At 39.2% G+C, this 288,358-nt stretch overlaps 9 protein-coding genes, 3 long non-coding RNA genes and 2 other non-coding genes across 29 annotated transcripts; 11 read left to right on the top strand and 3 right to left on the bottom strand.

The window, feature by feature from the left end:
- Positions 1-1,945: 1,945 nt before the first annotated feature.
- LOC121356909 (brefeldin A-inhibited guanine nucleotide-exchange protein 1-like) lies at positions 1,946-19,971 on the top strand (the record flags this gene model as incomplete). The annotated part of the gene is made up of 17 exons (XM_041473819.1): positions 1,946-2,036; positions 3,090-3,130; positions 3,219-3,388; positions 4,006-4,157; positions 4,318-4,490; positions 5,455-5,615; positions 6,254-6,384; positions 7,236-7,365; positions 8,446-8,581; positions 8,670-8,808; positions 12,884-12,953; positions 14,560-14,689; positions 15,471-15,610; positions 15,986-16,154; positions 16,637-16,775; positions 17,672-17,789; positions 18,527-19,971. Coding segments are annotated over 17 exons (2,255 nt in total), but the record flags the coding sequence as incomplete, so codon positions are not given.
- A 2,236-nt stretch (positions 19,972-22,207) lies between these two features.
- CSPP1 (centrosome and spindle pole associated protein 1) lies at positions 22,208-82,401 on the bottom strand. 8 transcript variants are annotated; one of them, XM_041473780.1, is made up of 32 exons: positions 82,324-82,401; positions 78,089-78,192; positions 77,425-77,521; positions 73,219-73,319; positions 72,505-72,528; positions 70,167-70,247; positions 67,615-67,716; positions 64,041-64,210; positions 63,768-63,917; positions 59,987-60,088; positions 59,266-59,348; positions 57,879-57,972; positions 56,855-56,912; positions 53,018-53,208; positions 52,033-52,151; positions 50,945-51,023; positions 50,482-50,602; positions 48,305-48,440; positions 46,148-46,294; positions 43,906-44,018; positions 42,583-42,732; positions 41,218-41,364; positions 40,378-40,482; positions 39,157-39,223; positions 37,628-37,748; positions 36,778-36,923; positions 36,086-36,226; positions 32,199-32,254; positions 30,840-30,903; positions 27,252-27,367; positions 26,949-27,099; positions 22,208-22,968 (listed from the first exon to the last, which is right to left on the bottom strand). In XM_041473780.1, exons 2-32 carry the CDS (start codon positions 78,188-78,190, stop codon positions 22,754-22,756), a joined length of 3,549 nt encoding a protein of 1,182 aa, XP_041329714.1. In that variant the 5' UTR covers positions 78,191-78,192; positions 82,324-82,401; the 3' UTR covers positions 22,208-22,753. The 8 variants fall into 8 exon arrangements, with proteins under 8 accessions (XP_041329714.1, XP_041329713.1, XP_041329716.1 ...); XM_041473779.1 differs by having other exon boundaries at positions 64,032-64,210; XM_041473782.1 differs by lacking the exon at positions 59,987-60,088 and having other exon boundaries at positions 64,032-64,210.
- Positions 82,402-83,143: 742 nt separating this feature from the next.
- On the top strand, positions 83,144-93,423 carry COPS5 (COP9 signalosome subunit 5). Its single transcript, XM_041473727.1, has 8 exons — positions 83,144-83,422; positions 83,527-83,761; positions 86,284-86,412; positions 86,902-86,967; positions 88,376-88,461; positions 89,337-89,448; positions 90,165-90,313; positions 93,032-93,423. Exons 1-8 carry the CDS (start codon positions 83,265-83,267, stop codon positions 93,114-93,116), a joined length of 1,020 nt encoding a protein of 339 aa, XP_041329661.1. The 5' UTR covers positions 83,144-83,264; the 3' UTR covers positions 93,117-93,423.
- Positions 93,424-108,704: 15,281 nt separating this feature from the next.
- On the top strand, positions 108,705-134,050 carry PPP1R42 (protein phosphatase 1 regulatory subunit 42). The gene is given in 9 exon segments (XM_041473640.1): positions 108,705-108,833; positions 110,068-110,234; positions 110,678-110,816; positions 113,430-113,546; positions 118,586-118,703; positions 120,105-120,233; positions 121,421-121,608; positions 133,122-133,368; positions 133,638-134,050. Coding segments are annotated over 9 exon segments (1,647 nt in total).
- A 2,280-nt stretch (positions 134,051-136,330) lies between these two features.
- TCF24 (transcription factor 24) lies at positions 136,331-140,610 on the top strand. Its single transcript, XM_041473789.1, has 3 exons — positions 136,331-136,412; positions 137,324-137,719; positions 140,474-140,610. The coding sequence occupies exons 2-3, from the start codon at positions 137,336-137,338 to the stop codon at positions 140,585-140,587; spliced, it is 498 nt and encodes a 165-aa protein (XP_041329723.1). The 5' UTR covers positions 136,331-136,412; positions 137,324-137,335; the 3' UTR covers positions 140,588-140,610.
- Positions 140,611-143,557: 2,947 nt separating this feature from the next.
- On the top strand, positions 143,558-146,965 carry LOC121356888. The gene is made up of 4 exons (XR_005955649.1): positions 143,558-143,678; positions 145,197-145,307; positions 146,119-146,223; positions 146,640-146,965. It is a non-coding gene; the product is annotated as an uncharacterized LOC121356888 (long non-coding RNA).
- On the top strand, positions 146,489-146,569 carry LOC121356910. Its single transcript, XR_005955654.1, has one exon. It is a non-coding gene; the product is annotated as a small nucleolar RNA SNORD87 (small nucleolar RNA).
- Positions 146,966-148,052: 1,087 nt separating the features above from the next.
- On the bottom strand, positions 148,053-157,540 carry MCMDC2 (minichromosome maintenance domain containing 2). 2 transcript variants are annotated; one of them, XM_041473764.1, is made up of 14 exons: positions 157,378-157,540; positions 157,161-157,291; positions 157,010-157,069; positions 156,504-156,699; positions 155,414-155,536; positions 155,139-155,246; positions 153,722-153,850; positions 152,970-153,201; positions 151,110-151,315; positions 150,655-150,821; positions 150,140-150,316; positions 149,333-149,475; positions 148,731-148,840; positions 148,053-148,247 (listed from the first exon to the last, which is right to left on the bottom strand). In XM_041473764.1, exons 1-14 carry the CDS (start codon positions 157,475-157,477, stop codon positions 148,081-148,083), a joined length of 2,049 nt encoding a protein of 682 aa, XP_041329698.1. In that variant the 5' UTR covers positions 157,478-157,540; the 3' UTR covers positions 148,053-148,080. The 2 variants fall into 2 exon arrangements, 1 of the variants encoding a protein (XP_041329698.1); XR_005955648.1 differs by lacking the exons at positions 148,053-148,247; positions 149,333-149,475; positions 150,655-150,821; ... (7 more) ...; positions 157,161-157,291; positions 157,378-157,540 and having other exon boundaries at positions 148,442-148,840; positions 150,140-150,540.
- LOC121356889 lies at positions 151,172-157,581 on the top strand. Of its 3 annotated transcripts, none has more exons than XR_005955652.1 (4): positions 151,172-151,265; positions 153,050-155,842; positions 155,940-156,134; positions 157,471-157,581. It is a non-coding gene; the product is annotated as an uncharacterized LOC121356889 (long non-coding RNA). The 3 variants fall into 3 exon arrangements; XR_005955651.1 differs by lacking the exon at positions 157,471-157,581 and having other exon boundaries at positions 153,050-153,252; positions 155,669-155,842; positions 155,940-156,527; XR_005955650.1 differs by lacking the exon at positions 157,471-157,581 and having other exon boundaries at positions 155,940-156,527.
- Positions 157,582-160,914: 3,333 nt separating this feature from the next.
- On the bottom strand, positions 160,915-187,331 carry LOC121356839 (serine/threonine-protein kinase Sgk3). 4 transcript variants are annotated; one of them, XM_041473663.1, is made up of 16 exons: positions 187,195-187,331; positions 182,345-182,428; positions 180,373-180,445; positions 177,472-177,547; positions 171,710-171,797; positions 169,751-169,800; positions 168,646-168,703; positions 167,832-167,915; positions 167,604-167,735; positions 166,206-166,318; positions 165,959-165,995; positions 165,760-165,846; positions 164,911-165,006; positions 163,905-164,060; positions 162,774-162,863; positions 160,915-162,317 (listed from the first exon to the last, which is right to left on the bottom strand). In XM_041473663.1, the coding sequence occupies exons 1-16, from the start codon at positions 187,270-187,272 to the stop codon at positions 162,147-162,149; spliced, it is 1,473 nt and encodes a 490-aa protein (XP_041329597.1). In that variant the 5' UTR covers positions 187,273-187,331; the 3' UTR covers positions 160,915-162,146. The 4 variants fall into 4 exon arrangements, with proteins under 4 accessions (XP_041329597.1, XP_041329598.1, XP_041329599.1 ...); XM_041473664.1 differs by lacking the exons at positions 169,751-169,800; positions 171,710-171,797; XM_041473665.1 differs by lacking the exons at positions 177,472-177,547; positions 187,195-187,331 and having other exon boundaries at positions 182,345-182,410.
- A 38,578-nt stretch (positions 187,332-225,909) lies between these two features.
- On the top strand, positions 225,910-229,969 carry LOC121356840. Its single transcript, XR_005955641.1, has 3 exons — positions 225,910-226,386; positions 228,718-228,797; positions 229,407-229,969. It is a non-coding gene; the product is annotated as an uncharacterized LOC121356840 (long non-coding RNA).
- A 2,696-nt stretch (positions 229,970-232,665) lies between these two features.
- Positions 232,666-248,759, top strand: VCPIP1 (valosin containing protein interacting protein 1). The gene is made up of 3 exons (XM_041473661.1): positions 232,666-235,570; positions 240,584-240,670; positions 243,597-248,759. Exons 1-3 carry the CDS (start codon positions 232,882-232,884, stop codon positions 244,466-244,468), a joined length of 3,648 nt encoding a protein of 1,215 aa, XP_041329595.1. The 5' UTR covers positions 232,666-232,881; the 3' UTR covers positions 244,469-248,759.
- A 10,159-nt stretch (positions 248,760-258,918) lies between these two features.
- Positions 258,919-259,008, top strand: TRNAY-GUA. The gene is given in 2 exon segments: positions 258,919-258,955; positions 258,973-259,008. It is a non-coding gene; the product is annotated as a tRNA-Tyr (tRNA).
- Positions 259,009-259,489: 481 nt separating this feature from the next.
- MYBL1 (MYB proto-oncogene like 1) lies at positions 259,490-283,401 on the top strand. Of its 3 annotated transcripts, none has more exons than XM_041473803.1 (16): positions 259,490-259,816; positions 263,505-263,607; positions 263,734-263,805; positions 266,561-266,653; positions 267,763-267,983; positions 269,712-269,895; positions 270,118-270,192; positions 271,658-271,762; positions 273,057-273,290; positions 273,593-273,958; positions 274,426-274,568; positions 274,793-274,907; positions 276,494-276,610; positions 276,697-276,801; positions 278,749-278,928; positions 280,775-283,401. In XM_041473803.1, exons 1-16 carry the CDS (start codon positions 259,797-259,799, stop codon positions 280,901-280,903), a joined length of 2,262 nt encoding a protein of 753 aa, XP_041329737.1. In that variant the 5' UTR covers positions 259,490-259,796; the 3' UTR covers positions 280,904-283,401. The 3 variants fall into 3 exon arrangements, with proteins under 3 accessions (XP_041329737.1, XP_041329739.1, XP_041329736.1); XM_041473805.1 differs by having other exon boundaries at positions 271,661-271,762; XM_041473802.1 differs by lacking the exon at positions 278,749-278,928 and having other exon boundaries at positions 259,659-259,816.
- Positions 283,402-288,358: the final 4,957 nt, after the last annotated feature.

A 288,358-nucleotide genomic window follows, 5' to 3' on the forward strand; every position in this document is an offset into this window, starting at 1 on the left:
CAATACTCTCTACACTTCTCTCTACATCCATATACACAGACACATATTTTATAGGAAAATAGTTGTTTAGAGTGAGTCAAGTTGCAGTCTGGTGACACAGAAGCTCCATCTTTCAGACCTACTTGCAAAATCAGCTGTGGATAAGCAGCAGCACTCACTCTTCTTGATGAAGTTAATGTGTTTTTTTGGAAAAAAAAAAAAGAAAAGCAAAAAAAAAACCCAAAGATCAACAAAACCAGACCCAAAAGCTCCTTTGCTCATTTACTGCCTCAGCAATGATTCAGTTGTGGCTGTTCAGGCATCTGCAACCAAATGTCTTTATCTCTTGTATTACCTTCCTGTTGTGACCCTTTTTTTTGTTGTACTTGGAAATTCAAAACGTCACAAGCATGGGGGTTGTAAAAATGAATGAATAAGCATCTAATCTGTTGCTCCTTTGGTAGGAATGTTGCCTTACTTGGAGTTGTAATTGTGAAATTCACATTTCTTTTATGTCAGTTTCTGTTCACAAAGTTGGAAGACAAAACCTGCTGCTGTGAGTAGGTCATAGCCAAAGTGTACCTCCTGGGCACCCAGAAATCCAATTTTGGAGAGGGGAAATCTGAGAAATCTCTTTTTTGTAAAGTAGAGTTACCTAGCTGACTCCTATGTTTGATTGTAAAAGATTTCACAACTGTTAGAGTGTAAGTCTGCTGTCTGTTCAGGTTTTCAAGCATTCAGTTACAAATCCTGTGATAACAAGGAATTCTCATGTAAGGTGGTAAAGCTGGTTGAGGCTCTGACTCCTTGGAAATAGCCCTTCAAATTCTCTTCACACTCTGCTGCTCATTTCTTGTTTCTTAGCTGGCTCATTACCAAGATTCGAGCTAATTGACACTGGCAGCTTGTGTGCTTACAGGAGAAGTCTTGATCAAACCCAGTGGTATTATACATTGCTGAGATACTAGCATGAGGTTGCATCTGTATGTACAGGAAAGTTGTTCCATAAATGCCCTAGAAAAGTACTTCATGTAGGTCAGGTTATGTGGATTTGACAGACAGTCATCTCCAGCCACCTCCAAGTGGGGATGGAACACATCAAGACTCTGAGGCAGGCTGAAACAAGAGAAGTTTTTCTCTCAGCAAACCTCTGAGATGAGAACTACTTGCCTTCTTTCAGTCTTTTGTTCTTTTCTATATTGCTTAAAAAAACCCCAAACCTGTAAACAGGGTATGTGGAATTACCCAAAGTGATTGCAAGATTCCTGCTCTTTTTTTGATGGTGGTTCAAGAGGAGTTTGGAGATTGCTAACTTTGCAGTGAGAAAAAAATCTGAATTTTTAGCGGTTTCTTCATATGAGCTTTCCCAGATGTGAGTTGCAGTTTCAAGCCTCCAAAATAAATAATTGCTGGTTTTATTTATAGATATTTCTCACTATTTTTGGGTGATAATTTTGCTGTAATTGAGATGTAGCTTAAAGATGGAATTTTGGTGGAAGCTCTTCTTTCTGAATGATAAGAAATAAAATCTTTTGGGCTGGATTTACTCACTTGATGCTAATTAAGTGTGGAAGAATTCTAAGCTGTATTATGTCATATGTTATGTGTTCTAAGTGGCAAGATTACTAAAGTTTCAGTGAAAAATTGAGGGAAAAAAAGATGATTCTTGTGGGTTTTATTTTTTCACTTCTATCTGCTGCTCCAAATGTGGACCATTTTGGGGGACTGATATAATTTATACATGGATAGAGATATAATAATTAGGTAATTAGGATAATTAGGACTTACACCAACATGCAACTGTTCACTGAGATGGCCAGCTCATGCAAGGTAAATTCATAATGTGCTTCTCTTTTTTGTGAATTAAAAAGACATTTAATTATAGTGGTAGTGGCACAACTTTTATTCCTCTTTCTTCCCAACCCATTCTGTATTCTTTCTTACCCATTTTTCAATTTTTTTGTAGTTGGTGGAAACGTGGATTGGAAGCAGATAGCAAGTATTCAGGAGTCCATTGGTGAAACTAGCTCCCAAAGTGTTGTTGTTGCTGTAGACAGGTACTGTATTAAATTTCTTGTTGCCACCTGAAGTTTTTCAGGCAGTATTTGAATACCCTCTGTTAAGAAAAAGACCTTACTAATTTATAAATTTATTTGGAAAAAGCCTACATAAAAACTACCATAGAAAAGCGCTTTTCAGTTGTGGAGGGATGGATTTTTTTTGCATCATGGGTGTTTGTGCAAGAAGGAGTAGGGCAAAGATTAGACAAGAAGCTTTTTTACTGATAAAAAAAAATTACTGCAGAAGACTTACAGGATGGAGTCTGCTGTAGTATCTGCTGAATCTTGATTTGCTGTATATAGTAACAGATTACAAATCTCATTTTGCCTTAGTACTGAGGGCATTATTGTCTGACTCTTTTTCTCCTAAATGTAATTACTGACTCCCTGCTTTCCTCTAGGTTATGTAGATATTGTCTGAAATGACCAAAATTATTATTCCAGTCTTCCGTTCTATGAATCACATTTATTTTAACTGGATTTGGCTAGGCAGAATACATATTATGAACATTCTCTGTTTATATCATACAGAAGTGATCAGACTGGTGTTCATGGATCTTGCTTGTTCAGCATCTAAGAAATCAGAACATAGAATTTTCTTAATGGTTGTCAAAATTGGTGAAGAGGTATCATTTTGAAGGCTTCAAAATATTTCTGTGATTGAAGTACAGGCAGCAAGATTGATGAAAAGTCTTGCAGTAATATTACATCAAGTGCACTGGAAGCTTGATGTAAAACATGCCATAGCTGTTTAGGTTTGCAGTGTCCCTCCCTGCTTCATAATGGGAAGTGTTTCAAATATCTACTTTTCATGGCAGATGCATATTATGCACTCTGGACGCATTTGAGTTTGTATTTCAATCAGGGATGATAAAAGCTGACCGTATTCACACTGTGTCTTTACAATTGTGAAAAACTAATTGTTGTTTAATAAATAAAAGTAATCAGAGACTGTCTATATATTAAGAATAATAAGACAAGGAAGCTTGAATACATTTAACAGATGCTTTTCTTACGAAATTTTAACATGTCTTTAATTGCACTTTACAGAATATTTACGGGATCTACAAGGTTGGATGGAAATGCTATTGGTAGGTTTCATCTCTTCCCTACCCCTCCCCACCCCTGTAAACTAAACCTTGGAAAAATATTGCATTAAAATCTGTGGTCATTTAACAGTGGATTTCGTTCGCTGGCTTTGTGCTGTGTCTATGGATGAGCTGCTGTCTGCTACCCACCCTCGAATGTTTAGTCTGCAGAAGATAGTAGAGATTTCTTATTACAACATGGGCCGGATACGGTTACAGTGGTCTAGGATCTGGGAAGTTATTGGTGATCATTTTAATAAGGTATCCCTGTTAATGCTTATAGTGCATACTCCTTCAGTTATTGATACAGATTATTTTGAGATTTATTGGAAAATCATGCTTATATGAATCGTAGTGGTTTTTCTGTCCTTCTCTGTAAGCTTAAACTAACAAAAATTGTCAAGCTGGAAAGACCTGTGAGAAGGCAGAGGTACACAGTATAATAAACATAAAAACAAAAATATACATTAAGTTATTCACCATGACCTGAGTCATGGTAAACTGGCTGCTGTTAGTTTTTTGCTGTAATTTTTGGGGGTGTTTCATGATGCTTGGTTTAAGAGAATGTCTTCAAGTCTAAATTGACTCTATCAAATGAATGTTTGACATGTGTTTTTAATATAGCTATTGAAGTCTTTTTTAGATGATTGTTTATTTTTAGGAGGTTTTAAATGCCAGATTATTTAACATAGAAAATAGCTGGAATTAGGGATTATTGAATTGCATAAACAGTGTGGTTTCTGGAATTGACTTCTGTTTAATTTCATTAATTTTTCAGTACTGCTTAGTTCTCTGTTATCAACTGTAAAGGCAGCTTGTGCTGAATCCATATGAATTCTGATGCAAGCTTACTCTGCATTTCTATTCTGCGTTCTCAGGTTGGCTGCAATCCCAATGAAGATGTAGCTATTTTTGCAGTAGACTCATTAAGGCAATTGTCAATGAAGTTCTTGGAAAAAGGAGAACTTGCTAATTTCCGATTCCAGAAGGACTTCCTAAGACCATTTGAACATATCATGAAGAGAAACAGGTAATAACATACAGTTAACCGAATTGCCTGGGATCACAAGCATCAACTTCTGCAATCAATGTTTCAGATTGCTTTTGTAAAATCGGTCATTAGAGAATTATACTATTCTAATTGATTATGTAGTTTAGTTTTTAAAAAATTGTTTATTATCCTAATTTAGGTCTCCTACTATTCGAGACATGGTTGTACGGTGTATTGCACAGATGGTGAATTCCCAGGCTGCTAACATTCGTTCTGGCTGGAAAAACATTTTTTCAGTGTTTCATCTGGCAGCCTCAGATCAGGATGAAAGTATAGTGGAACTGGCATTCCAGACTACAGGACACATTGTCAGTGAGTATGAACAACATTCAGACATCATGGAAGCCAGTGTCACTCCAGAGTCCAAGAAGCTTTGTCTGTGGACTCGCAGCCTGCATAGTAGAACCTGTTTCATGTCTTGGAACCAATGATTTACACTTTCCAGTCAGTTCTCTGGGAAAATGCTTACCAAAGTCATTCAATAAGATTAGAGTTCACTGGTTTTCTTTTTGCCTTTTTAAAAAAACTTGTCTGTTTGTTGCATTCTGTCGTAAAATAAATTAGGCCTTAGAAAATTCTATTTGATGTGTACATTTTTATTTAAGTGAAGTATTCTGGGGTTTCACCTAGGAAAAAAGAAAAATATGTACATATTTTACTAATATGTTGTTTGCTTATCTTTCTCTGTTATTCTGAATTGTGCTTGTGTACAGCCTGTTTAGGAGAAAGTGCTGATCTAGGGGGCCACTATGATAACTTCTTTTTTCTCTCTCTGTTCTAATCTAGATCCCAGGCTTTAAGGGATCTCGTTATTCTGTCTGAACGTCTGCAAGTTAATAAAACTGTTTCATCTTCGATGAAGCACTTTTTTTTTCTTCAAAGGCAGCTATTTAAAAACAAGGCAACATGTTGCTGGGGAGGAGGTCCATTAGTAGATGGAGCTCCAAACTTCATGTGTCCCTCTTAAGCTGTGGTGACACAGACTAGTGTTAAACACTAAGCCTATTGCTCTAGCCTTGCTTAACTGCTACATTTCCCTGCTTTAGTCCAGGTGCTACCTTCATTTATTTTAAATACTCACTGTCAAAATTAAATGCCCTCTGGGAATTTTTTTTTATTACTTCTTTTTCTTTAGTTTTTCTTTCATCTCAGGCATTTGACAGTACCAATCAATGAACCAGTCTCTCATGACTTCTGTTACAGACAGTTCATATTAGAATTAATAGATTTTAAAGCATGACACTTTTTTTTTCTCCTGTTCACACTTTTCTCTCAGCAATTGTGTTTGAAAAACACTTCCCAGCAACCATAGATTCTTTCCAGGATGCAGTGAAGTGCTTGTCTGAATTTGCCTGCAATGCAGCATTTCCAGATACCAGTATGGAAGCGATCCGCCTCATTCGCCACTGTGCAAAATATGTGTCCGACAGGCCTCAGGTATAGTCTGTGTTAAGTAAATTACAAGTGCTTTTATAAAGAAAAATAGTTATGCTAAACTTACTGGCTTCCCTCCAAGTTTCATGGATTAATGAGAAATGTATTTTATTCAGAAACAATTGAGTTTAACATGCCACAGGCTTTGAAACTATCAGTGGTTTTTCTATTCTTCTTTCATTCTCCTTTGCCCATCCCTACCACCCAGTTGTTCAGCTGGTGACTCGCATTTCTGAGAGCTGTTGGAAATCAGCATATCTCAGGATCTGCTCTCTGCAGGGAAATGTGAAGAAATGGATAACCAAAAATACTTGATATCCTCAAAATGTTATGGTTAGGTCCTCACTTTCAGAGCTGTCTCTATAAAAAAATGAGAACAAGAGACTCACACTGAACTGCAAGCAAAAACTGGTGCACTTGAATGTGTAATCTTGTTTATTTTTTTAACTTTATTCATCATAATAAACTAAGCATTAGTTGGAAAAACACTTCACTTTCCCAGTGTTACTGTTTTGATTGCCAACTCATGAGGTATCAGGGTGTAATACTCTTGCAGGAGAGATTGTTGCTTACAGTCCAAATTGTTTTTTATTTTGAAGACTCTAACTTCTGTGACTGTGTAACTCTGTTTCCTTCTGAAGGCATTCAAGGAATACACAAGTGATGATATGAATGTAGCTCCTGAAGACAGAGTGTGGGTGCGAGGATGGTTCCCAATTCTCTTTGAGTTGTCCTGTATCATCAATAGATGCAAATTAGATGTAAGAACCAGGTAACAATCAGTATTTGTAATTCAAATTTTAAAAGGCTTACTTTATATTTTGAAACAAAACCAACTCTTGGTAAATGTAATCACTGTAAAATGACTTATGTATTTAATTTGGGTGATACCACCGTGGAAACAACAAACACCTTTTTAAATAGTCACTGGAATATGGAAATTAAGTCTGTGTTCTGTACAACTGAAATTTTGATTTTCTGTTATAATAAACAACAAAGTTATGTAGTTGTGATTGCATTCTGTCTTATCCCACTTACCTTGGGGATTTTAAAACTCGTTTTATACCATGATTCATTAAGTGGTTGAGGATAGCAGAAATGGTTAAAAAAAGCAAAGCTGCACTCTGATTTCATTTAAAACTTGCTTGTTTTCTTGGAATATGATTTTCCCTTGTAAAGTTTATTCAGTTACAGTTCTGATGTGAAATATGAGGGGTTGCACACAAATAACTTTAAATTTACACGTTGGCATGGGTGCTGTGCATCTGGACTCCCTTTATAGCTGGTGAAGGTTAATAATGATTTCTAGACTTTTGTACTTTTTAAACTGGAAATTAATAAACAAAATATTTGTTTGTTAAATTTTGTGGCCCTTGGTAAAAGAGTTGATTTACTATTTTAATTTTAATTTACCACAGCTCTCAAAACTATTTTTGGCTATTGCCTGCAACTATAAAGTGCTTTTTTACAAGCTGATTTTCTACCTATATTTTGTGTACTCATGTGTATGTATAATGTTCTCAACAGTATTTGAGTTTGTTATTGCTGCTCTAGTTGTACTTACTTGGTCTTGTTCATGTCTTTCTGTAACTCTTGGTATAAGTTGTTCTTTTTTCATTTCAGGGGCTTAACAGTAATGTTTGAAATAATGAAGACATATGGCCATACTTATGAAAAACACTGGTGGCAAGATTTGTTTCGGATTGTCTTCAGGATATTTGACAACATGAAACTGCCAGAACAGCAGACTGAGGTGATAAAAGTGGAGGAAGATAATTTACATGAGAACTACATTTACAGTAGAAAACCTGTAATATAACTTCGTCAAGTAATGTAGGGTAAACCTCAAAACTTGGATGGTGACCTGTGGTTCTAGTAGCCTTGTTTTGTTTGTTTTAATGGCATTCTGTTGGCAGGTGTTGTCACTTTTTTCATTTTTTAAAGGCATATGTGTAAAATACCTAGTAGTTTACACTAGGAACAGCAGAAGAATAGCATAAAATGCAATGTATCTAGGGTTTGTGAGAAGAACTGTAGCTTTTATGTGTGATGTTTGGAATCTGAGACACGCAACATGCTCACTTGAGTGAGCATTGTAGTCAGCAGTAAAGTCACAATTAGGAGAAGTAAGTTCTGTTACTTCAAAATTTTTGATGACAAGGCAAAAAAAACTCCTCAGGCAAACTGAAACTAAAAACCCCGTAAACAGCCCACAAGCAAACATAAGCCATCCAAAACAGCACTGTGCTGTCATTGCACGCTTTTGACCAGCCATTCGGGTTTTGATCTGCCAAACCAGAACCAGGTACTGCTCTGAAAAACTGAAATGGGCTTTAAAATGTAACTAATGTGTAAATTATTGGTATTAGAAGTTAGATCAAAATTGTCAATTGTTTGGGAGGCTTTGTCTGGCTATTTGTAGTAGGACATGTCTCACTTCATTAATTTTTTTTCTCCTTGGAAAATGCTTAAACACAGCTTTAGCTTGGTTTTAAATCATTAAGCTAGAATTGGACACTAAGGCAGTTGTTTGTTCTTGTAGTTCTTTTTAAACCTGCGAGTTAGCAAAGCATTCCCCTGGAAAATGCTTAAACACAGCTTTAGCTTGGTTTTAAATCATTGAGCTAGGATTGGATATTAAGACAGTTGTTTGTCTGTTCTGTAGTTCTTTTTAAACCTGCTAGTTAGCAAAGCTGGAATTAAGGCTCCAAATTTTAATGTTTTGAGATACAGAAATGAATTTCATGTCACTATAAAGCAAATGGAGTAAATACAAATGTTTGTCCAGAAGTTTCACCTTCAGGTTGTAACTCTTCTTTTTTTTGACTCCTAGAAAGCTGAATGGATGACAACTACTTGTAACCATGCACTTTATGCAATCTGTGATGTATTTACACAGTATTTAGAAGTACTTAGTGATGTTCTTTTGGATGATATATTTGCACAGCTGTACTGGTGTGTGCAGCAAGGTAGGAACTGTACAAATTATATTAAAACAATGTTAACATTTTACTCTCTTGAATCTGAATTAACAAATACCCTGTTTGTCTCTTACAGACAATGAACAACTGGCACGATCTGGTACAAACTGTTTGGAGAATGTTGTCATCCTTAATGGTGAAAAGTTTACCCTAGAAATCTGGGATAAAACTTGCACTTGCATGCTGGATATTTTCAAAACTACAATCCCTCATGCGTAAGACAACTTATTATTTATACTTTGTAAAATAGTTTAACTAGATTATTTACTCATTTCAAACTCTTAGATATAGGTGGGGTGAACAAAAAACTGTTAAGTGTGGACTAAAGAGAAACAGACTTACTTGCAACATGATGATAAATTAGGTGTAGGTATTCTTCTGTATTGTTAATGATGAAGTGTTAAAAACTAAAATACTGTATAGGACATAAGAAAAAACTCTCCAACAACCCCCAGAATGTAACATGAATCAGTTTTAAGGTCTTGGATTTTTGGAGAAGTCCTATCTGGTTTTTTTGTTATTTTCTTTTTTGTAATAGAAGATGCAGGCTTTGCTGTTTGTAATTACATGCAGAGCATTTGCCATAAAATACTAAAATACTGCAACAGTCTTACAGATTTAAGTCTCTGTGGTTGATGGTTAATTTCCATCATATGTTCCTATGAATCTTAATATTTTTGTGAAAATTATCTTGGATATTTGGTAATTCTTTCCATTCATATAATGACTCTGTGTGAGGTTTCTTGGAGTAAGGCTGCAGCAATCTGAGTGCTGTGCTTCATCCAGTTCATACTCTTTGCTTCTGGGACCTACTTCAGGCCTGAAGAAAACTGAAGCAAAAGGAACGTTCTGCATGTCAGTCTTTCCTTATTTTTAGAGTTGTAAATCAGATAGCACTGTAAGAGAGCTTCATTCATACATTAAAAGATAAAATCTGTCACTACCTCACCTTTTTCTTTTTAAAGTAAGTAGGTATAAATTAATTCCATCAAAAAATAAGTGTAAAATGAAGCTGAAATATTTGAGATCTATCAAGATACTACTGCATTTTGATAACTGCCAAAAATAAAATTGTAAGCCACATCTCTGGATGTGGAAGTCCAGCTGGATTAACCCTAACTTCTTATGGCCTGTACTTGGAAAGATTTTGAAGTTAATGTTCACTAGCAGAACATTTGCTTTGGTTTCAGCTTATGATCAAAACTTAAATTTCTGTGTATTCTTATAATTGAATATTAGAAACCTTTCTAGAGCAGCAGTTTGGATAGCTTAATATTTAGACATTCAGAATATTCCTGTTGCCTTTAGTTATATCTAATTTGAAATATGTGCATTATTTGCTTTGATGTTGAGGCCCTTCTGCTTCTCAAATGGGTTCTTTTCCTTGGGAGAGTATCCAACTCCTTCCTTTTACTTTCTCTTTATTTCTCTTTTAATTTTTCTGTACCATCTTTTGAGAACTTCATTATATTATTCCTTCTTAAAATCTGGGAGGTTCTCAACCTTTGTAGTCTTATTTTGATTTTATGTGAGGGTACTCATCTTTTTTTCCTTCTGTTTCTGAGTCCTAGGAGGCAAATGATCTCTTTACCTTTGTTTTTCTATGCCTAGAAGTAACACAGTAGTTAATGTTGAAATGAAGACAGACAAATCACACGGTGGTATATATGAAAACTTCATGGGCAAGTGCTTTATTGCCAGTTGTCTTCAAATAGTCAGAGGCTGCAAGTCTCTGGAGTGTAAAGTATCTTCTGGCAGAAGTTCTTATTAGTCTGATCAGATGGAGTTACATTTGTTCTTTTTTAGCATTCATGTGAAATATCTTCCAGGTGTTGTGGAGCTTCTCTAATTTAAGAGCTGCAACATTGGCTGCAGAGTTCTTAGTTGCAGTATCAGCCTCTGCTGCTTCTTGGCAAGCTACTTTTTTGCAAAGAGAGTGGATCATATTTCCTTGTTTGGAAAATGTACTATAGTATTTACTCAGCTACCAATTTCTGCAAGGATCAGTTACTAGAAAACCACAAACCATGCTGATGCCAAGGTTCTGCAGATCACTGAGGTGTTGATAGCTGAAGATACAACACAGAAGGACACAGAATGGCTGAAGTTGGAAAGGGCTCTGGAGGTTTGGTGACCCAACTCCTGTGCTTAGGCATGGCCACCCCAGAGCACTTTTCCCAGGACCATGTCCTGACTTTCAAATATCTCCAAGGAGGGAAGCTCCACAGCCTTTCTGGGCAGCCTCTGCCTTGTGTTTGATCACCCTCACAGTGAAAAAGTGTTTCCTTATGCTCCTAGGGAACTTCCTGTGTTTTTGCCATTGCCTCTGGTCCTGGCTTTGTGAATCACTGGAAAAAGCCTGGCTCTGCTTTGCCCCCACATTTCAGATATTTATAGTATGTTGATGAGATGTCCTGAGCCTTTTCTACTCCAGGCTGGACAGTCCCTGTTGTCTCAGACTCTCCTCATGGGAGAGATGTTCTGGTTCCTTCTTCACCTTTGTGGCTTTTTGCAGAGTTTTCTCCGGTAGGTCCATGTCTCTGAAACGGGGGAGCCGAGGACTGGCCATGGTGCTGAGCAGGGTCCCCTTCCCACCTGCTGGCAGCTCTCCTCACACAGCCCAGGACAGACATTGCTTTCTCTGCAGCAAGAGCACCCTGCTCACTCATCCTGGTGTCCAGCAGGATCCCCAGGGCCTTCTCTGAGGGCCAAGCTGCTTCCCAGCTGGGCAGCCCCCAGCACGTCCTGGGGCGTGGCCTCGTTCCTCTCCAGGTGGAGAACTTTGTTCTTCCCTCACTGAACTGGACAAGGTTCCCATCAGCCCATTTCTCCAGCCTGTGGAGGTCCCTCTGGATAGCAGCATGACGCTCTGGTGTATCAGCCACTCCTCCTACTTTCGTGTCATCCAGCTTCCTGAGGGTCCTCTCTGCCCCATCACCCAGGTCATTAGGATGGACAGATTGGGCCCAGTATTGATCCCTGGGAAGTACCACTGGCCTCCAGCTAGATTCTGTGCACCTAATCACCGTCCTCTTGGCTTAGATATTCAGTCAATTTTCAATCCACCTCACTGTTTGCTCATCCAGCCTATTGATTTTTGCTTATTTTAATAGTTTCTTTAATTTTTCTTTTAGTTTAATTTCTCTTCTTTATATTTTTTTGTTAATTTAAATTTTCTGAAGCTTCATGAGGGCAAGTCTTGGCTTTCTGTTGCTGAGAAATCCAGTGTGAGTGTCCTCTTGTCTTCAAAAAATTCGAGAGTTAGAATTGGTTCCTTGTGTAAATTATGATGGGCTGGCCTCTACCGGCTCACAATGGCTCATTATCCCAATGCCTCAGTTTATGTTCTTGCAGCTTTCAAGAATCAATTCAGTTCTCTGTTCTACTTTATTTGTTGCCTTATGACCTGCCTCAAGATTTTATCTTTTCTTATCTCCAATTTTTCTTTTTTGTTATCCAGTATTCAGTTTTCTGGAGATCAGTGGTATATTCACTTAAGATGCTTAACTTGTTGTAAAAGCTCTCCCTTAGGAAATGCAGATACAAATGTCCAGTATGTGTTACCTCATGCAGATTGAGACTAGAGTTTGAGATCATGGCAATGACAAGTAACCCAAATCTTACTTTGCAGCAGTAAATTGGATAGAACAAGAAATGATGGGACAACTTAGGTTATTTAATCCAATTTCCCTCAATTCTTGGCAGGCACAGTCAGGCTCAGTAAGTTACAATTAGTGTAGAAATTTTTTAATGCTAAGGTTAAGATCCTCAAGACAGCAGTGTCTTGTAGGAAATCAGTGGGGAAGAGATCAGAAATACTGTCAGTGATTTGATACCTCTAACAGCAATGAATCCTGAGTGGAAGAGGTGAATTTTTAAGTGGAATTAGAAACATAATCCTGGAATATACCCCAGACAGAGAATGCAAATGTTTGTGTGATTTCTTCTGGAGTAGATTCATTCCTTATTCTAGGTCAGGCTTAAGGCAGTGTGGGAGAAGAGGGCCACTAATGGCACTAAAACACTGCCTTAAGACAAATCCAGTATTTCTGAGAAAAGCTAATCCACCTCAATACAGTCCACTTGTCCATATCCAAGGTAGTTGGCAGAAATGTTGAAGTTCAACAAACACAGTACTTAGACTATTAAACATAGATGAAAAAATAAAGTGCACTTAGAATTAAAATTAATGCAAAAAACCCACACCATCTTGCAGGGAACTTTTTAGAGTGTTGGTTCTGATTTATATTTGAAACATAGTAAATTTGGGACTGGTGTTATGTTTTCAAGGCTGCTGACTTGGCGACCAGTCGCTGGGGAGTTCTGCTCTGGCTCTCCCTCTGATGGAAAAGAAAAACTGGTAAGCTGCTGAAATAAATAAAACAATAATTTAAGATTGCAAGAGCTCAGTACAAATGTGTTGTGATGTAGAATAGGCGAAAAATATGCTTGGTTTAAATACATTTTTCAGTTTTGATTTATGTATTATTTTTCCCGCTCAAGTACTATTTAATGTTTAAATATGGCAAGGAATTAATTGATAAAAAAGTATGTGTTTGTTTGCAGCAAAGATGACTTCCATAAATTGGCTGTAGGTAGTGTTTGTTTTAGGTAATGTCCTGTGTCTGGCAGGTTTCTCTAATACTGTATTTGAGCTTCGGATTTTTTGTGGTTTGGGTCATGGTTTTCTTTCATTTTGATATACTGGAAAAAAGAGAAACTGCTGAAGAGGGATAGATTGACAGATTGACTTTTTTTGCCTCCAAATTTTCTCTTGTAATAAGACCTTAAATATCTATTTAAAATAGAAAATTTGTATAACCATCAGATTTCTTAGTGTTGATTGAACAAACTGATGTGAAGTCTGGATTTGCCTGCAAGTGACAGCTCCTGTAGCTGCTTTGCTACTGATGAGAATTAGTTTAGCTTTTGGACATTCTCACAAGATTGCTCCATAAAGTTTTTTATAGATTAATGAAGCACTTGATACAAGTTGCTCAAGGATAATGGTCCCAAATGAGCTTTACTGAGAGAGCCTGACTCCCTCCATTTATCTTTATGAAGTGTTACCATAATTCAGCTTAAACAGAACAAATGTTTGTGAAGGCCAGTTTTCATTACATGGGTATTGTACCTTTGTGCTGTACCGTGACTCATTTATATGGTTTGATCTAAACATATTGGCTATGCTTTTGATCCATTTATCAAATATAATAGCATGTGTAAATGGCAAATAAATATCTTAGTCCTGAGTAAATGGAAAGATCTATTCCCTTTGAAATAGTTTAACATTAATGTTTTTAAAAATTATTTTTGTCTTCAGTGTAGAAAGATATTTTGCAACTTCAGAATTAACAGAACTTAATAAATTTATAAATAATGAAATAAATGAGTGGTGAAATAAATTATACTAAAGGAAAAATATTTTTGGCTGTCTCATTTAGTAGGATGGAATCTTTGCAGGCTTTGGATAATTTCATCTCATTTTTCTTTAGGTTGCTCAAATATGATGGAGTGTTTTGCTATCAGTAGACATGATACCTAGTAAAATATATATTTTTACTTAGTAGAGATGAAAACTTTGGTTATCTACTGATATAAGAAGCTGAGGTGTTCTTTACAGGAACCTGCCAGTAAACCTCCTACTCTTGATCTTGTAAAAGCTGTAGTAGCTCTTGGGTGATAGGAGAAAAGCTTGGAGGGAGTACAAAAACCTATCTGAAAAATGCTGCTCATTGCCTTTTCTGTGCACTTAAGTATTTGTTACTTGTTAAATTTTCAGTTGTTTTTTAGTTGCTCATCTTTCTGGTACATCTTTCATGAATGCTCATAGCAAATATGACTGAAGAGAATGAAAGTGCAGTGTTGAAACAGCAAATGTCTTCAGCTCTGAAGAGCACAGCACTATTACCAATAACCGGAAGTTTTCTCTAAGTTAGTTACTTAATTTTTTTCTTTCTTTTCAGGATACAATCTCCCAGAAGTCAGTGGATATCCATGACTCCATCCAGCCTCGATCTTCAGATGGACGCCCATATCAGCCCAGCACAGGGGCCACGGTAGCGGAAGAAGCGAGTAAAGCCAGGCCAGCAGCAAGTACGTGTTCCGCAGGGCTGTGGCATCTGGTGTCTGTGTAGAGTAGTGTGTACTAGATGTTTGATATATTAGTTGCAGTCCCAGCTGTGACTTCAGAAATATGATGTGAAGAAATCACATTTTTGTCTTCATGTAGTATGACAGAATTCTCTTGGACTCCTGTGGGTCCGCATTTTTTGCCTGTGTTTTAAAAATCTGAGTTCAACTGCAAGCTTCTAGGCTTTTTAACCAAAGCAAAATATTTAAATAGTCTTCTTACAGTGCTCTGTGAGATTTCTTTTCTTAGGAGCAGAGATTTTTCAGTGCAAAATGCAACAGAAGCAGTAGCTGAAAAAGAATTCTGTATATGATTAGAAGAGAGTGTATCAAACCCTTATTTAAGATCCTTCTGCAGCTTTGTTTCATTGCTTAAAATGGTCATGTGGTACATTAGTACTTGCCACAGCTGCAAACAAGCGTGATGCCAAAGCTGTGCTAAGCCTCCTGCCTGGGAACAACCTCTGGCTCTTGCTATAGCACTGAAGGTCCACGTCACTCATTTTGGTGATTTTTAGGTAACACTGAACCAGGTTGATCCAATGTATCACAGACAACTTCAGGAAACAGTTTTTTAAGAAGTTCAAACTGGTAACATGATGATCTGTCCTGGTGTTAGTAATTCCAACAGGTGGATTCCAGGTTTGGGTTACACATGTGCTTGAAGTTAAACTGTTCTTCAACATGCCCTCAAAACAGCTCAGAAAAGTTCTTTTGTTAACAAGTAATTTTCTTTCCTTTACAGAATTTCCAGAACAGAAGTTATTTGCTGCTCTTTTGATCAAATGTGTTGTACAGCTGGAACTCATTCAGACGATCGACAACATTGTGTTCTTCCCAGCAACTAGCAAAAAAGAGGATGCAGAGAATCTAGCAGCAGCACAAGTAAGTGGAACTGATAGGTACCTCTATTTCTAACACCTTTTCCTTCAAAGACTTTAAGGTAAAGTTTCTTGAACTCCTGTAGCATCTGCTAATTTACAATTTTTACATGCGTTTGGGAATTTCCATTGGACTGTTGACATCTTTTACAACTTCCGTTAAATTGCATTTGCTGTGCCAAGGCAGCACTGTGGAGAATAAAACATGTATTGCTCAAAGGGATTTATGTAACTGGGATGTGGATACAGCCTTTAATACAGCGTTAAGTTTAAGTGCAAATACAGATGTAAACAGGGTAGGATTGAGTTATCACAGGAGCTTGCTGAAAACAGTTGTGAATTTTTACGTCAAATATTTTTCTTCCTTTTTTTCCAATAGAGAGATGCAGTAGACTTTGATGTCCATGTGGATACACAGGATCAAGGGATGTATCGTTTCCTAACATCGCAGCAGCTTTTCAAACTTCTCGATTGTCTGCTAGAATCTCACAGATTTGCTAAAGCATTTAATTCAAACAATGAACAAAGAACTGCTCTCTGGAAAGCAGGTGAGTCAGTCCCCTTGAAGAAATACTTTGTGACAGTGTGAATTGACCCAAAAATAGGTCAGAAGTACTTCCATACCAAATGTAAAAGTTGAAGCTTTAGCTCTACAAGCGTAGGATTCATAAACTATGGAGGTGCAAATACCTCTGGTATTGCTAAAATTTAAGGTTTCACTGAGGTACAGCTGCCACGCTGATTCTTGGCTGTAGGTGTGAGTCCCATGCTTGGAAACTGCAGGCACAAACACAGGTTTCACAGCCACTTGTAAGCTGATGCTAAAAATGGATGCCAAACACAATTATGGCACATATAAATAGGTTAATTTTTATCACTGCTCTATTGTAATAAATATTATGAGAAATTAATTACGTGAGGTGATTCTTTTGTCTGTGTGCAGAAGATGCTTAGAAAGAGAAGTGGGGGACTGGTAAGAAAGAAGGTCAGCTGAACCAAAAATCTAAATGGATGCTTGGAATTCCTGTAGGTTTCAAAGGCAAATCCAAGCCCAACCTGCTGAAGCAGGAGACGAGCAGCCTGGCCTGTGGGCTGCGCATCCTGTTCCGCATGTACATGGACGAGAGCCGCACCAGCGCCTGGGAGGAAGTCCAGCAAAGACTGCTGAAGTAAGGCCCATGGAGCTGAGCCTGTTTGTGTCATTTCTGATGCTAAAGAAAGGGGGTGGGTTATTTAAAAGGATAGACCATCTCTGTTTGCAGTAAACTTCTAGATCCAACACAGGTGTGTAGTGGTCACAGCTAATATTAAGAGTTTTATGTTGTCTGGGGAGTGCTGTGCCTCCAGCTACTGATGCTGTCTCTCCTTCTTGTTCTCATTACATGTTTTGCAGAGAGAACAAAGATTTTTTCACCTTTTTTTTTTTTTGTCATGTGGGTAGGTGGGGGCTCTTCTTTAAAAAGGAAAGCAGCTATCACTTAAACCCTGTTTTTTACTAACCTCAGGTGTTTTAGGGAACTGTCACTGTTTATTCTCATTTTCAGAAATGGATACTGGGCTTAAGCAGCCTTATGAGCATACAGAGACCTTTGGCTCTTTGGTTATTGATCTGAATGTTTTTTGTTGATAAAGTTTTCAAGCAACTGTTGGACTAAGGGAGAGCTTTAAACCTCAACAGAAACACTTGAGGCTAAGTCTTCAAGGCTGACAGCCTAGGAAGCAGAGCTGAAAACTGCCTGGTTACGTCAACATGAGATATTCTTAAAGCCCACGTAGCGTTTTGTCACATACCTCTCAAAGAGCACTTGATACTTTTCAAATAGATTCACAGACAGTATAATCACGTTTGGTCAGCTTATTTATTACTGAAGTCCTAGGACTTTGGGTTTGAATTGAACAAGGTCACTGCTTTCTGTCATTAACCAGGCTTAGAGCAGCTTTCATAAAGCAATGCTTTTCTACACCAGGGCATTACACTGCCAGAATTTGCAAAGCCAAAGCTCTCTTTCTGCAGTAGACCTCGGAAGGAAAAGTCTGTTGTTATTTTGGTGTCTTTTGTCTCCAGTGTCTGCAGCGAGGCTCTGAGCTATTTCCTTACTCTTACATCAGAAAGTCATCGGGAAGCCTGGACTAACCTTTTACTCTTATTTTTGACTAAAGTCCTGAAGATAAGTGATGAAAGGGTAAGTAACTGTTTGGAATGATGTTTGAGATGCCACATACAGGTAAGAAGTAGTTCCAGACTGGTTCATCACACACAGTTACAGACTTGACTTTAAAAGCTCCTGCTGCTCTGTAGACACTCTTGTGTTGAGGGAATATACATTCAAACTGCGCTTGACAGATACTGACACTAATAATTCACTGTGAAGGTGCAGTGAGTGATAAAATAAAATGTGTCAGAGAAGTTTAAAGATGCTGGAATCCTTTAGAAGTGTGTGTTAAATTGTTTTTACCCTCTCCTGCTGAGGAAGACAATTAGTGATGGTATTTTATTCAAAGAATTAACTTGTTTCTGCTGCCAGTGCTGCAGGTATATGTATACCTTGACCTTCTCCAAAGAAATTCTGCAGAAAATAAATCCTTGTTTAATCCCCCTCTAAGAACACTTGGCTGAAATAATTAAGTGATGAAAAAGGCCAACTGCGAGAAAAAAGCTCATAAAAGAAAAATATTTCCTGTTGGAGAATAAGCATTAGTAAGGAGCTTTGTATAGCTGGTGAGCATCTGTCAGAGTATATCAGAGCTGTCTTAGCCTTATTCTGGCACTGCTGATTTCTGTTGTAAAGGTGTTTCTGCTTGTCACTTTGTGGGTTTCTCACCCTCATTTGGGAGGGTATTTAAAATTCTGGTTTTGCAGTGTGCTGTCTGAGGTGTACCGATGTATAACAGAGTTCTTTCTTGTTTGTTTTCTCCTCAGTTCAAGGCCCATGCCTCATTCTACTATCCTTTGTTGTGTGAAATCATGCAGTTTGACCTTATTCCTGAGCTTCGGGCTGTTTTGCGAAGGTTTTTCCTGCGGATCGGTGTGGTTTTCCAAATATCCCAACCACCAGAACAAGAGCCTGGAATAAGCAAGCATTAGCAGATAGTGACGCTCTCTTTCCAAGTTTATATTCCTCAGCTAAATAAAAGGACCAGGTAGCTGGGCCATTCTGTCTGGATCTCCATATAAATGGTTTCTTTCTCTGGCAACGTGTATCCAAGGGTTAACGGTACAGACGCTTCCAACTGTAATTACGGCTTGCAAAACTCCAGTCCCTCTCTTTCCTGGCGGATTCTCTCTCATCAGTTTCTCTTGCCTGGCTCCTGCTCAGCACAGAGCCAGTTTATAGCACAGTCCCCTTTGTCAGCACGGGCTGCAGTGTCCTTTACTGTCCTAGACAGCAGCATAGCAACAGATGTTTATGGCGGGTGTGAAAGTGAAATGTACCCAAAGAAACATATATATGTAAAGGTTTGAGCTTCTGCGAGAAGTACAACTCAGGAGAGCTGTATTTTGAAGGATAAAATGTTTATAGTGAAAAGAAAATGGAGATTATTGTTCATGGAAAAAAATATTTAGCAACTATGTCTGATATTCTAAGATTTTTGCACACTCAGGCTGTCTGAGACATTGGTAATCATCCTTCTGTGAAAATGTACAGAGATGCAGATCTGTAATATAAACTCTTTAACACTATACAGTTCTTCCCAAATTATTTTATTTCTTTAATACTGATTTGTTGAAAGCCCATAACTCTTCCTTGTTTACCAAATGCACTAGAAGTTTGGGTTTCTTTTTTGGGTTGTGATTTTTTTTTCTTCCTTTTTTTGTTATTTTTGTTTTGTTTTGTTTTGTTTCATTGTAGCCCAGAAGTTATTGTTGCTGACTTTTGTCAAGAACAGCGGTAGAAATATCACGACTGACATAACTACCTGTAATATACTTGTTTTAGGGCTTTTAAATATAACGAGCCATTGAAATTATGATCCTTCAAGGACTGGAACTTGAATCACTGCAAACAAGTCTAGGTTGTGTCTGCTGTCAGATGTTTTTTGTTTGATGTAGATTTCACTCTTATGTACAGAATTTAATGTTGGATATATTCAAGTAACAAATCTGGCATGGTTTGGGGATGGTTAAATTTATTGGAAATGTATTCATACTGTGAATTGTGCTCTGATGGTTAACAGACGAGATTGTCAAGCATTCTGTATTACAATGGATGTAGAAATTTTTTTCAGATGGACAAAATGTATATGGTACAGATATGTAAAGTTTTCTATGTAAAAAAAAAATTCTGTACAACTTTCTGTACAATATTTGGTTCTCATCTGGCATATTCTAATCAGGTTATAGGTCAATAAAGTTTTTGAACTCTTTCATCAGTGCAATGAAAACCAGTCTAATCCACAGCTACTTGTTTTACAGTTTGCTTTGCCTCTCATGCTTTTGTTTCAAAGGAGCAATCCCCAGGCCCTGGGAGCAGAAAGCTGGGTGCCCTCTGGTCAACTGGGATGCCTCTTCTCACTGTTAGAGACAAATACAGGGGGAAAAGGAGTGGTACATTAAAAAACAAAAAAAGGTGGGCAGGGCTGGAGGAGAATAAAAGAGCTACATGAACTGGTCAGATGGACCCTGCAGTGCTGCACAGATAGAAGCTCAAAGCTGCACTTTGCTCTCTGGGGATTAAAACACAAACAGCAAACAGCTGCTGGATAAAGGGGGAAGGGAAGGGCTGGGATTGCAGTTCTGCTGCCTTGGAACACATCAGCCAGTTCAGCCTTGTCAGCGTCTTCAATTTTGTTAGTAAGAGTGGAATTGGATTGTTCTCCAGTGTGTTCCCACAAAACTGACTGGCACAGCAGAGCAGTGTGAAGAGCAAGGTGTGTGAGGGAGTCTCCTCTCTTTCAGGCCAATGTATCTGCCACAGACATTCACAGCAGGCTCCAGAAATAAGTGTAAGCAGTTCAGTGAAATAGCTATGGGAAAAGCCAGAAAATGGAACTAAAATGCTTAAAAAAGGGAATTTTAAAAAACCACATGCTATGACCTGTGGTTCAGAGTTTGCTCACAAAGTTAATTAGGGTGGAGCACAACCAAATAGCAATTACAAGAGTCAGAAGGGGTAGAACTGAGGGTATTTGAATTAATTGTAGCCTTTCCCCTCGGGCAGTATTTTACTTGTTCAGTTTGTTGTGCTGTGTTTTAATCTTAAACTGCTGTGTTAGGCCAGACCTAAGGTCTTTGTCTGACAGTGACCAGTAATAATTTTTACAGTGAGTGTAATGTGTCCCATCCTATTCATTGTCATACTCTTCCCCCATGGCTTTAGCAAACTGTTCTGACCATTACCAGGTGTCCCTGACACTGCTGCCCTGAGCACTATTGAAACAGCCACTGTTCCTTGTGTGTCCGCCCAATTGCTTTCTAATCATCTGGGTTCAAGATAGAGCAGTGAGTACAATGAATTATCTAAAAACTTGGGCAGTTGGTGTTTTGGGGCTCTTTCTGGTTTTAAACCTCACTACTTTATTGTTTTGTTGTGTACTCCTCTTTAGTAAGGACATTATTCTTGTATAGCCTGCCTTCTCATGCCTTATGTATTGCTCATGTGAGCAAGGCCCAGTAGTTGTTTAATTTTGGTTCACTGGGAGCTGAGCCTTGGTGTCATTGTAACTCTTCTGTGCCCCCTTAGTTCTTGCAGTGCCAGAGCAGCACCAGGGCTACTCTGGGCATCAAGTTCAACTTGCAGCTCTCTGAATGCTCACATACGTGGTAACTGTCAGAAACCTGGGGCAGGGGCAGAGAATAAGTTCTTTTAGTGATCAAAATATCCATCAGGTCTGGGACTGCAGGTACATTTATTTTGCGGCAGGCTGTCATGATAAAAGCTTAGGGAGGCAGAAGGGCCCTGCCAAAAAGCTGAACTTTGGAGCCATGCAGCCTGAGGTACTGGCCCGGGTCAGGGATTGCACCAATGCCCCTGCTTGAGTGTCCACTGCTGTCAGACCCACACTGTTGAACCAGAAATTCAGGGTAAGAATTTTCCTGATTTGGCAAATCCTCTCTGGAAAGGAATGTGTAAGTCATGAAGAAGCTCAACACCACAAAGGTTTGAAAGTACATCTGTTAGCAAACATTGCCTGCCGTCATCATGGAGCTGCTGTAGCCTGACAGGTTTACAAAAGCTTGAAGATGGCAATGTAGTAAAAATAAAAGACCTTGTAAAAAGTTCTTGTTTCCATTAGTGGTTTATTAGGGTCATTTTTTCCTCCTGTTGATCAGGTTTAGGCCTCTGGGAAAAGGAAAGGAAAGTTGCACCATTACCTCTGCTTCACCTCTTTTTCCTCCTGTTGATCAGGTTTAGGCCTCTGGGAAAAGGAAAGTTGCAGCATTACCTCTGCTTCACCTTAGTTGTGTAGTTCACTGAACTAAAATCCTGCTCCATGTCCTTCCTGAAGCTCTGTGCTCACAATGAACAGATTTTCCATATGTTTTTATTTCTTTGGGGACAGCCTTAACACTCCAGTTTGAGTGATGAGTAGATGAAAGCTGAAGCAAATCATAAATTAAGAAAATTGAAGTTGGCTTTCATAGTTTTTATAACAAAAATAATTTTAGTAACAAAATACTTTATTAACTCTTTAATCAGAAACATAAATATATTCGACAATATCTGTATTTTCAGCACACGACAAGTTAGGGAATGTAAGACACATTGTTAATAGTAATTTTTTTCCCATGAAAGCGTTAGCTGTGCTTTCATGCAGGACAGCATTTATCCTGTATGAAAACCAAGTGTCCTTGTTCAAGTTACTCTTTGGGTAAAAACCTAATGCCCTTCTGCTCTTGGGCTGCTCTAATACCAGAAAGTTTTGGAGTTTTACTATAAACCTAAAAAACATCTTTGATTTAATATCAAATTCACACACACACCACACTCTGTTTCTGAGGCTGAAACTTAAGTCGTATAAAAAGTGCAAAAGCTGCCAAGCCATTCCTCCGTGTCCCACGTCACGGAATAGAAAACATCCCCGTGCTCCAGCTCCGTTCCACCGCAGCGTCTGATCCTTTATTATTGCTATTTGCAGTTACACAGAGCTCCACGCTGTTCAGGGGAGAGAGCTCTCCCTGCCCACTCCCCGGAGGCGCCGGGCGGGCTCAGCCGTGCGCGGTGGAGAGGCCCTGCCAGCCCAGCGGCAGCGCGGGCTCCGGGGACAGCTTGGCCGAGCCGGGCTGCTCCGCCAGCAGCCTGCGGAGCGTGGCCGACGTTCCCGGTCGCAGCCAGGGCTCCGTGGCCACGGTGTCGGTGGAGCTGGCCTGGGACTGGGCGCGCTTCAGAAGGTCGTCCACGTCCCCTAAGGAAATGTCATCACCTGAAGAGGAGAGCAACACGTGTGTTAGACGGGACAGAAGCTCTTCTCATCACGACACGGGACAGGCTTGGCTGCAATCAGTGCAGCAATAATGCTTTTAAATTTTATATATACATATATATATATATAATGCTTTGAAATGATATCTATTATAATGTTTTTAAATGACATTTCTACTTGGCACACGTTTGCTAATGTTCTGGGGAACAGCTCCCCCCAGCAGATCAGCAAGGGGATACAGATACAGGCAGAGGTGGGTGGGCTCGGCAGAGGGTTCTTGCTTTCCAAAAATCTTCTATTTAGGGAGAATCAAATCTGTCAGTGCCTGTATGCATAAAAATGCATGTGAAAATAAGGCCATTCAATTCCAGCGGCCTGACTGAACCGTGTATAAACAGTCTCCTACCGAGGAAGAATTGTTTTAACTTGGTTTAACAGTGCAAATGCAAGTCAGCCTGTGCATCACAGCCCGAAACCTCAGTGAATGTCATGCTGAAACTGGCTAAGTTGGGATCTTCCAGCTACAAAACAAGCCCCGCCTAACAAAAACCAGAACTGCCTTGCCTATGAACCTGGGGTCGTTATCACTCTGAACTCTACTGTTACTTCTTTCAATTCTGTCAGCAATTATACATACATCTAATACCTTAAACAAATAGTTCTTAGTGTGCATTATCAAGCAACATACATTTTTACTATATATGAAGGGGTATAAAGATATAAGTTCCTCTGTGCTGTTCATTTTTTGGCTTCACAGCATCTGATTTTTTACTTAAACAAAAAAAATTATGCAAACCTTCTCTATCTATAACAACTGAAAAATGCAACGTTTTCCTCTTAAAACTGAACCACGTCAATGAAGAGGTTCTGGTTTCTTGGTGATAAAGGTGGGCAGAAACATGTTTAAAGACTCTTGATTAGGGAAAAAAAAATTTTTGCAGAAACATCCTAATTCAAGCAAAACAGAAATGTATACTCTTTAGTGATTAAATAATTCACCTAAGCAATTAATAATGTAATTTAAATATTTGGATGACTTTACAAATTTCAAGGTTTTGTTCTGCGAAAATGATGACTTTTAAAAATGAGATTTTAAACCAAAGCTTCTGTGAAGATTCTCATTAAAAAAGTTGATGAAAGTTGATGGTCTAAGCATGGGTGTGAGAGTCCAAGGCCTGGAGAAGCAGCAGGCAGGCAGGTGTGCAGGGGTGAGGGGAAGGACAGAACTGCACAACCCCACATATACTGGGAGCAAGGGCTCAGTTTCCCTCTTTGTCTGTTAGGTGGGATTGCAGGTTCTAAAACAAAATGCCAAATACTTTTTGTTCCAAAGGAACTTGGCAGGAATCATTAGTTCTGTCACATCATACAGACAGTGATCTGATCATCCTCCAAGCCTTCCCAGTCTGGGTAAAACTTGTCTGCAACACTAGAAGTGAGAGCAGACCTCCCTCTCTCTAGGGCCTGGCATCTCCTGTGCTTGAAGCTGGCAGAGTGAACCTCTTTGTCTCCCAAATCTTGGGTCAGATCAACTCTCCCATGGGCTGGAACCCACAGTTTTCTGCATATGTAGGTTTAGAGGGGTTAACAGCACACAGCAGGGAAAATGATACCTAAAGAGAATTCATTTTCTGTTTGCTGCTTTAAGAGATGATATCTAGCAACAATAAAAATAAGGTTGTTTAGAGACAAACAAACTGTGACTGTCCAGGCCAGAGGGCTGCATTTCCCCACGCTTAACTACTCCTGCCTTTAAAGCAAAGCCTTTAGATCTTGCAGATGCCAGAGGCAAGAACAGCTGTTCTGCCAGAGCTAAGATCACAGTGCACATCACTGGATCGGACTCACTTGGTGCTGCTTTGAGAAAGCACAGCAGATCAGCTGCACTGCAGAACTTCTTCATCATGAATTTCAACACTTCGCACACTCCCTAAGAAACTGTCCTTAATTGGGACACACATCAAGACTCTTGATAATTCAGTTTGCATGTGGAGGCTGAGGCTAAGGAAAGCTTTTCCTTAGCATGAAATCCTGCTTTAGAAATGGAATGGTATCTGGATTCCTGCAGAACACCAACAGCAGCATATCTTGTGTGCCCAAATCTGTGAGAATTCCCTCTTCTGTATCTGAGCCTGCTCTTGCTTGTGCCCTTAGGAACACACATACCTTGCTTGACAGAGACTCCATCACCCAAATATTCACCAAGTCTAACTGATGGAAATTTTTTTGGATGTGTAAAAATGGAGGAGAAGGCCTGACTCCTTTTGTCTTATTTTCCAATTAAGAAAACAATATTTTGATGCCTTTAGGATTCCCACATCAGTGCCATAGGAGAAAGTGAACTACTGGGAACAAAGCCTCCTTATTGAACCAGATCAGCTCTTAGAACTTATCAAAGCCTGTGAATTGCCATCTCTGGTCATTTCAAGGGAAGATAACCAGGTTCCTTAGTTATATATTTGAGAGATTTGATTTCTCTCAGCAGTCTCTGAGGGCAGAGGAGAAATGACAGTCCTGGCTGCTCAGAAAGCAAGAGATGCCACAAGGGTCCTTTCAGACTGTTAGGGACAAGGACTAAAAAAGCTTGACTTCACTCATTTTTTCTGTAACATCCCTGAGCACAAGGAGGGAACAGGAGGGCAAGCAGCAGTGCAGCCTGAACAACCACAGCTGAGCAAGAGGATCTACTGCTGCCTTTCCAAGAGGCACAAATGCCAAGGATGAGTGATGGGTCCCCATGTGCTCCAGAGCTACATACAGACATATAAATATATATCTATATATATACACACACACATATCAAAATTATATTTATCTAAAGGCTGAAGCTCTGGAGGCTGTGACAAACAGAAGGCAAGCAAAATAAAAAGTGTAGTGCATATGATATGAGGTGAAATTATAAAAGAGGTGAAATACAACAAAGATACTGAAGTAGTAGTAGTAGTTCACATAGCAAATATATCTGGGTGGAATAAAATTAGCAAAGAGTTTATTTATATTATAGAAGAAAATTAGTATGGATAGAGTTTATTTTTTTAGTGACTTAAAACCACAGTGAGGTGGTTAAAACAAACAAAAAAAAAGGATGAAGTGCTTGTAAGAGTACCCATAGCAACAGAATCAAAAATACTGCCAGCATCTGTACTCTCTTTAAGTTTATAAAAAGGATACTGATACTGTAATTGCCTAAACAGCATAGCAACTACCTCCAAAAAAAGGGAAATTTCAGACTTGTATGAAAGAATCATTAGCACAAAGTGTATGAACTGGGTCTCAATCCATGTGAGAAATTAAAGGCCATTAATGGTTGCCATGATTGGTACTTCATACACAAAAGGGATCCAGATCAGTCAGCCAGCATTTGGAGATGTTCCAAGACAGCTCCCAGCACCTCATGTAAGAAACTTGGAATGAATTCAAGTGTGTGTGTGCAGTGAAAGAGGTATCAGTATCAAATACTCACATACTCAAATACTGAACGCTCATTAATATTAACAAACCACTAGAAAATCGAATTAACTAGAAACTGAAGTACTTCATCATACACAATTCTCTGGCGTATCTTCATGCTGGTTGGACCACAGACATCTGACTCCCAGGAATGCCAATGAACTCACACAGGCACCTCATCATCATTCACCACCCAGGTGCTTTATTTCTTCCCACTGCCCTTTCAGCTGTGCAGCTGGATATCCCCGTCCTGCTGCCCACACTGCAGTGCTGCTCACAGGACAAGTAGAAGTGGCTGGTCAGACAGGAATATGAGAATCTTTTCCTACTCTCCTCCTCTAAACTTAGTCTAAACAAGTTGTGGTGAGGCGTGCTGGGGAAGCCCTTGTAGCAGCTACAGAGCTGTAAATAACTCCTGTGTTTGATTTGACTGCTCACTGTTCTGCTACATGAAGCCTATTATTATTTGTTCCTTTAATGATTGTAATTACTTAGTGTTCACTACATCATCTCTGCTACAGGGAGCATACCCAAGGAAGGAGATTTCTGCTGGAGCTCGGTCAGTCTGTGCAGTCGTTCCTCGTTCTTGCCTTTCACCTGATCCACGTCGAGGCTGAAGTTTGAGTGCAAGGAGAGGCTGTCGGGCTGCAGCAAGGGCGTCTGCCCTGGTGGGACTTCCTCCTGCAGAGAATGCAAAAATGTACACATCCTCCAGTTAAAGAGCATCCTTTTTAAAAGGACAAATAACTACACGTGTACTCCCTCAGGAGCCATAACATGGAGTCACTGTGGGAGCACAGAAACCGTCTGACATTACATCTGTGAGTTCTTACACGTACAGCACTCTCCAAAGCTCTCTGCTTCAGTCGTCTCCTCTCCCTTGCAGAAAGTGGATGCTGTGGTAATAAATTCACTTCTTCTAAGGCAGAAAACATTTCCCCATTAGCACCTGGAAAAACAGGTGAAATAATTTGCAAAGAAATCTAAATACCAGAGAGTGCTCCAACCTGTTTATGTTTTGAAACAAGCCAATATGTTGTACATGACTCTATCACAGGAATGTATTCATTACAAATGTTGTTTATACCCAGACCTTTAAAGCAAATGAGTACTCAAATGAGCACAGCACCTCTGCTTGAAAGGGAGAACACTTGGAAAATCAGAGTCATAAATAAATATGTTACATGAAATATATAATAGCATTACATGGACTGAGTGTTACATGGAATATGATAACACAAAATCTATGCTTTTATCACACATCCTTGGTCATATCTCTGCCTTTTCATGTAATAAAATGTTAGCATCTGTTCATACAAGAAAAATAACTACACTTTTTGATCATACTTGTATCACATTACAGTGGGAGGAGTTTAATCTCTTTTTATAATACACATGAACGCTAAGGTCATGTCTCTGCTTCACACTTGTCTATTTCCCCCAAACTTGCTGACTCTGGAAACTCAAACACAAACTGTTTCAAACAAGTATTCTGTTTTTTCCTCCAGGAGCAGTAACCCCAGCCTGGGGCTGGCTGATGGCTTTGCTGCTGCTTGGTGCAGACAGTGCGCTCTGTTTCCTGCTGCAGCCCCTCTGGCATCTTCAGGAACAGAGGCTCCCAGGAAAAGGAAGGGCTCTGCTCAACAAAACCTCTACAGAATCCACTACCACCAACTACACTTTGTGACAACAAAGTCATAGTTTGGAAAAGGACTTAGTCCAGTGTTTCACATATAGTAAAAAAAAAAAAAAAATTAAAGGATAAATGTGTATAAATTCTAAACATAAGAATTAAACAATTATTTTGGTTGACATTATTAGGTTTGAAAAATAAATTTGATTGATATCAAACAAGTTCAGAATAACAAAAAGAGGTATTTTTAAAATTATTTTATATTGTCAGTTGGTTTTTTCCCTAAAAATACATTTTTTATTCTCCTCTCATCTTTTCTCTTCCCCAGTTTCCATAACAGTACTCATGCTCTTATCAAAAATGCTTCAAAAAAAAAAAAAAACCAAAGCAAAATTTTGAAATGGTGTAAGGCTAACAAATCATGTATCAGAATTCCAGCTACAAGACCAGCTGAACTTCACTATATTCAAAACAGTGCTATTACATGGAATATAAAAAATGGTTTAACAATATGAATTTGTCACAACAAAGGACAAGCTTAAGAATTTATTTGTACCATTATTGTATCATCAGGATCAGATGCTACCTGTTCGTGTAAGCATCTATCATTCAGATGCTGCTGCACAGAGATGCTTTTAAATCACTGCATTAACACTAATGGATTCTAGGGTTTTCAATGAGGCAAAAAAAGGAAAAAAAGAAACTAATTTATTTCTAACTGCCTCAAACACTTTATTTCTAACTGCTTCAAATTTCTGAGCCCTAGGAGATAAACTCATATGTAATGCTGACATAACAGATGTCAAAATTGAGTTGGATTTTAAACCCAACCAAAAAAAACCTGAAGCAAAACAGAGGGTGGTGTTGCACTTCTCTGAGGAAATGGCAAACACTGTTAAAATACACCCCCTGTATTTCACCAAAGACCCTCAGACAATGTGAGCAGCACAGCTCACAGAGAAGGCAGCCCACAGAGAGAATGATAGTTTTTATTTCTCATTTCAGAGATGGAAGTCACCAGATTCACATTCAGAATGTTAGTAGCTATTTATAAAGCCCAAACAATGCAAAGGATAACACATTTGTAGTTAATGCATACAGCTCACTATTGAAGAACATAAGTTTTCATCAGCCATAAATGATCTGGGGGGAAAATGAAAAAAGGGGGTGGGGGGATTAATTATTAGGTTAATTCAAACACCTCAGTAAACTCCAAGTACCAGGTGGATGGGAAGAAGAAGAAGGGAAAGGGTGAGAGGACTATAAATATCATGAACCTTAGGAAATACCCAAGAAACCCCCATTACAGAACTGGCAGCCTCACAGCAGATGAAAGGACATAGTGCACAGAAGGCACAGGTTGGATATTTATGCACACAATACTGCTGATGGTGAATGGGGATTCAAAAATTCCAACTGGTGAAAGACAACCTGTGAAAGGCCAGCTTAGCAAGGCTTATGAAATGCAATCAGCTACAGGTCACTGGAAGCTGGAAGAGCCCTGCACGTCTGCCCTGCATCGTGTGTTCCTCTCCGTGAGCCTGTCCTGGCTGAGATGGGATATTTGGCTCCAGCCTAGACTGATGGGCTCTCCTGAGGCATCCTTTCACCACTGGGCTGGACTAATACACAGTAATCCTTAACCTGAAAAGGAAGGTATTGCAGACTACAGAGAGAACCAAATGCACTGAACAAGGCTGAAAGAGCCTGCGCTCTTCCCAGTGCCAGGTTCTACCCTGTACTCCAGGGCTGCATGTTAACAGAATGGGCTTGAATACACTTCAAATGAAAAATTCTGCTTTTAACCAAAGCCAGAGATAATAATCATCAGTTTATAGAAACACTGTTTCATTAAAAAGTACCTGCAGAATTCTACTGCATCTCCCCTATAGCAAAGAATAAAAACCTTGCAAGATGATTTCCCATAGATGACTGAAAGAAATTTCAAGATACTGAAATGCCTGCTAATGGAAAATAACATCTAAAGGCCTAAGCTGGTTGGGTTTTTCTAGTAACTGGAAATAAACAAGCACTTTTACATCCACACATGTAAAGGTTGAATAGAGAGACATTACATGAGGCAGACTATACAAAAATCTTTAGAAAACTAAGAATCTTCTGCTTCAGATGATGAATAAGTGACAATATCTATAAGTATAATGTTGGAAGTGAAATGAAATAAAATGTGAACAGCAGAAAAGTGACTAATTTAGAATGAATTGCTATTTTATACCCATATAATCATACTTAAAATCAAGCATGCTTGTAAATCAAAAGAATAACCATGAAAAGAATTGCTGACTATCTAAGCCCTTTGGATTTCACTGTGGGCAGATTGCAACTGTAAGCTGTGATTGTCAATAAATTATTTGCAGCAGAACAATAGAAAAGCATTGCCAATGCTACCATTGTAACACATTTCCTGAATAAATATTAGCTTTTCCGTATCCAAAGCTGGGAAGATGTCAAAAAAAGCCCCTTGACAAGACTAACCTCCCAGATGAAGCACGAAGAGCAGAGAAAGATGCTTTCTTATGAAAAGATGTAAGGTGGCAAAGGGCAACTGATCATTAAATTTAGGTGTCATCTACACAAATTTGCTGCTGTAAAATTTCGTAAATCACTGCATTTTAATTTGGAGACATAACTTCCTAATCCTTCAAACCAATCACCATAGCTACAACCACTGCAACTTCTAAAACAGTAATAATCACTTTAGAGACACAGCTTTAGACTAAACCATGTGTCTGTACATCCACAACATGGTTAAGGGGAGGTAGAAACTCACCAATAAAAGCACTATCCGATTCCAACAGTGAATTTTTCTGGAATTCATTAGATTTGTTCCTGAACTACAAAAGTGAAACAGAAAAAAATGGAAATTCAGAGGCTGTAGTACATTTCTGAGGCCAAAGGATAATTAAAGTAAATTAATTGCCAAACTTCTGCAAAGCAAAGAGCAGCTCTACTGTGTTAATATTCTACTAACCCTGACTTTGTGGTTCTAAAAATCCAATACATTTTTAAAGAATTCATATTCTTTTTAAGCATTAGGGTTTGATTTTTTTTTTTTTTACTTTTTGGTATAAATCCCATTTGCTGAAATTGCCTACACATGACAACTGTTGTGGTAATTTGTGTAACACAGACATTTCCATCAAGAAATTGATCTGTGTCACTCTGCATAAGGCTCAGAACAGACAGTGCTCAAACTGAGCTTTGCACTTAAGGTTTGTATGAAGTATTGATCAAATGAAGAATGATTTCTTATGTTTAACTTATCCCACCACATACAATCTTTGACATTAAAGCATTAAAATAACAAATTTCTACATCATAATATCAAGCACTAAGACCAATACTCATAGCTCACGTCATAGTTGCAACCATTTATTACAGAAATCCTACTGAGGAATAATTTATGTTGAAAACCACTCTAAAGTCAAAGCAGTAGAAACTATCAGAGGAAACAGAATAAGAGAAAACAAATCTTTTACTGCAAAGCATTGCTCTGAATGATAATTTCAGGCATTAAATTACAACTATAAAGTGCATTAATGTGATTATTTTTCAAATAAAAACCGTTTCATTTCTGCATTTAGTTACAGTGTTATCCTCAAGGTTAATGTCTTTGCTGTTGCACAGTCTCCTGTTTTTCATTGTTGCACATTCCCATGAAATACAATTGAACTCTGTTATTCAGTATTTGGTGTTAGTGCAGGATTCTCATTTGACAGCACTTTATTTTGCTCTTTTCACCAAGTCAGAAAATAAAAGTTTGATCTAAGAACATATCCAATTCTTGACTGGCCAAGTGCATCACTTAAACCACCTGAATTAGAGCAACTGCTTCTGCTTGGCTTTTTCCACTAATTCTCACCCCCCAGCAGCAATCTAACATCATATGAATATAAAATAAGTACCAATGAATATAAAAGGAAGAGAGTTAAAGAATCAGGCCATCTCTATATACAAAGATAAGCAACTTGTATGTCAAGTTTAAAGAAGCTGTCATTGGTGTGGACCAGAAAAAGAAGTAAATGAGTTTGCTGTCTTGTTAACTGTCATTCCTTTCTCCATATCAGTGAAAGACACAATATTTCTCACACTTGAAAAAGTAATATAATAAAAAACCTTTTATTCTTACCAGGCCCATGGTTTGTGGGTAGCTGTCCAAAGCAGAATCTTCTTGATCATCAAAAGCTACATAGACAAGAGACAAAATGACAGGATTGACATAAAAATAGTTAATAACAAATCATATTTATTTTATCAGTTTATTATTGCAAAAATGAAGATCAGTATGCATCACGTCTTTAAATATACATAAATTGTGCTGAAGGAATGGGTTTTTAAAATATTTGAATGCAACAATTATTCCAGTTTCCTTACGTAAATTAAAGTAGAATCAGAGAAATCAAACAGAAGTCTGCAGTCTACTACTTCTAATCTGGTTTTTGGTTCCTGGCAGGGAATAACAACCACAGCAGGGACTGCAGAAAGGCCCAAGAGTAAATGTACATTCAACATGCTAAGCACACCACACTTCCAGCCTTCAAAGAGAAGTTGAACCAAACAGAGATCATTTCAAAGAGGAAAGTGATAAGCATATATATGCTTTTATCTCAGCATAAAAAACTCAGTTCTGGAGAGCACAGGGAACCACCCTGAAAGTTAAGCTAACAATGACCCAATGCATGCTGGAAATGCAAAGAAGCAGAACTGAAGCTACTTTTCTTAAGTTTAAGTTTTCAAATAAATTATTTTATTAGATTGGTTTTGAGGCAGAGATTCAAGAAACAGCACCTTACTGAGTGTGTAGCTGACCTTCTGTCCAGCATCAGAGCACAAGGGCTGTCAGTCCTCCTGGCCTGACTCCCAGCCCATCCCTGTCACACTGCTCCAGCCAAGCAGCACCCAGCACTGCAGCACAGCAACATCAAACCTGCTCTTGGAGCTTTCTCTCACATCCTCCAGAATAATAATGGTCCAGAAGTCTGCAAAAACTGCCTCCTTTACAGGGACACAGCTAGCATTTAAAAACTTGGCGTATTTAAAACACTGACTTCTCAGTTTATAGTTTCATTAACAGTCAACATATTCCTCTTTCACATAAAGAGAAAAACAAACATATCAGAGGGAAAACTCTACAAAACGCATGTAAGGCAAAGAACACTGCTTACACATAGTGGGTAAAAAGGTATGTCTTTGCCACAACAGCCCATAACACATTATTTCACTCACAGTATAAAAGTACATACTGCTTTAATTCATCTTTCTTGCTGCCTTAAATCAGACAATAAAACCACTCATCTATTTTCAGCAAGAGGAAGGTGATGAATTTGTCTCTGAGGAAAATAAACTGGAAACAGAGAGATGGAACTAATTCTCTTGCTAAGTACTCAGTGACAGACTATAAAGTTAAATGATGTTGTAAAGCAGTAGGAGAGAGAAAGAGAAAAAGCTGTTTAGGGAACCTTTAGAAGCATCAGTAGAAAATTATAAAAATCAGCTGCCTATCTGTCAACTAATCTAAGCTAACCTGAAGAGGCCTTTCCTTGAATGTCATAATGGAAGCCTACATTATCCATTAGTAGAAGTCTCAATGACTCCATGTGCTTGAAATTAATGGAAAATTAAAATTTAAATATTAAATTAAAACTTTTCAGACTGGTCTACTGAAAAATATTCTAATAGCAGAAAACCAGAACCAAGCCCCAGAGAGATCTCAGCTGAAGCCAGTGAATTATTTTTCAGCATTTCAGTCAATCTCATAAAGAGGAAGACTGAAGTCAAGCCTATACATTCCACTTAGGCATTAAAAGATACTCACAACCATATAATTAACACAGAATGTGATACAGATGTGCTTATTTGCAGCTGTGATGTTCTATTATCCATAAGCAGAATGGCCCACATTGCCTGAACACCAGCTCATCTGTCCAGGATAGAACAGGAATCATCTTTAACACTCAGCAGGATACTGAACAAAACACAGCTGTCACCCTTCACATCTTGCTGTCAATTCTGTTAATCTTACAGGTCTGGCAGCAGCTAACAGGTGCAAGCCTCAAAGCACCAGTGACCAGAAAAGGCATTCAGTTTTTCCAAAGCAGCATGCAAAAATGTAAATATTTTCCTTCCTTGTGTGCTTGGCTTTATTTAATGCCAAACTTTCACCTAAGGCTAATAAAATCTAAGGGGCAATTCCATGGGTGACTGTGGCAAGGTGGGGGGCTGTGGGAAGATGCCAGGGGATACCCTGTGCTGGGCACAGCTGTTGCCACAATCGGGGCAATTCCATGGGTGACTGTGGCAAGGTGGGGGGCTGTGGGAAGATGCACAGCTGTTGCCACAATGGAGCTGCTGCAGGACACAGCAGGGCCTATCAGTCATGTTTGTGATGCCTCTGCAAACAAATTTGAGAAAGAGCAAATCAAAGCAAGGCAGTAGGACTGAGGACAAATCTGTGAGAAGCAGCCCTGGAGGCACCAAGGCCAGAGGAGAAGGAGGAGGAAGTGCTCAAGTGCCAGAGCAGAGATTCCCCTGCAGCCCCTGAAGGACACTATCTGCTCTATCTGTAGGGCAGATTGAAAGGTGCAAGAAGACAGAAGCACCTTTTACACAGCAGAGAGAAACTGCTGTGCAATGACCAAAGTGCCTCCTTCCCAAGCCTGACATCACTCACTGCATCGCAGAAGTAACTTGGTACCTGGGGTGGTAGCAAGGAAGGGGAGCAGGGACACTGAGAATGAAGGAGTGAAACTGGGCACAGGAAAGGGGCAGAAAAGGTGCAGGCTTCATGCTTTTTATTTTCTGCTACTCAAAGTCAGAAATCAAATATTAGGGCTTATAGTAATTAAAAATTTCCCCAAGTCAGATCTGTTTTGCCCACAACAGCAGCTGCTAACCAATCTCCCCATCTGCACCTTGGTCAGCAAGCTTTATTCTTCCTGTTTCCCCAAAGGGCAGGAGTGAGGAGACATAAGCAAGAGAGCAGCCATGTTAGAGTCTGGCTGCTAGCAAAGGCTAAGCCACCACAGAAATAAAGTTACTTTCTCTTCAAAAATTAGTTAGGCCAGTCTGAATTACAAAGGCAAACACTTTTCCAAGAAATCTGAATCTTGCACTCAAAACTGAGGTCATTTGTATAGGTTTAAGCAACTCTTATTATAATTTTAAATATCCTCTAAAACAACTGGAAACAGTGCTCTTTCATGACTGTTTGTAAAAGATACCTGAATGAACCTTCCATTTGGAATTAATTGTAGCATGCAAAAAAAGGGATAATACAACTACTTTTCACTGCTTCTGCAATATGCAGCCAAAATATTTTCCATGTTAGGCTGCTAATGTTTACTATCTGTGTTAGGTGTTTAGGATCTCCTCTATTTAGTGATACAAGCAACATTTTCCTTCCAGAACCTCCAAGTAGTTACAGTATCTCACATGTGGTTTCTAAAGCAAAGGCTTTTTATGGATACAGGTTTCTGAAACTTTAAAATCAACTCAAGATAATGGAAATTAAAAAAAAAATCATCCCTTAAAAGGTGAAGATACACTGGCTGTATTTTAATCCATTCACAGTTCAAAGCCATCCTACTTCCTCCATGAGAACTCAAGAATTGCTCCATGGAACTTAGCTGCTAACATTTTTTTCACAGCTCAGCAAAAGAGTTTCATTGTTCTGTGGTTTTCTCCAAGAAACAGTAACAAAACTACTTTTCCTTTAGAATTTTTGAAGTATGAAGAACTAGTTAAATTACTTCCAGGGAACCAAAGAGAAACAGTCACAAGTCATTAAAAAACCCCAAAACTAAGTATAAAAGCACAAAAGCTCCCCCAAACACTCTATCATTTTTATGTTTACATTATGATAGACTTTCAGAGTTCTGCTGTTTTAGTGTTTTGTACTGCAGTGCTGACAGTGCACTTGAAAGAAGTAAAACTAGTGCTAGTGGGTTTTAATTTTTATCAAATACACACTACATAATTTCAAAGGTTTTTGTTTATCTCAGAACATTCATTCCTTGCCTTCTGTTTCTCTCCTCATTCTCATTTTATCAAGTTTCCTCTGCTGCTCCCTCAACAGTGCCTGCTGTTGAATCTCTAGAGTCTGGTCATCTTTTGGAGGATCAGGATACATGTGCCTCAAGACCATACGTGTTTCAGGATCTACAGCAAAGAGATGAAATTTACATTTATTCCCTAAATTAACATTTCTGAAAAGCATTTCTAAAGAAATATCTAAGTCATAAAAAAAACATTTTAAATAATAGTGTTAATGGCCAAGAGGATGAGCAACTTAGCAATGATTTTACAATCTTACTATATTAAAAATACATGCTTTCTGGTAAAGAATAAACAGAAAGTTACACAGGAACATTATTTGTTGGTTGGTAAAAAGTCAAACTCAGTCTACTTTCAATAACACCATGATATCAAATGCACAAGAAGTTTAAGCAGCAGGAACTACGAGACAGGTCAATGCTATGAGTGATCCCACAGCATTGTGAGGCCAAGAATTCCATGGAATTGCAGGAACAGCCCCACAGAGAGATACACACACACAAACAAAATACTGCCCAAAGTGCATTGCATGGGCAGTAGCTCATGAAGAGCCTGATTTTTATTTTTGTCTTTAAATCCTGCATGGAATGGAAGATAGATGAGAAGGACAGATGTTTCTCTACCCTTCTTCATCAGTAACAAGAAGATCTACCTGCCTTTGTATTTAAGTTCATTAAATTCCCAGATATTCTGTATATTGACAGGATCTGGTGCCTCCTTTAAGGAAGGTCGCCGAACTGGAGCCTGCAGACGAAGCCTGGCCATCTCAAATATGTCCCTTGGATTCTTCTCTCTCCTCCTGCTTGACAGGTTTGTAAAACAAGCAGAAAGCAATTTAACACCATACTATTAATGAGCTGGATGGAAACATAATACTGAAAATGTTCAGATCTTTTATCTTTAAATAAAGCTATCAGAACAGGAAAATAAATTTGGAAGTAATGACACTACACTGCATACTGTGTTATAAAAAAGAGATAACCCACTTAAAATAAAAAAATCCCTCATACTTTACAGAGTAGAACTAAGGCTGGTAATTAGATGTGTCTTTTCCAGCTAATTCATATGATTAGCTAATACATTTTGGAAGCAAACCAAATTTATTAAATAAAGAGAATATGATTTTTCAGTATGAAAGAAAGTACTTCCTCAACAGTACAGTATTCATAAGCATATTCAGCAGTAGTACTGCAGTTCACAGGCACAAATTATGCCCTAGAAAAAAAAGGTAATGAGAGATAATTCTGCCTTAGACATCTGTTTTAGACCACTCTTCAAGATAGAGCATTGCAACTTCCTATCTCACCAATACAGCCATTCATAAATTTTAGGAAGAATCTTGGAAAAATCCCAAACACATTAGAAAAAGAAGTGAAAAATATTTATATATAAGTTCTACCTTGATATTTTCATTCTACTCATGTACCTTGGTCAACTAATACTAGCTAGTGATACACAGTAAGTTCCTGTGAAAAGTCTAGCTTTTGAAACAGATTAAATTCTTACCGTGTAATTGGTACATTATCATGACTGGCCACATTTAACAACTGTTCCTGCAGTCGCCTCTCTTCACTACGAAGCTGTTTCCTCATCTCTGATAATTCATTGATCACATTCTTCCTTTCCTCTGGAATTTAGCACAAATAATTTAAAAATAAGCCATGTCAGAGCAACTTTGCTGTCTACTTTAAACATAAGCAAAAAATAAAGGGAAAAAACAGATATGAGGAAATGTTAATTAAAACAAGGATTGTACAAACACAAGAATCACAACATTTCATACACCAGAAGTAAGATCAGAGTTTATATTTTGAGACAGCACAAGGACCAGAACCCCTGAACAGCAGAAAACATACAAATGTCACTGGAAATGTTTCGCTGTATTATAAAAAGGAAAAGCTTGGCATACAAGTAGTTGTTGCCAGCAAATAGCCTTAATCTGAAATATGCAAACCTACACAGTCCCCAGATAACAAGAACTGAAGTGGTATCTGCAAGCACTCAACATCTTTTTTTTCCCTGACTCAGTGTTGGATATCTGTCTGCCTAGTGCAGATTCTCTTAAGTGGGCGAGAATTCTAACTTCAATTTTTATTACATGCTTATGTTGACTTTTCAGACCTGCTTTGGGTCTATGCTGTTTTTTGTGGTCAGGACAGCATTCCTCCACAAGTTAAAGCAGTTTCCAAATTAAATAGTTGGATATTTGACTTTTAGACTTTAGTGTCCATAACTTAGCAGGCAAGTCTTACTAGTTTAAATCCTCAGACACAAGACTCAGCTAATATGTCTTTATTTCTCTTGTGACAGAAGGTCTGAGCCAATCAATTTCCAAAGGCTGCATTTAGAACCACTCTGCCTTCCATTTAGTGGAAAATCCACAAATCCCTGGAATGGCCTCAGGTACTTTCTGCTGCAGGGTAGCAGCATTTGTAGAACATCACTTACTGCAAGATTTCATGTGTTGTTTCTTATATGCTTGTAAAAAAAAGTATCAGCAGAAAGATTACTGATTTCCACCCACATATTGCCAGGATAACTAATATTAAAAGAAACAAAGGAGATCCTTCCAGCACATTTGAATTTTGGAACAACCAGTGAGAGCTAAGAGGAATGAGGAGAGGATTAGGCAGACTAACAAAGGTAGGTAGAATTTAAGAGTTAGAGCTGCAATGCTCTACACTCTGTCGGTCTAATCCCTTACTAGCAAATCCAAAACTTTCCCATTTTGCCATATTCTGGTCACAGTGGTACCCTGTTCCAAGAGATCCAGCACTTCCCATGCAGACTATTCCATTATCAGAGTTTTTACAAAAACATGTTTCCCTATGATGACACACAATGAATGCATTTTTATTTTGTCTTAAAAATTCAGACATATCATAGCAATACATTAATAGTACTAAGAGAGAGAAGACACCTAGACAGAAATGAAAATTTTAAAGGACTCTTCTTTTGCAGGCAAGAAAAGGAACTGTAACAGAGAAGGGTTTGTTGTATTAGAAAGTGAATTTGCAATGAAGACAAATACCCACCTAATGAACGCAGCTGATTTCTTCTAGCAGGGACAGGTGGAGAAGGAGGTCTGGGCTGTGGAGGATCCTAATGATCATCATCAATATGAAATGTCATTTGTAAAAGGAAGAAATTTTACATTTTATTTCTTTATTTTACAGCTAATTTACATTAACAGTTGAAAGTCAGAACAGTAACCTTACAAATTGTGAATGCCTAAGGTTTTTTTAAATCTGATCTTTCAATGTATAATCCAAATTACTATGACAATACCTATAATGCACTACTCAGAGATCTAAACAAATCTATTCCAAGTACTGCTAAAGAAATAAACTGACCTACCTCCAGAGCATTCTTCACATTTAGGAAATTTAGGGATAGCAATGGTTTCAAGTGTGACACAAAATATTCTCTGAAACTGCACTACAAAGTATTTAGCTCAGTTCAGACAAAGAGTTGGTAAAAAACAAACAAACACTTTCTCAATAGAAAGACAGAAGTATGGCCTGAGATTCAAATATCATAAACAATTATTTAATCTACTCTCTTCTAGGAGAAGTTTATTTTAAAAGCCAAAAAAGCCCCAGAGAAGACTATAAAATAAAAGAAATGAGAGGTCTCAGAACCACTACTGTAACTCATTTGTGATGCAGAGAATAGAGCAAAGCATATTAGGAGTAATCTTCTTGTACTTTGAAAAACATAAAGATTACACAAGAATGTCAGTAGCTACAAATCAACATTAAACTTCATGCCTGAGCGAAGTTCTTCTGTGAGTGAAAATTATGAGCTGCTAGATTATATGTAAACTTTCTTGTCCTAAATCTTGAGATCATCACACCCCTGGTAAGGGTCTGGACAGTGTATGTCCTCTCCAAAATGAGGTACTCATTCCTACAGAAAATGCACATGCAGAAAAAAACCTAAAATAACACACCACCAAAAAAAAAAAGAAAATCTTCAATACTTGAAGTAAAATTGAACTTTAAACCTAAAATAACACCCCACCAAAAAAAAAAAAAATCTTCAATACTTGAAATAAAATTGAACTTTAATTTTCAGAGCTCCAAGACTGATTAATGTAAAGGCTGTCTCCATGCCTTATTTTACTGCAATGCCACGTTATCCATGGCACTGCAGTAAAAAGTGGCAAACTTTAAAAACCTGGCATGATTTAATACACAGTACTTTCTTAAATAAACCAGTAAAGTTTGCTCTAACAATCTTGTGCTATAACATACTTGTGCACAGTAAGACAGACGGCTCTCAGCAGAGGGAATCCTTTCTTCTTTTCTTACTGATTTGTTCTGCAGAGCGGGAACGACGGGTGAAGACTGTCGTGACAACTGCAGGGAGGAAACCAAGATTGAAACTACATCCCTGCAGCTCCTGAATAAAGTGTTATTTTGGACAGGCAGAGTTTTGTTAGTGTTTTCCCTCTGATACAAAGAAATTTTCCTAAGTGCATAAAATGACTGCAAAAATTATTTCATGTGATTTTTGTTTTCTACCTATAGAAATTTTAATACTTTTTTTCTATGCTGCAGGGTGTTTTCTTAATTTATATTTCAGTTATATATCTTTTTTCCTCTAGACATTTTCTTTATATCTGTCTATTTTAGAGAAATTACATAAATTTAGTACAAATTTACTTAGATTTTGTCCATCAGAATTCTCTGTGATGGATTTCTTACATCATCCAGGTCAAAGGAAAAATAATTAAATTACCAAAAACATTATTTTTTTTTAAGATGAACAGTCCTACCAGTCCTCCAATAAACAATTTTATTTATATTTACACCTCAGCAAATGCAGGTCACAGTATTTCACAGCAGATATAAAAATTGAGTACAGATTATTCATCTTGCTTTTCCTGTTTTTTAATGCAAATTTCATCAACAAGGTAAGTTTCTACTGCAGTATGACTGATTTTTCCATCAGTTGTTCTCTGTGCATTAAGTATACTGCAGTTTGTTAAACAGAGGGGAACAACACTGAAGGCAGAGGTCTAAGAAATCATGTGATTTTCTTAAAATCCAGTTATTTTTTAAAGTTTTCTAGGAAAAGTCACTTAAACATACCATCTTCTTTTCCTCTTCCATCTCTTTTTTCTCAAAATATTGTCTAAGCTGTTCCTCTCGCTTTTCTTCTTTTTCTTTTCCTTGTTTTTCTGCCTCTTTTCTCCTTTCTTCACCTAATTGAATTACTTCTTTATTTTTCAATCTTCGCTGTAACATAATTAATACATTAAAAAAAGCTCAATTAATAATCTGTTTTCTTTCTTTTTGAGAAGTTAAAATTACACATCCAAGTGATTAGTATGAAATAAAAAAGCATATTTCATTAGCCTGACTTCAAATATCTAAATTAAAGTCTATCTCATGTAAATATCAAACAGCAGCAGCCCTGGCTTTGCTAACATCATGAAACAGAATTCCTAATAACTTCTATAAACACCAGTTTGTGACCCCAGATCTGCCATCAGCTAAGGCTAAACTGTAGTAGTCATTTCCAAAAATCAGGATTCAATTAAAACATACTGCAGACATGCACCACAATATCACAAGACCACAGAGAAATGATCATCTGCTCTCAGTTTTAGTCGTGTGACTGTGAATAGCAGTGACACCAGGTAGCTCCCTGCTCTCTGCTACAGCAGCTCTGGTATCCAGAAGACAAGGCTCATCCAACTAATCTGCTCATACTAGGGAAGGAGAATTTAGAATATAAGATAAATGTTCCATCTTAGAAATTTTCAAGTCCTACATCCTAATCTTATCTTCCATAATCCCATAGGGCACTAAAAGGCTCTTCCTTCTCTGATGGCCTTGTGTGCTCTTCCTACAATTATTTATTATATTCTAAATAATGTAAATCTATTTAAAAATGCAAACCCAAGAAATAAAAATTTGGGGTATGAATTACCCGTGAATTAAATCCAGGGGTATAATATATAGGTTTGAATTTACCTCCGTGAAAAGTATGCACTAGATGTGCTTGGCATTCGTCCATAACAAATTCTCCTTGCCAATTCAAAAAAAGTCTTTACAAAATATTCCTGCACGGGTACATTTTTCCAAAAAATCTATGAGAACTAGATTTAAGACAAAAACTGGGGTGATATTTTTTTAATTCATCAATTTGATAAAGCTTTTTATTGGCCTTACCACCAATTTCTTTTAGAAAGGAGGGCACCACTGTCATTTATAAAACTACAGTTTTTTTCCTGAAAGAATTAACAATACTTCAAGTTTGCAGCACAGCATGAAGAGTGAGAAGAATGAGCTAGTTAATGCTGACAATCTTCCACCTCTCCTCTGACTAATGCAGACCATTTAAAATCAAAGACCAATTCATAGGACACTTCTTGGCTTACCTTCTACACAACAAATATTACAAAGGGTTAGTTTAGGATGGAAAGAAGTCAAAGTATCAAAATACTACACCTCCTCCTCTTTCCTCCTTTTCTCTTCTAGCTCCTCTTCATATGCTTTTTGAATTCTCATCCTCTGCTCTGCAAGTCGTTTTTCCTCTTTTTCTTCTTCCATTCTAAGTTTTTCTCGCTCTGCTTCTTCCCTACGTCTCTTTTCTTCAATCTTAAAAAACAAAAGAAGTATTCAACTGTCAATAGCCAGTAACAATCTGATTAACAACATTTACCACCATGATTTTTGCAGCACCTACTTGCAAAATCAAAAGCTATATGATGCAACCAAAGGAATCCTAGAGCCTGTCCTATATTTCAGCTTCAGAATTCCCTTAAACTGAGATTCTATTTTACAAAGAATCCTAGAGCCTGTCCTATATTTCAGCTTCAGAATTCCCTTAAAATAAGATATTTCTTTTTGGCCATCAGAGCCACCCCTCTACAGGAAAACTACTTATAAACAATACTAGTAAAACCAGAGTATTTCCTAACACTTGCTCTATTCAAGATGTGGTGGAGTAACACTTCTATTCATTGATTAAATAATAGAAGATGGGAAACCAAAAAGATATGGTAATTATCTTTTTCCATTCCACAACTGCAGTATTATTAGACAAAGTGCTGACTTACTGAAGCAAAAGATCTGCCCATTCTTTACTCTATTTGGCAGCCCTGTGCATGGAAAAAAACTCTTGATCTTTTCTTTTCAAGAGATCCACATCAAACACTGTGTGACTTTAGTAGTCTCTTAAATTATCTATTATTTCCTCGATAATGGTATTTAATTTCACTGATATTTAATTAATGCAGCATAAGATTAAATGTGAAATATTATGGACAGAAGACATAAGCTGGTTAAGGAACAACCAGGTTTTATATACCATCAATAAATAACTACACTGTGACTGATCACCATTTCATTTTGATGAATGTGCATTTTTGTCATGTAGACCTGCAAGGGCAAACACCTTGGTTTCTGTAGTCATTTATGTATGCAAACCTTTACTCTATGCACAGTTTCAGAACTCAATATTATATTTAGAGAGCTGTACTTAAAAAAAAAAAAAAAAAAAAAAAAAAAAAAAAAAAAAAAAAAAAAAAAAAAAAAAAAAAGCCTAGATTAAAGAAGCCAACTATTAAGAAATGCTTGTCTAAGTGATGGTACTATGTAAGCCAAAATCCAAGAAACTCTATAGTATGTAGCTTATAGTACACCTCTTGTGTGCAGAATTGGCTGTGATAGCACAGGTAAGGTCTTTGGTGGGCAGTGATGATTTACTCTGCATGTAAACCCTCTCTTTACAATTCATTTCACGGAATGGTATCTGGCACATGCATTCACCTGTAGACGCAGGAAGTTCTTGTAGGATTCCTGTCGCTTAAGCTGCTCTGGAGATGGAGGTTCACCAAACACATTACCTCGAGCAAAAGGAGAGGCCTGTGCAAATGTAATACCTAAGGGAGGGGAAAGGTTACAGATAACAAACAAACTTAAGACAGGAAGCCAGAATGAGGAAGGGGGAATCTGAGACACTTGGTTCAAAAGGAAGCTTATGGCAGTCGTAACTCAAGGCTATAACAGGGCTTGAGAGTTCTTACATTTTCTGCCTGCAATAATTGCCAGGTTTTAACTGTTTAACACCATCCGAGTGAGCTGCATTTCTACAAAATAACACCTACTAAAGTCACCTATTCTACCGTTCAATCTGCAGCTTAGTATCTAAGAACATCACCTGAAAATTAATTAGAATAGCAAATACTTTACAACTTGTAGCTTTACTGCATGCAATTCCTTTTACTCAGAACATACAGTTCTGTTCCTCAGGTTTATTCACTCTTTAAAAACAGAGCATCCTAACATAACAAATATTTACACAAAATAGCAAAGGATGCTACAAAAAGCAAAGCCCCAGACTGGCAAATAAAATTCTAAGCAGTCAGAAATCTGAATTCTATCACTATAAAATGTTTTCTGTACTATAAAGTTTGAAGTGTCAGGTTTCCTTTAGCCCTGAGTTACGACCACGACATAACCATACCATCCCCAAAGCTCTAGATAGGAGGATTAATTCAGATACCACACAGAGCAGGTTTTGCAGAACAGAATCCCTACAAGAAGCAGAGGAGAAAGAAAGGAAGTAAAGGAAAAGCAGAGTGGGTTGTGTTAACTTTGCAGCTCATGCAGCATGTTCTTCACTCATATCATGTCTGTTCTGAAGGATAGTGCCTCAAAGATGTGCAAGAGCAATAGCTCTACTGAGCTGAGATGAACATTACATTTCCCTACATGGTAACACCCAAGTCAGATGAAAGCATAAATAACACATTAAAGTATTCCCATAGGAATGCACATGTTTACTGCTACAGCCTAGCCTTAGGAGCATGTGTTTGCATACCAAGGAGTACACTTTGAGATTATTTTTCCTTACATGGAAGCAATGCTTGAATCCTTCCAAAATAGAACTAAATTTACATGTGGCTCTTTCATGATGGAGATACTTCCATATCAAAAAGCAGAATAAATTTTGTACATCATTTAGAAGGCATGGGTGCAAGACAGACAAGTTACTGTGAAAGTATCAAGGAAAATGCCTGCTGTGTACCAGCTACTATCCTGCAGGTTCCTCTTTTAACAGAGCAGTGTACCAAAAAAAATCCCACAAAACCAAGTAACCAAACCCACCAAAACATACACAAAGCCACTCTACTACATGGCTGATTAAATTCAAGGTGCAAGACTATAAAGATCCCATCACTGATGTGCTCCACCTTCTGATCCCAAAATAAGTGATCTAAACAGGGGCTTCTTGGCTGTTTAACATTATTACTTTAACAGCCTTCCTGTTTCACTTCTTACTAAATGGTAAAATATACAACCTGTATATTGTAATACTATGAAATTCTTTATTAAGAAGTGCAACAATTCAAACAAGATAAGGAAAAGTAGCATCTAAGCTGAGTTGAGAAGACCATCACCAATCCTGGCCTTTGCCCATGCTAAACTAGGGACAGGTCTGGAGCACCACAGTGCTCTCATTTAGATGTCTCAAAAAATGTAAGAAGATAAAAATGCATTAGTTTTAAAATATGAAAATAAATCAAAATCCTTAGAACTTGGAGGCAGTGCACAGGACTCCATATGTACCCAATCTACCTGCAACTTTTTAGAATTTGTTAAGCTAGTTACTGTACCAATCTCACCTTAACTTCTAACATCATACCTGAAGAACTCCTTTTATTCCACAGTCTCACCTAGTACACAGCTGTATTTTACTGTGTCATTTAAAAAGAAGACAAACACGTACAAAGATTTAACTAAAAAACACCAAATCTGGAAAACTAATATACTGATCCTGACTCTTCAGGGCTAAAACAGCTTTAGTTATCATTACTGACAAGACAGATAAGATTTTAAGAGTACAGTGACAGCAATGAAGAAATTTGGAAAAGAAGCATGGTACTGACTTCACAGGTAGACAGCACTAACACTATCAAAGGACTACCAGAAAGAGGAAAAGAACTATGGAATTTTGATCACTAAGACTTATGGATAGTTAGAGGAGTAATACAGTATTCTTAGAAACCTGCTATTTTATTTGTAGATGCTTCTGAGTTCTCAGGTCTTGAGGAGGCCAAATTTAGGTCAACAATAGCCCTTTTATCTTCATATAGTCTTGCCTCTGGATTATGATATGCCTCTCCATTCCGCTTGTGCATGACATTCAAGTCCGCTAAAGGAAAGGGGAAATAACTGTTTATGGTGTTTTAATCTCATAAAGACATATTCACTGTAGATTCTCCAAAATACAGGGGGTTTTGACCAGATTCCACTTCTCCTGAGCATATCAGCTATGGGAACAAAAAATTCAGGCAAAGACAAGAATACAGAGGCTAAGGATGAGATTCTAATAATAAGGTACTATTAACTAAAAGATTAAAAGAGTCATTTTGTCACTTTTCTTTTGTCAGGAATGATTCTTCACAACAAACCTCCCTTCTCCCCTGCCTTAAAATGCTATTAATCGGAAAGATAAAGAACTCAAAGACAAAATTGACTGTCAAGTTTGTGTTGACAAGCAGATATTTAGAAACCTTTCTTCTATCTCCTTAAAGCTGTAAGATATTTTTGAGTTTAGTATTGATATTTTAAGTGCTGAATCTCTCTAATTACTGTTGAGGGAAATAAGTGCAATTGAAGCACTGAAGCATATTTTGGTCTTCATGTCTTCAGTAATAATCCAGGTGCATATTTCAATATGTAAGCAAATCAACATTATGCAACATTTTCATCAAAATTTACATGGTGCCTGATTAAAGATGTTAATTTCAGCTGATTTTGAAATGTTTCCATACTACACTTAGAAGGCTCATTTCAAAACAAAAAAGCACTGCAAAATTTTCAGATTACCTTTTGAAACAGTGTTTTTGATAATTATGAATTACTGTAGTCACTTAAGCACACAGATTCCGAGAACTTTAAATTTCATGCCTCCCTGTAAAGCAACCTTTGCATATATCAGTCTCAAAAGCTATTTACAGGCATTCTTGAGAGGATAAAATGACAAGTCACACCACATAAAAAAAGACACGCCAGAAAGCATCTCCTCTCATGACACTTGACTCATAGCTTATCCATCATGCTGCCAAGCTATGGTGGGAAAAGTATTTTACATATTTAATTCAGAAAAACAGGGTAAGAAGCTTCTCTGTCTTGGTTTCTCATTTACAGAGATAAACTTCTCAGCAGTTATGTGCAGAGCTCAGGCCAGTATGAGACCTTTACACTTCCAGTCACACCACTGTTGAAGCCTAGAGGAAGAAGCCAAACACATAAATGCAGCGCCTGAGTTCAGGCAGTATGAAAGCCTCTATCTGCCCTAAGGATAAACACAAGCTTGGATCCTTAATACAAGCTTCTAAACTTTTAATTTGGCCACAAAATCTTTAAAAAGCATTTCAACTTTGCTCACTACTCTCAAAATATATTATTAATTTTGACATATGTTGATCAGGTGTCATACTAAAACTAAACTAAACTATAACTAAAATTAATCACTTTTGTATATAAACTGTTACCCAGTAAATATTTAACAATTTACTGCAAGGGTAGATGAACAACCTGGATCATAGCTACTTTCCAGCTCACTACTCCCATCTTGTATAAAACACCACTTGGTAAAAAGTAAGCTTTAAAAAACATTACTGCTCAGTGCACTTGATATAACCATTTACCAGCAGTGTTACTTTGGGAAGTATAAATATTCCACTCAGCTTTGTATATTTATATAAACCCATTTCCATTTTTCATACCACAAATAGAGATTTCTAAGCCTAGAAATAATTAAAAAAAAAAAAAAAAAAAAAAAAAACCCAAAAAACTAAAAACCTGTTCCTAGGACATGCTTAAATAAAAATCTTCACAACAGACTTTAGCATATTTGTATTGCAAATGATTCTGACAGCTTGTTTTCCTCCTTCTCCCTTTACAACTGCATTGTGTCTTCACTTATAGTTGACATATCCTGTGTTTCCCATTTTGTTTGGATTGTACTCTTTGAATGATTCTACAGAAATCAAAATAATAACTTAATTATTCCTGGAGTGCATCTCCTTGAAACAAGTCTTATTTGTCACGGGCTACCAGTGTTACCAAACAAGGAATAATATGGCTGAATAAAGCCCTTACGAGAGCAAGAAAACATCAGTCTTGAAAAGACAACCCATAATTTTCACAAACATACTTATCAGATTTCCTTCTGCATCTTTGAGAGGAGCACCACCACCACCTCTTCCCCAGGGATTGTAATTCTTCATTTCTGCTTCTAACTTCTCCTTCTCTTCTCGCTCTTGTCTGCGTCGCTCTTCTCTCTCTCTTATCTAAAAACAAACCAGCCAAAATTAGTTCCACAATAATATCACATTAAGTAGAAGTTTAATAAAAAGTTAACAGAGAATACTGAATGCTGTTATTATCTATTTCCCTCATCTACAGCAAGCAAAGCCAAAGTTCACCATCTATACTGCAGACAGTGCATTGCATTCTGTTGTCAAAACACCCTCGTCCAGTTGTGCATAATCAGAGAAACATCCTACACATCATAAAACTGCCAAGTTCCAGCAATGTCCACATGTGACATTTGCACTAGATCAAAAGTTCCATATCTTTGGATCTTTAATACAGATGTTTATACTGGCTGAAAATTAAAAAGGCAAAATTCTACAATATTACTGCACTTACTTCTCTCAATCTGCTATGTTTTGTTTAACCAAAACGTAGACTGGAGATGACTCCAAATAGTAAATGCCTTAAAAGAATGCTACACAATTCTATAATCATTCATAAAATAGTTTTCAGTGGTTATTCACTATGATCTATGTATGTAACATAGGGATGTTCACATGCTTCATTCTTGTTTTTCTTCAAAATCATTCATGGAATTAAGTCTCCTAACTTATAAAATTTATAAAGTGAACAGCTGTTAAAAAGTCCATCTTTTACTCAAAACTTTTAAAATATTAACTATTTATGTATTTGAAATATATTAATGTATTTTTCTTAAGTTTATTTCTCATGTGCATTAGGAAAACATTTCATTAGATAAATATAATTAGATAAAACACAACGAGGGTGGTGAGGCATTGGAACAAGTTGCCCATAGAAGTTGTGGATGCCCCATCCCCTGAGGTGTTCAAGGTCATATTGGATGGGGAGGTCACACAGCATGGTCTAGTGGAAGGTGTCCATGGCAGTGGGGTTGGAACTAGATGATTTTTAAGCTCGCTTTCAACCTAAGCCACTCTATGATTTTTTAATATCCCTTCATCAAGTAATCACAACTCCATAAGAGATATAATGAGTAAACAAAGATCCATCTAGCCCCTTCAACTGTTTACAAAATTCATCAGTCAGGCTTATCTATAGCAAAAAGAAGAATATCCTAACTGCTTTCAACCATAACAACTATGAAAGACTGTATCATGCCATATTTATTAGATTTTTACGTTAAATTGTGCAGTCTCTCATATAGGAAGGTAATACTTAGGACTATAGTGAGAAAAGAGAACTTCTCTGAATGCCTTCAGACAACCACATGTACAGTATCTGACACTCTTCCTAAATGGTTATTCTATTCTTTATTTTCCCTTGGTTGACAGCCTTTCCTTTCTCCCTTATACACAAACATAATTAGAACTACAGTATTTTTACAGGTATTATTTACCTCTACCAAGGAAATACATTAAAAAATAAGATAAGAAAATGTTCACTGCCCCTGAACTGGGTTCTAGGAAAATTTCTGCAAAAGTAACATGTTTCATCATGGTGAAATACATTTTATAACTATAAACTCCCACGAGGTGCAGCAGCAAAAGGCCACTGAAGTGAGTATAGGACTCAGATGTCTACTGGAACAGAAGACCCAAAAAATTTGCCTAGTCTATCAAAAGAGAAGCTAAAAAGAAGTAAGACACCACCTACAAACACACCTGAAACAAAAATGAGGCAAACATTTGAATAACTGTCCAAATGATCATGAAGAACTTACAGAAATTAGACTGTTCCTAATAATTATAGACATAATAGAATATCAGAGCAATACAAGCCATTCCTTTTAAGATGCAGGTTCTTATGTTCATAAAAATGATTATATAAAGCTACATGCCTGGAACTGATCTGTTTGCTGTAAGATTCTTAACATTCTCTCTGCCTTTGACAAAGATTTTGGAGAGCTTACTGTCCACCTGAAGAGCTGAAATGAGCTAAAGTAGGGTCAGAGGAAGGAAGTGATGAAAGGAAGGAGAGTCAAAAAGCCCTTCATTAGTAAACTACATGGAAGTCTCTGAAAGAGTACTATAGTTACAACCATTATATGTCAAAAAAATAAAAGAATGAAGAGTGAGAAGCTTTATCACTCAGTACCTGCTGCTGTAATTCTTGCTGATAAGATAATGTTGCCTCTTTGGAAGGCTTTGTTTTTTCTTCAGAATACACTCCTATGCTTCTTTGTCTGTCTCCTGTGTTCCTCTGCCCAATGTTACTCCTAAATTGAAAAATCACACATATAAAAGAAAAACACCACAGGGTCCAGAGTAGGGTAAAAAATGTTTGTAAATCCCTTCCTGAAGTATTTAAAAGCTGTTGTTTCCCATAGCCTGGCAGTTTATAATCCCAAACATTTTCTTAAATCCATATGAAAATAGTAGTTCACTGAATTATTCTTTTATTATCTGGATAGGAATCCTCAATTAGAAGTTTGAAAAGTTGTCTTTAACACATTTTATTTCAATGGCATATCTGTTCTCAGCAAAATATTACCAACACAAAAAAAAAGTATCAATACAGATAAATATACACAAAGAATATGAAATTAGATAATACTTACATGGGCTGCTCTACTGGAACTTGGCCTAAAGGAGGATCCAGACTAGGCGTGGGTTGCATTCCCATCATACCTGTACCATCTGCACAGTAAAAATCCAAAACAAACCATTTTTTAAATTTTGAATGCTCAAATATAAATATTTGTCATTATCTAAAAGAAGAGAGTTCACCACTCAAACTCTGTGAGTATAGAACATACAGAACTCTCAGCTTCTATAACAAACTTAGCTAACTCTTAATACCCTCTAAAGCAAGAAATACAATGCCAAGGTACAAATCTATTTCTTAAATTCAACTAAATCCCTTTACATTTTACAAATTACTTCATTAACATATTCTACATCAAATAACAAATTTAAATTACTCGCTTAATGGTGACACATCCTCATTCTTTCCAAATGTCATTCAAATCAACTAGTAAAACAGTTATTTTTCTAATTTTTTTTCTCCTTTACCTTTTTTATGAAAATAGCACAAAAAATTTTAAAGTATTTCTGGTTTTTTCTCCAAAAAAGTAAAAAAAAAAAAAAAGAAAAAAAGAAAAAAGAGAAAAACAACCACATAATCCAGTCCCTCCCTACACAAATCACAATAGTTTCAATCATGAAATCATAATGAAGCAAAGGACAGAAAAAGGAGTTCTTAAAATATAAAAGTAGACCACTACATACATTATTTTAATACATTTAATGTATTAATAAATATCTTTAAAGTATTGATAATTATATCTGAAATTGTAACATCACCTAAACATGTAATTAATTATTATTTAAGTGATTTTAGGAAATAATGTTTTAATTATCAATATTATAAAGAAAATTATCTGAGAGGAGTAACAGCAAAAAATCTGAGACTAGAGCTTGTTCAAGTGATGAACAAGATTTCAGGAAGTCACAGCCCTTTTTATTGCTGGAGAAAATTACTTCATTCAAAAACAGTATTGAAAAAAAAACCCTTTTCATTCAATACACATCTTAAAAATGGGTTTAGTTTGCTGTTACAAGTTCTACATTGTTCCTCATTTAACTAGATCACAAGCAGTCATATGATTCACACTTAGAACCAAGCCACCTAAAATCATCAACTTACAGTATGCCAGAGCAGGATCCAAAGGATTCCTAGCCCCATAAAAGTAATAAGCGTCATCATAAGGTGTTTTATAGTTGTCTGTCAAAACTGGTGCTGGAGGCGGTGGCAATGGTGCAAGCCTTAAAGAAAAAAGGGACACAACTCCTTGGTTTGTTGTACAACTGAAAAGATATCATCAGAAGTGGGGGGAGGAGAAAAGGAGAGGGAGGGAAAGAGAATGGAGCAGGGACAGGGATAGAAAGAGAATTCATTACAGAAAAACCCTAGATTTAGTTCAGCTGAAGACCTCTCATTAGTGGCATGCAGAAACAAGATGCAATGAGTCTCAGCAGGGAGTTAACCTTCCCTGAGGGAGTAGTAGGTGAACCCAGACTATTTCAGAGATCTAAAGAACATAAAACAAGCACGCCTTCTTTAAGTGGCTCATTAATGGTACTTCCTGGCTACATCAGTAAAGAAAACAAGGCAAGATCTGGTCAAAGGGTGAATAGCACAGTACAGCTTCAGCCACGTGCCTGAAGCTCCTTCTCTCCCTGAACAGTTTAGCCACAATCACAGCACCTAGTGGAAGCTTGTCCTCAGCCCTGGAAAACTGCTTAATTAATAGGAGCCAAACTGGTGCCATACCAACCTTCTGAAAACATGGACTCTGCAGGGCATGGGCATTCTCACAACATGATTCAATATTACAGACATGGACATAATTTCTACAGCTCAACCCTTATCCTACAGAAACTTATCCACTTATGAGAGAGCTGCTTTCAGAGATAATGCAGCCTCCATGGATGCTTTCAAATAAACTATGAGGAAACTGACATTAAAAGTTTATTCCAGTTAGTTTTCTGTTAATTATCAAAATATTATTTCTACCTTCATCAGTTCCTTGGAGAAGGATCAACACTACTACTGAGCTCTACCTCAACAGTAATAACATGCTAAACAACAATCTTACTTAACATGTAAAATTAAAATGATGGTGAAGCACCTGGGAGCTACCATTTCCCCAAGACTGCTGACTACACCCCTCTGAAATTCTTTATCACTCTGAGAGTCTTCATTCACTGGAGAGGCTGAACGGGCTGGCATTGGAGTTTGGAAAGCCACCCTGGGCCTTTCAGGAGGTACCTTCTCTTCAAAAGCTCTTGCTGTGAAGCCAAACTGCTTCAATCTATTTGGCTGACGGGAAAAAAAAAAAAAAAAAAAAAAAAAAGAAGTAAGAAAAAGAGAGAAGAAAAAAACCAAAACAGTTACCTTATTACTGGGAAATATTCTGAACCTCCACTTACGATGGGTCAAACACTTCAATGGATCCCAACTTTCAAATTTCAAATGTTCAGATTTCTAGTAACTACATTTCTTGCTCCCAGTGATCTACTGAGAACCCAGTACTACAAGGAAATCCAGGAATTTTTATCAGAGGTTTACAAAAAGCAACCTTATCATTGGTTTCAGGAAGTATATAAACCTAGTTAATGTCCAGAAAAACGAACATTTCCAGAGGTGTCTGTAGAACAGATTATCTACAGCTGCCAATTTTCCACAGTGACAGTATTCTCATATTATGCATAGAAAAGTTTCTGAGATCCTTCCCCTCCACCTCAAGATTGAAATAGTAATCAGTAAAAACTAAAATCAAATACACACTGAGACTTTTTCCAATAAACATTTCCTTGCAATACCATTATTTTATTTTTTAAATTCCTTTGATCTTATTAATTTTTTCAACCACAAAAATTACAAGTTTTTGGGGGGAGTTCTTTTTAAACCCGAAGTAGCAAATGTTTATTGGTAACTGTCAGCCTCAGAAGAAAGTCAAAAGCAACATGCAAATAATGTGAAGGCATGCAAGTCAGCTTCAGAACTATCCTACTACACCCAGAAAGCCCTTACAGCAACTGCTCTGCATAACTATTCTAATGTTTGTTTAAATAAGGCAATATAATAGAAGAATGGAAAAAAATCATACACTATATAAATAAAAGAGATTTTGTTCTGAATTCACTGGTCCTAATATTGAAGTCCTTCAACTAACATGCATTTGGAGAAAGTAATACCCGAAACCAGCTACATATTAAATATCTACCAGAAAACCATATACCCTACAATATGGAAATATTTCAACAAAATATTAAATCTTTACCTCCTCGTCATTTAGCTGCAAGACAGTGTATACAAGGCAGTTAGTACTCACCAATCAAGGACTACAGTTTAGATAAAAATTCTCAAAATTTACTAGACATGAATATTTGCTTATAGCATTTAACTACAAATTTCTAGATGTGAACACAGATTTAGATAACAGATAGTAGCTAAAGCATTTGAATTTTATAAAGCAGTCTACAGACTTTTTGTCTTTTCAAATCCAATGTCTTGGATTTGAATGTCTTGAGCTGCAGAACATTTAAAACAGCCTTTCTCACTAACAACTTTAATATGAAAGCATTCCCAAAGTGTCCCAGATTTCAGCTCTACTGCTGATTTCAGATGTGACTTCAGTACTCAGTTCATCCTGGGGATTGTTTCACTTTAAACAAGGAGCACATACAACAGTCTACATTTATAGATTCTTAATCAGGCAGTGCTATTTAACCAACCTGTAATTAATCAAGAAATGCACCTAATTAGAATCTCTCCCTGAGAGGCAATTTAAAGCTAACAGTGACTGATGCTTAATGAATGTAGCAATTCAACTTAATTGAAGGCTTTCAGCTAAATTAGTGCTTTTAAAACACTATTCATGCCGTGTACTTGCTCTAGATAGAATTTTGTTCCTACAACAGGCACTTTGCAGACTCTGACTGAGATGTGTATGGTATATTGAGTGCTGCAGCACAGCATGCTTCTGCATAGTCAGCTTTGATTACACAGAACTGTTTACACTGCCCTTGCAGCCTGCTGAGCCACAAGAGCCAGCATCCTCTGCTCAGTTCTGCCTCCTCCCCTGCCTGCCTCCCAGCTGTATCCTCTATTCCTCTCCCTTTCTTCATGTGAATCCCTGATCAGTCAGCTGACCCCTCTATACCAACTAAAGCAGCAAAAAAAGTTCCCATTTTTGCCAGATAACCGAGCTGAATGAGTTTGAAACAGGGACCAAACAAGCATGACAGACACTTTTGGCAGTGAAGGCAGGAACATGCAACCAGATAGGTGGTTTTCCTTCCCTTTTAGGAGTAAGAATTTTGATCCAGCTTCATTGCTTGTCTGTGTGCATTCTCAGTCTCCTGTCTACCAAGTTTCATGGAAAGAAAGAAGTGGTTTCACAGAACATTCAGAGCTGGAAGGGACCCACAAGGATCTGACTAATAGCATCTTACAGCTAGCTATTCATCCACCTTCCTTTTCTAGCAAAGAGGACCTTCTTTCCCCTCTATTGAACACTCCAAAAATGGCACAAGTTTCAATCTGCATCAAAGCATTCCCCAAAAAGAGACTGGTGATAATTTAAACCAGTAACCAGGTAACTTAATAACCAATCTATTCTTGCTTGAAAGTTACCACCCTACATCCTAAACAGCACGTCTCCACCATACCCAACCTGCAATGGTTTGGGCACATAGCAAGCACATGCAAATCACACAAGTTCTGTCAGTCTCTGCAAGACTATCAGTCTCCTAATAATGTAACTAGTGCTGACAACCTACTCCTAGATGCATGCTAATCAAAATTCTTAATGTAATCATCACCTTACGAAGGAAGTGGAGGCAGTAGTAACTGCATTGTCTTACAAACAACACAATACCAAACAACTTGCTTTTTACAAAATCCTATAAAAATGCTTGTAATCCTAAACACTATATTGGATCACTTTAAAAAAATTACAAATTTTAAATTAAAAACTGTTATAATGAGAGCAATTCATCTACAAAACAACTTTTTTTTTAATGAAGAGAAAGCTTTCTGCAGCGTACTTTGCATTCCCAAAGAAAGGTTACTACTGTGTGCATTTAAGAGGCTACTACTGGACACTAAGTAATTCTTTCCATGATACCTGCTGTTGGTACAAATTTGGACACAGCAAAAGAAAATGCTCAATAATTTCCATGAAAATATTTTCCTCTGATGCTGAAAGTATGTTTAATGACTTACAGCCTGTGCTGTATTTGGCTGGGGAAGAGTTAATTTTCTCCACAGTGTCTGGCGTGGAGGTGTGTTTTGTATTTGTGCTGAACACAGGGTTGATAATATAGAGATGTTGTTATTGCTGAGCAGGGCTTACACAGAGCCAAGACCTTTCTGCTTTTTCTGCTGCCACACTGGTGAGGAGCCTGGGTGTGGCTGGGGGGCTGCGAGGAGACACAGCTGGGACAGGCAACCCCAACTGAGCAAAGGGATATTCCAGACCACAGGACATCATACTCAGTACAAAAAGTGGGGGGAAGAAGGAGGAAGGGGAGGATGTTTGGAGGGATGGTTTGTCTTCCCAAGATGTGTGCTGAACACCTGCCTGTCTATGTGTGGTTCTGAATTAATTCCTTGTTTTGTTTTGCTGGTGTGTGCAGCTTTTGCTTTCCCTGTTAAACTGTATTCATCTCAGTCTTTGAGTTTCCCACCTTTTACCCTTCCTATTCTTTCTTGCCCCAATCCCACTCATGGGGAAGTGAGCAAGCAGCCACTCATGAGGCTTGGCTGCTGGCTGGGTTAAACCATGACACAGCCTCATCATCCTGGGCTTCAATTTTGTTGTACACTGATGCCCTGTTAAATAGCCCAATATTTATCATTTTATAGAAACTCCACAGAGTTTTGTGACTAAGCAACCGCAGTGTGCATGTGAGAAAAAAAGAATAGGCTATATAGATGAAGGAAAATCCAAATTTCTTACCTTCTTTTCTGGGTCTTGAGCTCCAGAGGCAGCAACTGAGAGTTCAAGTTCCTTCTCACTGTTTTGTTTTTGTAAAAAAAATAATCAAATCAGAAAGCAACTAACAACTATATTAATTCTTTCAAAGCACAAATTCACAACTCTGTAGTTAAAAGAACTCTGAAAATACAGGATAACAGAAGACAATGATTCCACTTGAATTCTTCTGGAATCAGGGAAGGAAATTATATAATATTTGTAAATACAGAGAACTCTCAAGAAGTATCTGGCAATCACCCATTTCACCTAGTAAAAATCCAACTACCATAAAAGGAGAAACCACCACAATTCTTTTTTACTACAACTTTTCAGGACATTCCTAAAAAATTTGTCTTTATTCACATTCAAGAAGTTAATATTAAACACACTGAAATTAATTATTTAAAAGTGCAGCAATAAAGCCTGTTTTGAAATTTCTGGGCTCAGGCTTGTTCTGCATGTACAATTTTTGTCACAATGAGACTGTCAATAGTAACCAATTTTTAAGTCCTTATCCCTTTTCTAATATTGCTGTGTGTTTTTATGTATACAGATTATAATTCAGTAGATAGTGACTAATAGGTAAAGAAGAATTAATATTTTATTATTCTGCATAAGCCAGATGATCAAATGCTTTAAAAATGAAAGGTTACTTTCCAAAATTGGAGGGCAAAAACAAAATAATTTTCAACTTTGCCAACTACTTAGGAAATCCTGTACCAGCAAAAAAAGATAACTTTAGTTAAAGCTTCTTTACTCTTAAGAAACTAAAAAATCATTTGTAAAAATGAAAACGTATCTGGGTTTTCTTTGTTTCACTGAAAGCTTGTGAATACGTTCATTAAAAACTAAAGTTCTCATGACAACAAGTTTAATTAAACGCAATATTACTCAGCTGCCTGGAATCCCATAGTTATGAAATTGCTTCTTACCACACTGAATTAATGGAATGCCTTTAAATTTCAGCCATTATCTTTTAAAAAGATAGACAGTAACTTTCCATTACCGTCTCTTATTCCGCTGTTGCTCAGCCATCTGTTCCATAAGCTCTTGTCTGTACTTCTCCTTTCTCCTTTGAAGAAGTTCTCGGTCCTGACCACCTAATGGGAATGACCACACATTTGTGTAAATGTTCCACAAAGTACACAAAAGGTACTGGACAAAAACATTGCCTTTCAGTCAATTTAGAAACCGAAACACAGCAGACTATACATTGTATCTCTACTGACTAAAACAAAAAAGATATCTAGTTTTAATAGACCAATTTTTTTTAATATGATGATCAAAACTACTAACACTTTTATTATTATTTTCATTATTATTTTCCTGGTTTTGGTAGGAAAATATAAATTTTCCTAATTTATAGGAAAAGGAAGCTATAAATAAATAAATAAATTTCAAAGCTATTTGGTACAACAGCAACTACAAAAAGTAACTTAATTTTTTTTTTTTTTTTAATCTAATGTTCACCTAAGGAAGATACACTACAGCACTCCAAAATTATGAGGCACTGCTCTGCATAAAACTGAACATTAAAACTGAAGAGAGTCAAACCCCTGGGGCGGAAAGTAAATTGCTCCACTTCTTTTAGGATGGTTCCCATGACTACTAAGAATTAGCAAAGTATCAACAGATGTGTGTATGTAAAAGGAAATGGTGATAACAGCTCACATAGATTTTAAGGAACACAAAAACTTTTCATTTGTGGTGGTTCCCCCACAATAAGTGCAAAAGTTTTCCATTATTTTAAAAACAAACCCAAAAAAACATCAGCAGCACCTTCTGTATTGTATGCCTATCAGACACAAAGACTCTTAACATACTCTGTACACAAACTGCCTGGACTTCTGGTGAAATAGACCTGAATAATAAAGAGAAAGAAGCTGGAAAGAAACTAAAACAAAAGCCAAATAAGCAACAGCAACAAAACTTGATGCATGACTGACTGATTTCTTTTTATTTAACTGTTGTGCTGGGACTACAAAGTGACAAGAATGTGCAAGATAACCTCATGGCTTGTGAGTTTGGGGGAGTCTGAAATCACTTCCTATCTTCAAAAAATTCCAGTTTTAATTTACTTAATCTTCACACACATAGCTTACAATACTCTTCTAACCAGGACTGCTAGGAGTACAAATTCACACCTCTGTGTCCTCAGGTTACTTCAAATGAGATGACTGAGCAGACCAGAGAGTGACCCTTATGACAACACTGGTTTAATGCTGCCTTTAAACAGTTTCAAAAAACTGACCTGCTACATATAGCTTTGAAGATCACATTTTCCATTTTAGGGGAGGCTCCTGCCTTCCTTAGCAGACACCTGTATTTTCAAACCAAGACACATATGCAAAGAAAGTCTAACTCAGTGGTATTAGTGAGGTTTTTATACATACCAAGAACAAGGCCTGTTGCATACCGCCTTTCACCTGCAGACTTGGCCTGTTCACTAGCTGAAGAACTAATCTGTATCTGATTTCTGGCAAAGACAAAAAAGAAAATGGAGTGATCAAACTCACGAATTTCCTACACAGTCTGTGAGAATCATGACAGACTCACTTGCATCACTATGTGACACATTTGTACAAACAGTTTTCCTACAATCCAAAGAAATATCCCAAGCAAAAGAAGAAACTGCCTGGCAAAAAAACATTTCTCACAATTCCCATTTGCCTGTGGTTTCTGAAGCCATCAGAAAAACTGACTCAGTTGAGCACTTCACCCATGCTGACAGACTGAACGGTACCAGTCAAGGGTTTATGTAAGGACTTTACAAGTGTTCTGCTTCTGCCTCACCCACTTAGATCATTTCAGGATGTGCAAAACCAAGACAAGAGGAAGAAAAGGAATTTTAAAACTACTATGAAAACAGGATTCCACAGTATGACTCAATAAAAGTCATCAGTTGGAGAATGGGTGCTCTATTAATTCAAAATGAAAACTTGCTTGCAAGCTTCAATGGCCATTTTCAGAGGAAACATGTCTTGTTATACTATATTCTAGCTGCAGGAAAAACTATCAGGGATTTCAGATAATGTTTTGGGATTTGAAGTCAATATTTTTGTCTCACCATGATTTTGCAGTGCAATTATCAGAAAAGTACATGATATACCACACCTAGAATCTCCAGTTCTTGAGAACGGCCGCACACGTGCTCTCTCCTTTAATTCATCTTCATAATCTGCAGGTACATCTCTTACCATTCCATTCAGATAGGGCCTTAAAGAAATAAAAAATACTCAGCTATGCTTGCCTAGAAACAGCCAATCTGAAATGGAAGGTTCAACAGTTTTGTGCAAATGCATTTGCTGCCTGAATGCACACTGGACAGCAGAACCAGTCCTGAAAATAGCACAAAATATTCTAGAAATAATTCACTTTGCTAGCACTGTCAGGGCAACCCTCTGTCTGGAATGTGAATTCCCAAGCCTGCTTTTCTGCAGCCCTTATCTAATGAGCCTGGTTAAGAGTTTTGAGAGCTAAAGGGCTTTTGACACTCACACTCCATTAATTGAAACAGATCTTGCTGCTCTTAATCCCCAGGAGCCAGCAAAGTCTTCAACAGGTTTTGGCACACAGCTCTTGGGTAAGTCTGGTGAAACAGCCAATTCAGATACTCAGATATGAAAAGCTTCTTCAATGACAGTCTACACTTCCCTACACACCCGATAGACTTTAAAAGGACGAGGTGACTTTTGTTCAAGGCAAAAGACTGGCAACACCGTAAATACAAAAATTCAGAAGCTAAAATTTGAGTCATCTACATAAGTGAAATCATATAATTGAAACTTCAAGTAACTTCAGAAATGCCAAATATTGTATAGACACAAGAGAGCTGTTCCTGAAAAGATCTGGGGTAGTAGAATTTATAAACTTTTCTTGACTTGCAAAATAACGGCTCTATAATGAGGACTTCAAGTCATCATGACAAAATAGGACAAAAATAGTTATTCAATGAAAAACAAAGTATTCAACAAATGCTATCAAAGTTATACTTTTTCCAGAGCTGGACAGAGCCATGGACTTCTCAGTATGCAAACAAAACAAAACAAACAAAAAAAATCCACCCAAAACTAGGCAAACATGGGGAAAAACCTCATTCTTTTACATAAAAAGAATCACAGCTCTGTCAATCTCTAATTTAAATAGAAGCCAATAATTAAAGGCAAAAGGATGCAAGCAGATTATTAAACATTGATCTGGCATCTTAACAACCCACCAGAACAACATGAAAGGACATTTACCCTCTTGGCGTAAAATGATCTTTCACAATCAAGTTCATCTTTATGACAACAATCAATCTGCTCTTTACAAGGCTGGTCACATAAGACTGAAACACAGCCAGGAAACAGAAAGCCGAGTCTCCAGTGTAATGGAAGGACATAGGAAGGAAGCAAAAAAAAAAAAAGCTTGGGATTTAAGAGGCAACCTTTTTTGTAAAAAGTAGCCAGCTTAGCACAGCAGGCCCAGACACGTTGGCCCAATTCAATCAAGAAGCTGCGGTCCCCTGTTTACCGGACAGAACTGACAGCTGGGGATGGACTAAAGCTGCGGTCCCCTGTTTACAGGACAGAACTGACAGCTGGGGATGGACTAAAGCATTCCACTCCTAAGAACTAAAACATTTTGCAATTCTCTCACTTCCCGGTCACCATTTCGGTTTGTTGAAAAATGCCACAGACCTTGTGCCTCCATCAAAACAGAAACCCTTCTGAAAAGTCCTGTTATGAACACCTGCCTCTCCAAACTAATAAACCCCATATAAAAACCTGGGAGCTTCAGTAGAGCAAATAAAAATATGCATCCTTTTGAATTCAGTATCCACCATGAATCAAGTGTGTTAGGGAAAAGTTGACTTTGCCTGAAATGTAGAAACACCATACTTGCTGATGTTTTATTTATATAGTTCTGTATAAATTCTTTCTGAAACAAAGTAAACCCTCAAACATTATCAAATGGTTACTTTTATTTAAATAATACACTCTGTGTCCAGCTGCATTAGACAGTGGCAAACAGTTACCCAACAAAAAGAGGACACATCCTTCTGAGTATTAACTAAACAGAGAATTAATTACTGCTGTTAGTTTCAAAAATATTTTGATTGTTTTTGTTAGACATTGAGTTAAGCTTCTAATTATTTTTCTTACTGAAAACAAGTCCACTCTATCCTAAAACCTCATTTGCTCATTTCTACCAGTAATACACTACAGAATGGAACAAATTTTGAATTTTGCAATCTTTTCTCTGAATCTCAGCAGAAAACAGGCAATCTTGTTCCTCTCATATATTTAACCACTGTTTCCATTTGCTACTCTTTTTCAGAAACTGTATGAATAAATACACTTTTTTTAGAAGCACACCAGAACACACAGTCTGAACCTTAGCAATAACACTTTTATTAGAGTCTGCCTCTCCCAAATACTTCCAGACATTTCATTTTTTCCACAGACATACTTCCTTTACGATTACTTTTTTTAAAGGCTGAGAAAGAATATCAAGAGCTATTTTTGGAGAAAAATTATTCTAACTCTCTTGGCATTTAAAACTGGAAAAGAAATGTAAGTTAATTGAATTCAGAAAATGCTTTTCTAGTAGAGGAGCATTTCCCCTCCCCCCAGTTATTAATTTGCATACTATCCAGAAAATTATCCCTGTAAACAATGACTCAAAAGATCATTTAACCCATCCACCAGCCACTCACAACAAAACATAATAGTAATATTCAACACTGTTCAAAGTGGTACAATTTGCCTTTGTTTTCCTAGAAGTGTTAATTCTAGCAAAAAGAAAAAGTGTTCTTTTGCCTTGCAAAGGAAGGACACTGGTGGTTTCTACACTGAAGCAATAGCAGGAAAATAATTCTGGCAACAGGCTTAACACAAATAAAAATAACTACAACACTCATGTTCCCAAGACCTGGAAAGGGAACAAATTAACACTTTTAAAATATCATTTGAAAATTTATTTACAAAAAAATATGCTTTGTTTAGCTGTATAAACAAATTTTCAATTTGGTGCTGTTTCAGACCACAAGCCATCTGGTTTTGAAAGCAACCAGTTCTTACAATGGAATATCTAAAGGTGGCCAGAATGCCAAACCCTGAATGACTAGGAAGGTTATACTTTTTTTCTTTTAAATGAGTAAGCTAGAAGAGAAAGATTAACAATTTATGTCAAAGTAACCCAACTGATGTATCAGTTAACACAGTAAAGACTATTTAATACTGAACAGTACATAATATCAGTTTTCCCCCTGAATGATTTATATAAGACACTCTCTTTTGTTTGGTTTGGGCTTTCGCAGATGTTTACTCCAACTGTGCAGTTATTACAGAGATTAGCACCTATTAAAACCATCAGGATTTGGTTCAACTACACAGATGTTTAAAGCCTGTCATTTAGCAAGACATGGAGTAAAAAAAAGGATTTTTAAAAAATAGACTTTTACGTTTTTTATGCATAGTCACATATACCAAAAATTGAAGCTCAAACCAATTTTGGAATCTGAACTGAAAACTGATTTGCTGTAACTATTACAGACTAAGGAAACAGAGGTAACATCAGGTTCTCAGTGCAGGGGTTTGCTTTCAAATATGTTTTCTGGCAAACCACTCTTCATAAAAATGAATTGTGGACCGCTGCTTCTGGGGTCATTTCTCTAGTATCCTTGGTTTGCTATGATACATAAAATGCCTCTTAATACATTGTATAGTCTTAGGGACTGATCCAATTCTTCAACACTTTTTCTATAGGTTATTGCAAAGGTCCTTTTCGTAAGTACAAAAGTAGGTACAGCAATCCTGCTGTCACATGGGAATTTCCCCAGTATTTAAAGACAGTAAACCATGGCCATCAACAAGCACTACAGAAATAAATGAGAAAATGGAATTAAGCATACCTTTCAGCATAAAAACCCCGGGGAGTTTTTCTGTCATAGGTGCTTTCGGATCTAAATCTAGGGTCCATTTCTGCGTTTGTCTCAGGATCATAGTCCACTCTGTAGTATCTTCTACCAAAATCACCATCTTCATCAATTCTGTGATGCTTCCTAGTAGGAATTACAGACTGGCTAGAAAATCCATGTATTTGATTGGGAACATCCAAATGCTCATCAAATCTTTTATTTAATAATCGACTTCTCAATTCAACCTCATCATCTAACCTGTGGTACCTGTCTTCCTCCAGCCATCTCTTATTTAGCAGCTCTTCACAACCTTCTGTGGAAGTAAAAGCATCCTTCTTGGGAGGTTTTGGACCTGTATTACAGGGCTGGACTTCTGTATGTAATTCTGGCTGGAGCCTGGTAACAGCAATAGGTGTTTTATTCCTGTGCATCTCATTCTGTTTAATGGAAACAATATTGAGAGTTGAATATAAACAAATCACATTGAGTAAAACCTTAGTTTTGTATTTCTTCAAATAAACCCAAAACAAGAAGAAAGACAAGAGGTGAGCAAGGAAAGTACTTCAAGAAGTGCTTAAAATCTAAGGTCGTATTCATTTTTCTTGGCGGAAAAAAATATAGTCTTCCTTTTATCTAATGTCTTTCAGGAGAATGGCTATCAATACTGGACAGATCTTTTATGAACTCCAATCTGACCTTCAGTTTCTGAGGTGCAAGGAATCAAAAAAACACTTCAAACTTTACTTCATCAAGTAGTAGAGACTTGATATCTTCATTCTATCCAGATTCAGGCAAGTCTGTAATACTTCTTACCTATGAGCACAACCTTTTAGCCTGAGCATTTCTTAATCTATTTCTCTACTCCTCAGGAAATGTCATTATGAGAAAGGACAGTTAAGCAGATAAAAAACAATGACACTCTGGACTAGTGTTCAATACACAGTCCTTACAAAAACAATGGTTTTACATAAACCCTGTAGTATTTCTGTGTACTAATCTTTGATCTAACCTTTCTGGTATGGAATAAAGACAACAGTAACTCATACTTTACAATAGTTAATGAAAAATAAATTAAGGATGTAAATGACACCAAACTGGGAAGAAGGATCAATATACTAGACGGTATGGCTGCCACACAGAAGGGTCTTGACAAACTGGAGAAACATGCTGACAAAAAGCTCATAAAAATCAACAAATGCCAAGGAAAATCTCTGCATCTGGGACAGAACAGTGCCATGCACCAGGACAGGCTGGGCACTGAGCACCTAGAGAGCAGCTCTGCAGAAAAAGGCCTGGGTTAGTCGTGGGCAAAGAGCTGAACACGAGGCAGCTGAGCATGCCCGAAGTGATGGCTGCTATCCACACCCTGGGCAGCAGTATCTGTGCAGGTCGAGGCAAGTGATCCTTCTCTGCTCATATTTATCTACTATTTAGGTTCTGGTGTAGTGTGCCAAGTCTCTGCCTCCCCTCCCCACAGATACTGATGACCTGGAGAAAGTGCAGAGGGTGCCTACTGAGATAGTTGAGTATTTGAGCTATTAAAGGAGAAGCTGACAGAGTTGGGTTTATTCAGCCTGGGAAAAGACTAAGGAGGTTGTGGACAAACTAGTAATTGCAGTCCCTGTGTAACAAGGTAGTTACAGAAATACCAGTAGCCATGGTTTTCAAAGAAAAAACAGCCACAGTTGCAGCAAAGGAAAATTCCAATGGGATATAGAGGGACAGAAGTTCAGATCAAGCAGTTAAAGCAGTGGAATGGGTTGCCCAGAGGACTGTGGATTCTCCATCCTTTCAAAACTCCACCAAATAAAGTCTGACCAACCTAATCTAAACTGTGAAGGTAACACTACTCAGACCAGGGGTTATCCTATGACTATCTAAACTGTTGGATCAAATTTTGAACATCACATATATAATTTGACTCTCACTCCAAATTAAATACCCTTCAGAGGTGGCATAACCCAAACAAATCCTGACCTTTTTTTTTTCTGTTTGTTCTTTTCTGATAGTAAAATCGTTTCTACACCAGAATAATAAAAATGCATCTTAAAGGTCCAAGTTGATAACAAATAAAGCAAAAGAAAAAAACCCTTGAGTCGCTAAATAGATTTCATAAGGTAAGTCAGCTTAGGAAATGTAAGTGCCCAAACATGTAGAAAAATTTTAGAGATTTTTAGACTCAGTTGCACAAAAATAATCTACATTTTTGCCAGTGTTTCCTAGGGATCACTGCTGTGTAGTACTTCAAGCCTTGAAGAAGGAATTAAGAATGACATATTGAATTCCAACATCTGAAGGAAGCCCGAATGCTGCCTTATAGATGCATTCACAAATTGAAACAGTTTTCAACTATATGAAACTGAAGTGCACTTGAAGGAAAAGATGCTTTGCCTGAGAAAACAATCTTTCTAGAGATAGACAAGAAACATTCTTCTAGACAGAAATTACAAATACAGGGGGATTTGCACTTGCCAACTGCTGTAAGGAAGACAATAAACTTCCAGATTTTTGGGTACAAATACAAGGTATTTTATAGAATGACCTAGCTTTCACACTACTGTACACTTTAGAATTTTCATATTAAAAAGAAGTGGAAGGACTTCTTAAACTTTTCTTCTAAATCTTCTAAAAACTTTCACTAGATTAGAGTCCCAAATTAATACAGTCCATCGCTAAACTGAGACAAAAATATTTTTAAAAGAAAATTGACCTATTCTAGAGAAAATTTTAAAGTTAAGAAGATTTTACAGATCAATACATTGCTTCCAGATTACTAAAACAAAGAGTCTCACAACAATGCTAATCAGATCTAAAAATTCCACTTGCTGTTGCACTAGTTTTGGCTGGGACAAATTTCTTCATAGTACCCTGTATGAGGCTAAGTTTTAGATTTGTGCTGAAAACAGTGTTGATAAGACAGGGATAATTTAATTCCTACTGAATAGCACTAACAGAGTGTCAAGGGCTTTTCTGCTTCTTACACTGCCCCACCTGCAAGGAGGCTGCAGGTACATGGGACATTGGGAAGGGACACAACCAGGACAGATGATCCCAATTGACCAAAGGGATATCCCACTCTACAGGGGGTCATGCTCAACATAAAGGAAGGGGGACATTCTAAGTAAGGCATTTGTCTTGCCAAGTCACAGTTACATGTGAGAGAGCCCATCTCTCCTGAGGATAGCTGAACACCTGCCTACCCAGGGGAAGTGAATTCATTCCTTGGTTTGCTGCGCTTTGTGTGAGCAGCTTTTAATTTACCTATTAAACTGTCTTTAACTCAACCCGCACTATTTCTCACTTTCACTCTTCTGATTTTCTCCCCCTTCCAACACAGGGGTGTGTGTGTTTGTGTGTTCCTAGCTGCTTACTGCCATACAAATCAAAGGCCTCAGGTCAGAATTGGACTAGACTATGTCTAGCTCACTTTCAGCAGTAAAGGCTTCTTGATTTTTATTCACAAATGTACAGCTCCATATTCTGTATGGCTGCTACACTTGCCTGGCCTTCTACATGACAGAGGAAAAAAGCATCTACAAGCAAAAGCTAAGGAACACTATGTGGAGTTCAATATTTAGTTCAAATAGATAGCTTTTTTTGGATATCACTTTTATCATCAAGAACAACTCAGGGATTTGTTTCAGACACACAGAACAATGAAAGCATCCTTCTACCAGACAGACATGATGGAAGGAGGAATCAGGAACTGCACCATGTGAGTTGTAACCAGAACTTGCTTAGATGCATTAATAAAAATGCAGCCTAATTGAACAACATTATTTGTGTATTTTGTCTTACTTTGTACGTCTGAGTCAATAATAAGACTATAAGATTGTATTACCTCTCTGTTTTTCTTCCCTAATTTCCTTAGCCTTTCATTCCATTCTTCTTTATCCCTGAGATATTGATTGTATTCCTTGTTTCTTTCAAGCCGTAATCTCTCCTAAAATAGGCATTGAAAAGGGCATCATAATTTTGCATTTTTAGTAGCTTTTAACTTCATAGAACTGCAGTACTAAATGAATATGCAAACTGTGTGTTTGCCCCCCCCACCCCTTCACATATTTTGTGATGTACAAGAAAGGCTTGAATTACTTTGAGGTTTTAGTTTATTTTCTCCTAGCATAGCACTTTCTCTTAATCTGAAATCTGTAAGTGGAAGTCAGCTTCTTGGGCACAAAGTCTAATCCTCAGAGAAGCTACTGTGTATCAAGATCCATCTTTAAAACCAGGTAGGTTTCCTTCTGCTAAGCCTATTCCAAAATTTACCAAAGCCTCACTCTGACAATTAGGAATTTCCAATCTGAATGTATTTACAGCTGATTTTCAAACATACAATTTCATTCGTTGTGTTAAGGTTAGTTGTGACTTGGCCCCCTCATAATTAAAACAGGATAACAAATAAATTAAAACAGGATAACAAATACAAGTGTACACAAGATGTATCAATTACAATTTGAACTGTCGAATTCAAGCAAGCAGTTAAACGGACTGCAAAAAGTCAAAAGTGTGAAGAATGCAAGAAAAATCAAGAAAAAAAGGATATATGCTTGTTGTCCCAGCTACTTCTGCAACATGATAACATTTATAATTAGCTTTCTCAGGTCTAAAAATATACATGAATTGCACATCAACAGCCTAATAATATAATATGAAATACAAAAGTGTCCAGATAAAGAAAACTCTAATTTGTATTATTTCTTGAAATTAGTCCCCATTTAGAGCATGGAGTATTTCTTACACTACCTCATTCCAACAATCACATAAAGGAAAAAAGAGAATTATACTACAGTATTATGAATGAGGCTCTTTTCCACTGCAGCATTTACCAATAAAAAAGCAAAAGTATTTACAAAATCTGACCATCACACATAAATTTACTTTCTCATGAACAAATTTCCAACAAAAATAATTTATATCTCAATCACCACATAAATACCAGATAACTAAAAGTTTTGCAGATTAGACTAATCCTCTCCAAAACTGTTTCATTTTTTGGGGTTTTTTTTCAAGAAAAAAAAAAGTTGTCTATAGGTTTTCTAACAGTGACAATATAAAGCATGCAGACAGCCATGAAAGCTGCACTGTCTTTAACAGATAGCAAAACACTCAGCAGAAAATTCAATATGCTGTATGACTGCACATTTGACCTAATAAAGCAAACCAAAATACAAATGGTAACCTCTCAATACTCTGCCCAGAAGCCAAATGATTAACAGGGCACAGTGTGACATCTCCTGGCAGCTTTTAGGTTCTGCAAGAGCAACAAATAGATGGCTAAAAAGGATACAACACACCTGCACAGAGCTGATATGATATAAACCCATCAATGATAGGACGTTTCCAGTACTAATACTTATTTAATTTCCACAGAATTAATTAAATATACTTTATTTTTCACTGTTTCAGCACACATACTTGCAAGGGTTAATAAAAAGGTCATGAGAACCTGAAGCTAACATAAACGCAGTACACGTGCACGCTGCCCTCAGGAGTCCTTTCCCCCTTCCTGGGTGTTTCATTCTTGCTGCCTCCTTTTTACACTTGTATAACTTGCAGTTTAGGGCTTTTTCATAAAAGCAATTTTCACTTTGAGGTCTCACCTGGCTCCTCCTACAGCCAAACCAAGAGCACAAGAGGGGCAGAAAGTTTAAGTACAAGGGCAAGGCCAACCCATGCCATAGGAGAAGTCTTGCACCAGATTGCAGTGACAGCATAGCCCCAAACACAGATCAACAGAGCAACTTGAAGACAACAAAGGTTAAAAAATAAACCAAAACCCAATAAAACCTCATAGTGTGCAAATGCCTAGTCCTTCTCTAGCAACACAAATTATCTTATTGCCTTGAATCTCTGCTGTGCTATGAGCAATCTTAACAACCAAACAGTAGTATTTGTCAGAAAAAAATATTGATAAATTACAATGTTTCTGCTGATTCAATTTCATGGATCAAATTACGAGCAAATATAAGAAACTGGGACTATAAAGCCAACAGCATGAGGGCAGGAGATCAGATCAATAGTGATTGCTTAACAAAATCCAAGCACAACCACTAGAGGTTTTCAACAGATCAAGTGCTCTAGAAGTGTGCATCAGAGGTAGCAAACCTCAAACTAGTATACAATTATATCTAGGTAATAAAAACCAAATATCTAAAACTTATGAATACAGGTAACCTAGGATTCAATTTTTTTTTTTAAATTGAAGGAACAGACTTTTCTGAGAATTTACTAATTACCACCTCTAAAAACATTCATTTGTGTAAGAAAAAAAAAGAAAAAACCCAACCAAACAAAAAACTTAAATGGAAATATTTTTTTCTGTAATAGCTTCAACACCCAGGTACATTTTCAAGTTATACTCCATTTAATTAATTTCCTTCATATATTTACCTTGGCAGATCTTCGCTCATCAATAGGAAGAGATAATCCCTGAGTATATGGATCTACTTCATCAGTAGTCAGATAATTTTTCTACATTAAAAAAAAAATTAAAACCATTCAATAAACTTTAAAATACCAAATCTTACTCATTAAAGAGCTGTTAGGTAGTATATTTTCTGAAGTAATTTGAGCAATTTGATGAAATAAAGACTGAAGACAACCTTCACATTCTGAAAATGTAGGATGTTCTTGGAACACATAAATGAAGTTAAGGAATGCAGGAAGTAAATGAAATAAAAGGAATCTTCCAAGACACTTCCTTACTCGAGATGAAAAACTGTTTTTTTTTAACAGCAGAAAATATATGTCTGCCTCTTATTTTGACAGATGGAATTCATGCTAATAGTAGTACACCTCTATCTCAACAGTGTTTTCCACACCAGCTGTGCCCAAATTTTCCAGGATAATGACCCACCACCAAATCTTGTAATTCTTTATGGACCATCAGCCACTATCAGAGAACTTCCCATCAAAACCAGTTTGTTGCTCCACACAGATCCCTGGGCCACAGCTTGGGACCTGGGCTGTGCAGCAAGTCAAAGTACCAGCTCTTCAAACCAAATACCACTGCTGATGCAGGTCTTTAGATTCCAGGTATGGAGGATTTGTCATACATCCCTCCTTTATTAAAAGCATACACAGGCCATTTCCAGTCAATCATATGTTTTATAAATCTGATTAATAAAAAGATCATCTATTTGTGTGACAGGAGCTGAACATGGGAATGGTGAGATACAGTATTTCACTAGCATTGTTTCCTTTCCTTATCTATGTTGCAATGTGGCCTGAATGCTTAGAGGAATGTCAAGAAGTAAGAGCTCTACCTGCTCCAGTACTAAACCACATCATTATAAATGATATTTCAAACTAGACATTAAAATATTTAAGGAATTTAATAATCATGCAATGATATTCAAGCACCAAGACAACTAGATGTATATGGAAAACCAAGTTATTTCTATTAGATAAAATAGAAAATAAATTGTAATCCTCATTATTATGTAATTCTTTGCATGCATTTTGAAGACATCTCTAGAGGTTACCTCTCATCTTACAAACATCCTTTCCAAAATCAGAACCTGATGTGGAAGCTGCATTTTTCTACATAAGCAAGACTAAGCAAGCTATTAACAAAAAAATTATCACTCTGACAATTGCTAAAAGTTTCACCACTTTTAGGTGGGAAAAGAAATTAGAGATTGCTATGTTAGTTCTTCCTCAGTCCTTACCAGCTTAATATAGCTAACAGGTACTAGACCAAACACACAAACAAAAAGGCCTTGTAAACCCTGAAGTCCAGTTGAGCATAAGACACTAAATGTCAATGTAAAAATTATACTGTTTGGGTGCTTTGGTGATAATTACGAAACATTAAGTTTTTAACACGATAGTCTAATTTTGAAAATAATCTGGAGTTTTAAATTAAAAAAGAAAGAAAAATTATATAAGGATGATTTTGGTTAGAGATTAAGAAGACAGTTGCTATTGCTATTTAAGAATGCTAGTGCATGCTAATATAGAAAATTTATATCATATGCATGTTACTCAAAACCTCAGAAAAAACCAGCAGACTGTGTTTCTACCACATTATCTCTGGGTCCTTTACTGATGTTGTTCAATCTGAACAATTTGGATGGACATCATAAAATTCCAAAATTATTCATACACAAAAGCATAAAAATATTTTAAAAATTAAAATTAATTAAACAAAGCTTGTAAAAATAACACCAGAGGTGTTACTTTTTCCTGATAATGCTTGTTTGCATTCTTGCATTCTGGCCAGTAGGTGCTAAAAAACTGGCTCTACTGCTTCCCTAAGCACCACTGGTGAGTGGAGACAGGGAAGAAAAAAACCTGACTCTGGTTGCGATGATATATTTAATATTTATAGAAGTTACGATTTTATTCTAACTTTATAAAATATGTATACCAAGAAAAAAAGCCCAAACTCTTACTATCTACAGAACTGATAATCCTTGAAGCAAATGTCTACTAAAACAAAAACCATTGTAGAGCCAGCATTAGACAGCAACAATGGCAACTGCATAGGGAAAAGGAAATCAACAAGTGTTTTAAAAACTTATGAATGGAAAATAATATATGTAAGTGATCATTTTGCACAAAGCAAGCAATGATGTTAGTCACAGCTAATCACCACAGCATGCATAAATGCACAAAGCACAAATAAAAGTAATGATTTTTTTTAAATTCCAAGAGCATAAAGTTTCAAACAAAGCAAAAAGCAACTAATTTTAAAGAAAATAAAATAATATTAAAGGCACCCTACCTTTCTTTTTGCCTGTGAAATTCCCTAAAAATCAGGGAAAAGATACTATTCAAAAGGAGTCTTTGAGTCAAAAATATTTGACTTAATATAAGATACTTCCTTTCTTAAAGCAAATCCATTCATTCATTTTAAGAACTAAAGACACTGGTAAATAGTATTTTTATAAAACAGAAATTATTTGGTTCCGTATTTTTTCTGATTCATGCAGAGCAGCTACAGAATATTCCCAAGATGATGACATTTTATACATATCATTTCAATTTTAAATTTACTGTAACATTTAGTAAATCATGTTAAGCAGAACATCAAAGGTTTTTCTTTTTAAAATTGAAAAGAAGCTGCCAAATGCAGTCACACTAAGTACAGGGATATTCTTACCCCAGTTAGAGACTACAGAATACATATGTACTTCAGCAAGTATCAGCTTTTAAATTCTTTAGGAAAAAAAAAAAACAAGGGAGAAGCAAAAACAAATAAATAAAATAGAAAGAAGTGTACTAAATAATATGTAGTCACATGGCAACGAGATCTGTAGAAGCCTAAAATACATAAACATTTTGAAATTACTTTCACTCAAGTCTTCAAAATCAGCCATTACTCATAATGAATGCCTCCTCAAAAATTTTTTCTACATGTATTAATTTTCATTAAATTAAATGAGAGAATAATTTTAAGAGACTCACTAAAGTCAAGCAACCAGACAGGACACTTTACCTGAGAAAGATATCGCCTATAATCTTGTCGAAGTTCCTCTTTGAGTTTATGTTTTTTTCGTTCATATTCTTCTCCAAGAGGCAAACTCAAGCCATAGTCACCTGAACGTTTAACACCATTAAATATCATTATTTACTGTTCTGTATCAATACAAAGCAAAAGCTATGTCTGAATTTTTATTAGACACAAGCAATAAAAAAAGAATTAACCATACAACCAGCAATTAAATGACAGCTGAAAAAAACCACCTTCTCTGTATGAGTAGTTGAGTGAAAAGCATAGAAAAATAGACTGGTATTTGGATAGTTTTCTTCTCATCCTTTACTTTTTCTTCCCATTACAAAAAACAACATAAGCTGAATTTATTTGAATATTGTACATATTTCTTTTGTCAATGTATGTTTCCAAAGAAATCTCCTTTGACATGTGAGCTTCTAAATTATTCTGATATTTTAAGCTGTGTTTACCACACAATAGAAAAAAATCTTTCCCAAATGAAAGCAACAAGCTGTTTGTTTAGCACGTGAAAAATTTGTTTGCTCCTACACAACTAGAGGGAATTTGACCATATGATAGAAAGTAATAATCATTTTTCTTTCCACCTCAGTGCTTTTAATCGTAGTACACCCAAAACACATTAGTACTTTTCTGAGATTACTCACAACAGCTCAGGTCTCATAACAGCTGCACTCTTAAAATATAATAAAATATAATGCTATGCAAGCTGTTTGCTGTTCCCAAAATACATTTAAAAATATTTATATTAAACATCCTCTACACCAGCAGGCCATCTCTGCAGTCACTTTCACCACTCTCCACAGAGTAGTGAATTCCACAAAATCACACAACAAATGACAAAGATTACAACTGGGAGTGAGTGTGTGTACTATTATTATTTCATATTGTTTCTCTAAAAGCATTTCTACATCTCATGATCTATTCACAATTAGTAGCAATGAGTAAAAGGGAAGAGAAGAAATTCAAGACTTATTCTTAGATCAGTCCTAACTTATTGTAGGGTAGTTTGTTTGGCCTGGCTCAAGATACATTCTGATTTGTTCTATCCTCATGAGCCAGCAAAACAGTGTGACAGGGAAGAAGTGGCAAACAGGAGTCAGCCTGATATTCAGAACCAAAGGACCCAATACCTGATTAAATATCTCCTATGCTAATCTAAAACAGCCTGCAGAGTCCAACCATCAACCCAAATCAGCATGAGAACTTCTGCAAGTTCCTTTTCTCCTAGTTTTGCACATAAGGTGAGTTCCATTTAAAAAAACAATGTACCATTTCAAACTTCAGAAAAGGTGTTATAAAGCAGAATAGAGTACAGAAGAAATAGTTTGCTTCAGCTTTGCTCTTGTCTTTTATTTTATGCCTAATTACCATTGAATTAATTCTAGAAGACCAAGAATAAGATAAAAAGCAACTAACAAGTTGGAGGAAAGATTAATTCAGTAATTTCACAGATGCCACTGAAATTCAGTACCAAAAAAAAACAAGAAAAGGAGTGAGAATCCAGTGCTTTGATTCAAATATGTGAAGTGTTCAAACAAAAGGTTTAAAAATAATTTTGTTAGAAATAACTTTTTTTGGCCACCATAAAAGCACTGAGATAAAAATTATCGGTAATGATCTGGGGGATATTAACAACCCACTTCAAAAACTTACTCTGAGAGAGTCTTGCAGAGGAAAATCACTTCAGTTAACATTCATTCAACCAAATTTCATGCAAACTTTTTCCGAATTCTTCTGACAGAATAAGAGATATACCTTCTTTTTAACTGTTTTTTTACTTTTCTTTATTCTGTATTTGTTGTATCTATTTCCCATTTCATTTTCTATTAACCACAAATAATCACACTGACAATGATTGTTTTTAAATGTTACAATTTTAAATGCGTTTTTACAGAAACATGTAATGTTGAGAAATAACTGCAACTTTATTCAGTCTGAATCTCAACATTACTGCTAGAACTATAAAATATACTTTGTAGCTACCAAGGAACAAGTCCTATCTGATTTAATCCACAGGAAATTACAGTGCTTTAAAGCAGAGCAAGCCAGTAATATCAGCAACCATCCATTTCAGCACCCAAATGATTATTAAAAAAAAGTGCTGGGTTTGGGATAGGTAATTTTCTTCATAGATCTGATATGAGGCTGGTATGGGGCTGTGTTTTGGAATTGCTTGTGATTTATGGAAAAAGCAGTGTTGATAACACAGGGATATTTCAGTTACTGCTCACTCACACTTCCTGCTTCTCATCTACCAAAAAGGGGACTGGGGATGCACAAGGAGTTGGGAGGGGACATGGCTGGGACAGCTGACCCCAGAGCATAGGGATATTCCATTCCATATGGCATCATGCTCAGCAGCAAGACTAGGAGGGAGGTTGGTGGGATCTGCTGCTCAATGACCTGGGCATCAGTTGGTGGTGAGCAATTGTTTCACGTTTGCATTACTTGTCATTCTTGAGTTCTACTTCTTTCTCTTTGTTATTTTCCTTTTCATTATTTTCTTTTTTCAATTATTAAACTATTTTTATTTCAGCCCATGAGTTTTTTCACTTTCACTCTTCCAGTTCTCTGCCCCCACCCTGCTGGTGCAGAGTGAGTGGCTGTGCTCAGTTGCCAGTTGGAGTTAAACCACAACATGGCAACCCCTACTTTTTCTTTTCATTTAAGATCACCTGTGAATGCCCCTCATCTATAATACTTCATTGTGTTAGTATATTCAGGTGTCAACAGTTAGGTCAAATTTACAGTAACAAACACAACATGACATGCAATTATAGCTCTCCAACAAGAAATAAAACTATTTTAATATTAATAAAGCTTAACTGTCTGCCACAGCCAGTGGGATACTACCTTTTGTGTTCTGTTTTCTGTATCATATGTTTCCTCAGTAAAGAAAAGAATTATCAACACTAGGAATAACCTGCTGAACCAAACAAAACGGCCAAAAATATGTGATAGATACTTATTCAAATGCTGCCCTCTAGCCAAGTTTATCCATTATCACTTCTGGAAGCAAGGAATATTCAATTATCATTTCAAGTACTTTTAAGTGAAGTTTTCCTCTAAAGGTCTTTGAGGAGTTTGCCTTGCTGATGGCTGGAAGTTCTATTTATACAGCATCTCTATAAAAACCATGTTTTTACTTAAGAAGCTAAGACCAGTTCAGACCCACAAATTCACAAGCTCAAGCTCCATCCCACTGGAAGCTGCAGAATTACACCAGAATTACAGTAGGCACAGTATGAAAATTAATGAGGTTAATTAATTAATAACTAACCCAAAGTGTCTCCATGTGAAAGAAAAGAGTTAATTATCAACAAGAAATAGGACACAGAAAAGTTGTGAAGCTCTCAAAACCAACCTGAGCTACACAAGTGTAGCTAAGAAAAAACAGTAGTGCCTACTGAAGGGAGATGGTAGGACAAGTAAGGAAAATGAAGAAAAGAACACTATCACACATTTTCAATTAAATGTCACAAAGAACACAGAGAAAAGAAGAAAAATTACAATATATAAAGTAAACAGATATTAAGCTGGTAGCCACATCAAAATAAATCCAACCATTTCACCTGGTTAAGGCTTCAATCAAAATTAAGTCCTCATTCTTTCCTTGCACAATGAGTAACTATATTGTAACAAAATTACAAAAGCAATAGAAACAGTTTAAACTGCCTGAAAGACACTGTTTAAAAGAAAAATTAGTTAAACTGTGTGCATCTTAGCCAAGTTGGACTAGAACTCTTAAGAGGCTGAAAGAAAGAGGCCCTGCTTCCCTGGAATGTACTCTTTTGCATTAAAGTCCAGATGAAAAACAGAATTTCAAAGATTTTGCTCCACCCAAATACAACTGGAAAGGACACATCACCTATCAAGGACTGTCAAGCAAGTTTTTTGGTTTATTTGGAGTATTTTTAATGGCACTTCCTTGCAAGAAGAAAGAGACGGCTTTTGGCATATTTTCCTGCCAGACAAAAAAAAAAAAAAAGAAAAAAAGAAAGCCTAACCACAAAAAAAAAATTGCATACAATGCCAAGACTTTTGGAAGACTGAAGAATTATTATGCACTTGAATTACAATGATCATCCTAATCACAATGATACAAAGCAGTAACACCCTCCCAAAAATTGTCAAAGGTAATTAAATGCTACTGAAATCTAGAAGACATAATTAAAGAATATACTGTACCTAAAGGGTAGTTCTGTTGATTGTTTGGAGGTATATTTTCTTTAGCCATGGAGATTAACATCTTGCTAGTTTCAGAAAGCTTCTCTGATTCCTTATTCTGAAAACAAAACAAAATGCCTTATTGCATCACAAAGCAGAGGAAATATCACATAAAAGAACATTAGTAATGTAATTATTAGCACTGGAGAACAGAGAGATTGAAAGTAATGCTGGATTAATACATTAAAATTACTAATAGGAAAGCTGTGATAAGAACAGATTTTTTTGTTATTTGCCTTTTATATTTCATAGACTTTGGAACAGAAATTTTGAGGATATTTATACCTTCCATTCCCACTCCAACATCCAAGCTCTGGAGTGGGCAGAGGACAGATCCCTGCTAATCAGCTTCCCTAGGGAGCGTGAAGGAGTAATAAAAGCCATGTACAAAACTTTTCTCACTTGCAAAACACAAATCTTACTGTGTACGCTTGGTGGCAAACTTGTTTTTAAAAATCCACGTAAAGATATGAAGTACTCAAGTTGGAAATTACTTTGAATAGATAAATATTTAATATATTCTTTACCAACAAATACAGTTTTAAGAGCACAGTAAGAACAAGCTTCATTCAAGACTTTGGCAACAGAAGTATTTAAATTCAGGAAAACTTTTTAATACTCTTACCCTCATTTCCATGTAAGGTGGATCATTTTCAAGTTCTGCCTTATCTTGTGCCAACTTGGCCTTCTGGTCTTCAATAAATTTTTCTAAATCATCCGCCATCATTTCTAGGTTACAGAAGAGATGTAGAACATGGCATTTACATGTGAACTCCAAAAATGTAAAGCTCAATTACTGTTGCTTAAGACAGCAGCTAAAAATAATCCAATTTCTCCCTCAGAACTACAAACCTTAAGATATTTGCTGGGTCAACAAAACAACTGACTTGGGAAACCCATCCATGGAGGAGACTACTTGATGTCTCACCAGAGACAAAATTCAAAAATTCCAGATTACAAGACTGACGAAACTTCTCCAATCTTTTTTTCCTGACATGGTTGAAGTATTTGGGGGTTGTTTGTTTTAACTGCAAGTCTACCAATGACCCCTCACTACACACCAGCACAAGCTTACTTCTAGCGAGCTATAAAAATCAAAATTAGAAAACACAGAAAAGCAAACATGGGATGAAGGATGAAGGAATCATTAGAAAAATGTACAAAAAGTGCAAAATATATCCACAGTCTAAAATAAGGACCAAATCACACAATTAATTCTGTGCTTAACTTACTATCATGAGAAGAAATTGCTAAGAAAATTATGACCCTCAAATCACTCCATGCAGCTTAAGCAAAAGGATTGCTTATGCAGGTTCCTGAAAAATCCCATCACATCCAGTATCTAAATTAAGACAGCAGGTTTTTTTTGAGGCTAATTCAGTATCTTTATGTGACTGTATGAAGTAAACAAAAGGCCAATGATAAAGGTATATTAGAAAACAGTTTCAGGAAGAGGACTGAAGAACTTTAAAAAAACAGCAACAAAAAAACCTCAAACCACCACATCAAAGATACTAAGGTGACACACAGGTAAACATAAAAATAATGTGTCCAGAGAGACTGGGATAAATTCTCAGTAGAAGCAAAATGGAAATAAAAAATGCATACATTCTATAAGATAAGGTGAAGTAACTGGATGTTAACTTAATTTACAGAACACATTTGCTTGATGTATTCCTTAGAATGTACTCCTTTAAATTTTTTCTCTTTTTTGATTCATAATATAAAATTATAATATTGTTACAAAGGAGGCAGAACTCGGCCAAACCATTTACAATTCCTAGTGGTAATACAGGACAATCAATGCCAAAAATAAATCCCCCCATCTGATTTGTCCTAAATCTTTAATCTCATTAGTTTTGCACACCAATAACGGATAAAAGAAATCTGGAAGAGGATAAGTTTCCAGGCATGGTAAATTTTATTTAGCCTATTAGGTTAGATAACAATAATGAAAAAACTGGTCTGAAAGGGTGAAACAACTTGTCATATTAAAAGAATTTATAAGTTGGTGTCATCACCTACCCAGTGCTGCACAGTCATCAAGAGGAAAATTACCACACGTAGGAGGCATCGTGAGAAGCCTTTCCAAAAGCTTACTGAAAGTAACATCTATATTTCCTATCTCCATTTACAATAGCCTATATTTCCTATTTCTATTTACAACAGCATTTATAAATTCCAGCACTGTTTCCAAATCACTGTATGGGAATGGTACCAAACTAATTCTGAGAGCTGGCATAAGGAAAAGAGTCTTTGCAGTGCACTTTCTAACTAGCATGAGGAACACAATGAATATTCCAGCATTCTGCACTCCTATCATACTGCTCAAAAGAGCAACATAATAAATTAAAAACCAAAGACAAAATAATTACAGTTTAACTACACAGAAAATTCAACTGGTTTGAAGAAAGCTGGCAACTCCAGGCCTTGGAGAACACTAAGCTGACTAATGCTACAGCACTGTTGATTCAGCATACCTTTAATACAGCACAATTGCCTGGAAGCGTAGCCAAATCCTTCTTAGAAATATCTAGACATTTTACGTCTTAACATCCTTCTAACTTGAGCTGATCTTCTTGAAATATGCAAGAATGCAAACTTTATGAGATAAGCAAAAAGAATACATTATACCAAAAAAGAACTTAGTTATTCTAAGCAAAAGAGTGACAACTTCAATGTGAAGTATACACTGTTAAGTTCCAAAAATATACCAGCATGCAAGCAAATACCATAATGAATATTAGACAATTTTATCATCTACTGTATCATGTGAAGAGATCATAACTAAACACAATAAAAATAAAGAAAGAACACATTTCTATCTGAGGAGAGGGCTACCACGGCTCCCAGGCATGCAGTGAACTATCTCGGAGGTGACAGCACCAAACTCACAGGGAACTGTCAACTTCACACTGGCTTCCCATGGCTGCACAAACACTGAGGCACAGCCTGACACTATAATACCAATTCAGGACAAAATCATTTATTCTCATTTTAGCTGTGCATTTGAATTCTTTTTGCGCATTAATAGATCCTTGCAATTACTAGTAAAATAGCAGATTCAAAACCAAGCTGGGAGATATCGCTCCACGGGCATGTACACAGCGCAAAGGGAAAGCCACGATATGCTGTAAACACTTAAAAATCTATCCATATGCCCTCAAAATTATGAGGTGTAAGCATATTTTTACAGCTTTTTGGAAAACAAAGTATTTTGTAAATGATATTTCTAAAAAAAAAACTTTGACAGGACGTATCTATCAGCCTTTCTTTAGCTCCTGCAGATTTTAATCTTGGATCATCTGCATTCCCAAAACAATGCATTATTCAAAATGAAATTCCATTAAACATATTGCTGCTATATATTCAAGTACTGTCTGAAAATGTCCCATTAAAATATTTTTACTATTTTTTTCTTTCAAGAAGATTTTAGACTTTCATAGCCTCCTTTCTTTATTCAGAGCTTTCACAAAAGGAACTCTGAGTAATTAGTCACCTAGGTAGACTTCAACTTAAGCAAACACACCAAGCAATATGAAGCATACAGATCTTCAAGAACAGTAAGTCAAGTCTGAACATGAGATTTTTATTGGATCTATGCCCAAAAAGAGTTAACAATGTATGTCTCTCTATTCAAGGTATCCAAAACATCTATGTGCATTTGTATTGTATGTACTTTATTTACCTACGTATTGTATTGTGTAGCTACTTGAACACCTGAAGCAATGTTTACTGAATTCCATTTTAATCTTTCCCTTCCCCTCCTAATTGCTCAGGAAAACGCGCAAAATTTAAAATCAGCATGTGCAAGCAGATTTCGTCTTTCTATGCCACCACAATATTGAAATATCATCAGGATCTCTGGCAAAATGATAATTCCCATCCACGTGAACTGCAGCACGGGTGGCAAGGAGGGAAATGCTTTGAAAGAGCAACTATATGCCACGTTTAGTAATTGCACTTACAAGTTACACGGCCACTAATTGTGTCATTAAGAAACATTGTTTAAAGTTTAACCCAAACTTCCTAAGGAATCAGTACTGACTGCTTCTGTACCCTTGTGAATGGCACTTAGAATAAGCTACTGCTGCCAGAGACGTGCTCCCTGGACTTTTCTTTCAAATTCATTGCTAAAAAAGCACAGATTCCAGGATCTGGCCGTTCACAAATAATAAACTCTTGACTAAAGCAACGCGACTTTTTCGCAGTTGAGAAGGCAATCTATCCTCTGAGCAACCAAGCAACAAGTTGCGCGAGTTACTCTCCCTCCACTACATGGCTTATCTATTTTTCAAAGCACGTCATTTGATCCAAAAAGACACTAATTTCGAAAAGCTTTCAGACCCAGGAGATCAGGTTTATTTCTCCAAGAGCAACAGCTCGGGGAAGCGCCTCTCCCCCGGCCTGCAGCGCCCGCCTCCCAACCTCTCCCCCTCCCTCCTGGGCAGCACCTCTGGGGCACTCCCGGAGGCTCCGCCGCCCCAGGGAGCAGCTCGGGGCGGGGATGCGGCACTCGGGGCTCGGCCCCTTTCCGGATCGCGGCGCCGTTGTCAGGCAACGGCCGCACAACAAGCGGCCCCTCCGGAGGGCCGGGACCAGCCGAGCCGAGCCCAGCCGAGCCGAGCCGAGCCGAGCCGAGCCGAGCCCCGCCGCCCCCGCGGGGACCCCCAGACCCGGCGGTACGCCCCGGGCGCGCCCCCGCCCCGTCCCGCTCCGGAGCCCGTCCCGCTGCCCAGCGAACCCCCCTCGCTGCCGCCGCCGCCCGCTCCGGACTGTGAGCGATGCGGGCGATGGAACCGCCCGGCGGGGCTGCGAGGAGAGCCCCCGAGCGCCGCGCCGCCCCCGCCGCCCGCTCACCGGTACCGGCGGCCACGGCTCCGTCCGCGCCCCGCGCGTTACTGCCGCCCCGGAACCCGGCGGGCGGCGCCGCGCAGCGCCCCCCGCTGCCCCGGAGGGCGGCGCGACCCGGCCGCCGCCTCCTCCCGGGCGGGGAAAGGCAGCGGGAGGGCAGGCGGCGGCGGGCGGGCTTCCCAGCATCCCAGAGTAGGGCAGGTCTGAAAGGACCGCAGCGGGTCACCCGGTCCGGCCTCCCTGCTCAAGCACGGGCACCCTAGAGCACATGGCACAGGATTGCATCCAGACGGCTCTTGAGTATCGCCAGCGAGGGAGACTCCACAATTTTTCTGGGCAATCTGTTCCAATGATCGATCACCTGCACGGGAAAGCAGTTCTTCCTCATCTTCGGGGGGAATTTCCTGTGCATCAGTTTCCTTGCCTCTTGTCCTGTTGCTTGGCACCTCCCAGCAGAGCCTGGTTCCATCCTCTTGACGCCTCCCACTTCAGATACTTATGTACATTGACGAGGCCCCCTCTCAGTCGTCTCTTTCTCGAGGCTGAACAGGCCCAGCTCCCTCAGCCTTTCCTCGTGGAAGAGATGCTCCTGTTCCTTAAACATCTGTGTTGCCCTCCGCTGGAGCCGCTCCGGATGTTCCGTGTCTCTCTCGTACTGAGTAGTCCCGAACTGGTCACAGTAATTTAAAAAGCACAGGACAATAAATCAATTGATAAATAGCGAGAAAGCCTCGGCCCGGCCGCGGTCGGGTTTCCGCGGTGCCGCTTCACGGGGCGCGCGGGTCGGGCCCAGCCGCGTGCAGAGCCGAGCGCGGCCGCTGGGGGCGCAGCGCCGCCCGCGCCGGGCCTGCGCGGACCGTACCACCGTCCGTGCGTACCCCCGCCCCGCGCTTGGTTCCGCCGGCGGCCCGGTGCGGCGGTGAGGGGCCGGGGCCGGGAGCGGGGCGATGGCGGCGGCGGGGAGCGGCGCCTCCGGGAGCGGGATGGCGCAGAAGACCTGGGAGCTGGCGAATAATATGCAGGAGGCGCAGAGCATCGACGAGATCTACAAGTACGACCGCAAGCAGCAGCAGGAGATCCTGGCGGCCAAGCCCTGGACCAAGGAGTGAGTGGGAGCGGGGCGGCGGAGCGGGCGGGCGGTTTGGGCGGTGAGGACCGGCGGGATCTGATGGCTCTGCCTTCCCTTCCGCGGCCTCTGCGTTGTCGCAGCCACCATTACTTCAAGTACTGCAAGATCTCCGCGCTGGCGCTGCTGAAGATGGTGATGCACGCCAGGTCCGGCGGCAATCTGGAGGTGATGGGGCTCATGCTGGGCAAGGTGGACGGGGAGACCATGATCATCATGGACAGCTTCGCCCTGCCCGTGGAGGGCACCGAGACCCGCGTCAACGCGCAGGCCGCCGCCTACGAGTACATGGCTGCCTACATCGAGAACGCCAAGCAGGTAAGGAGAGGTGGCAGGGGGTGTCTGACCTCGCCGTGGAGATCCTGTGCTTCTTGTGAGCTGCAGGAACATACCGGGGGGGTTCCTGGCTTCCTCCCTCCCCCGGTGAGGAAGTGCCTGCCCGATTGTTCTGTCTCTCCTCAAGCATGACCATAATAACTATGTCAGCAGCACGGAATGCAGGGGCCTGTAAACATTTTCACATACATATTTCCCTGACTTACAGTTGGTCATCAAAGGTTGGACACGAAGATCTTGGAGGTCTTTTCCAACTTAATGATTCTATGAAAAGTAGTGCATTCTCCTTCTCTTTGTGTAAATTATTTTCATTGCTGAGGAAGTGTTTCTATGGCTGAGGCTGCTGGCTCTGTGAGAGAGTGTGTTTCTAAAATAACTGATACTTCTTTCTAAAAACAGTATGCAAAATTAAATATATGCTGCCTGCATTGGACATACTTAGTATTTGTAGATCAGAATGATGACATTTATTCTTACCTTCTTCTGAGGTCTTACTGTATAGTATGCTGCTCTTTTCCATTTAAAAAAACATATTTGTGAAGAAGTGGCCAATGAAGGAATAAGTAAGTTTTAGTGAAACTTAATTATTCACATATATCATTTGGAAATTTAGACGAGCAGGCTTGCTTGTCTGTTTCCCATCTTTGTCACTTTCTGTTCAGAGATCCACTTCATATTAAAGCTGACTATACCGTGAAGTTCTCATGTGCAGAAGATAAAGAAACACAGTTTGGCTCTGTGGCTGATGTGGAAACCAGCACAGCACATCAAAGCACTTGCTGATGTGCTTCTTCCAATACAGGACAATTCTATACTAGAAATAAGAGTTGAAATAACTTTAACTCTCCAAGCTCAAAGAGTTTTGATACCCAGTTGACCCATTGATTTTTAAACCAGCTAAAATTAGAAGCCCCTTACATACTAAGTGGATATAACAAAGGAGTATTTAGGTTCTTTTGGAGAGTTGGACTTATGTTCATAGCCTTACATAGAGTTGAAGATATTGAAATAGATGTGCATTAGGCTGAATCATAACATCAGCAAAGAGTAAACATAATGCAGAAATATTTATGTTCTGGGACTTTTTAAATTAAATAATCCCTGTGAGAAAATGCAGAAATAATTAATTTAATCTAGTTTGCTTTATCTGAAAACAATGTTGTGATGCTAATACTCTTGCTGCAAAAAGTAGGTAACTTGAAGAGATGTCTTTGCCTAAAGATACAGTCATGCTATCTTTAAATACAGATATATTCATAGAATCCCATTCTTAGGAAGAGTACTGAATTTCACAGTGGTAAGTATATAGCATAAAATTGTAAACAGCTTGTCTTATGTTTAAAACAGTCCAGGTTTCTGTAGGAGTTCTTATGTGACAGGAAATGTTTATTTTCCCGTTGTTTATGTTGTTCAGTTTTGTCTGTAGTCGGTTTCACAATTTTGAAAATGAACTTGTGTGCAAATAAAATAACTTGACTTTCCTGGTGCTCTGGCAGAGTTTTCACGCTGGCTGTTTCATGTTTGATTTTGGCAAGCACTTGTTCCAGGAACAGCTCTTTTTATCATTAGGTGCTAGTTAATGTATCCCCCTATATAAATGCTTTATAGGTGCTGCTGTTTCAGTTAGTTGATTCGCCATGGACAGGAGCTGGTCTTAATGTAGTTCAAATGTACCATCTGGCTTTGAAAAAGACCACACGTTCCTTAGTGTTTTGTTGGTCTTTCTCATGGGAGTTGTAAAGAAAATATAAATATTCTTCACCAGTTAAAAACTAAAGTAGGCAGTTAGTATGTTCTGTCTCATTGCTACTGGAGCAGCCAATAAACAATTCCTTAGAGAGGATTACAAAAATTAGGTTCAATGGGTGTTTATTCTCCTGGGGTTTTTTTTTTTGGCTTTGCTCTTTTCTCTCCCAGCATTTTTAGAGATAGCCAGGCGTATTATTTGGAAACTCCTATTTTGAGGTTTTATCTGAGAAAAAGTTGTCCAAAATTCATCTTTTGGCTTTTAAACCTGTCTCCAGGCAATAATTTCTGTCACTTCTGGTGTTTGAAAGCATACCTTTGAAGTTATTTTTTAAACCTACCACTGGTCTAATAGTACGTGCCTCTGAGATATGTTACGATACAAAAAAATCAATTCTCTACTGATGTCCCCTACATTATATGAGGTTAGATATACTTGTGTTATATGGCTAAGAAAGTTCTGAGCCGTGCTGAGCAGCTGTAGCTCACCATCCAGCTGTGTGGAACCTCTTCTGTACTCCAGCTGTCACTGAAGAAGGAGCTCCAGGCTCCTTGAAGACCTTCGTTCTGTGGCAGCAGCTGTAGCAGAGAATGCCAGTGCTGCTCATACGGTTTCTAGGGAATACTTCATCACGAGTGGCAATTCCCGTTGATCCTGCCGCGCCTTGCAGCGTGCTGGAAGTGCCGCTGGAGGGCAGCCGGTGCTTTGGGAATGGAGCTGAACGCTGGCGCTGTTTCCCTTTCCTGCTCTTCCTTAGGTCGGACGCCTGGAAAATGCCATCGGCTGGTACCACAGTCACCCCGGCTACGGCTGCTGGCTCTCGGGCATCGATGTCAGCACCCAGATGCTTAACCAGCAATTTCAGGAACCCTTCGTAGCAGTGGTTGTAAGTACTGGCTGGTGGGTGATAACCCTGCACAGCAAATGGTGTTGAGGGGAATAATTTTTGGATTTCTGTCTCTTAGCATTTTAGCAGTACTTTGTACTGTGTACTTTGTATGATGAAGGTGTTAGATCCACACTTTAAACTGGTGCCACTGCTTCTGCTTTGCTGGCCACAAACTGGGCAAACCAGTAGTGTCGCTTGCCTAGACCATTTTCACTGCATTGTTTCAGTTATGGATAGTTATTAAGCATAAGGGATTTTTAAGTATTAGGAAACTAAGGAAAATTAGCTTGAAAAAATAATTCACTGAAGGCTATTGACACTACCATATTTTTAGAGAGTCTCATACCAGCAGAAAAAGTACTGTTTATGACAGAACTAATACAATTGGCATGAATTACATTTCTGAAATAAAATTGCTATAAACTTAATTTAAGCCTGTAATAAATAATAAAATGTATGCAATGAGTATTACCTGTATTTCTACAGATTGATCCAACAAGAACAATATCTGCAGGAAAAGTAAATCTTGGAGCTTTTAGAACATATCCTAAGGTAAATAGCTAAAATTATCTAAAATTATCTAGCGTGTGAATGCTGAACTGTATTTAAATTATCGTCTGAGTTTGGTCTGCTGTGCTGTACTGAGTGTTCATTCCAAAGGAAGATGTGCCCATACACTGGTTACTGCATGCCTTTGGATATTGGATGACACTGATAAAGGTGGACTTCTAGTTTGGTTTTCATAGAGTTTGGCAGTGGGAAATCAGTTACACTGTCCAGATTGTGGAGCTGTCCCAGAATTACATAGCTCCGTATAGCTGGTTTTTAATGGATATAGTTGTAGGTAACATTCATCAAAATTGTTTTATGTTAGTTCTTCTCTGTTTATTTTTTACACCTAAAACCAAATGTTAATAGCATGTTTAATATGTTGTAATTTGCTTTTCATTTTAGAAAAGGGAGGTTCAAAACTATCTACTTAACTTTTTCAAATATTATGAATCTTCACAAACTAATGTACTAAAAAGTTAATTAAACAATATTGGTTAGACTTAAAACTAAGAAATCACATCAGTATTGGAGATCTAGGTCTCCAAATGCTTCCTCTCATGTATACTTCGGCTGTGCTATTTAATTTCAATCCAGTGAAGTTCAGGTATATCTTTTAAATACCCAGTTATGAGTGACTCATCAAGAACTTCAGACAGCCATCCAGTAAAACTATTACCAAAATTAATTGTTTAATAAAAATTAAATTTTATAATTAACAAAAATGTTTGTGAGAGGTCCAGGCATTATTTTTGTGTTGGCAAAATCATAAGAGATCTTAGAACAGTTTGTGATTCAGGAGAATATTCACTTCTGTGGGCAAAACCACTTCATAAATACTTTGAGAATTTTGAACAGGGAGAAAAATCTTGTACCTGAAAACCAAATCTGGAAAATGCACATATGTTTAGGGAGTTCTCACAGTGGACTGCAGGCAGTTCTTGCTTAGTCAGTAGCTGTGAATGGCACCATCTTGGCTAAACAAGCAACTGAAAGTTTTAGGTATCTTTAAGGCATATCCATGGATGTTTCTTCCCTCTTCTCAAATCTTCTTTCAAAATTTCCAAGAACATGTAGAGAAATACTGTGTGAGAAGAAGCTTGCCCTTTCTTTGATCTAAGAAATTATCTAATCATAGCTTGCCATGTTGCTAATTTGAAAAAAACTGAACTATGACCACTAGTTTGCTTTGGATAAACCTACAAATGTAATGACCAGTACAGTTAGTAAAGCCAAATGTAAACCTGAGATCCAGGAAAATTCCAAATTTCAGACTACCAGGGGAAATGTCATTTTCTCTAGACAAAAAAACCCCTAGAATTGTATAAACTAGAAAATTTTTTGTAAAGTTTAGGCATTTTGAAAAGCCATAGAATTACTACGCCATTTTTGCCATTTGTTAAATTTTTAGGGTTATAAACCTCCAGATGAAGGTCCCTCTGAATACCAGACTATTCCACTCAATAAAATAGAAGACTTTGGTGTACATTGTAAACAGTAAGTAACAAAAAACTACTAACTTTATTTGTGTGTGTGTGTATGTGTGTGTTTAGGTCAGTAATTCACTATGGAAAAGTAAATTTCTTGTAGTGCTTCAAATCTTGAAGTTCACTGTTGCTTTAGCACTCTTGTTTTTGTGAAAAAAGTGTTACTGGCATTTATCAAGAGATGTTTTAAGGGAGAACTCTGCAAAGATAAAGATGAACCTGGTTAAAAGCTTTAGCAGCTGATTTCTGAACACTTTTAAATAGTGATGCCTTGTTGGGTCAGATGTTGATTGATCAGTGGGACTGGGGAGGCTGTGATCCCACTGCCCTTCTTAGTAGGGGCAAGTGTTGTGCAGCTCCTTTTCTTGCATTACTGGGAGTGTTAATTTATAACACCACTAAAGCCAGGCTTTCAAAATAGGTGTGTAGGATGTAAGATTGTTTGCCTGTTTGTAACATTTACTGCTACCAGGCATTCCTCAAGAAATTAAAAGCAATACATGCAAAGGTACAATCATCTGTAAGTTATTACAGTATTGAAGAACCCAAGCATGGAATAGGTTGTTAAGAGAAACAACCTATAGGTTGTTAATTTAAAAACATTTTAAAAAATTTAATGGAATAGGTTGTTAATTTAAAAACTCTTACAATCTTATTTAACAGAACACAGCGGTATGTGTGGGGATTATGTATTAAATCTATATATGAATTACTTATGGAAAATCATACAGAGAATTGGAACTGGCAGTAACCTTAAGTGCTTTGATTTTTTGAAGATATTTGCTATTGTGAAAGATTCTTTGAGTTGCACGTACTTTGGATGTGATAGTCAAGGAAGACATGTTTAGATGGACACGTATTTTGTTTGCATGTTTGTTTTTAAAGGTATTATGCTTTAGAAGTCTCGTACTTTAAATCATCTTTGGATCGTAAATTGCTTGAGCTGTTGTGGAACAAGTACTGGGTGAACACTCTCAGTTCTTCCAGTTTGCTCACTGTAAGTACCACAGTTGTGTGCATTGATTCATTCATGAGTCTGAAAGCCAGGCCCTCTGCTGTAAAATGCTTAATAGAACACTGATAGATACAGACTCCACATTAAGAATCTGTGCAATATAACAAGAAGGGAAGGTTTTCCTAATCATAAATACTGAATGTTCCTAATATCTGCTCTGTAAAACTAGAAGGTGGGAATAACACGTTTAATTTTACTGAGTTCTCTCTATACACTTAGATTTTGTCTTAAATACTTTTTAACTTTGTATCTCTATAGAGAACTGCAATGAATAACGGTGTTTAATAAGTAAACACTTAAGAAAAAATTGAACTAGTAAAACTAGGTTACAACAGAAATAGTGCAGGTAGACCTTCAGTGTAACAGCTGAGCATCAAAACCTTCCCTCTGCAGAAGCCAATTTTTTTTTCTCTTGGTCAAAACCAACTGAGTTTTACTTACTCCTACTTAACTTAGGGCATGGGTTGAAAGTAACAAAAATAACCCAATTCAGGCTTTAGGGATTGAGCATTTATCAGATGTTCAGTTTCTGTTCTCTTAACCACCACTCATGTTCTATATCGTTTCAATTTCAGATATAGATTCAAATATGCAGCACTGCACTTTTAAAAACGTTTCTTAGATGTGGTTTATTTTGTGTATAAATGCTTGAATTTATAGCTTAAATTCAAAATATTTATTACTTTCTTTCTCTTAAGAATGCTGACTATACCACTGGCCAAGTCTTCGATTTGTCTGAAAAATTGGAACAGTCAGAAGCTCAGCTTGGAAGGGGCAGTTTCATGCTGGGTTTAGAGACTCATGACAAGAAGTCAGAAGACAAACTTGCAAAAGCAACAAGAGACAGGTAAGATAACACATCCATGTGTTCTTCATGTAAAAAGTATTATTTGGTTTTAAACTTTTCTCATGCCTGTAATTGTAACCTGAGAAGATGAGAGATAAGAATTAGGTTATAGATAGAAATTAAAGACTCCAGAAGTCACTAGTTGTTTTTGAAAGTTAAGGAAAATCTCGCCTCTATTAAACCTACAATGAATTTTTAATTTTAGGGGATTTGAAATAAATTTAACTGTAGTTTGTTAAACAAAAAAATTGTTGTAAAATTCCATCAGTATCTGGCAAACAAAAAAAATATTTTCTGTCTAATGCAAAATTGTAACTTTGCTAGAAATTAGCACATTTTTATGGTTAATCAGGTTAAAACTAACAGTAAGTAAAATGATGGTGTAGAACATGATTTTAAGAACTACTGTTAATAGTCCAGTAAGTTTAGTTGACACTTGTCTAATACTTTTACTAACTCAAAAATTATTAACTCCTTTTTTTGTATTTCTTAATTAATGTATCTTTTTTTAAGAAATAAGAAAAGGTTGGGTTTTTGTTTATGTTTTTTGTTTTTAAAAAGTACCTTACAGATATTCTGGCCTTTATATTTAGCTACCCTGCCTGACAGCAAATACTTGCTGTTGTAAGTTAATAAACTTCCCATCACTAGGTGTACAACATTATTTGAAGAAGTTGCAATATTTTCCCTCAGTTTTCCTTATGTTTATTGGTGATCAACTCTCGTTTTTTTGAGCTTTGAAGTACACAAGTTGCTTCTCAGTAATACTCACATCTCTTTCCCAATAGTCTTAAGAATTGTATATGTGCTTAGACTATATCATGTTAGAGTCACCATTTTTCAAAGTAAAATCTTTTAACAGAGGTTAATAGTATCCAGCAGCTCATACAGCTGGATTGTTCAAGCACGTTGTATTTGGCAAATTTCAGACTTTGAAAGCCAAGAAATACTGCACTTTATGTGATGGTACAAACTCAGGTCCATCTGTGGAGAAGGCAGAACTCATCTGCATGCATCTCAGGAGTGTTCTGAGTGAGATGTAGTAATTACATTGAATAAAGAAACAATTCTGTAGAATCCCTTGGAACAGAGTGCAAAAACTGAACAAAGTCGGGGATGTTTGCATTTCTGTGTTTTCAGATTTTGAGGCTTTCTGTCCCTCTTCCCCGTCACTTTATCTTGATAACTGAACCGTTTCCTGGTATTCTTTCCCCCTGACACGCCTTTGTTTATTTTTCTGGAAAGCTAACAGCTTTTACAAGTTTTCTAATAAACATGATCGAGTTGGAGGGGGATTGACTTTATAAACATTCAGCCTATTTCAATTGCAGAATACATTTGCAGTGGAGTTAATGCTGTTGCTAGCTCATGGCAGCCAGGTTAAGTGATACCTCTCAGTTCCTGTAGGGAAATAGAATAGCAATGCTTTAAAGACCTGAGGAGGATGGAGTTGCTGATAAGTTTGTATTGCTGTTTGGACTCCCATAATACTGAGTGCATTTTATTTTCCCCTTACTCTCACATGCTTACAGTTATTCTAAGAAATAGCTCTGTCTCTCATCATGCTACTATATTATTTGTTGCAGCAGTTCTAGGCATTTTTCTTTTCTGTTTTCTATTCAGTCTTCATCAGTAGTTAGTTTATAAATTGTAAGGGATTGGAAGGAATTGTTTTTGACAAAAATTCTGCTTTCCTGTGCTACAAAAGCTACCATAGTCCCCAAAACTGCGTGTAACACTTCTCGAGATGCATGTTTTTCTTTAATTAGTGATCTTTCCTAACAGAAAAGACAGTAGAAGACCTGTGTAGACGCAGGACAATTAATTTAGTGTCACCTAAATTACTCTGAAGAAGTAAGGCTGCAAAGATCACTAAAGGATTGTTAGACATACCTGCTTTGGGAAAACTGTGCTGTAAAGCATTAGCATCAAGGTGCTTACACTGGACTGTATGATAACTTCTGTTACTGTCCATGCACATCTCTAAGCCATTTTCTAAAGGGACATATGCATTAGCCAAGTTGTGCTCCAAGTCAACTTGCTTTCCCTAGGATTCCTTTATCTGTCTAATAGTAATTTGTCCCTATTCTCCATGCCTTCATTCCTGATTAATCTTTTGCATTTGTACAGTCTGTTTTTATTTGTTGGTTTGACACTACATTGCCCTGTGGCAGACATTGGGGAAAACCTGGATCAATAGGAATCCTCTCAGCTCTTTGAAGGTTTTGCACATTACATATTTTGACCAATAACTGATTTGTTCTATAAACTTTTCTTTAATGTTCCCTGTAAAGTTTCTCAGAGGAACCATGGTAACTGTACACTACTGTCCTGGGCAAAGGAGATGAAGGTAGAGAGCAGTGAGAGCCTGCAGGTATTGATAATATCAGCTGATAGCTCCGTTCCCCTAAGGATTTTTTTGTTGTTGTTCAGATGACCACAGAGCCCACTTGCTATTGTTAATGTAAGATGTCATAAATTGCAAGACAAAGTTTTCTGGAATTGGTCTTTGTGTGTATGGTTAGTTTGCTTTTTAAGTAACAAAAAGGTATTGGCAACAATTGCTCAATTGCTGTGTGTGACTGTTCCTTTCTGGACAGTTTTTAAGATTCATGGGGTTATGGGCACCCTGAACTTCCAAAACAGCTGGATATCTTCAAGGAAAATGACAGTTCAGTTCAGTTTTTGTCCAACATTGAATTTATGCTTGTTTTTCAGCTGCAAGACCACCATAGAAGCTATACATGGATTGATGTCTCAGGTTATTAAGGATAAACTTTTTAATCAAATTAATATAGCTTGAAGTGCATTACCAGTTGATATGTATCTCCAAAGCAGAAAGTACCATAGTTTCTTTTGCTTGGACTTGTTCAGTTTGGGAAATGAAGCTGAAGTGGAAAATTATTCATTTAATTTGTAGTACTTTAATATTTCCCACCTGTCTGACCAGTTTTAAAGAACAAAATGTTCCAAAATGTAGTGCAACTTTTTGTTCTTTATCATAAAACCAGTTTGCAGAATTGTTCCAAAGGAAAATAAATGTGACTTACTGGATTTTGCTCTTAGATATTTATCTCTATTATCCAACTGCAATAAAAGAATTTTGAAACTAAATGTGCGTTTTGGGCCTTGATATTTTTGGCAAACGTTTATCTTCTCTTACTCTTTTTCTTATTGTTCTGTGAAAAAGTTCTGTTTGCACAGATTAGATAGGTAACCTAAGTAGTGTAAGAAGTTTGTTTCTCAGATTTTAATATCTGTGCTTAATTTTAAGAATTGAAATCCCACTTGTTTATCTTTCAACAAGTTATTAAATTTAATGGAGCCTTTCCTGATTGAGGTTTACTGGTGCAGCCAGAAATGGTTTCTTTCACAGTAATGAAACATTTATGCATGGTGCAACAGTATTTTGCTTATAGCTTCACACTCATGATGGACATTTTATATTTCTAAATAGCCAACTATTGACCAGCCCTGCAGTGAAACTCGTCACATGGATATATACCATTATTTTTCTCCTGTTCACCTTCTATTGTCATAGTCACTTGTTGCATACAAAGGAACAAAATGAAAAATTACCTCTGAAATAGGCATTAGGCTAATTTCAGGCCACAGATACTAAATGCATTAATCATAATTTCTGGCTTACAATGTGGTGCTGCTGCAGGGCTGATCTAAGTTTGTTTTGGAGGCTTTCATACTGCATTTCAATAATACAAAATGTTTGGATTCCTTTTAAGTTTTCATCTTTAATCCTGAGTTTCCTAGGGGTTTTGGAATGTTTACTTTTGGGATAATTTATGCTTTATACAATATGCCATTATGCTTTATACCTTAAGTAACTGAGTCTCCTTTTCAACCTTAGCTCTGCCTTGATGTGGATTTTGTTTTTGTTTTGGTCTGGAAATTTTAATAGTTATTGCTCATTTAGGCCTTTTCATCCAAACAGATTCCAGTGGATTTGAAGTTAAGATGCAAGTTATACAATGAAAATTTGTAATTCAGGCAGGGAAACACAGGTACCCTGAAGCAGAAGTTCATCAAGAGTTTTAAAACGGCAACATCCAACTGTATAGGAAAAATATGTTTAATTGTAGCTAGTAACTTTGAGATAATTATCAGATGTGCAGTTTGGTTAGAACAGTTTCATTCTTCTTTCAGCATGATAGTGGTGGTGGGGAGTCGGGAGAAGAAAGCTGTGGTATTTTAATAAGGTATTTATTTTCTTGGAAATTGCACCAGTAGACTTCTGTACAAACAAGCACAGTATGTAATACACAGCAGTTCCTTTTAAGTTCAAGGAAGACAAAGCAAGTGTACCTGGCCAGTAAACTTCTCTTACTTAATTTTCTTCCACAGGTCTTTGAGACTTTAAATTGAGCACACAGCCATTATCCCAGTCAGTGTGTGTTTACACAAAGAAGCACCCTGCTTTTGTGAGATATCTTATATTTCCTAATAGGTATCTCTATTGCTGCTTTGTAGAATTCTCTTTGTATAACATGATCCAAAAGTTTTACACATTTGTATCTACCTAAAATATAAAATAATAGTTTCATCTCATATTAGTCTATGACTGTACTTAAACTGTCTTTCTTTGTGATAGCAGTGAACTGAATTTTTCTGCATGTAGACTTACACACAGTGTTTTTGGACACAGGTGGCTTAATTCAAAATACCAAGTTGTTTCATAAACTACAGCAATATGAATGCTGATGTTTAAATGCTCATGTGAACAACTGTCCATTGAGTTACATGTCTTGTTACTTGCTGAGCATATGGTGTTGTAACTTAGTTTAAAATTGTACATGTAGGGGGGCTGTACCTGTTGCCTGCATAGGATCCTTCCTGCAGTGTTCAGGAACCAGAATAACAGGGCTTTTGTCTTTGAATAGCCATTTTTAATGTTAGCATTATTCCAAGTTCTGAGATCAGAATTCGATGCACTGAGGATCATTACCACAAAGGAGTCATCCCCACCTCCACTCACAAACACGTGTATCCTCAACAATGGAGAATCATTAATGGATAGATGCCTTAATTCTACCAAGTAGTTGTGAGGCTTTAAAAATATTAGTAATGAAGGTATTCTTGAGAACAATGCACATTGTTCAGATACATCAATTTATTGTTCCGCATTTGCACCCACTTTTTATTTAGAAATTAGTTTATGCAAATGAGTACCACACATCAGGTAGATGACAGCTGAAGTAATGCAGTAAGTACTAAAGCACATACAAATGGATTCTCTTTGGTAAGATTTTTTGAGACAGGCATGCATTCCAAAATACTGAGTGCCTTTTACATTTCAATAAATAGACATCTTAATGAACACAATTTCTTCATCTAACAGTATTTGCCAACATACTAAAATTACAGAATGCTAAAAATGCTGAATTGTGTTTGACCTTCTTCCCCATCCTGTTCTGTTTTTCTTTTTTCAAGCATACCTGTATGCTCACCTTTCTCATGTATGCAAATTACATTTTAAAATAGTTTATACATACTAATACCAGCAAAATCCAAAGAAATACAGGTGTATTTGTGACAACCAAATATGAAGGACTAGGCTGAAATTCCTGATAGAATACTGGTTTGCCTTATTTTTGAGTAGGCTAGAAGCAGAGCCATTCAGATTTATTCTGTGATTACTGGGACAAAGATTATCATATCAGATATCCTATATAGCTTCATTATCCTATCAGATCTGGTCCTTCTTTGAAGTCCCCTTCAAATATTTGGTAAGGAATGGAATGGCAGCTCTAATAAATTAATTTTTTTGCCTGAAGATTGAATGACTTGGCTTCTGTTGCAACCGAACGAGAAAAAATACATAATGTTTTTTCTTGCCTTTTTCATTTTTAAATTTACTGCATGGAATAATGCAGCTGTGAGAGACTGGCTTCTGCTTCCCTGTTTTCCTGTCCTCCAGCCTACATAAAATGAAAATAGGCAAGAGAAGGTGAGGGAGTATGGGAAATGCCCTGCTGATGGGCCATCTCCAAAGGCAGCTGTAATGAATGCTGCTAAGGGAGAGCACCTGAACCTGGCTGTCACCCTGTTCTAAGTTCTTCTAAGCCTTCTGATGTTTACATTTTTGTAATGGAGTTTCTCATGCACACTTTCATGTAAATAATTATTGTTTTGCATTCCTTTCTGGAGGAGGAGAAATTTGATGGACTGTTTGTCACATTTCTATTTTCTGAAAAATCCCTTTGCCCGGGATTTTTCTCCTGGGAAGCTGCGAAGCCTCAGAGAAAAAGGAAAACAATATTATCTCATTTGCTTCTCCTGTGTTTTGCTCCTTTGGAGTGTGTTTGGAGATTGCTTATCCAACAGATGATTGATTGTTTCATTGGTTTCTGCTGTGAATTATTTTGACTTTTTGGCCAATCAGGGTCAAGCTGTGTCAGGGCTCTGGAAAGAGTCACGAGTTTTTCATTATTATCTTTTTAGCTTTATGTAAGTATCCTTTCTGTATTCTTTAGTATAGTTTAGTTTAGTATTCTTTAATATAATATAGTATCATAAAATAATAAATTAGCCTTCTGAGAACATGGAGTCAGATTCATTATTCCTTCCTTCATTGGGACACTCTGCAAATACAATAACTGTTGGTTTGTCCAGTGTTGTTGGAGAGGTGGCAATTTCATCCTCCAATCCACTATCACTTTTGAAAGTCTATAAATATTGGAGTTTGAAAATAAACTTCCCTTCTATCTACCCTTAGAGGTTCCGGTGTGCGTGTCATTATTTCGTGTCCTATTGCAACACCTGGCCACTTTTTCACCTGTTTTGAATGGATCTAGTAGCTTTCTAGAGTATTTCTAGTTCTAATACCATGGCATGCAGTGATTAACAATTTTGTTTGCTTTACCCTCCACCTTTATGTTTTGTAACTTTCATCATATTGTCGCCTCAGCCTTCTCTCCAAATTGTTACGTTTCAGCTTTTTTACGTTGTCGTTATAAAGCTGCCACTTTACCCACTTGATAATTTTATTTGCCCTCCATACATTCCACATCCTAATTTGACCTTGATACACAGAGCCCAGACCTGCACTGTACTCAAGATTTGGATGCACCAAAGTTTTAGAGAGAGGCAAAATAGTTCTCCATCGTTCCTTTGTCTCGCTTGTAAAATGCTAATGAGGTGATCAGGCTATTTATTAGGGTCCATTTTTTTTCTAAATATGTATGAGCTGCATCCAGCAGCTCCCATTTGTATCCTGAAGCACAGAGATTTTCAAAACCTCAGCCCTTACTCTGAGGGAAAATGGGAATTAGTAAATGTTCAGTGCTTGCCTAGATCTCTTACATTAGCTATCTGCTGGAGAGTGAACCTTTCTGAAGGCTTATACTAAATGGGAGTTTTAAATAATAAGCTCAGTACACTGAAGAAAGACAAATTTTATAATATGTTTCAGTCCCAAAAACTCTTTCTGGCACTATTAGCCACAGGTATCTGGGTTTTGTCACAAATTCTAATCTTTACTCTTAACAAGCAGCCTCACTCAAGTAAAGAAATATTTTTGCTTCAGAAAAAGCTAATAAAAAGGCTGACCTGAAGCTTTTGCTTTTGAGGAGTGTCACAAGTTCTTCAGTTGTTCCTTACCTCGCATTCATGCCAGGACAGAAGAAATACTCCTTGAGCTTTTCATAAATTATCTTGATTCTAGTACTGGAATAACAGGCATCTGTGATCTGGTTACAAGAGCTCTGTTCACTGTCTATCTTTGGTATTCCTTGAAAAACTTGCCTTACCCCTGTTCAGACCCTGTTTGACAAGGGACTCTCATTTTCCTTGCCTTTGGTGTCAGTGTGTGCACATGTGCTAAGCTTAAACAGAATGAGCTCTCTTAAACTTTATATTTAGTAAATGAAGCATAATGTTCTTGCATTTCTATCACTTATGCCTTTATAAAGTTTTGACTACAGGTGGTTTTGGATATTTTGATTTTACCCTAACTTGTCCAGTGTTTCATGAAGCTTCAGTGTGACAGATATATTTGCTTTAGAAAGTATAAGGTTGCCATGAACCTGGGTACAGGATCATTCCTGCACAGGGTAGTACATTGCACCAAGACATGCAGTGTTTCTACAGTAGTCCTCCATGTATTATGAATTGTAATGCCAGTTGATTATTTAATGTTGATTATGAAAAGGTGAAGAATACAAGCTATAAAGCTAATTGCTGACGTTACTATTTTGTTTATAAGGCTAAAAATATAGTAAATATAATTAAACATTAATCATCTTAATTATTTTCTCCCTTTTGCTAAATTTTGGATTTTTTTTTATTTTATGTCAGTGTTTTGAAATAAGCTTGGTATGTTACTTTCTTTGACAAATAAATATTTTATTTATTAAATAAATAAACACTATTTATTTAATCTATTTTTATGGCTGTGCCCCAAAAATTCCAAATCAGAATTGGACCCTCATTTTACAATTTCTCACTGAGAGGGATCAAGCACTGGAACAGGCTTCCCAGGGAAGTGGTTGAGTCACCATCACTGGAGGTATTTAAAAGACATGTATGTGGGGCACTTAGGGACATGGTTTAGTTGTGGACTTGGCAGTGCTAGGGCAATGATCTTTCCAATCTTAATGATGCTATTATATTTAAAGTATTTACTGAAATCCCAATACAAGGTATTTTGAAATAATACTGTAAACTAGGTTAAGATAAAATGATAAAAACAAATACTTTAAAAAGTCAAAAACCAGAAAAATGTAAATAGTACACAGCTGAGATAGCATCATGTTAAGTGCAAGTCCCTAAGAGTTGAAAATTATTAAAATATGGGGTGATAAAATATAATATTAATTGCATGAACATAGAACTTTTTTTGTGTGTCAAGTCTTGAAGAACTGACATAAGAGAGTATCCAGTTAGTTGAAAGATTTTTCTTGAGTTAAAAACAATTATGCTAAACCTTTAAGGAATTAATGAAGTGTCTTGTTCCTCAGGGTGTATTTTTATGAGCTGTAGTTTTACTTTTCAGAGCCTCAGAATAATATCCACAAGGAAATATGTAATTTAGGAAAGTTAATTTTGACCCTCAGATGAAACCTCTAGCATATGAAATATTTGCTGTGACGTTTGGTTTGTTTTTAATTATGAAAAATTGCTTCATAGAGGGCTTTCTGAAAACTACAGTATTCTGGGAAGTAGTATGGTCCAGTGGATAGGTCACAGGACTGCATCTCAGGAGAATGGGGTTTTCTTCCTGGCTTTTCAAAAACCAGGAGTGCATAAACTTTAGTGAGGCATTTTTGCCAGAGCTAGTGTCTGTTTCCCACTATGAAATAAGAACACTGATCATTAGCCTTTTAAAAATGTAGATGATAAAGCATACGTAAGTATTACTGGGTTTATGCACTAAGGGTCATACATCTCTAGTTTGTCAGACATTACCACCTTTAATAACAATTTGAAATAATGCTGTTAGCAAAGAATGTTTACTCTGTTTTGCATAGTTTTTCTCTTCAGATCATCACAGATAGGAAATGGCTAAGCCCTTTGAGGGATTATAAATGTATTGTGTTCAGAACTCTTCATTTTCAGCTGAAACATGTATTCAACTCCTATGTAAATTTGTCCATCATTTCCTGTGTGAATTTCTGTTTGCTCTAGCCCAGATTACCTTAGGGCTTATGTGCAACTGCAGTGGCATTACTTTATTATGAAAGGAAATTAATTTATATGCCTGCATCTAATGGCATGCAATCTTTAGTAATTACAACCATCTGAACTTTCTTCTCCAGCTGAAGACAAGTTGCATTCACATCATTTGAGGTTAGAATTAAGCTTATATTTTAAATCTGTTTCTAAGGGAGGCATTTTCAGTCTGAGTTCTACAAAGCTGGAGATCTAACTAAAGAAAATAGCAGATACTGTTTCAACTGAAACAAGATGTATTTTATATGGTGATACAAGCTCCAAACTAGCTTCTAATTTTTCCAAGTTTGTGTGGAAGTTCTTCCTTTTCCACTTTAAAAATTCTTCTTAGGACATCTAGGTAAAACTCTGAGAGTAGCAAAAATGGTTTAACACAAATATTTATGTAAATCATCAGCTGGGGACAAACAACACATAAATAACATTTTACACCTATTTAAGAATAAAGAATGACTGTGTGAGTACTCAGGTATCTATACAATGTTTGACAAAACAATGCTGAGATACCAGTATATCTTTGGACTGTTTCTAACTCATAGCAGCATATAATAATTTTTACTTTCTATTCTTGATTCATCTGTTAAACGTCATTACAAAATTTGCCAAGCTGTTATTTCCTCTATGGTGAAAACTTGATGTTTTGAATTATTTCCTAACACTCATCTTTGGAAACAGGATTTTGCATTTCCCAAATCTATGTTGTCATCTCTGCTGGAGGTAAGATACAATGTTTATTAAAAGAAGAAATAAACACTACAAAGATAAAATGTTTGTCCTAACAAACAAATATTTTTCTAATAACTTCACCTTTGTTTCCAGGCTCCAACAGATTTTAATGCTGCAAATCTGAGATGCCACTTCATTGTCTTTGTTGACAGGAGGTGCTCCAATCCCAGTTGCTTAATTGTTCTGATCATGCAAATGTGTAGTGCAGATGATTTGAAGAGGTCCATCTATCTCAGTGAAATTAGCTATAGTAGTATGTTGCATAAATAGAAGCAGCTCTCTATAGCTTCAGCTTGTTTTAAGTTAAGAGTTTTGCTTGCCCCAGCCTGCAATACTGGTTGGGTTGCACAAAACAGACTTGAGAAACTTAACAACTTGTGAGGTTATATTAGTTGTAACAAGTCAATCATGGTTTAATAGGATAAAAACTTTTACCTTATTTGAAGTTCTAGAAGGATCAAATGATACAAATACAGATTTTAACTTCAGACTGAACTTGCTCTATTGAAAGGCAGTCTCTTTAAAGATAGTTGAACTTTCTCTTTCCACCCTTATGTTTCATTGTTGTGTTTTGGGGGTTTTTAATTATAATAATTTCAAGGTATTTGTTTACTCCTCATAAACATTAAAGCCTTTAATTTATCTCTGAAATCCTTTGACAAAGTTGTCTGGCTGTGTAGAGCACCAGGTTTTGCTTCTGCCAGGAAAAAAGATGTGTTGATCTCTTGTCTATGCTGCTACAGAAGATGAGCCAAAGAATTGAACTGTGGCCTCTTGTCAATGTTGTGTGTTCTTTTCAATGCAGTGCTTCTCCATTAAAGACTTTTTTCTTCTAACATGGCTTGTTAGCTTTCTAAAAGGAGATCTGAGGATGTGACTTAATCTTGCAAAAGGAAGGCAACATGAAGTGTAAACTTTTCTCATGTTCTGAACTTAGAGCAAACCTTTGCAGAGGGTTCAGTATTGCTGCTAAATAAATGTAGAACCACTGTACTGTGCATGGAAAATAGGGAAAGCAGAGTGATATGTGTTCTTGGCTGTAGGAAAAAGATATTGTGATCAATGACATCTTGCATGTAAGTAAAACAAGAAAGTAACCTATCCCCCGTGATGACATTTAAATAATTTCAAGCCAAAAGAATATAAAATCCCGTTCTTTCCTCCTCACTTTTCTTAGGATGTGGGAACAAAATGCTGTGTGTTCCTGTTGATATGAGATGGGAGTTTGAGATGGTGGCTTCAGGTCTGCAGACAATAGTGTTCAAACACATTAAGTGTGTATAGGAGGATGATAACACTGCTAATTCTCCATTTTTATAGACATTTATATAATTTTGTCACTTAGAGGTCTGAATAAGATAATTCCTAACATCTGTTGATCCAAAATGAATTTGTACTCAGTACAAATTTAGAAGCCATAGTCTTGAGCATCAATATTAAACTTCTTGTCTTATGGTAGACTTTTTTGTCTAAAAATAGTGTGCTAGCTAAGGAATAAAATATGGAGCAGCCAAACATTCATTAAACATTCATGACTTTATCCCATTTATTAGTGTTAGGGCTGAATGGGCTTTACATAGCCACAGATATCAGTATTGGGACCAGTCAGTTTAACATCTTTGTTGGTGACATGGATAATAGGATCAGGTGTACCCTCAGCAAGTTTACTGACAACACCAAGCTGTATGGTGTGGTAACATGCTGTTACCACTCAGAGGGATCTTAATAGGCTTGAGAGGTGGGCCCATGCAAACTGCCTGAAGTTCAACAAGGCCAAGTGCAAGGTCCTGCACCCAAGTAAGAGAAATCCCAAGCACAAGTATGGCCTGGACTGAGAAAGGACGAGAAGTCTGACATGTCTCAGCAGTGTTCACTCACAGCCCAGAAAGCCCAACTGTGTGCTGGACTCCCATCAAGGGAAGTGTGGCCAGCAGGTCGAGGGAGGCGATTCTTCCCATCTACTCCACTCTCGTGGGACCCCACCTGGAGTACTTATGTCCAGGCCTGGGGCCCCTTAAACAAGAAAGGCATGGACCTGTTGGAATGTGTTCAGAGGAGGGACACTAAGTTGATTACAAGGCTGGAGCACCTCTCCTATGAAGTCAGGCTGAGAGAGTTGGGGTTGTTCAACCTGGAGAGGCTTCAGGGAGACCTTACAGCACCCTCCCACTACCTAAACGGGCCAACAAGAAGAACAGAGGGACTTTTTACAAGGGCATGCTGTGACAGGACAAGGGGGAATGGCTTTAAGCTGAAGGAGGGTAGCTTTGGATTAGCCATTAGGAAGAAATTGTTCTTTGTGAGGGTGGTGAGGTACTGGAATAGTGGTTAATGGTTGCCCAGAGAAGTTATGGATGCCTCATCCCTGGAAGTGTTCAAGGCCAGATTGGATGGGCCATTAATCTGGTCTACTGGAAGGTGTCCCTGCCCATGGAAGGGGAGTTAGAATGAGATGATCATTAAATGGATCTTTAAGGTCCCTTCAACCAAACTATTCTAGGATTCTACAGTTCTATGATTTCTCAAATATCGGAGCCACCACCACAACCCCAAGAGCACAACAACGGCCACAGCCCAGCTCTGCCACTGCAGCATGGCAGTGAGGAGAGGGTGTCTCTGGGCCATGTCATTCTGCTCCAGTTCCTGCAGCAGCCGAGTCATCTCCCGTCTCAGCATTTCCTCACGCTGCCGCATGCGCTCACGTGTGGCCTCATCCAGCTCCCTATTGACCATCTGCGGGTGCTGGATGATGATGTTCCGCACCACTTTAAAGAACACTCGGGCAGCCATGGCCTGGATGAGGAGGGAGAGAAAGGGTCAGGTGGGTCTGGGAAGGAGCAGGGAGCAGGTATGGGAGCTGTACGGAGCTGGGAACAGGTAGGAGAAGGGGTGAGGCTGCTGGCAGGGGCTTGGGCTCTTGATGCAGGGTGAGAATCCACATTTCTGTCCCGGTCTTGCCCAGCCCAGCCTCCCCTCATGTGCTTACCTCTGACCCAGGCCCTGAAAACCAGCCCCATTGTGACCCATCCCCTAGGATGTCACAGGTCCAAAGCCATCACAGACACTCCCAGCCCTACCCTGGCTCTGCAGCTCACAGCTGCCCCTGGCAGCCAGAGTCTTGAAAGCCTCAAAGGACAGACACACCTGGCAGGACAGGTAACAGGGTAGGATACAAGGTGGCTACTTCATACCAGGTGAGAAGCTGCTAGAAGTTCCCTTCATGTCTGACAGAGCCAATGCCAGCCAGCTCCAAGACAGACCCACCACTGGCCAAGGCCAAGGCCATCACTGATTGTAGTAGCACCTCAGGATAACATATTTAAGAAGGGGGAGAAAAAAAATTGTGCAACACCAGCAGCTAGGAAATAGAAGTGAGAATAGGGAAGAGAAACAACTCTGCAGACCCCAGGTCAGAGAAGAAGGAAGGGGAGTAGGAGAAAGAGAAGATCCAGGCACCAGGGCAGAGATTCCCCTGCAGTCCATAGCAAAGATCATGGTGAGTCAAGATGTGGCCCTGCAGCCCATGAAAGTCTGTGGTGGAGCAGACAGACATCTGTGAATATGCCTGAAGGAGGCTTTGACTCTGTGGGAAGCTCATGCTGGAACAGACAACAGTGTAAAGAACCTTCCCCTAAGCAGGAATGAGTGATACTCCCCACAACCCCCATTCCCCTGTTTCCTCTATGTTTTTGAGAATCTTATATTTTCTACCTTTGACAACAGATAACCCAAACTGAAATTAATTGGAGCAAGTTATTTCAGACATATTTTACACAGTAAAACATATTTGTTCCTAACAACATTTTGTGTCATTTTTCCTATAAGAGAAATGAAATCATAACCTTGGTGTCATTGCAAGCAAACACCCTGAGCCTTCTCTTCTCCAGACTGGACAGTCCCAGCTCTCTCAACTACTCATTAAAAGAGAGATGCTTCAGTTATCTTTACAGCCCTTAGCTGGTCTCTCTCTGGTACGTCCCTGTCTCTCTTGTACTGAAGAGCTCAGAGCTGGACACCAGCACTCCAGGTGCAGCCTCACCAGCGCTGAATAAAAAGGGTAGGATCCTCTTCTACAATTGGCAATATTCCTCTAAGGCAGCCCAGGACACCATTTGCTTTCCTTGCTGCTACACTGGACAGTTTGATGTCCACCAGGACCTCCATGTCATTTGCTCTCAAGCTGCTTTCCAGCTGGTCTTTGCTGGCGCCTGGGGCTGTTCCTCCCCATGGGCCAGGCTTTGCACTTTCCCTTGGAGAACTTTTTTCGGCTACCCTTGGCTCATTTCTCCAGCCTGCTGAAGTCCTTCCTCCTGGCAGCACAACTCACTGGAGTATCAGTCACACCTCCCACTTTTGTGTCATCAGCAACTAATTAGTTGACTTTTGTAAAGGCACGAAAAAGTGTGATATAATTGATTAAACAAAACAAAACCAACAACCAACCAACCCAAACTGGAATAATGTTTCACCATAAAAAAAAATTCATCAAACATTTGCTAACATGGCTTTTTGTAGAACTTTGCTGTTAAATTCAGTATTCACTCCATTATAAAACTATTAACTTCTCCAATTCAAGCATGAGGAAAAGGTACTATATGATCTTGGTTTTGCCAGTAATCTATGCTCGCAAGAAAAGTCTAGCATGGAGGAAGAAGAGGCAACACCAAACAGAAAAGCTGCTGGTTAACAAGATTTAAAGACATATAGCCTCATTAAGACATTAATAAGACACAGAGCTCTTTGTAGGGGTGGGCAGCATGGGGGATGTTGTTCAAAGTCCATTTGCATTAGCAGGTTTCAAAGATTTCTTCTGAGCCAAATCACAGAGTTGGGCACCAACAGCAGGGAGTTTAACAAGGGCAAGTTCTAGATTCTACACCTGGGATGGGGCTACCCTGGATATATGTACACAGACTGGGAATGAGAGGCTGGAAAGCAATGCTGCAGAAAGGGACCCGGAGATCCTGGCTGAAGAAAGCTGAATGTGAGTCAGCAGTGCCCAGGCAGCCAGGAGGACCAGCCATGTCCTGGGGTGCATCAGGCACAGCACCAGGCAAGGAGGGGATTGTCCCACTCTGCTCTGCACTGCGGCGGCCTCACCTTCAGTACTGTTGTCCACAAAAATTTATTTATTACTTGGTGTACAACAAGCCAGTAATAACACACTTGAGAGGGACATTGACTATTTATTTCAAAACTGCACAAGCCAGGGTGCCTGGTGGAATTCCACAAATCAAGCACACGGACTACTAAAACGTTTTACAATTTATACAGTTTAGCAGATAAAGGAATTAGTGTTCATTGGCTAATAGTTACATAGTTTTCTTATGAATTAATATTCTACTACTGGCTAACAATTCTCTTGCTTCTTATCCTAATTAGTCCAACGCCCAGTCTTTCTCTTCTTTTGGGTCAATGGTCTCTGAGTTGGAAGTTGCAGATCTCCCCCTGCTGGAATTACCTTTCACTCAGTTGGAGCTGCTTTCAGCACAGTTGCTGAGTTGACTTTATTAGTTGTTCCCTTATCTTCAGAGTTCTACCAGATGTCTTTGTAGGTCATAAATTTTGCATTCTTTGTGTCCAGTATCAGCAGGGATCCTTTTTCCCAAGCTTTGTTAACCTCCCCCTCAGTCTCAGATCATTGAAGCACGTCAAGCCCCAAACTTTAACAAGGCAATTCTACAAACAAGTAATTTGTTCTTCTAGATAGCATAGATATCACAGATATTACTTATTAATTAGAGTTTGCTTGTTAGCTGCTGTTTCACAAGTTAAACCTCTCTTGATGATTGGACTTGAAAGTATACAAAGATCAAACATGAAAGAACATCCTTTAAAAGGTGTTTACAAAATCCAAATTTTGCAACAGTCCTGTGTGCAGGTTTGGGCACCCCAATATAGAAATGACATTAAGCTCTTACAGAGGGTCCAGAGGAGGGCAGGGAGGATAGTGAAGGCCCTGGAGAGGAAGCTGAGTGAGGAGTGGCTGAGGCCACCTTTTCTGTTCGGCAGGGAGGACACTGAGGGGACACCTCATTGCAGTTCACAATTTCCTCATGAGGGAAAGTGCAAGCTCATGCACTGATCTCTTCTTTATGGCATCCAGTGACAGGACTCGAGGGAATGGCCTGAAGTTGTGTCAAAAGAGGAGTAGGTTGGTTATCAAGAAAAGGTTTTCCAACCAGAGGGTGGTTGGGCCCTGTAACAGGGTCTCTCGGATTTTCCAACCAGAGGGTGGTTGGGCCCTGGAACAGGCTCTCTCGGGAAGTTGTCACAACACCAAGCCTAGCAAGAGTTCAAGAAGCATCAGAGCAATGCACTCAGGACAAGGTGTAACTTGTGAGGTGCCCCGTGCAGGAGCCGGACCCGATGACCCTGACTGAACCCATTCCGACTCGGGATATTCCCCGCCTCCCCGAACATGGCCGCCAGCGCGGCCAGCCCCGGCGAAGCCGGGCGTGCGAAAAAAGCCCCGCCCCTTCTCACTCTTTCCTCGGCGCTGATTGGTCGGAGGGGCGCGCGCGGCAGCCGGTAGCGGAGCGCCCCGCCCCCCGGCGGTTGGCTTGCGGTTGCCGCGGCAACCAGGGCCCGGCGGCGCGCGCGGGCCGGGAGCTGAGGGGAGAGCGCAGCCGGAGCCGGGCCGGGGGCGCTTCCTCCCGGGAAAGCGCCTGGAGCGGATCTCGGCCCGTGCCCGCCGTCAGAGCCGCCCTCCCACCGGCCGTGCTGGGAGGCGGTGGGTGGCGGGGCCACGGGACGGGGAGGGCGGTGTGAAAGCGCGCGGCTGTAGGTAGGAAGGGGCTGGGCGACTCGCTTATTCTGCTGGGTTTGGAAGAAGGACTGAGAAGGGGCTCTGAAAAGTGTTTTTATATAAAAATCAAGAAAATCACAGTAGAAAAACAGGCAACTCACAATGTCCTTTCAGCTCTTCTTCATCCCTACTTTTTAAAATAAAAGTTAAAAGCAAATCCCATATGGATAAAGGAAAGCTACTGAGCTTCAGATTTGTTTACTAAGAAAGGAAGTTTCTTCTGCCTTCACAGCCTCGATCTTGGCTTTTCTTCAATTTCTCCTCATTGTAATGCTGGCAGGCAGGATTCTCTGTGCCAGGTTTAGCACTGGGATGCTTTTTGCTGTCTCCTCTGTTGTTCTGATACACTACTGTGGGGCTTTTGTGTCTAAGCTATAATACATAATATACATTGGTATATTTACTGGCTAAATAGGTGACCTTTCTATTCTGAGTCACTATGTCTTTATCCCCAGATCGTTTATGCATCCTGTTCAAGATTAGCTGTTTGCCTTCTTCCCTCTCCCCCATTCTGTCGTTTAAAAGCTCACTTATATGAGCCAGAGTTTGGAAGAAAAAAAGTTGGTATTGTTGTGGGAGCCTCTATAGTATGCCTTAGTGGGAAAAACTCACAGTTTTTGACAGTGCAGAACATGCAGTTGTGTGCATGACAAAAGTGCTGTGCAGATATATAATGAGTCCTGTAGCTTAATACCACCTCTCACAGCCTGTAAAACCTGTTATAGAGTCTCCTGTATTTTCTGATTTATAATCACATTATGAGCTTCCATTAACTAACTACTCTGTGTGAGAATTATGCCTGCTGTGGAGCATTGTGCTCATATTCCTTGAAAAAGACAAAAACTAGGATATAATATTCTTAAGCAAACTGAATCAACAAATCAAATAGAAAAAATGTTTTAAATATTTATTAATACACCAAAAACTTGATAAAATATCAGCAATAAAAGGGGTAGGATTTTATAAGCAACATAGTATCACTGTAAATGAAAAAGACATTGGTGAGGATATGTCAGATTTGAAGTACACATGAAAGCTTTGTTGAAGATCTGGGATACAAGTAGTATAACATTTTCCTTCTTGTTTTTAAGGCATTCTGTAATACTACTTAGAAGAGCACGTGGAATACAGTATTAAAAGAAGCAGTAGAGCAGCTTGACCTATTACAGAACCATGGTTCGACTAACAATGGACCTAATTGCTAAAAATGCCAGTCACAAGAATCGTTCTGAAGAGGATTTTGGACAATATCTGCAAAAATTAACTCATCTGAATTTGTCAGATAAAAATATAGATTCAATTGTAAGATTTAATTTTTATTATTCCTTTTAAACTGGCTACTCTAATGTTTTGTAGTTACTGTTATGATGAGGTGTTGGAGAGACAAACAAGGAAAGCCAAGTTGTACAAATTTGTTAATTCACAGCACAATCTTTTCAATCTATCTGTGATTTATTCCTTAAATTTCAGAGGAAGTCTGAGAAAGGAAAGGAGAGTTCAGGAACAGGAAATAACCCGAGTGAGGTTAACAAATTTGGACTGGTGTAGTGGCTTTTTCAAATTAGCCCAGTTAAAAATATACTTTTTTTTTAATTGCTCCCTGGGGCTTACTCATTTAAAAAATAAACCACGAGCTTTTCATTTTCAAAGACTAAACCTGCAAACTTAACCCAGTCCTCCTTCCTCTGAGTTTAATAATAGGAAATGTATGCAGATTTCAATAAGTTCTGAGTTAATTCAGATCCCCTCAAGATACTGAGTAAATTTTGAAACTGCTGAGCCCCGACAACTGCATTGTTGAATGTGGTGAATTTCTGCTCTAAAAGTGTGATTTCAGTCAAGAAGAAATTGCTTGTTCTGTGTGAACAGATCCTGCAAACACATGGGTTAATTCAGCCCCCTCCTATGCACAGCCATAGGGAGTCAGTAACTGGATCAGTCCATTTGATGAGGTCTGCTTCATCAGCTGCCACAGCAAAGAAACTTTCATGGCAAGTGGTCTTTTAGTTGTTTCATAGGAATATGTTCAAAGAAACTCAACATTTGAGTGTAAACTTGAGTTCAAAAATATATTAAAACAGATTGAAGTTCAAGGTTTTGTAAAAACCAATAATTCTTTGCCAAGAACTGGTTTCCAGTTACATCAGTGCAGTTTAATGGAGACAACTATACAAAAAATTGTGCTTTTCTGAAATCTATCTGACTAATGGATTCATCTGATGATGAATCCCTGATGAAGACAGGGATGGGAATGAAGTCACACTGGATGTGGTGTATTTGCTGGTGATACCTCAGATTCTGCTGGTAGTCCTCAGATTCTGTAGGGCAAAATAGTAATGACAGATTTCAGTCTTTAATCTGTAGATAACTGACAATATATAATAACTCTGGTTTCTAGGAAAAATAGTTTTAAGAAATGTTTACTAAAGGTGAAAACTTATAAATCATGCATCAGAACTTAATTACGAGAACAATCAACAGCTTCCAGAAGCAGGCAGTGACTGAACATTAAGTAGCATGTTATTTTTTATTTCAGGGTGACCTCTCTTTCTGTAAAAATCTGAGAGTTCTGTATTTATATGATAACCAAATCAACCAAATCCAGAACTTGAACTTTGCTTCAAACATAACGCACCTTTACCTTCAGAACAATCGTATTTCAAGTATAGAAAATCTCTCATCGCTGAAAAAACTTGAAAAATTGTAAGTTGAAAATAATGTATTCATTTTACTAGTAAAAAGAATATTTATGACACTTAAGAATTTTTTTTAATTATGTAGCCATTAAAGTCCTTTCAGCTCTTAAATTTTGCTTTTCAAATAGAAGTAATTGCTTATTTTTTTTAATGAGACGTTCTATGGTAAAAGTAATGACATACCATCTTGACATATATATTTGCATTTAAATTATTTTATTTTTTCAGTCTAGTAATATTAATAATAACAGCAGTAGATGAAGCTGCAAAAAACTGCTTGAATCAGTTAAGTGTATATTCTACTTGTATGCTAGGTTATTTACTTTATCTATCATAATTTCCAAATATTATTCAATAATACTTGGAAAATATTTTTCTCCATATATTGAAGCCTTGTGTTTGCTCTTACTTTCAAAGGATATTAAATCTATTTTGTGTTCTATTCTGTAGGTATTTAGGAGGCAACTATATCACTGTAGTAGAGGGTTTAGATAAAGTAGGAGAGCTGAGGGAGCTACATATTGAAAGTCAACATCTCCCTGTTGGTGAAAAGCTCCTGTTTGATCCAGTATCTCTTAACTCCCTGGCAGTAAGTATATTTTGAGAATTAAAATGAGCCAATTATCAGGAGATCAGTATTTTTAGGAGAAATTATTAGGAGTTGATCATTCTGTGTTTTCCTCCTTTGCCAATTGGTGGCATTATTTCAAATTCTGCCAAGAGACTCCCAACCTATTTCTCTTATAAGGCATCCAGCAAATTCTACTTCATCTTTTTTTCATTACGAAGGATGAAAATGAGAATCAAGAGAGAGAGGAAATAAGGATGTATGTGGATGCCCTATACCAACAGAATGTGAATTAACTAAAAAAGGGGTTGGAATTTATCACTTAATTTTCTTAGTCTGTTTCATTTGTAGTGAATTAGTTTATTGATATTTCAGTGATTTGATTGGTATAGTTGTTTATTTACTGCGTGTTGTATTCTGTAGAAAAAGGGAATGCAAAAAAAAAAAAGGCACAAACAGATTTTTCTTCCTGGATATAAAGAACAACACAATCAAAAGCATTCCAGTTTAGTTCTGCAGTTCTTCTATGTTGTGTTATGTCAAGAGTTCAGGAAATCTCTTTGAAGTTGTCTTTCAACATGTTAATTGCTCATAAAACATATAGTTGAAGAGGTTAAAAAGTAGGATTTATTTGCTAATGGATGTAGTTCTGCACTGTAAAAATTCCTCTTGCTGTATCTCCCCTAGTGTAGTCAGGGCTTGATAAGCCTTTTTTTGTGAAGATGAAAAACTCACTAAAAAGTGAGTTCTTTTGTTCACATGTATATCATAAATATTTGACCTAGCTCTATTTTTTTTCCTGTTTTGAGATTATGTAATCCAAGACATGCATTGCTGTTTTTCTTTAATAGAAATGAGTCATTACTGTGAGAGCATTTGTACTTTGTTCCTTCTATATTGGAGAAATTATCAAAGTAAAGGGAAGTTTTACAGCTGTAATCTTCCCAGGATAATAATGTATAATAAATTCTTCCGTGTTTTTCAGCAGCCTGGTCTAGATTTTGTTCTTTGTAGATTTTATTTAAGGCCTTTTGATGTGAGGTTTGTTTTGTTTTCTGTGAAACAACTTTGCATTCTTGATTACGCAACATCTTTGTGGAGGCTAAATGAAAAAATATTCTATTTTATCCTTTAAGTGCTAAGTGTTTGGAGCCTTTTTAAGGCATCACTTTTTATTTCTTAATCAGTTTCTGGCTCTTTTAATGGTGTCAGAGATAAAAGAGAGAAAATCCTGAAGCCATATAGCTCTGTGTGTACCACAGGCAAATGTTTGGATGATGACAATGTCATGAATCTGACTGAGAAGATTAAGTTTATGAGCAGTGTTTATCAGGATGATACTGATAATTTCCGCCTGCAATGTAGATCTTGGTCAAATTTTTGAAGGGGGTTAGTTTTCCTGTATAAACTGCTGAAACAGAGATTTCCAAATAATGGTAAGTCTTATATCTTGTATAATTCTAAACTCATTGGATTAGTCATTTTCTAGAGATATAAACTTTTTCCTTTTATGTGAAACTACATTAGTATTTCCTGAGATAAACACCTAAAACACATTTAGATTTTTATCTAAAATGTAAAGATCTCTATAACTATTGTCTGTTACAAATGGCAAAGTGCAATATGTGGCTCAGTAGTGTTCCAGAGAAGGGGTAAGGATCAGAGGTATGGATACCCAGAGGTTTGGAGGATCAGGCCTGGGAGAAAAGCAGTGTAGTCCAGCTGTTAAATGAGACTGTGTGGGTAGCACATATGGGCTTCAGCTCTGCAGTTCAGCTGCAGTCTTGGGGCCCACAGTACAAGAAGAACATGGACCTGCTGGAGCAAGACCAGAGAGGGCCACAGAGAGGATCAAAGGCCTGGAGCACCTCTCCTGTAAATACAGGCTGAGAGAGTGGGGGTTGTTCAGCCTGGAGAAGAGAAGGTTCCAAGGACACCTTATATCACCATTCCCGTACCCAATGGGGGCTTATAAGAAAGCTGGAGAGGCACTTTTTACAAGGGTGTGTTGTGATAGGACACAGGATAATGGCCTGAAACTGATCAAGGGCAGGTTTAGATTAGCTATTAGGAAGAAATTCGCTGCTTGTGACTGTGGTGAGACACTGGAACAGACTGCACAGAGAAGCTGTGGATGCCCCATCCCTGGAAGTGTTCAAGGCCAGGTTGGATGAAGCTCTGAACAACCTGGTCTCGTGGAAGGGTGTCCCTGCTCATGGCAGGGGGCTGGAACTAGATGATCTTTAAGGTCCCTTTCAACCCAAACCATTCTATGATTCTATAAAAATGCAGTCAGTTTCAATGTATGTTTCATACTTCAAAAGTTTGTAGCACTTGCAGAACTCTGTAAGGAATTTGAATGTGTTTTAAAAAACCCAAAATTTCTGTATTTACTAAGAATTTCTGAAATAATTGAGAAACAGTCTTATTTTGGTTTCACTTCAAAATAAATTACGTTTTAGGACAAGGTGGAACTCCAACATAGAACAATCTGTATGGTGTGTGGAGGTGGTGTTTGCATGTTTCTTCTTCATATGTTTGTTCATCTTTTAAGATAATTTTCTGTAATAATTTACAACTTGACTCATACATGGTATGAAAAAAATATTTCTTTTTCTGCTTTTCTTCCTTCAGAAATCTTTGTCTGTATTGAATATCAGCAATAACAACATTGATGAATTAGAAGAACTGGCAGTTTTGGAAAATCTTTCTTATCTTAAAGCAGTCGACAACCGACTTAAACATATGAAGGTATTAAAGTAAATATTTGTTATATTAAGTATGGGTGTTCAGGAATTAGTCACAGTCATCTTTATCACTAAATATGTAAGTAAAAAGAAATTTTACTTCTGCAGTTACTAAATCTGGCTTGTCAAGCATGCTGTCTTTTCTCATATAAAAATCTTACTGAGACTAAAAATGGAGAAGCATTTACCTAGGATGTAAAAATTTATACATTTATTAATTAATACTGAAATGAATTGGCTTAAATAGTAACGCAAATCACCAAGACAAAGTCTTGATTGAAATAAACTCTTTCATTTCTGGTTTGCATAAACATTTTATTTCCTTAGTAAAGTTAACTTTCTTTGGTTAGTAATTATTAAAATAACTATTCTTATTACTTCTGAGAACATGACATATTTTTAACAGATTGTTGAGAGAATTTGGCAATTCTCTGTACTAATGAGGAGATTGCAGTATTTTGTATGCATAACTTATCAGTTATCTAGATGAATTTACTCTATTTGGACTCTTCATTTTTTTACACTATAATATTAAAAAATGTTGAGTGATGCTCTTCTTTTTTACTATAGAACCATTAATGCTTTGTATTTCAAGTCCTGACTGGCAGTTGTGATTGAATTTACATCAAAATACAATTCATGTAGGCTTTTGCTGAGTAATTAAATTCACATTGAATATGTTGGTTGCATCAAAATAGCAAAGAGCTTTTTTCGAATAGGCAATCTCCCCAAATATTCCCTTTTTAAAAGGAATCAATTTCTGAATAAAACATATTACAAAAAAATTATATTGGCTCTTTCTTTCTTATAAATAAAATATACTTCTGTTGTGATGCTCTTAAAAGAAAATTGTCGTAGCCAAAGAACCAATTAATTTTAAGAATGAGGATACCAGTTTGGAGACAGAATTTTCAGTATCTTAGAAGAAAAACCAGTATCCCCTGAAACAGAATGAGGAGAGGACAAAATGACTGCATTATTCAGTAACTGTGTATATGTTATTTATTCTTTATTAAATATCATTATTTAATCATCAGGAAAACCAGAGTTACATATACCCAAACCAGTTAGACCTGAAGATTTCTATGTTATATAGTCACAGCTGTTGAAAAATGATACAATTAGCATTTGAGTTTGCTATCTATTAAACTCATATTAAGCTCCAGTATATTTTGAAAGTGACTGTTCTGTGTGTTTTCTATACAATCTCCAAGTTTTGAAATATATGGAACAGGGAAGGTGTTTCTATTCATATATTTGCAGACCTGTAAAATTAATGAATGTATCAAATGTGTTTAATATACAGTGTAATGCAGGTGGATATCCAGCTTTCCAGCTACAATTACTGAGTTTTAAGGGATTACATTTTGGTAAGCTCTACTTATCACTAATATAAATTATTAAATAAATAAAAACCAAACTGTTGAAAAAAGCAGTAAGCCATGAAACGTATTTTTTAAAAAGTCAGTTTTAACTCTGTGTAAGAGGCTTTAGCTCACAGTGCACATCTAGCAGGAGAACAATCATAGACAGCCACTGACTGTTCAAAGAATAGATGAGGGAAGTTTTGAGTATATTTCAATATTTTTTGCATCCTTGAATTTCATGATTACATGGCATACATTATTCTACAGCTGTGAAAACTGCAAGGATTTTAGAGGTATACAGTTTTATACACTTAATTGGTTCTACTGGCTGAACTTGTTACATGCAGCAAAGGCTCTTTCATTCCCACATGAGCTTCCTCCCTTCTCCTCCCTCTTGCCCCTCTCTTATCAAAACTCTGATGTATACCTGTATACATGCCAAAAGCACTACATCCCGTTTTCCCTTTCTTGCTTTGCCATCACTGCCATCAAGAACTTCCCCAGGAATGTCTGGCATTGATCAGAGATAGTGGCAGTGCCGCATGACAGGGAAGTGTTGCAGAGCTTTGTACCCAGCTGTGCTTCACCTGGTGGGAAGAGAAGCTGTAGAGGAGCTACCTGTGTCTGAGCAGGTCTGGTGAACTGCAGGAATAACATGGAATCTTTGAGAAAGAGAAAAATATGAAGGGCTTAAGAAATATATGAAATACAATCTTATGTAGACTTTTCTCACATTTGTGTATAATTATTTTATATTTAAACATTTTTCTCAGTTTTTTCACTTTATTATGAAAACCCATATTCCTTTGCTTTCTTACCTATGCCACTTTGATTTCAGCATAGTTGAAAATTAGGACTAATAAATTCAATAAATTCAAGCACTTAAGGTCTTGGCTAATACAGGGCTTTGTTAACATAATTAACAGATATCAAGGCATATGGCCTTGTTTCATTCGACTGAAGTTTATATAATTCAGTCTGAACAGTAGACAGATGAAAATCAAGTAATTTTTCTGAATTCATGCAAAATAACTATGACTAGCTACCACATGCAAAAAGTATGTCTCAGGTCAGTTATCAAGAATATAATTGATTTTCATAGAAGTGGCTTTTATTTGTTTTCTATTGCTCGCTACTTCATTTATTCATTGTCTTGAGGTTCTGGTTTGCTTTAGTCGGGATCACAAGGTATTCTAGACCACAGTGTATTTGGGTTGGAATTAAGGAAATTTTTTAAAACACTATGTCTATTAAAAAAACCCCACAATTATTTCTTTTTACAAAAAGCCAGAATATAATTTATTTATTAAGTTCATTCGTTTTGGAAATATTATGAGTTGTGAGTCTTTGGATAGATAGAAAAAAATATAGCTAGAAATACTTGGAAAAATCTGTATTTCCCAAGTCTTTAATTTATTCAACCTCTGCCCAGTATTGATTATGACAAGAGGATATCACAAAAGATGAATTTATTCGCTTTAGAATTGAGTCAGGAACAAGAGAAAAATTATAGATTTTCTCAAATAGATTATGACAGGTAATCAAACTGGTGACAAATGGCTGTCTGTAGATATAGCTGGGGCAGTTGGATTAGACGTTTCCAATAAAAACTGGAGCATACTGGTCAAATACCAATTCTTAAATGGCCACTGTTAATTGGTAAGAAAGTTATTGCCAGCACTACAGCTGCCTACTCAGGCACTTACCCTTCCCCCTCTCCACCCTCCCCAATGGAATATAATTTGCTCGTCAGTATTTTGTAGCAGACCTCAAAGTGATAGCATGACATGATCATTTATCAAACGGAGCCTGCCCAGAAGAGTGTCTGGTCCCTTTAGTACAGCTTATTGAAAGGCTGGGAAGTGAAAGCACTTTATTAGAGACAGGAAGGCAATGAACAACTAGAGCGTATCGAAAGGGTAATCATATTTCAGCACAGGATTAGTGTGCTCTTAGATAAACATACACTGGAGTAAGCATGTTCAGGGTCATTTATCAAGTAAGTAACAGCTAACAAAAATCTACAGGACTCTGTATACATTCATCAAAGTTAAACTGTATACATTTTCTTTCACTAATAGACAACTTTGTGTTGCAAAACTATTACTTGGAAAAATTCTTTCTAATGAAATCTAGAACACATTATAGACTTCAATTATAGTATCTGAATGCTTAGGTAAGGATAAATAAATATACTTGCTAAATTATTTTTTTTAGTAAGTCTAGCCTAAAATATTTTGCCCCTGAATTTTGTTTGTGATTAAGTGTTAGCACCTAAACTATGGGGGTTATCATGTTTCTATCCTGATACTTATTGATTAAGCTTTGCTGAATACCATTACGAGAATTATTAACATTTCTTCATGTGGACTAGTCCTCAGAGTTTCTTGCATTGTTTTATCCATTTTGATCATCACAGAACCAGACTTTTGCTCTCTAGTTTTCTAAAAATACATTTTTATCACTGAATAACAATAGATGATATCACCATCATCATAGATAGACTAAAAATTGTATGATTTGGAGGTATGAGGCTGTGCTGCCACTTTCTCTTCCACATGATTTTTCTAAACATATATTATATAACTGATAAAATATTTCAAAGAGGATTTTCTACTGAGGGAGATAAGTCAGCAAAAGCAGAATTCTCCCTGCTTGTGTTACCCATGCAATTTTCTAAATTTGAAGGAGCTGAGAGATATCTACATTGTTAGAGACTTCATTGTTGGCATCAAGCTACAAAATTTTACACACTCTGCAGTTTAGAATCCATCACAGCATGATCAGTAGAATTTTCCAAATAATTACAACAGTAGAACATAAATCCTCTCTCCTATTTCTACCTATGTCTTGAATCCCTCCTTAAGCTTTTCACACATACAAGGAAAACCTGTCAAGAATGAAAGTTAAATGAAATTTTGGAAAGAAAGTGTTTCAGAAAATAAGGTGTCTGAGTAGAAAGGACCAATCAGATAAACTTTACATGTTTTCAACTTGAATTTATTGTATTTAAAAGACAGAGTAGTTTCATCTAGGTCATACTGCCCCTGGGTAACCAGACAGAAATAGAGATGGAGAAAGGTATATTTCACTAATTTCACTGTGTAGGCCAATACTGTAACTGACCACCCACAGTTAGGTAAGGGGGGATTACTGTTTCTCATGTAAAATACAGTTCTACATATATATAAAGAGAGAAGCAGTCCACTGTGGATTGCATGATTTTTAGCTTTTTTTTTTTAGTCTGTACTTTATCTCTGTAAAGTATTTATTCTTCCCCACACTGATACTCTTAAAGGCTCTGTGAGACCTTGGAGGTGCATTAACAGACATTGTGTATAATACGAATTTTTTCATTGGTAGTTCCTAGGCTTTGGGTGCTTATCAGTGGTCTTGAAGTGGTAATTTTCCACAGCTGGCATTACTGTATCCTTAAAAATTCAGCATCTTCCAACATCATTGTTTCTTCTGTGCAATTTTGATATATTCAGGGGATGCTGTGAACCAGTCTGTTTGAAAATGCACATTATTAATGTGCATAATACATGTGAATAGTCTCATTGAAGATATTTCTGTGTGCAGGATTTGGGCCTGGCTGAACAAATCACATTACTGTTGAATTTTACTCTGGAGGGGGAAACACAATCACATTGTTCTGTTATTGTTTCAATTGCAGGATTTGGAGGTTGTATTAAAAAAATGGACAAAGCTACGCAGAATAGATCTTACAGGAAACCCCATCTGCCAAAAACCAAAGTACAAGGATAGGATTATAGTACAGTCACTGACTTTAGGTAAAAAATTAAATCAATAGCCCACCCATAACCCCCATTCTTTTAGGAAACAACTGAAAAATTAATTGTTCTTGAGTAGCACTATGCATATAAGCACAATTACTGCTATAGATATTTATGTCAAAACATGAATTTTAAATTTATGTAGAAAGCTACATAAATTTAAAAAAAAATTTAATGATTAAAAAATAATTTAAAATTATTTTATTCAGATAATTATTTAAATTATTTCTTTAATTATATATGTAATTATTTTAAATTATTTAATTCTTTAATTAAAAAATTAAAAATTAAAGCTTGTGTAATCAGCTTTACAAGCCATCTTGTTTGATATTAGTCGTAATAATAATTTGTTTTATAATAGATGATTGGTGAGATTGTTACAACACAGTTTTTTGTGTTCATATTCCAGATGTTGTGAAACAGATTTTCAAAGATCAGTTTTATCTATTCCCCTAATTTGTAGTAGTTGCTAAAGAGTTTTTGTTGTACAGTGCCAGTTGTGCAGATCCCCACCGTACTGTGTTTGAATTTGCCACATAACGTTCATCCTTAAACTTATAAGCAGTTCACACTTATGTTGTGAGTGTATTTGTTAATCTTAACCCTTATGGTGCAGTTTTTATTATTATTGTGCATAAAATTTTAGCATGAAAGGAAGAAACTGATTCTTCTATATCTAAATATTTATACTGTAGAAATAAGTAAAAAAAAATGCTAATTTTTTCCTTTTTTTGGGTAAAGGTGGCAATTATTTTTAAAGCTATAATTGCAGAGCTTGGTTTTTCTCAGAGCACAAAATATTGGCCATTTAGAAAAAGAAAAAGCCTATCTGCACAATGAAAATAACAGTGCCTTAGGACAGTACTAATGCAACCTAAATTTGTGGCCACAAGAGGTATTTCATTTGGGCTGACTCAAAAATGCAGATGCAACCAATGAGTCATAGAGCATAAGGTTTATGGTACCTAAGTGAGTAAAGTTAACCTTAGAGAGGCAAATCTGTGTGACTGTCTCCATGATCAATAGAATTCCTTGATTGCTAAGATGTGCTGTTTCCCTCTCCACCTGGATTTCTGCATCTATCTATACCCTGTGTAAGAGCTTAACTTTTCTGCAGAATGTTCTAGAAAGTCTTGCATGTTAACCAAACATGAAATATGTATATTACCTTTGAAATTTATAAAAACTGTAGATTTTTTTTGTAATTAAGACATATTAACTCTCTCTTGCAGCTTGAATGTGAATATCAGTCTTTATTGGGTATTCTTTTCTTTACCAAAATCCCAGAAAAAGAAAAAAAGACTTGAAGAGAATAAATATAGAGCCAATACACATTACCTACAGCTTTGTATAGTCCTTTAGTTCACTTTGTATTACAGAAAATGTTCTCTTTTGCAGAATCCCTGGATGGGAAAGAAATTCAAGAAATGGAAAGACGTTTCTTAATTAATTGGAAAGCCTCTAGAGCTGCTAGGAAAAATAGCAATGAAAGAATGACTGATGAACATGCAGCCCATGTAGAATTTTGTAAGCAAACTAATCAATTATTTCATGCTTATTTAAAACTTACAGAAATCATAAAATTACAGCAAAAAAAAAAAATATACAAAGAATTGTTTATTGGACACTTGTACCAGTGATGAGTCCAAAAGATTTGAGTAGAAATTGAGCTTTTCAAATATAAAATTTAATTTTAGCACTAGTTCATATATAGTTTTTTTTTTTCCTCACACCCCAAACTCCCAGAATTATGGAAAGGGGTAGCTAGTGCATTTTGATTGTGTAAATATTCACATTTACTTTCATATTTTAAAAACATTAGACATTCTAGAATAAATATGCATAAAATATATCAGACTTTTAAAATCTATTTGCTTATACTTTTTTGATCTCTGTATATTGTCAGTCCTTTAAAGGCCTTTGCAAGATGCATGTCTAGCAGAAGTCCAAGTTTTAACTTGGAAAGAAAAAAAATGTCTGGGAGGTACAAAAGCCTTAAACCCTTTTTGAGGTTTAAAGGCAACCTGTTCTTCAAGTGGGAAAACAAATTAGTTTTGAAACTCAAGGAAAACCTGAAATAAACTCTGCTGGTTTTTTTAAATGGTGGGAAGGTGGTGGTTGTTACAGAGTTGACTGCAGGTTAAAGCATAAATGACTTAACAGCATGTCTTGCTGTCTTGCAGGACTTGGATACAGACATTTAACTTGAAATTATTCAAAATGGTTTGAATTTCCATATTTATAAAATAAAATTGGGGGCACTTACACTGCTGCTTTCAGAAGATAAATTAATACAGTATTTTTGAAGACATGAAGGCTGATGTTCTGCCTGCCAGCACCAGCCCTAAAATAATTGGAGTCTGCTCATTGTTTGGAAGCCACATCTAAGTGGCATCTGAAAAACTACTGATATAAGGAAGTGCTATCTCATTGAATTTACTCCCTTTCAAATAACTTTAGCTGAATGGGAATACCTGTTTTAATATTCACCTTCCTCAGTGTTTGCAGCACCTTCTGTAATTCCATTTAAAGTTTTCCATTCTCAAAATGGAATGGAAAAGTTTTCCATTCTCAAATTTGAGATATCATACCTTAAGGTTCATTACACTGTTTTCTGTAACAAGATATATTGGAACCTTGTGATCAATCACACTGAATATATATGGTTTGACTTGGGATATTGAATTAATCCTTTTTTCTTTTTTTTTCTGCAGCTGACTTAGAAGCAGCTTTAGTCACAGTTCCTTTTCGCCCCACTCACTCTGTGAAAGAAAACACAGATTTTTTAGATTTGGCTCACAAGCAGAAAGTTGAAAGAAAACCTCTGCCAAGAATCCGTGAAAGAAGAAGTCAGATGTAAACTCAGGTGTGTTTCTCAAACAACTTCCTTTTAATTAAGTTGGTTACTGCTTGTCTGAAATAATTTTTTAACCATGTTATATTTATTGTCTTTATTTCTTTGAGAGACAGGATAATATATTTCAGTTTCTGGTTACAAATCGGTGGACTAGCTAATAGCAGTAACTTTAATGTTACTGGTTTCTGTCATATGCATTTTATTGTAATCATTTTCCACAAAGGTAAAATAATGTTGAAGTTAATTCTCAGAAGTAAGTTAAGGTGTGAGGACCACTGGTGAAGGGTGATTCTGTGGATGGAATTATCTGGAGGAGAAACAATTAGTTTTCATCATTACAGTTTACTTCTAACAGCCATGGTCCAGTTTCACCTGTGGCAATAGTACAGTTAAGTATTTGGGACCTAATATCACTCCTTCCAGATTTTTAATGTTATTTTTATCCTAATAGTTTTATTACTTATCAGCTGAACAAAAAAACCTACATAATTTATACAATGCTGTCGATAAAATAAATAAATGCATGCAACTGGCATGGGTGGGGTTTTTTTGTAATTAAATTAGTAAATGTAGTATTCTATTTTACATTCAAGTTAGAATTTATTAGTATGTTTGACAATTTAACTGAGCAACATTTAATGCTATTTTATTTTTGGCACCTTACCACTTTCCATTCTATGAGCATTGTTTATTCTGATTATTTGTTCTGATTAAAAATAGCTGCCTTTCTGTTGAGAAGGGAAGAAGAATTGCAAATCACAAAGCTGCTCTCTTTCAAATAATAATTTCTGTTTATCATATGGCATATATTCTGGTCTAAAAGAGAAACTGAATTTGTCATATATGTACCTGTTATTGAACTTTTTTTCTTTCTCAGAAAGCACAAAGAAGTGGAGCAGTTAAAAACAAGAACTGCAGGAACAATGTACTCATTATTATAAAAACTAATATTGTTAGTTTTAAACTATTATTTTCCAGTGAATAACTCAGGCTTCTGAAATTTAAAGGGATACAGACTAATACTCATGCCATATAAATGTTGGGATTTTTAAAATTCTATTGTAAGATGGGTTTGTCCACATGCTCAGTGTTCTGTCACCTTGCATGTCATCTCTATTAGCATCCTGTCTTTTGGGCCAGGCTGAGTAAAACTGTGTTTTGCATTTACCATTCCCCTTAGTCCTAAAAAAGAATGGAACATGCATGTACAATATCTTTTCTCCTGTAAGACCTTCTGCTATTCCCTTTGAGACAAAGCATTCTGATTCTGCTTTACAATGGTAAAAAGCTGTCCAGTTGTTGAACTTCTTTGCTTGGCAAATATTTTCTCAGTATTAAAAATCTGGAATACAATCATGGCTCTGTTGAAATCCCTTTCGACCCTAGAAAGGCAAAGAGAGCACCTTCCTTACTTGATTGAAATAAAATGTCTATATTTTTATTAATTTACTTTTGTAAATTAAACAATTTAAGTGATTTTTTTTTACTGTAAATCTAGAAAATTTTAGTCTGATTTCACAGAAAGGTTAGAAGAAACTGCAGTCAGATGACATGCATTTAATATTTTCTAAAAACTTCTAAATGGGACTTTTAGATGCTGAAGGTTGCTGTACCTTACAATTTCACATGTAGTCACTGATCCTGAGATGTAGTCTAATCTTCTTAGTAGAGGAATTCCATAGAAACCAGAGTTTTAAAGTTTTGTGAATTCTTTAGAACATATATTGGGAAAAAAAACACCCAAAACGTCAAAAAATAGAAATATTCATTCTCAAAGCTTATGCAGATATGAAAAAATGACAAATCATAGTATTCCCTTGCCAGATTCACTAATTAGGGATATACATGAATGTGCTCACAAGTAAAGGAAGGAATTTTTTTCAAACTGAACAAATACCTGCATTGTTTAATTGAAATTCAGTATCGGACCAAAGAAATTAGTGGGTTTTAATCCTAACCTCTATGTTAGTCAAATAAATTATTCCAACAGATGTTTCCTCTTTCCCTATACATACTAGGTGATGTTTGACCCTGGCAACTGAAAAATAGGCATTAAATACCTTTCTAATGTACATCTAAGATCCACTGAGGATTGCATGTAGCTTGAACAATGAAAAAACCCACTTATTACTAGATTACTAAAATATGTCATTAATCTTCCCTTTTTGATGATATAAAAACAATAGCAATTTTGTATTGAATTTTAAGTTAATTTTAGACATTCAGAGAAAATTATGGATATTGGCAGGAAGTAATTAAAAGAAACCAAATCACTTAACTATTTTAAAGATACCTAATACCTTCCAATGGGATACACCACTATTAATGTTCCCTGAGTAGAGAAGTTGTTGAAATTTTGATGTTGTAAACTTAATCTGTAACCAGCAGTTTCTGCCCACATTGCCTTACTCAAGGAATTAAATATTGTGGTAGATATTTGTAGCAATTCAGAATGTGGTGGGAAAGTCACCTTTTGTCCCTCCATTGTATGTTATGGGATTAGCAATGTGGAAATATCTTTAAATTATACAGTCAGCATGTAATAAATATGCTGTTTTTGTGGCAACTAAACATGAGCCACTCTGCTGCCACCATGCACATCATGTATATTTCAAGTTCTAGTCCAAAAGGAAGGAACTTGCAGTGAACAGTGTTAGTTCTCCCTCTTCTGAGGCAGATGCTTGTATGAACATTGTATTTAATTAATTAAATATTTATCAATGCCCTGAGTTGTGGCGATATGTGTGGTCTGAAATCTACACAGGATAATGGATATTTGATAACAGATATGAATGTGCATGTTCTGCATGTATACTGGGTTTTTGTTTATATGAATCTAGCTAGCATTATAATAAATAGAATTATTACGGCCTGCGGCCTATGACAGGTTTTTGGGGTGAAGTGGTACTGAGACTATAATATGTATACCCAAAACATAAACTTTGTAGTCATACACTTCACGTTACAAAATATAGCTCTCTTATTTGAGAGGGAGGTGGGGAAATATGTTACCTCTGGGCAACCTAATTCTTGTTTGCTTACTGAATATCAATTTCAGCAAACATCTGAAAATTCAAAAATAAAATATATCCTCAGTCTTAGCTGCAGGAGAAGGAGAAATACAGATTTAAGACATAAACCAGGGCAGTTTTAGCTGTGCACCCTCGAGTTGATTTTAGCAGTGAAGAGCTTACAAACACTCCAAATGTATTCAGAATTAGGTGCATTGAACAGTTAGAGATACCAGCTGGAGCACTTTGCCAGAGCTGAGAGCATGCTTGGAACAGACATGGAGTGCCTTTTCCAGCAGCCCGTTTCACTGCCTTTCCTTGGTGATGGTGTTGAAGGGAAAATGTAAACATCTTCTTAGTGAGGTCTACAAAGTATCAATCAGCATTTAGTGCTGAAGGCTGTGGAAGAGAAATGTAAGGAATTTACTTGCCGTTGAATTGCTCAGCCATGACATAGGATATGAAAGGAGTCACCACAATGCTAGATGAAGTGTAAGGAAAAAGAGATAAAGTGAAGTTCTGAAATTAAATAGGGTTGCTGAAGCAGAGCCATTTGAATGAAGGTCGGGTATTAGAAGTTTCTGGTTACTGTGGCCCATGTAAGGTCTCAGCAGGCAATTCAGCCGGTTCCCTTTTTTTTTCTTCTTTTATTTTCTTTTTTTTTTTTTTTTTTAATGGAGAATATGCACTATCTGTAAAAGTGAGTGTAAATACTTTTGCAGAGACATAATTAATATTACAGTAATCTGCAGCCTAGTGGTATTTTTGGTATCCATATTTACAGCCTTGCTGAATATGGTGCTGGATGATTCTCCCCATGATCATTCATACTCTGTTCAGAAGCAAAAGTGTAACTGTCATTACAAACATACAAGACACAAACAATGTCATTGTCTTCTGTCTAAACTTCTTTCATTAGTGATAATTAAAAAAAAAAAAAAACAACAAAAAAACAAGAAGAAGTAGGTCTACTATATGCCAAATCTGTAGTGCTTAACACTGCCATGTCATCCAGTGTCCTAAAGGCAGTGATAAAAGGCATCCGTTTTTCCGGTGCCCTGCCTCCCCACCCCCGTTCTCTGTGCTGCTGCCTGTGCCCAAAGCTGAGGAGGAGTAAGGATCTCAACTGCACTGGCAGAACACGTGCACTGATAGCCCCTCTGTGCCCTTGAAAAGAGTACATTCTTTGAAACCAGGCTGAGAGCACATTTGCTGGTGAGCAGATTGCCAGCTAGACTATGCATACTCCTACATGTCTGGCTGACCAGATAGAGCATAGACACATTCTTGATGGGCAATCTGTCAGGAGCACATTTGCTTGCAATAGTCTGCTCCCGCTTCCAGGAGATAGGGGCTGTTTCCTAGACATTTAGAAGACTGAATGGCACATGTGACTTGTCAGCCAGTAGGTGGCCAGCAACTTACCAGGGCACATCTGGGGCTGCAGGCTGTCAGATGCTCTCAAAAACATTGAAACCCAGACTGTCTGAAACCTTCTACATAAAATACATGAATATTTAGAATGCTTTACGTTGGAAGATCATTGAGTCCAACCATAAGTCAGTAACATTTTAAACAGAATGCAGAATGAGTAATATTAGTGTGAGTAATGTCTTGTAACTGGGTCCATCGAGACTGTATCAGGAATTAAATACTATTTTAGGATGGTAAACAAAAAGCAAACTCAGATCTTTGCCTATCTATTTTTCATGTGTTATATGCTCACCCTAATAGTAACTAGATAAATGAAACATTCAGTATGTAGTATTTATTTTTTTATTATCCTTAGATCTTTGTTGTCAGTACTTTTAGAATACTGTTGAGATAAAACTTCAAAACTTCATAACATTTTTGGTCTGCTGTATTAGCATTGCACATTTTTTATTGTGTAACTGACAAAATTATAAATATCACTTTAATAACAAAAATATGAATCTAATTAGAAAACTGTTAAAGAAGTAATGCTGTGGTTTTAGGTTTTTAAAATACATATCTGCATGGGAGTTTGAAAAAGTAATTTGAGGTTAAAATAAAGACTGCTGCTTGAATAGGAATATATAAATAAATTCTGTCATTTCAGTATAATTCTGTTGAAGTCAGTTCCAATAATCTAATTTGCTGCAATGACATAACACTCTTTCAATATTTGCCTTCCTGTGTCCTGTCACACATTATGCAGGTACACTCCCCTCTCTGAAAAGTTGAAAGCAGCTGCTTTAACAAAGCTGAGGTGAAAACACAGTCACTGTGCCCTCATCTAGCCAGAGGAGCTACTACATTTTGGAGGACAGCACTGCAATTACTAATTCCTTAGTAGCAGCTATACCTCCTCAAATTCAATTCCAACACCTTGGGATGTATTCAATCCAGTTGCAAAGACTTGGATATGTCAGATTTACCTTCGTGCTTCCTAAATCGGTCATCATCTACTGTTGGTAGAATTTCTTCCCACCAAAAACTGTTCCTAGGACCTAAGAGGTGTGAGACAAGGCCTTACCAGTAAAGATTCCGATGCTTTTAGAGCTTCCACAGTACTGTTGGTGTGTTAGAAGTACCAAAAGGAAAAAAATTAGACATCACTGTCCAAATACCTTCCCTTGATAATGCTATTACCATGATCAGAACATATGTCAACACACAGTGCTTGAGTTACTGATCTAAAGCTCATATTTGAACTTTTAATCCATAGCAAATAAAAAAAAATCCTGTTTTGTCTAATGCTCTATTATTTCTTTCTATATGCAGGTATAAAGCAGTACACAGCACTGCCTGTGATACAGCTTTAAAAGCCATACAGTTCAAAAGTTCTGAGATAGACTGGGGAAAAATAGCCAGAAAACTGTCAGTGTACAAGATGTGCCCATTGATTTTTCAGGATGAGGATTCAGATGCGATCTGTTAATATGGGATAGTATGTGATTGTATTAGAGTGTAACTGGTAAAACTTAAGTGCAACTGAAAGGCTCTCTTCCCTGTTTTTCTTATTTTTTTTCTCTGTGTGGTGTGCAAAGTAGCTATCCTAACTAACAGAGCTCTGAGGCAAAATTATTAATTATGTGAACCTGGTTATTTACAGTCACAAAATTATAAATGCTATATATTGCAACTGGAAAAAATACTTTTTACTTTTCTAGGAAAAAAACTGTGATTTTTTTTTTATTTCAAGTCACTTGGTCTTAAAGAATTCTAGGAATTCACTGCTAAAAAAGTTGTATTTGAACCTTACCTCTTCAATCAAACTACAGTGTAACCAGACACTACAGAAATGACTGACTACATCCTTCTGTTCTCTTAATTCTGAGCAGAATTAATTGCTGCATCAAAACCAAGATAAATCCAAGCCAGCTGTGAAATGATCCATGTAATAGACTAATACTTTAAATCAAAAAGAGTTTTGAATCCATAAGCTCTTCCTTTCTTGGAGAGTTAATATGTTAGACTGCCATAGTAACCACTGATTGCATGTCCAGTAAAGTTGGTATAATCAGTTACACATAGTTTGTAGGAAAATATTTTGGAATAAAGACTGACTCTTATCTGATTTCATTTATATGAAAAATTGCTTTGATTATTAATAAGATTTTTTTTTTCTTATAGGACTTGGAAATTGAATGTATTTGATACATATTTTTATAGGAAAAAAACGTTAATACCATTTTTGTCCATGGAAAAAGTAATTTTATAATAAAGGGATGTACAATACCCCAAATAGACAGATTCTGTCAATTCAGAATATTCTGGTTCCAAGTTTGACACTGGTTAGAAAAAAAAAAGGGCTTTCTCTGCAATAGCCAATAACCTTGCAATAGTTAAAGATCTTTTTTTTCTAATCAGAAGCACTTGATAACACTGCTTATAATTTTTATAGAAATGTTGAGTGCTCCCAGGAAGTGTTAAAGACAACGGGAGCAATTGGTGCTTTCGTGTGGTTGTGACATGAAGATCTCACCTGTCTCCTCTGATCTCTCTGATGTAGGTTGAGGAGGAATCTGAAGCAACGACAGAATTGTTTGAATTCTAAAAGCCAGAAGTTAGAGGATGTGAAGATTTAGCCATTATTGATTTTCTTTTTCTCCCTCAAAGCTTACAAAGAAAGATACTGGTGTCCTTTTGGAGATGTCTGCGTCTTTTTAATCTCAAAACCAGACAAAATTAGGTATGTTGAACTTAACACTGCTTTCTAAGAACATTGGGAAAAATAAGAGGACTGCCTATTTATTTAGAAGCAGTGCTTTGTCTCAAAAGCATGTAAAAACATCAGCACATGCTAGGTTAAACTGTTTGCCTAATTCTTAAGCTTGCTCAAGAAATGAACTGGTTTTAGCCAGTGCCTTGCCTAGCAGCTTCCTTCCCTATATGGTACTCAGCAGTGGTGCAGAGGCATGTTCACAGTAGAGTCATGGAGTCATTAAGGTGGAAAAAGACCTCTAAGGTCATGCAGTCCAGCTGTAAACCTAACACTGCCATATTCACCACTAAACCATGGTGTGGTCAACACCAAACCACACATCTACACATTTTTTAACACTTCCAGGGATGGTAATTCCACCATTTCCCTGGACAGCCTGTTCCAATGCTTGACCACACTTCCAACAAAGAATTTTTCTCAACAGCCAATCTAAACCCTCCCTGGTGCAACTTCAGGCCATTTCCTCTTGTCCTGTCACTTGTTACTTCAGAGAAAAAAACAGCCCTCACCTGTCTACAGTCTCCTTTCAAGCAGAAAGAAGCCATTAGCACATGATTTTTGAGAAGATCTGTAGTACTAAAAAATAATTTCCATCATTTGGATTTTTACAAGTTCTGGTGAATAATGTGGAACAGTTAGCAGAGGCACGGAAAGATTAATGATGTCTGTGCTGGTTAATTTTTTGATTGGGAGCATCGTTCATTATTTTAACTTCAAATTCTGTTTGTTTGGCTTCTTTGCACTAGTTTGAGTGATTAAATAAATGCTTGAGACTTCTGATGTAGGAAATTCCAATCCTACAGATAAGGAAAGGAAAGCCCAGATTACAAATTGCCCCTGGGAAAAGACCTTTCCTAATGCAGTTTCTCTCTGTGAATGGCAGTTCAGGATCTTGTGCTTATGGCCCTGTCTGAAATAAGAAAGGAAATTTTCCTGAATATGAAATCAGGATTTGTCTTTTTACATGGAATGTTTTGTGTATTTTGTGAACATTTATAAAGATAATTTGGTTGAGATTATTAAAATATATTTAACTCCTGCATGCATTCTCCCCTTGAGTAACAAGATCTTCATCTTCATTACAAAGAACAAGATTTCCAAAGCTAAGATAGTGAATGAGTGGTACTGTAACACTGAGGCACCAATGTTTCTGATAAAGTGCCCTGGTTTAACCCCAGCCAGCAGCCAATCCCCACGCAGCCACCCACTCACTCCCCCCACTGGGATTGGGAAAAGAATAAAGGAAGGAAGCTGGAAAACTCAAGGGTTGATATAAGACACTTTAATAGGGAAAGCAAAAGCCACACATGTAAGCAGAGCAAACCAAGGAATTTAGTCACCACTTCCCATGGGCAGACAGCTGTTCAGCCATTGCCAGGAAACCAGGGGCTCATCACATGCTGTAGTTACTTGGAAAGGCAAACACCAAACATCCCCTTGCTTCCTCCTTCTTCCCCTGCTTCAGGTACTGAACATGATGTCATACGGTATGGAGTATTCCTTTGGTCGGTTGGGGTCACCTGTCCCAGGTTGTCAGTCCCCATGTCCCCAGTCTCCTCACCAGCATGGTAGTATGAAAACAGAAAAGACCTCATCTCTGTGTTAGCCCTGCTCAGCAATAACAAAAACATATCTGGATTATCAACCCTGTGTTCAGTACTAATCCAAAATACAGTCCCATACCAGCCACTGTGAAGAAAATTAACTCTACCCCAGCCCAAAGCAGTGTATAAGGCTGGTGCATCATTTGCCTTCAAAATCAGAACATTCCAAATATGAAATAAAGCTCAGATGTGCAGCTGTTAGTCCCTTACTGAAATCAGTACTAACCTAGTAAGATTCTTATTCTATCTGTAGTCACAATGATATTCAGGTCGAGAAGGACAAAAAAGCAAACATTAAAAAAAAGGTTGATTCTTTAAGCAATTTCCAAAGAAGAATGTCAATAGTGTTGATGAGCATGTTCACAGTGTCAGCTGCTGACTGCTGACTCAAAGCAGCACATTAGGAAATCACTGCCTGATCTCTGTATCGTGGTGTTATCTTTGCATCTTACACTTCCCTCTGCCTTACACACACCCATTTAAAACTATTTAATGGATTGTTGCTATTTGTTAATGTGGGTTATGCTGTGTAAGCCACCTAGAGCCTGGCATATTTTTCATAGGTTCTGAGTATTTCTGGATTAAAGATTTTAATTTCTTGTATGATAAATAAAACATTGAAGACCTGAATTAATTACTCCCGATGCAACATGTGCCATGGGGTTTCACAGAGAGAATCCCACAGCCAAGCAACTGAAGTCTAGCTACAGCAAAGTCCTAAGAAAGTCTTGATACCCTGGTCTAACACTTTTGTACACATACACACCCCCAGAATGGAGCCCTTCTGATACATATTTTAAAAGTAATTTTTAAAGTAATTACTACTGAGAAAATGTTATAAAAAGTGTATTGACTCACTGTACTATGACATATTTAACATAACTATGGAATATGCTATGGTTCTACAGTACATTATCAACATGGCATTTGAAACAAAGGGGGGAAAGTATTTAATTAGAAATCTTCAAAATATTTGTTTGGATTTGGAATCCATTATGCTAAGATATCCCCAAGAAGCAAAAGTTGTGAACTACAACTTATTTTTATTCTCCTGTGGCTGTGTCCTGCCTTTGATTTGCTCCCAGGCTACAGCTGGAATCTGTGGGACCTAACCAGATACAATCTGTGTGTGGTTCCTGCCGGAGCTGTTTTACTCAGACAAGCAATGTTTCTGTTAGTTTCTGTCAGAAGCACCAACAACTGCTGCACCATACCAGCAGGCAAGCACACTTGAGAAATCCTTATACAGAAATAGGAATGGGAGAAAATTAACAAATTGGAAAGAAATACCCTGAATGTTTGTGCTGAATTGTAGCCAAAAAGCCAGAAACTAATTTGACATAAAGGGAGCAGAGTGTACCTGGAAAAACATCATTCTGTCTCTGGTAGAATTCTTCTTACCTAAATCACACTGGAAATCTGTGACTCTGGCAGTTTTCAGATTTGAGATATACTGTGGAAGGTAAGGCAGGAAAAGTAATTCTCAGTCATTTGTCTGGGAAAGAAGAAACAGCTGCAGCCATTTGTTACAGCTTTAGATTTAAATAGTGGGTTGGTACAAGAAAATAATCACTGGATGTCTTTGTGCTTGTAACAGAGGAGATGTCATCTGATGGGAGAAAGTCTTGATGGAGCAAAGAACAACTATTTCTACATTTCTATCTCTTCGGGTTTTCAAAATGTGTTTAAAACACCCCTTTTTTGGTAACAAGTCTAGCAGCCAGAGTGGTTTCTCCAAACACTGTTCAGTTTCTTACTGTGCAATCTCCCTAATCACACTCTGCAGTATGGTGGATTTGGCATTGTCTAAAGATGGCAATGGGAGTTCCACCACCATTTCTCTTCCAACGCCTTCCACTGGATTTCCTGCACTGAGGCAGAACTCTGTACAATGGGAAACTCCAAAAAAAATACTGTCATTAATCCAATCAGAGCAGAGCAGAGCACAGCACTCACAGTCTGCTAAGTTAGGGTGGCTGGGAAGTCTCAGAGTGTTGGAACACCTGCTGTTAAGTTCTCTGTCAGTGACATAGTTGAGCATCCCACAGCCTAGTGACGAGAAGTCCCCCTTGAGCAGGCATTTTTTGGGTGGGCAGCAGACCGAGAACCCTCCTTGGGGTGTGGGAGAGCCGATCCCCAGAGCTGTGTGCTGGTCTCAGTCAGGGCGTGTTTGGCACTTACAAGATGACAGAGGAGCCCCAGTGGAACTGAGGCTGGAAGGCAAATCTCCCTGCTCCCCAGGGAGTCTGGGATCAGTCCTTCCACATCACATCACAGAGTCAAGAGTGTTTTCAGTACAAGCTTAAAGATATGTTCAAGAACGGTTTGTTTGAGACCCAGAGGCTGATTGAGCAGAGGGATGTCTGTCGAGTGCATTTTTAAGAGGTTTTGACTGCAGAAAGGATTCAGCAACACTCACTTGGGCTGGAGGCAGCCCTGGAAACCCTGAGGCAAAAAAAAACGTGGCTTAGCAGGGCTGCTTGGAGGCTCCTCCACTGTCCTCCAGAGAAGCAGTGTCCATTCTTTTGCACCCTGGAGGCCAAAGGATGGTCTGTGGTGCCGGTGAAGTCCATCGTCGCGCCCGTGTACATATTGACAAGAGTAGCTTTTGTCAGAGTAGCTCCTCATGGCTGAAGGAAAACCCCCACCGAGGCTGCCAGCACCAGGCAAAGGTAAACGTTGAGGCACAGTTTCAGTACTTAGATTTACAGATGGATTTAAGTACTGAACTTAGAATTTAGTGCTTAAATTCAGAACCGACAGTATTCCTTGCCATCCAGCCCGGCGGAGGCGGCTCCTCAGGGCTATGGATGTCAGCCAGAGGGCAGAAATCGTGGCGGGGTCTCGGCGGGGCCGGGCGGGGCCGGGTCCCGCCCGCGGGCAGCCCCGGCCCGTTCCCTCCGGAGCGGCGCTGGTGGAACTGTCGGGCCGGAGGGTTTGGCTGGGACGCGCTCTTGGCTGCGGCGGGCGCTGTGCGGGCGCTGCCGGGCCGGGGCTGAAGGCAGGTGCCCGGCTCCCTCTGCGCCGCTCCCGCCCCGCCGGCTCCTCACCGGGCTCGTCCCTTCCCGGGACTTCCAATTATCGCTAAACTTGAAGTCCTTAATTTTCTTGGCTGCAAACCCGGTAACGAATCGCTCAGACTTTGTTTTTCCACTGCTCCCGAGGCTTGATTTATTGTGTCTCTCTTATCGCACAATCGGCTTCGTTCAAAATGTTATTCTGGGCTAATTCCATTCCCCGGTATTTATTTTGACTGTCCCTTCTCATTAGCGTTACTGATTTTTAATCGCTCCCCGTTCCCGGTTAAATCCCCTCTCTGCCCGGGCTCGCCTTATCCCGTTCGTGTTTCCATCCCGTGTGGGCCGCTCCCCCGGAGCGGTGCCGGGGCAGCCACGACCCGCTCCCCCCGCGGCTGCGGGACGGAGCCTCGCCCGGGGGAACCCGCTCCGCCCGGGAACATCCGCGAGCCGGAGATGCGGCGGCGGAGCGAAGAGAAAGGGCTTGCTTTTAACAGGGCATCGCCTGAGCTCCCAGCCCAGCGATTAAATTTCTCTCCTCCAGCAAAACCGTTACTTTATCCCAAGAAAAACAGCGCGAGCGGGGCGAGCGGCGGCGCGGGGCGGCGGGACCCGCACGGACCCGGGGCCGGGCGCGGGGGAGGGCGGGGGTCGAGGGGAGCGTGAGGCGATGCCGCCCCGACAGCTCCGTGATTGATGACCCACCCGCCCGGGAAGGGGCGGTCGCTGTCGCCCAGGCTGGAGGGGGGAGCCCGGGGGCCAGGTGCGACACAGCCCCGCCGCACCCGCCGGCCCCGACGCCTTATAAACACCGGGGCCGCACGGGGCGCGACGGGAGCGGGGCGCCGGGAGCCTCCGCAGCGGGCGGGAGCGGTAAGTACATCCCCGGCCGGGCACCGCGGGGTCCGGCCAGCTCCCGGGCAGCCGGGATGCGGGACCGGGACGCAGCGGGCCGGCGGGGCCGTGAGCGCCGGGGCTGCCCCCGCACACCGACAGACAAGTTCCCATTCCTCTGCTCCGGAGAAAGGGATTTCGTTACTTGTCACCGGAGATACACGGAGGACAAGGCCTTTTTAAAACCGACCCAAAATAATTCAGATTGGCTGTATTTTGCCCCCATAAGGAGCAAGGGAAAAGTTTATCTAAGGTTTCCACCTGTTTGTTTTCAGTTTGTGCGCTCTGCTCTGGCGTTTTCCATCTTTTCCTTGTCTGTGTGGGCAGGTTGTCTTCATCGCCATTTCATTCACACAGAGTACAAGACTAAAATAAATGTTGTGCTGGGATTTTTTTTTTTTAAAGATGTCAAACCAATCATGTCTTTGTAGTGTCATGTAAAAACACAAATGCATCTGCAGGCATTAGAAATCCTGCACTAGAAGGGCTTTAGAAGCAACATAAATACTTTAAATTACTTTCACAGCCCTGTTCTCAACTCTCTCAGCACACCAGGTGGCAAGTGGGTGCTTGCAAAAATTACTGCGATTATTTTAAAAACCAAACCTTTTTCTTGTAAAATTTTAAAAGGGAAATTACTGTTGCCCAGAGGCTTTTTATTTACTTTAGCTTTTAGCAACATTTTTTGGACCATGAGGTTTTGGCAATGCCTGGGATTGATGCACCTGGAATGGATGTCCTGATTACTCCGGGGAGAAGAGGGATGCTACCCAGTCCCAGTGTGAAACAGAAGTGATCCTGGCTGTAGATCCAGGAACCACTATGATTTGGTATGTACACATATGTACATACCTACAGCAGATCCTTTGTTTTGTGTAGCAGATTTTCCCAGGCCATTTGCTGTTTTTGTTTGATAGGAGGTCTGACAGCAGGGAAATTTAATTCAGAGTGAAATCTCTAATTTCTGCTGCTGAAATTTTGTACTTTTTTTCCACAGGCCCAGGACTTGATTTCATATAGATGTGAAGTTCCTAAACCAGAAAATCCTATTTCCAAGGGCACCCCAGGAGATAAGGTTTTTAGGTACTTTTTAGGACATACTATGTACTGTATGTCACTTGAAGTCATTTCAGTTCTAAATGTGGTTCTACACCAGCACAGCAAAATCAAAATGTGTGTAAACCAGCCCTAGTCCTGTATTTCAGTAGAGGAGCAGGTATTTTTACTAACCTAGTCTGTCCCTATCCTTGGGTAATCCAGATTTCGGCAGTAATTGGGGAAGACTTCCTCCTACCAGTGGGATTTCAATGGGATGGCAGTGAGAAATCCTACTGTTAAACATAAATTGTTATTCTTCTGCCAGTGAATATCATTGTAATTATCTTAAATGAATGTCTTGATGTCCATTTCCACAGTGATGATTTTTTTTAACTAAAATGCATCCAGATCTGACCATGCCTTAACGCAATGAACAATCATCAACAAAAAAGCATATAACGACTTTTTTTAAAAGTTAGAGGCAACAGCCAATGTAAGGATCATTTTTCAGCCCTCACTCAAGATGAGCTCATGGAGTCTTAATGTAAGATTTATTTTATACTGATCATAAACACCACAATAAAAAGAATAGTGAGATTTTTTTTTCTCTTTGGTTTAGAGTTATAATGTGCATAGAATATTTCACAAATGATTTCAGTCTAAACTGTACTGCTACTGAATAGACCATTACATGATAATACTCTGTGAGCCACATTAATTGCAAATTAATCACAATTAATTACCCAAAATAATAACAATAAAAATATCTTCTAAATACCATCAAATTATAACATTGCACAAAGGTTTATTTACAAACCTTCCCTTGTCTTTGATAGAAATCTTTGACCTCAGTGTGTGCTTGAAGTGCTCTGCAAAATCAAGAACTAATTCTTGTAAATGTATATATTCAGTCATTTATGTGCATCAATGTTATTTAAAGTTTTAATTGCACAGTATTTGGATGAAATGAAAAGGTTTAACAACTTGTTCCTGCCCTTGTCTAGCCAGGCTGTCACAGGAACAGACACTCCTAACACGTGAAAGCCAGGATCTGGGACACCCACGAGGGCTGCTTGGCTGAGGACAACAGGATCAGGTATTATTCCAGCTAAGGAGTGCTGAACTTTGGGGAATATTGATTGAATTGCATTTTTTTTTTTTTCTGTGGAACTGAATGAATTAAAGGACTGTGAATTGTATTACAGGCAGAGCTGACTGACCAGCTTTACAAAAAGCTGAGAAAAGACCTTGAGGTCACTGTTTTCAGGTTTTCTTTAAAACATTTTTTGATGTTTTCAGAAGGTTATTTTGCCCCCCAATGGCCAAAATACATCTTACAAAATTCTTTTGAAGTTTGAAAATGTAGATAAGAAAGAATAAGCATGCAATTTCTTTAGTAAGATTAGGGGTGGGAGGACAGGAGAAGTCAGTTCCTGATCCTTTAAAATTATGGGCCAAGTTTTGCCCTTCAAAAACTGAGTCCGTGCTCTGTGGCTTCACTTACTGATGCATTTGAAAATTATATTTTTCTTTCCATAGTCCATGGAGCACTGATCACCTATAAGACTGTTCATGAAATGATTGCAGTGAAAATAGAAAACATACTAACAGTTCCACATCCCAAATCATAGAGGTTTTAAAATTGCCTTTAGCCTAATTTTTAGTTGATTGTAAATGGCAACCACTGTGGCAGTGCCTCTGGGTGGTGCCTGCTGGGTTTTCTCAGAAGTCATCTCTGGGCTATGAGTGACTCAAAAAATTTGCTCTGTGTAATACTGCCAAAAAAAAAAAAAAATCAAATACTGATCATTGCGAAGATTTTAACTTCTGTTCTGTACCCCTGTGTGATGCTGAATTCGTAAGCAGCGAGTGGAAAAGCAGCTCACAGAGCTGCATTCCAGCTTTTTCTAGCACAGGCAGCGCCTGCGTTTCTGACCATCCTTGTTTTCGGAACGTGCTGGCTCCAGCTCACCGCAGCATCTTCAGAGATGCTCTTGTTGCTTGCAGGACCCTCCACCGATGGACTGTGGGCACTTAGCAGAGAGCAGCGAGGAGACCCGCAGCCCGGGCGCCGAGCCCGATTCCCCGCCGCCCTCCTCGGCCGGCAGCAGCTCCTCGCCGGCGCTGGCGGGCGCGCCGCGGGCCGGGGCCGCTCCGGGCCGCCCCGCCGCCGCCAACGCCGCCCGGGAGCGCAGCCGGGTGCAGACCCTGCGCCACGCCTTCCTGGAGCTGCAGAGGACTCTGCCCTCCGTGCCGCCCGACACCAAGCTCTCCAAGCTGGATGTGCTCCTCCTGGCCACCACCTACATCGCGCACCTCACCCGCAGCCTTCAGGATGAGGAGGAGTCACCGGGAGAGGGCTTGGGCGCGCTCCGCGGGGATGGATACCTCCACCCTGTCAAGGTAGGGGAGCTGAGGGGCAGCCACCACCTTCTGTCGGTGCGTGAGTACACCGGCCTTAGACACGTAATTGAAACTAAAGGTTTCTCGCCCCTGTACCTTGCCTAGAGGTATTACATGGAAATTCTGCCTGGACTTACCGCTGGGCCTAGGTGTTAGGGGTCTGATGGAAATACCTTGGAGCTTTGCTCCTCCAGCTTCAGGAACTTTGCACCAAAATATCAAATCTCGTGTAGATTCAAACCTGGTTTTTGGAAGTGAAGGTCAGCACCACAGGAGTCCTTGCATCTTCTTGGTCCTTGTGTGGAAACCTTGGTGATCCCCACAGACCCACTGGATTGTCACGATGATATTTTTATGAAAATCCTTTGCTAGGATTTTCTCCTATTCTAGCTGAGAAGCTTCAGAAAAGAAATGTAAACAATAACTATCTGATAGCTGTGGAATGTGGTCTAGGCATTGTTTACCATCAGGTACATCTTTGATTGGTCCATGTGAGTTGTTTCAACTTAATAACCAATCAAAGATCCAGCTGTGTTCAGGCTGTGAGTAGTCACAAGATTTTGTTATTCATTCCTTTCTATTCCTTTCCAACCTTCTGATGGATCCTTTATTCTTTTTAGTATAGTTTTAGTATATTATTTTAATATAATATAGTATCATAATGTAATAAATCCACCTTCTGAAACATAGAATCAAAATTCTCATCTCTTCCCTCATCCTGGGACCCTCGAACACAGCCATCACTGGATCCTGCTGTGAGGGGTGTACGTGGTGAGGTGACGCTGATCCAGCCACGGCTGGGCCTGCTTTGGTTCTGCTACCCGACAGCCCAATGCCGACAGCGCTGTTAATTACCAGCCGTGTGTTAATTACTGCCATGAAGGTGCTCTTCTGAAGTATTTCTCTGGTTGGTATATGCTCTTCCCTTTGTCAAAAAAAGTCACAGCGATGCAGAAGGGATGAGAAAGGGGAGCTGCTCTCAGAGAGGAGCGGGCTGGAAGCTGTTTCCAAATGCAGTGCTCACTGACTGATGGAGCTCAGACACCGCGGGGTGTTTTCTTTGGCTCTGCTCACAGGGAGGGAGTTAGAGCACTGGGGTGTTTTCTTTTCTAAGAGTCTGAATTCAGAATGATTTAATTAAGATGAATTTGTGAAGTAATCTCTAATTTCTAAAAAGTGCCTAATTCACAGAGAGTTCCTTGTTTGCAATGTTGGTTGCTATATTTTACAGTATGATGTGACCGTAGGCTTCTGAGGCCATTTAAATGATTAGCAGACTCATAAAGAAAGCAAAACCTCTATATCAATTAGAAGATGGCTATAATTTAAGTAAAAAAATACTGTGATGTATTTAAAAATAAGTTCAAAATAGCTTCTGTTAGTTCCCTCAGTCAGAGTGAAAGGACACAGGTCTCTTATGGTACTTTTTATCCAGCTGCCAACTACTACAGGCAGAAAAATACTTTTGAATAGTTATTACAGCAGTTAAATGATCCAGACACCCATTTCTCAGGCTACTGGAAGAGAGTAATACTGGATTCACTTAAGCAGTTATTTTTTATGACTATATTTGATGAATGTGTCACGGTCAAATCCTAGAATGTGCTTCAAAAACCCCAAAAACGCAGGATATGAGACAACCTTTAAAGTTTTTAACTAAACTGATAGATTAAGCATAGTAAATGCAAATAGTGAAGAAAGTTAAATATTCAAGTACAGTTGTGTGTACACTGAATGAAAAATATGGCTAATGACTTTGAACTTGGATTGTTTATTGGTGACAAACTCTTAACATCACACTTGAAATTGCTGAATGAGCTTGTGCAGTCTTTCTAAGTGAGAATATGCAGCTGCTTTAGTTCTTTGAACAGAAGAGCTGAGATTTTTCTGCAGCATTCTTAAGTTCCCCTTACCCACAGGAAAGGTGCCAGTCTGTTCCCAAAAGAGTCTTTAAAAAACTGCATTCTTTTGTAACAACGTGCTGGCTGCATTTCAGGTATTTTTGCATCCAAGTTGTCTCTTCAAGCATCCACCTCTCTAATAGTGACCTTGGCACAGCAAACGGAGCTGGGTGCTCCCTCCCAAGTTCTGGGTGCCCAGCTGTGGCCACCTGCACCACAGGGCTGCTTGCAGAGAGAAACCTGCTGGAGTTAGAAACTCAAGCTGTCAGAATAAATATTTAACACCAAGAGTAACTGATGATTCCAAAAATCAATGCTTGTAAAGATGAACTGTGTCATCTGAAACACCTGGAGCTGACAAGAACAAGATGCTGAGAGTGCTGAGGACTGCCAAGGTGCAATTACATTAAATTCCCTTAGACTCCCAGCCTTCAGCAGCAGCCCCTGTGGTGTTGTGGGGCCCAGCCAGCCAGGACAGGTGTGGGGCTGCAATCCCTGCAGGTGCAGGTGTATCCCTGTAGCATCCCTGGTGCCTTGAGAAGGAATTCTTTGTTTTATTCTACTAACAAAACATCTAAGACACAAACTGAGCTAGGCTGACTGGCCAGCAAGGCCTGGTCCTGTCTGCTGGGGCATGGCAGGGCTGGGAGCTGTGCCTCTCAATTAATTACCAAAGCAAATACCCAGGCTGAGCTCCAAACAAGCTCCAAACATTTTTCCATCGAATGACAAAAGAGGAACTGTTTGGTGATAGCAACAGTTTCCTATTTTCTTGTGAATTCCATCAAATCTCTGCTGAGAACTGCAGTTGAGTGCAAAGATCTCAGTGCTGTGCTTGTCTCCTCTCTTGCAGAAGTGGCCCATGCGTTCCAGGCTGTACATTGGAGCCACGGGACAGTTTCTGACTCACTCAGCACAAGGAGACAGCGCAAGCCATGGGGAAACATCAACATCTTCACAGATCTAACCTCCCTTCTTGCTTTGAAAAAAATGGTTATTTATTACACCTTATATAAATATATATTTAAGTTAAAAAATCAGTATCTACAGACAAAATGTAATTCCTGAAATGCTGTTTGTGAGGAGAAAGAATTGATTCTTAAATGTAATTAATACCTCATTAAGTTAACGTGACACATCATTGGTTTCTATCACTGCTGCCATCTGAATGAGGGAGAGCAGGAGGTGGTGACTGCAGCCAGCAGCAGCAAAGAGCTGCCAGCAGAGTGAGGTATCCCTGTCCTCTCTGGGACAAGCCCTGTAAGAAAAGAGAGGAGGATTTATGTGCTAATGGCCAAGTACAGGGCAAAACAGGCTTGGGTGAAAAGAGAAGGGCAAGGCTAAAAATAGCAACTGTAATCCCACACAGACTCTCTCCACTGCTTAAAGCCGGTGGCAGAAATCCCCTGACCACAGCTGTCAGGTCAGGGCTCCAGCCATCCGATAGTCCTACACATTTGTAGATATTGCTGGGAATATGGATGCATGTTCATGGAGTAAAAATGTGCTGAGAGACCTGTCCCCCCTGCACAGAGTGCTGCTGCAATTTGGGCACTGCTTGTACCCACCTGCAGGACCGTGCTGCATGTTAGGGGCTCAGCCTGTGTTTGCTCCCCCGGCACAACCACGTGTCTGCTCACCACACCACGGCTCATTTCTTTTAAGGGGTTCACATGTTCACATGAGCAGGTGAACCCAAAGTGTTGGCTTGTTCACTTAAACATCTGTATTTAGGCAAAAGACGTTGAAACTAAATGCACAAATGTCATCTGTTATATCTGTTCTGTAAAACACTGTACTTACATGGTTTGTTATTGCTGAGGTAAATGTTCTATTAAATATTATTCAGTGAATATTACATACTTTGAGTTGCAAAATCTGTTACCAGTTTCTCACTGTACACTATAATATTTTACATTTATAGTACACTATAATATTCCACATTTATAGATGCTGTCTTCTTTCTGAAAGCGTCATGGTTTAAATTTAAAAACTGTATTTAGAAAAACAAAAATATTAGCCAGAACAACTTTCATAAAAACAGTACAGTAAGATCTGGAGCTCCCAACTGCCCCTGCAGTATTCTGAGCTTTTAACAAGATATTATACCTAGAAGGGACAGTATTCAAGAATAGGAAGAAAAAAAAAAAGATTCCTCAGTGTTTTTAAAAGGCTTATTCCTTTAAATGGCATTGAAAGATTCTGACTGCTTAACCAAGAAGCAGGGGGTCAGTTGGACAGGAAGAATCTCTTCAAATAAAGGCCTGTTAAGCATTGGAATGGCCTGCCCAGGGAGGTGGTGGAGTCACCATTCTTGGAGCTGTTCAAGAAAAGTCAGGATATACCACTTTGTACCATGACCAAATTGACAAGGTGGTCATCACTCAAAGGTGATCAGTAGTTTTTTTCCAATCTAGTTCATTTTGTAGTGCAACATGAAAACTGCTTTAGTAACAAGGGTTAAAAACATGGAAAGTTATGAATGGATGGCAGAGAGAATACATCTCAAACTCTTTATCACTGAGCTGCAAGAACTGTATCAATTTCTCATTGTACATTATGATATTGTGACTTTATAGATATTGTCTTCTTTCTGAAAACTTTAAATTTAAAAATTACATTTAGGAAAAAAGGAAAACCAAAATACTACCAAGAACAATTTTTGTTAAAAAGTATGGTAAAATCTGAGCTCTCCACAAGCCCTGCAGTATTTACAACTAAATATTTACAAAGCTCTGAAGGCAGCCAGAGAATCAGAGCAGCAAGCACTGTAGCTACTTACTGTAGCTGTATCCCTAAGACTTTTTCAGCATTTTATGGAATTATTACAGGCCTGTAAGAACAGGCAAAATTACAACAGAAGTTTTTCAGTTAAAAAGAGCTCCCCGTATTTATGAGTGGGGATTTTTTTCCCCCTGGAGACAGATTATTCTGCATCAGAATTATGCCTTTCCTTCCAGAAGACAGCAGCTTAGGCAACACACTCCCTTTGACCAGGGCAAGAGCTTTTATCTTATAAATTTACACAGCAGGATAACAACAGATCCTCTGAACCTGCTTGCTTCAAACCTGATGTTTGGTTCCAGTGCTACTTTTCCTAGGAACAGTTCATGTCCTCGTATACTGAAACACAAGAGTTTGGCATTTAACACTAGGAATATGCACGTGCCTAGGAACACAGCTGTAAAATGTTACAAACGAGACCAGGCTCCCGGTACTAAAGTGATTTCAGCATTTATTATAATAAAAAGAAAGGCCTAAAGCAAGGGGGCCCGCGGGCCGAGCAGGAGCGATCCCGTCGAGGATGCTGCAGCGCCGGCCCTGGGTCTTCCTCAGCAGCGACGTCCCCGATGTTCCAGGTGCAGCGGCACAGCTTCCCTGGCTCAGATGCCCCTTTTTATCCTGCTTTTTTTGTCCCTTTGGATTGCTCTCTTTTTGGATCCTTCATTTGCATTAAGGTTTTAGGCGCTTGATTGCCCGTTACAGTTCTGTCCAGGGTGGCTCGTCTTGCTTGGGGAGCGGCGCACTTTACTCCTGTGTATTTCTTACAACTACCCATTTAACCCCTTTTACAATATAACAATCGAACTAGCAGTACATGCTAAACAATTATTAACTATTTCACAACACTTTTAAACCTATTTTTAACAAAATGTTTATACACTGCTATCAAAAGCTGGCATTCTTCATGGAGGAACCTACAAGATCTCGGCAAACTTCGGTCATCGTCATCACAGCTGTTCCCTCGGAGGTCTGGGACAGCTGAACCTCCCGGGGACACGGCAGAGGCGCTGCTCGCACGCCACAGGAGCTCCGCTCCGGGCTGCTCGCAGCCAGAACTCCAACAGCGCCTGCGGACACGGATCACTTCCCCGACCATCCCAGTCCCACCCCTCACCACCGCTCCCCCCGTATCCCTCTGCGCGCGCAGCCGGAAGGCGCCGCGCCCGCCGCGCCCCGCCCCGCTCCGCCGGGTATTTAGCGGGATCCCGGGAAGGAATTGGCCTTTCCGAGCGGGACGGAACCGGAGCGGTCGCGTCTGCCCGCCTCCAGTCGGGGTGCGTGCCTCAGTGGGTGCGGGGATGGATGTGGTGGGTCCCGGCCGGTGTCTGGGCGGCTCCTTTTGGCGGCGGATCCCGGGCTGGCAAGGGGCGCCTCGGGGAACGGGGAGTGCCGGGCGTGGGACGTGCCCGTGCTGCTCCGTGGCTTGGGAGCCGTCCCGCCGTGCCCCGGCCTCGGGCGTGGGAGCGGCAGCAGCGGCCGCCGAGTCTGATGAGTACAAATTAAAGGAGATGAAATTTAGGTTAGGTATTGGAGGAAATTCCTTGCTGGGAGGGTGGGGCGGCCTCTGGAGCTGAGTGCCCGAGGCCATGGTGGCGTGTAAAGCCGGGCTGGATGAGGCCTTGAGCAATCTGGTCTAGTGGGCGGTATCCCTGCCCGTGGCAGGAAAGGGATTGGGGCTGGATGGTCGCTGAGGTCCGTTCCAGACCTTTTAATAGTCTGTGGTTCCGTGTGGATCCGCGGCGGTCCGTGTGATCCGACAGCCGCCCGACCTCCGCCGTGCTCCTTGGAGCAGGTCCTGCCTCGGCAGTCCAGACATGTGCTCGTCTGAACAGTCGAGTGATTTCTGCCCTTCTCAGAGGGATTAGAAATGCTCCCCGGTGGTTAATGTGAGCAATCCCGACATGGCAGGTCAAAGCAATGGCTGTAATCTCAGGAATTGCAGGGATGGTTTTAGGTGCTTTTTTTTGATAGCCAAAGCTGTCAGTTGAAAGAGGAGTGATTGTCACGCTGCTGCAGCCGTGCCTGTGTTTCCCCTGGGCGCTGGGGTGGCACAGTCACTGCAGCCACACGGGCTGCCCAGGAGAGCCGGTGCCGTGGGAGACCGAGATGGACCTAATTACTGTGTGCCACGTGGTGGTTACTTGGAGCTGTCTCTTGGCTCATCAAGTCTTGAAAGGAATGACAGACTGGACATTCAGAGACACTTGGTTTTGCTGACAGATCGTTTTCATCAGCAAATGCCTGTCATAATTCAAAAGATAAATTACCTTTTTTTCCTTTAGGGAATTGGGCAAGGGCTTTGAGGTGACCTAGAGTGCCTTTGTTCAGGTTATAGGCACGGGTCTGAAGCGGTGGGGTCTGTCAGGGCCAGAGCCCCAGGAGCATCAGCAGCCTCTGTGATAAAGCTCTCCTGCATTACAGACTGCACTGTGAGTGCTGACCTCCGTTCAGCTGGTGGTAAAACATCAGTGAGTTCCCCAGAGTGTTGCTTGTGAACTGGGGTTAAAGGCTGTACCCTGCCAGGGTGCTCCTCTCCCCAGCCTGGCTGGTCATTAGGAGCACTGTACTTGTTCTGCAATTAGTCATTCCTTACACTGGAGCTTGTTTTAGGAAAATGGTCATGCCTCTGCTTAAACTTGATCTCAGCTGATGATCTGTCCCATGTAATTACATGAGCATGGGGCTTGTGTTTCTTGGACTGGCTTACTGTTCCCAAAGAAGTGTTAATGCTTTCTGCTGCTGGCTCGGCAGTGGAGCTCTCTGAATCAAACATCTTCTTTTCATTGTTTTAGGCAGAAAGTGAAGCTCAAGATGAGTTTGTTGCTGGCTTTGGAAATCCTCAGTCTGGACTCTGCCGTGCCTTGCAAGCAGAAAGATGTCACATGAATTCTGGAGCTACAGAAGTAAGTATTTCTTATTGTACTTAAAGATGTTGAGGGAAGCATCATGAAATCCAGATCAGCGTTCTGAAGCTGTTTAATGGCTTGCAAAGTCCCTTACAGATGGAAAAAAGAGAAATTTGATTGTATGTAGGGTTAAGAGATTCAGATCTTAACAAAAGGTATTATGGCAGCTATAAAATCTCCTAAGACTTGCTCCCCAGAACAAAGCCAGTGCATTCCAAGAATCCCAAAGGAGTCAAAAGGGAGAGGCTTGTATCAGGAAACCTAGTTTTTAACTGGGGAAGCATGGCTTCTGATTTAAAGAATTCATGGATGTTAGCTGAAATGGAGAGAATTAAGTGAAAAACAGTATGTTCAGATGACAATCCATGCTGGCACTTCAACTGTGTCAGTCTTGGAATGTATTCCAAAGGGAAAGGTGACTGTGGTAGTGAGCTTTATTTGTAGAAAGATACTTGGCATTTGGGGTTTGTAAGAGAGGGACCTGCATTTTTGTGCCCAAACAGAGCTGTTTTTCCTCTTGGTTGTACGCAATCTTTTCTGTGCTTAGCAGTTAAAATGAAGGCTCTGCTTCAGCTTATGGAAGTACAACTCTTGAGACAAACTTAAGCAATTCCCTTGTATTTAGTACCTGGAAAAAGCAGCTTTATATAGGCAGGAAACTGCTGGCATAGTGATGATGACCCTTTGCCGTTTACCCAACTGAATGTTGTGATGAGCAGTGTTGTATATCTGATGTGCCAGCTAATCAGTAGGTTTTTCCAGTTTGATTTGCTCCTGTCATTTCTGATTTTATATCTTTTTTTCCAAGGTTCTGTGACATCAGATGACCACCTCCGCTGTCTTCCAGCCTTGTGTGTGCACACAGGGCCAGCAGGAGAGTCCACCACTTGTAGAAGTGTGGGTGTTTAAGGAGGTCAGTTGCTTTTTTACTGTCATAGTGCTCAGGCTCCTGCAGGCTGTTCTGCCATCCAGGGAAAGCCTGTACTGGCCATGTTGGCTACCCTCCTTTCCTTGTGGTACTGCTACAAGTCTTCCAGTTTTCAAGAGATCATGGGAGAAACTGGGGAGAAGCAAGGATAAAATGTTGTGCTCTTTCTGCAGAAAATCCATTAATACTACTTCTCAAAAGTAGTAATTTATAAAGGAGTTCTTTCAGTCTACGCTTAAAGAGTAATTTTCCTGGCATAATGATGAGACTTTTTTGCCGTTTACCCATCTGAATGTTTTTTGATGTGTATCTTGAGATCTGAAATGCCAGTGAGGGTAATACCTTTGTGTAAGATTAATTAGGGGTACAGGAAACTAACTCATTATTGTTATTGTTCTTAGCTTGAAAACAGCAGCCTGGAATGTGGAGTTCTAATGCACTTGGAAATGGTTGCATTGCCCTTCCTGCTCATCAGAAATACTGCTTGGTTCCGTAGTACAGCAGGGAAGTAGCTGTTCACTGAAAACGAATAATCCTGGAATGAAGTTCGGGGTAGAGTGTCACTCCTGAAAGAGAAGTGGCCTTCTGGACAGTCTTAGAACTTACTATGAATTTTTGAGTGTATCAAATAAATGGATCAAAAGTGAATAAGGCAAAGATTAAAATGTGGGAAAATTTGTGTTGTCTAAATGAGTGTTTACAGTGTTAGTAGTGGGTACGAATAAAATCTTGTTTTCAGTAGCTTATTTTTTTTGTTGAGGCTATGGGAGCCATAGCACTCTGGTCCTGCTGGATGACATCCTGGATAGGAGTAACACAAGCCTTAATATTCAGCTTGTCCAGATTTGACAGGAAGTCTGGACAACTTTACTGCAGCTTTTTAATTTAAGATGTATCTCTTGGATGCCAGGCTTGCTGAGTATTATGCCTAGTGCTGTATCCTTACTAGGAGGATGAAACACGGAAAGCCCACAGCTGGGGAAGCATAGGGTGCTCCAAACACCTCATGCCCTAGCACACATTCTGCATTTGTTTTTACAGTGGGGTAGAGCTGGACTCATTGAGTTGCCTGCCTACCCATGTTGTCTAATATTCTTTTACCTAACTGTAGCACTCTACTATCCCCGGCAGTCTATATAAAATAATGTGGAAACATTGGGTTTTGCAGGTTGGGAGGGTTTGGTGGGTTTCTTTTGCGGTTTGTTTTGTAGGCTTTTTTGTTTTGTTTGGGTTTTGGCTGCAGGAGCATCTGGCATCCTTGTCTAATCTCGTGTTGCTGTAGTGTAAAAAAAGATACAAAACATGAAGCAGTATGGTAATACTTTTATAATAAATTTCAAAATCTATACACCATGAATAAGTAAAGACTGACTTAAACTATGAAAAGAAGATTTTTAATGTTAAAACTCCTTAACCATTTGGGTGATACATTTGAAAGGAAGCAACAAGAAAAACTGCAGCATTCAGGTAGCTGAAATGAAACATTAGATTCTGGTGGTTTAATTTTTACTTGTAGTCTCATTAAAAATCCTGAATCCTAAATCACTCCTTGCTTAGCTGTGAATGGAGAGTGGTAGCCAGGAAGAGAAGTTTGGCTGGGACTGTATTCTGAAGTCATGGCTTTCCAGGATGAAGACTTCCCTCCTGCCTTCAAATAACTCACAAAACTTGTAATTCAAGTCCTGTCAGCTACGCTTTATTCCTTGGTAAAACATCACTGAACTGTCTTGTTTTTAGTAATTTTGGATTTCTAATTTATTTGGATTTTTTTAGCAATTTTTTTGGGTTTTTTTCTGTAGTCTCAAAAAGCCAAAGCCTCAGGCTTTACTTAGAGTGGAGTTTTTACTCTTCATTAGTGTTAATGTGAATTCCTGGGCTATAGGCAGCAATAAACTTCAGCAGTTGATGGTGACACTGCATGAGGTAAATATCTCTCTGTTGCAGGGAGTTTTCATCACTGAGGTCAAATGGAAATACAGGATTTGGTGCTACACATAATGCAGATGTGCCTAGACAAAGAAGAAATTAGGCTATAAGACTTGATATTTGCAAGTACTTTGAGGGGAAAAAAGAGCTGTGATGCAAATTGCGTAGTAATACAATCCTAGATCATAATTCTTGCCTTGCTTCCAAATCTGTGAACAAGTATGACTGATGCTTAATAAACCAAAAAACCTCCAACCCTTGTTTTTGGTTTTCCCAGGGAGGGAAATCTGCCCTTAGTCTAACCTGAGCCGATGTTAGAGTGGCAATGCCTTAAATAAACCAGTATGAAGGACAGACTTGTTGCTGGTCTGTGGCCTCATTACATCATTACATACAGCACTGAGACAAGCTGACAGACTTCTCCAGTACCCATCCTCAGCAGTGGAAGTTCTGGATTTTGATTTGAAATTACCTGCTATTGCAATCGATGGATGTAGAATTTTTTCAGACTGACAAATGTGACAGTGATGCACCCAAGCACTACGGAGCTGTTGTGCATTACTTACCGTGTTTTAGGGTCAGCGATGACTCCAGTAACAAGACGGCAATCACTGCATCTTCCTCAAGTACTGTCTGCCTTAAACTGAGCTTGGCATGGGCCTTAGCCAGTGAAATCCTAAGAGATCAATACAAGCATGTCAGAAATGAAAAATAACTGCAGGCAGGAATGCAATGTGTATTGCCCTGTATCAAACACTTGTGTAAATTAAAAGTGGGGTGGTTTTTCTCATACTTTAGCTGTGTGGTTACACTTACCACTGACAAAATACACATTATGCATGAACTTTTTGTGTTAAAAAGTGGAACTTGGCATGTTCTATTAATACTTCTTTTGCTTCCATAATAAAGCTGTATATATTTAAATCCTTTTTTTTTTTCCATTGATAGCTTTAATAATGATACATGTTTTATAAATGGCTGGGTTGGTTTGGTTTTGTTTTTTTTTTTTTTTTTGGCTGGCAAAGTTGTTTGAACTTTATTTTAGCAGTGTCAAAATATAAAATAAATGGTATTCATAAATAGTAAGATTATTTATGCTTGAACCTATTAAACAAGCTCCTGAGCAGACTAGCACAATTTCTCTTTGAAAATGGAAAGTAGGACGTACAGAATTTTTAGTGCAGAGGCTGATAACGTTGATCCGTGAATGGAATCTCTTCTCACCCTGCGACTTGCAAGATAGTAGCCCTGAATGAGACTTTCTGCTTCTGAACTCAGTTCAACATGAAGATTCCTAGCATATGAAATAAACTAGAGAGAGGGCATACATTTTAAATAGTGAACAGGAAAATAAGGAATTTACCTTTTTTCACACCTTTTCATGTAACAATGGCCTAGTAATACAATATATTCTAGCAATAGCTTTACTAGTAAAGACAGTTGTCACCATTTGGCTATACTGAATAAAAAAATATGAAAGATAATAATAGGGACACATCTTGGATAGTAAAAACATTATAGAATGGTTTGGGTTGGAAGATTATTCCATTACAACTTTACTCCAGTGGGACACTTTCCACTAGACCAAGTGGCTCAGAGCCCTGTCCAGCCTAGCCTTGAACACTTCCAAGTGGGAATCATCTGTTAGTTATGCTGTAACTATTGACAATTTAATTAGAATTCAATGTTAACATCTACTGGTTGTAAACTTTTTGGTCAAAAACAGATATTGGAGATCTGTTCTCTGTATAACTGTTAGTATGTTTTCCAGAAGCACTCTCAAACTATTTATTATACTGACCCTTTTCAAGATCTGAAGCTGCTTTTGTCAACGATCCAAATGGTACTAGTGGAAATATGGTGGGGGAAAGGGTGGAAAGTAATTATTAAAAGTAAGCAGACAGCAGAGGGAACTTTCTGATGCCAAACCCAGTAAGATATTCACAAATATAATGCCTCTCGTATAATTTGTTACCTCCTCATAATCCTGTGTTCTGAACTGCTGTGAGACTTTGTACAGCATGGCTTCAGGATTAATGGCTTTTTTCAAGGTATGGTGTACAACAGGAGAAGACAGGCGACAGGAAGGAAACTCACTGTAGATCAAGAGCCCAAAACCATCTACAAGGTTAACTGGAATCAAACTCACATCCTAAAGAAAAGATCCATAGAAAGAAAACATCTACTTTATTTTGGGCTTTTGACTGAAAGAAGCATCACAGTGTTTTATATCTGAAATATCCCATATCCACTTATACTGCAAGATTATCTAATGAATTACCTGTACTACTTGGTAAAATGTTGTTTGAATGACACCTACATTTTTGGGAAAGCTATCTCATTTTAGAAGATACTTGATTTAAAGTTACTTAAGTTGTGACTTTCTGGGAAATGCTAACAAGTTTTATTGTTTTCATTATTTTATCAGTGGAAATAAACACCAGCGACAGCTATAGCACAGTTCCTCTCATAGCAAGGCACGTGCTTTACCATCTGTCCAATTAGAAAGTTCTCCTTTTGTATATGTTTCTTTGAGGAAGAGTCCACATCTACAAAGGACCAAAAGTTGGTCTGAACTGAAACAGTAACTTGTTGGTCAGCCTCTTCTCCATACTTCTTCCCAGGAATAAATACTGTTGTTGTTCTGCTCTCTAGCACTAGGATAAGACAAAATTCATCAGTTACGTGATGGATTTAGCTTAACTATAAATTCTAGCCCCACACACATCTGAAATCAGTCATGATTATGATTAATGAATGTAGTGTAGCAGATTTAAATTTACAGGACCCTGGCTTTTTTGTCCTTGTGTCTTACACAGACCCATTAAAAACAGCGTACAGATTTTTGCAGCATTTGAGGGCCATAAACTGGGGAACAAACCTAGCCTTGAATTTGCATACTTGTATACTTCTGTCCCCTCATTTGTTAGGAGGTGGGAGATTACCAGACTGTAGAAGTTCAAGTTTATCCTTTTTATATGAACTTAAGTCTCCTATGTAACAGATGCCACCCTTGGCCAGCACAGCGCTGCAGGCTTGAATACTGGCACTTCCAGTTCCATGTTTATCTTTGGACACAGAAGGAAAAATGTCACTGGAAGGTGGGTGTCGTATGCCACGGGGCAGAAGACATAAGCTGTAATTCAAAAGCCTGGAGGATTAAATAATTCTGTCAGTCATAAATTGTTAAATTATTAACTTCTAAAAAAACTTGATAAGTATTAAGACGCACTTAAAAAAACAACAAAAATTCCTTAACATGAAACCAGCATCAAAACTAATTGTTTAAATACAAAAGGTTCTAGCCTGCTTTCTAATAGCTGTTGTCAAGACACTATTTCTTATGGATTAAACATGTGGCAAATCATGGGTTGCAGAAGTAAATCCTAGGAAGTCAAAGTTGTCCTGTAATTTAACCCCACATTGTTAACTCGTCTTTCTATTCTACAGAAACTTTTCCAGCGATTTAAAAGTTTAGAGGATTAGTAATTCTGGCCATCTGGGAAAATGAAAAGGCTGGAACTTGCAAGCTCTGCCTTCCTGAGTTACACACTCCCCTCCAATTCTTTTGGAGAAAGAGGCTATAAAAAATCTTTTTCATCCCCTGTACTATGTTCCTTGGCACAGGGAGGTTGCAAATTGTCTCTCTGGTTCCACAATCAAAGGCTCTTAATGATTTTAAGATGTCAGAGCATGGTTTGCCCCACTATTGTGATGTGGGAGAAAATTACTAAGTAAAATTAGTAAGAATTAGTAAATAGGTATTGCACCAATGGAAATATGTAGGAAATGCCTACTTTGACAGGCTGCTTATAGTGAATACTGTGCACATGAAAGACAGTACAAATTACAATATCAATGATGATTTACAGTGTGCAGCTGTTTTAATATTAACCAGATGTTTTGATTCTTAAAACACTGAACTGCTGTTTGTCTTAAGAAATCTTAATCTTAACCTGGGAGAAAACAAATTTGCAGTTCACGTTTCTAAAAATTTGAACTAATTCCTACAACTAAATTTTAAAAAGGTCAAAGTTTTGGGGTTTTTTCCCAACAAAAAATATTAATGAATTGGTTGAATAGCTTCCAAATGAAAATAAAATTCATGCCCCTTTCAGAGATCTTGTTATGGAGAAAGTAATCTTGCTTAAATTAATGTAAATCTGAGCATATTGTATTTTTCTGCAGTGTATGTAAAATTGTGTTAAAAGTTTATTGTTGCCTGAATAGGTAAATACATAAAATGCATAGTGAAAAATATTTAAATCTAACAACAAGCAGATTTATGATTATGTGTAAAGATGCATGTGAATTCTGATACCTTATGTGAATGGCTTTTATGAAAAAGAGATAAAAATGTAAATATCTATTTATACACTGCTTAATTATTCAGAAGGCTGATAGCTGGGAATCAAGTGATGAGAGAGCTTACATTGACAAAAGGTTTGAAAAGATGAGCCTTTTTTTTTCTTTTTTTGTTACCAGCTTCTGGGACAGCCTTCAGTTTTGATTTTAGAAGAACGAGCTTTTATCTGAGCTCTACAAAACAGTGCTAGTGTTAAATTCTTACTGTAATCTTACAAGAGTTTTAGGAGATTTTACAATTAATGAAGTTCTGATCTAGAGTTATGTGAAAGAAACAAAAATGTCCAAGGGATAAAAATTGAGTACTTAACTAAGCTGGAGCCTTGTATATTCTTTTAAAACAAAGACTCTAGCTTTTCATGTAAGACCAATCCTATAATCTTTAAAAAGACTAGATTTTAAATTCTAATTTAGGTGAAAAAAAAAAGGAATCTCTTTACCTGTCAATTACTAGCGTGTCACTTGTCATAATCAAGAGATCCAGATAATCTGCATTTTCTTTTTCACACGTCTGTACTAGACTCAGCAATATTGCAAGTTTAAGAGTATTGTAAGTGCCTGGTGGAACAACTTGAGAAGCAAAGATGTTGGCCAGGACAGCACTAAACCTCCAGCGTGAACTTGAAGTCAGTGAGAGCAGATACTTAAAATTGTCACTGACAAAAGAAGGACCTAATGGAAACAAAGTACAGGTGAACAAACACATTAAAGAAACCTGTGCAGGTAAGTTAGAACAAATCACCATTGAATTCTTGATACAAAAGCTTACCAAGAACAAGTATATCTTTATATTAAGCACAAATTCAGAATTTAAGCATCTGACACTGTTAATTTTGCTTGTAAAAAGGTAGCAGACATGATCTGTTAGAATTGATTGCAACAAGAAAGGGAAAACAAACTGGAATATCAGGTTCATTTTATATGATTACAACGTACTTTCCAATGGATAGGAGAAGATGGAAAGAGAAGTTGAAGAACTACTACATAATTAGGGAGTTTGCCAATGTATGGAAAGCGGGCAAAAGCAGATATTCTCAAATAACAGCAAGTACACATTTCAGACTGTAAGAGGAAAGTCCCTGAGTGGTTTTATATTCTGGACCTCTAGATAATAAAAAACACTGCTAATTCTCAAGAGTTTTTTCTAGGAGGTTTTCCAAGGTTTAAGTCAATTTTAATGGAACTTTCTTACCATTTGGTTTATAGAGCTGTACACTATTGACTTCTATACATGCAGTCATTTGTAGGCCGTTTTGTACACAAGCTGGAATTCCTATAATCCTGTAGTGGTTTCCTATTATCATTTTATTGGCCAGTTCATCTGCAAATAATAAAAAACTAAGTGCAGGGGGCAAAGCTACAGATATGTTAGGGCATAGAAACAGTTTTAAAGACATGGTCAGAAAACTTCTACACATTCTGAACGTTTGATTTTATGTTTTAACATTGGCAGAAAACAGCTGGAGGCCAGATTAATAATGGACTAGAATAAAATGAAACATACAATTTTAATTATTTAGTGCAAAAGATAAGGAAGGCACACCAGGTTAGGGAAAATAAATTTCATGATAAAGAAAAATGACAATGCATTTAGTCCTGCATTGAAAAGCAAATGGATAGTTTTTTGCAAGTATATTTCCTACTCTGAAGTTTGTGGCATCACCATTATCAGTCACAATATCATTATAGGACATATGTCCTATAAAATGTCAGAGAAAAAACCCAAGACCATAAAAAGGAGATCCAAACTACACAGATTTCAAAAAGACCCACAAATAGCTTTGTGAACCTTTATATTTTTGTGCACCTTAAGAAACCAAATCCCATTTATTTTTTGAAAATGAGAATTAGATCCAACCAGATCTCAATCTCAGCCTGAGAAACACTGTAAGCACACTGAGCACTAGAGCCAGCAGAAATTTACTGCATGCAACTCTCAGTATCTTGACCATAGATTGTTCTATAAATTTTTATTATAATTTTACTACTACTCATTCTTTCTATTTAGTTTTCAATAAATGAACCATATAATTCCATAGACTTTTGAAATGGATGAGGATTTTTTGTTGCTTGTCTCCGTGTTTGTTTGGGGGTCTTAAGAATTAATGGAAGTACATTGCTGAGTTGTGATTTTAGTTATGTATTAACATTAGAAATCATTTAATGTTTGTGGTGGATGGCAGTGGTAGTAGAAGCCAAAAATCCTGATGGAATGTGGAAAACAGCTAGATTGAGGAAGGATGTTAAATATACATGAAGTTAGTACAGAACAGCATGACCAAAGGAAGTAGAAAGGAGGAAAAAACAGGCAACAGTTAGAATAATACACTGCTGAGCTGGCCAGGGGATTTTAATTAAATGGAGGTGTAAAGGTAACACAAGAATTTTTCTATGTACGCTCCGCAATCACCTGTGCACACTGCTTTGTCACCTAGCTATTTTTTATAATTAATTAATTTATAATTAAGGGGAGTAGCACAGAAAGAACTGCAATGTAAATAATGACTTTCACCATTTTAGAAAAAGAAAAAAAAATAGAGCTACACTTGCAAGGTATTATTATAGATGAATTCTAAAACATTTTGACAGAACTCTGAAGTTCAGCTTACCTCTCAAGAACAATGTAAATGCCTGAATCCTAAAGTGTGATTTATCAATGGAATATCCTTTCAAAGCATTCAGAATTTTAGCATCAATCATTTCAACTATTTGTTTATCTTTCAAAACAAAGGCAAAGAAAAAGGTTAATTCTCTTGAAAACATCTCTTTTAAAAAAGACTGGTGTATTTTAAGTGGGCTTTTCCCACTTAAATATTTTGTTTGCTTGTTGTATAACAGAAGGAGGAAACTACCAGATCTAGAAGTAAGATTACATAGATCCTACCACCAAGTACTCTAAATTTCATGTCTTCCTGCAGTGGTGAAGAACACAAGCTACACACAAAATCAGTCCTCACTGTAGCAGACTCTGTAGCTCCAGGACAATGCACTCTGATGCACCTAAACCCTAAAAAAAAAGGCAACAATTTACCAACCATTTAAAAGGAGGGCATAGCTTTAGCTTTAGATTTCCCATGAAGAACAGAAGCAATTAAAATACTGGACAGTGAAATTCTACATTTATTACTTGTTTCTTCAGATGAGCCTCCCTTACATATGCCACTAAAATAACCCATCTAATTTACTGTGTTTGGCCACGAGATGGCAGCTTCCCACTGCACATTCCCAAGATGAACAGCTTGGCAGGCCTTTCTTGAGGAGTGAGCCACTTCTGCCTGGCGTGGGAATGACATATGGATAGTCACTATGAGAGGTACGTGTCCTCGTAAAGATGTCTGTGTGACTTAAACTGCAGTCTCCAAACTTTGGGATTTTGCATCTCTTTTGTATCTGTGCGGTCTCTCTTACAGAAGAAGCAAAAAAACAGCCTTAAAAGTAGCGCCTTAGGGCCTCTCTCTGCAATGGGGCAAGCAGCTCAGTAATGCTACTCAAAGCAGTCTTTCCACAGAAGCCGGCTACTCATCAAAGCACCACTTGTTCTATGCCAGAAGCTTTTGCTTGTTCTGTGGTATTTTTTTATAGACAAACAGTTTCCAAGGAAAAAGGTATGTTGCTAGTTTAGCTTACTTACTTTTGAGATATTTTATTGCTATTTAAGATATTTAAATATTAAGTTATTTAAGATATTAAATATATTGAAGTTCTACACGTGACTTATGTTTTCTCCTATAAACTATCTTCAGCATAAGGAAAAGGGACTGCTGGCATAGCTGTTCTTCCAAAACATTTAATAATGCTGAGCAAGTCCACTGCTTTCAATTAACACAAATCCTGCTCTGTTCATTACAAAAATGTATGCATAATAAAACTGTATAGGAAAATACCTTTGTTAGGCTAGGTTTTTAATGTCTTATTACCAAATTTATTTAAAAGCTTTTGAAATACTACTGATTAATTTTTATATTTCTTACTACCTTCAGAGAATGGACAGGTTTCCTCAGTACAAAGAAATCTTGCTCCTTGTGTGTATTTTGTTACAGTTCCCATTGCAATCACTATCCCTTCAGACATATAAAATCTTTGAGATGTGTAATTAAAGGGATATGCAGAAAGACTCAGAACATAACTCGGTAAAGGTGGCAAATGTGTTGGTCTCAGCAATATACTGATCTAGCAAGAGACACAATAGCATTAATATCATAAAACCATATTTTTATTTAAAACTGCTTTACTTTTCATGGACAAACACACAATGTGATATATAACTTTAAAAATTTCAGAAACACATGCAGAGTAACTAGGTTTCATATTAATTAATCTCACAATTGCAATGTAGTAGGGTGAGACTTCCAGCTATTTTTAATCATAAATAATACTGCAACCAAAGGGAAAATGAAAACTTAATACAACAATATTTGTTAATATTTCACTATACTTAGAAGATTCAAGATCTAAATGGAGAAAACCAATGTAGACTTACTTGGGCTTCTGTCTGCAATTGTTCAATTAATGATAATGTCTTAATAGCTACAAAGCATACCTGTAATGGAAAAATAACTTCATTTAAGAAAGGAGAATCTTGTTAAAATTTAGATGATGCACTTTTGTCTACTCATCTATTATACACTTACTGACTGAAAAATCTGTGCAGCTTGTAGGGGATTATGAAGAATATAGTTTCCAAGAGTTGCATCCAATTCAGCAACGTCAGAAGGATTAATTGAAATTATGAAACGATAAACAGCATAACTTTGTTTTGAGTCTGTAAGAATAAAAGGTATTTTAAAATAATGGATTTGTTAATATAACATTATGTATCAATTCAACAGACTGTGTATTGAGTAATACCGTTGTATTTTTTGCAATCATGCACAAATTTCTGAAGGCCACCGCTTCTGTCAAGGTAGACAAGGACAACTTCCTTCATCTTCTGTATTTCAGGATCCATCTTCCCAGATCTTTGCACACTTTATCCAACTGTGGGAATAAACCGTGAAGAAATGCTGGTAGCACTGGCCATGCTGTAACAGTAATAATAAAGGTACATACTAACAAAGCCACACAAAATTAAAATAGTCTCTTTTTCAAGCTAGGCAATTCTTGAAGGATTTTTAAAATTCAGTTCAAAGCTCTTTCCAATGATTGACACGTACTCTATTTCTAGAGTAAATTTCTGAAGAATGCTCTAGTGTTTTCATTTCTTTGGTGAATTATTTCACTCTCCTAATTCCCTAACCCATGAAATTAAAGTCCCTGTTTAATTTAACCTCCCCTGTAGATTTTTTAATCAGTCTATCAAAAGTAATTCTTAAAATTTTATCTCCCTTATTTGAGAAGTCTGTCATAGCTGTTAAAAGTGTGAAACTGGGTAACATCCCTTTTCTTAAAATCCGACTTTCCTACCCTGCTGTGATCTCCTGTAGCACCCACTTAAGGTGCTGATCTTGCACTTACTTCCATGCATGTACACAGACCTTCAATTCTGATTCCCACTAGTAAAGCTTTTACAGCTACGGTTTTGGTTTGGTTTTTGACTGACCTTGCTCTTTAGTGTGGTTTTCATTGTATATTACTCACATATTTCTCTTTTTTTTTTTTTAAGAGTAGAGTCTTGTACCATGAAGCACTACTTTGCAGAATTTAGAAGGAGAATTACTAAGGCCAAAATATGGTATTTTGTATATATGCATCTGTTTCAATGTCTTTCATATTTTCTTCTGCAAAATGTCCTTAGTTCTCTCTGTAGATGACCAATATGAAACAACACTCGAATCTTCAAAAATAAGACAGCTACCTGGTAAAGGATAGGACAGGGAATTACTGAGCTGATGAGGGATTAAAGCTCACAGCATATGAGAGATTCCCTGTAGGAGTTCACAGAAATGACTTTGGGAGGACAAACAGATCAATATCCAAGAGAAGTAACTGGATTTCAGCACAACTTCAGTAAACTCTGTGGCCTGAGACCTGTACACTGTGGGCTGAAACGTGTTTAATGCCTGAAGTAACAAATTAAAGGCACAAGTTAAAAGACAATTTATAATAGGGGTTCCCCCCCACACCCGTTTGTGTCTTTGGGATTACTCTTGAACGATTACTACTCCATCCCTTGAAATATTCAGCAAGAACGGCTTAAAGAAATGTACAAACATAGATGCACTGTATGTCCCTGGATCCTGTGTTACCCGGGCTGGATACGCAGGACACAACATATGATAGGGAAGACTGAGCATTGTGCACTGAGCAGCCAGCGCCTAAGCTTCGGAAAATAAAGCCTGACCAGGGTGATGGTGTTCGCCAGTGTCCCCACAGCCAGCTGACCCCACTCCAGGTGTGACTCGGCACATCAGCATCTCCTGGCTTCAGCTTCCATGCCATCGGCACCCCTGCCTCACAGACCTCCCCACCAGTTGTTCACCAGGCTTCCTGCGCCCCGTTCTCCCCGGCGCCGCTGGGTCGGCAGCAGCGGGCACCGCGGAGCCCGGGCTGCCCTCAGCCCCGCGGGGCCGCGACGCCGCTCCTTGTTCCCGCGGCGGAGGCGAGGCCGTCCTGTACGGGGCGGCAGCGAGGGCTCGGCAGCGAGGGCTCGGCAGCGAGGGCTCGGCAGCGAGGGCTCGGCAGCGAGGGCTCGGCAGCGGCGGTACGGCGCTCCCGGCGCCGCCCCCTCAGCCCCTCAGCCGGCGGCGCGGGGAGAGCCACGGCCCGCAGGGCTCGGCCGCGCAGGGGCAGCGCCGGTGCTCAGTGCGAGGCCTCAGGGAAGGCAATTCCCAGCCCATCCCACACCCACAGCTGCCCCAACCCCGAAGCCACCGCCGGGACTGGCGCCTCGGCCCCACAGAGCTACTGCCTTCACCCACGGGCAGGGCACTGGGCACGGGACATGGCTCTGTCAGTGTGCAAAGCACTGCGGCAACGTACTTACAGAACCATTTTTTCTCATTAATACACATTGCATATTTAACTGCTGCCTTTAGCATGGCAGACACTCCCAAACTTAGCTCTCCAGGAGAGCACCTCTGAACTCTGTGTTGTATTTCAGTTCACATTTTTACAAGCATCGGGCTTTTCAGTCAGTCCATCTTTCCTGTGGTCTCTCGTTCCCCCCCTCAGGCCGAGAGGTCGGAGACCACAGCAGCAGCACGGCTCCCGGGCTCCACAGCACCGGAGAAAGGCCTGCTCCTCGTGGGGTGCTTGGGCTCCAATCAATCCCCTTCTTCTACAGACAGGCAGAACAAAAGCCCCTGCACTACTCACAAAAAGGCAGATTTTGCCTTTATTATCAAAACAGGAAAGTAGTAGCACAAGTGGTTCCTGTGCAGGTCCACCACTCTCTAGGCTTTACTGCGTCTTTCAGGTATCACGTTTCATAGCTCAGCCCTGGGTGAAAAAACCAAAAAAAAAAAAAAAAACCCACAACCCTTCATCCAGTCAGGCACCTAGGTATGAATGTCTTGGAATTCAAGACAAAAATTAAAAAGGGTGCTAGTTGCCACAATAATTTCTGAAGTATTCCCTCTCCTTCCCATCCCTCTACAGCACTGTACCTCCTTGCCATAAAGAGAAGGTAGTTACAGTAGCCACATAATTACACAATAATTTCAGGAGCATACAGACTAAAAATTCAGTATGAGAATGGATACTTCCTTTCATACCACCTATTTGTTTCCCAGTCCATTAGCAAGCCATGTTTAAAAAAACCAAAACACAAAAACCAAACAAAAAACCAACCAAACAAATCAAATCACTAAACCCCAAAAACCAAAAATACTGACAACTGCCTCCCACTACCCCCAACCTAAAAACCCCAGGGCTGTTACTTCCAAATTATTTTAAGGCCAAGGAAACTATTCATGTAGTTGTTGGTTGTCCTGAACAGCTTTTTTCAACCCTTGCAGAAAAGAGCTATGGAAAATGAGTGCCAAGCCACCATTCTGCTCCCACAAATGATACAGTTCCTTCCTTCCTTGCCTGCCAATGTCAGTTCTTACTTTTTAGCCAATCACTCCTTCCAAAACCTCATGTAGCAACTGCTAAGCATCACTTAACCGCCATGCAGGAGACTGTGCTCTAGGAGATGCTCCTTGAGATAAGCAAGGAATCCTGTTTTACTTTCCACTTTTGTAATGTATTGATGCAACGTTTATTTCAAAATAATTATGATTTGATACACCCTCTCCCCCTAGGTTCTCAATTCTTATCAGATTTTGACACAGTATATTTATTTTAGGTACTTATTTTGCCAAAAAAACCAATGTGACTTAGATACTGAAATTTATGTAATATTCATTCAATTTATGTATTATTGTGATGTATCAGTACCTTACCAGACTTCTCTCAAATCAAGGCATTTAACTGAATCTATTTGTGAACAAAAAACACTGAACATTTTTGGAGTAACAGACAAAAATAAGTTGTTATTTACAAGTAATATATATAATAAAACTACTACCATTATATGCCTTTTATACACTGTAACTGCAGTCAATTTTTGCATTGTTTAAAAAAAATTTCCTTAAACAGAAATTGTTCAGAATTATGTTTGTCCATACAAGTGTATGTTAGGAGAAATACAATAGCTTTTCACATTTTTAAAAATCATCAGTGTAATTTACATTTTCCCCCCAATATCAAGTGAAGATTTTAAAATGGTGCAAACTGAAACACAAAGACAAGTAGCTATGAGCATTGAAATACAATCAATTTGGAACATAAAAGTGTTTTAAACTACCAATCTGTGAGAAAAATCCCTAATATTTGGCATGATCATCTCACCACCCACCCCCAAAATGTCAAAGCTAATTGACTTACTTTTAAAGTAACCATGATTATTGCATATTAGATCTTTGGAGAAGCAGAGCTTTAACCAAAAATATTTTTAATGTAGTTGAAGTATAGACATACTTAGCTCAGGGAAGAAAGAAAAGTAGAACATGTAATAAGTAATGTTATCAAATCAATCCAGTTAATTTGTTCTGTCCTTGCTTTGAGTAATCGCCCATACCTCAGATAATCCAGTTGAGTCAATAGGTACTTCAGCAAGTACAAGAGCAACAATCCAGTTTTATGTGACCAAGTTTTTGTTCTGCAGAAGTCCTTTAAGAATCTTGGTCCTCAACATGTATCATTTAAGTGCTGACAGGTAAATTAACACATACTCCAAACTGGTAACAGGGAAAACATTTAACTTTTTTTAAACCAGGATATACAAAAGACAATTTGCATAGTTACAATTCAAGCACAAAGTCACTGTAAATAAGTACAAAAGCATTTATAAATTTACTAAATTTGCTGCTGTTTGTGCCAGCCAAATTAGATAGGTATGAATGTAAACTCAAAGGGATTGAGGAGAACAGTCAGTGTTTTTGCTTAAAAAATACATAGAGAATGCTTTTTAAAGGTTTTAAAAAATATTTTCTGCAGCAGGAACAAACAGTTCAAACCCCAAAGAAAGCCATCCAAAATGCCCAAATTCTTCCTATACAGCAGAGAAAGTTTGTTCATAGGTTTCAAACCTACATACAAGACGAGGCACTATTTACGCTATTTTGGAATGTGTCCATAACCCTAACATTTCAGTTCAACCCAAGACTTCCAAACCACTCTTGGCTTCTAAGTCCCTAGGAAAACCCATCTTCAGAGGGTGGTGCGTAAGAAAATCCCACAAATGCATCATCTGCCTCTAGGACACTGGCATTAACAATGTTGTAGTCAGAAGAAACACAAACTGAGTATGGGACCATTTCTTCTGTGAACACTGCATCAAAATTCCCAATATCGTCTGGTCCAACCTAGAAAACAGAAAGATCTGTCAGTCATCAAATTAATACAGTGTTTTAAACTTGTGCTTGTCCTAGAGATTCCAAATTTAACTCTCAAGGCTATCTATTTTCTTGTTATATTCTATTTAAGCAAAGAAATTTAAGGAGGTACTTCACTCCATCTCTGAAAATAGGTATTAAGAGGTTGGGGTTTTTTTTATTGAGGTTGGAGTTTTGACCAAATCCTACATTCTTAATGACCTGATAAACCTAAAAAAATATGAAAAAAGTCTCTCAGGGAGATTAGCTCAGTTGGTTAGAGCATGGTGCTAGGAGCACCAAGTTTATGGATCCAGTCCCCATATGGGGCATTCACTTAAAAGCTGGTCTTGATGATCCTTGTGGGTCCCTTTCAACTCAGAATATTCAGTGATGTATGATCTGAGATGCAAACACTAACACCATCGCCACTCCCCAGGCACCTACCACATTAGGATTAAATGGTGGCGGAATCTTCTTCTGAAGAAGATCAGTCCAGCTGAGAGATTCGAAGAACGGGTGCTTTTGGATTTCAAGCTGTAGCAAACAATAAAGATTTTAGATATTTCATAACTCCATCCTGTGCATCGTAGTAAACATTACTGCATACTACATGTACACAGAGAAGTTCTTATGTGCATGTCCTTATCAGTTTGTTTATTCACAATTTACTTTGCAATAAAAGTTGTAGTCAGTAAAAACAACAATTAAAATTTGAGACTGCCTCTAAAAATGGTTTTCCTTCTAAAATCATGCTTTCTGCTTTTAAGCCCTAAAATCAGCAGACCTGAAGTCTACCCCAGAGCAAGAATGTCTTCTGTTAATATCTGTTCCTGCCTTAAAGTTTTGTTAGTTTTTGTAAAGCATATCACTGTCTGAGAAGCAGCTACTTCAACAGCTCTGCAATATACTTACTATTCAAGAAGCAGCAAACAGCTATGATAAATCCTTGCATCTTGCTCAGTTACAAGGTCCACAGACTAACATAAGGACTGCAAAGCAGACTACAAAGATCCCACCCCTACTGGATGGAGTACATCCGCTAGATCATTCCTCATCGCACAGTTCTGAAGACACCTGTAACTTTCTCACATCAACTTTTTGTGAACATAAGTTTTGTTGCTACACTGGAAAAATGTCTGCCATAATTTTAAAGCTAAAAAAAAAAGCTGCCTGTTTGCATGGAACTTGTGTTCCTCTTTACCTGAAGACTGGTTTCCAAATCATTAGTATTACCACATGACAGCCTTTTCTTTTGATTATTTCCCAGTTTCACTATGAATGGTGAAACCTACTTCTGTGCACCTTAGTGACTGCTACACCAGCAAGTGTTTTTCCTTTGCTGGCAGGTACAACAGCAACCAAGCTCAAAATACCCCACAACAATCATTGCTCTCTTATCCCCAGGAACTTCCAGGGATAGACCCCACTGGTGTCTTTACTGAAGAAATAAAAAAGAGGAAAATGGAGACAGATGCAGGAATGCAGTTCTATCTCCAACTATGAATCCTGTGCTGTGCACATTAAGTAGGTGAGTCTCTGGTGAAATAGGACTTGATAAATTAGGACATCACTTACAAAGTCCTCCTTTGCTCCAAGTCTGCTTTGCCGATCTTTCTCCAAAAGTTCTTCCAGGATAGACCAGGCTGTAAGACTGATTCCTGGGCGCAAAACCAGGGGCTTATGAAGAATATTATCGTACATCTCAGCAACATCACGGCAGTAAAAAGGAGGCTAAAAAATAAAAGTTCTACATGAATTTGAAGCCACATGCAATGTTGTTTCATATGTTATGTATGATCAGTAAATGATTCTGTAAGACGTGCAAGATTGCTAGCAGTGAAGCAGAAATCTCCTTTTTATGCACTGCTAATTTCTAATTCAGTCATCACCACTGCCAGAACTTTACACTTGATAACTTCCCACCACCCGCCTCCTCTACTCCTATTAGTGTTCTCACACTAATAAGTAGCCATAGATGCCATCCAGCTTCAAAGCTCCCACTGAACTTGCCTGAAAAGAACCTGAGAATGTGAAAACAAATTCATCTCCCTATTTAAGGTCCTACGGGGATCCTTAGAACTCAAGAAAACCAGAAAACCAGAAGAACAGATTCTTACTGGAGTAATTACATATGACTAGAAGAAGCATAACAAGATTTTTTTGTTCTAATGCTGTCAAAAGCTAGGAGAAAACCTGGGATACCTAAGTAAAAAAAAAAAAAAAAGTATTTTTCATTTGATTTATTGCAATATTTGACAAAATTTTACTTATAAGCCGTTTTGGGTTTTTTTGTGTATTATCACTGTTGATTCAGTTTACTCTCACAGTCCTTCAAAATGATGACTACTGATTTTGCTGATTTCTCCGATTTTGCTTTTCCATGAACTGTCAGATACCAGGAGGCAATGCAAAATCCAAAAGAGAAAAACAAGCTCTATGTAAGTACAAGACAATCTGTTAATCTGCTTAAATGGAGTATTCCAATATTATGAAAAAGTTAACATCTTTAACAACACTCAAAGTTTACTTCAAATAAAAGGGGAGAGGGGAGGAAAACAAACTTTACATATCAGGTACATACCAGCCCATAAAGCATTTCATAAAGAACTGCACCAAGGCACCACCAGTCTACTGTGTTGTCATAGGGCTGCTTTTTAATGACTTCTGGTGCAAGATACTGAAATGAACAAAAAAGAAGTTCTTTAGAGAATGAGGCTAGCATGGATAAAACCTACGGTTTAGTCACTTCACAGTAAACACTTTCAAGAAAAGTTGCTTCGTAAGAATCAAATGTTTCAGCTGAACACTACATCTCACCCATCTTTCACTGCATTCAAAGGTCTTTCCTGTAATTTAAAGTATGTTTATCAAATTACCAAAGTTTCTAATCCTCTGTGGTGAATCCCTCATATGTGTTCAAGCCTTCCACATTCTATGTTTTCCAGTGCAGTTTTCCCAGTAAAAAGACAACAGAGTTCAATAACTCAGTCAGCAAGTTCAAAGTTTTGTGCATACGCAATGGTTTGATTGAGGCACAGGTATTCCCTATAAACTTACTAAGAATCAATGGCAGGATATGGTAGAGTAGATTCATACTGAAAAATCTGTAGCAGCTGTTACATAAGCTAAGAGTCCTGTGTCTACCCAGCAGTTAGGAGAAAACAGCATTTCAAAAAGGCTGGAAAAACAGAGGAAGGAAGAGATGAGTTATGGCCATGTGGTTAGCAAGCAGTAGACACTGCATATTAGGAAGAAGAACAATGAACAGATGTGTAGGGAGCTTGTCTTTGAGTTGGTTTCATCTTGTTTAAAGAATGCAAACCTCCCAGGAGTATAAAAGACAGTATCTGACCTTTCAGTTACACAAAAATTAATAGCGCTCAACAGTCATTAATTAATGATAAAAAGCCCATGAAAGCTGTCAACATACTTCTGGGGTCCCACAGAAAGTTGCAGTGGTATCAGAAGTTGCAATCCCTTCTTTACAAAGTCCAAAGTCTGTCAAGACAACATGACCCTGTTTAAGAAAGAGTGATAAGTTAAAAAGAGACCATGCTCAACCTGTGAATACACAGAAGTGTCAATTTTGTGAGAGAACACAGAAAACAGAAATAATTTTGCATACTTACTAGTGAATCTAGGAGAATGTTTTCTGGTTTTAAATCCCTATTAAAAAAGAAAAGGTAGTAAATCAAAACAGCAGTCACAAGTGCTTCAGAGGCAAGGGGTTTTATTATTCTTCAGCTGAAAGCTTCAAGTTTTGATGAAAGTGTTATGTTCAGTTTCCTGTAAGATGATTTCTTGTAGAGTTTTTTTATTCGGTAATTTGCCCTATTTTGATTTTCTGCAGGACACGTATACCTTTCAGAAACTTACCTGTAGACTATATTTATGGAGTGTAAGTAGCCCAGTGCACTGGCTATTTCAGCAGCATAAAATCTGGCTCTGTGCTCAGGAAAGGAACGTTCTCTTTGTAAGTGAAAGAACAGCTGTAAATATGCAAATAGGAAATAAAAATGTTACACAGACAAAACAAGTCAGGTTAATAACATGTAATTTTACAGTGAAGAGTAACCTTTTCTGGTTTTAAATCCCTATTATGTTTGTTTGTTTGGTTGGTTTTTTTTTTGTTTTTTTTTTTTTTTTTTTTTGTTTGTTTTTGGTTTTTTTTGTTTGTTTTAAAACACCATGAAATAGAATTGTTTTTTCTGCATGGCATAGTCATTACTTTACTCTCTTCCCTGCTTCTTTTTTGTGGCTCAGATGGATAGGTAACTCAAACACATTCCCTTAAAACCAGGACTAGTCAAAAGCAGCAAGAGTAAATCACTAAGCTGGGAATAGAAGCTGGTAAGACTAAATAATGCAAGATTGCCTCCAAGGAGAATACATAACCTGGTGTCAAATAAGTCATCTTTCATTTCTGAAAATGTGTGTATTCAAAGATTTGCATAATCATTTATAGAATTGTATTCTGAAATAACCTAGATGTAGATCACTGTGTGAGATGTATATTCCAAGCTGATCCACCAGTTGTCTCTACTACAGAGAATTGTCTGACTGCAAATAATTTGAGCAGATACAGAAGTCTAGACAAAGATTAAATCACAAACATACACATTCAACTATAGTACACACTCACTTGTAAAGATTTTAAGAAAAATGAAATTTTCTGGTTTCTGCCTACAAAATTCAGGAAAAACAAAAAGCCACCCCAGCTTTCCAAGCTTTCCATTCAAATTTGAAAGCTGCTTTGAACTGTATTTTAGTTTGCCTGAAACAATGCAAAACTAAGTTCTGACCACAATTCAGAGCAAACCAGGATTTTGAAAATACAGTCTAAGTAAGGTACATTAGACAAGAGAAATGCCCATCTTGTTCTAACTCTGACACAATATAATAAATTCAGCTGTCAGTTTCCTTTCTTTCCCTTTTAAAATATCAGCATCTCAGTTAATGCACATGCAAGAGGAAGCCAGTGTTCCATGGTGAAAAATGTAAACATAAGATTAATTTGTAATTAAAGTAATTTTATATAACTCTAAAATACAGTATTTGTATCTGACAAGCATGAATAAATTTCGATTGAAGTTGTCAATAAGAACAGGAACAAGGTCCAAACAGACACAGAGGTCTATAGCAACAGCAGATAACAACAGAATTTTCAAAAATGGGAGAATGTGGATCACAGCCCATTGTAAAGGATCACTTCACTCCTCCCACCTAGAATTAGCCGAATAGACAGACTACAATGCAAACAAAACCACCACATACCTCTCCTCCATTAACAAAATCCAGGACAAAGTAAAGCTTTTCTGTTGTTTGGAATGAGTAATGTAGTCCAACCAAAAATGGATGTTTCACATTTTTCAAAAGCACATTACGTTCAGCCATAATATGTTTTTGCTGCAAGAAGTAAGAGATCAATAAGTAAACAGGAATGATTTTGTAATTAAGGAAAAAACAAGGGAGGTGGGTGGAAAAAAGACCATTTCTCTTAACCTCTTTCCTATTGAGAACAATTTTTTTCTGCAACACTTTGACAGCATAGTATTTCCCATCCAGTTTTCGTTTTGCAAGAAGAACCTGTGCAATTCAAAAGAAAAGGAAGAAATCTGATTATTGCAGTTCACATACTATGGATAATATTTTATCGTTTTGGTCTAACTGGAAGGGGTTCATGCTATTTTTTTCACAATACAGTTTCTTTGCTTTTCATACATTCAGTCAACAATGTAACTGCTAAGAGAGTGAGCTTACAGTTCAGTAAAAACTTATCCAACAGTGGTATCATGAAAGATTGAATTATAACATTTGTTTTCCATGACCTGCTAAATCTCTATCAAGATTAATTTCAGCTTTTTTTTGGGGATAAATTGTAAAGATAATTGAATGAAAAGTAACAACACGAAAAAGGATTCTCCTTGGCATCTTTGTAAAATATCAATACTTAAGTCTCACAAAATAGTCCCTGCCAACAAGAGGAAAAGCACGATTTGTACTCCAGCTGCTGCACAAGCATAGGGGTACCTCCCTTCCTCCCTGGGGGAAACAGAGGATCCCAACTGCATGGAACGAGAAAGGGAAAATCTCCCTTTTGTTAGTCCCAACAAGTGGCTGAGGCAGCCAACAGCAGCAGCAGGGAAAAAAAACGGCAGGGCCACAAATCAGCAGCAATGAGGATCCAACAGAACAGTTTATGGGCCACCCCAGGGCAACACCACTTCTGGAACCTCTGGCCAAGTCTCCAGTCACTGTGTGCGAGAAACCAGCGAGCACCCTTGCACCACCATAAGACACAGGAATAAAAGCTCACCTTGCCAAAGCTGCCTTTCCCAATAACTTTCAGGAAATCAAAGTCTGTTGGTTTAGCACTGAAAGATATTTAGGAAAGAGACAGGTCATCTGGGCAGAAATTACAAGCCTTATAGCTGTACACCAGTGTACTGTAGGACCCTCCTTTTCTTTGCTCCACCCAGCACTGCTTCTGCAGACCTGTCCTCAGACACAACTCCTCTTCATTCTGCAATTCCATTTTCCTCTAGGGAAAGCGTTCAAGTTGCATCCTCTGGGTTTATTTTATTTACTAAGTTTAACCTTATGATGTAAAGGAGAAGCAAGACCATTGTTTCATTCTCCATGGTCTATTTTTTTGTAATTTTTAAGTCTCCATTTCCCCATGACGTCTACTGGAGCTCATTTCCAGCAGTCCAAATGGATTCTAAAGCTTACATAAGGAAAGGAAGGACCAAATTTGTTATCTATTCCCTCTTATTTGTTCCATTCTTCCCTCCAATCATCCCTTGTTTTAAATTTCAGTAAGAGGAAGGAGGTCCTAACACCTGCCTCTTCTTGGTGTTTGCATGAATTCACTCTCAGTTTTTCCATTTCCCACATCACCACTCCTTTCAGTTTTTCCCAGGATTCCCTTACTCTTTCCTGAATACAATTCTGTCAGCAAAACAATTATCCGTATTTTCAAATTGCAAAACAAGTTACATCACCATACACCTCTCTATTTATTGCCCCCGAAGGGAAGGACTCTTGTATTTAATTTCTTACTGCAATCTATTAACCACTTCCTTCTGCTAGCTCAGAAAAAATCTGTGAGGAAAGCAAAACCAAAATAGCAGTCCTCTCCTAGAGGAGAAAAGCAGATTCACACAGAACTGAGAACAGAAACTCTGCAGAAGACACCAAACAGAGACACACGTTACCACTGCAGCAACTGGGTTGTAGCACCAACAAGGCAAGCTGCTCCTCTGGCATGCAATAAACCAAACTTGTTTTCAGAAGCTGTGGGACCACTCCCCAGGTCAGTCTAACTTTTCAGGCTTTAAAATTAATTTTAATCCCATTTAATTAAGTTTTAAATTTACATTAAATTGAATTACATGAAATTCAATTTAATTGGAACCTACTGAGGATTTCCAGATGGTCCCAGGTTGATATTCTGTGAGGTAGAGTTTAACTGTTGGGAGAAACAAAAAGGTTTACTTGTAATACTTTTTCTTCTCTCTTATCTTTCAACCAATACTAATTTCAAAATACTCTACTGATCTGCTCAATCCATACTTTTACACTTGTTACATTAGAGTTTTAAAGAGATCTAACATCTAGATTGGGAACTGAAATACCTGGCCATCATCACCTTGTCACAAATTCTTTCTACACACATCCTGTTCCAAGATGAAGGTAATAAAATATCTGTGTTCATTCAGAGAGGAAAAGATCAGAAATAAAAACTGAAGAGTATTTCAACAAACAACTTGTTCCTCATTCAGAACTTAACCCTTTCTGTGCTTGCTTCATGAACATATTTTCTATCTTTTATTCCAAATTCTTCAAGATCTTACTAATACAAAATTTTTAAGCCACACTGTTTATATAAGAGTAATTAATGAAAGACACAGCGCTTTTAAAAACATGGAAGTGAACATTCTTCCAACCCCAAGAAAAACATTACCAACCTTTTCTATCCTGACATTAAAGGTTAAACAACTCAATTCCTGGAATTCCATGAATCTTACTGGTACACACCCAGGTAGAATTTGTAAATTACGGGGAGCAGAGGAAACCACTGTCATTTAGGTGATTTTCTCAATTTTATTTTTGATTTAGAAAAGCGGTATTTGTACTCTCATTGTGATTCTGGAATTTATTAGAGAAGAATAAACTGCACTCAAATACAAGTTACTGGGGGACAGGCTGCCAGGCAGCACAAAACAGTACTCCAGAAGTGGAAAATGGTCTGACAGCAGCAGCACTGGATGCCACTACTCACTGAAATGAGCCAGTGGTACTGGACAGTTTTGAAAGAGCTACTGTAAAAAAAGACTTTTTTTTTGTTTGTTTGTTTGTTTGTTTTTTTTTGTTTTGTTTTTTTGGTTTTTTGTTTCTTGTTGTTTGGCTTCATCATTTACAGCAGCCATAAGGTGAATTTTCCACCAAAAATATGGGGACCAGGCCATTATGCAGTAGCTCTGTTTTTGGAACTTGTTGTGGTATGACACATCATTAATTTTCCAGAGATGGTTTATATCATTCCACATTACTTAAAATACCTTTCAAAGGAGAAGGAAACCGGTATCTTAAACTAGTGACTTTAAAATGAAACTTTCAGAACACACTAAATCTCCCATGGATCACACACAAACTGAAACAACTCTTACATCTTTAAGAAGGGCTGAATAAGAAAAGAAGTACTAATATCACATCTTTGTGCCAAATAGTAAGTAATAGAGAAGACAAGCTTAATATGGCACTTCTACCTTCCTAGAAATACTCCTTCTCTCAAACAGCACTGTTTCTGAAGGCTGCAAACTATTTTTCAGAGAATACATCCAGCTATATAGTAGCTTTTTTGACAAAAGAAACTTCAGACCTCACACAGTGTTATATGTGAAATGAAATCAAATCCATCCTTCCTCCTAAGTGAATTTTAGAAAGACTGCATTTTTTCCCCTGAGAGAATTCTATTTCTCCCCATCTTTAAAAAAGAAGAATGCACAAGCAAACAAAAAGACAATTAAACATTCAATCTCCCCTGCTCCTTGCCAGATGTTCTTAGAAAGAGCTTTTGAACACACTGCAAAAACTCTGGCAGCTAAGCTATGACTAAAGTTGTGTTTCTTTAACCCATACCCATATAGCAAGGGGGGAAATAAGCAAGGCAAAGCCAGCAATCACTTTTACTCCTCTCTGCAGTTCACACCTGACAGAAAAATAGCTTACAGCCCACAGTGGAACTGTGTTGTTCAAAAGAACAGGGAGGGGATTTATTGCAAAATGTACCAGTAATTTTCAGTAAATAATATACCTATGAAGATTGCCCTCAAGTAGCTAAAATTTAGAAGACTGTTCTACTTCTGTTTTATTACCTTCCGACTGCTCCTTTCATCTTCATCTTCAGATGGATCTAACTGGTGTTTTGGGTTATCCATCTGAAGAAATGCTCTGACATCTGGGCTAGAAACACAGTTAACTTCATTAGCACACCAATAATCTGCATGATTTTCAGCCATAAACAAAGAGCATAGGACTGAACAGCAGCATACAGAGAAGTTACTTATCACAAAGTTTTATATTTAAGTTCTGGTAATTAAGAACTGTGTACAAGCAATACTTTCTTTTACAGCAACATAATTCAACAGCCAAGTGTGTTATACAGCACAAACTTTTCACTTGCAAAAACCTGACATGTTAAAGTATATGTATATGAAGACTTCAGAAGGAAGCCCTGCAGAACTGCATTTAAAGATAATTATCAGAAGAAAGCATGAATTCTAACTGGCTAGCAGCCACCAAAAATCCAACTTTCTTCCCAAAAATGAAAGAGTTAAAATTTTTGTTTTCTAAAATTAATTGAATTGTCCGATACAATAGGGAATAAAATACATCATCTGTATCCGAAGGGAAGACACGTGTTCCAAGAGATACACAGCAGTAATGTTCCTCTCCCCATTCACTTTAAAGCAGAAGATAAGTGATCTTGTAATCAGAATTCCTTCTGATTACAAGACACTATCAAAACAGTGTTAATAAATCCTTTCATTCAGCTGCAGGACACAAATGCTTCAGGAATTAGCAACAGGCTTCCCACAGTACCTAAGGAGATGCATTTTATCTTCTAACAGCAGTTTCAAGCTCTGTCTTGGTGGGGCTGGGGGAAAAGGACTGAGAGAAAGGTGGGAAAGTAAGAGAATTCCAAGAATTTCTTCTTACAGGAAGAAAGGCTTGTCCAACAGATCAAAAGAATGTAACATCTTTCTGAACCACAGCACAGTGCAAGTAAAGGATAATGTAATACAACTGAGGAAAAATGAATTCCTAAAAAGATGGGTATTGTCTGTATCCTGTATAAACCACTTCAAGAGATGATCTGAATCAGTTCCTTCAGTTCACTAAAAGGCTTTCCTACATTTCAGAGACAAAGTTGTTTGACAAGGACTCAGGGCAGTCACTGATAGGAAACTCCACAAGAGCCATTCAGTACAAGAAAAGCACTAGCTTACTATGGAGCTGCTCTTTTAATCTGTCCCTAGAATATATAAAATAGGGTAATTTTAAGTAAGAAACAAATGTACTCCCTATTTTCAATCCATTCACCTTCCACATCTCTGACCAGTGAGGATCAGAAGTAAGAGATGAGCTGTTTCTGACACTTCTCCAGCTCCTGTAATTTCCTGTCAGCACTACTGAGCCTACCTCATATCCTAGGCTATCTGAGATTCCCAGTCTTCATCACTTACATTCTGTATTCCTAAGTCCTATTTGAAATACATTTCAGTTACCTTCAACCTTTCAGGTTTAAAGCACAGCAACAATACTGTTCACATAATTTCCCACCATTATTTCAGTTTAATACTTCCCATTTTATATGAACTCCAAATTCTGATCTATTTCAGCATCTGTCTTGTATCCTGAGGCCAGGAAGACAAAAATCACAGTGGTTTGAATATTGTAGTAATACTGGGTAATGATGCAACAATTTAAGTTTCAGAACGTTTGGATATGATAAAATCAAGAATAAAAAGTTATGGTTAATGCTTTTCACTAGACAGAAAAACAGAAACAGAACTTAATTACTTTCAGCATTATTTATTCTGGACAACTGGCTGATTAAACAGAGCATGTTGTAATACATTTCAAATAGTTACTATAGTAACTTTGTTCATGACTGAATTCACAGCAGGAAAAACATAAAAATATCAATTCACAGGAAAAGGCTGCTGTACAGTTGCAGGGTATCCCACACTCCACAATCGCCAGGATCGTAGATGACTGATGTTACACTGTTCACATCTGCAATTTTAAAAGCACTGCAAAGAACTACTGACTAAAAATAAAAAGTTTTATGTACCAATTTCTTAGGCAAGATTGCAGCATGTTATGCAAAATGCTCTACAGATTTATATGACTTCTATGCTGTATTAACTCACATGGATTAACTCAATGTATTTAAGAATACACGGAAACTATTCCTAAAATAACCTCACCTATGAAATTAAAAGGGTTGAGAAAACCACTTAAAAAGGGATACTCAGTATACATTGTGCATATACTACCAGCAAAAGCTGGGTTTGTCTGTATTTTTATGATTGACTGAATAAATTTATTTTGTGGATTATCTCTGAAATACACAAAAGAGTGTCAAGCTCTGCTTAATACTGTTGCTTACATAATAGTCATTCTGCATTAGTCTTTCTGCAAAAAACAATATAATACCACACAAAAATTTTGGATGCACAGAGAAATATGAACAAACCCAAAAGGTCACACAAATTTTGAAGCAAAATGGTAAAATTAATAGCCAGTGACAGAAACTTAACATTTAAGACATGCTTTATTTAAATAATAGTGTCCAGCTCCTCCCTCTTCTTACCACATTTTCTTAAAAAGTAAACCACTAATATCTTTCTTACAGAAAGCAAAGGTTCAAAAAGCCCTAATACAGTAAAGCACAGTAACACTTTAAAAGAGGACAATAATATAGTGCAAGGTTTGCTTTCCCCAGCATGAACTGCAAGATTCTACAATTCAGGGGTTTCACATTCACTTTTATATTCATCAGATTTTGAAATCAGAAAAATCCTGTGACTGATTTTCTTCTAAGGAACACATTCAAACCCTGCCTCTCACTTAGAGAATGGATAACTCATTTCCCCACAGGTTGCAGAGTATTGTCATCCTTGAATTCTTCAAGTGTTATGCAAATGTTCTCATTCTCATTAAGGAGCTACTTTGGACTATTTAAAAAGAACTGCATTACATCTTTAATGCATCCTCTATTATACAGTTTTTCAAACAGGTTTTCTTTGGACATGTTCTGACAGACAGCCATTAAATGCATTAATACTTCAGTGAAGGCCTACATCTGAGGGGGCGAGCAGCCCACTTTCAGGAGTTGTGTGGTGTTTTAGGGAGGCTCACAGGAACAAACTCCCAGCTCCTTTAAGGACAGCAGTCAGCAAGAGGGACACATTATCAGACCTTTATCCCTTCTGCCCTATCTACCCCTATCTTTTCTTGGAATACCTGCAGTCTACCTGTGAGAGCAAGCTGTCTATCACAGTAAGTTTACTGGGGAAATGCAGCTTGAAGCTCGTCCACCTAACTCACAATTTGGACTAAGCCAGTGATCTCACCCTCTATTCCACTTGACAGTGACTGCAGGAAAAACTGTCACAGGGTCTCTCTCTAAGCACTCTAATACACCTTAGGTTCTTCTTGGATTTTTCATTGAGCAAAAAGGTCTGGCTTTGATACAATAGTCAAGAAATGTGCCAGACTCAAGAAAAAAATCCACTTTTGGAAATGGAAAATAAGAACAGTGGAAAATGGAAAATGAAACAGTGCTGCATGTTTCAAATAATAATGTAAATATTACCATCTTGGACACACTGAATCTGACAGTTGTGCTTTTCACTTCAGATGTTCAGGTGCCTTACCTTGAATCATCCTTAAGCTTTTAGTGAAACAATTCTCCTACGCAGGACTTAAAATATATGACATGCTGATATTGGTTTTAATGCTTAACAGATGCAGTGGAAAGTGGATTTCTTCCAAATGGTTCTGTGAGAATACACAACCCACTAAGTCTTCCTTGCACATCACTAACTTTACGTAAGTTTTTTGACCTAGTTTCAAATTTAATTAGCACATCAAAGCAAAACTAAGAAAGTAAGGATGGACTATCTCTGAAGACTCAGTCACCAGATATCCCTTGAGTAGCTTCCATCAGATTTTACAAAAAATTCCAAGCACCAAGATCAAAGATTTGGTATTTTTTCTATAACATTCACTGGCACAACAGAAAAGGTGACAGATTACATAATTATTAATATGATTTGTTGCAATGCAACACTGCAAAAAGGAAAAGCTAACTTCAGAACAACAATCACCTTGCCGTGATTAAAAGAGAAACAACACAGAAATTACAACAAAATTAAATGTTTTTGCACTAAACTGTGGATTAAATGCCTTTTCTCCTGCTTAATTCAATATTTCTTTAAGGCTGGGGTATAGGAGAACAGAGGAGAACTGACTGTCTTGTAAGACAAACTTTGGTCTACATTTATTGTTTTTATTGTAGAACTCTGTTTAATAAGCTTATTATTGAAAACACTTTCACCAGCACCAAACACTATCAGGCCTATGTCTTAACCCTGGTTTAAGTCAGTTTAAAGGATCAGGAAAGCTAAGTGCCATATTAAAGAACATTGGTTTTTCTACAGTTACATTCAAACGCAAAACAACTTTAAAAGCCCACAAAAATTTAAGGAGGCAGGTAGATTTGAGGTTTGATGAATTTTTTTTTTTTAAGCACACCATTTTATGCTGTCCAAAGCAAAAAAAAAAAAAAGCACCATTTTACCTCTGGAGAACAAATATTGTATGTTTTGAAACAAAAATATTTGGTAATTGGATATGCTGAGAACCAGAGGAGGAGATTGGCCTAAATAAACGAGTATCCTTTCCCAATGAAACAAAAGAGATTGGTTTTCAATAATTTGTTATATTAAAGTGCTTTTTTATTATTTCCCAAAGAATAGTGCTATGAACACAAATCTCATAGTATTTGTTCTGGTGGAAAGGTATCCTTCCGTAAAAGACTTTGTTACAAATTTTTTTTCACTCATCAAAAGAAGTATATATAAAATGCTCCTATTTTTATTTTTCTAGAAAGGGAAGGAAGTATTTATTATATTTCAGGTTGATAGGACATTAAATAATTCATTTGTTGTGAAAAAAGAAAATCTGACTGCACGCTGTGAACTGCAGTGATATTCTGTTAGAGTTACTTTTTTCCTCTGGGAAATGGGCAATTTCACAGGCTGTACAAATAGGCTAATTAAACAAAACATTTTTATTAAAGACATTTACTCAACACTAAAGCTAAGCATAGAGCTTTACCGTTTTACCAGTTCAAGCAACCTAGAAAGCTGCATGGATTTAGTTGAAACTGATTACAGCTTTGGACTGAAAGAAGGTGCCTGCTCGCCCAGCAGTGAGTTCACAAAGTGCTGCTCCAGATTTAACTGGAGCTAAATCTGTCCTAACACCACCTCCCATTCCCCACTGGTAGTGGTGAACACACCTGCAGTTCTGCAGGGAAGAGTTTAGGTACAAACTTATCCATCATTTCCTTTAGGCAGCTCAGCTTGGTTATCCCAAATCATCTCAGCAAGCCAGTTAAGCCACTTGGTTATCGTGCTTTAAACAAGTTCTGGAGCACACATGAACTGCTCTTAACAAAAAAAGGATGCAGGCAGTGACTGACTGCCAGCCACACAGCAGCAAGTGACAGCAGGGCCCTCAAACAGTACAGCCACTGGCAAAACAAACACCTGCCCAGCACAGCAACAGTTTACTCTGCACCCCTGGAATTAAAATCAGTTAATTGCCTGCAAATTGATTTGTAGGTTGGTTTTCAGAAAACAAAAACACTTCTATACTCTTCAGTCTGTAGATTTTTCTTGAATGGATGGCCATATAAAGTTGGTTTTTTTTCTACTGAAGAGCTCTGAACAGGTAAAATACATTTTCTGGTTAAAACCTAATTTGCAATTTTGTATTTAACATATCTTTTCATCTCATGTCTTTTCAACAGCCCTTATAAAACAGAAATGAAACTACTTACTGGTTGCATAGCTCTGGCTGTCTAACTAAATTTTGAATGAATTCATTCAGTCCTGCTCTTCTCTGTTTAATAAAATCTGGAAAAAACAGATTTATTAGAATCATCAGTCAGCTTGAGAAAAAGACTTATTTTCTCATTCAGGTTTTTTAGGATTTAAAACAGCAGTTAAAAGGAGACTGGCCCATGACTGATTTAGAACAGGATTGGTTCTATATATGAAAACTGCAAGCTTTAAACATTGAACTGAGCTGAGAGAATAAATTTCAGTGCCTCTGTAACACTACTTAAAAATGTTGAAAGCCAGGTGGATTAGAAGAGCCACCCTGTCCTTCAAGAACAGTGTGTAACCACAGGGGGCTAACCCGCGCAGCCTTCGCTGCACGGGTGAGCCCCTCAGCACCTGATTCCACAGAAACAAAAACCCCAAGAAGCCACAGGCAAAACCTGACATCAGTTGCACAAGTCAAGTTTTTACATGAACAGTCCCACCAAGCAGCATATTTCCATATTATATGTATGGCAGGGGGAAAATTGCACAATTCATCCTGCCAACAGGCACTCAGATAAAGCCATTGAAGATAACAAAATAAAATACTTTCCTTTAGATTTTGGACATCATCTCCAACATTAAAAAAAGATAATCCTCAGAATCCCTTCCCTTGTCTAAAGCTTAAGACATGTAGCTATTCTGTAGCAACACGGAAAGACACAGAAAGGATTTAGATTAGAAATAGAGTTCTAACATAAAATAAAGCATAAAATGGAACAATCCTATCTTTCATTACTTGTATCAACAATAATTTGTATGGAAGAAGGAATATTTAATTCTAGCACTAACTTTTAAAGCATTTCAATGACTGTCATATTCAGAATACGGGCAATTATTAAAATTTTTAATTAAAATTAAATTCTAATTAACAGCTGTACCTACAATACTAAGAAAAATGTCCGTATTGTTTCAGGGATATGATCCCTGAACCCTTCCTAGGGTATTTAATAATCCCAAATTACTGACATCTAACATAAAGGTAAATTTGCATACAGATATTATATTATGGGAGTGAACAACATCAGCAGTTTCAGTGTGGCAGATGGACAGTGTCATCAGTCACTCTAAGCCTACAGGGCTATCCATGCTGGTGAACATAAAACACCTGTAACATCTGAAATTTTCAGGTTCTATATTGTGGCTGATTTCTGTTCCTTTTTCTTCGAGTTAAAACAAGATTAATCTTAGAATAACTTAAGTGCCAATAAAATTGGAGCATTTAAATGGCAAATTAAATGACAGTATTTTTGGCAGTTTTGGGTAAAAGGATGTAAAGCTCTCACTCTGCTGCATTTCAATGCAATAGTACAATGCTGCATACCCATGGATAGATTATAGAAGTAAAATATCTTTTCAGCACTTGTAAAATATGTAGCTTGTTTCAGGAGCCAGCAGAAACATTACATCAAAGCTTCAATAAATCAGTGTTAAGAAAAAGAATTATTTACATAAGCATCATGGCTCCATCTCCACCCTGCCTCCCAGCAAGAAACATCTTGAGAACTATTTGGTTTCTCATGCTTCAAGGATTTCAGTGTAGTTCACGGAAATTTAAAACAAGTTTGAGGACTTTGTTTTACATATATAATTTTAATAAAGTTTTAGTTGAGGTTTTTTTCCCTGTTAAAACTCCAGTTTCCTAAATTTGGCTCCAAGAAATCCACCTGCGTATTTGCCTGTACGGCAAACCAGACTGCATGGCATTCTCTGGTCTTCAGCCAGCTCTGAGAATCCCAGGGTCAGAGAAAAGGAACCAGAACTAAACAAAAAGTCCCTGTAGACAAAATACATGTAGAACTTTTGGCAATCATTTACAACTTTATCAGAAGAGAACATCAGAACTTGGATACTTGTATTTGATTATTCTAATGAAAAATAAAACAGTATTTCACATCAGGATCCAGATGATTAACTGCAACTGCCAAAAACTAGGTTTGTTTGTCAGAACTTTAAAAACCCCAAACATACACATCCTAAGAGCTCAACAGCTTTGGATCGATTTGTTCCTCAGCAAAGGAGAAAATGAACAATTGAAACAGGTGCAGGAGGAGATGAAACTGCAGTCTGACCACGTCAGCAAGCCAGGGGAGGGCGGGAGGGGTCCAAGAGCAGCAGGAAAAGCCTGAAGTAAAAATGGCTTGAATGAATAGTACAAACACACAAAGCAGTGGCCTGGCCTTCCCATTTGCCTTTTTGTTAATTAATCCGTGGTGCCACCCAGGTTACTTCAAGGGAATTTTCAAGTGACTTTCATTAGTATTTCACTGTGTACAGAGCAAGCTAAATGGCCACCCATCACTGGTAAGTGGAGCACAACACGTTCACATCAGACACGCTTCCTGTTGCTGTTCCACTTACAGAAGAAGTTCCTTTTCACCAGAACTGTACAAGGAAGCACATTCAGATACAGAGAGGTCACAAGTCCTCAAAGATAAATCCTTGAGTTATTTCATTTTTCAGAGATGGCTGTGAGGCATGTAACACAAAGAAAGTTCAAAATGGACTACGCATAATGTTTAGGAAGAGTTTGGGGTTTGGCTTTTGCTTTTATAGGAGAGAGATCCCATCTGACAGTTCAGAATGAGAATCCTGAATATGGGAGGGCTGGGAGGAGCTACAGCCTTCAGTGCAAGAGAGGCACTGGGCGACCAAGCAATGCTTCGTTCACTATCACAAGGTAAAACACCTACCCACGCTAGTTCCTGCTCTTGACTGAAGCATGACTAAACTTTGGTTTAGTCACTGTTTTGAGGACCGCTGCAAAACTCGTATACGACAGCTTCTTGTAGGCTGGAATAGATCAATTTTCATATAAAGAAACTGACAAAATGAAAAACAAGATGATGACATACCAGGATCAAAATTATCTCCAAATATTCTTTTAGCTGGAATCTTCAGGTTCATGGTGGGAAATTGCTTCTTTAGCTGAAAACAAAACACATAAAATTGGATTGTGCTTAGACATTAAAGTACCTAGAAATAATTGCATTTTGTTTGTTTTCTGATGAACAGTTTGAACACCTGATTATTAGTAATTCAGCTCCACTATGCCATTTCCTCTGCTCATACCATGGGGAAAAAAACATACCCAGAACAATCTGTACTCGTTTAGTTTGCAATAGACATATAAATTCAAAGGCCATCTCAACTTCATTTTACAGACTACTAGAGCAACAGTGCAAAATTATTTGCCCCAGGTTATAAAACCAAATTTCAGTGTTGTTTTTCTTTTTCTTCCTTCCTCCACCAATTCTTTATCTCTTTGGGTTTGTTTTTCTTTTATTTGCTTGCTTGCACAGGACTGTATGCATGAGGATGGGATACAGGGGATACAGGGGATACAGGCATCTGGGTTTTGTCCAAATTACATTCTTTAAGCTTTAGAAATCACAGGTGGTCTACCCTTACATCAAAATTACAAGCAGATGAACAGTCTATTTTAGGATCCTGCACTTGATAATTTAATTATTATTACACTTGATAAACTGACCAGAAGACCGTACACAACAACAGTGAATAATATATTTTTAAAGAATCCCAAACCTGGCACCAAGCCTCGACAACATTTACTTCCCCTTCAAGTGCTCCAGAAGAGCAATCTTAGTCTCATCCCTTTTAAGAGAGTAGTTTTCTAATACATTAGCTGGCAATTCTTCCCTTAGCAACGCCAGTATTTCTTTCAGTTAGCAGCACAAGCTCTTTTTGGTGTATATATTGTATGAATTTCTGAACAGAAACTGCAGTCAACGTCCTCCTGGTTATGCTTGCCCAGGACCTCATCTCTTCCCATGTTAGAGAGACCAAGGCTGAACAAACTTCAGCAGGGCAAGGCCAATTCTAATTGCAAGAGAACGCGGCAAAGGAAAAGGATCACCAACACTCCCTCTGAAAGGAGGATTTTCTGTTTTCACATCCCTTACAGGTTTATTCCTGCAAGACGCAGGCAAAGCACAGCATGGGGTATCCAGGGGCATTTCAGCTCAGACATTTCCAAGCTCACAGCCAGTGTTTGAAGACCACTGCCACATGCAAATCCATGCACAGGGAGGCAGAAGAGAGAAGGCTTGACTGCTTTCCAGAGAGACAGTGGAAGGGAAGGCACAAATAAGCAGCTGGTAATATTTTAGTATGGGAATCAGAGGGGAATTATTTCCTCTTTTGTTAAAGCAAAAATTATGGTCTCTAAACATGAAGAACTGGAGGAAAGTATGGACACAGCACACAAAACTCATACTCACATCTGAACAAGTATTTACCCCACTTGCCCACTACATAAAAACAGCAAAACCCTCTTCTAGCAACAAACCCAAGAAATCCATACTCAGTTGCTAAAGTGGGCTATTTTTTTGGAACACTGACCACATTTTTTTGCACAAAAAATCACGCCTGCTGTGAAACTGCAGGTATGAACTGCCACCAACGACTGACTACAAAGTTTCTACTAAGAAACAAGGATTTGTTCATTGCTTTCAGTACTTCAAAGAAAAACACATGCTTAGGAGGAACATGTCTATCTAGATGTTTTGCAGGGTTTTTTCCCATGAACAAAAGTACATTTTTTATGTTTTGACAACAACTAAGCTGGAAGATTCATTAAGCTATGATCCCAAGGAACTATAAAAACCGTGACAAATAAGTGGATTTTGAGTCTGAAATTCAAACAAACTGAAGTTTGAAAAACCCACTCCATCATCTTCTTTAATTAGACTCCTATGGTTATTAAATGTTGACTCAAACTCCTCAAGAGAGGATTAACTCAAACCATAACACTGCAAGCATTACGCTGCTGTTCTGGCATGATTTCATAGCTTGCTTTTTGCTTACCGTATTGTAGAGTTTATCAAACTCCGCATACCGTCGAAAGACAAACCACTCATTTCTGCCAACAGAGACCAACACTTTGTAAACCTGTAGGAACAAGGACAGTGTTATTGCCCACAAAGCTTAGTAAAACTTCTCAGGTTTAATCTCTTGGTGAAAGTAAGGGCAGGTTGTTAAATTTATTGTGTAAGTGCACTTATTGAACCATGTATTTCTTATAGCTAAGTCACACAGACATCAACAGAAATGATTAAAAGAACAACTGAAAGAATCTGGTACTTTGCAGAAAATTTTTTAAATAACAGGTAAGCGAAAACTAACACCACAATTGATTTAGAGGAGTTTCATAAATCAGTTAATATCCAAAAAGAACACCTGGCCATCAGATAGTAGTCTATTAAAATTTAATATGAAATTTGTTAACAACTCAATAATCCATAATAAAGACAAATATTAAAGAAGCAAAGCATTTAAAAATACTGAAGACTGCCTTCACCAAAACCTAAAGAGAAAGTACATATGGAAGGTATGAAGATAACTGTTCATTTGAACACCCTGAATACAGAAGAATCCTGGCTGATAGCACAATTGTTCAGGGAGGAGGAAGTGGTGCTGTGGCAGAAATACAGCCTGTAGAACACAACACACTACTATGAAGGGAGCTATAGCTGGAACCTGCTGCACACTTCAGGCCTTTCAAATGCCACCTTACAGAGGACTTCAGCAACTAGACAGATTGTCAGTCCCTGGATTCATAAACCTGGTTGGCAGCTGTGTGTCCAGCAGGCTTCTCCTGTCTCTCAGGCAATTAGCTGTCTTCACTTCTCTACTTTCTTATACTTCCAGAAGGAGCTCAGCTATTCCTTCAGGGAAGAGGATGGGCACAGCAAGGAAATGGGTGCAGAGCTCTGCTAATTCCCAATGCAGACTACTGGACCAATGCCCCAGTCTCCCTTGTGCCCGGCAAAAGCACCCTGGCTCTCTCTCTAACACCCGCAGTGGAAGTGGCAGCCACCACCATGGTTCCTCAGCCTGAGGGCTGCAGCCAGGCTGTGTTAACTGCTCACACAAGCTGTTCTCAGTCCCCAGCCCTGGGGAGCACAGGAAGCTGCATGGAAGCATCCAGCAGAATGCTGATGAGACCTTCTAAGAAAATCCACTTTGCCTCATACTGCTAAGCAAGTGTTAGCATAAAACCTACCCACTCCCCTTCTAGAGCCTCCCTATGCTGTAGGCAGCAAAAGCTTTAGCTGCAAAACTTAAGTACTGTCCTTGTGATCGCTTATACAGCAATCAAATCCTGCAACCAATGCTCAAACAGAAAACACCCCTGCTCCCCATGACTGCACAGCACATCAATGCCAACACACTTGAGGACCAAGGTAGCTGGGCAGAAGCACAGACAGCAGAGTGCACAGGCAGGCATAACTCAGGATACGAGATGATATCCACCTCCTTGGCAACTGCTAAATTTAAACAGTTTTGTTCTCAGAGTAGCTGTAGAACAATGACACAATCGACATTTTTTACACAAGACAACATAAAAAATCCCTAAGAGCTCATCCAGTTCACACCACTAAGCTCTTGCACACCCCAACCCCAAGGAACAGCTGCAAGTCCAACAGTTATGGACACACAGAGCGGTAAGAAAACACACAATATGCACTAAGAATGTGGTAAAACCTAAAGCCATGGCATGTCAGGGCTGTCTTACTACTCTCAGCTACACCTATGTAATGATTAGAGACGTGCAATGCTTATTTCTAGAAAGGTGGGGGGGAGGAATGTAGACTTGCTTAGGTAATAACCTTTTCAAGTCTAATTATTCCTAATCCTAATTTGGTTTTAGAAAACTCCTTAAACATAGATATGATGCATCACACCTCATAGTATGTGGGTAAAAACCACAAAGCTTTGAGAAAAATAAAAAGGCAGAAAAATAAACAGAATTCCTGAAAATAACACCATAAAATGTCTTCCTAGATACAGACAGGACAGGATCCAGCTATTTCTGGATGCAGTAGGATTTCTTCACATAAGAAGTCACTGAAATTAAAAGCCTTCAACTCTGTGGTAGCTCATGCTCCTGGATTAAATGCTTGATTTTTATTAAACAAAGAAAAATTAAAAGGTAGGCTGTTTTCTCATTTTGACAGAGCAATCATTGAGAAAGTAAGGAAATTATTTATTGTCAACAAACAGAAAAAACCCAACCCCCAATTTCCACAGGGCTGGGGATTAATATTATACATCACTTTGTCTAGTTTTCAGATTTAATCAGACAAACAGCACCCTTGAAAGAGATTTTTTAATAAGCCTGAATATGATCTGGGTGTAAAGGGAGATGGGAACAGGTCAGAAGAGAAAATTAAGCCTCAGACATCAAACAGCATAGGGATAAAAGTGAGAAACCAAAACAAAGCTATTTGTCAAAACAGGCAAAAGAATGACCTAATATGCAGCAAGGACAGAAAGCAATTAATATAGGCTATATATGGTCCAAAACAAGGAAATACTTTACTCCTTTTATAGAGAAAGTGAATGCTGAACCTTCAGAAAAATGAGGGACAGCGAACTAATGTGGATTTACATAGAACCTGGTTGCCATGAATTAAATGGGAGCAAAAGAAGTTCCCTGCCAGAACCAAAAAAAATGCAAACATCTAATCATTTGAAAAAAGGAAAAAAAAAATTGGTATTAAATATATCAAAAGTATGCAGTATTTAACAAAACCAAATAAAATATTTCAATAAAAGGTCATGAAAATGTTCAGGAGGTATGAGAAGTTCACTTTCAGAGACAAAACTGAAAAGCTCACCTAATTATGAGAATGATGCCTGCTCAGAGACATGATTGTTTTTAAAAATGCTTTATCAAGTGAGGAGAAAAAGTAGAGCTAGCAAAAGCTAAGATGCACACACTTGTCTTGTTTCCATGCCAGCATTAAGTGAGCCATCAAAAGGTTTGAGCTGAAAAAAAGTTTCTATTCAGACCAGTAAGATTCTAGAAGAGTCTCAGAAGCAGCAGTGACACACTGTGAGCAATGGCAAGGTGAAGACTACACAATCTATACAGTCACCTGAAATCTTTCCTAGCCTTTATCACTCTGACCTTTCTTTTCACCCCAGGTGAAAACCCTTCTTACTGCTCTCTACAGAAATGGCATTAGTGTGGCCATCAAAAGAGACAGTTACACCTACCACAAATTTGCTAAGAGCTGCTTCCCCCTGTACCCCTTCCTCACTCCCTGTCAAAGTACTGATGGGATCCTGTCATTACACACAGCCACAGAACAGGGGACACCGTAACAGCACTGACACATGCTGGAATTCACAGTTTCTACCATGAAGTTTACTATGACCCTCACTTCTGTTACCAAATCCTAAAATATATGTGATAATATTCGAAAGCTTGGTTGTGAAAGCACTTCTTGTCAAGCTGCTAATTGCTCCCTGGCACAGAAAGCAGAAGACAGGAGGACAAAGTGTACCCCTGCACAGCGTAATCTAGGCTGGATTCTTTCCCCCCTCCTCTTTCTGCCCCCCATTTCTGATGTTTCATACTGCTTTTTCAAGGGCACACCCAAAAAAAGTGGCCTTACACTGCCCAGGCTGTCTCACAGACCTTCAGGTAAAATGACCTGGACACCACAACATCAGTACATGCTCAATGTACCATGCTGGCATATTTTAACTGCAGAACTGCCAGCACTGAGGCAACAAAACAGAACTGTTCTGCTCAAGTTTAGACTTTCACAAAGGTTTTCCTGCTCACCTTAGTTCCACATGAATGCAGAGGTTTAAGGAATTAGTAAAGTTCTCTTTTGTTTTAAGTTCCCTTTACTGGCACACTCCTTCCCCCAGCTACATCTTGACACACTTGTAGAATCAAAGAGCACTGTTCTTCTCCAAAAAAGGGAAGTGAAGAGGAAAAGGAGACAACGTAACTCCTAGTAAAACATTGTTTTGTTGTATTCTTCAGACAGCAACTCCATATTGTTTCCACAGTGTTTGCATTCCTCATCTGAAGAGTGACTAACTCACTCAATGAAAAAAAATCTTACAGGAAGTTGCACAAGAGCAACGAAACAGTTTGAGCCTTCTAAAGAAGTAGTTTGATCTTGTCATTTAGGGTTATATAGAAGCCAAACAAAAATCCATACCACACTACTTTATTTTTCAGTATGCAATGCAAAGAATTTCCCTCACAATAGGAAGACTTCACAACCAGAAAGTCAAACTAAAAGGTAAAGAAAGAGGGAGAGAAATGACAAGAAGTGGAAATGGGAACAGGATAGGAAAAAACTCATAAGCATTAGAATCAGAAACAGGAAGGAAGACAGAAAAAAGGTTTTGAAAAAATTTAATGGTTTATAATTTTTTTTCCATTTTACACAAAAAATTTACAATAGTATAGTAGGATATCTGTGAAAGAATGGATGTTAAAACAAACAAATAACCCCCACAAAGAACCAAATTCACACTTTAGCCCTTTACAAAATAGATGTTTTCATGAAAAATCATGTAGAATGCCAAAAATGGTATCAGAATATTTTCCCTGTACTTGGATACTTAAATATTTTATACAAGCAAATGAAGCTATTTTGTGGAAAAATCAGCAGAAATTTGTAAAGGCAAGTTCTTCTTGCAGAAAGCAACACAGGTAAACACTGTAAAATATTCACAACTTTTCACAGTGGACTATGGCCAGTGCTCACAAGAGCAAGGAAACTGATTTCCATAAACCTATTGAAAATAATACGAAGCTTAGTAGCAGAAGAAAAGAAAGCAGCACTGCTAGGCACCAATAGCCTATGCCTTTGCTCACAGTGCTTACTCTCTTACATACTTACAGTAAATCTCTTTTTCTTCTCTCTGTGTTCATCAGAGCTGGGAATGCTAACGCTTGGGCAGCTCTCTTTGAGATCCATTGTACGTTTCTTGGGACAAATTCGTTACAGGACCCTGCTCTGGGTGCTGCAATCAGGAGGTCTCGTCAACGGTACTGCTCCAAGATCCGCAGCTTTTCTTGAGAAAATCTGAATTCCATCATGTTATCTTAAAGTGAACAAAGAAGGAAAATTTAAGTACAGGAGCTCTTAACTCACATTACTGAAAACCTGTGTGACAAGAACTTTTGCTGGCAGGAAATACACATTAATATATAATGCACATATAAAGCCACAATCATGGCTATTTTGTAAACCTTCATGCTTGTAGTTCTTTGTTGTTTCACTGAAATCACTCACTTTCTCCAAGGACACAGTGCATCCAAAAAAATCACTGAGCTGTGTAGACATACTGGAAACAGATTTGGGCCCACTACAGAGAATACTCTGTAGGAACAAAGGGCATGAAGAAATAATTGAAGATGACAACCTGGTATCAGACATCTGAGAAATGCCACCAACTTGTACATTCAGACCAATTTATTTCAATACCAAAGGTTTTCAACTGCATGAGTCTCTACCAGAGGGCACTTCAGGTTTGTCAGAACATGCTGAGTGCATTTTAATGTCACATCAGAGATGAAAGACAACACGAGAAAAACTAATTTTTCATGTGAATTTTAGAGAGGGACACAGGCAGCATCATGCGTCTGTCTGAATATTTACCTTCTCTGCCCCTCCTTCCCCTTACCAGGCATATTTTGTGTTTGGCAGAACACAGGGTGTAAGGTCACCCTTTCCCTTCAGTGCAACAGTTAAGTTTCCTTGCAGAATGTGAGAAGGGCACAACACAAGAGATTGAGAATAAAGCCATCAAAAAGGCAGAAAGCTTAGTGCCAACTAGATGCCTCTTCACTCATGGAAGGACAGCATTCTCCACACCTGCCCTGCGAACAAGCACATTATTTACTGGACCCCACTGATAACAACAGGAGCTTCAGCAGTGCTTAGGAGCAGCCAAAATTAATGCTGCATACAGTTCTGTTTGGGCCTGCACAGCATAGCCATTCGAACTGCTTCAATGAACGCAGCACAGCTTTAGAAACAAGATGTGTCTGATCAACTCACACACATGAGAAAAGTGGCTTAGAAAGAGGGAGACCTCAGTTCTCTTCAAAATAGCCAGAGGAAAAAGGAGCGCCCAGTTGAACACTAACTCCCTATTTTCTTAAAACAGGGAAGTATAAAAGTCAACTCTATATTTCATATCATAAATTTCCAAAAAATACAAACTAATCCCATGTAATTCTGCTATTAGAGAGACACCCATATTTATGTTGGCGCAAAGGCCAAAGCTCCTGGAATCCAGTGAAAAGATTTGTTCTTGATACCCAACTAGTCTCAGTCAGTCAACTCACTATTTTTCTTCCTCTCAAAAGCCAGATCATCAAACTTCATGTTGTAATTTCTCTTTCTGCCATTTAAAATTAAGTTAATTTTCAAAGATCTATCTGATGACTTGAACAAAAAGGAATGTTTACAACCACTATAATCACAGCTAAGTGACAGATCATCCATACTGCAAGATATTTAGAAAATTATTTTTAGCTACAACTGCATTTACCTTAATTTGATTGTTCCCTACTTCACCAATTAGGTAATTACAGTGTTGAGCAGGGTTAAGCTTCTCCCCCACCCTTATTTGACTAGAACACAGTTCATTCAACATAGTTACACAGACATGGTTTTTCTTTTCCTTTGGAAAACTGCTGTTAAAAGCTTTGTTAAAAGGCACACCTTCCACAATTTTATACCAGCATGAGATTGAGTGTTTTCCCAGTGCCACACACTAAAACAGAGATGTAAAGGTTAACTGAGCTCTTCCCCATCACAAGAGGTCCACTAAAACAGTCAACAGGCACCACTTCCAGTAAGTGTTTCACTAAGCTTAGACTTTACTAAGCACTTGTGTCAATCTTTATCTACTTCAGGTGCAGTATCAGGAACTGAGCATAAGCCCCTGTGTTTTATCTGTCCTACTGCTCATCACAGAAAAACAAGTAAAGCTTTAAAATGGATTAGGTGTTCCCTGATTAATATCACTCACTGTCCTTCTCCTCTTGTAAATCAACGTTTGTTACAACAGTTTCCAAGATGCCTGTACTCATTTTCACAATACAGGCTATATATCTCTTATCCCTTCAGATTCTTATTTTTAGTGTCAGAGTTTTAAATGGCAGTACAGGAGCCTTATGGATTAAAAGCTGTAGTCTTGGAAGACAGAGCTTTATTTCATATCTGAAGTTGAAAGATCTCTGAAAAACAAAAGGAGGAAGTGTCAACCAGATTAATTCAGGAAGAGTTTATTCATCTTACTGGGGAGATGAAGAATAAATCATCTGAGAAACCAAAACTGTAATGTTCACATTTCGTTCTTTAAGCTGCCTGGAAGATCACTGGCTGTGATTATTTTCTTTCCCTGAGGCATCTCCTCTGAGCCGTGCCTGGGTCACCAACACTAAGCTGAACTGACAAACTTGGAAGAACTGCATTTTCACTTTGCCACTAAGCTCCAGCGGATCAGAGCTTTCTTTCAATTTCTATTTGCCTCGAGCATATCAGCTCTTGAGAGCTTCTTACATCTGAACTGTAGGTCTGACTACAGAAATAGGGACAGACTTGCCTTAATCTTCACCATGCTGCAGTTAGGAGCAGAGCTGTAGTTTAAATAGCAGGTAAAATCACTAATGCTGTGATAACTACATGAAGTAATAATGGAGAGAAAACAGTAGAGGCATTTTTATCCACAGCCTCAAAAGTAGAAACTGCAGCATTTTGAAGGATGCCAGATATGAGTGAGTTTAACAGACACTGTCAGCAGAGAAGTCTGTACCTCTGGTTACAGCATTTCTGGAACTAAAAACAAGCAGCTCCTTGGCTCAACTTTGATAACAGACCAAAGAGGAAGGGAATTTCAGAAAACCACATATCAAAGTAAGTCTCCTCAAATCAAACTTGACCATCAGTGAAAGATGTAGATAATGTAGATAACCTGCAAGACAGATTTATGCTGAAACCAGTGTTGTCTAGAAACAGCTAAAACTTGAACAGGCTTATGGAGGCCTGGAAGAGGAGAAAGCACAGAAAAAGTTAGAGTAGATCAGAAGTCACCAGTCCTCCTGGCACAGTTTCAAGCCTATGGACAGTTACACTGTCCATTCTCTCCATGGGGGCTGTCCAGAAGCCAGCAGTATTTTCACTGTTTCCTGCAGGAAGCCACAACAACATCAATTTTCAGGCTGACCCTTGCCTGCAGTAAAGCAAGAGCATGGCAATAGCAGAACCCTGACACCACGAGAGCATACAAAAATGTACTACACCCACAAACGAATGCCTGACTATAAAATCTTCAGTGCAGCTTCCTCATAGCTGCATGCAACAGGCAAATACGACATAGTTTAGCATATGTGGCATCCTTTTACTCTCTTCTACATAAGCAAACTGTATTATAAAAGGTTTCTGAAGTTTAATCAGACTATTTTATTCTGGACTGAAACATTTTCTCTTCTTTTTAAAATGATAATGGCCGAAATATGGTATCACTATATAATGAAAAGATCCTTTTTCTGGGTGCTTATGCTTCAACCTCTGCCTAGAATGTCCAAGGCTAGATCAGGTAGTTGTGCATTTACCTGGTGCCTCTCCAGCTGCTGCCACGTTGCCTTAAATACCTCTAAGGTATTTACTCAAATCACACACTCTTTGAGTAAGACAAGGGAAACAGAGACAAGAACTGACAAAACCCCCCAAAGACTCTCCCTGCAAGCACGTTTGGAGGCGCCACCAGGATCCATACCCATCGGAACAGCATATAGGCACTTCCCTATACACTAATAATCTGCCCTGAAGGACTTAGTTTGGGACTGAACCATCATTAAACCAGCTGCTGAAAATCTCACCTGTGATTCCAACTACAGAAGGAACCTGCATAAGAAGAAACTGAAAGCAAGGCACAGGAGGCACTCCTATTATTCACTACGAACACTACCCGATTTCTTCTAACTTTAGAGAAAGTATCAACTTTGGCATGCTTTTCATCACTTCCTCTGTCTTCTCCACAAATACACTGATAATGGCTCAACATATCACTGGGCCTTACACAATCTTGTAGAAAACCCAGAAAGTCTACTTTTTCTCAACCTTTCTATGGAGAAATAGTGTCCCATTCTTGTTACCAGACAGCAGCTGCACAGAGGAAATGGGAGACAATATATTCAGAATCCAATGCAACAGAAATACAGGACGAGGCCCTGTACATGAAGTCAAATGGTTCATACAAAGTCAAAGGCAAAACACAGATTGCTAATCTCTAAAGGCAGAGAGATGGCCAGAACTGTTCAGTAACAAGGTTCTGGAGAAAACAGGTTTCATTCACAAAAATACAGCCTTTTAAATATCACATTACATACAATTTTTAATACACTAACCCTAGACATGAGGGTAGACCTCTAGCGAGACTTCACCTGAATTAAAAAACAGAGCACTAACCAAAATACTCTAGTCAATCCCTGGCTTATCTCCACACTCACTTCTAGAGAACAATTTGTGAGAGTTGAGAATTGAGCCACTAGTATAAAGGAAAAAGCCTGCTCCCTGTTTACACATCCACCCACTACCTAGCAGTTTTAAAAATTTCTAGTAGCACCACTCCTCTGCAGCAACATGGGCAAAGTCCAATTCAACTGAATCTTTCTAGTTAAAGGAAAGGACTGCAAGTGAAAACACAACGAAAGGAATGAAATAACTAATTATCCTCTTTTTGTCTCTATCAAATTTACTTTGGAGAAGTCAGGCAAACATTACCTTCCCACGACTGTACTGCACCCAAGAACATCCCTTCTGCCTCACCTCCAAAAAGAAGCTCCAGTAAATTACTCTTAACTGCCATATAACAAGATTTGTGGTTTGGATTAGACCTACTTGCATTCATATTTATTACATGACAGAACACAGGTTCTCTGCTGTGGTAAGCAAACCCTGAGTAATAAAACAGGTCTTAAGAACAAATACTGCCAGTAAGAGGCAGTTGTCCTTTAATCCTGAACACATCTCCATAATAATTCCAACTTTAGCCTGTGTCCACAGTACCCACAAGGAACACTGTGTGTCTCAGATGGTACAACTTACACAGAGTATATTTAAAAAATCCAGTTTGTATTACACTTGCTACCTGCACATTTCTTGGTGTGCTTTCTCAGCCTGCCTGTACACCAGGTCCAATTAAATTTTAAATGTAGATGCCTAAGGATAGCACAGCTCAAGAGTTGCAGCACCACCACCATACTTTGAAGAGCTCTTACAGACAGCTGACAGCAGCCACCTGCAACATAGTCAGCTCTACATAAGAGGGCAGTCAGACTTCAGTAAACACCAGGCAAACAATCCAGCCTTATTTTACCCCTCTGGATGAAAATTAAACGAGAGAACACCACATTTCAATTCCAGATATACTGGACATGTTCTTACATGACCTTCAACAGAAGTCACCAGTGGATCTCCCTTGGTTTCACTACATTAATACAAAAATTCCAATCTGTTTAAGATGGATATTACTGCTAATGCATGGAACATGGAGAGAGTTCCAGGGTTTTATGTACTGTAATCAGCAAAAGGTAAAATCCATATAACAGAATATAGCGGGATAATAGCATAATGAAATATGTAAAACCAAGTTACAGGCCACAATCCAGAAATCACACTTTTGAAGTTTGGGCTTTACAGAACTGATGGCTGCCTAGAACCATAAAGCTGTTGAATAATGAAAAGGCAACAACTTCAACACTGGAATACAAAAAGCAACCAGGGGAAAGACCCTTTAGCAATATACAAACTGTCCAGTTCACCACCAGTTGATTCATTGTGTTACACCAGTGCAACCACAGCAAGTATTCTATGTCCATTCTTCAGGGACAGTTTACAGGCTCCCACAGGTGAGAGCATACACTGAACTCTCACATATTTCTGTGCTGCACAGAGAATGAGAAGGTTCAGTTCATCAGCATTCACAGATTAGTGGCTTATGTACAGAAAACAGAATTTGGTGCAACAGCATCAGATGCGGTGAGGCTGTAATTTACATCACAGGTGGGAATTTGAGGCTGGAAAGCAATTTTAACACATTATGTTGTTATTATTATTATGTTACATTATCATGTAACCACTAGTGCCTACTTCTTCAGCTTTGCCAAGGTTTTTAAAACAACCAACAACCAACTGACATGGGCAAATCAATTGTGCTGCATTTCTGACCTAAACAAGAATCTCAAAGTATCTTTTAAGAAATAGGTCAGTTTCCTAGCTTTATGTTATGAGAAATACCATGCATGGAGACTACCTTAACAACACTGAACTTTCCAAAATGCTTTCCAAAAGCTACTAACAATTTTTCCTGAAATCTAAAGTATCATAAAGCCTTCAGGAAAATACTCCTCCATATGCAGCTTCTGTTTTTACCATTAGTTCATATTACAGTCATTGAAGAGACTGATGTGCAGGTGAAAGAAAAAAAAAAGGTCAGAACTATATTTAGACACTGAGACTGAAACAACACTAATGTTAGAAGAATCCAAAATAGAGTCACATCAAACCTTAAAAATACAGTCTCATTCTGCGTGCGTCTATAAAACCACTTGGAATGTCTGAAAGAAGAAACAAACCTTAGCTACAAGGACACTGCAGCAAGTGATATTCACAGAAATCTTCAGTGTAAGAAGAACCATAAGGGCATCCAGGTGACACTGCTGTGCTGCAATGAAACGCACTACCCGCATGACAACGTATCCTAAGTTTAATGGGGAATAAGAAAGGTGCATTCCACGCTGCAAAACTACTAAACTACTGCACGTTTAAAGCAACAGTTACACCTTTGTGAGCTGCTAGAGGAGGAAAACTCACATAAACACGACCTGTCAAAAGAGCTTTAGCTATAATACTTTACAACATCCTTTTAATTAACCTCCACAAAATTAAATTCCTCAAGGGTACCTGAATTTCGACAAAGCAGCGTTGCCTAAGACGCTTCAGCGCTGCTCTTCCGAAACAGCAGCGCGTCCTGGCTGCGAACCGCTCGGAGAAGGACGAGAACGAGCGCGCAGAGGCCGCCCCGGCTCCCGGCCCTGGGTACCACGGACCCGCACCTACCTCCTCCTCCTCTTCCTCCCCCTCCTCCTCCTCACGGGCGCAGCCACCGGCTTCACCGCACCGCGAGGACCTCGGCAAGCTTCTCTCGCCTTCACGCCAGCAACTATTTCTGGGCTCCTCGACTTCTAGGAAGTTGAGGCGCTCCTCCCGCTGCCGGCGCGGCGCCCGCCGCCGCTGCCCCGCGCGGCCATGGCCCGCCCCCGCAGCACAACGCGCCCGGGGCTCGGCGGCCGGGAAAGGGAAAGGGAAAGGCGGCTCCGCCTGGGCGCGGAGGCTGCGGCCGCCCTCTCTCTCTCTCTTTCCCTCCCTCCTTCTCTTCTTCCCTCCCTCCCTCTCTCCTCGCCTGCCTCCCGCCCCTCCCCGCCCGCGGCGCCAGGCTGCCCGCCCGCCCGCGCAACCCTCCGCGGAGCCCGGAGCTCGGCTTGCCCCGGGCTGTAGGACGGGGACGGGAGGTCAGATCCTCTCCCCCTCCAGCCCTATATATATCTAACAGCCACACTAAAATAAAACACCTTTAAAAACATATTTTGTTTTAGGGGCAAGTTTTCACTTCCCCTAGTCCCAAGGCTTCAGTCCCCTCTCCCCTCCCCAGCCCCTAGGGGGATGCTCCTGCTTCTGCTGGGCGGCTCCCCACAGAAACTCTGGAAAAACAACAACGCTCTGGTAAAAATAACTTAAAAACACCCCTGCGCACACGAGGGGTGCCAGTTTAACTCTTCAGAGGGCCCAGGGGTGTCCGCAATCCACCGGCAAGGCCGTCATTAAACCAACCAGCCGCTGTAATGACAGCTCTCCTTCTGTATGGGCAGGAGCAATAACACAGGGAAAATGAGATAGGTTTGTATGGTATCTAGCACTTATAGTTTAGGGAACTATTTCTGCAGCCTCTGAAATTTCAGGGCTAAGTTTCAACACCCCCACCAAAATTCAACTGGACGTCTTAAAATGATCTGTAACTTGCTAAGTTTTCCTTAACAAATTGAGGCAATAAAACAGTTATAAAAATATAAATTATAGGGAGGGGGAAAGCTCCTTTAATGACAGCATCACTCCTCACTTTATTTTGTTAACGAGATCTAAAAGTGTGAGACAAACAGGAGTTAGCATGGATTCTGTTTAACAGAAAAGACCACCACACCCATTAAGTTAAAGCCTCATGTTTACTGAGGATCTGCTATGCTTTCAAACATTCAGAGAAGGCTTAAGAGACAGGGAATATCTAATGCAAATGGTAACACTCAGGATAAGTTAACAGCTTATGCCATTTTAGCTTCCTCTCTATAAATACCTGAAATGTTTCTTGGGATTTCAAAGGCCACGTAGAGAATGAGCAAGTGTGAAAATGAGCAGCCCACTCCACTGTATTAGCAATGTAACACAGGGGTGTCCCCAAAACCCCACACGCTGTCACGAGGAACTGTTCTATTGATTATGGAGAAGCTCCACGTTCTACAGGCCTGCCTTCACAAGACTTGTGTTTGGGCCTGACAGGACATGACGGTGCTCATTTCAGCAGTCACAGGTATTGGCAAGCATCTGGCAAGCAGCAGCTCAGGAGATCCTGTTTCTGAACAGCGCTGCTGCACAAGTATTCCTGCATAATACTGCACTCATGTGTCAGGCACTGACAGTCATCCAAGCATTCTCCAAAAACAAATCAGAGAAGCAGTCTGGCAGTTTTTAAAATACGTCAGTGTTTGCCTTAGTGTGTTGTAACTGTGTCCACACAAGCTACAAGTCAACTGGATCACAAGCTTCCATTTCAGCAGAGTCCGCACAGGAAGAAATGAGGAATTTTACCATCCTAACCTGCCCTTTCCTGATTTTGGAGTTTTGTGGGTTTGGATAGGCACTGCTAGATATTGAGACTTGGCATTGTAGCAACAGCCTTCTCTTGCTCCTTCGGATCTGGCAAGGTATTTGCCTCTACATTCACGGAGAGGTTTTAAAGAGGCTTTGTCAGGACTTCTCGTGGTGAGCCCCAGACCTGAATGCTTCTGAACTTCAGTTAGTTAGAATAACTCATTGGCAAATAATTAATGTCAGGTAATCTGTATTCAAGAGCTATTTTACTTTGCAGTTGTTGAGCAGTGTTCTGCTTCTGTCTGGTTGATAGTTTCCAGTTAATCATCCACTCATCAGCAGATCAGTTAAATGGAGCTACTGGACTGATTTACAGTACAGCCTCAACCCAGGAAAGGTGAGAAGATGACCCTGGTTGGGAGATAATTTAACTCTGTCTCCCTGTCCACACATTCTGAGCCTAAACTTTTGACTAAAGAGCAGCTATTTGCCCTTCCTCACACTGAACATCCCTCTGAAGACTGGGCTGTCGAGCGGTTAATTTTATGCAGTTCCTCTCCCTATTCTGGCGTAGGTAATTAGAGATTAGCAACACCGTACATATCCTTAAATTGTAATTTGCCTGAACGAATTCCACAGTACATTCATCTGTCTAGTGCATCATGCTATGCAAAACATTGTTAAGGTCCTAAAATTTAAATAAATTGTAATTTACAGATTTGCTTGATGAGCTTTTAAAGACTAATATTCTAATGTCAAGGTGGATACCTGGTGGTTAACTGCATAGCACACAGAGAAATGCATGGAACTCAGCTTGCCTTTTAGTGAAGTTAAAGGTCAGCATTCACTCTGACATTTTTGTCCCCAGGAACTCCCTTGCATTCCCCATTTATGTTTTCTGGGCAGTAATACACACAGAGAACCTCATTTCCACCCCTTTGCAGTACTTTGCTTCTAAGGAATGTTACAAATCCATGTAGTGTACTGCCATCCCAACTATTTTAAGCCTTTGCACAAGGAATATCAGTGATTGGGTGGTGGGGGTGGAAAATACAAGAAAACAGAAGAGAGATGAAGGAACCATCTCAACCCATCGCAAATGTGAGAGGTCACAGAAATGCAGAGTGCCTTTAACATGTTTCTCCAAGCCCAGGAAGAACAGGTAGCAACAATATGAACTATTCAGTTCTGTTTTTACTGAAAATGTCCTTAAATTAGTATGAAAACCTTGTCCCTGACCAAAGATCAAAAGTCTCATTTTATAACATCAAGAGAACTATACAGAAAAAAATAGAGCGTAAAAAAAAACATTTTAAGACAAAGACAAGCAGGAATACAGATGAATTGTTTAAATGCAGCCAGGAGTTTTGCTAGTGAATACTGTTCCATATGAATATACCATGAAACTTTTGTATACATTCAAATATTCACTCAAAAAGCACAGCCCAAACCACATGACAAGCGCAGTCCAAGAATTTTAGTTATTTCTAAAACACAGCAGGTCATTGAGCAACAGAATCATTACTTCACTATCAGCTTCAAGCATTAACACCACAGCTCTCCATTTCAGTTCTTGCATCTTCAAAGGAATAGCTCAGCCTATCTCGGTTAACACCAAGCTTTGTATCCTACTCCTCACACAAAGGGAAACACAACCTCCTTGCCCCAGAACAGACTGTTAATAGTCAAGACGTTTGGACACTAAGATGAGATAGTGTTTGAAATTCAAACTTCTTCTGTGGCAGTATCTTGCCAACTGTTAACTCCAGTTAAACCCAATGTGTCTGTTTAAAACCCTCCAAACATGACACGGTAATAGGTACGAAGCAATCTTTTCAATAATTATTGTTAGCCTTTAGCCCGTCAAGCCCTGAACTTAGACTTCATTCAGGAAACAACTCATGGCCAATGTTAACAGTAGTTAATGTTGCATGTGCCAGATGTTTTAATCAAAGAGCCCAAGTGCCAGCAGGCTGTACCCTCCTGCACAGCGCTGAGCAGTCTGAGTTCAGCACCCTTCAGAAAGGCCTCAGGCTGCAATGGATGGGCCTCACAAAGACACAGACACAGCAACCCTGGGCAAATACTGTCTAACCCCAGGGATTCTGGCTGCCACAAGGACCCCATAAATGTATGAAGAGATATGCACCTGCCCTGTTCTATGAGTTAGTCTCACACTGCCTTCCAGCCTCTTGTTTGGCAGCTAATGAGGCTATGCTCATAGGCCACCGCCTGATCAGGAACAGAAGAGGTTTGGGCATGGGCCAGTTGGGACCCAGCATTCAGCCCTGGAAAGCCTGACGGGAGAAAACAGTGTCCTGTTAGACCCCCTGGGCTCATGAGATTACCAGAAAACAGAGGCTACCATGGACAACATCAAGTAAGAGAAGACAATGGGTGGGAAAGTGAACCAGCTGAAAGCCTGAGAGTTAAAACTGTGGAAGAAATGCCAGATGGGCAAGATTTAAAGCTCACAAAGCAGGTGCAAGCAACAGTATCACCAGGTAACTGTTCTTTACTGAAGCTGGTTTTGTAACACTTAATGAATGTATGCATATTAATAGATTTCATTTAACTCGTTTTCATAGTTGCATGCCTGTGCTTATTACAGGAGTCTGAGTAATGGTTCAGTTTTACATGAGCTGCACAGAGGAAATGGTTTTTTCCCTACTTTCTTTTTGTACGCTAGATCAGCCACAGAATGTCTTCAGATGACAGTCCTTCAATTTGAAGGAATGAAATGAATACTCAAAAGACTGATTCATTGCAAACATATACTTCAACCCCTTCTCCCAAGCAAACTAACCAACCCACCAGAAACTACCACAAGCCACCTAAACACGGCTGAAAGATTTAGTATTATCTTCTGACAAAGCATAAGGACTTGGCAAGTAAAAGGAGGTTTCATTCACAGTGACATAGTGAACTGCCAGTTTTCCAGCACTACAGATATAAAGATGATGATCCATGAATATTACAAGAAGAATGTCCTGGAGCACAGAGGTTAATGAACATCCAAACCACGATCTGCAACAACACTACGTGGATTCTCCCTCAGCCTAGCAAACAAATCAAAATTATGGAAAACTATAGAAAAACTGCAAGAAGCTGCATCATTTCGTGAACATCACAGAGTGTGTATAACATGAACCAGAAAAATGACAGCAGCACCACATCAAAGAAATTCTTCACAGAAGCTCAGAAGAAAACAGGTTTAAATCAACTGAAGCATATAGTGAAAAGGAACACTAGTACACAAGCAAGCATTCTGCCAATAGCATAAATGAATGATGAAATTTCAAAGTAAAAAAGCAATCTCAGGCAGTGAAATACCACATCTGCAGTTTCAATACATGTATCTCTGTTTTCCTGACTTCATCCTCCTCAAGTACTTCCCTCATGCACACACCAAAATGTATTATTGTTTCTCTACATGGACTACTTTTTCTCAGGTCAGTTTCACTTTTTTTCAGTGATTAGTTTCTAGAAATTACTTAACATGTAAGGCATTTATAGTGAACGGTGAGTTCCGTGCACATGAACTGTCTGACCGATACCCTGCTGTTTACATCCTGTTCACTTATCACTCCAACAGCTGGCAGGGTTCCACCAGGAGACATCACCCAACCGTGGCTGTGTCCTTAGGAGAAGCACAGCTATCAGAGGGCACATGGCCCCTATCTCCTTTTGCCCTGCAGCTGCCCTCCCTCACTGCCAGCGTGCTCAAGTGAAACCTCCACGAACTAGTTCAGCTGCCAGAAGAAGAACAGTGAGAATGCTGAACTCCTGATGGCCTGGTTTCCCTTAGTTATCAGTTATCCCACAGACCCCGTGTGGATACTGCCTCGAGCCACCTCCACTTGCTCTCATGGAAGCACAAAAGATTTACATGGATTCCAAGAATATGAGGAAAAAAGAAGCACATTGGACCTGACTTACCACCAAGTCCTACAAGGGTGAATACACAGATACCAAAAGGGAATATATAGATAGCTAAAGGACAAAGATACCCAGCTGCTTTATAGGCATAAAGCAACACATGTGCTTGACATGTCACATATACAGCTTATTGGTATATGCTGACATGTTCTGGGACTAGTTTCAGCAGACATGCATAAAACACAGTAATAAATTACTGCACTGGTAAACACTGTGAAGCTGAAGTTATCAAATACAGCCCATAAAGTATAAATTGTCAAAAAACCCTCCCAACTGACAGCATTGTATGACCTGCATTTTGCTCTCACCAAAGACTCTTTGGAATTCCATTTATAAATACAGTTCTATAAAATAGGTCAGGTCTCTGAGTTTCCAGGAGATCTGAGTGATTTGTGCAGGAAGGTATACCAAAGCTAAGTATAAAAGAAAAAAATCTCTGTAAGTGGTAATTCTGTATGGATGTTTCTTATTTCAGCCTCCTGAATCCCAGCTACAGCACGTTCTGCTAGAATTGCAAATAGAGGCTGGGGTGAACAAACATGCTTTGGTAAACAAGTTCTCTGGCACACAATGTTATGTAGGTGGGGTCTACCCAGAATGTCAAGGGTTCTTCCTCAAATTGTAGAGATGAGCAAGAACACAAGGACCCCGTTTGCATTTTCAAGCAATTTACTGGTATTCTAGTCAAAAGAAACTCAACAAGGGCTTTGGTTTGGGGTGTGTATGTCCCCTCACAAAAGGCTCACAGGCTTCTTCCAAAATAAAAGCATTTTAAAGGCAGCCTAGGATCTACAGAATAGGCCAGATTTGTTTTTGCTGTTCTATTAATACATCCAACAAACTGTTTATGGCAAAAGACACATCAATTCCACTAAAGCATTGTTATGCACCAACTCAGAGTAGAAAAAAGGTAGCAACAATGGAAAAAAATTCCAACTTACCAAAGCAGGAAGATGTATCCTAAAATCCAAAATGGACACAGATTTAGGACAAACGTTTCAAGAGTTTATTATTTGCTAGCCTTCATTTGCTTACTTGTTTATCTAGTCATTTCCCAGGTTTCCCAGATTTCCAACCCTATTCCTGACCCACAGAGAAGATGTACATTCATCTACTAGCCAGAGAGTCTGATTTTTGTTCTCCAAGAACATTTTCATTTTCACATTTTCTGTCCTGGGAACTATACATCAGTGTTTGAAGGGTACATGTGAGTCTGAACTTTCAAATGAGTTTCAGAAAGGGTTTATATAAAGATACATCACCAATATATTACATAAAGATGCATATGGTCCTCTTATACCAGGTAAAACCAATACAACAAACAGCAGGTACAGATGATCAACTTCTGGATTCCACTAACTAATTATTTCTTTAACTTACCTTTTTTTTTTATAATATGGCAATCTAGCAGAAGCCAGGTAATGGAATATTGTAAATCTAAGTATGGAGCATAAGCAACAATTAAATAAATACATCTAGTCTCAATACTATTTAAAGACCACTGTTCCATTTTGCAGCTTCGAAAAGGAACATCGGTAATATTTAATATTTGAGGTCAACAATTTTTTGTTGTTAGGTGTTGTGGGGTAGGGACCACATGGAACGAGGCAAGATATTGTAGGTTACACAACCTGACTACTAGGTAGGAGAAATTATCACAAAATTGTATCTATTGACATTTAGCTTTGATGTACATACAGCCTTTTTAAAAGGGACAGTAAGAACCAGATTATTTAAAAGACACGGTATTTTCTTGAAGCATTGTTCAAATTACTCAAATGCTTCATACGAAAATGTCCCTGCACGTAATCCAAGCTACTCTTGGATGTATCAAGAGCAAGACTCATTCCAACTACAGTTTTCTCCAACAATGCTGTACAAATTAAAGTAGTTTTTTTAGATGACAGCACAATTCTAAGTTTGCACAAGAACACAAAAGATCAAAATGTCAGTTTTCTAATTACATGGCAATCTTTGTGTCAACCTGGTTCATTAAATGTTGTTATAAATCTTTGAATCTAAGAAAAAAATTTTTATAGAAAGAAGATAAAAGATTTTGTAAAGCCATGAAAACTCAAGATGTACATCTCCTGCACTGAAGCTCTTGATAAACACATTGTTATTGCATTGGTATTAAAATATGGGACATGTATGGAATCTGTATAACGTTCAAGAAGCTACCCACAATCAATCTCTGTTTGGATGCAACTGCAGTGGCAAAGAGGATCTCCTAACTGGAATGCGCACCATGCTAATAGGAGCAGTGTTGGAGGAGGGCACTAATATCTCTCACTCTTGGATGGTCTGAAGCACATCCCATGCAAGCACTCCAAAGTCTCTCCATGTCACAGCAGCTCTGTTTCCCCTCAGGTCTGGGATGAGTCAGTAGCAGTTTGCTACACCAAATTGCTTCCGATTCAAATGTACCTTGCATTTATTTAAAAAGCCTTGCGGTAACAGCCCTTCAAAATACCCACTTGAGAAATAATGTTTCATTGTTCACCTTTATGTAACTGTGGTTCTCCCAGGCCTACGCTGCTCTTTTTTTTTGATTTGTTTGTCACCAACTTATGCCTTCCCGAAAGCAGCTGTTGCCACACCAGAACCTCAGGGAAGCTCAGAACCTGCCTGTGCTGTGGTCACCTCCCCTAGGGAGCCTGGGGTGCCGGGAAATATCCAGCCAAGGGGTCCTCACCACACACCTCTGTTAAAATAAAGCTGGGATAATTGTGGACATTTTCATCCATCACCCATCTACCTCCCCTGACTGACGTAGATGCGAGTCCAAAGTCAGAAAATACAACCACTGTTTATTTCTCACTCTTACAGGAATGATGACTAATTTTGAGAAGAGAAATGCAGAAGTAATCAGGATTTTTTTAAAGTCACAGTAAGGAGGTTGGCTGTTTCTACTGCTGATTCCTATTTCCAGAATTCCCATACACATAATTGCTAAATGAAGTTTTTCATATGCACTTTATGGCATGCATTGTGAACTGTCCTGGTTTCAGCTGGCATAGAATTCATTTTATTTCTATTAGTTGGTACAGTTCTGTGTTTTGCATGCAGTATGAGAACAGTGTTGATAACACACTGGTGTTTTAGTTGTTGCTAAGCAGTGTTTACCCTACGTCAAGGGCTTTTCAGGTTCCCATCCTCTGCCACTGAGCAGGTGCACAAGAATCTGGGAGGGATCACAGCTGGGAACAGCTGACCTGAACTGGCCAAAGGGATATTCCATACCTTAGAACATCATACTCAGCATACAAACTGTGGGAATATTTCAATTCTTAAACTTTTCTCACCTCCATCCATGGGTTGTACCCTTCTCCAAGTCTCCCCTGCATCCCACCAGAACAAGGGGAGTGAGCGAGGGGGCTGGTGGGCTGGTTGCCACCTGGGGTTAAACCATAACATGAACCTGCACAGTTAAACTTGTACCACATTTTCAAATCTGTTTTATTGGAAGGATGTCGCAAGTCACAGAAGTCAGAGCAATTTATGGGATAAACAAGAGGCAGTAGAACTTCTATCAACTAACAAAAGGACCAGTGGTTGAGTGAAACAAAAACTGAACAAATAAAACACCAAAGAAAAAGACATTTTGGACTTTCACATAAATGAAAATCTGAAAGTATTAATATGCTAACCATGGTGGACAGGTAGAGCCAAACTAAACTTGTCTGGCTGTTTGAATTGTGGAGGTATGAAAACATGGGATTTACATGGGATTATGTTCAGTTTTGTTTTATTGTGTGTCCAGGAAAGTTGAGAGGGGACACCATGACTTCCTGTAGTGTCTGGAAGAAGAGAGGAAAACATGCAGAACTCACACTCCTTTACTTTATAACTAAAATAATAATAATTATTTTGAGATTTTCTTTTGTAAAGAAAGAAGCCACCCAACAAAAAACCCCAAACAAATATGGTGGGGGGAGGGGGGAGAGGGTGGCGAGGACAAATTTACTACAAAAGTAAGTCAGTCAGATACTAACAAAAGATTATTCCAGAGAATGATTGTTAGTATCTTCTGAACACACAAATTGTGGAATGTGTCTTACATTTTAACCAGGACCTTTTCTTTTCCAAGTGTGGCAGCTCATGTCACAGCTTTAATTCAGAACTGACAGGCTTCCCACAGCAGGGTGGGTGCCTTTTCCACTCACCCTGGATGTGAAACAAGTCAATGGTAAGCCTTTAGCATCACTGCTGTCACCAAGGTGAACATCCAAAGGTTCAGTTGTCTCTTGGGAGTGGAATGCAGCACAGCATTCTCCATTCAAAACAGCAAGGGGAGGCATTTCAGTTAATTGCTGAGGTCACCCACATTGAGCAGCCACTCGTTCCAATGGAGTGGTTCAGTTAAAATGTTCTACTGTCATTGCTGTAATGAGCCAAGGAAATAAATCCACGGTTGGAAGAGTCTGGATCCAGCATCTGACCTTTGTATAGTGTCAACAACTTGTGAAACAAAATCTGGACCATCCCACAAATGGGCTGAGGTTACAGACCAGAAATGGAGACTATATGATCTTTAAGGTCCCTTCCAACCCAAACTATTCTGTTATTCTGTAAATGCGAAAGGGTGCACTCTCCTTAGGTTTTAAATTGATGTTTCCCACTATGGTAGATCCATTGTCACAGCAGAATGACAGACAACAAGCACAATGGCAGCCGGCAGAATCTGAAGCCTTGCAAAAACAAGCCATTTGCACTGACAGGGTTAATCAGTTTAAACAACAACAAAGCCATTAAAAACCACCTACAGCACCAGGGTTATTTGTTTGATATCTCAAATCTACACATCAAACAGCTAGCAACTTGGAAGTAAAAGCAAAGAGCCTGAGCGGGGAATCTACTACCATGTGGTATCTCAACAGTCACAAGGTATAAGGAGCAAAGGCCTCTGAATTGACAGCGCTTTAGTTTAGTTTAGACTTAAACTTCTTATATTTCAAAATCAGCGTGTTTTTACATTTAAAAAAGGTGGTGGATCTTTTAGATTTGTTTCTAGACAAATGGAAAGCAACCAGTTCAGAAGAAAAGTCGATGAAATGTCATTAAATGGGAGGTGGGGGAGCCCAAGAATGTAGCAAAGAGAATGTGAACACAAGAGACACTAAGAGGGGAGACAAGAAAGAAGCAGCATTTCCTCTACAAAACAATACAACGTGATAATCTGTGCTTGTACCCTGTAAAAATAAACAAAAGCAGCACAAGATTTATTTGTCAAGGCAGGCACAGAATGTGAAAACAAAGTCAAATTGCGAGCAATAAATACAAAATCTTCAGAAGTACATAGTTATGAGAATCAGCATGGTTAAGGTAGAATTATAATGAAAAAAAAAAAGACTAGCAACAAAAAGAAATCCTTATTATCAATATGTTTATCGTCTAAGAGCAAGAAAAACCTTCTGGCCCTACACAGAGAAAAGCTGATGAGAGATGACACCCAGCAGACCATCATCTCTAGGACATCACCAAGGGGGTCAAATGCAAGCAGTGATTGGCATAAATAATAGTAATGACAGGTAAGATTTCAGAAGGCACAGGAGAGAGACAGAGAATGTGTGTATGCACCTCTGCACAATGGAAAAAAACCCAAGTAAACAAACCAAAGCAACAAAAACCAGGTAAGAATATTAAAGACCCAGTGAGTCAGTTTATCTTCAAATTCCTGGGGAAAACAATCCAAAACAGATCAATTAGCAGCACCTGGAAGATAATCCTAAGTAATAGACAAAAGAGATTTGTTAAATCAGATTGCTAACTTCCTCTGACAGCCTCCCAGAGAGGTAGGAGAGAAATTTCAGATGTCACACCTTCCCTTTAGAAAAGCTTTGAAACTGCCTTGAGATATTTTAACAACCGGGTTACAGAAGCAGGAAGAATAAATATTAGTTGTGGATGTGAGAAACAAAGGTTAAATGTATCATCATCAGGACAGGATAGTGATCCGGAAGAATGGATGAAATGTAGTAGGTTATATGCAAAATATTGCCCACAGGCAGGAAATGTCTAATGTGGAAATACAGGATGGGAAACAAGGCCTCAGCCTACAGCAGGTCACAAAGACAAATGTCATGCTGTTCTAAGACAAATATTGCTGTAAGATATAAAATAAGAGTGAAAAGCCTGAGCATAATCTGCTGAAATCAGAAAAGTCCTTCTACTTCACTCTGTTTTTGTCTGAATACCTAGGGCATGGTGGTCCTACCTGTGTGGGTCTAGGGAACAGAAATAAGAATGAAAACCAGTCTAGAAAATGTGATTTATGGGGAAGTGGGATGGACAAGCTAGTGGGGGGTGGGGTGGGGGGAACCCACTTGAGGGGTGGCTGTTACCTTGGAAGACTACTTCAAAGAGAAGGGAATTGTCTCTTCAGGACAAGTCCTAATGAGCTTAAAATGAGCATAGAAAAGGTTCAGGTTAATAAGCACTGGAGAAGGGGAGACAAGAACATGAAAAAACTCTTGGAAGGGTAGTGAAGTAATGGAAGAGATTTCACCAGGAAAGAGCTTTAAAAACAGCTGAAGCAAACACTTCTTCATAAAACAGATTGCACCTTTGGGGCAGAGACCACTTGAGACTGAGACCTTATGGCTGGGAGCAATGGTTGAGGAATGCCATGGTGGCAAACCAGAAGTGAGGGGAGGAAAAAAGTGGTTTAGAAACATAGAGATAAGCACTGAGGGAAGTCAGGTGACAGGAAGGAAGCTGGGGAAAATAAAGATGAAAAAAGAGACTACCATTTGCAAGGAGAGTCATTTCAGAGGTGTGTTACACTTTTATGAGCAATGGCTTATGAGGATGCACCTAAAGTCAGGAGAAAATACAAGCTCCACGTGCCTGGATCTACTCTTGTTGCAGTTTTTATTTTAATGTTTTAACTTAGCAAATAATGCAGTGCAAGAAAAGCATATGCACAGAGAGGAAGAGAGTTGATGCTGAAGATCAGCACCCACATGACCCATGCTGGCATGGCAGGCTGTATGTTTTGCTTCAACCCATCTTCAGCCTGGTCCTGTGCCTGGTTCAATGCTAAGAGCATGCTGGAAGAACATCTTCCAATCTTACTTCATCTGAAAGGAATCCAGCTCATGTTCCCCCAGATCCCCCAGCAGAGTGAACCACAAAGGATGTACTCCAAAAGCACACTCCCGGTCTGAACTAATAATGAAACAGAGACTCATCTGAAGCCAAGCCAGAGGAATCCAGGGACCAACCGTGACATCCATGTAGCAGAGACCAAAGCAGGACACACCAGCCATAGCAGACCAGAACAGCAGTGCTTTCCTCCACTGTTACATTGATATAAATGCTTTGCAGCAACAAGCATGACTGGAGTGACATCTCCATGCATCCAAGCATGACTGGAGTCACTCTCTAGACACCAGGCACTGACTGATTTGAGACAACATATTGACGATTTTAACTGACATCTGATGTGACATATGGACATCTTTGGTAGATCTGTAAATACACTGGAACAACTATCACAATATTTTAACTTAGCAACTGCATTTGCTTTAAAATAACATTGCTAATAATCTGTCTTATTTTTCTTTCTTTCCTTTTCTTTAAATGAGGACCTATGTCTAGGGACTTTCTGACTCATAAATTAAAACAGCAAAACCAAAACAAAGGGCCAAGCACCCAAGTCATCAATCTTTTCCAGCTGCCGAGTCATAGAGCAGTAACCAAGACAAAGAATGTTTCAGTTTCTGCTTGCCACTTCCTAATATCAACATATTTTCATTTCATGAACTTTCTTTTTCCAAAGAAGTGCCAAATTGTGCACATGTCTGTGTGTGTCCCTGTTTAGATTCTGAGGTGCAAGGCTGTCCTCTGTTCCTCATGCTCTGTAGCTTCTGAAATATTCAGCCCCTTCAGATTCCTTCTCAAGGTCTGTTTTGTTTCGTACTCTGTGCACATCCCACATCCAACATGGTTCCCTGAATAATGATCCAGGATTTGACTGGGTGGTTGATGATAAAATTTCTTTCAGGTCATTTCAAGTGATGCTCCTATGAAAAACAGTAAACTGATTTCTGCATGCATTGGCAAGTTTGCAGTTTAATTTTTGAGTAAAACCCTGTAAGTGCTATGAGATTCCTCCTTCTACTTCTATTTCAATTCTTTATAAATAAACCCACATTTTATCTGTAAAACCCCACAAAGAATTTCAACTAGTATCAATAATTAAAACATTTGCAGAGAAATTCAAGATACTTTTTAATACATGAGAGAAGCTACAGAAATCTGGTTTTATTCTCAGATAATTAAACAAGGGGATAATTGGCTGAGGGCATAAAACATAAGAATATCTTAACTGAGGATCTGAGCCAGCTCGTGTTGCAGAGCTGTGTATGCGAGACAGGCATTATTTACACATTCTGGTGAAGTACTCCACAGATTTAACATTTTAAGGCAGTTTATGAATATCTAATGTCAATTCACATAAAATGTGCTTAAACACCCAGATGCTATGACCAAAACTAAATGAGTCATAAATCTGAAGTTCATCCGAACTGGCGAGGTTAAGTCAAGCTTCTAGTTTAAATTTACATTGCCTTGGATGTGTAAATCAACATCCAAGCAGCAAAATTTACTTTTAATTGGCTTGGACCGTAGATGAACTCTTTCCTTTTTAGTCTGCCTTCTAATTTTAATTGGGTAGAAAGCTACTGTAAATATTTTCTTCTTTCTCACCCCTTCTTCCCAAGGTTTTTCATAAACAAGTGAGGTATTGTTTAGCTGCTGTGCTCTAGACCCCACACACCCCAAAGCAAAACAGAGGAAAAGTATGTGTTCAGATTGCTACAGAGCAGGATTTTATACATTTTTTGATCACACACCAGCAAACAACTTTCCTTTCTCCAAACAAACTGATCAGTGCAACTTATAGTGTCTTTTTAGCATTGCTTCTCATCATCTGTAAGGACAGAAGAGTAGGCTTGGAAACTTCGGCAAAGGAACCTAAACAGATTTGCTCAGCAGTCTCCAAGTCTCTGGTCAACAGCCCTGTGCTGTTCAAAGCCCAAGCACAAGTGCATCACTGTTCTCTCATTTAAATGTAGAATAATTCTAGGATTCATGGCAATGCCAGCTTAAACTTTGCTCTAAAGAAACCCTTTGTTTTCAAATAAATCAGTGCCTGGTTTTAGATAATTCTATAAAGAATCCTATTCATCCACCACATAACCTATTAGTTAACATGAAAAGAGCACCAAAGAGGCAGCCAACCTCCAAAAAATTCTGAAGAAAAGTGAAGTTAAACCAATCTATCTGGCATATGCCTTTAGAGTTACATATAATGTGTGTGGACACACACACAAGATGTAAAAGCTCATTGCAAACAGCACTGTTCATTCTTGACACAACCACTTTACACCAAGACAGCTGAAAATTTTGTAGCACACATTCTCTCACCAGAGCACAGTAATTGTCTGTTATTCTGTCACTGCTCCAAGTGTTACACTATTTTCAAGGGACACAACCAAGGCACAGTTTGGGGTTCCCTGACAGAGAAACTCCATCTGTTTATTATCAGGGCTCTGAAAGCAGGAGGGCAGGAAAGAATTGTTAGTCCCAAAAATTCCAAAGACAACAGATATTCTCTTAACAAAGGCTGATTTGGGAGGGTGACATTTAGATATTAAAATAATAAAATGCGACTTTTTCACTAGTCTGAAAAATCCATGACCCCTTTTAAAGAGCAACTGATGAAAAGAAGTTATTTACAAGATATTTACCATGAGTACTGGGAGATTAAATTAACATTTATTGCTTAAATGAAACAGGGCAGTCTAGTATTTGAAAAAAAAGAAAAAAAAACCCAGGAGGCTAATTGGATAATTGGATTCTAGGCTATCAGCATCCACTATGACTCCACATAACCCCCTTCTGCTTCAGGTCTTACCTCTCATAAAACATTGCTACATGTTCTTTTTACTTATCTTTTTATGAAAACATAGCTTTTTTTCTTCCCCCTCACCTCCCCCCAGCACTTTAATATATTCAAGATGCACCACTACTATGGCAGCAAGGAAGCAGAAGTCTCCTAGTTCTTTGATGCACTTGTCTTCAAGGCATTTGACAGTCTGGGTACTTTTGCCAGGTAGTTTTTATTTCTGAATCGTCCTAAGTTTTCTCTGTTTTGTAGTTTTTGGCAGCATTCCGAACTTGTAGACTTAATGCGTTTTGCTTTTGCAAAGTATGGTTAAGTCCCATTCAAAGGGAGTACAGGGGTTATTTTCTTCTTTAATTACCTCCTGTCCCTCTTCTATGCTCTTTCCAGCATTAAAGCAAAACACATACCATAAACCGGAAATTCTACCATGGTTGACTGAAAGCATTCATTTTCTGAATGCTCAGTCCTTTCTTCTTTACTAAATTTAGTATAAAACATATTTTAGGGTTTGATAAGTGATGCCAGTTCATAAATAACTAACACTAGGAATTTACAAACAAACAAAAATCTAAACCTAAACTATTATAATATAAACACACAGTAGTTCAGAGTCATGCAGACCAAGTACACTTGCATGCTAATGCATTCAACATTCCTTCACTTAAGCAGGAACTACACAGGGTATGGAAGAGGCCAAAACACAGACAGTCATGGGCTGCAGCACATTCTCTAGGTGAGTTTGAGGCTACTGGACTAATTTTGTTAGCCTTGAGAAGAGGCTTGAGAGGCAGCTAACAGCAGCCTCCCAGTGTCTTGGAGAAGGTTCCCAAGACACACTGGCTGGTGCATTGCATGAGAAGGAAAATCCCCACAAGGATAACTGACCACCAGGACAGGGTGTCCAGGGAGGCTGTGAGTCTCTGTCTTTGGAGGTTTTCAAAACCCAGGCAAACACAGCCCTGAGCAGCCCTGTCTGAACACTCAGGGTGAGGAGTTAACTCAAGCTGGTGAGTTAACTCACCACCTTCCAAGGATCCTTCTAACCAGAAAACCATCATGATTTAAGATGTTTAGCCATGAGCAGCACTTACCCCTCCATCTTATCTTCCTAGCTGAATCCAGAAATATCACTGTAATGCAATATTATGTACAATACCATGAGTCAATAATCTTCACAGGTGCCCATTTTCTCACTAAAATACCAATCTGAGCACAGATTAATTATGCAAAGCTCTAAAATAGCTATCAAGATAGTTACTGAAAAATAGATCTGTGTTTCCAACTCGTGCCTTGTTTTAACAACAAAGTTATAAGGTCTCAATATATGGCACACAGTTTGCATATATTTAGGTATCAGATTTTGCATCCTATTATACTGATAAATAGCTGGAATTGCCTTCAGATGCATGGCTCTTAAAAAACCACTCAGATATGAGGTATATCTCTGTGGGGCACAGGAAATCTATTCTGATGCACCTGCTGCATTTGCAACATTGAGTCCAGGATAGGAGGCAAAGCCTTCCTTGGTCCAATGCCTGTTCCAAAATACTTTGCAACTAACAATATAGTGAAAATGTTTTCAATAGTTCTGTTTCCCTAGTTATTTCACAACAGTGAGCAGGAGATGGAGAAGTACCATTGAAGGAAAACGAATCCCAAGGGCTGGAAGAGGCAGCAGCAGCAAAGCAGCATCATGGTAAGGCAATGGAAATATGTCGGTCCTGCTTCTCTTCAGAGGCAAAGGATTAGAAGTTGGTACCCCTTTGGTTTACTCCCAGAGGAACATAACAGTCTGTAAAGCTATGCAACTTCTGCACTGGCAGTATTTTGCAATAGTATTTGGCAAGACACTCAGCACTAGCAGCTTGCCAGTTGCCCTCACTGTTTCAAACAAGACTGCCAAGAAGTAAGATGTGACATGTCTTTGAATAAAGGAGCTGTGAAATAAATTTAGACATCAGTCTTGCTTACCCACACTCCCCCAACCCCCAGGTGCTTTCCTGCCCTAAGCCACAGAAAAAAACGATAGTTGCAAAGTAAAGCATTTCAAATATGAGGGAATATGGAAGTTCTCTCTCCTCCTCAGGTGGTGCTCACAGGGTGTCGGAGAAACTGCAGTGAAAAGGTCACATGAAGATACAACCTTACTTCTTCCTTTGCTAAAGAGCAAAGAGAAAGAATCCCAACACAGAACTGGGTAAGGGAATCTCCATTACAGGTCAGGACACCAACACACAAATCTGTGGCACGGAACATGTAAAACACCACCCAAAAACCTTCATAATATAAAACTGGCAGAGCGACACCTACTGCCACACAGATACACTGTGTGAAATTGGTGGGCCAGGATGGGTGGAACTGCACTGGAAATGGGGCTTTCTGGAAGGCAACACTGGACATTTTCCCCACTTCAGCCTTCAGGCTTGAACTTCTAAACTGGGACTACAACCGGCTGTCACCACCCACTCCAGATCTCTGAGCCTGTTCTCCCGGGCCCAATTCTCTCCTAGAGAAATTAGTCAAGTAGTGATCCTCTCTTCAAACATAGAGGATGTCATGGAAATGCTCACTTCTGATGATCATCAGCAGCAAGCAACCACCAGATCCCAGCCCTCCTCCCAGTAGGACACACACTGCTGTGACAGCATCAAGATTCTGGCTCCTTCATGCCAGCCTTGGGCAACCTGCTGCATCTTCCACCAGACGGCCCAGGCTGAACACAAGGAGCCAAGCGAGCCCTTCTGCTCGCCTCCTTCAGCCTATCCAACGCTGCAGAGGTGACACAAGATGCGGGTTTGAACCCCTCAGGCACAGGAGCAGGAGCCCAGGTTTCAACTAAAGGAACACAGCCTGCTGCTCAGACAAATGCCACCACAGCAGCTCCCAGGCAAGGGTGAGCACTGGCTCCTCTTTGGGCAGCATTCCCAAAAGAAAACACACAGCTGCATCACAGGCGATCCATCAGCGCGTGTGTTTACGATGTGCTTGCCAGGTGTCCCACTTTCTTCATCTCCTAAGGGCTTTGGTGCTCAACTGCAGCAGCTCTAGATAAGGCGCTTAAGAACTTTCTGCTCAAAGGGGAGATCCAATACGTTTAAGACACTTTCAGAGTCAGGCAGACACAGTGTTAGGTGGTTTGGAAGACCTTGCGGGAATAAATTCTGTTTGAGAATTAGGAAAGCAAGCAGGAACCAGATTAACATATTTTATAATGTTCTTAAAGCAGCGAAAGCCCTTCAGTTCTACTTTGGGAAGTGTCTTTTCTTTGTAGGAGATTTTAGCATATGGATAATACCTAAACTAGAACAAAATTAATCGTTCAATACAAACACTCAAAGAGCTAACTTCAAATAAAAACAACATATTGCTTTACTACGGCTCAGTCTACATAAGCACATACATTATTTACAGTAGTTTCTAGTTTCTTGGCCTACAGAAAAAAAAAAATCATAGCAGAATAACTCTTCAATGACTTAGGGATGCCCAAAAATGAAGTCACAAAACCAACCAACAGTGACTTTCCTTTTGGGAAGCGCACATTCCTTCAAAATAACATTCTTCTTAATGACAACTTAAGACAGCCAAAACAAAAACATAATTTGGAACTGCAAATATGTGTAATCTGAGCTCTATTTCCATGCAGAAATGCAGGGTATTTGTGTATAAAATGGCTTGTAGCCATGGGACAAAAGAGCCCTAGTTACTTGCATGCAAATTATAAAACTGAAACCATCTGGAGAATGATCTGGGATATAGGGAGGACAACCCAGGAGACAACTGATGTGTGGATGTGGCTGAAGGATCACAGCTTATTAGCAGCTTATCCTGTATGGATAGGAAGGAAAATAGGATTTGACATACCCTCTTATACAGTGATGATTAACATGAACCTGCAATTAGCATGCATGGCATTTTAGACTGACAGATGAGTTCCATCATAAACCCTAGATCCCAAGAGAAACAAGAGATGCTTTGCATCTAGTCTTATTTGCTAATAGCTGGATCATTTTATTTAATATACTTTATTTTTGGCCCTCAGCATACCCTACTGAAATATTTTGTTGCTGGGTCAAGTCAGCTTTGGAGGCTTGCAGCTACTCCAGCTAGCTAGGCTGAAGCAATTCTGCATATTAAAAACCACCGATCACTATTTTAAACACATGCCATTACAGTCAAATTATCCACCTACTTGTGGATTGACTTTAAACAAGTCAAAAACTGAACAGAGTAGTGATTTTAAAGTGCTCACATCTTAAAACTTGAACTATTAGCTCCCTGAAATACATTATTTTAAAAGCAGAGTGGACTAGGAACCACCCAACTACTGTACCCCCATAAGTCTTTTGAAGACTTCTGTTCAATAAGACTTGAACATCCAGCTTTGTCAGCCTTCTTAGAGAGATACCTGTGTCCCTGGAGAATGAGAATGCACACACTGATCATAAAAAGCAACAACTCCTATGGGTTGTTGATTATCAGGATGAAGATCCCCTCAGAACAACATAACCAATGAATTACACGTCTTGCAGCACTCTGGATGCAGCCCATGTATTCACCAGTCCACATAACTTTCCCTGAGGAAACGTTTAATCCTCTTTGAAGATTACAATAGATTCTGAATTTATTACATGTGCATGAAAGAAATTAAATGCAAGGGCTGTCAACATCAATTTTGAGTGTCCAGTATAAATGTCAATGCTATTTCAATGCTTAGACCACATAATAGAGAGGCTGTAGCACTTACTGGAGAGAAATACAGAGATCACTAACTGGTTTTTGCTGCCAACTAGTGCATATTTCTGCTCTTCTCAAAAGAGAATCTCAAAAATTAAGGGAAAGAGCCTGAGAGAATTCAGATTTTAAAAAAAAAGCTTTGCAGGAGCATGTAAGTCTCACCAAGGAGAAGCCAAGGAGCTCTGACCAATGCTCACAAAAGCACTGAGGCAGACATCCTACAAGCAAAAAGTCATGCAAGTGAATATTACTCCTTCAAGCTCGACCCCCCTCTCCTTAATTCAAATCCCTCAAGTCTGCGTCAGAATTTTACCTTCCCATAAAACATCTGTGCAGGGAGCACTAATACTTTGCAACTTCTTCTGCACAGGAGGAGGAAGCATTATTTTAATTCTCTCCCTGCCTCCAACCTTCTCTCATGCTGAAGGTGTTTAAATGGGTAAAGAGACAATTCCAGCCCTTGCCTCTCTGGCACAGAGACCACCAGACAGAGGGACTGCAGACCCAAACTGCGTTCACTGCTTTGCCTCTACAAGGCACAAAGCAAAGCTAACCAGGGTCTCCTCATCCTGATGGGCCAGAGGTAAAGGATTCTGGAAAAGGGCTCTTTCACCTGCTCTAAATGCAAACGCCCAGCCATTCTTCACCTCTTAAATGTCTGATTCCAGCATAGCTTTAGTGTCTTTATGGAGTTAAGTAGTGGAACTGAAATGGAGTTTGGTGGTGTCCGTAATTGCATCCCAGAAAGTAAATCCTCCCACACCGAGCCAGCCATGCAAAATAAAGCATAGTATGTAAAACTACGTATACACGAGTAAAAACATTAGGGCAAGAGTACTAGCAGGAGCCAGTAACACTGCTGGAGAAGAGAGGAGAACGTGAAACACTAAATGACCTTAAAACTTCTTTGCATACACAGTATCTAAAATTATAGCGGCGGGGGCGGGGGGAGCAGAAGTTTCTCCATGTTTGTTTGTTTATTCGCCTGCGAGCACTTTGCCCCGGGTCCGTGAGCGGACCGCAGCCGCTGGAGCCGCACGCCCAGGCGGAGCGGCGCTTTCCTGCGGGAACACTTCCAGCCGCGGCCCCTCCGCCGGAGCCTGGCGAGGGCCGCACCGAGCACGCTGCCCGGGACCGCCGGCGGTGTGCGGCGGTTCGGGCTGCAACAAAAGGGAAGCGAAACGTCCCCGGGTGAGTCCCGTGTCCCCGGGTGAGTCCCGTGTCCCCGCGCCCGCGGAACCTCCGCGGCTCCGGACGGGCTCCGTCTACCCCGGCCGTGGGAGGGGGCACGGCTGCACCCCGCGTACCTGCCTCACTCCGGCCCTCCGTCCCTCCGCCGGCCGGGGCGGGCCGGGGATGTCCGTCCGTCCGTCCGTCCGTCCGCTCGTCCGCCCGCTGGAGCTGCCGCTTCCTCCGCCGTGCCGCGTCAGCCGCGCTCCTCCCGCCGCGGCCGCGGGATGACGGGCTCCCCTCGCGGGGCTGCGCCCACCCCGGAGCGGCCACGGGCCACCGCCGCTCCCCGCCGGCGCAGGCGGGGCCGCTGTCGGGGCCCGCCGGCCCGCCCCGAGCAGCGCCCCCCGGGCGGCGGCAGCCGGGGTCAGGCGGGGACGCGCAGCCGGCCCCGCTCCCGCCCGGGGCCCCGCGGCTGCAGCTGCCCGAGGGACCGCGGAGCCTGCGGCTGCCGGCTAGCGCGGGATGTGCGATCCAGGCTCGGATTACCGCGATCCTCCCGCTAAACCGGCAGATAATCCCGGGCGACGCCGTGCTCCCCACACGCGGCACCCGGCTGCGCCTCGGGACCGGATTCCGAGAGCTGACGGTGCTGCCAGGCCGCTGGCAGGGACTGTGTCCCATCGGGACACGCACGGAGCCTGCCCAGCACCGGGCCGCTCCGCCCGCTGCACAGCGCTCACACCCTGGCACGGAAAGATGGTTTTAAATGTCGATATTTTATCCATTTGGGCGGCAAAAGCAGATCAGTCCGGCGGGATGGAGGAGAGGGGCATCAGAGACATCAGCTAGGGTACAGAAGCATCCTCCCCACTCTGTCCTGTCAGCATTATTTTGCCTTTTTTCTCAATAATCACCTTCAGTGCTCATTTCTCACAGTAGGATGTGGTAAAAATAGTTATCAGTTCGTCTCAAGCAACATTTGTTATCTCTCTTTTGGCTGCTTTTCTATGCTTCCTGGCACACTTTCTTCTCCACAAGTTACCACAGGATGCAGCACAGCAAAACTCACCTCACCCTTAATTTGTGCAATCCAGCCTCAAAACACTTCTATCAGATTCATGGTTCTGGGTATGGCCAACTGAGGTCCCCACATGGCACATTTTAGGAGATGGCACCAGCTCAGATACTTCACAAAATGATGAGAATTTCCAGGAAGGCCTCAGTGAGAGGATGCGAGATGAGGGAAATTTTTCCAAGCACAACCAGGACACAGGTGAATTTTTTTGAGTGGTAATAAGAGGAAGGGAAGAGACTGCTGAGGACAGCACAGCTCTTGCATCCTGAGATGCTGGAAAGACAGAGACTATAGTATGGGCAAAAGTGAATCCCAGAGAATGAGCTCAATATGATGGTCTGGTATAGTTAATCTGTTATAGTACATCTTAAAAGAATGATTCCTAAATTACAATGTCCCTTCAGTACAGTTTGGATAGTTCCTTCCTTCCCAGCTTTCAATGAAGCAAAGGAGTGAGATAAAAAAAGTACAGCTAAAAGCCACATCTTTTAGGAAAAGTAGGTATAAGCAGTTATTGCCAAGGTGGTCATGTTTTCTTGCAAGCTTCCTCTCTTCATCCAGGGATTTTGCTACCATGTTTTAGTGGGAATACTGTTTTAACCCATCATTGTGCTCAGTCACCTGACTGCAGCTAAAATTCATTGCATCCCAAGGCAAGTGGTCAATGTCTCAATTTCCAGGTGAAGATCAGAGGCAAATTATGTCCCTTAGGGATCCATACTGGGACTAGTGCTCTTCAGTGTCTTCACCAATGGCATGGACAAAGGGATCGAGTGCACTCTCAGCAAATTTACAGATGACACCAAGCCAAGTGGTGCTGTTGAGAGGCCTGAAGGACAGGATGCCATCCAGATGGACATGCTCCAGAATTGGGCCTACGGGAATCTCATGAGGTTCAGCAAGTGCAAGACATTATACCTGGGGCAATCCCCGGTACCAATGCAAGCTGGGGGATGAATGGATGGAGAGCAGACCTGTGGAGGAGGACTTGGGGTGGATGAAAAGCTGGATGTGACCCAGCCATATGTGCTTGTGGTTCAGAAAGCTGACTGTATCCTGGGCTGCATCAAAAGCATCAGGGCCAGCAGATTGAGGGAGGGGATTCTGCTCACTTCTTTGCTGTGGTGAGATCCCCACCTGCAGTGCTGCATCCAGCTCTGGGGTCCCCAACACAGGAAAGACGCGGACCTGTTGCAACAAACCTTTGTCCAGACAGGGGAGGTCCTTAGAGATGTTCAGAAGGCTGAAACACCTCTCCTATGAAGACAGGCTGAGAGTTGGGATTGTTATAGGAAGGTTGACCTTATAGCACCTTCCAGTACCTAAAGGGGAGCTAGAAGGGAACTGAAGATGGTACTTTTTACAAGGGCAGGAAGTGATAGGACAGAGGATAACGGCTTTAAACTGACAGAGGGTAGGTTTAGATTAGATATAAGGAAGAGAAATTTTACAATGTGGTGATGAAACACTGGAACAGGCTGCCTGTCTGTGAGTGGTAGATTCCCCATCGGTAGAAACATTCAGGTTCAGGATGGATGGGGCTTTAATCTGATTGAGCTGAAGATGTCTCTGCTCATTGCAGGCAGTTTGGACTAGATGGATGGGGCTTTAATCTGATTGAGCTGAAGATGTCTCTGCTCATTGCAGATGATGGCTTTTAGAGGTCCCTTCCAACCCAAACTACTCTATGATTCTGTGTTTCTGTGATCATCCTAACCTTATGTTTCTCATAAGGCTTACACACATTTATGTTAGCGCATGTGGGTGTCCTTGATCCATCTTGCATGTGTAATTATTTAGAATACAGTCACACAGAAAACTATTTTCAGGACAACTTCCAAAAGGCAAATCTCCAGACAAAAAGATTATGCAGTTTGACCCATTCAAGAGACCCACCCCTGTTATGCAGAAGTAATGCTAAAAAGTGATGAATGATTCTAGCTGTATTATTACTTGGGAGAAGGGGTTTGATTAACAAAACTAAACATTCCCTGTAAGGCCTAGATTTTCAGGAGTTAATCTGTCAGTATAAGAGCCCTATTTCTGCACTGGATTAAATTAGCAGAGACAGAACTGAATAATAGATGTAACCATTCCTTCCTTCCCCTTCTCTCGCAAAGAACCTGAATGAGGAAAAAGTCTTGAAAGATCTTCTCCCATATCAGGACAACACTAAGAACAAAAAATGTTCTTTCCCCTTCCTAAGAAGGAAAAATCTGTTCCATCCCAAAGTAGCCTATAACCTGATGTATCATCTCAACATAGCTGAGCTTCTTAAACACTGCATAAAGTGCCTACAGAATTCCTATTTCCAAAGCTCTAACTAGGTATACTTGTATTGTTTATTCCTTACCAGAAATTAAAATTTTTTAAAACAATCCATCTTGAGTGAAATCCACTTCAGTTAACTAACAATAACAAGAAACTCTTTCTTGAATTTTCCTGGCACTTAAAAGAACAGAGAGATGGCACAAAGGAACACAAAAGGTCAACTGTAAATAACATATTTTATCAGTTGAGGGGTCTGAGGTACTGGAAGTCTCTTCTACTCCTTTTTGTGTGCATGAGTGTGTAGAAACACTACAAATCCTTGTTTGACCTGATATAATTCATTTTTTCCTGCTTCACATGCACTTTGGCACAAACTAGGCAACTGGGGAAAGACACGGTCCTCTTGCAGGTGGCGGGTTGCCATGCTGGCAGCCTGGGGAAAAGTTTCCAGTCTGGACTACAATGTGCAGATGCAGCCATGGTGGTGGAGTTTCCAGCAATGGAAAGTTCGTGCTCTTTCCAAGTTTATTTCTCTCCACCAGACACTTTTCTGTTGCTAGTTAGGCTATTACAATCCTGTACAGACACAGCAGAAAACTTAAATATCAAAGAGAAAATTAACCATCTCCACTTCAATGTAAGCAGAGTTCACATACAGTAAAAGCCTCTTAAAAAAAAAAGGAAACAAAGGAAAAAATTACTTGCCACTACAGCCAACCTTTTCTTCCATCTTAGTTTTCCTATAAGAATGGCTTTTTCCTCTTGCTCTGGTGAGGACACAAGTACACCCTCAAGGTCCCTAATGCCATGTACTCTATACTAGGAAGCACTAAACTTAGAAAATCTTTAAAAGATCAGTCTCAGGCTGGCTGCTGAGCAAACAAAGCTAATAGATGTGCCTCATTTGTTTCCTCATGTCTGCTCCATTGTTTGTTTTCTTCTCTTATGTGTATCCTTCCAGACAGGTTGATTTGTTTAACTACACTCAGGTCAATGTCTGAACAGCACACCTAAAAGCACCACCAATACAGAAGGAGAAAACAGAGAAAAAACAGATTATGATGATGACATTCTGCTTTTAAAGGATAACAAAACGCCTGTCAATATCAACAGTCTGGTCCGCAGAGTGAGGTCAGAGTAAAGCCTTTGTGTAGTAACTCAGTAGTTGTGGATATGATGCATTGCTATCTTACTATGAGAGGCCAAACAAAGGGGAGAAACATCTTTTGTGAGGTCACCAGGACTTCTGCCTTCTTGCTATACTTTCTTTCATTCTCCTTCTCGCTTCAGCTATTTGCATGCCTCCGCCTTTCATCCCTTTGCACTTCTTTCCCCCTAGCAACTCTGCCTTCATACATCCTACTTCTGCCTCCTCCCACATGAAGAAGCCACGTAATAGCACGGGCTGAACTTCAGAGGGGAAATTGCAAAGACAAATGGTTGTTAGCTGATGTAGACTTGTAGCAAGCTCTCACGCATTATGGGCTATGAGCCAAAGTAGGGATGAAAGAAATAGAGATTGACCAAGGACAAGTGGAATAAAAGAAGTTTTAAAAATTTTGAAGCAGAGAGCAGAGTTATATAAGGTGACCTTTTACCTTGGCTTTCTGTTCAGCAGACCTGACAGTACATGCTCAGGCTGGGTAGATCCCCCACAACCACATACTAACCAGGTAATAAATCGATGATTACGTATCACGAGAAGGGCTTGTTGTGACATGGATTCATCTGCCACTGAATCCATGTTCATGAAGGGGCTCCTGTCTTCAGGCATGTAAATTCCCTTTTTTTTCCACAGCAAGTTCCTGAAGGAATTATGAAGTTCATCTTCAGGAGGCTAGCTAACAGTTCATATGTCTAATATTCATACCAGGTATAGTATTGAAAATGCTTTCCCCTAATAAGGTAGTATAACACATTTTACTGCACATTTGAAACATGGACCACAGCAATTAAGATGAAATTTTAACACAAATATCAAATAAAAAGAAACTTAAATGCTTTATTGAGTTCCAGGAACTTAATTACCAAATCACATCTGGGGATCCCTACCTCTCATTGTGTCTTCAAGAAAAAAAGTCTAGATGGGATTTTTGCAGAATTGGAGTTCATGGACAGATATTCAGAGGAGTGTAAGCCATGTTTCCTAGTCTTAGTTGTTATTAAATAATGGTCATTTGCTGTTTGATCCTGAGACATGATGAACATTGGTGCAAGATGTTGCCAAGTTTGTGGGTCATATTTCAGGACATGTAAGCACTGTTGCTTTTCCCCTTTTCCCTAACTAGGAGCAGCTTTCAAGTGAATAAATACAGTTCTTTCCCTGGAATGGTGAGAGGTGTGCAATTAAGCATCATATCTTCTGTCTAGGTAGGTAGTAATCACACTTTATTTTCTTTCTCTTCCTCCAAAACCAAAATTTGTTATTCCTCAGTCATATCCTCTTACTCAACTGTTGTGACATATTGTGTTGCTATTTCATACTTTAGTGTGTTCTCTGCAAAGTTCAAAGTTAATCACACCAGAAGTTTAGCTGCCCTTCAGCTTTTGTTGCTGGATGTACTGTAACACCCATCCCATTAACACCACAATCCTGTTAAATTTTTGCATACAAAGCAGAGCATGTTTTTTGCATTCAGGATCCCTGCTGCTGTGAACTATTTATCACATGAAACATCAGTGATGCTGGCTACAGCATCTAAGAGTCAACCTCTGCAAGCGCAATTAGCTAGAATAATGGAAGACAGTATATTTTTCAAATCTGTAAAAAGCTCTTTTGAATTATTTTTAAATTTAAAATAGTTTTCAAAATTTGAAACTGTTTACTTTAAATATATTAAATTACAATTCTCAAACATCCAGCCAAGAATTATAAGCTATTTCTCTACAACAAGATACAGAAAAAAGGGCAGTATGGTATGTATTACAAAGGTGAAACATAGTTGTTATATCAAGACCTCCAAATATAAATCCAAAGAATACAGCAAACAAAATATGAGAGGACATATAATCATCTTATTCAATGCAACTGTAAAAATTAAGCAGATTGTAAGTTAGAGACCCTAAATCAAACCCTAAGTCTACTTTTGCTTCTTGTAATGTAAGTATGTAACAATGTAAGTTTCCAAGAAGATGAAATTTAATTAACTTACCAAAGTTTCACTTCAAGAAAATATCCCACATAGAAAACAAATTTATTTAATGAAATTGGTTTTTTTGTTTCTTCTCCTTTTTCCTTTCTGTCCTAGCTGTGGTTGCCGTTTTGGGGAACATGAAAACCCCTGCCTCATGTGTTTCCCATGAGTTATCAGGAAGTAGCAACAATGAGTCAATAGCTTTCACAGATACAAAATCCCAAAACCTACCACAAATTCATGGAGGTGTTCCTATCTGTATTAATACAGGAGTCAGGGTCTAAAACCTTTAAAAGAAGAGAATAAACCCTTTGAGTGGGCAAGATTACAAGACTATAAGGAAGGTGTAATTCATTTCCAAGTGAAGTGGAAGAGTTACTGAAGTTTCTGTACTTGAATTCTTTTATATATGTGTCAACTGGAAGTGTTGTTACTTAATGCTTACTCATCAACGGGCAATATTTCCAGCTCTGCTGACAGCAAAAGTACAACTTAAAAATGAAATAAATTTTTTGTTTTCCTTCGGTTTTGTTGTTCTGCTTTCTTATCTTTTCTGTCTTCTGTTCTATGAACTCTTCTGCCCTGTAATGCAATTCAAATGCAATCAGACTAAGGAAATGGATAACATCTCTACCATAGGGGCAAAATGGGAAAGAACTGAAGTAACTAACTTTTTTTTTTTTTTTTTAAATCTTGCACACAGACATAAGCATAGTGAAATTTAGTGGGCATACAATGAAAGGGTAGTTGAACTGTGCAAGTGAGTAGGAGATATCTACTGTACCCTGGGGTCTTCAGTGTGCTGTAAGTCTAGGCTAAAATCATCCATTTTGTAATCAACTTTTGCAGAACTCCAGCAGGAAAGACCCAGCAAATGTCCCAGGTGTTCTGACCAGCAGTCCGTGGATCTGCTGTCAGTAGAGCATATTTCAAACACCAGTAGCTTTCTGCATCTGAGGTAGTTTATTTGTTGGTGGCAACTGCTGGAAGTTTATGAGAAATCCTTTGGCACACAGTAGCAGATGGCTGCTTGTTTGGGAAGAGTCTGGAGTCTACGGAGTGACCAAGGCACAATAATTAAAGTAGGGATTAGATAAACCTGAATCAATATTAAACCAGCGGTAAAAATGTTTCTCCACTTCAGAGAATTTTCAGATCCTATCTGTTCCTAAGGATTTATTTGTCTTTCCTACACCTAGACTTAAAAGACAACATTTTGGGTGCAGTTACATATCCTCTACTTTCTTCTTTGTCTTATTCTGGCAATTGCAGAAGGTTTACCTGCAGAAGGCCTTCTTTGAGGGGACTGGTGTTGTGCAACAAGGACGAGGCATTGTTGTGATTCCCTTTCTAAGGAGCTGGTGTTTCCCACTCTGCCAGACTGCTTAGGTGTCCCCCTGTGTCAGAGGTTCCACAGGCATTTCTTTCTTCCCACACCACAGAGAGATAGTGAAGTGCTTTGGAAGAGCCGAGCTGGGAATAATGCTCTTGGAGGGGTAACAGCTTCAGTCAAATATTCTTTGGTCTGTAGGTTACTATAGCACTAGCTAAATCTTTCAGCTCTGCTAACCCATATATCAGAAGGTAATCTCTCAGTCTCTTTTTCTCAAACTATCATTTAGCTTTTTTTCTATTTTTCAATGTAGCATGTTTTTGTCTTCATCAGGAACACTCCCCCAAATTTCACCTTGAGTGCTGAGCTGGCTACTCCTGGTGTAAACAGGAGGTGAACAAAGCTTAACAGGACAAAGAGGAGCGGATTTCTCAATCATATTCACAAATAGGAAGCTAGGAAAGGGTTGTGAGTAGAGCAGACTATTTTTCATTAAGCCATAGTATCTCTAACATATTTTTCTGATTTTCTCTATGTCTGTATCATGATTCTTTACAGAGATTTTAACTCACAGTTTGTGTGTTACCTGCCTCAGTTACCTTGCTCTTGCGTGCTTACATGATGACATCCATTCTTTCTCTCAACTTTATTTCTTCTAGATCATGATTATTTTGTTGTTGATTTAGCTTAGACCTTTCCCTGTCGGTTCTCATGTTTCTTGAAATGAGGTACTAGCACACCCTCTGCTTGCTGCAAGTTGCCATGTTGATCCTTTTGTATCCCTGTGACACTCACTCACTGAATCCTTTAAAAGGCTTTGCTTTTTTTCATAACAATATATGTGGCTGACTCACAATCAGTTTGTGATTCACTGTAGGCCCTGATCCTTTCTGAAAAATGTTTCCAATAAATGTGCTCCTTTATCTTGTGATTATAAGTGAGAATAAAATATTATATATGCTAATTTCTAATCTTATTTATTTCACTAGCTTGTCAAGAGAATTTTAAACTATACATTTCTCCCTCAAAGTGCTTGCAACTCTTTCCAGCTTGGTGTTTCCCACAAGTTTGATAAGGATAATCTTGCATGTAATTAATGAACAGACTGAGGACAGATGCCTGCATAACCTCATTTTGATATGGTTTTACAATTTGGTAGTGACCAGCTGTTCTGCATATGCTGTGGTTACGTAAGTTTGCTATAATCATGGCTTTTCTATCTAGCACAGCAGTATCGGATCAGTACATTTTCTGCTAGCTTGATTGTAAAGTGCAATGCGAGAGGGTACCAAAACTCACGAATGCCAAGATCAGACAGCTAGCACTTCTTCTGCTGTATGTGCTCTGCCCTCACCGAGAGAAAATAGGTAACCATATTGGGCTGGCATTGTCAAACATTCCCACCAGAAATAATGCACTTGCAGTGCTATCCTTATATCCCCTTTATTACATCTTACTTTCTGCTTTTGCGTCATTGGATTTTTTTTCCCCATCCTGCTTTCTATTTGGTAATTTGATTTCATGGATTTTTGCCTTGTGGGTTTGTTGTTGTTGTTGTTGTTGTTGTTTTTGGTTTGGTTTGGGTTGGGTTTTTTTGATGTTTGGAGTCAAGGTCATTGTTTAGCTGAAGTGATTTTTCTTCACTTTACTGCTCCTTGGATCAAGATGGCTTGCCCATGTAACCTCAGATTTTTTTTCTGAATGATTTTTGATTTTTACTTCCTTCACATTCAATATAATCTGGAAATGCGGAGAGTTCCCAGAATGCTGTATCGAAGTTGTCTTTTTTTCACTCTCTTGTTATTTCATCAAGTTGTGCAACTTGTTTGACACTTTACTCATCTAGGTTTGCTCAGATTTAAATCTGGAAAGCCTTCCCCATAGGATGCCTGACATATCGACAGAATCTCTCTCAAACTTTCTGCCTGTGAATGAGCTTTCTCCTGCTGTACCTGCAGATAGCTCTTAGTCTGAGTAGTGAGCTTGCCTTTAGTACGATTTTATTTGAAAAACCTCTCCTTAAAATTTTATCCCCTGAGTCATCCTTATGCAGTGCTCTATAGTAAAGTCATACCATAAGGAGGATCTCTCCTCTGCAGTCACTTGATCCACTCGCCTGAAGAGTTCCGGACCTCAGAACAGGCACTCACGTTCTCAAAGTGCAGATCACGGTGTCCTGTCATTCTCCAGCACAAAATGTTCTTCGAGACCAGCATCTGTCTTGAGAACCCCCACGCTTGCCAGGCAAATGAATTACCAGCGCGTAAGCAAAGCTCGACCTGATTGTTGCTGCCGTGTACAACCACGCAGGATGTTCAGCAGCTGGACCCGCTGCTTTTCCTTATTTGCTTGGTCAGAAGAAAGGCAGCGGAGTGACAAAGCAGTGCTGTCTTACAGCACCGATGTCTCATGCGTGTAGCACGGCGCTTCCCGGGATGACGGGAAGGTTCCCTCGGCGAGCTTCTGCTGACACCTGCTGCCAGAGCCGAGCCAGCACAGCCCGGCGGGCGCGGCGCCGGCCCTGCCGCGGGACTCCGGAGCGCAGCTTCGGCTTCGGACTGCCGGCGCTGGATGGGAAGAGGTAAACACCATCCATAGTTTTATGGAAGTAAGTTATATAGACCAGAAATGGCAAAGTCCCCAAGAGCAATTTGGTGGGATTTTTGTTTTGGTTTGGGTTTTTTGTTTGTTTGGTTTGGGGGTTTGTTTGGGTTTTGGTTTTGGGTTTTTGTCCTGATAAAATTAGTGAGGACAAGAGTTAATTAAAAGTCACTTTACGCATTTTCCATTATAGAAGCCAATGAGAAAATACTTCTCAACGACAGTCACTTTACGCATTTTCCATTATAGAAGCCAATGAGAAAATACTTCTCAGCGACAAAAAAAAAAATTATTATTTTTTTTTTAATAGATGGTGCACAATGAGAAAATACTTCTCAACGAAAAAAAAAAATTTTTCTTTTTTTTTTTTTTTTAAATAGATGGTGCCTCATCATTGTTACTGTCAGTGGTTTTACATCAGATGCAAGAAAAAGCTGTTCTGCAAAGAAATTCCTGCCTAGTAGTAGGCACCCGTTTCTTTGGTTTTACAAACCTCCTTTTCACTTATTTCAATACTTAGAAATCACATCCAAGACAAGGAAGTGTGGTAGAGGATGCCACTTACTGGAAGGTTATTAGTGAACTGCAATGAATTAATGAACACAAGAGCTGTAGTTTAGACCTTTATAGGTGCATAAAGGACCAAGAACCTTCTGAGCTATCAGAAAACTAGAAACTATTAGAACATTTGGCTACTGGTGGTAAGGCTGTTTGTGCATGTTGGAAGGTGGGATATAATGCTCAGCTCAGTTGCCAAAGAACAGGGCAGAAAACCAGTTGGAAGGGTTCATCTGGTTTCAATTTGAAGTGTTATAATATCTAGTTTAAAAAGCCTCAGGAGAAAATTTAAGGATAGAGTGGATTTGTTTGTTTTTCTTTTTTTTTTCAACTAGTTGATCCACCCCCCCACCGTTTTGCCATTTGGTATTTGTGCATCATGTTCTCTCTTCTGTCTTCAACTCTGAAAAACACAGGCTCTCAACCTGTTAAATACTTCCAAACTTGAAGCATAATCACAAGCCAGGCGTCAATGCTATGTGCTCTCTGTAAGAAGTATTTGATGTCTTTGTCCCCCATTTACATCCTTGACTTGGCAATTCTTCTGTACTGGAAATGCTATTCTTTCTTTAAACTGTGTATTTGCAGAGAGAATCTCACTTAGAACCAGACAGTTAATTGGGACGTTTAAATACATGGGGTTGTTATACAGATTTAAGTAAACCTTTAACAGCTGATGAGATCAGTGACTGCATACACTGTGAACATACAAATCAATAGGACAGTGAGTGTGTTAGGTTCTCAACCTATTTTATTTTGAGGCATTTATCTTTTAGTGTAATGGGATTGTACTATTCGTTCAATTTGTATTTGACAGAGCACTATGGAAAGCAGATAAACATTCACAGTAATTGCCATTGAGGCTTCCATATAATCAGGTTACACATCTAAGCTAATAACACTTACATTCTCCTTTTTTTAACGGTCTACTGCCCTAAAGATTGATTTTCTATTGACAGTTCCTGAACACTGGCAGTCCTGATGAATCAATTTTGTTTGCCAGTTGTGCTGACATCAATTCTCAAAGCAATATTCAGAGTGAAAAAATGTGGGGCTTTAACTTTGCAGAGGAGTTTGCATGTGAAATCAATTTGAAATGTTTTCAAGATAGGGCCTCAGAACTGGATTTTGAGCCAAGAAATAAAAGGGAAACATAGGTAAACAAACCCAAACCACTGTTGAGCAGCTTGCCTTGGATGTTGAGATTGACCCAGCATGAGAGTCAGCTGTAGAGCTGTTCTCACTGGACTGGGCTGTACCTGAACCACCACCTGAACATTGATTTTGATGCAGTAAAGCCTTTGAGCAGGTTATTTGAATGGTTGTAATTAGTACTGGAAGCTCTGCCCAATATTTCTCTTTTAATATTGTTTTTCTAATGCATTAGTGTTTTGCTAACACACATTCCACACTTTGAGCAGCCCAAATTTGGTCTCGTGTAGGAATGACATCAGTGTTAACAGAGAACAACTAATAGTGGTGTGAGTTGCTGAACCTGGTGCAATGGCAGCCGTTCAAGCTCTGACTCTGTGAAAGCACTGAAGGAAAACATTTTTTAATTTTGGAGGTCATTGGAAGGCAGTAGAAGAGGGATATGGAAGTTATTCAGTTGGATGTATCCAGGACACGAGTTACCAGCCCAGGTCCCCAGGATAAGTCAGGTGCTGTTTTCTGACTGCCACTGGCTAACTATTAATTAACCCAAAGGTTCCTGAAAGCTGCAGTTGCTCAGTGGTCATTCCTGTCCTTCCAGAACACTGCTGGGCTGCATGCTGCCTCTGAGGACCAGGAGAAGCGGAGGCCTGTGACCAACACCCCTCCGGAATTCCACAGGTAGCATGGTGGCAAGTGCTCGGGCTTTTAACAACGCCTGCTTAGGTGCTTATTAGGGCAAAATAAGATACAGAGTTCAGCAGTGGTCAGGAAGTGAGTGCCAAATTGGCTAAACAGGAGCAAGAAGTAAAGAGCCCACACAACACTTGAAGCTACTCTGTGCAGTGGAGCACATACTGTTGTTCTCTCCTTGTACTAATAGTACTTATGATATCATAAGTACTATCCAGTTGTGGATCTACACATGCTTTTTAGATGCTAGGTTGTCACATCTAAATAAAAAAAATGTTGCATTTATTGGGGGGTGTGATGATATTGCCATCTTCCCTCTAGCTCACACTTGTTTCCTGTCTCCTTTTTTCTTGAGTGTACATATAGAGCTTTCAGAGCCAGGTCAGGCTAAACTGCCAGTCTTGCATGCTAGGCAGGACCAGCTCTGCAAGGGTTTCAATGAAGAAAACACCAGATTTTAGCTATCCTTTCTGAAGAGCATGTTGAGGTGTAGCTGAAGGCTGATAATAACATTCGCTTCTTGACAACACAGACCATCTTCTAGTTTATCATGATCTGTTCTTTGGCATGCTGCACAAGCCTTTTGTTTCTGTTTAGCTGGAAACTTCTGCCATTGCTCTTCTGAAGAAACAAGTGCCTTTGAAAAATAATTGCTTTGACCTGGGAATGACCCATTTCCTGAGGGTAAATGACAAAGAAGAGACAGAATAGCACTGGGTGAAGATCAAACTGAAATTTTTACATCTTCCATCCTGGGCCTGAAATGAATGCCTGCTACTTTGACTGTCAGTGCTTGGTTCTCATCAACGAAGTGGCACGAGTTCAGGTATGTCCTGTTGCTGACAATTAATCACTCTTCTGACCCATTACAAATAGACTTAACTTGGTAATCAGTGTGATCTTCAATCCTACTTGCTTGACTGTGATGTTGTTTGCCTGTGAAAATAGCATGGCTCTTGCCATGGTCTCTGGTAGGACTCATTGCTACACTCTGTAGGGTACTTACCAACCAGGCAGACACTGTATTTCCTGAATTTTCCTTTAAGACTGCTTAAAGATTTAGTTACTTGTGTAATCTGTATTCAGCGCTACAACACAGAACTTCCTTATCCTGTTTGCCAGATACGGTGTATAAAGCTTGTAAATAAAGATGCATTTAATTTCCATAAATTATTAGTTTGCCAGAGAATTGTGATTTTTATCAAAGATTCTGTAATGAAAGTTTATTGTTGCAGAAATTGCTTGGGCAATCAATCATGATCATAAGTTTGCATATAGTTGGAAAACTTATAAATGTCATTCATCAAAAACATCTATGTTAATTAGGGTCAAGCCACCATAAAAGATAGATTCCTCTACTGAATATAATTTATCAGTGAAATTAACGTAAGGAATAGAAAGGAGAAATGTTTTTGACTATACAGTCAGAGTGCTTTCATAAAAACATCTGGCTGGAGAATAAACAAAACATCATAAGTTCCATTGGCTTTGACAGTACAAGTGAATTATTTCATCAGGGTGCTCTCTGTTATTGAGAACAAAGTGCTATTAAATGGTAACAGAAGTGTTTATTTCCCATATGTGAAAAATTGGATTGCTCCAGAGGCCAGCAATGTTATGGAAAAATTCTTGTGACAATTCTTCAAAATGCAGGCCGGGTTAGCACAGGATTGTCACCGGACGATGCCCTGAATGGTGCCCATTCTCAGTAGCTGCCACACAGTTTCACAGAGCACAGAGGCTTCCCTATTTGCATTTTTACTGCGTTCCTGCTACTTATGAAGGGGAGACTAAGGAATGAATGGGCACAGACTGCTGATTTATCCCCAAGTACAAGGCACATTGGCAGGATTGTGGAGCTGGTGATGCTGCTACCTTACTGTCATACACATTAAAAAGTACTAGTAGCAGGCAAGAATGAAAATCTGTCTCATAATTTTCATCTTTTCTTCTTCAAACCTGCCACATACTTTAAAAGATCAGATAAAAAATTACACTGTGGAATGCATACATTTACACACACACACACACACATTTTCTGTGCTTGACAAATTACTGAAACCGAAAGGGAATGAGCATGCACAGCTCAGCTGCTGTCACTGGAAGGTGGCAGTGCTTAGTCTGTCACAGGGCCAGGCCCGGAGCCATTTTTTTCCTTAAGCCTGTGATAAAGCACAGAAACAGATTTTTTTTTCCCCTGTATGTATTAATCATCTGAATCTTTATAATTTAAATGTCAGATGCATAAATTATTGTTCATGGATTAATGAAAATGAAAAATTTCAATCCCTTTGTATTGGAAAGTACAAGCACAATACTATCTCAATGATGCAATCTCTATTATTTTTATTCTAATTTTAGATCATTTGAATGACTATAGAATAGGTGAGGCCTTGGGATGTAAATTCCAGGTGTTTGTTTGGTAGAACAAAGGTGATGGAGGAGGGAGGAAATGGTCTTTTTTTTTTTTTTTTGCCCTTGTGTTCACAGGGATAGGTCACCGGTACTTGGAAATACCCTGTGAGATTCCACTTTGTCCTCCGACATTCAGTTTTTGTTTTCCTTAATTTAAGGATAAATCTTTATCTGGAATAGCTTTCAGAGAGCTTAACTCCTCCATTTGCTGACAGTATCCCTCCTTGAGTTCTCCACATGAATACGCTGCCAGCCCTGCAATTAGGTTGGAAGTTGTGAACATTATTCCATTTCTTTTTGGCAACAGTATCGTTTCAGACGGCCACTGGAGATAACGTAAAGCGCCAGCCCCGTTCCCTCATTATCTCCTTACGTAGCACCAGCTGGAGGGATCACTCGTGTTAACAGCTTGCTCTCGCGTCTCCTGGAGCCTTGTTTTGTCGCTATCAGCAGCCGGCAGCCGGGGAACACCTCCGCTCAGATAGCTCACCCCCTGGACAAGCAGCCCGGCGTGGCTTCTCGGGAATCGAAACCCCGGCGAGGGTGCGCTGAGCTCCGGGCGCCCCGAGGCGCTGCAAGGGCAGGCGCAGCCCGGCCCCGGCCCCGGCCCGGGCCTGCCTGCCGAGGCTGTGGGGGCAGAGCCTGGGGTCACGGCCCGTGTGCCCGCGCCTGCAGGCAGTGCTGCTGGCAGGGGACTGCGCCTGGCAGGACACGCTGCTCGCCGTGCTTTTGGAAAGCTCCGTGCCCGGGGAGCCCTCGGGGGTCCTCAGATTCCCCTTCAGCCGCACTGCTGAGGGGAAGGCTGGGGCCGGCCCCCGCCTGTCCCTTCCTGTCAGCCCCTTGCCGGCAGCAGCCTGTTGGGCTGGGCAGCCTCTCGCCCCCGAGCCTGTCCAGGGGGACAGGTGTCACGGGAGGGAGCCTCGCCCGGTGCTCCTGCGGGGCGTCAGCGGGCGGGGGGCGAGGCGGCCGAGGAGGGATGCACACGGGGGATGTCACCTCGGAGCCGCCCCCGAGGGGGGCAGAGGAGGCATATACGTAGAGTGTCGCCTCAAACCAGCACTCGAGGGGCACAGAGGGAGAATATACACGTGGGGTGTCACCTCAGAACAACATCCGAGCGAGACAGAGCAGGAATGTACATGCGGGGGGTGTTACCTCACGCCCTACTGCCACCCCCAGCGCTCCCGCAGGAAGCGCAACAAGCGCCGCCGAGTGCCCTTCCCGGCCCACCCGCCCGCGGACTACGCTTCCCAGCAACCCCGCCGAGCCTCGCCCCGCCCCCGCCCTCCCACTCTCCGCCGCGTGGCATCACGGTCTCTGTAGTCTCTCCATGGCACGTAGATACCGTCTCTACATTGGGCCTTGGCTAACGAAACTATCGCTCCCGTCCGCCCCTGCGGCGCCGCGCGTGCGCCACCGGCGTGGAAGTGCGCGAGGCCGCGGCGCTGCGGGCACTGAGGCGGCCGAGGGGCGGTGAGAGCGGCGGCGGCTTCCGCGTCGGGCGGGGGGCGGCGGGCGGCGCTCGGTACCGCACGGGCAGCACCGGCACCGGCGGCGTCTGAGAGGCGGCGGTCGTTGTGCGGCGCGCAGGGAATGCGCCTGTGAGGGCGGCGGAGGAGCGGGTGCGGGTGAAGCCCGGGCGGAGCGGAGCGGAGCGATGTCCCAGCCCCAGCAGCCGCCGCCGCCGTCCCCTCAGCAGCAGCCGCAGCCGCCGCCTCCGTCCGCCTCCAAGAAGCGAGACCGGCGCATCTTCTCGGGCACCTGCCCCGATCCCAAATGCCAGGCGCGGCTGTTCTTCCCGGCGCACGGGCCGCAGGGCAGCGGCAGCATCGAGTGCACGGACTGCGGGCGGCGCCACGAGCAGCGGCAGCTGCTGGCCGTGGAGGAGGTGACGGACCCCGACCTGGTGCTGCACAACCTGCTGCGGAATGCGCTGCTGGGCGTCAGCGGCGCCGGCCCGCCCCGCAGGAACACTGAGCTCGTCAAAGTCAATGGCCTCTCCAACTACCACTGCAAGCTCCTGGCCCCCATCCTGGCCCGCTATGGGATGGACAAGCAGACTGGCAAAGCCAAGCTCCTCACGGAGATGAACCAGGGAGACATCTTTGACTGCTCCCTCCTGGGCGACCGCGCCTTCCTCATCGAGCCAGAGCACGTCGAAACCATGGGTTATGGGAAGGACCGCTCCGGCAGCCTCATCTACCTGCACGACACCCTGGAGGACATCAAGAAGGCCAACAACAGTCAAGAGTGCCTCATTCCTGTCCACGTGGATGGAGATGGCCACTGCCTTGTCCATGCAGTCTCACGAGCGCTTGTTGGTAGGGAACTGTTCTGGCATGCTCTCCGAGAGAATCTAAAGAAGCATTTTGAGGCGAATCTAAGCCATTACAAGGCACTTTTCCATGACTTTATTGATGCTGCAGAGTGGGAGGATATTATCAATGAATGTGACCCTTTGTTTGTTCCTCCAGAAGGTGTGCCAATGGGCCTTAGGAATATTCACATCTTTGGTCTGGCCAACGTGCTGCACCGGCCTATCATCCTGTTAGACTCCTTGAGTGGAATGCGAAGCTCTGGAGATTATTCAGCAACATTCCTGCCTGGTCTGATACCTCTGGAAAAATGCATGGGGAAAGATGGCATGTTGAACAAGCCGATCTGTATTGCATGGAGTAGCTCAGGACGTAACCATTATATTCCTCTGGTTGGAATAAAAGGTGCTGCTTTACCTAAGCTGCCTAGGAAACTACTTCCTAAAGCCTGGGGAGTTCCTCAAGACCTCATCAAAAAGTACATCATGTTAGAGGAGGATGGTGGTTGCATTATTGGAGGAGACAGAAGTTTGCAGGACAAGTACTTGATGAGGCTTGTTGCTGCAATGGAGGAGGTTTTCATGAGTAAGCATGGTATCCACCCCAGTCTTGTAGCTGATGTGCATCAATATTTCTACAGAAGGACTGGTGTAATAGGGGTCCAGCCCGAAGAGGTCACTGCAGCTGCCAAAAAAGCAGTGATGGACAACCGCCTTCACAGGTGCCTCATCTGTGGGGCTCTTTCAGAGCATCACGTTCCCCCAGAGTGGCTGGCTCCTGGGGGGAAGCTGTATAACCTGGCAAAAAGTACTCACGGCCAGCTAAGGCCTGACAAAAATTACAGTTTTCCCCTGAACAGTTTGGTGTGTTCTTACAACCCTGTGAAGGATGTGCTGGTACCAGACTATGGCCTGAGTAATTTGACTGTTTGTAACTGGTGCCACGGTAACTTAATGCGTCGTGTCAGAGAAGATGGGTCTGTTCTGTATATTGATGGAGACAGAACTAATACTAGGTCTTCAGGTGGCAAATGTGGCTGTGGATTCAAGCATTACTGGGAAGGGAAAGAATATGACAATCTGCCTGAAGCTTTTCCTATAACTCTAGAGTGGGGTGGAAGAGTGGTGAGAGAGACTGTCTACTGGTTCCAGTATGAAAGTGACACCTCTTTGAACAGCAATGTGTATGATGTCGCCATGAAACTTGTCACCAAGCACTTCCCCGGTGAATTTGGTAGCGAGATTCTCGTGCAGAAAGTTGTCAACACAATACTGCACCAAACTGCCAAAAAGAACCCTGATGATTATACCCCTGTAAATATCGATGGTGCTCACGCCCAAAGAGCTGATGATGTACAGCAAGGACAAGAGTTAGAGTCGCAACTTCCAACCAAAATCATTTTGACTGGACAGAAGACTAAAACTTTGCACAAGGAGGAATTGAATATGAGCAAGGCTGAAAGAACTATTCAGCAGAACATTGCGGACCAGGCTTCCGTAATGCAGAAACGGAAAAGTGAAAAATTGAAACAAGAGCAGAAAGGGCAACCCAGGACTGCTTCTCCTGGGGCTGTTCGTGAGGGGCCCTCGTCTGCACCTGCTACACCAACCAAAACCCCTTATTCTCCAACATCTGCAAAAGAAAAGAAAATTCGAATAACCACCAACGACGGGAGGCAGTCAATGCTTACCTTGAAGTGCACTACCACCTTCTTGGAACTCCAGGAAGGCATAGCAAGAGAATTTAATATTCCCCCATATCTGCAATGTATTCGCTACGGCTTTCCTCCAAAAGAGCTTCTGCCTCCCAAAGAAGGCATGGAAAATGAGCCTGTTCCCTTGCAGCACGGTGACAGGATTGCCATAGAAATTCTGAAGGGCAAGGAGGAAGGCAGGCAGGCTGCCTCAGCTCACTCAGCCCATGCTGTAAAGCACGAAGATGTTGCTGTGACCAGTAAGATCTCGTCAAAAGATCTGCAAGAGCAAGTTGACAAGGAGATGTATTCGCTCTGTCTTCTGGCAACACTCATGGGTAAGGCTGACTTGGTGTTATTCTTCGAAATTGTATTTTTAAGTAGAAGATAACATGTTGCAAACTCTAGTTACATACACATTTCCCTTTTTCTTAAATCATGCTTAATCTTGTAGCTGAAATGTAGCTGTAATCTTGTAGTTTATTCCTTTATTAGAAGGACATTTAATATGCTGTCAGTGACTTTTAGAAATGTATATATGAGGTATATGAGATACTTGTTCTTCCTTTGCTATAAAATCCTCTTTTAAAATTGCTGTTTAGAGGTGATTTCATTTCCTCTGCTGTCCTGTCTCTCTGTTTTTCCTGCCTCTCATTAGGCACACATTGGAAGTATATGTGTGAAACTACAGACTTTTTTTTTCCTACATCTCCCTCGGGTTTCAGGAAATAAATTCAGAGCAGGGGTGAGAAGGGGATGCTGAGTGTCCCCTGCTCATTGGAAGTTTGAGGAACAAATTTTCACCTTTGTAGTAGGAGGAAATCCTGACATTTGGCCCCACAGGGAGTTGTCTTGGTTTAAGCATATCAATTTGACATTTTCTCCTTAGGTAATCCGTTAGTTTTAAATGAAGATCTGGTCTTTTTAAAGATTTAAGGAAAGTGCTATTTCAGAATATAAACAGAGGAGAAACTGAAAGAATCTAAACATGGATCTGAATTCCAAAGGTCAGACATAGGGTTGCAAAGCTATACTTGTAAATTATCAGTCATGTAAATCTGACCGTGAATAATTCAAGACAAAAGGACTTTTCTCAGGTGCCTGTGTTTTTAATTTTCCTTTTTGAACTCAGGAGACTTGGACCCCTGTTTATGTATTTTGTTCATCAGGTTTCACAGTTCTGGCTGCTTTCTGGCAGGAAGTAGAACTGTAATTATCATACATTCAGCTCTACGAACCAGTTGAATAGTCATGTTTACAGGTTTTTTTTTGTGGGAGCCTTCTCTTGCTGGAGGGATTTGGTGTGGCTAAAGCATGTGATGTTTCAGAAACGAAACAATTACGTAATCACAGAGTGGTATGTCAGAAGTTCATCAAGCAGAACTTTGATTCTTTTCCAAGTGTGATTGTTTACTCCTGTGTCTTTTACAAGATAGTGTGCTGAATCACTACCCACCTCATCGCACTGACATTTACACCCCAGTTCCAAAGTGCAGGAAAAAGTTAAGTTTGAAAGTTGTCTTCACTTCTAGATTAAGCTTAAAAGAGTGCTTTCCTGTTTGCAGGAAATACTGCTGGAAGTATAGTTACTGACTTCAAAAAACTTTGGCATACCTTAAAAATATCTTGGTTACTTAAGCATTAAGGTATGTTATTATTTCACAGGTGCTTATCCATAAACTGGGAGCTGATCTTGTATGCAAGAATGGCTTTTTGTCTTTGCCATCACTGCTGTTAGATTCTGCTTTAAGAGCACCGTTTAGAATAGAATTTATCTCACCCTTCTCTGGCTGCATCCATTGTGCATTACTAATAGAGATAAAAGCAGCAGCAAGTGATAAACCAGCCAGTTATAAAACCTTATGCAACTACCGAATAAGATGCTGTTATTATATCATGGCTTTTCTCATTGGGTCTTCATTTTTCTTTAAAAATACTTGTGAGAGAAATCTAGTTACTAGACTGTTCACAACTGTGATTTTTCAACAAATTAACAAACTTGCTAAGTCCTTGCACTTTCTTAAGGGTGGCAATTCCTCAAGGTGGCATATTCAGCCTTTTTGAGACAAGAAGCCTTAATTTTTCAGAACAGCATTTCTGTACTGCTAAAAACTGCTGCAAAGGTCTGAGAGCCAGCTTTGTAACTTTGTTCTGCTAAAAACATTCCTATAATACAGTGAGATTAGAATGTGTAGAGGGGAGATGCTGTTCAGATAGCTCATTGGGCTAGACACACTTTTCTTTTCCCCAGTGCCCATAGTGGAAGCGTGTCTTCAAACATCCATAATTATTCATTCTGTGTGCTTAAAACAGTTTCTTTCATACAGAGTCTCCTGTAGGCTGAAGTATTTTTCTTATTTCAGCTACTAGAATTTTTCTTTTCTGGTCTCAGCTACTTATTAGAATTTTAGATCATATTCTTAACTTTTTTTCTGTATATAATTTAAAAAAAAGCCCTGGGAAATTAAATACTGTAATTTCTGGAAAAATTAACATATTATGCATGATTTTTTGTAAAGCTTTCTCTTCTTTTTTTTTTTCTTTTTTTTTTTTTTTCCCTAGCTCAAAATGCAGAATTCTGTAGGGAAATTACTAAAGGAATTGGAATTTTGGATTAACATATTTAAAACATTATATTTTAAACCAGATTTAATTACACCCCTGCAGAGGCACTTTGAATATGTGCAAGCCAGATATGAATTTATTTTGATTGGTTGGTTTTTCATTGATGAATTCATCCATACACAAGGAATCAAAATAGCCAGGTTTAAATTTAGTGTATTATGTGATAACAGGATTTTCATGGAATTAAAGAGCTTGCTTTGAAGCCAGCTGAACTTCTCTATAACATGTTTATCAATTGAGTTTTTTATTTGCATTGCACTTTGTGTGTTCTCTCTGCTGTCTGAAGTGACAGTCCTGGGCTTGCAGCGGCTGCAGGCTAACTTATATCGGTGAACAAGGCCTGTTTGTGGGTAGGACAGTCTGGATTTGTTCCCATACCTTAATGTTCTGGGACTGGGGTCTGGTCTGAGGAACTGTGTACTGGAGTAGGAGCAGTATAATCTCTTTGATAAATGTAGTGTCTTGAGGGAATTTATAATCTAACTAAATGATCATCCAAATTAACTTGTGACCTATAAACATCTTGCTGCCATGGCAAACAAATCCAAAACAAACGGTAAAAATTAGCTAACAACAAAAATGTGCAAACCTCAAATGCAGTTTAGTTGAGTCACACACTAGTTCCTCTGATCTGGGAAAGTCCAGTTGTAACTGTGGGCTTTTTTGTCTTCTAGTGGGAGATGTCTACCAAAACAGTGTCATTAGTTTGTATTTCTTTCAGTGGCTGATGCTTTTGTATTGTGAGCCCTGCTCTCCATGCTTTCCTGCATGTAGTACTTGTTAGTATTGCATAAAAGGCTGTCTAAACAGTGATGCTTCCCTTGTGCAAGGCTTGAAAAATCATGCCCACAGCAAATAGGGAAGCTTTCCTTGGAAAATGTCAGTAATTTTAAAACTGGGCTTCTCTTTAAGTCCAGTGGTTGTCTTGTGGAATGAAAGGGAGTCCTTCAAATGGTAATGGATTGCTCAATGCAGCAGTAAAGGAGTCCTTAGTATGGAGTCCTGCTGGCTGTGGCCTCTTCAGGCTTCAGTGGACTGACAGCTGTATTCTGATAGTTCTCAGTGCAGTGGTTATTTTGATTCCTGTGGGCAGTGTTTAAACCATCAGGCAGACTTGGAAGAGGCACAGCAGCAATGCTCTGCAGACACCGTGTATAGGGAAGTGCATTTCAAATTGCCAATGAGAGAAAGGACACAGGTAGCAGTGCCAGAAGACTTCCTTCAGTGGATCATGGAAAATAAGAAGAAAGAGCAGTTGGTTTATTACTTCAATGTTCATCTTGGAAGTGAAGGCCGAATTTGTGAGCTTGATGTGTGAATGAATGCAATGAACCTGAGTGTATATGGTTTGAAGGAATAGTTTCAAAATTCATCAGATTATATCAGTCTCCTGTCTTTAAAATATCCAAAGTCAGAATGTGGTGAATGTGCTCTGTACTTTTATAAAGTGAATGGGGGCTTGAGTAATGCCTGCAGTGGAGAGTTGAGTGACAGTTGTGGGGGAACAGACGAGCAGGGAAGCATCAAGAGTCCTGTGCCTCCTGTGCTCTTTTATTTTATTTTATTTTCCTTATAACAGCAAGCAAAGATATATTGGTGGGTTATGTTTTACAGCCTCACACATTCCAGCTTTCTCTATCCAAGTAGTACAACCAGTTAACTATAGTTGAAGATTTACATTTTCCAATCTTAATAGAAATTTGAGAGCTGTTGTTACTGAGATTTCAATTTCTACGGAAGGGGGCAATTTCTATAAAAAATGTATTGGTATGTTCCTTGTATATTTGATGGAAAGTAGGAAAAACAATTTTTTTTCTGAAAATGTGTATGCACAGTAGTTGTTTCTGCATCAGGAGAATAGAATTTATCAGAACTTTCTGTTTGTACTGCTTAGACAGCTACAGCACATGTCACTTCTCTGAAGCAGGTAAGTGGTTAGCAAAATAAGGAAAAGGGTATAGGCAAATGCAGATCTGAAATGATTGAGCAGGTGCTGTTAGGTCACTGATATTCCATCACTGTAACCCAATTTTTCTGTTCTTTATATTCCTTTCCTTATGTAGTCTAGGTTGATTTTTTTTTTTCTCCATGGCATTTAAAGTTGTCACATTTCAATGCCATTTTTGGCATTGTTGAGAAACACTGGTTATACAGGACTGCCAGGGCCTCATGGTTGGTATTTTGTTTCTAACTGTCAAGAAAAGCAAGGTACAAACACAGCTTCTATGCAGCTGCCTGGGTGAATGTTTGTGTCTCAGCTGCAGTATTAAGTCTCCTGTGTGGTAGCTGTGAAATTGAGCTCTGATTTTTGAGAAGGTGTAGGGATATAGAATTCAAGTTTTAATGAGCAAGGATGTGTGCTTGAATTTTGAAAGTGTGTTAGTAATTTCCTAGTTTAATGTTGAAAGCAGAGGTAGGAGGGGAATGGAGGCTCGTGTTTAGAGCTTGGCAAAGAAACAGGAGCTGCACCTTGGATCAAATCAAATTTGGGAACCTTTGTTCTAGAACATGTAGGATATTTGGCTGCAGACAGTGGTATGTTTTTCTAAAAGTCTTTCAATGTCCCAGGCTCATGTTCTGTGCATTTGCAATAAAAATTCAAATTTTTTATTGCATAGAAGAAAGTGAGGGCTCAACTTTTGATTTAAGGAGTTACATTTTCGGCCATTGTCTATAATATGAAAATACAACTGTTTAATTTTAATGTTTGTGTTTGATTTTTACAGGAGAAGATGTTTGGTCTTATGCAAAGGGGCTTCCTCAGTTGTTTCAGCAGGGTGGAGTCTTCTACAGCATAATGAAGAAAACAACAGGTATTTTTTTGGTTTTGTTTTTATTCCTTCCTTCCTTCCTCTGTTTCCTAATCCTGAAAATTGTAAATTGGTACTGAGTCACTTCTAAGCATAAATATATTTTTTGAAAGTCTATTGCTATGGTAATTTTTCATTCTTAAATATTGGAGAACTCCTAATGCTCCCTCAGACAGACTAAGACTAGAGAATCTGCCTAAACCTATTTCATTGAATTTAAACCTCTTACTTTCTGAAATTTCCACTTCCTGAATTGTACAAACAACTTTTTTTTCTTAATGACAATATGACCAAAAAAAGTCAGCTGACTTTTTTGTTTTCCATATCTTTTTCTCCTGTAAAGATCAAACAACGAATCATAACACTTATTCCTTTACTTTAAGATGCTTACTGGATAAGGAGTTTACCTTCCTTGTGCTTCTTAGCAGATATTTTATACAGGGTACTGCATGTTTTAAATTTAAATTGTTGGTTAAATTTGTTTTTTATATTCCTAAGATTATTGTTCAGAAGGAAAACTATCCATCCCCTTCTTGAATTGCTGAATGTTGCATCTTGGGTTCTGTGCAGAATAACCAAGCAAGTGGGATACCTTTGATTTTTAGGTGGCTTTAAAAATACTGCCTACAAAAAATAGCAGCTGTTTCTTTAGAGAAGAAAGTACTAAGGAGTTATTTTCTCCCAAAGTTATTTTCTTGATGAAATCTTTCCATTCACAGTTTAACTGTTGTGATTTCAGCTATTACAATGGTCACTTTACTGCTTTCTTGGTTTGATTTTTTTCTTAGGCAGTTTTATCAACCTTAACTTTATCTTACTTATTTCTGGAAATAAATTAAAATGTGTGATATACTCAATGCCCACTACCTCTCACTGAATTATTAGCCTGATAATAGAGTTAGCATGCTAAGTGTCTTATATCTGTTTCCTTTTAGTTTTCCTTCTTTTACTATGCTTGTACAGTAACGAGTGGTGTATTGTTTGTGGAAAGTAAATCGGCTTACACAGTGCCTGATGGAAAGGGTGTTTTTGACCAATTAATGGCTAGCCAGATTTGAAATCCTGAAATGAATCCAAGGAATTTTAACCCAACTCTCAGAAAATGTCTAACTTAAAAGTAATTTTTCCCAGCTTACTGTGTAAGAAATAAGGCTGTAGCAGATAGTAGTGTAAATGCCTGCATACACTGGCACTGCATACTTTCAAATACAGACTGTCTTGGTAGGTACAATTGCTATTTCAGCATTAGTACACTTTTACAATTCCAGTGTGCAACAATCTGGCTCATCTTTCCACTTTAAGAAGCTACTTACCTATTTGTAATGTTTTAGATAATGTAATAATGCACCTGTCATACTGGACCTTGAGAACAGTCTGTGAAGCGTAGGTACTGTTAATCGTTTGAAACTTGATTTAATAGATCTTGTTTAAGGTCTTTGAGATGTTGGGATTGCAGTTTCAGAGGCAGTTTTGGTCATTCATAGGAATTGTTTCAGTTCCCTCTTTTGCAAATGAGAATTGAGCTACTAAATTACATATCTAAAATATGTTGTTCAGGCGAAGTTAGACAGATGGGTGTTTGAGGTTAAATTTTGTTCTGCATTTTGGCTGTTTGGTTATTGGTTCCCATGGATATGTAAAGAAAGGAGCCACATGTCTGAAGCTCTCAGAATAATATCTTATTTGTAGGTCCTCTGCAATTGTGGATGTGTGAATCAGAAGCTGTGGAGCATGAGTGAGATTAATAAGTAGGTTCATTAGGATGAAAACAGTTTAATAACTTATCAAATTATTTAATGACCTTTCCCACTGTTGCCCAGAATACTCATTTTGAAAGCATTGTGTTTGGTAATACAGAACTAGAATTTGCTTGTTGTGTTTCTTCCCTTCTGAATAATTTCTGGTGGTTTTCTTCAAGAATTTTGAGAAAGAGAGGAAAAATCCTAACAATTTACCTGTTCCTGGCACCTTTTGAACTGTGTTGTTTTCATTGTAGCTCTCCATGCATAGCTGATGGAACTAAAGTGAAGAGAATGGTTGCAGCCAAGTTTTCATCTGCAGATAGCTTTTAACTCACAGAAAGCCACCGTCACTGAAGTGATACCTTACTGCTTTTACCACAGCCTGCATGGGACAGAGTTGAAAGACTTATTTTGTGTTTTATGATGATAAACTGTAAAGACTGAATGTTGTCCATTTTTGGCACGCCGAAATTTCAGAACTTAAAATTATCTAGTGAACTCTCAGTTTTAATAGATTGGTCAAATTGTAAGTGGGACAATTAAACAAACAGCAGAGCAATAATATTATGCCTTATGTTTATTTTGTAAAGGTTAATAGTTATAATATCCAGGACTATTAAATACAGTAAGCTTGAAATACTTCTGTTAATCTAGCAACACTTCCTCTCAGAGAACAAGACAAAATAGCAAATTGGAAATTCCTCAGGCTTAGCAGCAGTTAGGCAACCAGAAATCCTACTACAGTTCTAACTGGTATGGAAGTAGTCTCAAATAGTATTTCTCCAGATAGTGTTTTGAAATGTTCTCCTTGTCAGTTTTCGGGTTTTGATTTGTGATGGTTTGGTTTTGTGTGATTTTTGGGGTGAGGGTGATGGTAGTGATAGGGTTTGGCTTCTTTTACATTACTGCAAGCATAGAACTGCAAGTCGTAGCGGTGTGGTCATTTTATCTTGTAATAGTACGCTATTGTCTATTCATCAGAGTCATCACAGAAGGCAGCAGCATCTTTGCAGCATGCTCTGGTTATTGTATGGCATAAAAGCCTATGTTTTTTCTCCCACAGTAGTAACTTTCAGTGTTTGATTTTACATACTTGATTCAGTAAATTAAAATACAGTAATTACTGTGTGTTCAGAGCATGCCTTAAAATATGTTAGCACTTTGAATAACTTTTCCTGTCTTTATAGGTTTGGCTGATGGCAAGCACTGCACTTTTCCACATCTGCCTGGTAAAAACTTTGTGTACAATGCAGCAGAAGACAGACTAGAGCTGTGTGTGGATGCTGCTGGGCACTTCCCGATCGGTCCTGATGTTGAAGAGCTGGTTAAAGAGGCCTTAAGTCAAGTGCGAGCAGAAGCTGCTTCAAGAAGCAGGGAAGCAAGTCCTTCACATGGAATACTGAAGCTGGGTAGTGGTGGAGTAGTGAAAAAGAAATCTGAACAACTACATAACATAACTGCATTTCAAGGAAAGGGTCATTCCCTAGGAACTGCATCTAGTAGTCAACAACATGATCAAAGAGCCAGGGAAACACCACTTTTAAGAAAGCATAGCACAGAAACGGACTTCAGTCCTTCTGCTAAAATTGAGCCTTCTGTATTCACAGCTGCTTCTGGTAACAGTGAGCTTATTCGAATTGCTCCGGGAGTTGTGACAATGAGAGACAGCAGGCAGCTTGACCCCACTTTGATTGAGGCACAGAGAAAAAAGTTGCAGGAAATGGTCTCTTCTATTCAGGCTTCAATGGATAGACATTTGCGGGATCAGAATACAGAGCAGTCAGCATCAGTTGATGTATCTCAAAGAAAAGTAGAGGCAGTGAGTTCAACTGCTAAAACTGGGAGCTTTCAAGCTGCCTTACCCGAATCACTCTCTGCACCAAGTGGTACTGAACACTTGAATACTGAATCAACTGATGGTAACATGGTGAATTCTGTGGGAACAACATTCCCTGCAAGGTCTAAAGCACAAAAGGGAAGTTCTGTTGAGGAGCTTGAGGAGATGGATAGTCAAGATGCAGGAATCACTAATGCAACTGAGCCAATGGATCACTCTTGATAGGTTAAAATCTAATAAGGGTAGAAGAAATTACTGTTCAAATGTAATGTTTATTGGCTGGGCCACACAAAGTGATTAGTTATTAAATCTTGTATGTATGTCAAAGATTATATCATCTTATTCAGTGCATGATAAGCATGTGATTGGCAATAGCTTTCAATATTACCATACTGCTGCCCAGGCTGGCTCTGTTACCTGTAAACTAGTTATTAGGAAATGCACTGAGATGAATATCTGCTGTACATGTGGGTTCTTGAAAATTCTTTGTAATTTTTAATTTCTTAGAAGTCTTAAAATTTAAGCCCATGCAAGGTTCTTACCATGCTAGCTTAAGGTTACTGGAAGGGCTAGAACAGGCAAAACTAGATACATGGCAAAGTTAATTCTGTCCCAGGTACTTAGTTCCAATAAAAAATACCCTATTGTCATAAATTAGACATACATTTCAAAAGGTAACTGAAACTAAACTTCTGCTCAATTTGATAATGCGGCATATACAGTGCTTTTAATGACACTTTGCTGGCACTTCTCCAATTTAATAACTTTTTCATTCATATCCTCCTCTCAGAAATCTTGGACTAAGTGTAACTTCAGTAAATTGAAGTCTAAGTTCTCCTATTGTCAGTTAGAAAGCAAGTTAGAAAAAAGGCCACATAGCATATGATGAAGATACATTGCATGTGGTGTGGTTATGCATGGCTGTCTGAGCCAGCACAACCATTTTGGTGCTCTCTTGGTAGCATTTCCTCCCAAATACCAAACTGGTCAGGTGGTTGTGCAACTTTTGAGACAATTATGAGAGAGAAGTAGGCAATTGCAAGTAAGAGCAAATGTTCAATGGCAAATCCATTTCTTTTAGAAGACTTAGATTGCTAGCATTGGTTAGAAATGGCAAAAATGAAATAACAGCTGTCCTCTTAAGAGCAAATTAACAATTTATTGGAAGGAAATGACTCTCTAACACACATTATCCTAAAGTGGTTGGTGATAATTGAGCTTTTAGAAGCTCACTGTTTACTCTGTGGGAGCAAGGGATACATGCTGTTTCAGTGTCTATAAAGACTACCCACCTCTCTCAGCCTCACTTCAGTTTGTGATGCAGGTTTCCCTGCATCAGTGATAATAGAGCTGGTATCCACTTAAGTAGTGTGTTCATCAGACCTGTAGTGCTAGTTTTTAAGAAGCAGCCATTGTGCTTGCTCCCTAAGGATGGAATGTGTTTCTGATACTGCACTTTGCTTCCTATCTTCATAGTCATTTAAATGCACTATTGTTGCTTCTTCTTATGGTAAAATAACATTGAATGGATGAAAAGATGTTAATATAGCTTCAAAGGAATTAAGAGCATTTGAATACTGAAGTCTGTGTTTGTGCACATGTCGGTTTTTACCAGTTCACAAATGTGGTTTGTGTTGTATATGTTTGTATTCAGGAAAGTCTCCTCACTTTTTACATTTCTAATCACTTAAACAGTTCTAAGCATTAGTATGATAAAATGTCCCATGGGGAAGGATTTATTTTTGTATGTAGAACTGAAATGAAGCAAGTCACTTAAAGAATAGCCCTTCTCTTTTGTCAAAGCAAATTAAAGTTACTCTGTTGGTTAACTTTTTATGTAGATGGTACAAATATTTTATGATTTCATACACTACTTAGAGGTAAAATATAAATACCACATTTACATAAATAAAAATGTTAAGATCTCAAATTGCTATCCGGTAAGTTAGCAATTTGGAAACTTGGAATGTATGAAGTAATTGGCTTGCCAGAACTGACCTTGCTGATGCACTGATTAACTGGCAGGGCTTATTCAGTGAGAAACAGGATGCACATGCAGCACCTGGAAGCCTGCCATGACTTCTGAAAACATTTAGTCTCCCATGAATCAGTCTAGCTCACTGAAGGCTACATCTATATAGAAAATGTTGAGTAGAGGCTTGTGCTTTGTCACAGTGTTAAAAAAGTACAGCAGTGACTTGTTCCTGTGAAAGAATTTCAATCAGGAGAGGCTGAGGGGGAGGAGTCCCTGGATCTCTTGCATTTTAGACCAGGTAACCAATGCTTATATAGTTTCAACCTTTTCTTTAGGGGAAAAAAAGTCTTCCTTGGCTGGAAAAATAATGAGTGAGCAGTGTATATGAGAGAATTTCAAGTTTGAAATAAATTGAAATATTTATTGCACATCATTCTTATTTCGAGGAAAAATGCTTACTTCTTTCATGCCTTTCTGGTAAGACTGCAGAAGTTTGTGTGCCTTTTACTGTGTAAAGAGGAAGGCTTGGTTTAGTTTTGACACACTTCCCATTTCAGCAGTAATTTGACATTTTCCTTCTTATCTAAATAGACATAGAAACAGATAATAGCTCTGTTTGACTCACCATTAGTGTCATCTTGGGCCCACTCAAGTCGTGTAGACAAGAACCCTCCAGTTCCTAAAGGAAGATGGTCTCACAGGACTGGTAAAATGGTGTCAGTCACAAGATCTGCTGGTGTGAGTTCTGCAAGGCAGGATTGTGCATATTTCTTTGCAGTGTTCTTATCTCATGTAGCTTTTTCTGCATTTAATATCAGTGGTTTTGAGAAAGATAGATAGCTCTTGATACTCTCAAGTGAAGCTAAACTTCATCTACATGCCAGTGAGATGTGTGACTGCAGGAGAAGTGAAATAAAGAACACCAAAGTGTGAGTTGGAACAGATGTTTCATTTGGTTGCTGGCAGTGGGTGCAAATGTAAGTGGAGACAAATCTGTGTGCCTGTCCAAGAAGCACCAGTGTGCTTGTAGAATTCCTGTTAGAGTCAGGAAAATGCTGGGGGGTACAAGGGCAGGGAAGACTTTGCCTCATTGTGGATGAGAAGATGTGTCAGGAGGACTTCTCAAATGTCAAGAATGGTGCCCTTTTCTTGAAAAGTAAAGGCAACCAACCCAAATTCTTGCTGCCAAATTCATGTCTGAAGGCCAAGGATCTTCTATGCTGTGTCTCATGGCAAAGAAGACACATTATTAGAAAATCCTAAATGTTACTATGGCTTAGTATGTATAACCCAAAGAAAAGATGATTGCTAAAAATACAGGCCTAGTACAGAAATAAAAAAGGGAATGAACTAGATTGCTGGTGAGCATATGGGAAACCTCGGGAGAACAGATCAGTTTTCCAAGACTTTTACTACTTCAAATGGCTGGCTGCTTAGTTGACTTTTTGATAGTGCTGTTTCTCTGAATTGTTTGCATTTCAGCGAGGGAAAATAAATAGCAGATTTTCAAATGAAATCAAAGAAATGTATTTGGGATGTCTTCCTCTTGTAGTCACAAAACAGCTGTGTGCATTGTTGGCTTTGTGAATTCCATGTAGTTTACTAGTCTTGTGCTGGCTGCAAAATACAAGCTAGACGTTGCCTCTGACAGAGTGCTCTAGCAGTGTCACAGAGGCACAGTGCCACAGGGCTGTGTGCTAACAACCCTGCAAGGCCAAAATACTTGATTTACACTATTTCATAAAGTAGAATCTGTTGTCATTATCACAGGGTTAGTGGAGTTGCTTTTTCAATGCGCTGAAAATGCCAGGTAACAAAATTCTTGGTATGTTTACAGTTGGGAGAGTGATGCTCGATCTGAGTTGTATGGAAAATGAATGATTTAAGAAGATGCCACTGTTATCTCTACATTTGTTTGGCTCCTATTTTTAAATATCAGAATCTACATGCTTTTGTAAAATAATAATAATAATATGAATATGAAGTTAATCCTTTTGTTTAAAAAAGCCACAACAGAGAGTGGTTTCTTTGTTTTGCTTGTGAATATCAGTTTAGCTTCATGAAGAAGTTGCTTAAGATCTTTAGAATGCAGGATTCCCTCTGAGCCCTTATGCCTGTGGTTGAGCAATAAAAGGTTGAAACAGGAGTGGTATTTTCAGAGTTATTTTACGTTTGATGAGGATTATTGCCAAGAAATGAAAGAGTGCACTTTTAGGAGGGAATGCTATTTAAAATGTATAAATAGGAATTAAAATAGTGTATATATTTAGAAAAAAATCTTTTTAAAAAGTAAGTGCTTTACATGTTGAATTAAAAATAAATTAGCATAGAAACTATACCATCTTCACAGTACTGGCTGTTATCCAGCAAGGTTTGGTTTGTTCTATTTGTGATTGCTGTACTAATTATATTTGATTTTTTTATCAGTAATGTAACAATAGTGTATTATAACAGTATATAGTGTACTATACTACACTTCACTGTACAGTATTTGGAATTTTCTTTGATTGCTATATTAAAACTATAAGTTGAAACATCTGCTTTGGTTTTATAAGGTGTAATTTTTATCTAGCCTTTCACACATTCGCTTGTTTAATTAATGCTGATTTGCCTACAAAATGAGTCAGTTGAAAATGTATTAATTTCTGCATTTTGCATATCAATTGCATTATACTTGCATACATGAATACTAGTACAGAAGTTGAAAAACTGATACAATTCTTAGAAAAGTAAAATCTGATGTTACCCATTTTCCTTTAGTAATGGTTCTTTTTCAAAATAATTTTTGAGAGAAAAGTTCTTTTAAGAAAAAAGTTGGGTTTTTTGACCTCATGCCTAATCTAAATATTTCATGGAACACATAGGACCTTTGAATTTGAGAGATCTCTGAACCATATATGTTTCATATATTTGAGACCAAAATTTAAGACCTGAATCTTTTTTTTTTTTCAAAGTTGTCATGAAGAAGATGTAGAAAAATGCAGACCAAGTCAGCATTTACGATACCTTGCAATCTGTGATTTGAAACATTGGTCAAAGTGTATTTAAAGCAAAATTTTAATGCATGCATGTAATATTCAAGTATGAATAGTACAATTTGGAAGAACTAGGCTTTTGAAAATTTGGCAATACTCAAAGATGAACATATTGACAACTATTTAAATTATCTCTATGCTTTTCCCACCAGCTACATGTGGTACTTTGTTTCGCAAATTGGCTTTAATCAAAACTTCTGAGCCTAGAAACAAGCCATGAAACCCATCTGCAAAACTCTTGTGTTACTTCTTCCTGTATTTACTGAAAGACCTTAATTCCAAGTGTGCTAGCACTAAGGCATTCTTTAAAATGATGGGCGTAAATACACTGTTAATTCTGATTGCATGTCATATCATGAAGAATTGAAAATTATCCTTCAGAAGATTTGTATTTCAAAAGCTTAAATGATTAATGCTAAGCTAGAAATTTGCTCATCTTTATTAATACAGTACTTCTCATCTTAGCCAAAAACAGTACTGAATGCATGAAGCAACAACGTTAAGTGTGCTTCCAAAGTGTTTTCATTTTACTTCTGCACTTAATTGTAGAGTCTTAATATCGGTCTATATTTTTATTTTGGATTGGAGTTGTTGGGTTTGGGTTGTTACTTGTTTGGTTGGTCTCATTTTTATTTTTTTTTCTTATGCAAGTCCACAGCAAATCTGTTGTAACATCACTGTAAAACCCCATCTTCCTGTCACCACAAAACTCCTCAAAATACAGTCTTATCCCTAGGGCCAGGGTGAGAGTGAACCTTGGATATTCATCAGCATGTGTAGCGAGTTATGGAAGGTGCTTTTGCTATTACAAAGTAAATTCAAACACCTTATGCTGTGTGCCGAAGTTAATTGAAATCATGTTGCTTTCCTTGATGTAGAGGCTTTGATATATGTTTGCTTCTACCGGTTTGTGTAGTTTTGAGTATTTATTACTCAGAAATGGATAAAGAAAAGTAGGTGTTTAGATTCACAGTAGACTTGATGGCCAAGCTGACATTGCAGAAACCCTGTTGCTGCAGCTGATTTGAAATGGATTATTTGGATTTGAATTACTTAAATTGATGTATACTGGGTTATTCTGAACATCTGTTAACACAGAGGAATTAGGCTTCAGTGTAAGCATGACCTCTCTTGCAGTAACTTGCAGGCACTTCAAGAGGTTTCAGAAAAGACTGTTATTCTTTGTTCTGTTACTGAAAAACATTGATTATGAGATAGCTGCACAGACTTGTATTTGGACTTTATCCACCTCTATTTTTAAAAGACTGCCTAATTTTGTTTTCTGCTGGAAATAATACTTCTAGTGGCTTGTATTGCTGGTAGCAAATCTAATTTCACTTCTAAAGTGATCCTGTAGGTCTGGACTGGGTCTGTGCTGTTTTGAAACTCATATTCAATAAGTGAAAAATTAAAAGAAAGATGGCAGATGGAAGGAAGTTACCAGAAATTATAAGAAGGTTTAAACGGTGCTGTGGTTCTTATTAGCCAACAGTCTGTGGAGTCTGGCTGGATGAAATGCACAGTCACTTACAAACCCGCAAGGCATACTTAAGCAACTTTCAGAATAAGAAAACTTGATTTTATAGGCTACTTTGTAAAGTTAGTGTATAAGATTTTCTTTAAAATGAAGTTTCTTTTAGATTGTCACATTGTTGTGTAAACGGAGAGTAATACTTGCCAGACACTACCTCCCGATCTTAAATTCTCCTTTCCCACATGCATTTGTGCCACCTCTGCGAATCCTCAAGAAGTCTTCTGACACTGGGCTGCCTTTCCTGTTTGCTTTTTATCTGTGTCTTGAACTTTTATTCAATATCCTTTTTACCACTGATGTTTTTGCGAGTTTATTGTCCTCTATTTATACTGTGCCTCTTAAAGACAGTAGAGGCAACAAATGATTGAATTTCACACAAATTAGACTGAAGTGTAAGAAAACTTTATACAAGCACAGAAACCTTATATGGCGCAGAAAGGAACAGAGGGAGATTCCTGGGAGATGGGAGTACTTACCTGCATATCCAGAAGGGAAGATGCATAGGGATTGATCAGTGTTTGTAAAAATTCACGTTGTTGTTTTGGTAGGCATCTGTGATTTATGTTGTTCCATCTCCATGGTGAAACTTTAGATGATGCAGTGGCTCACTCCAAATCTGGGGATTTCCCTGAGATCTGCCTTTGTTTTCTCCCAGGAGCAGAGGCTGCCAAATATGTATATTTCAACCCCGTGGGAGAGAAGGGGTGAGACCTTACCACACTTTGCCCTGTGATGATGTAGGTTTTGTGGCAGTGAGAAAAAAGCCAAAACACACAGAAAAGGCAAGAGCCTAACTTAAACACGTGGGGAATTAAATAGCTCTTATTCCTATTTGTATGCTCAAATCTGCCCAAGCATTGCTCAGTGCATACCAAATCCTACATCTGATCACTGCACATACAAGAACACTACTTCTTTCTCCACTGTGTCTTTCTTAGAATAAGGCCCTTCCTGGCTTCCTAAGACAGATGCTGGAAATAGCAATTATTTTTGCAGGCAGTGAAGAGGGATGCAGAAAATAAAGGTCAAGAGTACCTGCTTCTTTTTGCTTTCAAAATAAGAAAAGTCAAGATGCGGTACAATGGAAAAAACGAAATGCCACTATTTATTTCTTTGTTCCCTTGTTTTTCTGAACTGTAACCACTTCTTCACCCTGCCACATTCACCAACTTTTTTTTTTTTTTTTGTTTTTTGTTTTGTTTTGTTTTCTTCCCTGCATTTGAGGTAGCTGAGCTAGCCTATTCCCTCCTTAGTCTGGTAACTTTGGACTCTCAGGCCTCTATTAAGTCAGCAGCCCAAAAATTCCCTGTTATCTATTGCCACTGTGAAAGTAATATTTTATTATTTAACGTTTTGTTTCTTTCCAACCCTAACCCTGAGGTTCTACATTGTAAACTCTCATAAACTCCTGTCTTCTCACAAACTCAGAAAATACATTTGCAGTAACTGAAGACCTTTCATGTACACCTGTTCTGCCTGGAGAATTGGAGCCAGGATGGAGGTATGAAGTCTTTTGTATCTGTAAGCACCCTCTGAGCTCTCTTCTCTTCTCCTGCTGGAATTCTGCAGGGCATGGGAGCAACACTGCCTTGGATAAAGAGGCAAACTACTGCTATGCAAGCAGCAGGGGCCAGCACCTCTGGGAGTGCTGGTTGTGATCCTGGTCTGTGTGGTTCCTATTTTTGTAATTAGTGTTGGGAGTCATGTTGCTAGTTTGGAAAGTTGACAATCAAAACACTGTTCTTTTATAAAGTAGTTTTGATTTTTGGGTAGAAAGTCAAGCAAGCGCTTTTTATCTATCATCAGGATACTATTGAATTTAGGCTGAATCTGGGCTTGCCTGAATCTAGCTCAGGCAGTTGCCAGGACACTGTTACTGCTGCCTGCCTGTCAGTTGGCTCAGTTTGGCTCTGATAGCTTTAGTCCCTTTCTTTAAGAGTAATTGTTTACTCCTGGAGTTGATAAAAATCTAAGATTTAAGTTGACTTCTCTTGCATTTCTAGTGATGACTTGCTAGGATATAATTCTAAAACCATGGGGTACCTGATTAACAGGTGACTTGCATATGTCCTCTTTGGTCTCCAAAGCTGTACATATGTTGGTGAAATACTTGTTTTAAAACATTTGCATACTTGACCAGAACTAGTAAAATTATTTCTCTATAATTTCCAAAATAAACAAGTGGCACTTGAGAAATTAGAAAGGTTGTTAACTGAGATAAATGTTATAATCTAATCGGGCAGTGGTATCATTACTAATTATTGTGAGGGTTGACAGCAAGATGATAGGTAATGTCTGGGTGTAAACTTAGGAATGTTTTTCCCTCTTTCATTGATTCAAGGCTGTTCCACTTTCAGCCCCTAAAAATTAATATTTGCCTGTAGGGTGCCTCATTTAAGTGAATGCTCATGCCATTGAAACTATAGGGGAATGTGGTTGCCAAATGAAATTAGTCTCTTTAGAGGAATGCTGTCAATCAGTCTAGCTGCTACTGTACTTTGCACAGCAGATGAGGTGAGGCTTAGAGCTTGGTTTCAAAGTGACAGCATCCATCTGAGCTGTGCAATGACACCATTTCCTTGCACTCTGTGCAAGAGGATCCTAGTGTTGGTCTCTGGCAGGGCTGTATCCCTGGAGCTGCTTTACTGGTCTTCTGAGCCTGGGAACTGTGGTTGTTTTTTTCAGTCCAAGGCTTGATTTCAAGGCCACCTCAGAATTCTTTCAGTAGTTGTGCAGCCTCCTTGATAAGCTGATATAGGCTGCTTTGGAAGCATGCAAGATGTTTTGTGTGCATGATTGTCAGGAAGGTTAATGTATCAGAATAAATTTTGAGCCCATCCAGATACACCAGATTATTTTTGTATTTTTGTGATATGGTAGCTTTAAGCCTTTTATTTCCACCTTCCCTACTCTAGCATGAATACTATCAATACAATAAAGTAAAATTCATGAAATCACAAAGTACATGCAATTCTTCTGTGTCTGAACACAGGCTAATTGAATTATGCAAAGGTACTTCTTCCCCTCTGCAATAGGCTGTGTAAATTGGTTCAACCTAAGTGCCCAGAACTTGCTAACTCTCTGAGTGAAGGGGCTGATCCTTTAAGACTTAACATTTTAGGAGAACGTTATGAGAAGTATTTAGAGAGAATTCCAACAAAATCAGATCAGCCATGAATAGAATATTGTCCTTCAGAATCTCTGATACCAAGCAGATGGAAAAAAGAAAAGAATGGAACAAGACTAAGTATGACTGAAAGCACATAGCAAGTTGAAATTATTCTGAACTGCAGCTCCCCTGAACTGGCTGTGACATGACTGGAGTACAGATGACAAGCTGGAATCTTCAGTACCGAGACACAGAACAGATGCAGAAAATAAGGTGCTGTCATATGAAAAACTATTTTAATTTAAAAGAGTATCTGGTGTGTGTCCTTGTGCTCTTCATTGGGAATTTCTCCAAACATGAGGAGGAAGCTCAACCCCATCAGGATGATGGAAGTAAGAACACCTTGGCTGCTGAATGGTGGTGCTGTGACATTGAATCGAGACCAAGTCAAGCAGCTGGGCTGAAGACTTGATGGATACACGTGGTTTGATTGACATACTTGGTGTGTCAGTCAGTGCTGAGCTCTGAAGATTGCAGTCATTGGAGCAACTGGTGATAAAGCACTGAAAACTACTAAAAGATCTGGTAAAGTACCTGGTAAAAGTACCTGGTAAAAGATCTGTGAAGTCACCTGCACTGAGCGTTTATTTTACCATCATCAAGTGTTTGTTTTACTTTGTAGATCTTAGTTCTGTGACACCAGCACCAGCAGCAATTGGTTGGGAAAGTGTTTGCTGAGGAAATAAGCCTCTTGTTTTCCACAATTCAAAAAACTGATTATTGAGTTTACTTTGTAGGAATTTTGCTAGATTCTTCTCTCATACTAAGAAATCAGTTGCGTGCCTTATTGATTATTTGTGCTGAGAATCATCTCCACAAAGTCTCTGGGTTCCTCTGTTATAAGGTTTCCAAACAACCTACAGAGAGAACAATTAGGACAGACTCATTAATCTTAACTTCAAGTCAGTGATGTTAAGCTCTGTGCCTCCCAGGGAGCATCCATGTACTGTTTTATTGTCCAGAGAAATGTTTCATTGGCTGCCTGAATTCACAATGAGATTCCAATGCATAGCAGCAAAGAATTACAAACTTCTGCATGTGACTTCAGAGTTTTTCTATAATTTCCTTGTGACAATGGGCGGTGAGATCATGACTGGTATTTTTTTATTCACTAAAGGAAAGGCTTTATCAGGAAATAGATGGAACTCTCACCAAATTGGAGCAGTAAAAATTAATATACATATAGACTGAATATATGGCCTTATAGTGTAGTATCTTCATACCACTGCAGCTTGGTGACAATTTTTGAAGCATCAGTGTTGCATGGGAAGGAATCTGTTGCCCAGCAGGAACAATCTGCTGTTAGTTAAGGTCATAATGAATGCCTAATAGAAGTTTTCCCCCTGTAGATCAACAGGAAACTAAACAAGAAGGAATAAATAATGGAACAAATGGTAGGACCATCACTCTGTCTTCCAGGGCACTTTGCCCTTTGAATTATCCAGGTAAGAGCAAGTGTCCCTGTCTATGGAAATGTGTTGGCTACTGCCATTAGTACTTGGGCAACACTACAAAACCCAAGCTCAATCCAAATGCCAACAGCTGATTCAAGTGTTTGGTTTTGATTTGTCAGGAGACCCAAAGAACAGTTCTAAGGTAATGGGAAAGTGGCAAAAAGTGCCACTGGAAGTACGTCCACTGTGACTCAAGGTCTATGAGCTGTGATTTGTCTCCTCCTGACACTCTGAACCTGCAGCAACGCCTCTGCACTTGTTCTTTGTCATGTTCTTTGGCTCTAGGCTGGAACTGGACTCTCCCTTGTCACTAGGGAGTCTTGGGCAGGGCAAACCAAGGCAGAAAGCAGTTCTTGCACAATGGGACTCAGATACTGCTGGCTGGTGAGTGTCCTGTCAGGAACCTATGAAACTCAGTCTGGTGGCTTGTGGGCTGTGACAGCTCAGATGGGATGAGAGGGGACAGTCCAAATCCTGCTACAGTGTCTGTTTGTGCTTTCGTTCTTATAAGGTCTCTGAAGACAGTAGTAGACCTCTGTCTTGGTTTTGTCAAGTTATTAGAAGCTAAGAAGAGATACAGAGAATAGGGGAATAGAGAGACAGGGGAATGCATCTCCATGTTTTTTTTTTTTTTTTTTTTTTTTTTAATCATGTGGGAGCAAAAGAAACTCCAAAGATTAGACCTTGTCACACAGGACAGTAACAGGATAAAAAAAAAAAAAATCAAAAAACAAGAGAGGTGTGTATGTGCTTACTGGTGTACTCCATGGAGAATGTTTGCTGGATATCATAACAAACTACATCTTTAGGCTATTAGTCCTTCTAACAACAGGACCATCAGTGCTTATTATTTTAGCAATTTGCTTCAGCTAATGTTTTCAGGATCTATTTCCTGCAAATTAGGAACACACGTGTTACTATGGGAATATACAAGAAGGCACCTATTTAGACAATAATATTTTTATTTCAGGCTCCTTTCACTGTGAATTAAATATAAATGAGTGCTAAAAGATGCCGTTTCATACTGTATGAGGCTGATGACACAAATCCTGTCTCAGGGTGGTTTTTATTACTTTTTCATTACAGCTTTTGTAGTTCAAAGACTCCTATCAGAGCTTTGATGTGGGGAAACCTGCTGCGTTGTCATCTCTGGAAACTAAAAATGCATCACAGGGAATGTAGGCTGGTGCTGAAGACCTATTAGCAAAGACTACAAATAAAACCCTCAAGGATTTAATTTTCTTTGTGAAAGATGCAACGATTCTAGTTCGCCCTTGTAACGGTGGATTTTTTGGGGGCTTTTGGGGGTTTTTGGTGGGTTTTTGCCCTGCCGTGCCATGGGGGCTGCGCCGCCGCCTGTAGTTCCCGCGTGCCCGCGCAGAGGGCGCTGCGATCCCGGCATTCCCGCCCGCAGGCACTGGGAGCATCCACGGGGCTGTGGGGATGCACCGGGAACACTGACAGTGCCGTAGGGATGCACCGGGAACACTGACAGTGCCGTGGGAATGCACCGGGAACACTGACAGTGCCGTGGGAATGCACCGGGAACACTGAGAGTGCCGTGGGAATGCACCGGGAACACTGACAGTGCCGTAGGGATGCACCGGGAACACTGACAGTGCCGTGGGAATGCACCGGGAACACTGACAGTGCCGTAGGGATGCACCGGGAACACTGAGAGTGCCGTGGGGATGTACAGACTCCACACACGGCTTAGTTTATTCAGATAACTTGTGTGTATTCCATCCTGGAGGACAACAGCCTGCCCATGAGCCAGCGGTGTGCCCTGGAGCCCCAGAAAGCCAGTGGTACCCTGGGGTGCATTAGGAAGAGCACTGCCAGCAGGTGGAGGGAGGTGATCCTGCCCCTGTGCTGGTGGGACCACATCTGGACTGCTGTGTGCAGTTCTGGGCTCTTCAGAACCAGAGAGACACGGGCCTTCTGCAGCAGGTCCAGCGGAGGGCTGCAAAGATGATTAAGGGAGAAGAGCACCTCTCTTTAAATACAATTTAAAGCATAACTGGAACGTCTCATGTAGTGACAGGACAAAGGGGAATAGATCCAAACTGAAAGACAGTAGGTTTAGATTAGATATTAGGAACAAATTATCACCCTTTACTGAGGGTGGTAAGGCACTGGAACAGGTTGCCTGGAGAACCGTGGATGCCCCATCCCTGAAAGTGTTCCAGGCCAAGTTGGATGGGGCTTTGAGCAACTTGGTCCAGTGGAAGGTGTCCCAGCTCATTGCATGGGGGCTGGAACTAGATGATCTTTAAGGTCCCTTCCAACCAAAATCGTTGTATAGTTCCAGCTAAAGACTTGTGTAGGGGAATACCTACAACACACAGAGGTTCTGCTGGAATGTAGCTTTTACTTCACAATGGTAAAAGTAAAAGCTACATACCACAATGGTGGTAGCTTCAGGAGGTCATTGCCTCTGTGGTGGTGGTGATGGTTAGCAAATTTCCTTAAGTAAACCATTGAAGAAAATGTATTTGGAAAGATGATGATGAATAAGAAACCACCTGCTGTTTTTGGTGATTTGTTTGGACCACTAAAGCAAAAATCACACTGCAATTAATAAAAAGTAATGTCAGTCATGGTGTTCATCCTGTGACAGATGTGAGCACTCCAGTGCTAAGTGAACACCATGACTGAGTGTCTTTAAATGCTGTCCCTACCCTTTCTGGGTTTTTTTTTGACTGTGCAGCTGCCAACACCCATCTTTAAAGCAGGTGCTCCCACCTTGTTCTCCTAGGAGCTCTGTGGAGTCCACGTGTCCATCAGCATAGCCACACGAGGGTGCGATGCCATGTTTCTACCAGAAAGGAAATTGTAGCTAGGTGGGGTTCAGCTTCTCCCAGGCAACCAGTGACAGGATGAGACAACCTACTCTTAAGCTGTGCCAGGGGAAGTTTAGGTTAGACATTAGGAATTTCTTCACGGAAAGGGTGACTAAACATTGGAATGGGCTGCCCAGGGAGGTGGTGTAATCACTGCCCGTGGAGGTATTCGAGGAAGGAGTGGATTTGGCACTCAGCGCCGTGATGCAGTTGACGGTGGTGTTGTCATACGTTGCACCTGAGATGTCTTTTCCAACCTGATTCTATTTGGGGGTGGCCTCTTCCCAACAGACCCGTGCCGTGGCTGGAGCAGGAGCCCGTAACAGTGCTGGCTGGCTGATGGATGAGACATGTGCTTTTCGGCAAGAGAGGGAAGCGGGAAGCGCTGCCTTCGTCCGCCGGGACAGCTCGCCCGGAGCGGGAGCGTGGGAAGCCAAGAGCGCCGCGCCCCCCGCGCTGACCGACCCGCGGGCAGCAGGGCCAGGGTGCGGGAGCCGCCGCCGGGCGTTTGGGCCGCTCGCAGTTCCATGTGTCTGTCTCGAGAGCGTCTCCATGCCCCAGCTGCTCTCGAGAAGGAAATTCCAGCCGTACTTACGGCGCACATCACCAGCGGCACCCGGAAGAAAGGATTTATTCCAAGGAGTGGAAAGCCCCAACAGCTCCCTTCGATAGCTCAGCTGGTAGAGCGGAGGACTGTAGAGGCGCGGCCCGCGGGAATCCTTAGGTCGCTGGTTCGATTCCGGCTCGAAGGAGACGCTCGGTTTTGCCGCGCGGGGGCGGTCCCGCCGTTACTTTCTCACTCTTTTGCCGTCGGGAGCCGCCGCCGTTGCCGCTGGCGCGGGGGCGGCTCGCGGGCGCTCGCGGCGGGGCGTTGCGGGGCCGCCCCGCTCCCCCCGCCCCGGCCCCGTCACATCGCCCGCCCGCCTGCGCGAGGCCCCGCCCCCTCCCTCCCGGCGCGCGGAGCCGCGTGCGGTCGGCGGCGGCCAATGGGGCGTCAGTCCGCCTGCGCAGATTCAAACGGCGGCTCGCGGGGGGGAGGCTGCGCGCGAGATTCGGGCGGCACCGGCCGAGCGCGCCGCGAGCGCCGGCGGCTGAGCCCGAGCGGCGGTGGCGGCGGCCGGTGCGCGGAGGGGGCCGGGCGGGCACAGGGCAGGGCGGCGGAGCAGAGAGGCCCGGAGACGGAGGGAAGGAGGGCGGCGGGCGCCGCCGGAGCCCGCGGCAGCTCTGACAGCATCGGAGAGCGAGGCACAGTAGGGGCGAGAAAGGGGCCGCTGCGCGCCCCGTCCTTGCGGGCAGCAGCCAGGCCGAGCCATGCCTGACGCGCCGGGGCCGGGCCGGGGCTGAGGGCGGCCGCCGGGGCGCTGCGGGCACCGCGGGGAGCGGCGGGCCCTGGGAAGATCCCTGCCCGGCTAGAGGCATTCTGAGCCGCCGGTGCCCCGCTACGTCCCTGCCCTGCTGTGAGAGAGGGAGCCCGGGCGGCTCGGGGGCTCCGTGCTGCGCCCCGCGGCCGTGGCGGCCCCCCCTATGGTGCGCGCCGAGGATGGCGGAGAGACGGCGCAGGTGAGTGCGGGACCGGGGCGCTCTGCGCTTTCTGCCCCCCATCCCCTCCCGGGCAGTGCTGCCTTCCACGCTGCCGTCCCGAGCCCAGGTGCCCCCCCGCGCTCCGGGATCCCGGCCAGGTGCTCCCCCCGCGCCCCGGGATCCCAGCCAGGTGCCGCCCCGCCCCTCACCGCTGCTCTCGGCCTCCTTCCACCGCCCCGGCCTCGGCTGTCACTGCCCACCTCCCTCCCCCCTCCGGCACCCTCGCAGGTATCTCTTCTCGGACTTCTGGGCACCACCTCTCGGGTACAAATCCCGCCTTTCCCTTGGCAGCTGCTCTCCCTTCTGTGCTTTCGCTCAGGTCGTCTTTGTTGTGGCTTACCTGGTCAACTGCGCTTGTCAGTAACAACTGCGTTGCCTCTGCAGTAGCTTTCCATGCTGGTTATTTTCCTTTTGCTGGAGTAGCACTTTTTCCTTTTCACCTCCCAAGTTGTGTTGGCACAGCCTTGATATAAGGTTTGGGCCTGTTGATTCTTTCAGTATGTTCAATGCACCTACTTTTTCTCAGCTGATACATTCTTTGACTGAAGCTATCACAGTCTAGCCTGAAATATTCCTAAGAGATCACGTTTTGCACAAGAGCTCCAGCAGCTACCCTAGATGGTTTTCCTACATCTTTTGTTATATTGATATGAGAATGGGTGTGTCTTTGCTTTGTATTCAGAAGGTGGGTCTTGGAGAACTGTTTTGTCACTATGGTTATTCTTGTCTTAAATCAGTTTCTGGAAAGTTATAAAGAAATGTAAGAGAAGGATTAGGATTGGGAAAGGAAAGGATACTCGGTGAGTTATCTATGGCATCTGGGGTTTGTTGTGAATGTATACTTTTCATGGAATTGGGGGTGGTTTCAAAGTTAAACATACTAAAACTGCTTTTGCATTTTCCTCTGACATAGAAAAAAATTGTAAGAGAATATTTTTCTGCAAAGCTGCAAGTAAAACAAGAAAGCAATGCTTTGGTGTTCTAGTTGTGTAAGCCACAAAGGGCTTTGCTTGCAGAGGGTGACTGCTGAAGCTATCTGTGCTTGGCTCTGCAAGCATAGCTTGGAGACAGCGTGTTTCTTGGCACTCCTAATCAGCATTTTGTAGTTTAAGGGACTTTCACCTGTGGTATTACACACAGTAGTTTCATTTTTATCAAACTTTAGATTGTATTATCTCCCATGGCTGTGGAGTGCTTTGATTTCATGATTGAAAGTACAGTGGGTTGTGGATAGCAGAGGAAGGTTTGGTTAGAGATTGGTAGCCCGAGGCGGATGTTGTGTCGGTGTCTGATGATGGTATCTCCAAAACTATATCATTGAAGCTATGAGTTTTCATGAAAGTGACTTCAAGACTTTTAATCTAGGTGTGAAGTAAGGAGAAAGTGTACTTGTTTTGCAACCGATGGTATTAAGTTTAATCTTATATTAATTTAATGTTAAGCTTCTCTTGGTTGTTGCAGTTGCAAGCTTGATTTTTTTTCTTTGAATGGTTCTCAACTCAGAATTGCAAGGACAGCTCGCGCAGATCTCACAAAATATGTACTTTATTGTCCCAGATGTCTTATTTGATGAAACTTGGTGGATGCCTTCCACTTTGGTGCAGTGTTTTATCAGTTGCATAACTGCAAAAAAATTGTCAAATGAGGAATAACAACCCCATGTGTTTAAAAATCTTGTCTTTTTAATTGAAAAAGTAGTAGTCCCACTCACTAATCAGGATTTGATTTATAGTCTATCATAGCACTGGTCTAAGCAAGACTCAGGACTAGGTGGTTGTTCAGGTGGAATCGAGGTGCGAGAGAGGGCAGTGCCTGCTTGGCTGACAGAGGCGCCGGTGTGGCTGTGGGACACGGAGCTGTGCGGCTGAGAGCTCCCCGGGCAGGGCTCTGGACCGCAGCTGCCCGCGGGGCCCCATCAGCGTCACTGCCGCGCACATGGAGCCCTTCTCTGCCTGTGAATCCCTCTGATTTTTCTCCTTACTGGACACTGCTCACGGAATAGTTTGCTCTGCAGTGGGTGAGGAGGTCGTGTGGACAAAGGGCTTTACAAGAAGGCCTGACTTTAGTTATAGGAGAACTGTATGGCCCACTTGGTGTGAAATGGTGTTATGAGAAGTGTATTTTGGTATTGCAATCCTAAGATAGATCCCTGAAATTTGTCAAATACCTGTGAACAAAAGAAAAAAGAGGAGTTAGTAGGGAGGCAGAAAAAACTGTTACTTCTGAGTTTAAGTTCTCTTTTTGTAAGTCTTAAGCCACTTAATGCAAACCTCTTAAGGCGTTTGCAGCTCATTTTTTTTTTCTGAAAGTATGATGGAGAACTTGCTGTTGATCTTCCCACAAGTTTGCTGCCTTGTCTTTCAGCAACTCAGCGAAGTTTTAATTCGCTTATGTTTTACTGCTGCATCATGAAGCTAAGTGGGGCAAATGCAGATGTGGTGTAGGATGTAGAAGCAAGTCTGAAGGAATTGGGCACTTACTATCCTGTGGAAATGCTTTTGAATAAAGTATGTCCTCGGTGGCTAACAGGAACAGATTTAATGGGGAATAACAAATAATGTGTAAGTGGTTAATCAGCGTGCTGTGCTGATCATTGCATGTTCTAGAAAATAATGGAGAGATTGTCCATTCAGTCTGTTCTTGGGACACCAGCACAGGTTAATTTCATTACTGGAGAAGGGTTTTTTTATACTTTTGATTAAAAAATTGAAGTAATTGTCAAGGGTGAGAAGAAAGAATTTTTGTTTTGAACCTGAATTTGTGATATTTTTATCATGCTTTGTACCAATAATAAAATGGAGAAAAAAATTACACTGTGAAACTGCTTTTAATTTAAGTGATGTGTCTGGAAGGGAGTCCCTTCTTTGTGCCTTTGGTATAATTAATGCAGGGGCACTGCAGCTCTTGTTGTTAGAGCTAGGTTTCCACATGTGTTTGAATTTATGCTGGCATGAGTCACTGACACAGAAGTTTAAGCGATGATTCCATGAAAAGCTTCCCCGTGCCGCCTGTTTGGAAGGCTTTGTGTGTGCAGGCTGTGGAGTTCCGCATTTCCCCAGTAGATGGAGTGATCTACGCGGAGTCGCGGAGGTACCTGGCTGCCCTGCTGCTCTGGCTCTGCGCTTTGAGGCTCAGCGCTGCGGCCGGAGTTATTTATTCTGGAACGTATCTGTCTTCAAAGATTTGTATCTAATTCCTGTAACACCGAGGCAACGCTTTTAGTCAAGTCAGGAGCCCACTTAAAATCTCAAATTGAGATTTACTTATTTGACGTTCTTGTGGTGTTTGTTGTTTCACTTATGGAGGTGGATCATGAATGTATTTTGCAGTCTTAACAAACCACTCTGTAAGCTCATTCATGTAAAATAAAAATGAAAAAATGTATTAGAAATACATGAATCTTAAAAAGAATTTTTTACTTCAAATTTAAATCTTGTCTTGGAAGGAGTTTTCTGTCCAGTGTGTGACCTTGAAATTAAAATTAATTTGGTAATTTGACATGGTGAACTGCTAGAGGCAGACCCTGTGATCATGCAAATCCCATATGTTCTGTTAGAACAATATGTACAGATTGGAAAAAAGCTGCAAGCAATTAGAAAAAAAAGGCTTTTCAGAGGTATTTTAAACTCAATTTTTATATTCTTCACTTGTCTGTTGTATTTTGCAGTGAGGAAGACGATGACTTTCAATATATGGATCATGACTATGAAGTACCACAACAAAAAGGTTTGAAGAAGATATGTAGCAAGGTGAAATGGACCCGTGAAGAGGTAACACTTTTTTTTTTGTTTTACTCTGATCCCTACCTGATCTTCTTAGCTCATGAAATACGTTATTATTTAGTATTGTATTGGGGTAGCATGTAAAATTTATTGGCTGAGGTTATGTCTTAACAGGATGAAAGGCTAAAGAAGCTGGTGGAACAAAATGGTACAGATGATTGGGCTTTCATTGCTAGTCATCTACAAGTAAGTTGAATCTGTTTCAGTTAAGTTCTCTTAATATTTATTTACTTTGGTCATATGTCTAGCTTGAAAATGAAGTGTAATAGAATCAGAAGTAAATAATAAAAACTATTTTAGAGGATTCTTCTAAAACAGACTTGATCTAGCTCAGACCTTGAAGAACCTTATGGGCTCAGTCTTCATTGATAGTCTGAAATGATCAAAAATACCTTCTGTTCACACTTGCTATTTGTTTTCATTATGGAATGCATTCCTGTATCTTACTGGTTCCATTACTCATGGTGGCTGGATCCAGAGATCACAGGTTGCTTCTGAAGCAGTTAGGAGTGGGTTGCATCTGAACGATTGCTTGAAAAGAGCAGGCTGAGTTTCTTAACTGCCACAGGCAAGGGGGCACGTGTGTTTTATTTATTTGTTTCTGTGTGTTTGTTAGGGTTTTTTTTTGTTTGGGTTTGGTTTTCTTTTTACAGTGATGACTGCTTCCCTGAGGTAATGGTAGACAGTACCTACAAATAGAATTGATGGCGTTTGTTTCTCTTCTGAACAAATGTTATAAAATGCCTGCTGTAAAAACATGGTAGAATATAAGGCTGAAATCACTTCCTAGAAGTGGTATTGGATATTAAAATATTAGAAATCAAAAATATTGCACCTCCTTCTACCTTTGAGGTTCTTACAATATTGTGTGGGATGATGTGGTTGTATGAACTTCCACTGTAAGGTGAAAAAAGACTTGTTTTCTAAATGATGAACAACTATAACTTTGCGTTGTTCTCATCATGTTTTTGTGCAACTGTGATACTTCTAATTTTTTTCCAAGTGGCAAAATATAGATATCATGTAATAAACTCAAAGCTTCTAAATTTAAGTCATGCATAAGCAAATCCATGTTCCGTACATATACCTTATTCCCTTATAAAAATCAGTGACATGAGTGGATGGCAGAGGAGAATCAAAAAGCTTTTATATTAAGCTGTTTGAAAATACATTTGGTGATACTGATACACAGGTGTAGTATGGAGTTGCATTTAACAGATCTAATGATTTAGTAAATAATTCTCCATCTAAAAAAAAATGCTTCTGGAGACAAAAAACCTGTTGTTCAGCTGGGCCAAAGTGAGGTTGAAAAAATGTTCCCCAGTTATCATAGGAAAGAATTGTGCATAATCAGGTGCCTGCTGCAGAATCATTGATGTTGGAAGGAATTTCTGTGCGTCATCTGGCTCACAGCCCCTGCTCAAGCAAGGTCAGCTGGAGCAGGCTGCCCAGGACAGGGTTTGGGTTTGATTATCTCCACAGATGGAGCTGCACAGCCCTTTTAGGTGACCTATTGCAACGGCCAAATAATAGAGGCTGGCATAATTCACACTTATCTTGTTACTGATGGTTTTTTGCTAGGAAAGCCAAGGGTATCTTGAATTGTGAAGGCCCTCAAACTGCTGTGGTTTCAAACCCTCATTTCTTTGCTGGACTAGGCATAGATAAACCTTCCTTCCATTCTGCCCAGAAAAAGTGAAGATGGCTTCAAGGTCACTCTCAGGAGCGAGAGTGTAGCTTGTAATCGCTTTTGATTTTTTTTGTGGCTAAGACAGACTGAAACAATTATATTGTTTCATTCCATCTTTTGTTTTGCTCTTCTCTCCAAATCATGTTATGATTTCAGAAATGTCTAGAAGATAAAAGCACTAAAAGGCCACAATTTAAAATGTTTTTTGTCCAAATGGTAACAGCTATTCTATATTGAGTCTGTCTTTTACAGCTTCTCTTCAACAGGAAATGATGATGTTTTGTAAAAAAATGTAGTGTGCTTTTAATCATACAGCTACTACTTGTGATTAGCTTGAAGGTACTGTGAACAGTGTCATTTCATGACATGTTAGTGTTCTGGGTGTTTTTTCTAGTCTTGCAGACTGCTACTTCTTTAACTTCATATTAACATGGTAACACCTTTACTTGGTAGACAAGACCAGCAAAACCTTGCAATTGGTACTTGCTATCCAACAGCTTGCACTGGAGCAAGTAAATAATCATGTCCCAGTGTTAAAAAAGTATGCTATCCTTGGGGCAGGCTCTTACCTGTATATTTCTAAGCATTGGACCAATCCTTTCATATAGACAGTTTTTAGGAGGCTAAGTGAAGGTTACTTCTCTTTCATAACTGGGAACAATATTTCAAAAGATCTTTAGTGAAGTTACAGAAAAGCACCATCTGTCCTGACCAGAAAAAACAATGTTGTTTAATTAGTATATGTTAACTAAATTTGATCTAAATCTGTTTTCCTTAACACTCTAGTAAAGAGCTGAGAATACATTCATTTGGGATTTAGCAAAAAAATGTATTCTTTTATTTGAAAGGAAAAGTATTTCCTTAACAAATTTCTTGCCTTATTTAAGTTATAAATAATGTCGAAAATAGATCAGCCACAAAGTTCAGAGAAAGTGTGGAGTAATGAGGACAAAAATAAACATAAATTTTTCTGTAAAGATGAGTAAGTTCTGAATTTGATTATCAAGCTAGTACATTGAAATAATTATATTAGAACTTCATGCAAGGTTGTTTTTTTTTTTCCAGAGAAGGGTTTTTTTTATAAACAAATGGAATAAGAAATAATAAGGGAGAATTTAACTATTATACTTAGAAAAATTTCTAAATAAGTCTTTTAATTTGAAATAAGCTAATAATTCATGCTAGAATGTATTTACAGCTTTATGTATTTGAGAGTATAAAAGCTACACTGCTCTTCTAAAACTGTTTCAGAATCGTTCCGATTTTCAGTGCCAGCATCGGTGGCAGAAGGTACTAAACCCAGAATTGATTAAAGGTCCCTGGACTAAAGAAGAAGATCAGAGGGTAACAAAAACTAATTGATACTCTGCTCTTTAATAAAATTGACATATGACTGCTAAGAATGTGTACTTTTTTTTAAGTTCCATTTCCACGTAGTTGATGTCTGATGCATCTTGTGATGTGGATACTTTTATTACATTATGATGTATGAGAAAAAATAATTCTTAAGTAGATGGAATGTCAGGTCTGCTCAAGCATTTAATTTCCCATTAGTGAGATTGCTGGCTGAATTACTCCAGCTTACCAAGTAGGGGGGGATCTCTTTGTAGCACTAGAGGTCAAAGGTCTCATTTACATCTTTTGTTCCTCAAAGCCACCAGACTTGAAGGGTTTGGAAATAAGGGAAATTATTTCATAACCTACTGTTACAACCCTGAGATCTGCTCATCTGGTTAGAGCATAGTGCTAATAATGCCAAAGTTGTGAGAGTGATCCCTGTATAGACCATTGGACTCGATGATCCTCCTTTGTGTAAAGAAGCTATCAGTGTTTTAGGCTCCTTTTTCACCTCACTGTTCTTAATCCGTACTGTAGCCTTTTGCCTGCACAACCTGGACTGCCTGGTAGGGAGATGCAAATACAGATTTCTTGAGGTATTTCAAACTGGTTTCTTGTTCCTACTGTTTAAAGCTCTTCTAACATATTTTAAACTACTATTTGCCAATTTATGAATATGGTCTTCCCAATCGATTTCTTTTTACAGTTCTCATTAGTATTTTAAGAAAAAGCTTCTATTTTGTAAAAATTCCAAACCTCCATTCCATTTCTAGATGTAGAGGTGTGGGTCTTTTCTCATATGAATATTGTTGAAAATAGTCAAACAAAATGTTTACCCATTTCTGCCTTTCCTAATGTCAGCAGTGGGTGATAGAAAGGAAACTTCCAAATGCATGTTTTCAGCAGTATACACTTAAATTCTAAACGGAGAGAATTTGGAGTTACTAATTTCTGATTTCTTGAAAAATCATTTTTAAACCCCCAAGTCACTGTGTGCCTCCTTATATCAGTTGCCAGTTATAAACACGCATTTTAGAATAGCATTATCAGTGTTTTCAGCCTTTGATTAGGTAAATTAGGTTTTGAAATTATAATGTGCTTTCATTGTATTGCAGGTTATTGAATTAGTTCAGAAGTATGGTCCAAAGCGCTGGTCTCTAATTGCAAAACACCTGAAAGGAAGAATAGGCAAGCAATGCAGAGAAAGATGGCATAACCATCTCAATCCTGAGGTAAAAAAGTCTTCATGGACAGAAGAAGAGGACAGGATAATCTATGAAGCTCACAAGCGTTTGGGAAACCGATGGGCTGAAATAGCAAAACTTCTTCCTGGAAGGTGCTTTTCAACTCTATTTGTGTTAAATGTTGGAATATGAAAAGTGCTCATCTCAGTACCCTTTCAAATCTTAACTTGTTAGTTGGAGAGCATCTGCTGAGACTTACATCAAAACATAGTTATCTTGATAGATGCTAAAAATCTTTTGCGTTTGACCTGTATTCTTAAAAAGATGTCAAAGCCATAGAAAAAGCTCTAACCGTTTGAAGGTGTCTTCAGATTCTTCCTGATCACTTAAAAACTGTTTATAATAGAGCTGAACTGAATTAACTGCACGCAGTAGTAGAAAAATGATTTGATACCAAACTTGATCTCAAAGTGCCTTCATTAATATACATTTGAGGGTGAGTTTCCTGGTTTAAGATCTGATAATTTTTTTTTTTTTTTTTTTGGTGTAGCACTTGTTGAACTGGATGCTTGTAAAAGAAAATCTTAAAATCTTAGTAACCTTCAAAAGTCCAGACTTAGGAGTCATGCATTGCAAAGTTAGTTGGTTACTATGAAGTCTCTAACATGAAGTCTCTAAGTTAAGAATTAATTGTATGCAGTTTGCCTTGTATTCCTTTCAAGTTTCACTGCCATGCCTGTGGAAATTTTAATTTTAAAATTTTAGTGTGTGAACAGTTTAATAAAATAATTTTTTTACCTTGTACTGTTAACTGAAATTCAGTGTTAAGCTGTCCCTTTCTGAATTCAGTTTGTGTGTTCAAGAGGTGACTGTCTAGCTGTGTCTGAGGAGTGTCAGCATTTGTTACCTTGGTGTAATGAGGGATGTGTGCTTAAAAATTTTGTGTTTTGATGAAGTGCACAATCCACGACTCACAGTAAATCCTTTGGAGGAATGGGTTGCATCTAAATATAATTTCGGAGAGGGAAGATGAGTTTGCCAGAAGAATTCCTATTTACTAGCCTATTTGTTGTCAATAAATCTGACACTGTCAGCTAAAGACTGCTAAAGATCATAGACCTAGAAGATCTGTAGAATTCAACACTACTAGGATGAAAAAGGGGAATACTTCTTGGAGTGACCTTAAATGAAGAATGGGGCTTTAACCAATTTTTGTTTCTGTGCACCTCTACCTAAGGCTAGGAATAATAATGCTAGTGTTTTAGACAGTAATGCAGTTATAGTCTACCCTTGCCTTAATGTTTAGTGTTAGGAGTGATTTCAGCCTGCTTGTCAAAATGCCATGCCTGTTTTATCCTATCCATGATCAAGGGCATGAAGAGGTAGAAGGATGTTCTTCCACAAAGCTGCACATAAAATAAAGAGTGGGGGTTGCAGGCTGTCAGTTTGAGAAGAGATGTCTTCCAGTAGCAAACACCAGCCAAAGTGCCTCTATTGTGTTGTGGGACAGTGAGGTGATTGTCTTAGCTACATGTACTGTAGATTTACAGCAGAGGGGTAAATAATTAATGTGCTCATTAAATTATTCCAGGTATCTAAGAAAAAGGTTCCCCATCATGATTACAGTCAGAACCAAGGCTTTCTCCTTTTCTGCTTTTAATTTCTGGCACGCTTGAAGTTTAGTAGAAGAAAGTTCTAAAAAGAGTAGCCTTCTAGTCATTATGCCAACCCCCTACTGATAACAGAACTTTTGGTCTAAACTGCTGGCTCTTTCTGGATTTGTGGCTTCAGATTCACCTGTTGTACAAACTATGTCAATTCTGTCATATATTAAATTTTAAGATTTGGAAACCAGTCACTGTTTTATGCTTTCATTTTAGGACTGATAATTCAATTAAAAATCACTGGAATTCAACAATGCGAAGAAAGGTGGAACAGGAAGGATATTTGCAAAGTGTTATAAAATCTGAAAGCTCTAGTTCTGCTGAACTTCAGCCCCAACCTTGTCTGACTATGGAACACTTGCACACTCAGAATCAATTTTATGTGCCTGTTCAGACACATGTAAGTTCAAAATTTAGAATGATAAGTATTTCACAATTTCAAATAATTAATTTGGTTTGAAACAAGAAACACATCTGAAAGATTGAAGATCTGTTGAGTATTTTTGTGATTTTATAGCAACTCATGATTTGTTAACCATAAATAATTAATGTATAATAAACTAGAGTTAATTTTATATCCTCATTTTCTTGATGGTTTGTAAAATGTTTTATGTCTTTTTAGATTCCAGCATATCAGTATGCTTCACCAGAAGGCAGCTGTCTAGAACATACTCCATCTTCTTCCAACATAGTTCAGGTAAATTGTTAACAGCCTTCATAAATTAAAGAGAATTTACTGCATAGTATTATTCTGTAAAATGAAAATATGTGTATCTTCAAAATGTCTGTTAGTCTTTATCATTCACCTACATTTATATAGGTTCCTTTGTAAGTAAGCTTGCTAGTGTAATTGGTAGTTTTAGGTAGGAAAAATGAAGCTCTCTTCCTATATCCCAGAAACATGATGCTTTGTGCTTATTTCTGACAGAAATACGGCTTAAAACATTGTCCACTTGTTAAATCTTGAGGCTGAATTGTGACTATATTAGTATTACCTAGCTTATGAGAGGTTTAAAGACAAGACTTTACTATTTACATATATGTAATAAATATAACCCTATCTGAACAACTCAGCTTACTGTGACTTACACTTCTGGCTGTGCTTTTTTGTTCTCATTAAGTTTTATTTCTTTCTCACTGATAAACATCTTTCAATCAGTTGCTCTTTTGCAGCATTCTAAATCCTGAAGAATTAAGAAATTTTAAAATAAATGGAAATTTGATGTATTATTTCCTTTTGCTTTTTTGGGCTCACTTGCAATATATCTGAAATTTCTCATGTGGTGCAGAATGAATATAGATCTTGGTTTCTCATATGACACCTTGGAAGAATTGTTGTTTCTTTGGAATTAGTAGAAGAGGTATTTTGACACAGGGAATAATACATGGATTTTTTTTGTGTTAGATAGAGGAATTCTATGGACCTCTCTACCTGACCTGAAGTTTCCCTGTGCAGGTCGTCTGTTTCATGTTGCATTATCTTCCCTGATAATGGTATAGGAATACAAGTCACAACAAAGCCTCAAATGGCTTTTGACAGTCTGGATTGCCCTACACAGAAAAGTATAAGATACTTTCTGCTCCTTGAAGTTCTCTTTGAACTGGTGATAGCATATATTCTCACCTATATTTATAGCAATAATGAAAAGTTAAGAACAAGCAAACCAGTCAAAACCAATTAGTTAATTATCTTTTCTAGATAGTAGTGGTGGGATTGCTTGTATAAATACCGTGTCAGCAAATGCTGATTTGAAGCACTTTCTTGCATACTTAGTGAGGTTGAATAACACGCAATTGTAGAAGGAATGTGAAACCACAAACATATAAACCAGTGTGCCAGCACTTGGTTCAATTAAGGATGGAATATAGTGACTTTAGTTTAGAAAGTGCTTTAGCACACAGATAACTTACAGGCCATATTAGAATGCAGTTAAAATACCACCTTACACACCACTTTAACATCAGACCCATCTCCTGGTAACTGGAGATGTTTCAATTGTGGGTGACTTGTGTACTACAAAATAGGATACAACCTGAACAGTTCTGTTCCCTCTCTGTGTGGATTCCTGTTAAAAATACAGCTGTGTTATAATGCAGAATCTTTACTGTGAAGAGGTGATGGAAGTAAAAAATAGTAATGGCTTCTTTCTTAAATTTTTCAGCAGCCATTTATTGATGATGATCCTGATAAAGAAAAGAAAATAAAGGAGCTTGAATTGCTACTTATGTCAGCAGAGAATGAAATCAGAAGAAAACAAATGTCTTCTGTAAGGACTGTAAATTTCTCTAAATATTTGAATTTGCATTACTGAGGTTAATCCTCAGAAATTCAGTAATGGTTGTGTGGTTTAGTGTGGTGTTTTTTTCACCTGACCCTCTAAAATCAAACCTATGGCTGTTGCATTGGAAAACAAAAATCTATATATTAGAACTGAGATGACTTATTTTTAGTGCAGTTTGCTAAACTGTGAAGACAGCAGCAATATGACCAACAATTTGGCTGTTCCTAAGACCCAGTACTTTAGTCCTCTTCAGGAGGTGACACATTTGATATCATTGCCATTCAGTTTTAGGGATCAGCAGTGTTGATCTCTGCTTAGTAGAGGTGAAAAATAAATGGATTTTGCCCCATTTGATTTCAAAATGTCCTGTAGATTATATTTTCTTCAAACTTCAGTGTGAGTTCTTGCAATACTTAATATCCACATTTGGACTTGACAAACACTAAATAAATATGCACTGTACACAATTTGTGTATAAATTCAGTGGAATTTCCCTAATTCTGTAGAATTAGGGTGACTTGCAGATGACAGTCACTGTTTTCTTTAGAGGGCTGTGCATATCAGACACCTAACTAACCCAACCATATTGATCATTAGTTTAGGTTACAGGTGAACTTCAGATTTTATGTGGCGGAGTTATTCCTGGCATTCTTTTGAAACAGTGCAGTTCTGCTTATCTAGTAGAATCTGGTTTGCTTCTAGATTTCCAGTGAAAATTAAAATTTGTTTCTTGGGTACTAAGCAGTCTACTGAAATGGGATAACCTTTTAGAAGTTTACTTAGCTATTAATGCAAAATGTGCATTAAAAAAATCCAGATCAAATAAGTAGTATTTCACACTCTAGAAGCATTTTCTAATCTTAAAATTAGAAGTTCAGTGTTCTATACTGAAGATTACTTCATAATACTGATCTTAAAATTAGAAGTTCAGTGTTCTGTACTGAAGAAGACTTCATATACTGGTGTTCAGATATGCAGGAAACTTGCATCAGAGATGGCTTCCAATACAGCCCATAATTACCTAAATTGTGAATGTGTATAAGATATGAATGTGAGGTAAGATAAAAATCTTACACGATTTGAGAATGTTGAGCATGTTAATGTAAAGAGAAGACTTTAATTGAAGCAGATAATTAGTATTTGAAAATGCCAAAATTAATAGTTATGCTTAGTCTTTTTTTTCACACTACTTTTTTTTTTCCCATCCTGCAGTCACATAATTGACTCTTTTCAGTCTCTAAGTTGAATAAGATTAATGTGTTTCTTCACAATTTTTTAGCAAGCTGGAAGCTTGTCTTGTTGGTCTGGAAATTTTATCATGGAGGATTGTTTGCCTAATACACTAAGTAGCCTTGAGGAACAAACAAGTAATTTCTACAGCATGGATGAGACCCGCATCACACCTGTTCAGCAGAATTCGCCACCTAAGTATTTGGGTGTAGAAGCAAATAGAATGTTAACACCTCTACAAACCATTCCAGAATTTGCAGAGGCACTAGATCTTATGGAAATCGTAAGTTTGTATCCCTTGTTAAAAATAAGTATTTAATTAGGAATGTCAACTTACACAATAGTGTAAAATACTCTTAAATTACCTTATTATGTGTTCGTCTATAATTTCTGCCTTATCAAGTGCTTTATTCCCTGTTTTAAAAGAATTGTGTCTTAAAATATCCAGTGTTTTATGATTGTATGAAAGACACAGAGAGAATAATTCAGTATATAGCTTGTGGAGGTAGAGGGCTGATAGATTGGCTTGGACATTCTGAAGTAATCTCGGCTAAGCCTGCTTGTGTTTTGCATCTTGCCCCACAGGATCCGGTAGCATGGAGCGATACGTGTTTTGAGCTTTCCGAGGCTGTTGTATCCCCTGTCAAGCCAGCTCCAGTGAAACTGATGCGGCTCCAACACAGCGAAGGGGCTGCCGAGTGCCAGTATAATGTAGGCGTTATGCTTGATGGCAAAAACCACAGCAGCATCAGTGGGGACGAAGAAACAGTTTTTTCAACAAGCTCAAACTTAACCAAGTTTAGCAATCCACCTGCTATCCTGAGAAAGAAAAAGAGATTGCGTGTCGGACAGTCCCCGGTTACGGAGCTGAACGATGGCTTGTGTAGCGACACCGTCAATGTTGCACTAAAGCGGACGCCAGTGAAAACACTACCATTTTCTCCATCACAGGTGCGTGTATAAGTACGGCTAAACATGAAGACTGTGGTGGGTGGGTCATAAAATGTAAGTAGTTTCTTCCCTAGTAGTACATTGAAGCCTAAATAAATATGTCAAAAAACTTCTTAAAACATGTGCATGAGGGTAAATATATTAAAAATATACTGTTAAACAACCTCTATTTTGAAGACTGATGGGGAGGGCAGTAGCAGCAGTGGCAACCTGTGTCTCAGCTCACACTTTCTCATGCAAATAATTGTTGACAGAGATCTTCCGTCTCTGTGACCTAATTAAGAAGTAGGGATTTTAAGAAAAAAATCAAGGTTTCAGCAATAAGTGTAAGTCCAGAATAGAGTATTGGGATTTGTCAGTAAAAGTTTTTCAGATATATGTATATAATTTGGGGTTTTTTGCTGTTCAACACAATGGTGAAATTTTGTCCTGTAAGGTTGCTTTTTTTTTCTCCTTCTTGTGCTTAGTTTTTCAACACTTGTTCTGGAAATGAACAATTTAACTTTGAAAATCCTGCATTTACATCGACTCCAATCTGTGGGCAGAAGGTTCTTATTACGACTCCTTTACACAAGGAAATGACACCACAAGATCAAAAGGAAAATGTGGGGTAGGTTTATTACAGTAAACATCTGGTGGTGTTATTAAATTAAAGTTTAATACCCATGGGGTAATGCTATGGTGATCTCATTACTTTCAGATGCATGGTGGTGATATCTGTTGTGTAAATGAAGGTATTTTAAAATGTTTCTTAGATTAATTTTATTACATTGCTAATGATAAAATATTAAAATGTTGAAATGCACACGTGAACACTTTGCTCTGCTTGAATAGTTTTAGAAGTCCCACAATGAGAAGATCTCTTTTGGGTTCAACACCAAGGACACCAACTCCTTTTAAAAATGCTTTGGCTGCTCAGGAAAAAAAGTATGGTCCTCTCAGACTTATGGTATGTGATGATACTGTTTCTTTTCTTCTTTGTTGAAGTCTAAATGCCCTCTTGGTTTTGAAGTATTGTAAGCCTCACTGTGATCTTAAAAAGCATTTACTTATCCTAGAGAACAGCTAGAATGTGAATCAAAACCACTTTTGATCTGTTTGTTATACTTGTATCCTTCAGTGTAGTATGAAGGCATTGTCTTCTTGAATAGTAATTCAGTATATATAATCATTTGATCCACAGTAATCCTAAATGCGTCAGTTTCATGTTTGTGAGTTGTTTTAAATTTGCCTATCCTTGCTAAAACTTTATCTCTTACAAGGTGGTTGCATAATTGCCTGAACTTTTAATAATTTAGGATTCTATTTTTTCAAAAGAAAAATTATATATCAGAGAGTGAATGGGTGTGGGTTCTCCAGCTGGGTAATCTGGTAAGAGCAAACTGCTGTAGATGAGTATGACTGACCTCATTATTTTAAACGACTTTCACATTTCTCTTGAAAAACTGCATTATCTTTGAATCCTCTGGACTATGTAAGAGCTGAGTTGTTCTTTGATTTTGGTACTTCTACAGCACCAGGACTGAAACTAGGTGTTTACCACAGTGTGATAATCTTGAGTGATATTTGCAGTTTCTTCATCCTAAATATCAAAATTTTAGTATAGCAGTTCTTGATCCTCTGATTCTGCTGGCTGTCACACACTTTTTTTTGTTTTGTTGACTATGGATAATGTTACTTTTTTTTGTTAGTTTGTTCCAAATGAATTAAATTTTTGTTCTCTTCCTAGCGTAGCTAAGGTATGTTAATGCATAATAACTTTTGGAATTCAGGAGACATATGCTTTTCAAATTCTGAAAAGATTCCAGCCAATATATATTGACTGCTTCTTTTCTGCAAACACAGAAGGTAGCTCAGACTTTGCCACAGGGCTTGGCACCATCTGTGTTACCCTATAGATTCACAGTCCCTCACTATGCAAATGGAGTGGTTTGGCATTCCTGTTTCTGTCCACTATTAACCTCCTGTTCAAAATCAAATTTTGAGGGCTTAAGGGAATTCTTCTCCTGTTGGTACACAAAGGAGCCATCTGTATGGCTTCTGTGAAATTCAGTACTGTACTTAGGACTATCAATGTCTTATTCAAAGATTTGTGTTAAAATTGGTATAAATTCATTTCACAACAGCAGTTACACATTTCCAGTACAGTTTTTAGTATGTTTTTATGCATGTATATATACATAAGTGTTTATGTAGGTATTTAGTATATATAAATTACTTTTATCCCTTTTATCAGTAGATAACCATTTGCAAACAAGTAGCTTGTCTTCTTCAATGCTACCTTGCATTTTTTGAGGCATTGTGTGCATATATAAGTTTTATCTGGCTAAAAATTATGTGGAGTAAAATGAACTTAAAATAATCTTCTTAGCCTTGAAATGTAGCCCTGTGGTTTTTAACTACAGTAGCTTAGGTCCTTTCTTGCTATGTTTTGCAAGATCTCTTTTCTGGCCTACATTAGCTGAAAGTACAATGTTGTAAGAACTGGCCACTAATAGACTTCCTGTATTTTCTTCAATTTTAATTAATGTTTAGTCACAACCACTTGCCTTCTCGGAGGAAGACATTAGGGAAGTTTTGAAAGAGGAAACTGGAACAGATATATTTCCCAAGGAGGAAGATGACACTTTGTATAAAAACTGCAAGCAGGAGGTAATATGACAATAGTAATTTCAAATAGGGAATAACTGCTTTTAAATAATATTTTACAATTTTTCTCTGCAAAATGTTTGTTTCAGCACAACTTTTCTAAAAAAGTCAGAAAATCACTGGTCCTAGATCCACAGGAAAAAGAAGAGGTTGGGACCCAGCGTTTGACAGAAGATAATAGTTTAGATGTACAGGTAAGAATTAAACTAAACTAACTGAAGATCATCACTGGCAGCAGTATTAATATGGAACTGTGTATCTTTTGTTCTGCCCACTAAAATAAATTTTTTGGATTGAAGTTGCTAGATTAATGCATCTAGAAAGTGAAAAATACCTTCAGTTTGAAATGTTTTAAGTATATAAGAAATAGGTGAGCATTGGGCTTGAATTCATGCATGAATTTTTCCTTTCAGTCGTTCAGAGTAGGTAAAATGATGTAAATGCTTTACAGGTTTGTAGCAAAGCTGTTTCCATGCTGGTTGCCTATAAACTTTAGCATACACAGCATGCTGAAGCTTTCTGTAATATACCAGGAAGATGACATTTGCTCGTGTGCTGTGCTTGCTTGGCAGTCTGGCAAATGTGTTCTGAAAATACCTAATTACATATTAGGCAGCATGTTTTTCCTGCTCCACATAGCAGGGGAATACTTTAAGAAATATCAAGCATGTCAAAGATTAAGTTAGTGTGCTTCCTTTGCCTAAAGGAATTTGAATACTTCTGCCTCAACAACCAAGACATGAAGAAATCAGATATGAGGCTATTTTGGTCCCTCTTTCCTTTAAAAAGAAGCTTAATGTTTTTTCAGTTGAGTAATTGAATAGCTTACTCATTCGTCTTGTAGGAAAACTTTGTTCTGATGCTTTCTTAATGCATGTATGTGTTTAATGCTTAAAGAGTAAATGTCTGTGATTCTTGATTAGGTTTAAGGCTATATACAGGATGTAGGAGCCAAGATTCTTAAAAAGCCAGTGTAAGGTGCTTAGGTCATACTCTTTTCTAGCTGGTTTTCTAAATTCCCTTCTAAAGTGCCTCTTAGACTCTGTGCCAAGCCTTGGAATCTTCCTGCTGGGTATTGGGTCCTTTGCCGCCTAGTGGAAATTGCCATCTTCCCCAGGAACATCTCTTGGGAGGAGCAGCAGTGCTGCAGCCATTCCAGTCACGACCAAAATGCCTGCTGTTCTTTTAGTGATGTCTTGGTGTGACACATTATTGTGTATCACTGAGTCCAGGTTAAGATACACTGTGATGTTGTGGTCTATTAAAGGCTTCGGACTGGGGGAAAGTTGGGTTTTCCTTCATTTTCATAAGGAATGCTGGTGAAACAAGAACATTCACTCCTGGCAAGAGAGATAGTGGTAGTATCTTATTTAAGAGTGAAAAATATACCAATCTTTAAGTAGAAATTGTGTGTCCATGTGATGAAAATTTAGGAATAAGGTCTGATGTATACTAATAAATACTAAAGGTGGTCTAATAAATATTTAAAGGTGGTTTAATGCAGTTTAATGGGGTGTTTTTGTAAGCAAGCAAATACTTATGCCATTGTTACTGTGAACTAATTTTTGGTCTTTAAAATTGACATATATCTGTCTTTCCCTTTTGTATATTGAAGCTGGATTAATTTCTTTTTACTTCCATAGACATTACCAATATATATAAAATTCTTCTGGAATGATCCATACAGTGCTTATTTCAGTTCTTAAAGCAGTTCCTCCCCCTAAAATTGATGTGATACTACTTTTTTGACTCTAGTCTCCTTGTCCTTACTTTCACAAAGATTGTCCTACATGTGAAAGTGATTGGTTTTTTTCTTTTAAACTGTTCTGTAGTTACCACTTTATCAGATCTTGTTCTTAACAAAATATATCAGAGTGGTATGGCCTTAGAGTAAAGAAACTGTCTGCTCAGTGATACCTAAACCATGCCAGCAGCTGCTTCTTGTACTATGGATCCCAGTATGGACCAGGCTAGTTCTTCATATACTGTTCATTACATTTTCTTTTCAGATTCCTTCCTAGGGTCTTTCTGATAGTATTCACTTTATTTACATTTTGGCTTCTCTGAAGACAGCATTTGAAGTCTTTTTGTATTAACTACTAATTATTATTCCTGTTCTCTACTCTCTTTTTTGTCAATAGTCAAAAAATGCATATACCACATCTTTATTAATGACACCATTGTTGGAAATACAGGACAACAGATGTAACCTGACATCAGAAAAACAGGATACAAATCCAGCAAACAAAGCAAATGCAGTAATTAAGAAGAAACTGAATGCATGTGCTACAAAAAATGTCAAAATGGAGAAAACTCTTCAGGTCTGGATTAATTCTGGTTAATTCTGGTAGTGGGTTAACAAAGAAATTTTGTATTGCTTTATTTCTGTCTTCCACTAGTATCTAGAATTGTTGAAACCAGTGATCTAGTTTCAGTGTTTCCATGATTCTTATTTCTTGTAAGTTGGTCTTTTTTCCGCAAAGTGTTTCTTCATAGCTAAGTTCTTTAAACACACCCCTGATGTTTCACACTTTGTTTCAGTGAAACAAACTGATGTTTCACTAAGATTTGGATGGAGGCCATGGAGAAAAACCAGGGTAGGGGAGAGCAACAAAACAGGTTTGGGTGCCCAAGACTAGGAGTTAGAAAACTTGAGCTGGTGCAAGCCAAACTTCTTTAGGACTTCAGTTTCTCAAATTTGTCTGGTGCTTACTCTTCATAATAAGCCCAGTGGGATTCATTAAGCAGAGTTTATCCACAGATTCTGTTTGGTAATTGTTCTTGTAACAGGCCTGTTCTTTTACATACATATATTTTCCATACTGATAAAACCATTGAAGCTAATTTTCTTTCTGTCCTCATCACCAGCTTTAAGAAGAGATTTCTTTGACCTGACTTTGTACCAATTCCAGTTTGTCCCATAGGGAGTTAATGTATAAGGTATTTTTGGTCTTCTCCGAATATCTACGGCTCTGTATTAATGAAAGAATTAAAAAAAAAAAAAAAACCCAGAAGACAGGACACTGGAGCCTGATCTTCCATATTCTACTTAATTGCTTTAACAATGATGTTTTTAAGTAGAGAGACAACAGTATTGCTTTCTGATCTTTTCTTATAAGGAAGAAGAACAAAGTTCATTTAATTGTGATATTAAAAGTATAAAAAATAAAGAAAAATTAATTTTGCTGTGAATTGCAGCAAAGGTGAAATACATCTATCTGACCCAGAAGTGTGGTCTTCAGAATACTTAAAAGGGGAGCTTAGTCATAGTATAATCACAAATATTTTCATTGAACCATCTTTTTTCCTTTTTCTCTTTCCCGAGAGAAATTGTCTCTCAGTTTTGTGGCCTCTAACCCCAAGTCCCTTCCATGAATCAGGTTCTGCTAAATTTACAGAGAAGCTCAAACAGCTAATTTTCTTTGTGAATCAATATGTGGAACTGATCCTTTGGATCAGTTTCTAGCTCCATGTGGGAGGGAGAGGATCTTGCATTCTTCATCATGCTACAATCAGCCAGTGTCAGGTCCAATTTGGAGCTGAAATTAATCAGCTTGAGATTCAGTACATTTTGTGAAGATGTAGGCTTTGCTTCATGGAAAAAGCAGGACTAGTAGCTTAATTATTCTTCCATTCATCATTGTCATTCCCAATTCCTTTGGCATTTCTAATATATTCCCCAAAAATCTGACCGTTCTTCCACAGCTGTCACTTGGTTCAGTGAAGTTCTTCACAATCTTCTTTTTCAGTTCCCAAATCATTTTACCTTCCTTGGTGTCTCCAGACAGCTATCAGTAATGTGTTTTTCTGCCTGTTGAACTTAGCACATTTAAAGAGGAAGATATTCAAAGAGAAGATAACTTAATTAGCTTCCCTTTTATGTATTAATTGTTGAACTGGTTAGACTCTATTGAAGAGTGTTTTTCATTTTGTGTGTTTGAACTCAAAGCATAACCCAGATGCACTGCTGGGGAGCTGGATTAAGGGGTGGTGAGGGAGCTTTGTCACAAGTTTTTGGTATTGTACTGTAGAACTGGATCTTTCCCAGTAAAATATATTATTCCTTGGCTTTAATAGTTTATTACTACTCTGAAACATTGTATGAGAATTGCTTAAGTATTTTAGTTTGTTAAAAGAACCTTTTTAACAGAATTTTATTTTATGCAGCCAAGTCGTGACTGGGAAGCAGTTGTTTATGGAAAAACAGAAGACCAGCTTATCATGACTGAGCAAGCAAGAAGGTATCTGAGCACATACACAGCTACCAACAACAATTCAAGGTCTCTGATACTGTGATGGTCACTGCAGCTGACAACCATCTCTTTCCATTGAAACTGAAACAATGTTGAAGGCAATTCCCGTGTGATGCTTGGGAATTAAGTCTTTGAGAGAGTCTACCAAGGGAAACCTTAAAGCTACCTTAAAGCTTCCTTTCTTCTTTTGACTGACAAAGAACAGACGTGAAGCTCTTGCATTCTTTACGAAGGGATACCGCAAACAGTTCTGCAATGAATTTTTTAGATATTAAAAGAGTAAATCCCTAAAATATAAAGAAAGGTAAAATACATTGCAGTACTGACAGCATACAGTTTTTAGGTCTATTTTTCATATTTATTCTTTTGAATTGCATCGCTTTTTTTATCTGTTAGAGCATTTTCAATATAGAGTAGGTTTATAGGTTGTTACTGGTTTCCAAATGAGCAACATACATGACTGAATGTGCTTTTGCTTATGTAGCATTTTTCTAGTGTATAAAGAAACACAATGGAAAGGAGTACAAAGGAAGGATAGAAAGTTGCACTACTAATTTTTTTGGTATGCTGCAAAACAATGAAATTAACTACAGTGTTAAATATATTTATTTGCAAATGGTACTAGAAGTAGGCAGAGGGGGGTGAATTAAGTTTAGTGTAAAGCATCAGTATTTTCTTCATAAATCTCAAAATGAGATGATTGTTGAATGTATTGTACAGTATGTAGGAACAAGCAAAATTTTGTAAATTGGAAAGGAGTCTGTTTTTATAATTTATTTCCATTTCAAAGCTTAAATGTAGATATTTATATGTATGCAGGTTGTCTAGAGGCCAATGTTGTTTCCTGTTAAAACAGCTAAAATGGAAAAAGGACAAGTTTAAAATATATGAAATAGCAGAAGAATTACAGTGGTGAAGTGTAAAAATCTATACTGTATGTTACATCTACATAAAAATTGCACTATAGCCCTAAAATCATGTTGGTCTACAACATAATTACAAGGTATTCCTATATTATACAGCAACTGTTCCTGTACCTTGTTTAAATATATTTAGAAAGAAATGGTGGGGTCTTATATGTGACCGAGGAGTACTTTGTCCTGCATAGGAACTAAAACCTAATGCATTTACCATATGTATATTTAATTACTTTTTTTTTTTTTTTAAAGAAACTTGGCACCTTGGATCTCAAAACAATTTATCTGCACTTAACTTTTTGACCATTATATACTGACTAAATGTTTGAAGAGCAAAGAGAACATTCTTTTATTTATGAAAAATCTTTGTCCTTATTTAAAGGTATACAGGTCACAACACTTGCTTTAGTTGCCTATTTTAGGTATTTGCACTTATTTTATGTCTTTATTTTTGGTTTTGAAGGAATGTTTTGGTTTGCTTTTGTTGTAGAGATTTTTATGTAGTTGATTTCGAGCAAGTTATAATGGAGTGCTCTCAACAGAATACTGACAGGTAAATAGAATTGTACACTGTAGTTTTAGTTATTTATAATTCAAACACTCTTCCTCTCCACTCCCGGGTGTGCTGCTACAGATCGTGGCAGAATCGGCTTGCTGCTATGAGAGATGGAAAGAGCGAGCATCATATGCACTGTATGTAAAATTACATGATGTCAGGTTCTCTAGTTAACTTTATGAGATCAACCAGTACTATGCAGGGTGTGGAAAGTGTTCCTAACACTTTAATATCAAAGATGGTAGAGAAGAATTAATTAATGGAGAAATTTAACATGTGATGAGCGGCACAAGGAAGGTAATGGGTTCTTAAACTTTTTTAAAGCATCTCAAAGCTTATACAATCCTTGTTTTTATGAGCTTTTTGATATTGGCTCTGATAGTAATAGGCACAAACATTTTTAGCAGTTTTTAATTCACATCAAAATTTTAAGGGGGGCGGGAATCCTATTATAAGCAAGGGATCAGAAAATGCCCATCATGCCAGGATTACTCCTCACCTAGCAAAATTTAAAGGAGTCAATTGGAATTCTTGGCAGTACTAGATTTAGGTGTGCATTACCAGAATGGATTTAACAGCAACATGTAATGCTGGATAAAGCATTTAATTCACAAAAAATGAAATCAGACATTAAGACAGAATGACTATCTAGAATCTGGATGGTATATTGAAGTAGAAATGGTATCATCAAAGCTACCTATACCAAGTTTAAGCATAGATTTATGGTAAGTAGTAATAATTTGTGTTGGTATTGGTTGGATCGTTTAGTTAACTCCTACTTTGTTGCTTTAGCAGGAAGGTTTTAATCTTTCATATGTCAGGCATCTTATTACTTTTTGAATGTTGTGTGCATTTGCATTTCTTTCAGTTTATAGGTCAATTGTACATGCAGCAGCCAAACTTGCATGAAACCTAAATACATATTACACCATATTTTTGTTCTAAGGTTTGACATAACGTGCAACAAATGCCTTGTTTATCTTAGTTTTTGTTGTACTACAAACTTTTCATTTATGTAAGAGAATCTCACAATGCAGACCGCGTTAATGTCAGAAATAAAGCATCTATGTACCAGGTGACTGTAAGTGTCTTTTGTTTGAAAACTGTAACACTCAGTGCTTGTTAGAGCAACACGTATGTACGTGTGCCTGTGGAACTGCAAGAAACCTGTGTATTCTGGACTGGGCAGAGACAGCAGATGTGGAAATGAGTGGGTTACACAGCAGGGTGGAGTCCTTTGCCAGTACCTGCTTCAATCCAACCTGCATGTAAGCCTACTTGTATCTGATTATCATTTTATAGTTGTCTCTCAAAGCTGTAAAACAAATTTTTATGTATAGAAGACAATTAGACGGATGAATGCTGGTAGTGTAAAGCTTTAGTTACATTTTTTTCATTTGAAGGATAGAAGTATTTTAGTATGTGTGCCTGAGTCGTGGGAGGTAAATGCAATGTAAGCTATGCAGTGTGATTTTTTTTTTCCCTCCCCTAAGTAGTTCTCACACACATGTATTAAGGTGCCTGAGTCGTGGGAGGTAAATGCAATGTAAGCTATGCAGTGTGATTTTTTTTTTCCTCCCCTAAGTAGTTCTCACATACATGTATTGAGTTAGTGTTAGACTGAAACTCTCTTATTTTGATAGAAACATGGGCATTCAATGCAAAATTTCAATTTCCTTTCTCAGTTTTGTCACAGTATAGATGACAACTAAGGTAATCTGTTGAAGGAAAAGGACAAGAGGGACTAACATGAGCCAGTTCTTCAGAAATAGGACCTGGTAATTCGTATCATCTAGCTTTAAGCTGCATGAGCAAACTCTTGACTGTTACAGGGGCTTTTCTGGGGATTTGGCTGTCATAGCCGCTGTATGAGTAACCTGCACACATGCTTGTGTTTGATTGCAAGTGAAGTTTTCCATCACTTGGGACGAGTGAGGTGAAGTTACTAGAGCTTTTGTTTGTGCTGGCTGCTGATGTCTGAAATGGGGGCAAAGTGGGTAGAGGAAAGCAGAGTCTAGTGATGTAATAAGTTTCATTTTTCTGTATTGCCTTTTCTCAGTGAAACAAAGTAGAGCAGATGGACAGCCAGTAAGGCAGGTTAGGCAGGAGCTACAATCCCAAGTTTTATTATAATGAAAACTCAGGAAGCTTTTCTTATGGGTCTGACTTACTTGGAAGAAACAGTCTTTAGGAATTGATTGGTGAGAATAATCCCAGTTCCTACTGCTGTTAATCAGATTTTACATGAGAATGACTCTACTAGATTTGCACCAAACTAAAACTGATCCAATGCTGTGAGTGAATCAAGCTTTGTGAAATAAGGGTTTTAACACTAAATGTTAATGGACCAAGGTTGCACCATACCTGTGACCAAGACACACAATGCCAACAACAAAAATTTTGAAACTGAAATTGATTCTTGCATTTGGTTTCATGACAAATACTCTGATAAAGGTTCAGTGCCTAGGCAGAAAATAAACTGATGTCTTCTAATGCTAGACCTCGTGTAATTTTTTTTCATAAGTTTCCTTGACGTTGGATAAGCTGAAGCTTTACAGGCTTAAATGCTTACTTTCATGAGGAAGCTGTGGATTACTGTTTCTGAGCCAGCAGAGCCAAAAGATTGGTCCCTCTTGAAGCTACAGCATACTGGTGTGTGTGGCTTCCCCTGGAGACAGCCAGCTTATCCCTTGAGTGGGTTGGATTCTTGCCCTGCAGCTGAAGGGAACAATGGGATCCTTGTAGTTCTGCTAGCGTGATGTGTTGGAAGAGCAGGTAAGCTTTGGGTGTTTATACACAATCTTACATTTTTGTACGAAGCAAAAATTCAAATGCTCATACTCACTGTATCACCTCAATGAATAAACCTCAGTAGTGTATCTTCTGTTTGCTTCTGGAGTAAGAGATGTGCAATATGGCATTCTTCAGTTTCATCTTCTGCTGGTACTGTGGTTTTCTTAATTTCATTTTCTCTTCTGTTTCATTGCTGTGTGTGTTTTTTGTCAGGTACAGAACTGAAAGGAGCCTTCTGACAGTGCCCACTCTTGGGCTGTGTCGCCCCATTGATGCAGTTGCTATTGCAATGGGAGTTCTGTCTACCTGCTACTATGTTTCACAGAAATTTTGGGTTCTAATTTGGGTTTATTTTTAGAGTCCTCTGGATTATTTACCTGACCTCTGATTTCCTGTGTCTGATTACAGAGAGAATGGATGTTAACAGCCTTAGTGCAAGCAAGATGGGAATGGGCTGTGTATTGGCTGGCAGTGGTGGACACGTGTGACTGTCCTGTCACAGTCTGAGGGGAAGGGGTGCTTTTCTCTTTTGGGGAAGGAGAATTCTGCTTACTCAGCATCAACTTCTTTGCCCACCATTGACCAGTTACTCGGTCATAGAGTCTCCTTGTAAAAGTGATGTTTGCTGCTTGCACAACCCTCAGAGCTTCAGAGTACCCCTTACAGTGTTGTGCACTCTGCTTTGAAATAGTCTGTCCCATAGATTGAGGAGTACTTGCTCAGCTTTCTGAGGGTGTCAGGCTTTTACACCAGCAGGCATTAAAAAAAAAATAAATTCTCAATAGGACATACCAGTAGAGCAGACAAAAGAGAAAAGTGCTTATTGAAGACTGCTTATATGCAGTGATACTTTGTATCTCAAAAGCCTTTGTAGGAGCTGTCTGAACAGCAGAAGCTATGCCTTTATGTTAGGTGGAAAGACAGAGCTTGGAAAAGGAATCAGCTTTGTACGCTGGAGCGGCTGGATATGTGCTTCCATGTACACGTAGGGATGGGCTGGCTTGCTCTGCTTCTCAGTGCACTGCCGAGCGAGTGGTTGTGGCAACTCGGGGTGCGAGAGGACTCGCCCGGCGCTGGGGCTGCGCCGCCGAGGGGAGGCGTGAGCTGCGCTGAGCGGGGCGAATAGCCGGATAAATCAGCCGCCGGCAATTTACAAATGAATGCCACGTTCTCCTCAGCCATACGGAAACAGGGGATCAGCGGTGTCTGGAGGGCCCGTGTCACCAGAAGTAGGCCAGTTTGTGCGTCGTCCTGCGCTGGCAAACGGCCAGGCTTTGTGTGCTCCAGACACCAGATGGGAAGCAATTATGAGTGTGACAAGCGGGTCATCTGGCAGACACTCTGTGGACCTGCTGCTGCATAATTTTTGGCGGGAAGAGGAGAGCTTTTTCTTTTCTTTCCCCTGCTCCCTTTTTTTTTTTTTTTTTTTAATGTTAATATAGCATCTCCTTTAGCAAACTTTCAGTGACTGGGTGTGGAGCATCCCGTGTTTGCTGAGCTGATGCTCCTTTTGTGCCTTGTGGTGAGCACTCTGGAGTGCAAGCATTTTCCCCTGGGCCAAATAAGCGATGGTTATGCTTGTGTTTGTACATTGTGTGGTTTGTAAATACTGGCCTGCAGTGCTGGCACGGGTGTTTTAGCCGCTTGGCCAGCCAAGCTGGGGCACAAGAGTTCCAGTGCAGAACAGGAGAATGAGGGAGCCTGGAAGTTCCTGCAGCATGGACCTGGTTGTCCAACAGTGAGAGAGAAATTTCCAGTCTCCCTGTAGGGCCAGGTGGAGGGGGTGGACCTTTTGGCAGCTGGGGCCAACATGGGACCTCATCGGTTTGTCCTTTGACCACAGTCAGTGGCCTGTGAAAGGGGAGTTTTGCGAACAGGGACAAATCAGCTTAGCTGGCTCCAGCTGAGTGTGACAATGCAGCCCCTCGGCTAAGAGCCTGTTGCTAATTGCATTGGGCAAATGTGCAAAACACATTACATCTTCCATTGCTTTTGTCTGTCTGGCTGAGGGAAAATGGCAAACGTGCCCTGGGTTACCTGAGGTCACCCTTCTCAGGGTGCAGTGGAGGCAGCAGAAGTTCAAGCAGGCACAGGGGTTCCATTGGTCCTGGCCCTGGAAAGGAGAGCCATGGCTGGCTGGCAGCAGATGCCTCTCTCCCCACAAAGCTCCTGAGGAGCTTGGACAACGTGTGGCATCTGACTCCCTCCCTCAGCAATGGCTCAGGAGCAAACGTGGGTGTTAACAACATGTCAGGGGGAGTTTCTCTTCACCTGAAGTTCTCCCATCTCATGCATATAGTGAACGGCTCTCAACCATGTGTCTGTAAATAGCTGCAGAATTTGAATCTTCTGGAAATCGTGTTCAGTAGAACTTTGAAGTCTAGAGCCTCAGTTCAGCTCATGACAGACACTGTCAGCAGTTTTATGGATGGTCCTGTGCAGGGCTGAAAGTTGGAATTAATGATCCTTGTGGGACCCTTTCAACTCAGCATATTCTGTGATTCTGTAATGTTTCCTGCTGGTAAACATTTGCCCAGGAGTCATCAGGGTCTGTGTTTATAACCCAGCCTGGCCCTGTGTGGGTCAGCATTGTGTTCCTTGCCCTTGGGGAAGGCAGGAGTAAGCATGCATGTTTCTCTCCTTTCCAGGTTTAAATGAGCAGGTAACAGCAAGGTAAGAAGAGAAATATTGCCCTGAAGAGGATCATTGGTTGCAAGCACAATTTCAGGGAAGAAGCACCTGCAGCATCTAATCCTGTTCATCCTTCCCAAAGTTTGGTGCCAGGTTCTGTGATAAGGGAGGCGTGAGCACCCCAGTTCCAGCTCAGCTCCCTGCCCCACAGCAGCTCAGCTCTGCAGGTGGACAAGCACTGGATCTGGCTGTCAGCAGCAGTCCTTGTCTACCTCATCCTTCTCCACCCTTTAAACTCTATTGCTGGACACTGCTTGCATTCAGAGCAAAGGCATGCTCTGCAAATGTACTTGGAGCCAGCTCTGCTAAAACAGTCAAAAATGCAAATAATTAAAAATGTTGAAAAAAATTACCATGATTCTGCAAGGTCTGACAGGATGGGAGAAAAAGATAATGCTGATTTAGGTAAAATCTGTAGAGCTAAGCAAGCAAGATCACCTCAAGTGCCAGCACATTTGTGTGTCCACTGAGTGTTGGAGCTGAACCCACAAGCACACGCTGCTACAGTTCAGGTGGTGGCTGGACCAAAGCACTTGTTTTT

The sequence above is a fragment of the Pyrgilauda ruficollis genome, unplaced genomic scaffold, assembly GCF_017590135.1.
Source record: "Pyrgilauda ruficollis isolate IOZ18807 unplaced genomic scaffold, ASM1759013v1 scaffold30, whole genome shotgun sequence".
Lineage (NCBI taxonomy): Eukaryota > Metazoa > Chordata > Aves > Passeriformes > Passeridae > Pyrgilauda > Pyrgilauda ruficollis.

Coding starts and splice junctions, on each gene's coding strand:
- LOC121356839 (XM_041473663.1), bottom strand. CDS start 187,272: ATGGATCTCAAAGAGAGCTGCCCAAGCGTTAGCATTCCCAGCTCTGAT. Junction 165,847..165,958: donor ACATTCTCCTAGATTCACTA/GTAAGTATGCAA, acceptor TTTCTTAAACAG/GGTCATGTTGTCTTGACAGA. Junction 164,061..164,910: donor ATGAAATGCTTTATGGGCTG/GTATGTACCTGA, acceptor TTTATTTTTTAG/CCTCCTTTTTACTGCCGTGA.
- MCMDC2 (XM_041473764.1), bottom strand. CDS start 157,477: ATGGATCCTGAAATACAGAAGATGAAGGAAGTTGTCCTTGTCTACCTT. Junction 157,070..157,160: donor CTGCACAGATTTTTCAGTCA/GTAAGTGTATAA, acceptor TTTCCATTACAG/GTATGCTTTGTAGCTATTAA. Junction 155,537..156,503: donor AACCTGTCCATTCTCTGAAG/GTAGTAAGAAAT, acceptor CTTTTTTTTTAG/GGTTTAGGTGCATCAGAGTG.
- TCF24 (XM_041473789.1), top strand. CDS start 137,336: ATGGACTGTGGGCACTTAGCAGAGAGCAGCGAGGAGACCCGCAGCCCG. Junction 137,720..140,473: donor GATACCTCCACCCTGTCAAG/GTAGGGGAGCTG, acceptor CCTCTCTTGCAG/AAGTGGCCCATGCGTTCCAG.
- CSPP1 (XM_041473775.1), bottom strand. CDS start 78,190: ATGATGGCGGATGATTTAGAAAAATTTATTGAAGACCAGAAGGCCAAG. Junction 67,717..70,166: donor ATGAGCGAAGATCTGCCAAG/GTAAATATATGA, acceptor TGCCTATTTTAG/GAGAGATTACGGCTTGAAAG. Junction 32,255..36,085: donor AATGAGGAGAGAAACAGAAG/GCAAGGAATGAA, acceptor TTGTCTATGTAG/CTTTTGATGATCAAGAAGAT.
- COPS5 (XM_041473727.1), top strand. CDS start 83,265: ATGGCGGCGGCGGGGAGCGGCGCCTCCGGGAGCGGGATGGCGCAGAAG. Junction 83,423..83,526: donor GCCAAGCCCTGGACCAAGGA/GTGAGTGGGAGC, acceptor GCGTTGTCGCAG/CCACCATTACTTCAAGTACT. Junction 88,462..89,336: donor TTTGGTGTACATTGTAAACA/GTAAGTAACAAA, acceptor TTGTTTTTAAAG/GTATTATGCTTTAGAAGTCT.
- VCPIP1 (XM_041473661.1), top strand. CDS start 232,882: ATGTCCCAGCCCCAGCAGCCGCCGCCGCCGTCCCCTCAGCAGCAGCCG. Junction 235,571..240,583: donor TCTTCTGGCAACACTCATGG/GTAAGGCTGACT, acceptor TGATTTTTACAG/GAGAAGATGTTTGGTCTTAT. Junction 240,671..243,596: donor CATAATGAAGAAAACAACAG/GTATTTTTTTGG, acceptor CTGTCTTTATAG/GTTTGGCTGATGGCAAGCAC.
- MYBL1 (XM_041473803.1), top strand. CDS start 259,797: ATGGCGGAGAGACGGCGCAG. Junction 263,806..266,560: donor TCATTGCTAGTCATCTACAA/GTAAGTTGAATC, acceptor AAACTGTTTCAG/AATCGTTCCGATTTTCAGTG. Junction 276,611..276,696: donor ATAAAAACTGCAAGCAGGAG/GTAATATGACAA, acceptor TGTTTGTTTCAG/CACAACTTTTCTAAAAAAGT.